The sequence below is a fragment of the Perca flavescens genome, chromosome 8 (assembly GCF_004354835.1).
Source record: "Perca flavescens isolate YP-PL-M2 chromosome 8, PFLA_1.0, whole genome shotgun sequence".
Lineage (NCBI taxonomy): Eukaryota > Metazoa > Chordata > Actinopteri > Perciformes > Percidae > Perca > Perca flavescens.
This window is the reverse complement of record NC_041338.1, coordinates 31,096,929-31,380,867: the sequence shown is the minus strand read 5'-3', so window position 1 is coordinate 31,380,867 and position 283,939 is coordinate 31,096,929. Positions and strand designations below refer to the sequence as shown.

At 40.1% G+C, this 283,939-nt stretch overlaps 7 protein-coding genes across 22 annotated transcripts in view; 4 read left to right on the top strand and 3 right to left on the bottom strand.

Moving 5' to 3' along the window:
• Nucleotides 1–51,048: 51,048 nt before the first annotated feature.
• alx1 (ALX homeobox 1) lies at nt 51,049–57,490 on the bottom strand. The gene is made up of 4 exons (XM_028586040.1): nt 57,140–57,490; nt 56,480–56,784; nt 55,934–56,062; nt 51,049–52,424 (listed from the first exon to the last, which is right to left on the bottom strand). The coding sequence occupies exons 1-4, from the start codon at nt 57,327–57,329 to the stop codon at nt 52,083–52,085; spliced, it is 966 nt and encodes a 321-aa protein (XP_028441841.1). The 5' UTR covers nt 57,330–57,490; the 3' UTR covers nt 51,049–52,082.
• Nucleotides 57,491–62,015: 4,525 nt separating this feature from the next.
• lrriq1 (leucine-rich repeats and IQ motif containing 1) lies at nt 62,016–105,799 on the bottom strand. The gene is made up of 20 exons (XM_028584161.1): nt 104,572–105,799; nt 102,115–102,267; nt 101,749–101,899; nt 101,001–101,194; nt 99,026–99,153; nt 98,748–98,821; nt 98,266–98,359; nt 93,254–93,433; nt 86,344–86,811; nt 85,641–85,812; nt 82,505–82,630; nt 81,292–81,381; nt 80,241–80,374; nt 78,804–78,875; nt 78,611–78,699; nt 76,288–76,389; nt 69,800–69,914; nt 68,353–68,413; nt 67,641–67,761; nt 62,016–63,858 (listed from the first exon to the last, which is right to left on the bottom strand). The coding sequence occupies exons 1-20, from the start codon at nt 105,790–105,792 to the stop codon at nt 63,725–63,727; spliced, it is 3,879 nt and encodes a 1,292-aa protein (XP_028439962.1). The 5' UTR covers nt 105,793–105,799; the 3' UTR covers nt 62,016–63,724.
• Nucleotides 105,800–124,703: 18,904 nt separating this feature from the next.
• slc6a15 (solute carrier family 6 member 15) lies at nt 124,704–151,414 on the top strand. Its single transcript, XM_028585975.1, has 12 exons — nt 124,704–124,852; nt 126,743–127,258; nt 133,564–133,721; nt 134,111–134,237; nt 134,368–134,549; nt 139,682–139,792; nt 142,163–142,404; nt 143,219–143,417; nt 145,728–145,920; nt 146,970–147,129; nt 148,077–148,239; nt 150,090–151,414. The coding sequence occupies exons 2-12, from the start codon at nt 126,958–126,960 to the stop codon at nt 150,468–150,470; spliced, it is 2,217 nt and encodes a 738-aa protein (XP_028441776.1). The 5' UTR covers nt 124,704–124,852; nt 126,743–126,957; the 3' UTR covers nt 150,471–151,414.
• A 1,289-nt stretch (nt 151,415–152,703) lies between these two features.
• On the bottom strand, nt 152,704–200,924 carry lrrk2 (leucine-rich repeat kinase 2). 2 transcript variants are annotated; one of them, XM_028584556.1, is made up of 53 exons: nt 200,410–200,924; nt 200,102–200,261; nt 198,708–198,793; nt 197,707–197,816; nt 196,817–196,905; nt 195,599–195,733; nt 194,779–194,913; nt 192,853–192,984; nt 192,075–192,194; nt 191,412–191,572; nt 191,220–191,299; nt 190,036–190,142; nt 188,592–188,721; nt 188,218–188,342; nt 186,713–186,840; nt 185,138–185,282; nt 184,012–184,151; nt 182,756–182,881; nt 181,965–182,135; nt 178,073–178,337; nt 177,676–177,858; nt 175,669–175,784; nt 174,978–175,050; nt 174,366–174,562; nt 174,020–174,270; nt 172,868–173,016; nt 171,939–172,032; nt 171,592–171,778; nt 170,621–170,802; nt 169,890–170,113; nt 169,266–169,393; nt 168,357–168,575; nt 167,644–167,845; nt 166,881–166,969; nt 165,525–165,712; nt 165,238–165,392; nt 165,010–165,141; nt 164,639–164,830; nt 163,564–163,710; nt 163,354–163,466; nt 162,449–162,639; nt 161,676–161,836; nt 161,057–161,227; nt 159,882–159,982; nt 159,464–159,676; nt 159,083–159,276; nt 158,343–158,415; nt 157,881–158,071; nt 157,373–157,525; nt 155,818–156,044; nt 154,133–154,201; nt 153,910–154,046; nt 152,704–152,955 (listed from the first exon to the last, which is right to left on the bottom strand). In XM_028584556.1, the coding sequence occupies exons 2-52, from the start codon at nt 200,247–200,249 to the stop codon at nt 153,922–153,924; spliced, it is 7,623 nt and encodes a 2,540-aa protein (XP_028440357.1). In that variant the 5' UTR covers nt 200,250–200,261; nt 200,410–200,924; the 3' UTR covers nt 152,704–152,955; nt 153,910–153,921. The 2 variants fall into 2 exon arrangements, with proteins under 2 accessions (XP_028440357.1, XP_028440358.1); XM_028584557.1 differs by having other exon boundaries at nt 198,708–198,790; nt 200,102–200,924.
• Nucleotides 200,705–212,047, top strand: LOC114559737 (proton myo-inositol cotransporter). Of its 8 annotated transcripts, none has more exons than XM_028584564.1 (11): nt 200,705–200,773; nt 203,104–203,570; nt 203,751–203,910; nt 204,928–205,136; nt 205,329–205,437; nt 205,666–205,829; nt 206,201–206,315; nt 207,402–207,527; nt 207,961–208,079; nt 209,618–209,770; nt 211,367–212,047. In XM_028584564.1, exons 2-11 carry the CDS (start codon nt 203,132–203,134, stop codon nt 211,591–211,593), a joined length of 1,821 nt encoding a protein of 606 aa, XP_028440365.1. In that variant the 5' UTR covers nt 200,705–200,773; nt 203,104–203,131; the 3' UTR covers nt 211,594–212,047. The 8 variants fall into 8 exon arrangements, with proteins under 8 accessions (XP_028440365.1, XP_028440364.1, XP_028440363.1 ...); XM_028584563.1 differs by having other exon boundaries at nt 200,728–200,773; nt 203,107–203,570; XM_028584562.1 differs by lacking the exon at nt 200,705–200,773 and adding an exon at nt 201,294–201,888 and having other exon boundaries at nt 203,107–203,570.
• Nucleotides 212,048–216,920: 4,873 nt separating this feature from the next.
• Nucleotides 216,921–271,485, top strand: kif21a (kinesin family member 21A). Of its 7 annotated transcripts, XR_003693127.1 has the most exons (37): nt 216,921–217,357; nt 239,953–240,175; nt 243,424–243,606; nt 245,003–245,143; nt 245,604–245,735; nt 245,986–246,156; nt 247,119–247,234; nt 247,923–248,118; nt 248,262–248,451; nt 248,674–248,740; nt 249,169–249,357; nt 251,678–251,765; nt 251,856–251,970; nt 253,151–253,339; nt 254,009–254,208; nt 255,129–255,236; nt 255,351–255,419; nt 255,556–255,701; nt 256,016–256,160; nt 256,923–257,117; nt 257,287–257,388; nt 257,967–258,132; nt 258,778–258,798; nt 259,498–259,555; nt 259,960–260,014; nt 260,108–260,310; nt 260,953–261,078; nt 263,001–263,132; nt 263,455–263,529; nt 264,527–264,663; nt 265,132–265,306; nt 265,630–265,794; nt 266,774–266,891; nt 267,977–268,147; nt 268,947–269,146; nt 269,402–270,806; nt 270,969–271,485. XR_003693127.1 is itself a non-coding variant. In XM_028584316.1 (36 exons), exons 1-36 carry the CDS (start codon nt 217,314–217,316, stop codon nt 269,490–269,492), a joined length of 4,902 nt encoding a protein of 1,633 aa, XP_028440117.1. In that variant the 5' UTR covers nt 216,921–217,313; the 3' UTR covers nt 269,493–270,851. The 7 variants fall into 7 exon arrangements, 6 of the variants coding, with proteins under 6 accessions (XP_028440117.1, XP_028440119.1, XP_028440121.1 ...); XM_028584316.1 differs by lacking the exon at nt 270,969–271,485 and having other exon boundaries at nt 269,402–270,851; XM_028584318.1 differs by lacking the exons at nt 258,778–258,798; nt 270,969–271,485 and having other exon boundaries at nt 269,402–270,851.
• An 8,323-nt stretch (nt 271,486–279,808) lies between these two features.
• Nucleotides 279,809–283,939, top strand: part of LOC114560674 (copine-8) — a 71,027-nt gene continuing 66,896 nt past the window's right edge. For both annotated transcript variants that reach the window (XM_028586209.1, XM_028586211.1), the window contains exon 1: nt 279,809–280,135. In XM_028586209.1, the coding sequence (XP_028442010.1) occupies nt 280,053–280,135 (83 nt within the window). In that variant the 5' untranslated portion in view covers nt 279,809–280,052. The remainder of the gene's footprint in view (nt 280,136–283,939) is intronic.

The window sequence follows — 283,939 nt, the reverse complement described above, 5'->3', positions numbered from 1 at the left end:
TTTATTAACAGTAAGCATACATTTTTTAGATGTTAAGGTATTTTACTGTCAATAGAAATACTGTTTCTTACCGTATTATTTTAATTTGCAGTAATATACTGGCTGCAGCGTTGCATTTTCCTTTGTTTTCCCAAGATGCATTGGTATTAACAGTAAATACCTGTAATCTGTAACATTCGCAGATAGTGCTGTAATATAATTATTTTCTCCCAGAACGCATTGCCATTTACAGTATGATTCTGTATAACATTAAAACTAAGATACTGTGAGATTTTAGTTGTAAATTTACATCAAAGGTTTACAGTGTAGGGTTGAAAGGTTTTGAGACTGCAAAATGATTAAACTGTCCCACTCACTGAAACTATTCATGTTTACTCTTATTCAGATGAATTATTATTATTATTATGCTCTCAGATTTCCTACTTTGGTGCAGATTGCTATTTTTAACCATCTGGTGGGATTGCACTGGATATACATCAGCACAAATGACAATTACAGTATGTCAACAAAATATCCATTGTGTTTTTAACAAAAGGCCATGCAGTTATGATGATTTGATTTTGATCTTTTCCATTAACATTTCTAATGTAATATCCTCTGTCTCTCTATCTGGCATGCTCTCAGCTGTGCTCACTCTCATAGTTGAAGGTGATTGTTTCAGGGGGATTCTCAGTAGCTACACATTTACTACATTTGGTTAAAGAGGAAATGGAACGGTGTAAAATTCCCCTTTATGGTCACCTATTTCAGTCAGGCATTTCCTTTGACAGGCCTGTGACATTTCTCGTTGAAACAATGGGCTGAACTGCACATTACCTTAGTACAACCGGGAATTGAATTACCTCAGAAGTACAAGAAGTTCAACTTTGAAAAGCTAAGCGGCTTAGGGTGGTGTTTAAGATAAAAGTAATGGAACAAGGTGGAGATTTAATGACCATTTTGTGTCCGGTGTCCTGTTTCACAAATACATTTTTAGGCTACCATTAAATATATTAATGTAATGACTTTATCTACAGAAAGTTCATAATACATTTACATTACAATCACCCTGTTCCCTAAGAAGCAAGAGTCCACAGCCAGGCTTTGAAGCTGTACTTAGGCCCAGCGGTTCAGCTAAATACTAACATAAGCATGCTCACAATGACAATGCTAACATGCTAATATTTAGCAGGTATAATGTTCACCTGTACATCATCTTAGTTTGGCGTGTTAACGTGCCAGCATTTGCCATTTGGCACAGAGCAAAAATTTACAGGCACTCATTTGCCAAGTATGTGGTCATAAAACAAATTTTACGAATTAGAAGTTAAATGAATAATCAGGGGATCACCAAATAGATTATAATTCATCCTGAGGGGAATGTGTGAATCTATACATTTTCAAACCACATCTGTCCTTTTCATGATGGCGCTGAGGGGAAAAGTCAGGGTATCACAAAGCCAATAGGATACATCCTTTGGAGACCATGATTGACTACTTTCATGGCAATCCTAAAGCTGTTGAGATAGGACCGACCAACAGACCGTCCAACCAACCTACAGACAGACTATAAATTAAATAACTTTGCCATCCATAAAGGCTAGCGTCGAAAAAAAAAAAAACACTCTGGTTTACATTGGAATATGATTTCCTTTCATTCTCAGTTCTAAACCAGAAAACTGATGTCACATGTACCGCCCACTCTGTTTAAAGGACAGGACATGTAATTGAAAAGAAGTGCAGAGACACAAAAGGAATGAAAGATAACAAAAATGTCAAAGGATGAAGAAAGAAAAAAAGACACAAGTCAGATTGTCATGGGGAATAAACAGCTAGCAGGGCCATTCAATTAAAAGTACTTTATATCCTTCAAGGGACAATTTAAGGACCAAATTTCATGATTGCTTTAAAAGACTTTTATCACACTTATGACCGTGACACCTGGCAAACATCAGTTCTGTCTTCCTGGAAACTCTCTGCAGGAATGTGGGTTTTTTTCCCTTTTAAATGCAATGATGTCCACAGTGTTTCCATTAGCTTTGACCGCCACATTAGCTCTCTCCAGGGAGCTGTGGTATGTCGTAAACATCCCCCCCTGCAGGACCGATGACATCATAGTCTTTTATATCTGTCCATCCCCTCCCTTGGACTTCAGTCAAAACCTCACATCTTAATTATTACTTTGCCGAAACCATTTCACAGTGGAGATGAACACCCCCTGCAGACAGTAAACAAACAAGTGGGCTACTTTCATGATGCATCATCACTAAAGTTGATTGCTCCACAAAATTGGTTGCTGCCAACAGTAAACAGCAATTACTGCGCCCATGGCTTTTTATCGTATTCATACATATAATTCAAGACCTCCTTCTCCATAAGATCTTCATTTCTATTAATGTGTCTGTAAAACAAGTCTCAATGGCCTTTAAATAGTGTATTATTGATTTGACGTAATATGTTTGACTCATCACACCACAAAAGTGTCAGAGAGGGTTAGATAAGTAAAAACAGGTCCAGAAAATTGAGAAAACCATACAGACAAAGCTTACTGTCCAGGAGGCGTACACTTCCTCTGCTGGCCTGTAAAGAACACAAAGGAGGAATTTAAACATTGGATTGACAATGCCAAACCCCCTTGACAGTAGAACAATATGAGCCAGCTGCCTGCTGGTGAACAATAAGTTTAAAACATAACCCTTTCCTGTTGCCAGAATATCTCCTTATAGTCCTGTGAAACCTGTTTATCACAATGAGCGAGCGGAGAGAGCTGGGATGTTATCGCTTACTCTGATATCATAACATGTAGACAGATTAATCTTAAGGAAGTTTTTTGCGGAGAAGTGCATTAGTTCAGAGTGACGTTTGATTTCACATACCTGCGTGTGTTTGGTCTCAAGAATATTATATTGCTTTGAAAATATGTTGAAGAACATAGTCTCGCTTTGCCTGACCTCTCTCCACAGCGCTGCGGAGGAGGGTCTGGCTAGTCCACACAGCATTCCGGGATGGGAGAAAAACATGCTCTGGTTTATTGGCATTTCCTTAAACTAATCACAATTGTCTTGGGTGGCGCTAAGCAACCCCGGTGCCCCTGCAAAATAGCCTTGGGAAGGAACTTGTTTTGGTGGAACGTGTACTTTTTAAGGTTGTTTTAGTCGTGCAACAGAAACCTCAGATTGGACAGATGGTCTAGCTAGCTGTCTGGATTTACCCTGCAGAGATCTGAGGAGCAGTTAACCATAGTCCTCATGAATCCACCGGAGTTTAAAAGGTCCAATGTGTAGGAATTTCTCCCATCTAGCGTTGAGATCATATATCGCAATCAACTCTCTCGCACCACGCAATTCAAAGTACGTATTACAGCTACGGTAGCCTTCACGCTTCAAAAAGACGGTCTCTTGCTCTTTTCCATATCCTTTTTCTTTTTTGGGTGAAGAAGAAGACTCCTGCTCCTGAAATTTGGATTTTGAATACGTGTGGTCCTCCATGTTTCCTTCCTTAAACTTGCCGGGGCCGGGAAGCTACGATACCCATTAGCAGCATTAACAGCACCGGTGAGTTTATCATGCGACAGCAAAAACGTGAAAGGCGGAGCAGTATGTCCTGTATGTCCCTTACCGGCTAACGTATTTCAAGATGGAGCATGAATGATACCCCACTTCACAAGTTTGTGAACGGGCAACACAGATTTTGATAATGAACAACTAAACACGTTACACACTGGACTTTTAAAATTACAACACAAAGAAAGCGGAAGGCAATGGACATCCGGCCCAAAAGAGTGCATCTGGCGGAATTTCCGGCAGCAATGGACCAATCCTGGAAGTGGAATGTCGTGGATATAGACCATCTTCAATATAAGATGCATTTTCTGAATTTAATGTTTTAACAATGCAGATGAGCCATTATCTAAAGCTATCTTTTTGAACATTTTAGGGGAAATCTACTGACACAAATGGACAAATTGTACTAAAATAAACACCTAAATGGGAATTTTGGATGTTACCTTTCCACTACTCTGAACAAAACTTAGTTATGGAAGGAAAGTAGCATAAAATTGCAAAATTGAAGAGTGCAGTTTTGCCTGTAGTGTCTCACCTTGGACATGCAGACACTAGTTGCATGTATTGCACATGTTATATGGCTTAGAAAATGATGTCAAAGAGGCCACACCTATAGGGATTTGGCAACCTATAAACATACAAACGATACAGAAAATAGATGAAACTCTCTTGGGGGCTCTCTGAAAACTGTAGCCGCTGACACTCTGCCCGTTAAATCTGTTTTCTGATGAGTTTGTCCACCACATGTGTGCCTTCACCTCTCACTCTCACATTGTCTTTGCTTTGCTGTATTTGGCTGGAGTGCTGCACTTTGGGATATGATGTCAGGACAGATGTAGGGCGCACCTGTTGATTTACGCACAGGCAGGGAGCGATCTGATAGGTTCACGACCCCACCGGCCCTTATGTGGAAGCATCTGGATGCTGAGATGGTCCTGCTGCCTCTTTAGGTACAGACACCCACTGTATGGAAACCACTCAGGTAGTGTGAAGCACCTCTCTGCAGCATTATAAGACAATATTAAAGTGTGTCACCTGCAGTCCTCCTTCAGTCTATTTCACACACTCAAACACTGCAGACGCACTCCCTCAGCAATCAGAGGAAGCTGGTAGCAGAGGTGCTTTGATTCCAACAGGAAACACCCTCCATTGTTCTTCACTGGTAGCTAACCCACACCCCCAGACTGGCCTCACATTGAAATGTCATTTTTACACCATCTTTCATTGCTGTGACAGGTTTCTGTGTTTTAATGTAGCCTTTGTTTTCCCATTTTACATTCCATTTCCATTTTAGGCATTAAACTGACACAATAAAAACAAACCAGCTTTACAGAGATGCTGCAGGTACGAGTGTTGTGTCTTGGGACATTTAAAAATGTCTTTTAATGCCAATTTGCCTGATTTGAGAGGTTTGTAGTGATGTCTCACTATTTACAAAGCCTTCAACGCATAAGGAATTACAATTTTTCAGAATTAAACTATTTTTTAAATAGGCTATCATGTTGACAGTAGTCTTTTTCTTGATATATTATGCACTGGGATGTCCATGTTGTGTTGACAGTAAAATCCCCTCCGTTACAAAATGGTGGTGCTGAAAGCTTGAAGACAGTGATTTGTGGGGTTAGTTTGCAAGCCACTGTAACCTGTAAACATGCCAGCGGTAGTCAGTCTGCCAAGCTAGGTGGCTAATTGGCAGTAAAGTTGCCAACTTAGCAACTATCTTGCTACTGCATATAGCAAATTAGCAATTTTCTTATCCCAAAATAGCACCTTATGCGCTGTGTATCCTTTGTGTGTGTGCATTTTTATCTTGTTTAGAATACATAAAACTAAAAAGTCTTCCCTTTTTCCATAAACTAGGGGGCTCCGTTGTACAAAACGCCACTATTTTTTTCCACACAGTTTAAGGAATATAGCTTTGGGTTTATAGTATATTCCCATTTGCGTTCCACACTTTAAGCTGAAAAACCGCAATCTACATCTTGAACAAATCCTCCAGAGATCTAGCCAATCAAGCAGCGTGATTTATCGCATGAAGATTGCAAGAGACAGAGTGTCCATGTCAGGCATTGATTCCCACACTACAAAAACCCTCTCCAGTAGTGAGTAGGTTAGTATGCTTCATGGAAATTAAGTTTGTTTAAAATGTTAATTGACTGGAGGCGGCAGTAGATTTAAAGAAGTAGAAACGGTGAAGATGTACTGTAGCTGGTTAAAAGCTAAATAGCTTTAGGTTTGTCAAGCTTCAAACAAAAAGAAGGATATGGAATATTCAAAACCAAGACTAATTTTTTTGGTTGCACCAATCCATCAAAATGGAAATATTGTATGTGCAGATGCCTTGTGCATAATTTTATTGCATTTCCCCAAAATTCAATCAGACATATTTGGCATCACTGGGAACTTTGGGATCTTCACTGGAGTTTAAAATACAGTTCTAAGGGGTAAGTGAACATTTGACTGCCCAGCGTGGGTTTGTAATGACTGACCCACTGTATTATTTTTAAATCACTTAAACACCCACATGATATGCAGTAACATTTCAAAATGAAGGGCAATGGGTTAACATTCTAGAGAAATGGGAGAAATTGGACCATGGAACGTTGACTGTTCTAAAATGCTCTCCTCTACCTTCCTCACAGAGGTATCCTTCATCAACACATGGAGCCCCAGCCCAGCTAACTCGTACCGGGCAGTAAAAGAAAAGCTTTTAGTTTTAGTGCTGAGCAGTCTTGTATAAAGTACTTCAAAACAATACTTGAGTAAAAGTACAAGTATCTTCCCAGAAAAATGGTCTTGGTAGAAGTTAAAGTCGCCTGTTAGAATATTACTATATAATATTATAAGTAAAAGTCTTAAAGTATCTGATGTGTACTTGAGTATCAAAAGCAATTTTCTGATATTAAATGTAGTTAATTTTTGAAGTAGAAGTAAAAGTAAAGAAAAACTTTTATTATGAATTTAATTGTGGCTTCCTTTTAGTAAAAAATAATTTTTAGGGTTTCCACTCGGTCTTAAACATTTAAATTCAAAAGTCTGACATCAACAGAGAGAAAAACATAAGAAGAATTAAATTTCTTTATTTTTTTTTTATTTATTTTTTTAGGAAAAATCTTTCCCTACAACATATGAAAACATTTCTTGCAAGTAACGAGTAACGAAGATGCTTAGTGGAAATGTATTGGAGTAAAAGTATACATTTTATTTAGAAAAAGTGTAGTAAAAAAAGTGAAAGTTTCCAGAAATATAAATAACGAAGTAAAGTACAGAAACGTGAAGATTCTACTTAAGTACAGTTACAAAGTATTTGTACTTTGTTACATTACAACACTGGTGCTGAGGTTGCAGTCACCCCCTTAACTGACTCTTAGACTCATAAACTCTTGCTTCAGTGATTTCTTTCAGTGCATTCAAACATGAATCGTGGTCATGGGTCTCTTTTATACCTCTCGATGCTGATTGGCTCATCAGCCACACCTGCAGGGCCCATAGGAGTTAAGTTGCCTTCACACTGGGTTAATTGAAGCTGCAGGAGGTTTGAATCAGCAGAAAATACAGAGGTTGAGCCAAGAGCAACTAGAGAGGAAAACGGAGGCGCAGAAAGATAAACATTTTTCGGTAACACTTTACTTGAAGGTATCTACATAAGAGTGACATGACACTGTCATGACACAACCCCTAACCAGTAACCCCTAACCCTAACTCTAACCCTAACATGACAAAAAACAAATGACACTTAATGACAGAAATGTTATGTCATAAATGTTTATGACTTGTTTATGTTTATGACACGTTCATGACAGTGTCATGTCACTCTTATGTAGATACCTTAAAGTAAAGTGTTTTCTTTTAAAAAGGTATTTTTAAGATCAAATTACTTCCTCAGTGGCTCTTCGTACAGACTGTAGCACCTTCATTCTACATTCCCCACAACTCAGCCATGATTTGTCAACGTTGCTTGGTTTTTAAACGCAATCGGCGTGCTTTTTAATGCCTGAATATTGTCACTTGTCTTACATGTCTGTATTTGGGTGTGCATACATCTCAATAGATATTAAAGAGCTGTATGTTTACTCCTGGTGGACATAATCACTGCAGGAATGTAAGATTGCAATAACCATAAAAGACATGGTGCGATGTCTTACTGTAAACTTTGCTTGGAACAAGTAGTCACAAATGTCTCCTGCTTTTTGGTTGAAGATTGTTCAAGATAAAATTGCGACATAATAAAAATAATTATCTGACTTTCAAGAGAAGTAAACTAGCATACTTCTTATTGCATTGACACAGTGGATAAACCAGTGTGTGGTTTGTACAAATGTTTGTCACGCCCAGTTTTGAAACTGCATTCCACCAAACTGGTCCTATGTATAAAAGACAAATACAGAACAGGTGAATACAAAGGAGATTGAAAAAAAAGAGCAGATGGTCCAACTTATCTTACAAACGTCTATGTCAAAAACTGTGGTAGAATTTGTAATGTTTATTATCATGTTTATGATGGATGCCACTATAATGACTTAATGTCAGAATGCTGCATTTGGGAAAACTCAGCACTGAGGCCATTTCATTTTCTTTTTCCTTGAGAAAACTCTGAATTTCCCAAACTTCCAACATCTCTGGAATGCAGATTCATATTAACAAACTCCACAGAAACACATCCCCACAAGCCTGACGGCGCTGCCTGGTGCCAGAGCAGGTCGTGTGATAGTTTTGTCTAACAAAGTCTCTGTTCCTAATCTCAGAGAGGCTGAGGAGTATCTGGTATCTGGTTCAAGGCTGCGGCGTCCATAGGGGTGAAAATGGAGGTCTTGTTTTGACACCGTGGGACAGCTCGCTTTGTTCTTACTTATCTCTTCCTTCTGTAGCTAACCCCCCTACATAGTGTTTCCCTGTGATGTCTGGGTGTAAGATAGCGCACCTTAAAAACACACTCTGCTCATCTGAGAGGGTAGTAGAGCCTTCCTTTGGGTAGTGATTTGTAAAAATCTGCTGCTCAGTGTTTGTACCCGTTGTTCAGCCTTTTGAGAGTTAGTGATAAATGTGCAACAGGAAAAAAAGACAAGATCCAACAGGAGGAAGAGAAGGAGGAAAATGTCCAGGGATGCATCCCAAGAGATTGTGATTGTTTTGAATGTGCATTAGGCTGCGTTCAGACGTGGAAACAGCGATCCGCCGGCAATTTGCCGCAGGGTAGTCCGGCGGTGAAGGAGTGTCACAAATGGCCCATTTGTGTGACGTCCTGTTGTGTTCTTTGACCTCCCAATCTAGCACAAGTAAACTTTATATTTCACAATTACTGTTTTCCCTCAGATCTTTAATAAATCTCGACGTTTCCGACCGCACTTGAAGGCAGATTTATGTCACAGGAGAGAGGGAAAGAAAAGAGACGAGTGAGACATAGAGAGTGCTTTGTTGTTGCAGGAAACATTCAGCTATCACACAAACTCCCGGGCAGTTCAGTGCTTGTGTTTCATTTTTTTACCCTCGTAGTGTTTTAAAACTTTGTTGTGGCAGCGATAGAGGCAGTGATGTTTCCTGTTTCCTGTACGGGATTCTCACACCGCCACAAACCATAGCTCAAAACACACCAATTGATCTCCGGTTACATGACTGGCCACCGCAGCGTGACGTGAGGTTGCGTTTCTTCAAAAGTTGAGTCGGTGTCAACTTTTCGCCACAGGCCCGCTGCGTTTTTTTGCCCCCTGTGGCAAACCCCACCGCAGCCTAAACGCACTACCCCCATTCAAAATGAATGGAAAGACCCGCATTTTTGCCGGACCGTTTGACGGCCAACCTAGGCAGTGTGAATAAGGCTTTAATGAGCAAATTTGAAAATAAAACTGTTTGTAGAAGTCACAAATGTACCACTTTCAGAGTGGGTTGCACCACCAGATGTTAACTAAGGTTGCTTTCACTCCGGAGCAGTTTGGTCCGTTTTAATCAAACCCTGGAGCGTTTCGTGGGGGTGGTGTAAAAGCTCATTTAAACAACTGTTGCACCAGAGTTTGGTTCACTTCTGGTGAGAACACGAGCCGAACCACATCAATTTGGTGCTCCATTATTTCTGACATCTTTTCCTCTGAGAAAAGCCTCCAGTACCGTTTTTTTGTCCTTATTTCAATGAAGGAATACTTTCTAATTCGAATAAAACTTTGTGGAAGCTGCCATGTTGTTTAGACTGAACAGTCGCTTCCCGTTGCGTCACACCTAAACCCGCCTCAAAACCAACGCTGATTGGTCGGTCGTTAGGCAAATCCAAATTTTCTCTATCTCAAGATGCCAGACTGATCTGCGAGTGGAAAACTGGAGCTCGCGAGATCAGGACGGTCTCACGAGGCTAGGTGTCGGCGAGTTTTACTCTGATATTCTGTCCAATAAACAAGCAACCGTTTCGACCGTATTTGTTTACAATGTTTCGTGCGTTTTACAAAGTGCAGTCTGAACACAAACCGAACCAAATGAAAAATGCAACAATGTTGCGACTTCAGCCCCGAATCGCACCAAGTCTACCGAACTATACGTTTCAAAGCACCCTAATAATCCCTAAAATACAGAAGCCTACATGCCAATTTCAGATAATAAAACATAGAAAAACACATCTCTACCTGCTGTTTCGTCACGCTAATGACAGCTTCTAGCTGAAACACATACATTTTTTGCCCATGCACATTAACTGTAAATCTGTGAGAACCGGAATTTTTGTTTTCTATGATTCTTTGTCACTGCTGTGCACTCAATACACGGTCTAAGATTTGGCGCTGTGCAGGCTATTTTCCATTAGGTTATACCTGCTGTTTGTAACTGCACTGCCCAGCACTACACACAGTTGTGACTGTGGCTTAATGGTAGAGTGGAAGAGCGGATGCCTACCAATTGGAAGGTTGGTGGTTCAATCCCTGGCCCTGCAGTCCCATGTCAAAGTGTCCTTGAGCAAGACACTGAACCCAGAGTTGCCCCCGATGCTGCGCCATCGGAGTGTAAATGTGTGTGAGTGTTTAACTGATGAGCAGGTGGCACCTTGTACAGCAGTCTCTGCCACAGTGTGTGAATGGTTCCTCTACTATGTCAGAGCGCTATGAGTAGTCGTTGAGACTAGAAAAGCACTATATAAAAACAGTCCATTTACATGCTAGCTAGCATTAGCTGATTATACTGTATGGTGGACAGGCTCAAATTTAGAGGTTGTGCACTCGACATTTAGAGCAATTGTAATCTGAGCTTTTTTGTTCTTTGTTGTGATAGCCGATCGGGCTGCAAGTGCATGTTAGTGCATGTTAGTGCCTTGTGCGTCGGTATCAGACACCATGCCATGGCAAAGCTTCAGTATTTGTCAAGTTAGGGACCAATCTGTGAGAGCCGTGTAGAGGCAATTCCAGCCCACTATTTTACAGTATTTCGAGTACAGCACCTTTAACCTGTTTGAAGAAAAGTCTTCTGTTGGAGCTGATATTAGGCAGACGGTCAATGTCTCTGTTAACCAGCCTTTTGCTAACTCCCATGTTTGCTAGAACTTTTCTGCAGCAGTATTTCCTTAAAAACTCAAAATCATAAAAGGCCATTAGGTTCTTATTTTTTTCCAGGGACTGTGCTCATTTGCTTCTATCTTTTTAGACAAAAGCAGTATTTACGAAACATACTGGGCTAAAACTACGTACAATTTTTAAGGTTTTCTGTCAGAAGGAGCTGCTTTCAGTAGCATCTGCAGAAAAGCTATACTAAACTAATTCCACTTGATCCATGATTATATGATCCTTCCTCCCATTTCAAGGCCAATATAACAGAGTTGATATATTGTTTCAATTCTGATATTGTCAAAACCTTGCATGTATCTATTACAGTCCATACCATCCACTTATCTTATGAGCATTCGCCCCTCCACCCACCAAACAGTACCTGGGTCTATTGTTTCTCAGAGAGCCCATGTGATTTGCTGTGCAGAGCCCAAGATTATATTTCAGCCTGAGGCTTTGGAGTGCCCATACGTCTTGGGAGAGCGAGAATTGGCTCCACGGGGGGACAGCCAAACAAGTAACCACCGACTGGTTTACCTTCTATTCTAACGAATGGCAGTAAGAGGTGAGAAACTCTATCGCATATAAAAAGACAGAGGCCTCATTTAACACGCTCTGCACCGAGATCCCAGCTTCCGACCCCCCGTCTGCAACAGGAATTAATGGGTTTGTTGCTTTGTGCAACCATTTTTGGCCAAAACACCCTGAGATTTGCATGAGAGCCTTTAGTCTAGAAAGATGGAGAGCACCACTTTGTACTCAATTTCACTTGGCTGCACTGAGCAGAGGATTACTTTCATAATGGTGTTTGATACAGTTTGCTAGGCTTGATTTACAACAGCAATGTTCAGCGTAAAGTTGGGTCCCAAATCATTACTATTTACTGATTTGAATGCGTTTGAGTATTTTGTGTGGTCAAGTGAAACAATTAAGTATATATTTTCTTCATTTTGGGCACCTGGGTAGTTCACCTGGTAGAGCAGGCACCCATACACTACCGGTCAAAAGTTTGGGGTCACTTAGAAATTTCCATTCCACTCCATTCCAGACACAATACCTGCTGAGATCAGTTGTATTGTTTTTTTTAACCAGGGCAGCAGTTTTCAGATTACATTATTTGCTTACATAATTGCAAAATGGTTCTCGACTGTTGTAGAAAGAAGTGGCTGAAGAAACACTTGAAATTCATGCTTTTTGGTCTAAACGTCATACCCAAGTTAAAAGTGGTACAGCTCCCATATACTTTGACACTCAGGGGTGTGCCTGATATCATTGGAAAGGTGATTGATGTGGGTTTGTTTGTGTATTTGAGAAGTGTTGTATTTTGTAGTTTTTTGGCTTTTTTATTTGCACTTTTCAAATAGAAATAAAAAAACGCACAGACATATTTGTAGAAAAGAATTCATATAAAATCCATTTTTGAGTCTTTTAGCTTCTGAATTTTTTTCTGTAGTAAGCTGAGACAAGGCTAATGCTGTGTTGTCTGTCACCTGTCAGATGTGTTTACAGCAGTGTATTTTAATAATTTTACAGATTTATAACTTGGACAGAAATAAAAAATCTCCATTCTAGCCTCTGTAACTCTGTGTCAGTAAGGCCTAGAATCACCCTGACACAACTTGAGTGTTTCCTTTCCAATGATATCAGGCACACCCCTAAGTGTCAAAGTATATGGGAGCTGTACCACTTTTAATTTGGGTATGACGTTTAGACCAAAAAGCATGGAATTTCAAGCATTTCTTCAGCCACTTCTGTCTACAACAGTCGAGAACCATTTTGCAATTATGTAAGCACATAATGTAATCTGAAAACTGCTGCCCTGATTAAAAAAAACAATGCAACTGATCTCTGCTGGTATTCTGTCTGGAATGGAAACTTATGACCGGTAGTGTATGTAGAGGTTTACTCCTCGACGCAGCAGCCGTGGGTTAGACTCCAACCTGCGGCCCTTTGCTGCATGTCATTCCCCCTCTCTCTCTCCCCCTTCCATGTCTTCTTCTGTCCTATAAAAATAAAGGCCTAAAAATAATCCTTTCCATTCCTCTGTGAAGTGCACATAGGGAATGGAGGAGAGGCTCACCATTGCCACTAATTAAAACTAATCACGGAAGGTAATGAGACATCCCAGGGATCAGCTTAGAACAAAATATGTAATATTTGGAGAAAGATTTTGCTTTCCATTAACAGGGGTGGGGCTTAGAAGGGGGGCATGGGGTGGCCAACTGAAATATGATTTTTTTTTTTTTTTTTTTTTTTTTTTACAGAATATGTCAAGATCAGTTTGGTATTGGTATGTGTGGTCGTGACAGGAAAATAATATATTGTTGCTGTACCTTTTAAATCTCCCCAAAGCAGTTTTCTGCGCCTTTACTGTTCATGTTAAACAGTAGTTTTGAGTCTGGACAGCCTTAATACCTTTCTAGACTTTTCACTGAGATTTGAACATACTACAATGATCATCATCCCACTATGGCTGAGCATCTCTGACTCCACTCAAAAGGCACTGACAACTTTCTCTTTCTCCTATATATCTGTTCACGCTCCGAGAACAGCACGTCTTTCTAATTAGTCGACTGTGCAATATAAGTTTCAAAATTGCCTCGGCGCGCAGAGACTAGACTGCAGTGACTCTCTGTTTGTGCTAATCAGGGACATGAAAGCTTGACGCAGTGTGTCTTCATAACGCACGACTGGCACGCTAAAACGGTATCCAGGAGCTTATTACTTCCACCTTATTAGCAACCTGAGAAAGCGCATGCAGTTCTTGTAGGAGAAAATTGATACTAAGTGGTGGGATTAACTGGGTGTTATGGTGACAAATTAGTTTGGGCTTTGTCTTTATTCAACTCCATCTCAAGTCTGAGCAGCAGAAAAATATGTTAGAGCCGCGTGAATGTGTGGATTGGGGAATTATTGCCTATGAAGCACATTTTTTGCTTTACCTGTGTTGTGTATCAGCTGGGAATTGGCCCAAGCCGATCACACAACTGGTGTACAGGTCAAGACATATTCAGGGATTCTGATTTGCCTTTGGGGAGTTGTTTGAGTCGTTAATCACTGATGCCAGCCAGGAGAGAATTTCTTCACTCCAATTTTTCTCACAGCGGTTTTCAGGTCTCTATGGTTTGCCTTTTGTTTTTTGACTGACATGTGGTTTGTTAACATTTGCCAGGTACCAAGTGTTCTATTGCATCAAACGTTTTTCAGAGAACCTCTAAATCACTGATTGACATCCAGTCTCACTTGCAGACAAAAACAGTGGCAAAAACTGCTCAAACCTTAACTCACACTGCCTATCTTTGCATAATTTTGGACATCGTGTTTGATCAATGTCACGCGGTCAGTGGGGGTTGGTTTCATAGACTGAAAGCCTGTCATTTGTTGCTGAGCGTGACTGTAACTCCAAGAGCAACACTGAGCAACACTGAACACTCAGCAAAAATAGCGCTCTAATAGTATATGTTTTCATGCTCTTTACATTGTCCTGAGCTGTTTGCTAAACTGCCTACTTTTGTTTTTTTGGAACAAAGGCTAAAGGTCTGGCCATTAAAAACAGCTCGACTGACTCAGTTTCCTCCCTCTGGACAAGTTACAATCATTTTTCATCTATTTTAGTTTTAAGCTCAGCAGATTTCAGAACGCCCAGGACAGGTAAATATCAAAGGCTCTGACGTTTTTGGACAGTGAACTCCGTGCATGTCAAGTCAAGTTTTGCTGAAGGGTGACTGACTGACACCAACGTCCAACCTCCATCTGATCAAAAGACTCCGCCACCTGTAAGCAGTAAACCTGGTGCACGCTGAGCAAACAATCAATGCAGATGTTTCTTTAGGCTTCAGTGCCATGACAACGCATGACTGCACACATTTTATTTTAGTGTTAACTTGGAGTTAAATCACCTCAGTCCTGACCTGCATAGCTTTATTTAGCATTTTAGACGCTCAGTCGGGTGCATTTAGAAGTTTACTTTTAAATGGTTTTGTGAGTTCTTCATCCGGGTTTGTCGAATAATTTTTTTAATCATACAAAATGCAGTTTTACAGTGCTGTAGGTCGTTGATAATGTGTCATATTTAACATTTATAGCGGCGCTGGCCATGGTTACACTTGTCATTTCAGTGAGACCTTTATTCTTGATTCCCTGCAGTATACTGTACACCAGGTTGCTACACTTTTTGATCAGTTTTGCTTCCACTTCACATTTTATAGAAGTGTTTAAGATCTAATCCAGCTATGTTGGCTCTGTTTCTCTTAAGTGGTTTCTTTTAAGGTGTTCATTTGTAACAATATGCTTTAATTTCAAAGGTTTGTGTTGCCCTCATGTCCCAATTTACGGAAACCAAAAATGTTTAAATTAATTGATAACTAGAATATAGTTATCTAGGGATTCGGAGAGCGCAGACCTCTGCTAAGGCCATGTCTTGTCTCACAATGTTAACAAAAGTGACAAATAATTTGTGTTTCAGCCCTGTTATTTGAGACTGTCGTTTGTTCAAGCTGCAATTACGACTCATATTTACCTTTATAGTGGCAGCACCCTCTAGTGGCTTCACTAAGGTGAAGTAGTATAAAAGCCAAAACACACCGGGCGAGTAAGCGTGTATAGCAGCGTGGCGCAGCTATTTTTATTTCGCCGCCCCATGTTCACCACTCATCCTGTCTCTTTCTATCGGAGAGAGAGAGAGAGAGAGAGAGAGAGAGAGAGAGAGAGAGAGAGAGAGAGAGAGAGAGAGGAGAAGAATTGCTTTGTGACTGGAAAATATACCGGTCATAGACCGGAAATAAGCGTCCGGTACTAATGCCCAGGCGCACGATCAGGCACGTATCTATGCTACGAGACACACGCGCCCGGTGTGTTCGAGCTGTAAGGGTGCCACATTCCACATAGGAGGGAAGGTCATGGTGGTGGATAGGTCAAACAAACACAGGACTTTCACCCAGGAGTTGGTGTCCCGTTTAAAAATAAAAGTAAACGGACAGTTTTTTTTTCTCTTTACAGAAAAAATGTAACTACTTAAAGGAACACGCTGACTTACTGGGAATTTAGCTTATTCACCGTAAGCCCCAGAGTTAGATAAGTTGATACATACCCTTCTCATCTCCGTGTGTGCTGTAAGGCTGTCTGACGGCTCCAGCGGCATCAGGCCAGCACAGAACATGCAGGTGACTGGTTCCAGTAATCCTTCTGCTCCGAATAAGTGACAAAATAACGCCAACATGTTCCTATTTACATGTTGTGATTTGTAGAGTCACAGCGTGTACAAAAAAAACAACGTAACATGAGACACAGCCACCTTCTATCCCTAAACAAACCCGGAACTATATTCTCAGGCGGAAGAATATAGTACTTTGGCGGAGTGATATGCTCGCAGCAAGCCTGTCTGAGAATATAGTTCCCGGTTTGTTGACTGTTAGAAGATGGCTGTGTCTCATGTTAAATGTTTTGTGTACACACTGTGACTATACAAATCGCAACATGTAAATAGGAACATGTTGGTGTTATTTTGTCACTTTTGTCACAATTCGGAGCACCAGGCTAGTTGGAACCAGTTACCTGCAGGATCTGTGCTAGGCTAAGCTAATGCTGGAACCGTCAGACAGCGTTACAGCACGCACGGAGATGAGAAGGGTATGTATCGACTTGTCTAACTCTGGGGGTTACTGTGAATAAGCTAAAGTCGGCGTGTTCCTTTAACGTTCTGCGTCAAGTGTGGAAGGTAAGTAACACACAACTGATTTTAACCCAAACCACAATCTTTTTTTATACTTTAAGTAGTTTTGGTGTCTAAACCTAACCAAACTGTGACCCTATCACAAAGTTAACGGCGTGTTTAAAACCACAACCATTACGTTCTCTGGTTTAGAAATGAGGACGGAAACGTATTTCCTGCCACGCTGGGCGTTAATCTATGGGTCGTATTAGAGGGGATGAATAAACGACCTATATTGTCGTATGGATCAAAGGACTTCCTGCGTGATGCGGATCCTATCCAGATCCTCTTTGGCCCATGATACACCCTTTCAGCATGTTTCATAAAAAGAGACACTTCTGTAATCACCTTTTTGTTTCTGTCTTAAGACCTGCAAACAATGTTATCATGAAAAGAAGCAACATTTCCAATCATGTGTTCCAGTTCTAGGACTCTAGGGCTCTCACAAATGTGCAACCTAATTTTATACATTGTTGACTTACAAGCAACACTCACTCTTTACTTCAATACTGTATTAAGAGCGTGTTTTATTCAAAATCGTTTATTTCTCAAGCAAATCCAGGAAATCTGCTCATTTCACTAAATTGTATGAGATTAGCTGATGAATTACTGTGAGTCAAGCTAAATGCCTCTAAACCGCTGGCTGGAGAAAACAGTGGGCTATGAACAACAGAATAGGCAAATTTCTTGTGATGCCATTGTCATCAGCAGCCAAATCAAAGTCAGTTGGTAGTTCATATTTTGTGGATTTTACAATATTTAGGGGATAATTAAAATGTTTTTGGCCACAGGATGTATCTGGGGTTTACTGGTGAAAAGGAAATTGTCAGTTTATCATAATCAAAGTCAAGATATAGGCAACTTTTTCAGTTTCTTTTTTTTTAGAAATAAAAGCCGAGAATGACTTGGTGCGAGAGCTCAGTAAAGGACTTGTCTCTAATTATTATTTAGAATAGATAGATATACAGGGCAACTCAAATCGAATGGAGGTTCTTCAACAAAAGCTCCTGAGCTGGCAGGTTTCTGTCCAAGCTCATAACGGCTGTGAGTAAATCAGAGCAGCAATCAGGCAATGTGTTTAGACCAATATTAGGTTCATTAAAGCACACAGATGTGTGTTATGCAAACCGTTCCTGTTAATTCATTTAATTGTTTGCTGAGTAGTAAAGGCAGGGGAGGAAACACTTTACATGATTATGTTGTAATTGTCTGTGTGTGTCAAGAATGAAAGGGTGTTGATTTGGTTAACATCATCATTTCACCTCTTCTACAGGAGCCTATGTGTCATATGTCGAGTCTAAACCTGCCCGTTTGGTTTAGAAACAGTCTGCATATACAATAAAGTCCCACTCAAACAAGTGTAACCTTTTCACTCGTGTCAGCCTATGTGCAAACATGTCAAATCAACAACAGTTGATTCTGACAATAGCATTTAGTTTTTAGGACTGCTGTGCCTAAGTACAGCCTAGACTGCCGAGACTGTATAAAAGAACTGGACGTAGTCACCGTGATGTTTTGAAGCCTCAAGTTTGGCATTTTTTTTTCATTAATTCGCCATCTTTTTTTGGAGGCAGAAGTGACCTTATTTGGGCGAAAGGGTGGGGAGGAGCAATAACTGGATCTGACGGACAACCCAAGGACACTATGCACAGCGCAATGGTAGCACTTGTCAATCACAAGGTAGCCACGCGCTAAATCATACCCTGCTTTATCATCTATTCTAATCTAAATGGAACCATTATTTAAAATTAACATCATGCTGTATTGAAGAAGACTTGAAACTAGCAATTGAGACGATACACTTATTAGGAACATATGTACTGAGCCAAGAAATCAAGTGAGAAGTCTTTTTTTTCATAGCCTTCTATACAATCTTTTAGCAACCAGTGGAGTCGCCCCCTGCTGGCCATTAGAACGAATGCAGTTTCAAGGCACTTCCGCTTCAGCTTCCGCATCAGGTTACCACTCGGTTTAGGCTCATTAATTAATTTTAATACTGTACAGAAATGATTAAAAACCTATGGTTGTTTGGAACAGTAGCCAAAATCCATAAAATATGTGACTTAAATTTGCAAACAAACTGCTATGTCCTGTTATCTGAGGATTTCAATTCTGTAATATAGGTTTAAAAAGTGTTTCCTTTTCAAACTCAACCTAGCTGTCTTTTCAAAAGTATGACTTGTTTTTATGTTATGTTATTATAATGTGTGAAAGAGTAGATTTTCTGTAGGTTTTACAGTCTCTGTAAAGCACAAATTCCACTACAGTTGGGTATAGACTTCTTCTTGCTCCCGCATTCAGTCTTTAAGATGCAATTGAGATGTTGTGAAAACACAGCGAGGTCAGCCAGAGGATCCTGAGATGAGATATGAACCATATAAACCTCTCTGTATTTCCTCCGCACTCTCTCTCTCTCTCTCTCTCTCTCTCTCTCTCTCTCTCTCTCTCTCTCTCTCTCTCTCTCTCTCTCTCTCTCTCTCTCTCTCTCTCCCTCTCTCTGCCATCAGGTTTCAAAAGCTGCTCCTGAATGATTTCCAAGAGGTTTATAAAGCAGCTCCATAAATCTGTCACAGAGTGAAAGCGCAGCTGAAGCAGCTGTGCAACAATGGGCAAATTTATATTTTACTTTACTTTTTTAGCCTGTCTGCTCCAGTGGGGAGGTTACCACTAAATCTTTTTTAAAGCATTATTATATATACACACAAAGCTATTAATATAAAATAACTGGAAGTTTTTTTTTACTGATTAATAAACATTTGGTGCTCTATTTTAGTAGTTACAGTATGTAGCATGTATGGGCTATTGACGCAAAAAACTCTTCAGTGCGTGTGCATGGTAATAAAGGAATATGTCATCTAGTGCATCAGCGTGGTTTATTGATGTGTCTTCATAGTTTTGTACAATAATAAGCTCTATAGCACATAGGAACACATGCAATACTTTGTTGGTTTTCAGATATTCAACTTCAGTGAGAAGGCTGCCGTTGTCAGCCTCTCTGGGCTCAAATGATGTTAAGATGTAAATGTGGCTGTGGATGAGGAGATGGGAAATATGGTGAAAATGTAGTGTATGAATCATCTCTTGGTGATATGTGAAGATTGGGTTCTTCCAGACAAGCAAGTATTCATTAAACCTGAGACAAGTAATTGCCAAGCGTCAGAGAGCTATGAGTAAAAAAAGTCCCCACCATCTGTCTTAAGGTTCCCGTGACGAAACTATTATGGAATGAAAATAAATAGAATAATTGGGTGGTTTGACACCAAAATAGTAGAAAACTGAGCACCATCTTATCAATAGAAATGCAAATTTCCACAGAAAAATCAGCATGGGACAGATGGACAAGCTCGAAAAAAAAAAACATTTTAATTTTCATGGTTGTCAGAACTGTGCAGTGAAAACCATTCAGTTGTGTTGATGAGGCAGCAGGTGATAAAACACTGAACTTTAAACCCGAAGATGGTCCCACTGTAGTCACATTGAAAAGGCATTTTATTTTTACCCGATTTTTGTAATGATAACTCACATATTGGCAATACATGCCAAACGTAATAAAAACAACAGATACATTTTGTAGCGCATCTGTTGGTGATAACACCATGGCAGCCTTTAGAGGACCATACCATCGTTATCGCACGTAGCTGTGTTATGAATACAGTTTGAAATGGCTGTTGATCCATGCCTTAACAATAAACCTTGGGTTTGCCACTTGGGAAAAGTAAAACAATCTGTAAACACAACATTGACAAATTTTCACATTATAAAACTAACAAGGGAACATGTTAGCGAACGTTGCTAATTTACTCATCCAGCAGACAAAAAGCAACATGAGCTAAATGCTCCACTAAGTTAACCAGCTAATTACGACAAATCCTCCAAATCATACAAGGATATGGGTCGTTTATTCCTACCCTCTAATATGACCCCCAGGAGCGTATTCTGTCCTCATATCTAAACCAGAAACGTAATGGTCACCGTTTTAAACGTAACAGTCGTGGTTTTAAATACGATGGTAAAGCTGCGACATGGTTGCAGTTTGGTTATGTTTAGGCACCAAAGCTATTAAGTTTAGAAAAACATGTGGTTTAAAATCTTAATGGTACTTAACTTCTGGTACTACATTGCCGTTTACTTTCCTTTTCAAACGGGACACGAACCCCGGTCTCCTGGGTGAACGTCCTGTGTTTGTTCAACCTATCCACTAACACCTATTCCTAAAATAATTATACACCATAGTAATTACCCTTATTTATTGACTCTAAATATTTGATATGTAGCTTAAAGTGTTTTTCAGTAACAATATTGTTGTGTATTAAATCAGACACTGATGACGCAGCCCTGTATTGTGCCTCGCTTTTCTTGCTACCAAAAATGTTTTGTGCCAGTCTTGGATGAAATTTAATTTTTTTGGATGAAAAAATATACATAGTTTGAGAAGCACTGTAATATAGGGAGTATATTTGCATTTATTGCAAAGGGTAATCAATATATTCAAATATATTTGAATTGATCATATGTTCCAACATATTTTACTGATACTTTGTTCCATATCTTTAGTAAACCAATTTTACACTGCAGGCATCTTATTTAGAAAAGCAAATCCATGTGGCCAAGATCACATAATGACTAAAATGTGACCCAATGCTCTAAGCAGTTCTTACTGATTAAAAGAAGTGTTATGTCAGAGTCCTCAAGCTGCAGTGTGAATAGCTGTTACGTATCTTTGTTCAGTTAAATCATAGGCTATTGGTCCTCGTTCTACCCATGCAAGAACCACAAGCAGCAACTCATTACCTGAGGGGTCGGCCTCACACAAAAATGGAGCTTTTCAAAGATCATTGCAAAGCCAGTCAGATCAAAAAAGGCATCACAGCTACAGTAATTGCTGGATGCCTTGAGTGTATCAAACACTGTTTCCTCAGCCTGGGAGATTTCCTATAATGGGATTTTTCAGCTCTGTGTCTTTGACCTGAACAACATATAGCGCAGACACAAATTTAAATATTCCAAAGACAAACCTTCAGTGTTAAAGCAACAGGTTAAGCTCCTTATTTAGAGCCTTTAGATGCATTTACATAAAAGTTCAGATTTATTAGGATTTAGCACTTCCTGACATGGCATGACACATCCCAACTGTCTCTTCAGTTATAAATCTTCATTTTTCTAGATATTAGCTTTGGATTAAATCTAAATTTTTTGTCAACTCTCCGGATTTTTAAGAATTATACTATATTTTCCCATTCAAGCATCTTTTTTCTTCTTTACAACAAACAGAAGAATGACATCAGAGGCCTGTACTACGAAGCAAGATTTGGCGTTAGCGAGGTAACTTCCCAGAGTTTTGGGTATCACGACGGTGGATCACTTGTTACCGGGTTACATCGCCGTGGTAACTTATGCTGAACACCTAACCTGCTCGGGAGCAGGTTATGTTGGAGATTAGAGATCAACCGGTGTAAAAGCACCGCCTACTGACCAATCAATACTCGGTTGATAACGGCGTCACCGTTCTTAGAAGATCAGGTGGAGCTTGGTGCGAGGAGAGAGAGAGAGAGAGAGAGAGAGAGAGGTGCGCTCAGAAAAGATAAAACATTTAGAGACCTAAAACCTGGTTAAGATTCCCTGATGGGTATTTTTATGAAAGTTATAGATTTTCAGCGGAGTGAATACGTAGAGGCTATTTGTCAGCTTGTTGAGCCGTGTATTGCCAATGCGCACATCTGTTTGAATTATGTTTTCATATTTTTTATTTTCTCCCACGATCGCTTACCACTGCCAGGGTTGCAACTGAAATAATAGCCTAAGGCAACAACAGTTTATGGAAAGCACAAGTGTAATGATGGTCAGATCTTGTGCCTGACTGATGGGGAAGTGATATTAATAAGAGTTGTGATTTATACATCTACAGTGTCTATTTTGCCAGCTTTCCTTCCTGTTTTAGGAAGCAGCAACTGTATTGTGTTTTGCCTTGTCTTGTCTGTGTTCATATTTATGTAGAATATTGTATAGAATATGTATAATTTGCTCTTCTTATGTAAAATATGCGGCTCAGGTAGATGTTTGTGATTGGTCACGCTGTGCAAACACCGCCTCTTTTATGTGAACACGCCCCCCGCTGGATTGGGAACCCCTGGGTTGATTGAACTAGTTGTTAACCACCATCGTGACAGGGCTTATGCGGGACCGCGGTTGTTAGGTTAGGTGAAGCCGGGTAAATGAAATACATCCAGGGCCTGTTGATCTGGATTGGTAGTACAGGCCTCTGGACTTTTGCTTTCTTTCTTTTCATCACTTTTATTTAAATCCTATTTAGATATTGGGTATTTCTGCATTTGACTTTGAGATAAACACCATCAGAGCAGTACGTATGAATATCTCCATACAATCATAGCCCTGTGCTGTATCTCTACTACTCTCAGTAGCACTGTTTGAGTAACGCATTCTGTGCATGCCATTTAAAAGTCAATTACTGTTCACTCCAGTGTTGGCAAATGGGAACAGTGAACTCCAAAGAAGGACATCTAATCTCTCACCTCTCACTTGAGGTTTCTGCCAACACGTCTAGTACCGGTTCCTGCATACCTCAAATTCCACAGACCTCAAAAGCCTCAGATGTGTTTACCTCGGACCATTTTTCTGGCTAAATATTACCTCACTGTGGTTATCTTAACTGTGCTTTAAGTGACAAAGATGCAAATAGGCAGTTCCAGACACCTGTTTATGCTTCAGAAGGACCTCCTCTGTAATGGAACCTTTTGGTTGACTGCCTAAAGAGAATTTTTCTGGATTTTTAGATGGCAAATAAAGACAGCTTGTCCTTGCAGACCTACTCAGTACGTCTATATGTGTGTGTGTATGTGTGTGTTTTTTTTCTTCTTCTTCTCTGTAGCGTGAGAGCGTTTAGTGGGTTTTTGAAGAGCTCATTCATTCCTTCCTGTGGCGACTAAGCCCATTCCTTACAAACTGAAAAGAAACACTGAATGTGGTGGGAGAATGTTCAAGTGTTTATACCCACACATCCCCCCCCCCCCTGGGCCATCTTACAGTTCTTACAGCTAAATCTATTTCAAAAGCTTACGTAAGCCAAGCCGTGGCCACTGTGCCAAGTCCTATCAAAGCCGTGGGGGTGCCCCGTCTGTGAATAAAATTTCAGAGAGGAGACGGTGAATATGTTTGACCTTTTGTGAGGCACACGATGAAGGCCTGCCTCCTGAGCTCTCCAGGGCATTAACCTTATCTCAGAGTCACATAATAGCCTATTGACTGCTGCCTGTATCTATCCTGTGGCTTCAAGTTCAATGGCTGCTGATGTCTTTTTCTCTTGGACGACTTTTGCTACAGAGTGGCATTAACACCATTTGGTTTAGGCGTTCATTTCCTATTGGGGACGCCAATGCTACCACATTGGTGCATTCATAATGTGTGAAAATGGGCTAAAATCAGCCACATTTTACTTGTTGTACTACTAATTAATTTGCTTTAATTTTAAGGAATAACATTTATTTCAACCTAAATAGCACAGTCTTCCCTTTACAAAAGACAAGTTGAAATCTTAAGAAATAAAACACATCCCTTTCTGAATTCAATACACTCAGGGGTTTTGCTGATACAACCTTGCTTGGTCTGGCATGATCATGGATGTTTTACAAGAACTGCATACCGGACTCCAAAATAATCCCACTGCACATGCACTTTGCACCCAGAGAATTTATTCCTCCTATCCCAAAATGTATCTGTGGTGTAGCCAGAATTTGCTCCACAGCACTTTGGATTATGTCAGTTGATGTTGTCAATTGCAGACATAAGCGATTTTGTCACCTTGGTAGTGCATTTAAAAATGCTCAAAGTTCCAAGATTTTGTTATCCTGCATAATGTTAACAGGCTTTTGTGGAAATCAAAACACTTTATCTCCTTATATGATATAATATGATAGTGTTACAGGTCAATAGTGTGAAAAAAATGCAATGTCCGCAACACTGCTTTAAGCTCCCATATTTAATACAAATGCAACGTTTCGACCCTGCTGGGTCTTCTTCAGGCAAATGAAAATGGTATTTTTCATTTGTCCTGCCAGACAGTGGGATGTGCACACAATTACTTTTATACAAGTCAATAGTGTACCATTACATTGACTTTTCAATATACTTTAGGTTACATCATTTTAGGCATTGATTTTTGTCTTTCTACCAGTGCCACATAGTGTGAGTGAGTTGCATGTTTTTTGTCAGTGTTTTGGCTCATAGTGGATGTGCTCGGTGTTCTATCCTTTTCATCAAGTCATCTTCTCTTCTGACAGTTCCTTGGCTGCTCCTAGTGTAATGTTATCTGCTCTGTAACATAAGAAAGTACCACTTTAGCATCATATATGTGTTTATCTTTAATTGTGTTATAATAGAATTTAAACCTCAGAACTGGTTTGAGTCAATTTAGTTTGCCTTGGGGCTACAGAACCATTTTACCAGATAAATACCATAAATATCCCATAATTGCCTCATCTTGCCCACAGGCTCATCTTTGTTCCGCTACAACAACATGACTTTGATTAAAGTTTCACTTGGGATTTAATACTGAAGAGGATATGTCACTTCTTAGAAAGCGACACATGCACATACTATACATGCATTCCCCCCCCTCACACTTCTGCTTGTCTCAATGTAAGATTCACATCAACACCTTAATCCCAAAAGTCTTTTAATCCCAAGAAAAGTAAACAAAAGGGAGGCCTCGCTGCCATGAATCTTGGGAAAGAAACGTGTCATTTTGTTCAAGATACACTCTCGATATAGTAAATTGTATGTGGAACAACCATCATTTCCAACCTACACACTCAAACACATAGAAGCTCTGACCTAAGAATAACTGATGTGTTTGAAGAAGTATTCTCCCTGTTTCAAAAGCTATAAAGCCCAGGAAAAGTAACCCTGGGAAACGATGGATTTCTTTGCCATAACAATACACATAAATTAATCTGAAATTGACTTTCCCCAAACGCTCAATACTACCGCATTGCTAATGATCAATAATGAGTTGACATTATTGGACGAGCTGACCTGTCGTCTGTGAATCTCTTGTTGAATCTTAATGGGCTGCTTTCTGCTGCTGTGGGTCCATGCCGAGGAGAATCCTCCGGAGACCAGCGCTCCAGCTGAGGCCCAGCAGATCTGGCATGGATCGTTGCATGTGAACATGTTTCAAGGAATATCTCTCTGTGTTACAACAGCCTTTAAAATGATATTTCACCACACCATTACCTCCTAAATGAATCACCAGTGAAAGTGCAGTTAAATCAGTTCCAACAACAACCACTGTCTTTTGAATCTTAAAATGTCTGGCACACTTGAAGTGATTTCTTCGTGTGCTGGATTATAGAGTTTGGGATTTACTGGGACACCTTTTTATTTAAATTGAATGGTCCTATATAGTGCCTATAAAAGGCATTCACTTGGATTTCCTTCATAATTTACTGACTATGAATCACATTTGATATGATTAGGCTTTTTATACAATGATCAACAAAGAATAAGACTTTTTAAAGGCTAAGTGAAAACAAATGCCATCATCTGGAGTATTTGGGTATAGAAATTAGGATGCAACAACTTATGTCCAAACAACCTATGTACCATAACATGGCACACAGACAAACTAATTCACTGTGGCTGCCAGGCACAGCTCCAACTGGGAAAAAAACCGATCTGTTCTAGCTTGAAACAGAATACAATACCATGAGAGCTCAAACTTCCTTCTCACCGGACAGACTGCAGCCTTTATTAGCTTTAAGAAAAATGACACGTGTTGTGCTATAAGCCTCCTGAGGCTGCTTTTAAATTTCATTTGTGTTCCTGCTGTCAGTCTGCTATGATCAAACCATTATTCAGTGCGTCCTCTGTGAATTTTTTTTTAAGTTTAAGCTAATGTGTGCAGAGATGTATAGTAACGAAGTAGAACTACTTCACTACTGTACTTAACTACTAAAAGGCTATATCTGTACTCAGTTTTTTTCTCTATACTTCCACTTTTACTTTCGATGAGTTTAATACTTTTACGCCGATAAATTTTTTTATGTGCTGCATCGTTACTCGTTTTAAGTACAAAAATGTTACGAATCATTCCAAACCCACATTATCACTGCCAGAGCGGTAGATGGCTCTGTCACCAGGTTTGATGAAGCTGGCTCACCACTGAGCGAATCAAGCGATCAAGCTGTCTTATAAGAATACTTTGAACGTGCTCCTGTTCTGCCTTTCGCTCTGCTGCGAGAACACTTGAGCTTTGTTAGTTTGTTTCGAGATGGAAGAACCAGAAACACCACCTTCAACACCTTCAACTTCGATTGATCGTGAGGGTGAGGAAGGAGACCACCCCCGGCCCTACTTAGAGTCCATGTTTTCATTTGTCAGAGTGAAGGACAATTCATATAGAATGAAGTGCCTACTCTGCCTCCCGAAAGATAATAAAATGAAATAATGGCCTTCAAAAATTCACCGTCGAATTTGAAGAAACATATCAAGGTAAGTAACAAATATAATACACAAAAGGCACACCAGCTTGAGCTATCAGGAAGCGCTAGCTAACTAGCTAACTAGCTACCCCGCGGTTCATGACATGCTGCGGTGTTGGACATTCCTGTCCTTGAACTGCTGCTACAGCCAAAGGAATATATGAAATAATATAAACAATATGATATTCAAACTTTTGACTGCTTTCTTTAATAACTACATAACACATTACTTGTACTTTTACTTTCAGTACTTGAGTACCACTTTTTAAAATAAACTACTTGCAATACTTAAGTACAAAAAATGTTGAATACTTTAGTACTTCCACTTAAGTGTGGTGCTTAAAGAGCACTTCAACTTCTACTCAAGTCACTTTTTTGATAGAGCACTTGTACTTTTACTCAAGTCTGGGTCTCTAGTACATTATACACGTCTGGTTGTGTGTCACACAACCAGAGCTTCTCGAGATAAAGAGATGCCCATGAGCGCCGGACAAAACCAGATTCTACGGTGTCAAGCATTTAGTTCTGCACTCTGCCCTTTCTTTCGTACACATTTTGCGCTACTTCTGCAAAGACATAGGAGCAAAAATTGAGGCGATGACCCATCCACACAAGTTGAAATATAGTTTCAACTCAAGCGGAAAATTCCCACTTAACCCCAGGCTTTATTTCCAAGAAGAAGAAAAAAGTTTGTGGTACGCTTTACAATGAGTCAGACGCTCAGCTTTAACACCCACAGACATGTTCGGCACACACAGTTGGTGCATATGTTGCTAGCTAGCTTACAGTTTATGTATTTACAGTCCATAGAGGACAGTCATTAACACAACCACTCGATCAAAGAGGCTGCTTGTCAATCATGGTTTTTAGCAATGCCGTAGATTAACCCTAGTCTGTAAATTACTTTGTAGACAAGCAGTCGCTTTACAACATTTCCTATATGTTTTACCTCCTAACTTTTCATTTGAGTATTCATTATTTGTTTTGATCACCTCATACTTCCTCAAGTTATTTTTATTCCTCTTCTCTTCGGAGCTCACTTAATGTTTTCCTCCCCCCTTTTGTTCATCTGGGCTGAAGATGCATTATGGAGGAGCAGTTCATCCAAGAAATGTACATCAATGATTCATCTTAACCTATTTCGCTGTACATCACAGCTACAAGCGTGGAAACTAAATTCCTTGACAAAACAGAAGTGATATAAGATGCCAAAGTGATTCAGTCAGATATGTCACACCAAAGATAATCCCCGGTACACAGCTCTATCATTTTCCTAGATATTTTACATTATATAACCATTTGACACTCTTGTACTCTTCACTGTTGGCTGCTTGCATAATGGAAATCTAGGAAATGTAACTTTTGTGACTTTATCAATGTATTGCAGAAGAAATCAGTGTGTCCCCTTTCTCAACAGAGAAATCAGATGGCTCTGACCAACAGAAGTCTGTAGAATGCCTGGTTGTTGAAATCATGCCAGATCCACAATGAATGACGCACCAGAATTGTCTCAAATAAAATTAGGGGGCAACATTAGGCCCAAGTTTGGCCCCGTTGCCAAACTTGGCAGCCAGATTTGGTTAAATGTTAGAGCTCAACACAGCTGGCTACCTGGACCGTAATTTGGTGTCTTGCGCAAGAAAACACACAAGTCCTCACGTCTAACTGACTAAATCAGACCGGCCTTTCCCAGAAAACGACTGTACTTTTGACAAGTGCAAACATTTGAAAACATAGAATCATAAACATCCGAGTAATATTACTACAGTCATTAAAAAATCACACTGTGCTGGAGACGATCCGTAGCTTCAATCTCACACTGTTATTTTCAATACTTAACACATTCCTTTTATCTGCTTCCTGATGCATATTTATTTTCACTTTTTTTTAAAGTTTCCCTTTAACTTAAAAAGTGCATCACCCTTTTCAACTTTGTTTTTTACACTTTTAATTTCTCTTTGACTTTCCTGAAGCAGTAAAATATGACTGAGTTGGGTTTTTTTTTCGTCTTCTTACACCAAATCCAACCTGGTAAGAAACATGTAGAGTGAGAGAGCGACAGAGGCTGTTAATTTGTCTCAATAATTAATAATTAAATCATGTCAAATTTCTATATTAAACCATTAGGACAACATAGTCAGGACTAAAAATGCACGTGAACCATATCATCTGCTGCCTGAGTGCAAAGCTCCAGTATGGGTGTTAAATGTCAGACTGTGACCGGTGGCTTCATGCCAGGTGAGACTTTCACATGTCTAACAAGGCAACAGGACCAGGGGTGTATGGAAGAACAGGTTTTCTCTTGTCAGAATGATGAAGTGTCACACCTTCTATAGACCTAATTCTCATCCCAACAGTCCTTTCTTACTTAATATTTCTGAATCACACATTTCATGTGGCAAACATCAAAAATAAAAACTTTTTGGGGGTAATAGAGTGAGCACAATTAGTCTTACCTGATTTAACCTGTCACTTGCCTGACAGAAAGTTGTGAGGCCGTCTTTGTCAAAAATCATAACTTTGGCTCAGATTTGGTTCTTAGGTAAAGAAAAGAAAATACTGCAGAACAAGCTAATAACAATGTGACTCCAGCAAGCTTCCCTCTCTTTCTGCAGTAGGTTTTTGATTTCATTTCTGTCTTCAGCAAGCACAATTTTCCTCAAATCAATATCCTACTGGAGTGCCTTGTCTTTTCATTTATATTATATCAAATTATTTGTCTGGTACAGTATTTTTTCAGTTTTGCAAAGCTCATTGGGAAGAGCATACCACTCAAACTGTCAGGGGTGAAAATCCCCTGAACATCTCCTCATATTAAAATGTTTGCAGATCATTTACCTTGTCATAGTATATAGAGATGGGGAAAAGAATTCAAGAAAAACAAAACATGAGCTGGAGGCCTCTAGAACAGCTTTAAGGCTCCTTAACATAGACGTCTCAGTAACCCTACTAGAAGATATTCCCTAATTTGATGTTTTGGTAATAGTGGTTTGGGGCGCTGTTGGACACATCAGTCAAAAATCCTCCATAGGTTTCCAGTTTGGTTGAGAGAGGCCATAGAATATAATTTGCTGTCATCATTCCTGTACGGAAGCAATCTGTGTTTGTCATTTTCCTACACTCATTTATTCATGTTATCCTTTTATTTGTTACATCAGATGTTACATCACTGTCTGCCTATGCTGCTATGTTGCTGACAGTGTCACTTGTGACTGATTATCCAACCTACAAAAAACAAATTTACGTGTGCAAAATGAGGTGAAGTGAAATGTTGCCCTAATTGTCTAAACTGACAAGATTTATTACCTTGAATGGAGACGCTCTGCAGTGTTCCTGAGCAAGACACTGAATGAATGACCTGTGAAGAGGACCAAGAGAAAAGAGAAATGTTCAACATGGAAGAATAATGTATTCTCCTGAAACCGTTTATGATTTGGGTGATGCATGTTTGATAAAAACCACCACTGTCTTGTATACCACCGACAAGCTATCACTGCCACTCTTGCTTGTCTCTGTGTTGGGTACGAAGAGCATTCATCTTTCCTTTTATGCTTGGTCTCCGCTGATTAAGTGCCCCATCGTAACAACAGCGCTCTGCCATCTTCCGTCTTCACTGATGAAAAAGGTGAGAGAGTGCAGTGCTCAGTCCCACCTGGTGCCCCCCAACCCCATCGTCTTAAAGTGGTTTTAGAGCCACTTGTGCCGTGTTTTAAGAGAATATCACTCGGAAAGAAGAAGAGAAAGGACAGCAGCCCTGTCGTCTCCATCTTCAAACTTAACTGACATATTTCACTTTAAAGTTACAGGGCGAGGTTAGTTTTTTAAGTCCATACTTACAGATTATTTTACACATCAAATCTAATGTACATTTAGAGATTCTTGTACACATTCACAAATCTGAGTACACACATAGGGATTGAGATCTAGCTTCATAACTTTCATAATACTGCTACATTACTACCTTAGTTCAAGTGAAGAGAAATCTTAATGCTAGAGCAAAAATGGATATTTTAGACAACACTGTACTTGGTTTTGGGCAGGCTCTTACCTGTTCTAACCTGACAGTGTCACTGTGTTATTCCAGTTTGCTATTGAAGAACTTGACTGGCCTGCACAAAGCCCTGACCTCAACCCCATCCAGCACCCTTGGGCTGAGCTGGAACGGTGACTGCGAGCAAGTCCCTGCAGCCGGGCTCCAAAATCTTGTAGAAAGCCTTAATGGAAGAGTTATAACTATATATATAATTATAACAGTAGACTAATGACCATGGTTTTGAATGAGATGCGTCACAATCACATACATGGGCGGGTCTAGAGGGGGGGCCCGGGGTGGCACCCGTTCCACCCCCCGGCTGCTGTCAATCTGACCAATTTGATTTCCATTGGCTCAGAGTACTGTCACTTTGCTGCCTGTTCAGCCAATCTCTGCCATTCCATTTAGTAAATGGATATATACTTTTAAACACACACTGTATGGCAACTGTGTACTTTGTTAAAATTTGGAGGCCAGTTTAGAAGTAGAAACATATTAAACTCACTGTAGAGCACATGCTGCTGTATGAAATAAATTGTGTGTTGTACTTTATTTCTGTTCTGTTTCCTATTATCTGAAAACTGTGTACAGCAAGGTTTTCTATGTTGAAGTTTGAGGCAAGTTTATCGTAAGTGTATTGCAATTTATTTTTATACGGTTCTGTGAAAAAATAAATCTTCCCAGCCCTTTTTGTTTCCAATTAATGTTTCCATGGTGACTATCCACATTTCTGCCTTAAGAGCCAATGGAAATGTGTATTGTTTTTTTTTTTTGGATACACAATTTGTTGAAAATTAAGTGAAATGAATAATGAATGTGATTTGTTTAATTTAGCAAAATTGCATTGTGTTGTTCTATCCTATCCAATATTTCCTATATTTCTAAGCAGATTTTCTAAGGCTGTATTCTGATAAATACAGGTCACATGTGGGTGTGATGTTCGGCTGTCAACATACTTTTGGCCATGTGATGTATGACCTTAGCTTATGTTTCTATAAATGCTTAGTAACAGATCAACATCTGGAAAGACAAGGATCCCTGTGGTTTCAATAACGGCAGGTGTTAATTGTTAATTATCACCTCTGTTGTGTAGGTGTCACACACAGCACCGGTGCAGGCTTTCCCACAGCTGCTCCCTTTTTAAGAGATGTGATTGTGTGAACATGAGAGAAGCTGTGAGTTGAGTTGTCGTATGTTGATAAAGGGACTTTTCTGAAAGACGCGTGTGTCACACTTTAACTAGCAGATGGCGTGATGATGCAGCACTTGCCATTCCACTGTAGAAAATCATTATGCACGCAGCACACGATATTGACAAAACTATGTGGATAAGGCTCACAGTCAGCGTTCCAGTTCATCCCAAAGGTGTTGGACGGGGTCGATGTTAAGGCTCTGTGCAGCCCAGTCAAGTTCTTCTAAAACAAACTGTAAAAAAAAAACATTTCTAGTTCAAAGTTAGAGGCCCGTTATTGTCTAAGATATAATTTTGTGCTTTAGCATTTAAAGCTCCCTCAACATAGACAGGGGTGTCCAGATGCTTTTGATATTGTATTTCAACAGGAACAAAGATTGTTGGGCTGTGTGTACAGAAGTGTAAAAAACTTCTCAGCTCTATGTTCCTTGTTTCCTTATATATGCCATGAATAAGTAAAGCTTGAGTCTATATTGCTCAATGAAGTAAATGGTGCTGATCCTGTGCTGCCATCTAGTGGAGTCATGCAGAATTCCCTATTTTTAAATCTCAGACATGAACCGTGTTTTATTATTTTACCAGATTACTCGGAATTCAACTACATATTCATATTTTAGTAGCCTACAGATCCATGTCCAACTAGTGCAATTAAATGCACACGTGTGAACAATATCCCTATTATGTCATCTCAAAGTCAGAGCAAATACCTGATTTACACAAACTCAAAGGATCCAGGCCTCCCTCTGTCTATGTGCATATGCTCCCATGTATATTTATGGCTTATATGAACTACACCTGGAGGTGTAAGCCAAACACAGTCTTGTCAGATATATGGGCCACTGTGGGGTGGCCGGGGAGCCGGGCTGCAGTTTGGTTTGGCCGAAGCATGCAGCGGGAGTCATCTCCCTCCCTGTCAGCTCTCATGTGGAAGAGCCATTCATCTCCGTGGAAGGCAACAGGATTACAGCCCGATGAATACTGTCTCTCTGTGGTCCGATTTCTGCTGCTGACAAAATGTAGCTTTTTGGTATGCAGGGCTGCTTTCATGATGTTTTTCTCTTGAAGTGGATGTGACACCTTAGAGATCTGTATTGTCCCGAAGCTAACAAACAGTTTTTTCAGACAGTTTTCAATGCCAACTAATGTGATATTGTCCTTTCGGCTTGATCTTGAAAGACATTGTCATTATTTTTTGCTTTTATGAAAACACTTTAGATAAAAGATACATTCCACTTTAGATTTGTTTTAGCCAAGCTAGTTCTAATCGGTTTTAACCACTGATTTTAAAACGGTTCAAAAATCTTAACTTTGACCTTTTACTCGTTCACCCAACGCTTTTGTAAATTGGAAATTTAAAGTGAAACTCTTGTCACTAAAACTTTGAGTTTGAAAATCTTCATCCTCATTAGGTCTTAGCCTACGTCTGTTAACAACATGAAAGGCATACTACCGGTAAAATGTAATCATTGTATTACATTTTAAAATCTCATCTTTCACTAAGATCACTTATTAAAACTTCAAAAGTGTTATATATAGGTGATGTCATTTCTGGTTATTTTCAAAGTAAGCATGTATTTTTATATGATTCTTCACAATGCAATTCCAGTTCAATTATTATGTTACATATATTTTGATGCACATATTTGGCCTAAATACCATAAACATACAGTATTTAGACTTTAGATGTCAGTGATTTTTTTTTTAGATGAACCTGAGAGAGATGGAGCTGAGAGAGCAACTGTCCCAACACCAGCCGTAATGACTCATCTGTTCCCGGGCAGACTCATTACAGCAGGATCAGAGGGATCCCCCACTCCAAACCTTCCCCCCTGTACAGCTCCACCCTGCTGGGACTCTAAGCCCGACTGCAGGCTGAGGACACCAGGCCCATCCATACTGGGTCCTTTATCCCCTCTGAACAGCGTGAGTCCTTTAAACCTTTAAATACTGTCAAAGGAGGAAAGGAGCATTAGCTCCTGGGTGCCAGTTTAGTGCCTTTTTTTCCTGAAAAAGTGAGTCAAGCTAGCCTGGTTGACACCAAACCCTTCTCAGTTGTATTTGCCGGAAGTTTCGTCAAGGTTTTTTCTCAGGCTAGAGTCAAGCTGCAATATCTCATCAATCCTTGCTGAGAGATATTCGCTTTGCTTCATTGGTCCAAAAGAAATTCTGACAATTGATATAGACATAGACATGAAAGTACACAGGAAATGAGGAATCAGCACTTACTGTAATGGTAAAACTCTGTCTCCTATGCCGTATTAAATTACCATCCAGTAGAAAGTTTGACTATCAGATGGCTGATGCTGTGCAGGACAGTTTTGTTTGACAAATGATGTGTAGTCAGTTATGTAATTGACATTATAGGAATACAATTGTTCTTAATGTTCTTAAAATGACCTTTTTAAGATATTTGCATAAAACTAAACCAAACATGGATGTCAAACATTTTGTGTTTGACATCAAAATGTTCAGAACAAACTCAGCTTTCCGTACAGTGAGACCCAAATCTGCCCCAGAGCAACGTGTAAAGAGATTATTTTGCACTAAAACTGAAATGTTGATGTTCGTTTTTTGAAAGTCCTCAAATCTCTTTTGAAAACAAACCTTAACTTATGTGTTGAACGAATTGTTTTAGTGCTTGAAATGAGTTTACCAAAGTAGTTAGGTTCACAAAGTAGTGTAATATATGATAAAAAATAGTAGAGAGGGCTCCCGTATAGCTCAGTTGGTGGAGCGGTCGCCCATATATAACCCTCGACGCAGCGGGCCCGGGTTCGCCTGCGGCCCTTTGCTGAATGTCGTTCCCCCCTCTCTCTCCACTTTCATTTCTTCAGCAGTCCTGTCAATGAAGGCCTAAAAATACCCCACAAATAACAGAAAAATAGTAGATAAATGTCTGAAATGAAATTTTGTAATGCGGCTTTTTGAGTAGGAGTTTTGTCAAACATCATTTGGATGTGCCAGTTCTCAGAGGGTTAACATGAAATGAAGCTCAGCGTAAGTTCATTCAGGAAGACTTCTATGCTTTCATTCTCCATCCAGATCTTCAGGCTTCATTCACCACCACCAGTGTCTAGTCATGGCCTCTCTACGCTTTGTACATAGTGATGGAGTCTAATCACCAATAGTCTCGCTTTGCCAGACCATCCACACGCTGCAGAGGGAAAAACGTGCTCTGGTTTATTGGCATTTCTTTAAACCAATCACAATCGTCATGGCTAAGCTCTGCACGGAGCCGCTGTATAATAGTCGTGCAACAGAAAACTCAGATTGGACAGATAGTCTAGCTAGCTGTCTGGATTTACCCTGCAGAGATCTGAGGAGGATATAGACTAAATCGCCAATGACTCTGTACATTTCAACCTTGTGCATCATGCAATGAATAAACTTATTTGCACCTTTCAAAGAAGTCTCTCTTGATTGAAATAATTTCATGGTCTAAGAATGTACGTAAACTATTCTCAGTTTTTAAAAAATGCAAATAATGGGGCAATAGTGCTTTGGCAAGATTACTTCATGAGTATGTTCATGAGTTGAAGACATTTGACCACTCATCTGCCATCTGCCTCATTGCTGTCCTTTAAATAATTGTTCATTTCTTATATTGGTCTGTAACTTTTATTCTCATATTTTCTCTGTTTTCATATTTTTTATTGTTTTTAACTGCTCTTTAATGTTTTCTGTAAAGCACTATGAATTGCCCTGTTGCTGAAATGTGCTCTACAAATAAAGCTGCCTTGCCTTGCCTCATCAAAGCAGAAAATGATAAATGAAATGTACTGTTAATCCAAAATCTAGAGGTCTGTGGGTGTCATCATGGATTTTTCCCCTGAGCTTTGGGGCAGAAATGCATGAAAAACAAGAAGAGAGGATCTATGCCAGAGGAGTAATAAAGGTGACTTCAGGGGAAAAGCTTGCTTTGGAGGGGGCATGACACTGATTTAAATTGAAGCCTCATTATTTAGTGTAATTATCTCCCTGCACACGCTAAACGCATCAAGAGAACATATCTATCGTCAAATTAAGAAGGTTTAATTTGCTAAACCTGAACTCTCACGTGTACCTCTAACTTTGTTATTCACATTTTCAAACACACTTCTGTCTTTATTAGTTTCCACAAACATTTAAAAGTGCTCATATTATGCTTTTTGGCTTTTTCCCTTTCCTTTATTGTGTTATATATGTGTTTGTGCATGTTATAGGTTTATAAAGTGAAAAAGCCCAAAGTCCACCCCAAAGGGACTTACCATCTCCAACAGAAAACACTGTTCACAAACTGCTCCAAACAGCTCTGTTGTAGTCCAGCCTTTACTTCAGAGACTAACGTGGTCACTTTGTAACACACGTTATGATGCTCGCCTAGCTGCCAGCATGGCACGCCCTCAAACTCTGCTTCTGACTGGTTAGTAGTCCTTACCTAGGTACTGTGCATGTGCGACTCTCAACAAAGATGGAATAGAAGTCAGATGCCTCACTCTGTAGCTAAAACAGAGAGCTCAACACACAGGGTGAAAAGAGGAGCTGCAGCAATTCGCAGTACAACAAAAAACGTAAATATAAAATGTAAACCTATTCTGATATAACCTCTAAATACAAGTATGAACCTAAAAATGAGCATAATATGAGCACTTTAAAGAAATGTCCTGGAGAGACTGAGGTGTGAAAAGAGGAGCTGCAGCAATGTGCAGTACAACAAAAATGTGGTGTGTCCAGTTTTTGCTAAGCTAGCTACCACTATAGCTCAATAAACTCCCCACTGGAAGGGTTTCAGGACAAGTACAGCGGATACAACTCGAGCCACTTTATGAACTTTTATTGCGCACACATAACACATAAGCATCCACACACTAGGTAGCCTGATCGCCACCGCTACGCTAGCCCTTCAGCTTGTTAGTGACGTTAGCAAGTTAGTAAGTTAGTAAGCTAGGTTGTAAACCTGTAATGAAAACACAAACACAAAACCCAGAATCAACCAATTAAATTATACAATCATATGATATTAATTCTTGGTTTGAATTACTAGCTAACTGCTAGTTTATAGTCACTCACCGGCAAGGCGTACCAGTCCTGACCATTAATTGAATGAAAAAAAAAAAAAACCTAAAGGCGAACCGCCTGCGCACTGTGACTAATTGAGCAGACACACACAGTCTGGTGGCCAGGAATGATAATAAAACAAACCTGTAACCTGGCATGATTATAACATATATGAAATACAACATAAAACATGCCTGCATTTGGAATAAGGTAGTAAATGTATACACTTATTTTCTCAAATATTCCAGAACATAATCATAACATCCATTACTTTTTATATATACATATATATATATATAAACAAACAATAGCAACACATGCTGGAAAGTTCTACATGGTGTATTTTGAAAATGAAACCATGTAAACCTATTCTGATATAACCTCTAAATACAATTATGAACCTGAAAATGAGCATAATATGAGCACTTTAACACCAAGATCTTCTCCTGTGCTGCAGAGATGAACAGAGATGTAAACCGAGCTGAAATAATATGGTCACTGCTGGAAACCAAGCCCATCTACTATATTTTATGGCCTGTCCACAGGCAAGTTCAATCTAACCATCCCATCAGTCACATTAGTGTTGTCTGATGAATTTGTTTGTTGCTAATTGTTGGCGGACTCCAGCCTGTGTAAACATCATTATGCTGCAGGGGTTCCGTCTCATCTGACTATTCATGAGTGAGAGTCAACATGAGGCTTTTGCTGATAGATGCCCCACTGTGGAAGTGCGTGTTTTCATGTTTAAAGGTGCAATATGTAATATTGTGTGTAATACTGGCAGCTAGCGGTTAAAATAGTTACTGCACTACCAATTCAAAATACTGGAGAGTCGTCTCCCCCGCCCCCTCCTGCCCAGACTCAAAGTTCACGGAGGTTGCCAGGCTGAGACCGCAGCATTCACAACAATGTTGCTAGACGCTTTTCTCACATAGCCAGACATTACTCCACAGCACAGCGGAGTAGCTAACGGTAGATGCTAGTCTCACATAGCCAGACATTACTCCACAGCACAGCGGAGTAGCTAACGGTAGATGCTGGCTATATTGACAGTCATAAAAGCCCGTGCTCACGCGGAGCTCTGTAACCAACTGACAGACACACTTTTTCGGCTTAAAATTACAGTATGAACCGCTAAAAACACAACAACCTCTCTGTCCTCTCCACACGCCAGTCAGGCACACTTCCTCGGTTTCGAATTATAATACGAAACACTAAAAATACCACTACCTTGCCGACGGAACACACTTCATTGGCTTAGAATTACGGCAACAATCGCTAAACACACTGCTAACTCACAGTCCTCTCTTTCCGATTTACAGCCCCCCTCTCGTGGCTTAAAATAACTCACCGTTGTCGGCTCCAGCCGCTGAAGAGGCTACACGCTGTAAACAGCCATGGGTTGCTTGCCTGGTCCTCCCGGTAACGTTAGCAGTTAGCAGGGTTAGCAGGGTTAGCATGGCGGCGTTAGCCAGGACCAGTCAGGATCACTTTACTGGCTATGTCTCAATTGTTTTTGCGAGTAACCAACTCGGGTGCCCCAGCTATATAATTCAATGTGAGTACACAAATGTTGAAATGACAAAAAATGCCCCTCCCTAGTAGCTGTGATAAATTAGCCTGAAGCTAATGCTTACCTGTTCAGGAGGAAATAAGCCAACTCTGCATCCTTTTGGGCTCAAAGCTGTCTCCATCTTTCAAATACATCTCCAATATTTACCAGGGGGTTGTTACGTCTCTGGTCACGCAACTGTTAGAAACATGCTGTTTTCTTTTTTTTATGTCATGTAGAATCTATCTCCGTTGATCCTGTTTGTTTTTTTGCTGCTTTCATGGCTGTTCTACCGTTACAGCTGTAGCGCGCTGGGTTTACGTTTTTACAGGTATATCTGGCAACCCGGCCTGCCTGTCAAACTGGGCCGTTGATAACAACACACAGACCAAAACATAAACATAAATTCCGTCACGGAATGTAAATTTCAAAAAGAAAAAATACTGACATTAGCATTATTGTCAGAAAAGATAGTATTTCAGTTTAACATGTTTCCTTAATATTTGATGAGGCATTGGTGTCATTTTTGGATTTATTACAGTACAAATATTACATATTGGACCTTTAATATTATGAGCATACATGTTTAATTTAGCAAACAACTTTTCTGTTGCAATGAACCTTGTAAAGAAAACAGACTGAAATGTAATTTGAAATTCGGATTTATTGATTTTAGAGCAATAATAATTTAGATGTTTAATTATTTGTATTGCACTGATGTTTTTTTTTTACAGTGGTTGTTTATTTGGCTCAGTAGTTTGTGTGGAGATAGTATTTTTGCCGGTTTGTCTTTATTAAGCGCATTCAATTTTAACACTCAGCCTAGTATTACATGATTACTCAGTTAACTTTTCACAATTACGGTTACAAAGATGGCTACACTTAGCCTGGCTCCGCCCTCCTACGTACTTCCGCTCAATTTTCATTTTCCTTCAGTACTCCGTCTGGGTTTGCGGTATAGTCTTGGGTTTTCTCCGGCCAAATCTTTACCGGTCCAATCGGCGAACAGAGGGAGTGGCTGAGAAACGTTGACGTTGAGGTCGTGCGCTAGTTTGAGTTGTAGTTCCATAATGGCGGCGGAGAAAGATGCGAGCGAAGCCATTCGGTCCGTTGTTGCAACGCTGCCGAATATCCAGAAGTTAAAGCCCGAGAAAGAACAATCTTTGCTGAGTTTTGTTGGTGGCCATGATGTGGCACTCCTCCCCACGGGGTTCGGGAAAAGTTAGATTTTCTGGCTCGCTCTGTTAGTGGTGAAGGAGTTGGCTAAGGCAAACGCTAGCGATGCTACGCTGACGTCACGATCAAACGTTAGCGATTGGTTGTGGCAGATCCAGAGTGGCTCTGGGCAGATCCAATAGTTTTAAACTTCAACAGAGTACCCGCCTTCAAGGAAGTTAACACTTGTCAATGGAGAGTGGCCAGACTCTCTGTACAAATGAAATGTACGAGGCTACACTAACAGCCAGACAGCAGCCTGTTACACAACACAAGAGCCAAAAGACTTTGAACGACTACATAAAATGCTCAGCTAAAGTCTCCTTCTAATCCAACTTACAAACATGAAAACATGCTTTGTAGGCCTACTGCACCTTAGCTTGTTGAATCATTGATCAAAGTCAGGCATACCAAATACACATTGAGCACAGAAACTATGGTAGCTAGTGATAATAATAAAGTCTGGAGTGCTCAGATGTTCAAACAAATAATTAAGGTGCTCTTTGGAAGGGAACACAAAAGTTCTAAACAGAAGAAAAGTCCAAGGCACTCTTCTGGCAAAAAGTTAAAAAGGCTTTATTTGGATGGCTATTTCATGATGAAATTACTAGTCCATATTAAAATTGAGCTGAGTAAAAACCCACGTTTAGCGGCATAAACTTTAGGATGTAACCCTGAGCAAACTGGTTCACCTTTAGTAGATCCAAGATGACTGCAAACACCTGAGCAAGGAGCAAGTAAACTGCAGGTAACAAATGCAGAGTATGACCACTAGATGGCTCTGTAAGACATGCAGAAGAAAGAAAAAGATTATATAAAATACCTATCATAGAAAAATATGATACAAAAAAATGGGTGTGCTATATAACCATTTTCCAGCATTTTTGGCAACAGCAGCAGACCACTTATATAAGAACTACAAAAAAACATGCTGTAATCAATTCTTCATTCATTCCTGAGTAATTTGTGGCCTGCATTTGGAATATAAAAGGTTTCTCTCTGCAATAACCATTTCAGTCGATCACCACCCGAATGTTCTTTTTGAAGGTTTCTAGGCCTTCAACCATAAGGCTGTCCGGATCACTGTTATGCTCTTTAAAAAAGTGCTTTGCATTTGTTATCTGTAAGTTTACTTTCTCATTAATTTTGTTGATTTCAATTATCAGGTTTTTGCAACCATATTGTGTCTATTAAAGGTGAAACTGTGTGCTGAGGGCTACACCCTGAAGAAAGCTTTTTGCGGTGCGGTGCTGTGTGCGGGTTGATATTCACTCTGTTTTAACATGGACTATGGTAATTTCAACATGAAATCACCAGAAGGGTGCTTTGGACCTTTCTTCTTCTTTTTCCATAATTCCAGTTAGCGACTGAATGCACCCAGTTGGCTCTACATTTGACACACTTTCTTAGATCTTAAAATCTAGTCTGCAACCTGAGACGCCATATGGCTACATGGAGTCTCAGGTCACATATTGAACCAACTGCATAGCTTCTCTCAATACCCAGAACTGTCTTGAGCAGACAGAGAGTAAGTGAGAGCTGAGGGCAGAGTACCACGAAGATAGAGAGATGGTGTTTGACTCAGATAAATTGCTCCATCAAAGAGGACTGACAATGAAATCCCATTTCAAGGATCAAGAGTCAGTTCATTCCACCTCAGAAGGAGCTGTGTTTCCATCAGTACAGCTTGATTACGAATCCACTTCAACTGCAATGTGAGAGACAGACAAAGGAAAATAGCAACAGACCTATGCCTCAAAGTGACATCACCAAAGAATGTAATGATGAATTAGGATGTGACGAGAATGCAATTTGCAGAAAGAGAGGAGCAGAAGGAAAAGTCTTACTGGCAATCCAGCACACATAACAGTTTTGATGTTTTGTGTCATCTGTCTTCGGCTTGCTTAGACCAGGTCAAGAGTGCACTATGCTGTTTAATTTGTCAAGGCAAATTACAAATAAGTATTGGAAGAAAATGCTAATAATGACTCAAAGAAAACATGGTGTCTGATGTGAATTAGAAAGAGCTACCATCTGCCATGGGGGGCCCCCATGGCAGATGAGTCATCCCAGATGAGTTTACTTTGGGGAAAAGCTGATATGGATTTCCCACTCTTACCAAGTTGTCAGCACCTAATGGGTAGACCAAGAATATGAGAGTAGCCATTGTGATTGGCTTGTTACAAGCCTCTTCCATTCCTGCTATTAATAATAAAAGATCGGCTGATAATATATGTTTCCACATTCACTTCTTTGTTTCTGTGTTCAACCGTGATGCCCCTGCAGCCCCAAGAATAACAACAAAACGTTTTGTTGCTACTCCCTTAGCGAACTTGAGCATGGCATGGTAAACTTTGTGATACTTTCATTATTAAAATGAAACATGGTTCATGAGTACCACGAACACCCTGCTTGAGCTACGTTACTGGTTACTGGTTCCACGGCGTTCATGGTTCGACTGGTCGTGACTGTTTTCCTAAGATGGCACCTGCCTGTATACGCAAACGGTACTGTCTTTATAAACTATCTTTTTAATAAACTGTCTGTACACTTACAAAGTTCATAATGCTTCGGTTTACATGTAGGGACGCTCATTATGCTACCGTGGAAGTGTGGTGTTATTTTTAGCCTTGTTAGTGGTATAGAGATAGCGATTATTTTTTACCAGTGACCCGACTACTAGCGTTACAAGCTAATTAGCAATTCGCGCTCAAACTGGTCACATTCGATCAGTGACTCTAATCTGACCACTTTTTTCAGTAACGAGTAATCTAACGCGTTACTATTTCCAAACCAGTAATCAGATTAAAGTTACTTATCCAAGTCACTGTGCGTTACTATTTTTGTCATTTTCCTTAGTAAAAATATATATATTTGCTTTCTTCTTGCGTCTCGGGGAGTGAAGTCACGTATGCGACAAGTCACGTTTTCAACATGTGGACAGGTCACGTGTACCACGCAGCGACACAAACGTAAACAACAACGGAGGGAGGAGAGAGATGTGTGTTTTCTAGCTGGAAATACAGTCACTATTTTGAGTTTGTGTCAGCTAAAGACGGCAATATTAAGGTTGGTTGTACACTCTGTGCTATCTAGCTACAAAAACACTACGTCAAATTTGAAGAAACATTTGGAGTCGCAGCACTGCAGTCAAACTTACAGAGCAAGTCCCAGCAGGTGGTGCGAAGCAGAGAGCAGGAGGTCCCCTACCACCCAAACAACAAAAAATGGACTTCGGTGCAAAACCAGTAAGTGGAGGAGAGTTGAAAAAGTTGGTCGGGCAGTATGTTGTAGAGGAAATGTTGCCAGATCCCGACTACTGGCAACGCTGAGCCGCCTCACAGTAAACCGGTTGTCATTTTTATGTTGAGGCTGTGGGGGTGTTGTCGGCAGCTGCTGAATGTAACTAATAAAGTAACTTGTAATCTAACTTCGTTTGCTTTTAAAATCAAGTAATCTGTAAAGTAACTAAGTTGCTTTTAAAATCAAGTAATCTGTAAAGTAACTAAGTTACTTTTTCAAAGTAACTGGCAACACTGCATTCGATTAGCATGAACACAGATCCCAGAGAACGGTCCACTCGGTACACATGTGTTATTAACCCCTAGGTTCATTTTGCGTCGGAATTGTCCTTTAATGATACTGTAGCAGCAGTCGGTCTCTGACTTATTGACAGTACTTGAGAGTGGCAGCCTCCAAGTGATGTCAGTCAAACCTCATGTACAACAGGGAGATGACATCAGTGATTAGGTCAATAGCCAGTTAGATTCTTCATTGGTTACGGTGGATTGGACTACATTTACCAAGGGACCCGGGCCTGCAGCTTTCTCACACTGCTAACACATGCCCTGTATGTGTTCGGGAACATCCACACAAAAACATGAACACTATACTGCATACAAGCACTCACATGATGCACATTAATACACTGCACACAGAAGGGACACACAAGCCAAGCTCCATCACCCTGACACACATTCATATTCCACCCTGACATCTCTGGTAACTGGACACCTGCTCTCTCTCAACAATGTCAGAACAAACAGAACATATGGTAGGAAAAAAAAGGGAAAAAGAGGTACAAGGTTATAGCATTAGGAAGGTTGAGCCACAATCAGCTGATGGTGTTTTTTTAATTTTGCAATTGTACTTCAGTCGCTCCAGGACATTTCTTTAAAGTGCTCATATTATGCTAATTTTTAGGTTCATAATTGTATTTAGAGGTTATATCAGAATAGGGTTCATACTTGTATTTAGAGGTTATATCAGAATAGGGTTCATAATTGTATTTAGAGGTTATATCAGAATAGGTTTACATTTTACATTTACATTCATGTTTTTTGTTGCTGCAGCTCCTCTTTTCACCCTGTGTGTTGAGCTCTCTGTTTTAGCTACAGAGTGAGGCATCTCACTTCTGTTCCATCTTTGTTGGGAGTCGCACATGCACAGTAGCTAGGTAAGGACTACTAACCAGTCAGAAGCAGTGTATGAGGGAGTGCCATGCTAGCAGCTAGGACAAGCAGCGAGCATTATAACAAAGTGTGTTACAAAGTGACCACGTTTGTCTCTGAAGTAAAGGCTGGACTACAACAGAGCTGTTTGGAGCAGTTTGTGAACAGTGTTTTCTGTTGGAGATGGTAAGTCCCTTTGGGGGGGGACTTTGGGCTTTTTCACTTTATAAACCTATAACATGCATAAAAAGATATATAACACAATAAAGGAAAGGGAAAAAGCCAAAAAGCATTATATGAGCATTTTAACTGATTTCCTGTTCAAACCATTGCTTAACTTTCTAACCCACATCAGGAGATAAGCGTTTTGTCCAGTCACCTTAAAAAAAATATTTTTTTATATATATTTATAGGCCACAGTGGGATTTTTTTTAGTTTTGCTGGTTTGGGTAATTTGGCTAACATGTTAGCTTGTCTGATTTTCTGATTTCTCCAGATTCTTGCCCCATCAGACTTTGTTGTAGCGATGTCGCTGCGTTCCCAGATCTCACACACTGTAGTTTGGTGAGTATGATTTTAGCTGTAGTAACAATGGAAAAGTTACGAAATAAGATAAAAGTTGAAATAAGACGGAATTGCTCATCAGGTTTTCTCATAACTTAACCAAAAGCTGAGAGAAAAGCTTTGTGCATGTGTGTGTGTGTGTGTGTGTGTGTGTGTGTGTGTGTGTGTGTGTGTGTGTGTGTGTGTGTGTGTGTGTGTGTGTGTGTGTGTATGTGTGTGTGCATTTGTGTGTGTGTTTGTGTGTGTGTGTGTGTGTGTGTGTGTGTGTGAGATAAAAATACTGTACTTGAAGAATTTTTCAGGTTAAAAGTCTGACAACAGTAAAATGACCTTTGGTCGTTAACTGATTTAATTTAAGCAGCTTGCATCAGGTCTTACACTGCACCAGCATCACGACAAACCACTAGAGGGCTGTGAACTCATTTTCCCAGAAGGCAACGATGGAAAAAGAGAATCACACCAAGGGCACTACATGGAGAGTTTATTGACGTGCTTTTGTTACTGCATGTCACTTTTTTTTTAAACATTTTGGTAGCTTTTTTCCTCATTTTTGTTGTTTTTGTTCCAACGTTTTTGTGGCATTCTCAGACATTTGTCACCTTTTTGTAAATTTGTTGCTTTTGCCGACATTTTTGTATGCTTTTTGACACATTTTTGTTGACATGAAGCCCTACGAAAGTCATCAAAAGAGTTCCTTAGCCATCATAGAATTTAGCAAACCAAAAAAAAAACATTTATAAATTTTTTTAACAACTGCCTGAATATGAAAACTCTCTGCTTCTGGGGAAATTTCTGATTCTCAGATTCGGCAAATCTGCCATATTCTGCTTTTAATGTCAGGTAATTGCAGTTTAAAAAACACTTACCTGTGTTTTTGGTTTGGCGCACAACTAGGCAGGCCAAAATGTAAGCCAAATTGATGTACGGGCCGGATCTAAATCTGCAAGGGACCGGATTTGGCCCACGGGCCTTGAGTTTGACACATGTGATCTAGATCTTTGGACTTTTACTATGAATTAGTAAATATATATTTAAACCGGAGTAGTTTTAAGTCCTAGGAGGTAGGTACAAGTCAAGTTTGAAGACTTTAAGAGCTGCAAGTTCAGAAGAAGTCCTTTGTGTGTCTGAACACACGGTGTTATTAGATTTGGATATTTTCCTTTTAAACCTCTTTTAATAATGTGTTTTACAGTAAGTACAGTGAGACAAGTATTGTATTCCTAACATTTCAAACAAGAGGAAAAACATGAAATTCTTTGTTTTATTGCAGTGAGTCACTGGCCCAATAACTGAATCCACTGCTGCTGACTTTGATTTAAATTTTGACGTTGTAGGATTTCAGCAAAGTTTTTTTACTATTGAAGTCCATTTTAAAGAGGAAAAAAAGAGAAAAGGAAGTTTTTCCTCGCTGCCGTCACACCAAGTGCAATTCCTTTTGGGGGAATTGTTGGGTCTCTGAAATTATAGAGTGGTCTAAACCTACTCTTTGTGGAAAGTGTCTTATGCTAGGATTTGACACTATAGATACAATTGAATTGAATTTTACTGATGTAAATTAATAAAACGTTACATATGAGCCTCCACCGACAGTATGTGTGCAGTATTCATAGGAACAGCATATGTTCATCCTTAATTCATGAAGTCTGCCTTTACCACAGTCTGACAGGAAAGTCTTGTGTTAAATCACCTCTGAAGAAATACAAATCGGTCTAAGAATATTACACTGAGTCAGGGAGAGAGCTTATGAGAAATAACTGTCCTTCTAGAAAAAAAAAAGAAGATGGACTGGTGGTGGGCTGGTCTATCCATTCCAGAAGAGAAAAAGAAGTAGGACATCAGTGTTGAGTGATTAGAATAACAACAGTGGGCAGACAAGTGTAGATCTCTGCTGTGGAACATACGTGACAGGCAACTCCATTTTTCAGCCGCCTGCCGCCAAAACGTTTGATCTAGCTCTATTTCTTCATGTCAACAACTGTGTGTGTGTGTGTGTGTGTGTGTGTGTGTGTGTGTGTGAGAGGCCTGTCCTCCCCCACGTGAGGTAGTGCGGGAAGTAGGGAGGAAGGGGAGGGAAGCTCTTATATTAATGGCTGCGGTTAACCTGAAAGGGTCAAACCCATTGGAGCTGTTGATGGATCTGGTCTGTAGGAGCTTTCTCTCTCTCTGTATCGTACACACAAACACACACGTACATATGTGTGCAGGCCTGGCTGCATGACCATCAGTCTCCGGCTGTGGAGTCGCAGTGTGATGATCACTGCCGCGCAGAGAGATGAAGAGGAGGAGAGGGCAGCAGGGACGCAGAGATGGTGGGAAAAGACATGACGGATACAAAAAGAGCATGTTGGAGTTTTAGTTACAGGCATGTTTATCAGAGGCTAGTCTCGCAATGCCTGACCTATCCTCCACAGCGCTGTGGAGTAAGGTCTGGCTACACAACAGATACATTCTAGGATAGGAGAGAGAAAAGAAAACGCTCTGGGTCGTTGGCATTTCTTTAAAACAATCAGAATTGTCTTGGGTGGCGCTAAGCTCTGGACGCAGCTCTGCAAAATAATCTCGGGAAGGAACTTGTTTTGATGGAAGATTTGCAACCCGCAGAAGGAAATGCCACATACAATATTTAATCAAGTTAACTGTTCACACAGTACAGTAACGTGAGCTATTTCAATTGGCTGGATACATGGTTAAAGGTAATTTGCTCTTACCAGTGTATCGTCGTGTGGAGGCTACCTCATTCATAGCAACCCCCACCAATCGGTCCCAAAATGTCCCAGTTAGATAGTAAATGCCGTAAACATATTCTTTGTAAATCTTTCCAATCATTCAACTTTTCTTCAAAACTTGTCAGGCTTCTCTTGGCAATGTACATCTGTTGATCTAGACTAAGGTATTCTTGACAAGCAAACTTGTGTGTACACAGCAAAGGCCTTAGGCCCGACAAAGGTCTTATCGGCGCGAATGGTTGGGTGAAGAAATGATCCGACTTTAAAACCAGAGACCATGGTTTGCATTCTGTCTCCTACCAACAGTATAAGGTCCCATGACATGGTGCTCTTTGGGTGCTTTTATATAGACCTTAGTGGTCCCCTAATACTGTATCTGAAGTCTCTTTTATATAGACCTTAGTGGTCCCCTAATACTGTATCTGAAGTCTCTTTTATATAGACCTTAGTGGTCCCCTAATACTGAATCTGAAGTCTCTTTTATATAGACCTTAGTGGTCCCCTAATACTGTATCTGAAGTCTCTTTCCCAAAATTCAGCTTTGGTGCAGAATTACAGCCACTAGAGCCAGTCCCACAATGAGCTTTCCTTAGTATGTGCCATTTCTGTGTCTGTAGCTATTGAGGAGGAGAGAGGGGGGGGCAAGGTGGAGGGTGGGGGTGTGGTCTTGACCAACTTCCACTCTGCTCGTTTGAAAGCCATCATGTCTCTCTCTCTCATGAGTGGGCCAAATTCTCTGGGCGGGCAAAGCAGAGAAAGGGGAGGTAACCTTGCTCCTTATGACCTCATAAGGAGAAGATTCCAGATCGGCCCATCTGAGCTTTCATTTTCTCAAAGGCAGAGCAGGATACCCAGGGCTCGGTTTACACCTATCACCATTTCTAGCCACTGGGGGACCATAGGCAGGCTGGGGGAACTCATATTAATGTTAAAAAATGTCATTTTATGCCATGGGACCTTTAACACTGGTTCCATATAACCATGATCGTGATCTTAGTGGTAGTAGTAGTAGTTGAAGTTGGCCAGACTGAACTGCATCTTAACCATAGGGTTGGCAAATCAAAAACATTGTTATAATATAGTTGTTTTGGTAGGAATTGACAAGGGACCTTATTTATGTTGTTTAGGAATGCAGAGATGTTTGTGAGGGGCCAGTAGGAAGACCTTTACAAACATTGAATTGGACGAGAGAAAAAGACAACTTTAGGCAACCGAGATTTTTGAATTAATTTTGAAAGGTATTTGTATGGTAATACACCAGCTGACCATTCACCATTTATAGCATCCAGTTGTATAGTGTAGGTTGGCTCAAATAGCATAGTCATGGATTCATGAAAAATGAAGAAAAGAAAACATGTTCATTTTGTTTCTATTTGGATCAGAGTTTCTTTTTCTTTCCAACTTGAAACACTCACTGTGGTTTACCTCATACAGTGACATCTTTTCTTCCTCCTCTGCCTCTGATTAGTCTGGATCGACGGAAGCTAAGTGACAACTGCTAACGAGAAACGGAAAGACGAGAAGTTTACCTTCTGCGTAAATGGATATGAAATTTAACAGAACTGTGCAACATGTTATACTATAACGACGATGCAGTGAAAACACACTTTGTCTGTGCTAAATGAGACCAAGAGACACGTCACTGCAACATCAGGGGGGAAATCCAACACTGTTTCCATGGACACTTAAGCATCAAAGCCTCCATGTTATGATGCGCGCAGATAACGCACTTGGATTTGTACTTTTGAACGGCATCAACCAGGAAGTACCCCAAGTAAACAAACTTGTTTCCAAACCGAAGCATCTGACACAAGTTAAAGTCCTAATTGTTTCAAGCCTACCGTTCCTATAGGCAGGGTTTCCCTGAGATGCTATCCGCTGCCCGACTGTGATCACAGAGCAAAACAAAAGAATGATGTCAGTAAGGAAAAAGAAGAAGATATGCTCCCAATTACATGACAGTGTGATAGATTAAAGAACAAGTTTTGCATGTTTAAGGAGAGTTTAGTGCTGGGGCCTCATGGAAATGGCTGCTATTGATAAATGAAGGGATTAACTGTGTTTAATGAGCTGACATGACATGTTCCCAGACTACAAAGGTGAGGCCTGATTTTGGATGGAGTTTTAAAAGGATAAGGTCGGTTATACTATATCTTTGTTCTTGTTCTCAACCAATCCCATGTAAAGACCAAGTCGAACAATGACTTTATTCCCAGCAAGTATTGGGTGTGCGTCTAAAGCCTGATGGATCTTATTCCTTTGTGCCTTGGAGCTTCACTGTTGTCCAAAACCTCGGTCCGTGTCCAAAACCCAATAAAAACACATGAAATGATCCACACCGTTGAATACTTATTAGTAAGATGCGTTCATTGTTTCTTTTGGATTCTAAGGAGATTTTGCTGACGATAAGAAAAATGAGAATCTTACCAGACGAATCCTTTGAACCAGAGATCTTCAACAGGGGATCCCGGTCCGGGACCCCTAAGGGGGTCCTCAGAGTCACTGCAAATTATTGCTAATTTTTGAAAGTTTTTTTCAAATTAAAATGTCTTAACATGAATCCAACATATTATTAGCAAATATAAATCCCCACTGATTATAGGCTTCCTAGCCTAATGGTAAGGTAGTCACTAAGATAGCCACACACAGATACAGTTCATCCTAAGGATTCACTGTGTGTAACATTAAAAGATGAGTTATAAAATCATGCCCAAAATTATTATTAGCATTCCATGCGCTAAAAAGGTATATAAATGCTTCAGGCCGCCCACACGTTATTGTAGGACCAGTTTAATATGCAACTTCATTTTATACAATATTAGTAGAAGGGGTCTCTGCTCCGTCTCTCTTTCAGTTAAGGGGTCCTAGGTTTAAAAAACGTTGAAGACCCCTGCTTTAAACACTGTAATGTTTTCTTTAAAAAGTGCAACCATGCTGGAATCAAGTGACATTCATTTATTATACTTCCGGCAGATACATTTACAACACAAACAACAATTTTAAAACCTGCCTCCTCTGCCAGATGACAGAGATTACAGAGCTTTGCTGCAAAGCACACAGACACGTCAGTACGTCAAGTTAGTTTGTCTCCGCGCTGCTCGTCTTCAGTCCTGCGCTGGAACAAGGGAGAAAGACGAAAGGCGCAGGTAAAGAAAGCTTTTTTTTTTTCTTTTTCACAGTGCTTAGAAAATGCTGTAGTGGTTTGGGACCCCTCCCTCTCGGTCCAAACGTGCCCGCACTGGGATCAAATCCCACTGGAGCCTGGAGTTTTTCTTCTTGCTTCCCCTCCCTCTCACACTTCTTTCAGTCTCAGAAAAAGAGGCAACGCTGAGGACTCCTCGACCCCCATTAAAAAACAACAACAAAGAAAGCTTATTCACATCACAGCTCTCAACTCCACAGATCACGAGGGTTAATCAGCCGTCTGGTCTGACCAGAAAGGACTGCAGGCTTTAAAACAATGCACTGGACATTACCCTGATCATCTGAATGATATCAATGTATTGTTTAGTTAAGCTACATGAAGGTCTAGACCATCTCCTCCCTTATGTATCTATGTATGGAAGTATTTTAACGACAGTATCAGTCTGCCCTAATGTAGATCTGCCTCAGACCGGAGACACAGCTGATGTAACACAACATTATGGCTATTTCATTTTTTTTTTTTTTTACAAGCTTGAGCTTATTGACTTGCAGATTTTGGAATATGCAGAGAACCACGAATCCTAATACATTTTCCATTTACGCACTTTATCCAGACCATATCTTCTTGAGTCAGTAGATAAAATGTTGGTCAGAGACGCAGAACTAAATAGCAGGGCAGTATGATATAGCTCTGTGGCCGATTTTCATTGACAACAAAAAATAGTGACATCTAATCTGTAGATGACAAAAGAAATGTTGTTAGATCTGTACCGTGAGTGACAAACAGCTTGTTTTGAATATGATTTCAGACTATTTGGGCAATTCTTACACTTGGTACAAACAGCAAATTTTTTTTTTAAATCCCATACATGATCCAATCTTTCCAGACACGCACAGGAGCCCTGATTACATGGCCCACGAGATGTTGGCCGTGTGCTCCTTGGCCTTCATTCGCAGCACGGCTATGCTGGACGAACGCCTCTCAAACTCGGGCTTGGTTTCGAAGGCGTGGTGACCGTTGGTGGCCGGCGTGAGGAGGGAATCTGCACTGAAGAAGTTGTTGAGGGAGACATGGCCGAACTGGTTCTGCTGATTGGGGAAGCCCATGTAGCCGTGCTCGGCGGCACCGGCTGCCGAGCGAGGGGAGTGCGAGTAGGAGGTGACACAGGGGGGGGAGCCTCGGGGCAGCATGCAGGAGGAAACCACAGAGCCACCGGGAGCAGGGCTCGGCCACAGGTTGTTGGGAATCTGTTGGGTGAAAGAAGGTTTTAGATACTGGGTAGAAAGCCTGTAGAAAAGAAGAGAATGCACTTTATTGTCCCCGAGGGGAAATTTGTCTTGGACACAGTGCCACATCCGTTGCTTCACAACACAGACAATATGTAACATAAAAACATTCTCAAGTTAAATACAGTAAAATAAAATCAACATAAAAATGAGATCAGCACAGCATCCTGAGACACAAGGACACAAAAGACAAAAGATACTTTTGTCTTTGATTTCATGATTTCATCCATTGGGGGCACATACATAGATTTCATCCATTGGGGCACATACTATATAATATAAAATTTGTTTTAATAGATTGATAATTTCGCATATATACACACATTTATATATATACGAAAAAGATTAAAAAGATAAAGATTTAAACTGATCTTTTTTTCTGGAGTTGCATGTATAGATGGATTCAGACTTCACACATATATGTAGAGTATAAACACGTAATAACACCTGAATCATTCTATTCGCTGATGAAGGACATGAAATGTGATTGAAAGCTCAGAAAAAGATAATAAGTGTACCTTTTAATTTGAGATTATTTGTCACACAGTACAGATGCAGTTTATAGGAACGTTTAAGTCCTGCATACTGCCTAAAAATAAAAAAAACTGAAATGTTGGTAAGTAAATCCCTACAGAAATCTACAGATCTTAAAAACAAATAATGCTATGGTGTAGTTGGAGTTTGGTCAATGATGATCTGTGCATGCAGTGCAGCTCTTAAAGTAATATTATGTTACATGTTTAAATATGTGGAAAAAAAAATTCTAACATCAACTGAAAACAACTGTTAAAGGTTGTTTCACCCATATTGCACAGAAATATTGTCTCACTTTAAATTTAATTTTAAGTGTTGGGCATGCAGTAAGTTTGGGTTTATTTGCCAACGTTTTAAGATATCTGTCTGTATATGAACTGCACAGTAGCCACTGGAACTACTTTCTACAGAGGAAGTAGCCCCTGTAAAAACTGATGCCAGCAATGTGTGTGGATTATCCAGATTAACGCAGGCACCTGAACTGTTTGATGTTTCAAAATGTGATTTGTTTGAGCATAAAATTGGGGTGGAGAAATATCAGAGACAGACATCTCAAAATAACAACACAATGGATAAATAAAGCCAAAACTAACCCCTATGTCAAGATAACGCAAGCCGTAAGTGAGAAAATATGTTCTAGGGGGGGATAAAGTGACCCTTTAAGGTTCAATGTCTCAACGTTGTCTGAATGCACACGGATCCGAACAATTCCAAAGACAAGTAGACTATTCGTGGCATGACTTTGGAGGAGGTGAGTCACGCAGCCTTAGTTGGCATTTTATTAGATGATCAGAGAGCAAACAAGCCAGAGAGAACAGAGAGGACAGAAAGCCAGATATAGTCCCATCCGGTCAACACAGTAAACACCTCATGACCGGTTTTTAAGTCAGGAGTTCCAGTCTGCAGAAACAGCGTGTCCGTCTTTAACGTTAAAGGTTGAAGGAACTGACAGCTCAATCCAATTCAGATGACTTAATTCACTCTGAGACGGTCCATTCGGTTTCATTTGCCAAGATTTCAATCAAACTGAGAAGACACGCCAGTGTAAGTGAGTAGCATGTGAATAGCATGCAAATTAATTTGTTCCATAATTGTATCTGGTCAAAATGACTCGCTGAAACGTGCCACTGTAGCTTTCTTCCCCACAACATAAATCCAACATAAAATAAAAACACATAAATACCCTTTAAACCGGCAAATTAGTTTCATCAATTTCAGCATCTTCAGAAAACTGCTAAACTGACCCAACCGGCTATTGCTCAGCAAAGGACAACACCTACTGCCAAAGAATAGCTTACATTTGAACAAATACCACAGACCAACAGAGCATGTGGTGCAGCCAAAAATCCACTCTGACACTTAAATAAACTTCTTTTGTAGCACGAAACGTGTAGCTCTGGAGAATCAGCTTTGCCATCACGTTCCTGACAAACATGTGTCATCGATAAGCAGGACCTCAGTGTCTGCCCAAAAAAACAACAACAATATTGGCCCAAAAAACTCACAGTCAACAAAATGAAACAATACTCTTCAAACCTCACAAGCATACAATCCATGTCCACTGTGTTTAGGGAGACAAAGACACCCACTGCCAGCACATGTACGGTCCATTTAATGACACTAATGTGGATCAGCTGTAAGAAAGGGTATGGCTGGCTGGTATCCAGGATATCTATCAGAAACATGTGCGAGAAAATAGGAGGCAGCGCAACAGATTTCTGACCTGGTCTTGAGCCTGGGCATAGAAGAGCTGGGACACTATATATATATATATATATATATATATATATATATATATATATATATATATATATATATATATATATATATATATATATATATATATATATATTTTTTTTTTTTACAATTCTACCTCTTTGAATTGAACACATCAGCTGCTTTCTGTAAGATGAATATGTTACCACACACCCCTCTGAGGAGCTGCAGCCCGCATACCTCCATCTGAAAAACTACTCTCCAACACTTGGAGGCCCAATCCAAGTTTCTGATAAAGAATACCTAACAAACGGACAAAGTGACATTCTGCGTCTCCTCTCACCTCATCTCGTACCTGACCTTTGTCCAAGCAGCGAGATAAATTGTGCAGCTAACATGAAATCGGATATAAAGCCATTCACTCAGCCATGGCACACCGGCAGAGGCTCTAATCAGTGTTCAGCTTCTTATCTGAAGATGGCTTTCATAATAAGTGATTGATAGAGCAGCAATGGCATGCACTGATTCATGCAGATAAAAAAGCATCCATTTGTTGTGACTTAAATAAATGAAGTAGCCTATTTTAGAGGAGAGGGCTTAGAGAGAAAAGGAATGCAGTGTTTACGCATGCATTTACTCAAGTACTGTACTTAAGTACAAATGTTGAGGCACTTTTCTTTTCTTTTAATGCCACTTTCTACTTCTAGTCCGCTACATTTCAAAGAACAATGTTGTACTTTTTACTCTACAACTTCAATCTGACAGCTTTAGTTACTAGTTACTTTGCAAATTAGACTTTTTACAACACAAAACACACGTAGTTAATAAAATATGGTGTTTTATTATAAATTAAACTAGCCAACAATAGAACGGCCTACAAGTCCAGCAGAAATGATTAAGACCATAAAACACACAACTGTTTCCAGTCTCTAAAATGTGAGGATTTTTCTGCTTTGAGTACTTGTAATTCTTTAAGTACATTTTCCTGATGATAGGCCTACGTACTTTTAGGCCTACTTAAGTAACATTTTCAATGCAGGACTTTTACGTGTAACAGAGTATTTTTACAGTGTGGTATTAGTACTTTTACTTGAGTAAAGGATCTGAATACATCTTCCACCACGGCTACATAGCCTACTGTACAGGGACAAAGATGACATTTCCCATCAGAGGTTGATTTAACATCGACAGTAAAAACATGAACGTCGGCCCCAACTCGCCTGTGTGTAGCTGTCGGTCCTCGGTAACACTGATAAATCGTAGGTGGCTGCAAAGTGAGTTTTGGCTTGTTGGATCTGCCCGTAGCGCTCTCTTTTCCTCCATTTTGCTCTTCTATTCTGAAACCACACCTACAGTAGAAAATATAGGACGTCAAATAAAATGAGACAAAGCAAAAGCAATTAAAATAAAAAAATAAAAAAATAAAGGAGGTGGCATTTGTTGGCATTTGTAGAAAATAAGTCCATCCAAATTCTGGCAGAATAATCTGTTCCAAAAAAAAAAAAAAAAAGCTGCAGCCTGAAGTTAAAATAAATCCTTCTGCATTGGTAAAGTTAATTTAAAAAAAAGAAGAAGCGTAAACTGTGTGTGTTTAATCAAGACATGTGTTATAATTACTTAATATATTTTTTTTCGTGGTGTATTTATGATCTACATTCGTGGATTTGGAATTTTACGCATAGGGGCGTTTTGCTCCATTTCTTCTTTCTTTAATTTGTAGTTTCTTTTCTCCCTTAACAAAATAAGAGTCTGGTGATAAACTGTACCTGCACTCTGGCCTCTGTTAATTCCGTCCTCATGGCCAGCTGTTCCCTCACATAAACATCTGGATAGTGAGTTTTCTGAAAGACTTTCTCCAGCTCCTCCAGCTGCGCGCTGGTAAAAGTCGTCCGGTGTCTCCTCTTCTTGCTGCTGGACACGTTACTGTCGCACTTGTCTCCCATGTCGTCCAAATCCGTTTTCTCCTGTCCGGTTGTCACCGGAGAAGCCCGCAGAGTGCAACAACTGTCCATCGACCTCCCGAGCTCCGAGTGCAAAGTGTCGTCGTCGGTTTTTGGCACACCGTAATTGGCTGTTGAAAAAAAATACATGACAATACATCTTTATAGTAGGCATATACATTACCTTGTGACTGCAAAATTAATATGGAAAATTCATATGGTTAATAATAGAATTATAGGTCAACTTTGATCATTTAAGTGTCTTCTACTAAAACAATCTACGTGGGAGAAAATGTAAAAAGATTTTCAAAATTTTAAAATGACTCACAAAAAAAGCTTACAAAAGAAACGCCGTACCTCAGAAAGGTTACAGATACATTGGATGTTAAATTTCCCTCGAGTTTTTTTTCTTTCTTTTTTTTTCTCTTCAACTCGCACACAGATGCACACAAAAAAGTCAAAGTTATAAACCAAGATTTTACGCACCGTTTTGTTCTCCGCAGGGAGAGGAGCGGTGTTCGCCGCTCTGAAGCCCGAAGGCCTGCACACATTTTGGGGAAGACTTGGTGAAGTACTGCGCGCTGTCCAGGCTCTCCATGACTTGGTCCATGTAGTAATCGCTGGCCTTAATCGTTTGGCTTTTCAACGCAAACTTATCCTCCATATACTCCATCATCTTAACCGAAATCCGCTCGCTTTAATCAAATGTCACCATTAAAAAAAAAAAAAAAAAAAAAAAGAAAAGAAGAAAAAAACTAATCGCCGTCGCGCACCGTTGAGCGGAGCGATTCCTTGTAATGCAATAATTCGCCAATGGAGTTAATTTGCTCTGTCTTGAAGGCACTACGTCTTTATAGCCCCAAAGCGAATGGGATCCTTAAAGAGCTCCCCTCCTCTCTGAATATGAAACAGCATCCCAACTCCTCCCACGCCCTGAATCCAAACCAAACAGCAGTCAGAAGGGATTCTAGAGCCACTCAACGGCTCTGAGAGGAAACTATCAAAATTGACTTTCACTTACAACATGTTTAGACATCAACAATGAGGCAATCATTTATCTGCAGCTACAGATTGTGACTGCAAATGGGATTTAATCTGATTCTTTGAAAAACTCAAGGTCTGCTGTTCATTTGTATCTGCTACAGGAATAGTGAACCGCAAAATGCTCTGAAAATGACTTTAAAGATGCATGGGATGGGGGTCGGCAAAATCCCTTTATTTTATTATTATTCTATGATTTTTGTGTGAGGCAAACCGATTAGTTGCCTTATATTTCTAATAATAGGGCCCTGCCATATTTGTTCAACCTTTACTTTAGATTTAAGTCTAGAAAGGTGTCACTAATTAACGAATCTGAATACATTTAAAAAAAAAAAAAAAAAAAGCAAATACAATTTCACGTTTAATTAGTTTTTTTTTTTTTTTTTCGTTAGTTCAATAAAAAGCAAGTGCAGCTTACAGAAAATGTGCGTTTGGCGCAAAAGAATACAAGGCTTCCAAATCCATTTTTTAAGAATACATTGCGCAATGCAGCCTATAAGTTATTAACACGTGCAGCATGCTTCCCATTTCGCAGTCTCAATTAAATTGGATATTTATTAAAGTTTCCTGACATTTTGACAAACGAGGACGAGAATATAATTGTCATACGCTCAGGCTTAAACTGAGATCTATAGTTGTCGTTCATGTCCAGAACGTCTTAAACTATTATTTACATTCCGAGTTGCACCGAAGAACTTGATAAATAAATGGTCAGCTCTTTATTTTGAGTCCGTTAGTGTGAATCTGTTGACAACGATGTTCGATAGTTCGGGGCATGCATGTCCAAGAATTGCACTAAATGAGTATTCTCTAAATTCGTGTTTGGGTCATATGTTTGCAAAAATATTTATAAGGTAATGTAATGAGATTTTATTTTTTTTCGACAAAAGCATAAACTTTAACCATGCTGTTAAATGTAAATAAGACGGCAGCCTTTTTCTTAGTGAACAGTAACTACTGCGGGACAGTGGAAATATCTGAACTTTTGCGATTTATTCTCTGTGAAAATATAGTAAGAATTACATCAAATTAGATATTAAATTTGACATTCACATATCTTGTAAATGAGGTATTGACTTTTTTTTCTTAAAGGCCAAACACTCTCCTCATGCAGAAAAGTCCCAGAGAGTTCCATTAAAGGCAGCAGCCCTCATGGAGCAGACACACAGCTGCTCAACAGGGAGTGTTTTTTTTTTGTTTTTTTTTTACAAAGAGGACACGAAGAGCGGCTCTTCTATTTCTTCTTATTGGAGGAATTAGGTTTCCACTAACCAAAGTCCATCTCCAAACCTCCACATCTCCAGCCGGAGCCTCACCACCTGTGATGCACACCATGCATAGCTTTGGTTCGCTCTGGGGTCAGTGGCAGTTACCTGCAGCTTCACGGTGCCACAGGAGAAAAAATAAAAATAAATAGAGGTGTTCTTAAGTAGCAGGGGGGGTGCCTTATTGGGCTTCTAAGATGGCCTCGCACACTGGATCATGCTGAGGAGAAAATGTGAAAAGTTCATTGTGGTTTGGTAGGTCTTCGGCTTGTAAAGTTGGAGAGTTTGGTCACCTTTAGGCCGACTATAGTAAAGTGCTGCAGCCAATATGTCATGTGAGCCACCTGGAGGATCTTCACCTTCACTTTTAATCAAACCACGCACTGCCAGTTAGAGCTGGGCAATATATCGATATTATATTGATATCGTGATATGAGACTAGATATCGTCTTAGATTTTGGATATCGTAATATGGCATAAGTGTTGTAATTTCCTGGTTTTAAAGGCTGCATTACAGTAAAGTGATGTTATTTTCTGAACTTACCAGACTGTTGTAACTGTTCTATTATTTGTCTTTACCCACTTAGTCATTATATCCAAATTACTGGTGATTATTTATCAAAAATCTCATCTCATCTCATCTATTTTGTGAAAGCACCAATAGTCAACACTACAATATCCTTGCGGTATTGATATCGATGTATTTGGTCAAAAATACCGTGATATTTGATTTTCTCCATATCGCCCAGCCCTACTGCCTGTTTGTCATAACATTACATTCATGCATTTACTATGGTCAAAATATGATTGAACTGAACTAATTATCATTCACTTCAGTCTTAATGTGACTGATGACAGTCCAACACCACCCAAACCAGGGCCTCAGAGGCCAAAATGTGCCACTTCAGAAAGCAGAAACATGACATCACGATGCCCAAAGCCACGCTTGGGTCTAATTCAATCTATTGAAATGTCTTCAAATTTTGGCAAGCCACGAAACACACACACAAAAAAAACGGCCAGAGTGTATTTTCCCCCCAAAAGCCCACATTTTGTGGAGCTTTTGAATGTCATTTGAGTCTGCAGAACATTTGGCTCATGGGGCTGAATATCCAAAAAGGGAAAGCAGCTCATTGGTGCTTTAAAAGTTTGGTTCCATTTTGTTTGTTTGTCTTTTGTTTTTCCAGGAGTCAGGCATTCCTGAGCGCTGACAAAGATCCCAGTCACTTGACTGTCCTCTGGGTTCATGTCCACATCTTATACAAGTCACCTATGACTGAAAGCAGAAGTAACGCGGCAGCAAGGTCGGTCAGACTAAATCCAGATGCTGTGATACAAGACTTTAGCTAATTTGAATAAAAATACAATAATCATAGGAGTTTTTTTTCATATAACCTCTCTAACAGTTAAAACAGCTTTGCAGAATTAATATCAACCGAGCACACAGCAGTGATTAAGAAAGGCCAGGCAAGCACACACATCACATTTTAAATGACCACTAATGTTAAAATGTTTTCTTAATGTTTTGCATTTTAAAATAAAGAAACAGATTTAGGCCGAAACAAAACATAGATAGAAAATAGCTAGAAGCCTCCATTTTAATATTAATTTCATTTAAAAGACAAAATAAGATTGATCAAGAGATGCACATAACAAAACAGAAAGTACCTAGAACACTAAAGGGTTAACAAAGAGTTAAAGTATCAACAATTAGTGGGTTTTATTTTTATTTTTTTTAAATCCAGTAGCAATAAGAAAATGCTATTTATCATTTAAACACAAAACTGGAAGAACTTCAGCTACAATAGGCCCATAATCTCAACTCTCACTGCATTACATACATATAATGCAATTATAACGGACGGACTATATTATAAAAACAAAATTGAAAGCATGGATTATCATTAAAAAAGATATACATATCCCAACGTGTGTGTATATAAACATACGTGTGTGTGTGTATATATACATATAATTCATGATACATTTCATTATGTTAATTCAAATTTGGTACATTTTATAACATGTATAAATGATGTATGTATATGTCTGGAGATACATACTGTCTGTAAACACACGCATGCACACGTACACATGCATGCAATTATTTCCATAAATACCATCTTTGTCAAAAATATCTTGACATCTTCTAAATTTAAGTGATTCTGTTGAACAAAAATATGAATTCTCTACAAACCTCTGTGAGAGTGACTGCCCTGCACCATCTACGTGATGTTATAAGCCAGCGGTTGCTGTTCATGGAATAAATTAGCTTTGACTTTTACCAGGGCCCAGCTCAGAATAGTTTCTGCTTGTGTGAGTTTATTCCCAATTTCTTTATAAATTGGTTTCACGTTTCCAGGAGAGCTTGCACATTCCTCAGAGTTAATATCCATTTGCTATGCCTTTACTTTGGCTAAAGAACTGGCTAATTGTGTCATGAGGCAGAAACAAATAAGGAAAGACTATCTCTTATGTCATTTTTTCTTTATCGGTAAGTGTTCCTGGGATTTGGAGTTAAGTATTTTACAGTGCTCCGACTTAGTAAAGCTATCAATCACTGAAAAATGATATAACTATAATGTTCTGTTTCCCTCCGATACAAAGCACTGCATTGGTCTTTTGAGGGTTTACTATTCACTTGAATAATACATATAACTACACTTTAGTTAACCTTTTAATCAGACACATGTACTGTAGATTGTCTATTGTATGTCCTGCGCTGTTTTAGTACTAGAGGCACAGTCCTCATCACAATATGCCTCAGTCCTTTTTTTTATATTTTACATTACAGCTAATCCCTTTGCAAGCCACACTGTATTTAACTTATCTTTCCAGGCAGCAATTAGCTAAAAAAAAATCACTCTTGAAATTTTCTTGAGCTGTCCGTCTGCGTTAATTTTTTCAAAGTTACATCCTTTTTGTTCTACGTAAAGTGCATTACCATGGCTGCCTAGAATTGTTTACAAAATGTTTTCCAAAAATCTAAAACTGTACAGCATAAAATGGTCAGCAAAGATTTCCAAAATACAAAAATTTTAGCAAAAACCTGCAAGCACACAGTTACAGTCCTTTAATGCATTTGAAGAAAGCACTTTGACCAGACTCCCATCTGACAACATTTGCTGACTTGAGGTCACGCTGGCAGAGCAGTCTGGGCTGACAGGGACATTCTTCGGCGTATCTAAATGTGCGGTGGAGCACTCATTTCACCAGGCAATGGATTTGGGATGTCTAAGGTTACATATAATTTACCCATAACCCAAAAGTAAACACATCTAATGAAGACTGGTGGATGATGGTTTAACAATCTCATTTCAGAAGCAATAGTTGTAGAGAAGAACTCTGAAAGTACTTTTATGTCACCTGTCTTTTCATGTTGATTGTGCAATAAAAATCTGAATTCTCCAGTATCTCCAGAGTTGTGTAATGACAGTTTGTTGACAGAAACAGCCCCTTGATGTCCCACAGAGAGCCTGATGAAGAATCAGTCTCCCCCTGGAAGAAGACAGGGCTCTTGGGTTTCACAACAATCCCCAAGTGGGCAGGACTGCCACATTTCTGGCATACGCCACTCTCCAAGACAAAAAAAATCCCCCATCAGCTCGTGTACAGTCAAAACACACCTTCCAGACATGTGCAAGTGAAAAGACAGGAGAAAAATAAATATACATACGTGCATTTCCTGCCAGGGAGCCACTCTGCAGCTAAGGCTATTTGTTTTGACATTCATTAAGTTATCATTTCCAGGCGGTGGACCAGGGAGGAGGAACCTCCAAGCCTGAGGTTCGCTGCCTCCGGTAGGGCAGTGTTTGCGGACGGACGCCTTAGCTCTCCAAATTCAAATACACAGACACGGCTATTATAATCCACGACTGGAAATAAAGAAAACATCGTTCTAATTCTAACACCAATGTTTGTGCTCGGCTGATAAAAGCAGCAATTTCAAGGCCACTGTTGGCGAGCAGGAGCTAAATATAGCCACAGAATGGGGATCTCTGGGCTTTATCAAACTTTACTCTTAAGAGAGCACAGCAGAAGTGGAAAAAGCGGGTCTCTTCCCATGCCTACAAACTGTAATTACTATATTTTTTTGTCAAGGGAGTAAATCAGCAGAGAAACAACAGTTCAGCATCCAAAGACACACGAATCCACAGGTATTAAAAAGATCCTGGTTCTTATTTTCTGCTATGATTTGCATATGAAGCGTGGCATTTTGTTCCATGTGTTTTGTTGCTGGTTGGCTGCGATCACATTCAGGCAGTGATACTTGAGCTGAATCAACATAATGGAACTGCCTGAAGATATTTGGGCTGGTCCAGGTCCTATTGGGTTTAATTAATTTTCAGGACAGGGAGCTCGAGTTTTCAGCTGAGTTGAAAAAGAACAGCTGCAGGGGTATTCAGCACAGGCGATTAAATGGCATTATAAATAAAAAATAAAGAAAGTCTTCTTCGTGGAAGGAAAAAATTGCCTGAAATTATTGGTTTAAATCTAGTCATTCCATTTGCGTTTTTAGCACAAATACCTGTTCATACCACAACACAGTTGTTGTTAGCATTACGTTGCATTCAAATGTTGCATAAACATGCTTTCCTGAACTAAATACACATATACGTAGTTTTGAAAATGCTGCATTTTTTTTTTTTTTTACAGATATGTATTAGAAGAGGGACAAATACCAACTGTATCTGTCTTTAAGTTGCTCTGGGTGTTGGATGAGGCCAGCAAAAGAAAGTGACGTGGTAGCAGAAGAGTTTGTGTTTTACTTGTACACTTTGTCCCTCTTCTTGCCCCCTCCCCAGCCGCCGCTCAACTGGACAGGGTTGTCTCGGTAGGAGATGCGCTCCTTTTTTGACGGAGCTGATGTGACTCGCTGAGGAGATGGAACCTCTTTTCCTGGAGACATAGAAGGAAAATGCGTCACTATCTCACATGTAAATCGAGCAGTGTGAAATCAGTCCATCATAGTACAATCCGGCTAAAAAAATTATATATTTGATGTTAAGCCCTCATTTTGTACTCTGCGTCAATCATGATATTACTGTATTTTTGCTGACCAGCTCTGAGCTTTTTATCCTGTAGGAGCCATTATACAACTTTGTTTTGTTTTGTTTATATACCACGTTGGTGATGCTAATTAATCCGCAGGTTTATGTTTTGAGCACTGGGTGGACCATTGCCTTTGGGAAGGCATATAGCTAATTAACAGCCAGGGACACACAGGTGTGTGGCTAGGGGGAAAAGCATACAGCTTTTCACCGTGTCAGGTTCGCGTGTCATTGTTTGATTTGTGTGCAAAAGAAAATGAATGGAACCAAACCAGAAATAAAATCTAATGGACTGTATTGCTTGTGCTACGGTGAGCAGGCCGTCAGGAAAATAAATGGGTCACAGCACCAAAATGCAGACAGATTGTGGACATTGATTATTGGCACGCAGAACACGCGTCCAAGCAAGTTCTTCCCTGGTCCCTAGTCATTGGCCTAATGTGGGAGCTGGTAAAAGACCATACATCCGCTGAGCCATTTTCATCTTCCTTGATAACATGGGTTATCAATAATCATCATAAAAAGGTTTCTAGAGGAAGGACTACCTATGCCTTCCAAAACAAACTGTTGCTACAGCTCTTGTACAGTAAAAGTAATGTATCAAATCTTGTACACCTGCAGTCGAAATGTAGTCTTGTGTTGTCTTTCATGGACTCTACAGGGCATTATCTGTTCGATGTAGGTTTGATTTTGTGCAATATGTGCAATTCACCACAACACCTTTGCAGGATTGGGCATCGAGAACCGATTCCTACTTGGAATTGTTTCAAAAATTACAATTCCATCGGAATCGTTTCTTTATTGGAATCGTTTGGAGGATTTAGTTTTCAAATCTGATCATGGCTCCCAAATTCAAGTTTTGGTTTCCGTACCGGCCAGGCGCTAGTTGTGTTACAGCCTTGGAGCACAGTCAGCGGCGCTCCAGTGTGGCTTTATTTTACGTTGGAAAAGGCCTGTAAAACTGCAACCCACCATTGAATCAAAATAAAACTTTCCTCTTATTTGTGAAATGAGCATGTGACCCGTTTCAACTCCACCCCTCAGAGAATTGGAATCGAGAAAATTGATGAGAACCAGAATCGAAAGGAAGAATCGCAATTGGAATCAGAATTGTTAAAATCCAAACAATGCCCAACCCTACACCTTTGTGGTAAATGAAACAAATTGAAAATTACAGTTTTTCTCATTACCTGCTAATGAGCTAATCAATTTAGCCATTTATCAAAGCATTAGGTGTTGTATAAAGAACATTATTTCATGTTCATGTCAAGCAGCTAACACAGAGATTGTTGCTTAAACCTAACAACAAGGAATTTGCAACTTCTGCCCTTGAATGAATAAACTTTGGACTGTAGTTTGGTCTGTGTCTCAGGAGACTCAAGACAACACAATATTCAATCTCGCTGTAAAGACTTAAGTCCGAGCAGGTGAGTTTGTTGTTTGTGTGCTCCGACTGCCAGGAGCGCTGTGCGCTGTATCAGAGGCCCTTCCATTTCACCTGGGGATCAGTACAAAGCCTTTCAAACACACAGTACAAAGGCAGCGCTTCTACCATGCATTATGCATTCCACGTGTAGGGCCCAGGACCACGGTCTCCACGGCCGCCCCACACAGGGAGCCTAACAGCGGGGAGGGCTCTGGAGGGGGTGGGGGGCGCACTGCGTGTACTGACCTAGCTCCAAATATCTGCACAGCTGGCACACTGTATAGAATATCTATCCGCTCAAAAGTCATACCTAATCGCCCCTCTCTAGTTTTTGATTTTACTCATGTCCGTAGTGTAACGCTGTGCTTTTCCTCTCCTCTTGGTTTGTGTAATGTAGTCTTTTGTGTTTATTTTCAAAAAAATTAGGCCAGCCTTGGTGGCTTAATTTAGTTTAATAAAGACTTTTGTCCAATTATCTGTTCTAAATCAAAAACGGAACGCAAAACCTGACACACATGTTGCTAATTTCAACAAAAGTTGTGCAGTCATGCTATTAAATGTACGGAGATAACACATTTGACCAAACCGCTGTGACCAAATAAATTGTTTTCGATCATTTTACTCCTATTAGAGTTGAACAGTGGACAAAATTGAGGGAGCAGATATGCAACTTAAGTGGTTTCCTCTGCACACGTAATGAAAATATTTTGTGGGCCTGGAAACGCATTTTATGGCACCGTCCCAGCAAGTGGGGAGTATCGCATTGCAATAGGTTATAGAGTTGGTTATAGAGTGTTTATGTCGTCTTTACTGCTATGGCAAACTAAGTGAACCTTCTCGCTTTAAACCTTCACTTTGATGTATGCATGCCACTTCAGAAGCAAAGGATATACAACATTTTGATAAATTATTTTTTAGTCTCTTTTCCTGACTTGTGTGGGCGGACTTTAAAAAGATTTTTGTCAAAGAAGTTGCATTCCTATTTCCCTGATTCCCTGATTCTAACCAAGTAACCCATGTCCTCCGATATGATGGTTTTTTGATGATGTAGCCCAGAGACCATTATATGCCCTTTCCAAGTTTATAAAATATCTAATTGGCTTTTTGAGAAATGCTATTGCCTTACACATACATTCATATTTCAATTTGCCCTACACAATTTTGATAAGTGGTGTGCAGACAAAGAGGCTTTCTTTCTTTTGGCCTTACTCCTGAGGAGAACAACAGTCTGCCTGCTTAGCACGACGGCACTCGCTCCGGCTCCTGCTGCACCTCGTGAAAATCATTTTGAAATCGTCACCGGAATCCAATTTAGCTTCATTAACGGGGACAGGGCTCTCCTTCACTTGGATTCCTGGACTTGTTTAAAGTGGTCATCTGCCGTCAGCCTGTCAGTAGCATCTTTGTCACTCAAGCTCCTGAGCCCCACTTCTCCTGACAGAAGAGCCAGTCATTCTTCACTGAAAGGACTTTTTTTTTTTTTTTTTTTTTTTTCTGCCCGTTTCCTGTCAGAGGAGAAATTCACGGCACTCTGTCCCCGGCTCGACCTTATGGCTCCCCTCCCCTCCCGAAACAGCCGACCGGTGGACTCAGTCTAGGCTGAATAAGCAGCAGCCTTTATCCCTGGCTCGGCGCACTCAGGTCTGTGAGACCCAAGACCCATGGGTGCAGGAGTGTAAACACAGAAACATCTGTACACACATGTGCTTAATGTACAGGTATATACACACATGTGCACACAAAGAGATATAGGTATACAATTACAATCTATGATTTCTTAGGTTTGAGCATGTCCCAAATGTCAGCTCAGCTTAAAAATAAGTGCCATAAATAATAAATTTGCACAATATGCACTGGATATATTATATAATCATACGTCGTATGTGTGTATGGATGCATGTTTGTATGTAAAAAATTATATAACACTTACACTTCCAATGTTCTGAACACTGATCAGTAATGCCTGACTAGTAAAGTTACTTAAATAACCTTTAAATTAAGCGTAGGCAATACATTTCTTTACTACCATTTTTCTGGATTACCAGTTATTGTGAGAGAGGGTTATTAACAGAGTCACTGACAGAATTAATAAGAGTCTTGTGTTTCAGGACATTTTATGATATATATGTTTTTTTGGATTCTGATTAAGTTCAGTTAAAAATGATTTTGGGTAGAAAAACAGCTGTGAAGTTAACAGGACTCACTTGCACGACCCAAAGAGTTTCTGCGAGGATAATTGTTCTCTTGGCAAGGCTGGGCAGCTAAACTGCTGTTGGCCCACAATCCATTGGCCTGATGTAGACGTTCTGTATATCCTGGGTCAGCCTGCACGCACCACACAGAAACACACAGACACACACGCATAAATGAGGCCCAACATGACACGTCTCACGCAAGCAGTCCAGCATTTTGAGAAAAACATTAAACAAGCAGCGGCTCTACGGTCTGAACATATCTAAGAAACAGGAGGAAGGGGGCGGCTCCTCTTGCCAGTGATCATAATTTAAACTGCTCCATAGCGGCGCAGGGAGACCTGCAGTTTCTGACTTCAAAGAGCGTACGAGCATCAGTATCGTTCACGGGTCCAGGAAAACTGCTCCAAAGTGACACTGGGATTTCTGCAAGTAAAACGAAGAAACTGCAGCCAGTTGATCCAATTGAAAGTGTCACTGTGGAGCTAAACCTCAGACTAACCTCCCCTCCCTCCCCCCCCATGCCTCCTTCAAATCGAAGCTGATGAGACAGGCTCCAGGAGCGGGAACCTACGGCGCAGGACATGACTGACAAATGTAAATACTGCATACCTACACATACATGTACATGTAACTGCCCCCTAGAAAAGATTCAAATCAAGATGCGCTGTCATTCCACAAAGTTAATGAACTGCAGGGGAGAACAGGAGGGGAGTGTACTCACCACAAGCTGCACTCTGCCACCGTTGAGAATATCTGAGCTGATCTCCGGTAAGAAATGCTCGCTGAGGGTTAGATAACAACAACAACAACAAAAAGGCTTTGCATATTTTGAATGAATTCAGCAGTTTTCCCTCTTTAGTTCTATGGAATTACCGTTGACATATCTTAAAATAAACACAGATGCCATGTATGATAATCCTAATGTCTATTTGTTAGGTAAGGCGTCACACTGGCCTACATGCTCACTGCCTCTGTTACAGTCACTGCTTTTAAAATACAGAAGTTATACTGAAGTGTCAGCTCTCTATCTCTTTTGGCATTTTGGGGATACTTTGGCCCTTTGCATTAAAAAAAAAACAGTAGTGCACGAATAATTTGATTTTACCAAATTTCAAATTACCAGCTAATTAAGGTGAAAGAAATAGGCATGGGCCATTTTAATAAATGAATAAATAAATAACACCCACCACTGTTAGAAGTCAAAAATCAAAGTCCCCCTTGACATACAAATGTATTTTACTTATTGTTACTTCCCTTTGACTCTGCATGCTGCAGAGTTTGACATTAGACAGCCTTTTCAAATTCATCTGCTGAGAGAGAACGTTTCTCTGCACTCACCTTAAATTAGACTTTAAAACGTAAGCAGAATTTTGTGACGTCACAACTAGTTTTAAAGCCAATCGTGGCCCAGCATGCAACCTACAGTATGATGTGGAAACTCAATACCTATTCACACATCTGGATAGACCCTCGATTTCAAAATAGACTTTGTAATGAAGTAGGAGATACTTTGTGTCAGCGGTTAACCTTTCAAAATGAAAAACATATGCATATTTATAGATTTTGTATCATTCAATGAAGGAGAAGGAGAAGGTGTATTTTTAATCATTTTAAAAGAGGAAATTTAACTTTCTTGTGGGAAAAACGTATCAGACACTTTATTATTCCAAGCAGAACAAGCAAAACATATGTGGAGGGGTTCTTTAAGAAATTATTCCAATAATGATAGCAGTCCATTAAAGAATCAGTTTACCCAAATAAAAAAAAAACAAAGAAAAACATATTAACCCTAGTAGAATCTAGCCATGAAAATAGATTGGCCTTTATTTATCCAGGTTTTGAGATATATTTGTGGTGCTCATAGCATTAAAAGGTTTAATTTTGATTAAAAAAAAAAGCAAAATGTCTTTCCAGAAACAATGTCCCAGCTGTGCTGCATAATCCACATATAGTACCTCGCTGTGAAATCACAGAGACAGATATTTCAAAACATGAAGAAACAAAGTGTTTCTTTTTCACAAAAGAAACACTATGCGCATGGCTAAATATTACCAGGGGTAAATTAGAAATAAAATGTTTCTGTAATTTGGTGAGGCAACTCTGTAAAGCAATTTTAGCTACACGTCACACCGCCTACACCCTCTTATGACCCACGTGAAGTGCCTCACCTCTCCGAGTCCCTGTCAGAGTGAGCAGCCTGGGTGCGCAGCCACTGCTCAGCCCGCTCCTGCGTCACTCGCTCCACCATCTCTGCCTGCTGAAGGCCCAGCTCAGCCACACCAACTGCACTCGACAGAAAACATCAAATAAACGTCAAAGGCAATTTCTTTTTTTCCTCCAACTCCTCTTGTCAGTTAAGTAACATTCTTGATGACAATGAAAGCTCAAAGAATGAGGGCGCTGCCTAATCAGCGAAGGTTGCGGTGAAGGTGGCATGTTTCTAAATGACAAGAGGCGTAATCAATACTGCAGTGAAGGAGCTGTGTTAACAGATGCTCTCCAAAGTACGAGTTTAACAAATAAACAGCTCATGGGCCTGGTCCGTAGCGATGTTTGACATGTTTCACTGTAATTACAGGCGGCCAGGGTTCCCAGCACTGGGAGAGATCAGTGGTCAAAGCTCCCAGCGTTTATGTTTGGGCTTAAAGTGGTCTATTTGTTCGGAGGACTCAGGGGCATTACTACAATACATTTAAAGTTACTGAAAGATGCAACAGGAGAGGATCTGCTTTTTTCAACAATTGTTGGAACTTGTGGTTCTTTGTAAAAATGTAATCCAAGCAATGTTCCAACAGTTTGTTAAAGAAAGAAATCTGAAAGGCTGCTGATTTACGAGTTATGCTGAAATCCCGTAATAAGGTCGTAATACATAAGTAAACATTTATGTTGCCCTGACAGTAATGCTAGCTTAGATGGGTGTAAACTGATAATGAATTTTGACAGCCCAATGCTGGAACTAATTATGCATTTATTTAAGACATTTACTTGCTTTTGCTGAGCTATTAAAAAGGAGAGAAACGCTTTACAGTTTTCATGGGTTAATTGAGAAGCCCCACTAAAAATGTCAAGTGATAGATGCTTCCCCCCGGGGCAACAAAGGCCAGGAAATGGCTACTCGCAGTCTTGCACTTCCCAATGCTAAAAATACACAGAGAGACGGGGAACAGGCAGTCCAACACACAGCAAAATATGTTTTTTTTAAACAGAAACTTGCTCATATATGTACTGTATATATGTACTTATGATAGCACTCCAAACAAGGGTTCTGTACTGCCTGTTCATGTCATTAGCATGGGATCCTATGTGGTTAGATCCAAAGTTGCATGGAAGACAGACGATACATCTGAAATCCCCAAAAGGTAAATGCATGAATTGTGGAATGAAGCAGTCAGTGTGTACATGGTGATACAAGGTGAGCACCATGAAAAAAGTTTACATTTCTGTTGCACTCCAGTAGCACAGAGAAACTCTCCTCTCCCTTTTCCCCTCTGAACCCTCCACTAAAGCCCCCTCCTGACCCCTTCCAACCTCCTGGATCCCCCTCCAGTACTCCTTCAGGACATCAGGAGGGGCCCTGTAGGAGTCACGCCTGTTAAGAGGGGCTCTTAAGCACATTAAGTGATTTCGTCTCTACTGAGGAGGGGAGAGCGCTGACTTAATATCAGAGGGTTGGGGAGGAGGGAGGCGGGTGGAGGCTTTGGCCCCCACAGCAAACCAGAGCTGAAGCAGACACAATGCTGGCATTTCGGAGCCTCCTCCCCTCCAACTTCACTGCAGAAAATAAGCACAGGGTCAGGCAGTAGATCAGGAGACCCTAATAAGAAAAGAAAAAAATGGTGCCATGAATGAGTTGATGACCTGAGCATTCTGAACAGTTCTAGTCGACGTGAGCTGAGAGGTGGGAACAAGAGGTCAGACAGCCAGACTGTAAGACACTCAGGAACTCTTCCTTTTATATTGCACACTTTCAATAACTTTAGTTTTCTATACTGTTTGGTTTTGCCTTACATTTGCACTATTTATAATGTATTACTGTATTGTACATATTACTTATCTTATTTAATTGTATATACAGTATAACTTATTTTTTTTATCTTTATTTGTATTTATTTCTTATCTTTTATATTATACTTGTTGTACGTGTCCTTATTGCACCGTGGGTTGGAGAGAAACAAATTTTCAATTGCTCTGTATTTCTGGCACAGATTACAGAATTGACAATAAAGTTGACTTGTTGACAAGCCAAAGGTTGAGCCAGATTATCCAAACCCCTTTATTTATGAGCAAAGTGAGAGTGCGAAAACCTGTAATGCTGGTAATATTTCTGCATCGCACAGTAAGACTGTGTACATACACATCTCCAGCCAGTATGGTAAATCAGCAGATGTTGTCTCAGTATTCTTAAAACAAACCAGCGTGACGTGTGCTCTAACTACGTCTAAAGAGCAAAAGGGTTTGCCAAATGTTGCCGTCATAGAAAGAGGGGAGACGCAAGAAATCCTGAAAATGGGGGTAACGTTATTGGATTGGTCAATGTCCCCATTTTCACCTGGTCTTAACGTAACAGGGCCAATGTCTCCTTAAAAAGCATACATAGTGTTACAGTCTACAAACAAAAAAAGACGGAAGTAGTTGTGTGAAGAGTGAAAAAAGGGAGCTTGAGAGAGAAATTCAAACCCTGCCTACTGTCTCACCTCTGTGCACCTGGCCAGCCAATCATCTCAAATGAGGTGCGATTGTTGGATTGTCTAAGTAAAAAAAAAAACAATTGGACACCCTCCAATTTTGTTGTCTCAAAAGAGGGTTTAATACCCTGTTAGATTACTATTCTATAAACTGTAAAGTATTCTACAAACAGCCCAATAGGATCTTACTTTGATGCATACTGAGGCCTTTAAAGGGGTAAAGAACATTTGCTTTATCTTCTAAATAAGTTTTGCTAAGCTTTTGGTTTGTTTAAACTACAAGCATAAAACCCAAAATATAACCAAGTTTTAATACACTGAAATGATCCTTTTATCATTAGACCTAGGCATTATAATGACATTTGTCAACTATGTATTAACTACTACTAAATACCAGCACAGCTTTGAAAAGAACATGTTCAAATGCTGTCTCATGTTAATGGTCAGCATTTAGAGACTTGACAGACTTGCACCTTGGCCAGCTATTTGTTTATAAAGTCTTGTAATAAACCTGCCCTAAAGAGCGTACAACTTGACTTTAGACTTACTTCGACAGACTTGAAACTTGCCCCGTACGACTTTAAAACAGCTAAGCTACGGCTAACCCTTACCTTGTTTTGTATTGCATCATGAAAACCGTTTTGAGAGCCCCGTTTTCATGACATTTGCGGAATCGAAGAAGAATCGGAGCGTGTCTGAAATTTAAGATGCCTAACTGTCGGTTTCTGTGACTGACTCTGACTGTGGCCCAAATGTCCCTTGGCTCTGCATGTTTCTTCCTTAACTGTGCCAGTGCTTCTCAAACATATACTATGAGGCGAGCGCTCCGCTGCCTGAGATAAATAGAAGCACTGAGATTACGGGGGCAAAATTGAATGCATATGAATGGTGGTAAATAGTCTGACATTAGCATATTTTGGATGATGGATGATAAACAAGATGATTGTGTTTCAGTTGGACTTTGTAGATGACTTGAAGTGTGAAATCGAGTTAAGTGCTCATGAGGTAGTGGTTCCAGGCTCAAATAAAACTTGTGTCCCTCTGACATGAGGACGGATGTTTGGTGGGGTTGGATCGCAGTTTGGATGAAGGAAGGAGGCTTGGACGGGGCTGTGTGTGCCTGGGGGGGTTGAGTGGAAGGCGTTGGTGAAAAGTAAGAAGAGAAACAAGAGAGAAAAGCTCGGAGGCACACAACATCTTCAACATCTGCAGCACCCAGACACTTGATGATACAAACCATCTAAAAAAAAAAAAAAAAAAAGGAAAGTGTATTTCTATATTTTTTGCCTCTAAATGAAAATGTTTTCTGGCTTTGCTCCATTCTCTCCCTCTCTATCTCCCTCTCTGGGCATGTAAGCTGATACCCATTTCAAGTGGGTTACTCATGTCCAGCACATCCACACAAAGAGCCCGGATAAAATAAACACGCCGCGCCGGATATCTTGGAAAGAATCTGTCATGGGTTTGGGGCTAATCACCTCCAGAAGGGGCTTGACTCAAAGCCTGAAACGTTAGCCCCTGTCGGGGAGCGCTGGCTGGGCCGGGCTGAGCTGGCTAGTCCCCGGGCACTGGGGATGGATCCAGAGGAGGGGGCGCCTCCCACAGGTCAGGACCAGGGGAGCAAGAGGGGAGGCCGGCTTGGGCCCGTTTACAGAGACCCGCAACACACCACCTCTGCCGCCATTTGTCGCCGCTGCCTCACGGTCAGCCTGTAAAAAAGGCAGCAGGAGTCGTCTCCTCCAGAACCGATTGCTGATTAGAGTTACGCATTTTACAGGATCCCTCTCAGTTGAATAAGAAAATCGAACTGAGGACACGGGGGTACTAAGCAGAGAATGAAGGGTGATGTTCTAACCAGTGACCCCCGTTACTTTATCAGATGATGTAGCGGCTTCATTTCATTGCCCGAGAAGAACACCAGTCCTGTTTGATGAATTATTAAGACAAGGGTGGAGAGGAGAGATAAGGACATTGGAAAGAAACCAAACTGGAAATATTGTTGTTATGTAATAGGTCATTTAGATGGAACCAGTTCTTGACTGCGAGTTGGCTGAGAGCTTATCCACAGCTACACTGTGCTCGGACACAATTTCAGTGTCTGTAATCACAATGTTGGAAACTTGAAGTAATACACCTGCAGTTAAAAAGAAAACATGTGATAATGATTGGACAAAACGTTATTAGTGTTAAAAAAAAATCAACACTTTATCACTGTCAAATACTAAAGATAAGTTTATCCATCATTGTCTGATGAAAATGCCTTTTGAGTTTAGCAATTTGCTGGCTGCTGACAATTTTTTTTAAGATATTAATGAATCTTTGAAAACATTGAAATAAGTTGTTGCTTGATCTTTGGCTGCACCGCAATGGATTAGTTTCAAGGGAAAGAAGGCGACTCCTTCACAACTATTCTACAAACAAATTACTAAAGCGATCCACCCAACAGCGATAAAGTGGAACGAAAAACATCCCAAGTTTGTTCCCTCTTTTTTTTTTTTAAGTGTAACATGAAATGACAAGCAAACATACTGTATTTCTCCACAGCTAATTAAGGGGTATTTCATGCTTATGGCAGCATTGGACTTGGGCCAGTCACTTCACTGCTTGTTGGCAAACGCCGTTGTTACAGCGTCCCTCTGACTGCTGGATGACCGCGAGCATCGTGCTCTCTGGATGTGAGGCCTTGGCCCTGGTGGGTGGGGGTGGGGGTGGGGTGCAGAGGAAAGATGGAGACAGGCATGCTAAAAGCCAACTTCCCCCCCCCCCACACCCTCTCGCCCCTTGTCCTCCCTCCTGCCCTTCCTCCAGCTCTTCCCTCCCTTTTAAGTCTGGCTGTGGATGTCACAATGCCAAATCATCTCTCCACCTCAGGGCAGGGCAAGAGGCCACAGCAGGAAAGATGGAAGGAGACGTTTGCCTCTTCTCTGAATAGCAAACTACTTTACACCACGGTCAACCTGTAAGCTCTTTTCAAGATTGTTTTTTACTTTCCATAACGATAGGAATTAAGTCTAAAGAAAAAAAAGAATGCATTTTGTGTTCAAGTTCAAGTTTGGCTATGTAAAACCACTTAGACCACTTCAGAAACACACAGGCACACGGTTGAGTTAAACAAAACAACAACAGTGAAGCAGTACCTGTAGCCTCACCTACACTTAAAGAGAAATTCCGGTTTCATCCAACCTGGGTCTCATTGTCCTACAGTATGTGCTGTTTTTGTCAATAATTTGTCTTGATAATAAAGACAAATCTGTGGTCGCTCATTGCTAATGCTGCTTGTTCAGAAACATGACAGACTTTCAGACTTCGTCTCAGTGAGTTGCCAGATCTCAACAACTTTAGTAATTCCATGTCATTCTAACTGATAGAAACTATTGCCAAAACTATGAAAATAATAATGATAAAGTTATAATAAATCTGTATTTTCCTTAGTCTGAATCAAGTCTCCAGTGTCAAGTCTAAAGCTCAGGTCTGTATCGATGTTAATGTAGGACTAAGTACAGGGTTCATACACATTTCAACCAATACTTTGAAATGACTTTTTGGCAAATTTCCATGACTATGTTTTCCTGAAAATGTCAGCTGACATTATACAAAACGAATACAAATCTGTGTTAAAGTTTTCCCTCAGAGGTTTAACTATAAAATTAATGACAATTTATGTGGTTCATACTGGGATTCATGATATCGCTCCCCGAATAGAATGTTGAGGTTAAGACGACGTGAAAATACATTTATTAATGACATATTATTATGCTGAGTTCCAAAAAATTCCATGACTTTTCCAAAACTTTTTGGGTCTTTTTATGTTTCCAAAACCTTTCCAGGCCTGGAATTTGCATTTTTCAAATTCCATAACTTTTCCAGGTTTTTTCAAAACGTATGAACCCTGTAAGTAAGACTCTTCAGGGGGGAAACAAGCTGTATTTTACTGCAGGCTTCCAAAATCTCTAGCAGGTCTCAATTCCTACCTCTTAAATAATTCCTGTTGTGTTGTGCTGGCATGTTTCGTGCCTCCACTGGACCAAGTTGGGGACTGCAGTTTCTGAACAAGGCAAGACGGACAGATGGATCTAGGATAGTGAGAGAGAGAGAGAAAGAGGGTCAAAGAAGGACAAGGCAGGCCTAAAACCAGAAGCAGAAAACCAGTACCTAACATTCGGAAACTTTTAGAACAGTGTTCTGGTTCCACTGAGGCAGATGCCATTAGGAGTTAGTGCAGACATTGACCTGTGTGTCAGTGGAGCAAGATGACAAGAGCCCTGCTATTGGAATCGTGCAATTGCCATTCTGATCAAAGAGCAGCCTCCCTCTACATGACTGTGGTATGATAATCGCGGCAGGACTACTGTTTCTTGGTGCAGAGCGGAGGTGAGGTCACCTTTCACTGCAGCCGCGCTCAACCACTACAATGAATCGGAAAGAAAGTCATCACGGGATGACTCGTCAAGAGGTTTCTCGGCAATCATTTCCTTTGCAGGCTCTCAAAAAAGGCCCAATAAGAGGCGACAGGTTCTGGCTTCTGCTGTCTGTTATGGCTCGTTAACATACACGGGATGGAAAGGTTTGCTGCTGAAGCACGTTAGAAGGAACAAAGACGAGAATGAAAAGAGGCAAAAATGAGTGTGGATTTTTTTCACTTTTATAAAATGGATTGGAACAGCAGTTCCTTCCACGTTGTGAGTAGAGCTGCAAAGATGAATCGATTAGTTGTCAACTATTAAATTAAACACCAACTATTTTGATAATCGATTAATCGGTTTGAGTAATTTTTTATTCCAGCTTTTTAAATGTGAATATTTTCTGGTTTCTTTTCTCCTCTGTGACAGCAAAATGAATATCTTTGAGTTGTGGACAAAACAAGACATTTGAGGACATCATCTTGGGCTTTGGAAAACACTGATCGACATTTTTCATAACTAACCAACTAATCAATTAATCAAGAAAATAATCAACAACAGTGAAACAAATCGTTAGTTGCAGCCCTAGTCTCCCTTTGCCAGACCTTTCTCCACAGCAGGAGAAAAAAAGTGCTATGGTTTATTGCCATTTCTTTAAACCAATCACAATCATCTTGGGCGGCGATAAGCACCGGACAGAGCCACGGTGCCGCTGCAAAAAAGCCTCGGGAAGGAACTTGTTTTGGTGGAACGTGTGTACCTTCAAAAGTTGCTTTAGTCGTGCAACAGAAAACTCAGATAGGATCAGTGCCGATTTTAGACCCTTTTTATGGGGGCTCAAGCCCTCTTAAATTTCATCTCAGACCCCCTAAAAATTATAATAATAATAAATACAATTTTTTTTATCAATTTTAGTGCTTCAAGTTAGAGTTTGCAAATGTGTCTGTTCGTGACAGAGGGCAAACAATTACAGGTGCAAAGAAATAGGTTTAATATCCTGTGTCACTGTCGCCAATGCTATGCACCTGTTACTCAGTCAAGGAAAGTTTATTTATTGTTTACACCTCAATATCATTTCGTGGGACTTTCGTAGTTTTTTCATATGTTCAATATTTTGCATTTATCCTCTGTTATAATAATAAATACATATATTCATTGTTATCCAGTGAAATCACTGATTTAGCAGGGGGGGCGGGGTTAACACTTTTGCAAGGCACTGTATCCCTGTCACATTCTCATTAGGGGCTGAGCCCCTCTAAAGTTCTCATCCTAGAATCGCCCCTGGATTGGACAGATAGTCTAGATAGCTGTCTGGATTTAGCCTGCAGAGATCTGAGGAGCAGTTAACCATAGTCCTCATTGATCCAGTTTAAAATTCCAACACAAAGAAAGGGAAACGTAACGGACATCCAGCTCAAAAGAAGGACATTCGACGGAACTTCCTACGGCACTCTAGCAGGTGTAAGGATTACCGAACAAAGGACACGTATTTGAATCGATTTAAGAACAAAAACATGAGAGCTTCTGATCAGGGTAATAATCTTCATATTTCATTTAGTATTTTGCTAATAATACATGAAAATAATTCTGTTAAACTTGAAATATTACACACATAAGCACACACACCAGAAAAAAGGTACATACACTTAATACAAAGGTGTTTCTGTTATTAAGCCTACCCTTATTGATATAAATGGGATGGACAAAATAATAGAAACCTGTGAGTCACACCTGTGAGTATAACACAATGACCACACAGTTATATCAACACCTCTCTAAAACACTGTTAGCAAAAACTTAGTCTATATCGACGACGTTCCACTTCCAGGATTGTTCAGGTGCCACTGGCAACTGAGTGTATATTTTTAAACCATTCTATTCTACACTCACTCACCTCTACGTTTCTTCTGCTGTTGCTTCGTTGATTTCATCTTCTGGGCTCTCTTGAGCATCAGAAGGGCTGTGTGGCTGTCGGTGAAGCCCCTAGAGACAACAAGGACAGACGTGTCACACACAAAATCCCATCCAATGAAATAACAAAAAGACACGCTGACATCGACAGAATGTATGATAAGACAATGATTTACCATTCTTCCAGAATCTTTTCTGATCTTTCAGAGAGACTGCTGAGCATTGAGGTTGAAGCAGGGGATTTGCCTCTGAAATCATAAAAACGATTGACATGCAGGAATATACAAATTCATATTTTATAATATGATCACACATATTTAAATATATTAAAACAACACAACTAGTATTAGCATGTTATCGACAATGTCCGCTTATACGCACAACCGGCACATACGAGTACTTCGCTAAAACTCAAGGCCGCGCCCCCTTTTGGGGGATAGAAAACAGACGGTCCCATAGAAGTCAATGCAATTTGACGTGTGTTTGGATCATAATTTTGACAAATGTGTGTGGATTTTTTTCTTGTTAAACAAATGGTTTGTTTTATACACATGTCTAATGTTTATATTGTGACCTTGCCTGAACCTGAGCATTCACGATACCTTAATAAACTAAGTTTGATCGCCGCTGGTCTGGTCTATAGCCTGGAGCCAAAGCCCATCTATCAGGACCTATTTTAGGACATGGCAAGAGGACAAATCGAAGAGCGGGGTTTTTGGATGTATTGTTGGTGCAAAAAACTACTCAGCAACCTTTCGGCATAGTTTATTAATTCAAAATGGTTTGTTTAAAGTAAAAGTTTGGAGCAATTTACATTTCCTCTGTCATTACGCTGTTGTCGTCTATGGGGAACGCGGGATTGTTTTCCCCTAAAAGTGGGCGTGAATCTGTTCAGAGACATTCTATGACGTTGCGCCGGTTGTGTGTATGATCAAAAGAGATCACCACAGCAAAAAACAGTTGGCTATTGAAGCCACTTGGCTGAGGTCCAGTGGTACAGTAAAGCTTGAGTGTTTTGCCTAAAGGCTACATTACTTAAGTTTGAAATGTAGACAATGTTGATCTAAATATGACACACTAGTATGTTGAATATGGACATAATTTAGACAAGAGTCGTCATGATTTTCATTGTAAGAAAATCAATTTAAATATCATTTCAACATAATTGTATCATGGTTGATTTTGTCTATTGCTTATTCAATATTGTCTGTGTGTTATTCATGTTGTTTAATTGTTTTTTATTGCACTTTAATACATACTTTTAGGTCCTATACACAAGTACATACACAGTACATAAGTGTACTGAGGAAGGACAATAAACAATCTTGAATCTAATGCCGTTCTTAGTAACTTGCTTTGGGTTGAATACATATGAATGTTACAATATCAGTGTCGTATGAATGTTAGAGTAATCCAGGTACAGTTTATTGAAACGAGCCCAGTTAGGATGCCTGGCTAACACCTACAGCTTAATGTGACTGTGTGTTTCTACTGTGTACAGACTCCTACAGCATTATTGTGATAACAAAACACTCTACTTACTATAACTACTTGTATTCTTTTTTCTTTCTCTGTATCAAATGCAGTCAAATGACGGCTGTGGGTTGTTCTACCTGATGGGGCTCTCTGGGGAAAGCCTCTGTCCAGCAGAGTCCACCTTTTCTTCGGGCACCCAGGCCTGCTTTGGCCTCAATACAAGCGGTGGTGGGAGTATGTACTGGGAAGGTTCAGGAAAGTGCCCAGGAGGCTGAAATACATAAATCAATCATTGTCAGCCATAATGTACAGCTCCTATGACTTTACTTGAGTAGATTTTAGTATACACAGCAGCAAATCTTTATATTATCTTCAAGAAGTTTTCATTTACTGGAGCAGTTCTTTACATTTAATTCAACTGAGGAAACTTCTGCCAGGGAAAAAACTGAATCCTCATTTCAGGTGTGTTCAGAAGGTTGTGAAGCTGGAACTCTAAATGGAAAAATAGAGTTTGAGCTCTGTCTAGAAAACATACAGTCCTCGGTATATGTTGAATATACTGTATTGGAAAATAAAATGTACATATAAGACTGTCCACTAACATTAAACTCAAGTGAATGTTTTCTTTTGAGGTATTTCGCTGACAGTTTTCACACTCAAGGAATGCTCATATGTAAGTCAAACTAACAGCTTAATTACTCTCCAGATCCCATTTTCTCTTTGTGGAAGCACTAAATTGTTCATCCCTGCCTTTGATGCGTACCTCAGTGTCAACACATTGAGGCCGGCCATGACGGCAGCTGCACCGCATCAGCTGGCCTAAAGCGGCCACCATGATGTATAGTGCTGAGCATGCTCCAAAGAAAAGATCCAACGAGAGGTAAATGAAGGGGGAAAAAACTGGACGACAGTCCGCCAGCGTGAAAAATGACATCTGCTGGTGCAGAGCAACCTTACAGCCCTCCAGGAAATTTTTTCAAGAGAGTAAATTTAAAGATCAATCAGGAAGAGTGAGACAAATCCTGCAGGGCGCGATAACCAAGATGAGAAAGGGACAGGGCAAGAAAATAACTCTTCCATTGACATCACACAGGGGCTGGTTTCCAAAATTCACTGGCCACTTTCACTAGAATACCAGCCCACCAGGTTTTAAAAATATTACAGAATGTCCCAGGACAGTTGCTTTACCTTCAGAGACAGTGGCTGCTCAGACACAGGGTAACGTCTAGGAGGTGGGTCCTCAGTTAGCGACAATGTCCAGTCAATCTCCAGCGCTGCCTTTTTGAAAATAAAAAAATATAATTTGTTTTCTAGACAGCAACAGGTAAGGGACAACAAAGAAAAGTGTCTTCAGAACCTAACATATAATACTGCATATAATATATATTATTATAGTGTATATAATATACAATAGTGAAGGGAGCTCTAGAGTCACGAACAGGTTAAAGCTTTAGTGAGTCACTTTTTGATATCAACAAACGTCCGTTACATTCAAGTCATTGCCAAATGAGTTGCTGCAAAGCTAATTAAGACCATCAGCTCCACACAACTCTCTCTTTGTCTCTCAGTATGGCTATGTTCCAGAAACTAGTGTCGTCCGGCAACTTTCACGCGCAGAAACTCGAGTGAAGATAATGACCTCTTCTAAAGAGTCCATCATGTTTTTTTAATTCTCCGTGTCTCCTTGGCTACTAACAACTGCGTGGAGGAGGGGTTGGGGCTGTGGGCGATCACGGAAGGCTTGTATCATGTGGATGCGCCAACAGTGTTGTTGTCATTACTTAGAATTCCTCATGGGGGCGACAGAAACTACGCACTATAGCTTTAAATTGATAGCTCATAAATGTGTAGTAGGTTTTAACCCTTGTGTTGTCTTCCTGTCAACCTTGAAAAAAACACTTTTTTCGATGTTTTTGACTCCTTTTTTTCACAGTTTGTCACATTGTTAAATTTTTCTTCTACACATTTTCAGCGCTTATTTCTACGTCCCATATTTTCTGATATAAAACAAAAATTGAAAACGGGTCAATTTGACCCGAAGGCGTGTCTAAATTTACATGTCTGTGGGTGTACCTGTATGTTTTTGTGTCTTTTTTAACAGGGTTTTGTGTATGTGTGTGCATGTTTTTGTGTCTTTGTATGTATTTTTGCAGATCTGAATGTGTGCAGGATTGTTTGTTTGTGTGTGTGTGTGTGTGTGTGTGTGTGTGTGTGTGTGTGTGTGTGTGTGTGTGTGTGTGTGTGTGCGTGTGTGTGTGTGTGTGTGGAGAGAGTGTGTTGGGTAAGTATATACATTTGTGCATTTTGTATTGTCCATTGTGCAGGTTTGTGTATCGATAGGGTGTGGGGTAAAGAATTACTGAACCATGAACGTGAGGAACACACAAACGTTTTCGCTTACCTCATCAAAAACACATTCATCCATGTCCACCTCCTCAAAGGTGTCGTCCTCTCCGGTGTCGGGGCATGTGACAGCAGCCAGAGCAGATGCGAGCCTCCTCCTCAGAGTGAAGCCCCTCCAAAACGCCTGGAGGTACCCAAAGAAGAAAATGGTAGAAAACCCTCCATGAATCACAAGGCAAACGTAAATATTGTGTGTTATCCCATTAGGGAGATAAAACATGTTAACCTTGTTTTAATTGCTGAGTGTTCTGCTGTCTGAACTCTGTGTGACTCCGGGCTGTTCCGAGACAAATGGAGCTCCAGTGTGCCTCTAAATCCTCCAATTCCCAATGGGCTGCGGGGGGCACACTTCACTTCAAGTTGAGCCGAGCAGGAATCCTAGAACTCTTACTACCGCACTTCTTTGGAATCTGATTAATTACTCATGTACCCCCAACCACCCACCGCAACAGACACACACTATTTCCACCACCCCCACCTTCTCCCTTAGAGAGCCCTAAAGGACTCATCAAACACTTTTTGTGTTGAAAAGGGATTTGGGAGAAGTGTTGGATAGCATGTTTTTTAGAACATGCCGCTTACTGTAGACCCATATACAGAATAGCCGAATATGCTTCCATAGCACGTATGAGGCCTGAAGATGGATGTTCAAGGGTGGAAAAGGACATTTTGAGATAATAACTGTGTGAAAGTTACTTCAGCCACAATATTAAAAAGTCTAGTTGTAGCAGTAAGGTCCTTAATTACACACTGACAGGTTAATATGTGTGCATTCTTGTCCCAGTATAGCTTGTTAATAACTTAGCTCCAGGGAGCTTATTCCCTGGATTCCTTATGTTTTCTCGCCTCGCAGTTTTCCTTGGATTGAGGTGACACCTGGATCGTGGTTGCAGCTGCTGCCGTGGTCCTGCTCGACGCGCAGCTACACCCTGCACTAGTACTAATATTAGTTCTAGTCATAGCTCTGTTAACTTTATTGGTACTATAATTGCCACTGTTCATCATACCAACTGCTATGATTATTATGAATCATATTTCTCCATATCTGTATATCTGTATCCGTGTCTCTGTGTCCCAATCAGCAGCGGCAGATGGCCGCCCACCAACAGCCAGGGTCTGTCCGAGGTTCCTACCAGTAAAAAGGAAGTTTTTCCTCGCCACCGTCTCACCAAATGCTTGCTTGTGGGAAATTGTTGGTTCTTTGTAAATTATAGAGTGTGGTCTAGACCTACTCTACATGTAAAGTGTCCTGAGATAACTCTTGTTGCGAATTGACACTATGAATAAAATTGAATTGAAATGAATTAGAAGACTGTTGTCTATGCTAAATTAGGCTGCTAAATATTGAAGGTTTATTTCAACAAAATGCCAAACACATTCGCCCATTTCATCTCCTTAAATGTAGTCTGTGCTGCTTTTCTCGGTTTAACATCATTGTAAATGAAATATCTTTGTGTTTTTGACTGTTGGGTAGACAAAACAAGCAATCGGAAAACATCACCTTAAACTATGGGAAACTGTAATGGGTATTTGTTCTTATTTTCTGACATTTTATAGCTTCAATGATTAATCAATTAACCAAAAATAGAATTAACCAATTATTCCAGTATGACCACATTTTTACGTTTTTTGATCATTTCTGCTCTTTTATATCTCTAAATCGTTAGTTGTTCTAATGTAGATTTCCTTACATTTGCAATGCATCAATGGACATAGTGTTCTGGGTGTGTGTACGGATGGGTGGACTGAACTAACTAACTTAGACTTTTTAAGACCAATATTGAATAAAATTTAAGACCTTTATCACAACATCAACTAAGCCCTAAATTCAGCTTTTTCTGTATCACTAAACTTGCACTTCCCCAGGGCTGAAGAATAAAATCAGTTTTATGTCTGTGGTACATTCCGAAAGAGACTCGTGCCAATAACACGAAAAGCTGATTGGCTGCAATATATGTTACACGTCCTCCACAACACTGCGGAGATGCGGAGGAGGGTCTGGCTAGTCCAAATAGCATTCCAGGATGGGAGAAAAACGTGCTCTGGTTTTTTGGCATTTCTTTAAACCAATCAAAATCGTCATGGGCGGCGCTAAGGGCTGCACAGAGCCCCGCTGGCACTGGAAAATAGCCTCGGGAAGGAACTTGTTTCGGTGGAACGTGTACGTTCAAAAGTTGTTTTAGTCGTGCAACAGAAAACTCAGATTGGACAGATAGTCTAGCTAGCTGTTTGGATATACCCTGCAGAGATCTGAGGAGCAGTTAACCATAGTCCTCAGAAATCCACTGGAGTTTAGAATTCCAACACAAAGGAAGCTTAAGGTAACGGAAATCCGGTCAAAAAAAAAGGACATATGGCGGAATTCCCGGCGGCAACAGGGCAATCCCGGAAGTGGACGGTCGTTAACCTTAACCCTAACCCTAACCCTAACAATAACCAGTGATTCCCAACGGCACCTTCCAGGCAGCGCTGCCTGAAAGGCACCGTTGGGGGCAAAAAACACCGATAAACGGATATAGACTACATTTGTAGTAATACAGCAAAATTATATTTGGACTAGCGAAAGAAAGAATTACAACACCATGGAATTTAAAAAAACTGAGCATTAGAGGTAGCATTGCATGGACGTGGGAAAATTAAGACCGGTTTAAAATTGTGTAAGACCTAGAACACAATACTTCTGCCAATTTAAGACTTTTTAAGGCCTACAATTTTTATTTTTTTATTTTAGACTTTTTAAGACTTTTAAAGACCTTGCGAAAACCCTGAATACATAACTATTAGAAAAAAATCAAACAGGTTGATTGATTAATTTGAGATATTCAAGTTATGCATTCACACTTAGCTATACCATTGTCTCCAGCACTGTACAAGCTCGGGACAAAGGTCCTGTTACTGCAGTGTTGGGGGAAAGAAAATGTTCTGAATTGTATTGCTGAAACCAATCTGGGCTGGCAGTCGATGTTGCAAAAATGGGCAAAAGACAAAACATGTAAGCCACGTGGGTATGTTTTCTATGTAACAAAGGCAACAAAGACATTCAATAGTTGCACCTTATTTATAGCCTGACTCCACTTGTTGTAGTAAGTCAAACAAAAAGTTCAGAATGTCTGACAAAATTCCAGAAGTTTTACCTGGATGACAGTTGCTGCGTAATCTTGGCCAACAATGCTCCCAGGTCCTGACTCTGGCTTTCCTCCATCTCCACCACTTCCACCTCCTTTCTCAGCTGTGGAAAGGCTGCTGATGTTCTCACATTTCAGTCTATATTTCCTCCACAGCTGCTGAATCACGACTGCTGCTGTGCTGCTCCGAAAAGGACACACACAGACAAACACACACACATAAAAAACACACACACACACACACACACACACACACACACACACATTTATATGATGTCATAGCACCTCTGTCTTTCAAAACATGAATTTATTTCTGAGCAAACATCTGAAAAAGAGGACTGTCCAGAGCCACCCTTCATATCAAAGATCTATCGTCCTCCCAAAGATAGTGCAGTGTTAATGATGAAGCTGCGTGTTAAAATGAATGAGATGTTCAACATCTGCTGTTAATCACTTAGAGGAGGCTCCAATAATGACAAATCCTCTGCAGCAGAAACTAATAAAATGCTGATCTGCTATAAAAAGAATTATATGAAAAAGAAGGTGTTTGCTTTAAGTCAGCAGTGTCCACTTGTGAAAGAATTTGGAGGCTTTCATTACAAACACTACAACACACTACACTATCAGCTGATCTGTTGTTGACAACTTCGTGTTGGATGGAATGGACACTACAGAAGTGGACACTACTGACTCAGAACATTTGGTGAATTACTTTTGGAGGTCCAGGTCTTGATGGTTGGACACAGGTGCCATTTTGTTATTGGAAGAAGTTGGTTTTCCCTTTGTTGCAGAGGAGTGAACACTGCCAGAGTAAGCTCTGCAAATTGTTGGCTCTGTCTTTGGACCTCTTGCAACAGTCTCAAATGAGTAATGCCGACTCTCTGCAGCTAACTTCTCCTCAAAAGTCCAGTATTTGTATCTGATATTGTCCTTGTTTGAAAGAACTGGTTGGACTTTTTCAGTGGACTCCATTTCTGGGCACTTAGTACACTTCTCAGCATTGGTGCTGTCCATGTGTCCAAGTCTTTCCTCAGGTTTTGGTTGGCTTGCAGCCCTGTGTTTGGTAGCCACAGTGGTGTCACCATATTCATGGGCAAATCTCTGGTCCATAGCCAGCTGCAGAGCCTCAGCGAAGTGTCGGCAGGAGGTCTTTACAGCATCCAGGGAAGATGAGGCATTACTGTGAACAAATGAACACAAAAACCCATTGTTTAAGGTCTGGATGCTTGCTCTTTTCAGAATGTCTTTACAATGGTAGCACTGATTAAACCTTAGTGTAATAAACGTGATGATTTTACCAATACTGCATAAACATAACAGTAGGAGCAGCAATTTTCCAGTTTTAAAGCTAAGGATGTGCATGTTCGTTTTAATTAGATTTTGACTTGATTTCTGTCGTGATGCGATTAGTTTGACACTGGCAAATTCATCAGGAAGAGCAATAATATTAGTAAATCGTCTAAGATCTGTGGACCATTTGTTCTGGGAGACGGACTAGTCACAACCTGTGTGAGGTGGATTCTGTACAGTTCAGATGTAATAACCCTACCTACAGTACTAAGAAAAATGTTGGGTTTTCTAAAACATACACTGTATTTCCACATTTTAAAGAAAGTCCTAGCTATGGTCAAGAAACCACACTGGCATTATATTTGCTTATGAATATAAACATTCAAAAAACACATGATGCTGAGAGTAATTTAGTTTGGAGCATACTGTTATGACATAGTATTAGTATATAGTATTAAATGTGTGGGTGTCTGAGAGAGAGAGAGAGAGAGAGAGAGAGAGAGGTGCCTGTCTGCTCTGTGTGCGCCCTAATACCATATAATGTCTCTTTCATTGAGGGGATAAACTGACTACAAAGCCACCTCAATGGAAACTTAATTAATCTATTAGCAGTGCTTGGCTCTGCTCCCCTCCCTGTCTTCAACCCTGAGGGGGCAGAGGCGCTTCAGTGCCCAGCCAGTCTGGAGAGCCAGTAGCCTTAGGTAGTAGAGCTTCTTCGCTACAAAGACCTAGCTCTTCGTTCTCAGTGGGACAAGTGAGAGGGCAGTCGGGAGGTCCAAAAGGATTGTGACCCCACTGACCCCGTCACCCCCGTACCTGCTGGTTCACTCCAGGGTCACCATCAACATGTATACCACTGATATAAGAGAGCAGGAATGATCAAAAACACGTTTTGTAACGCAAAAGCTGCAATATAAAAATGTTTTTGACAGGGAGGTAATTACTACAAGACACAAAGACAACACAAAAATCCCCATTGTTCAATTATATTTCAGGACATTTGGAGACATTTGCTGTGGCTGTGTCATATCGATGCTCCCAGCAGAAGTCATAGCTGCAATAACTGCTGCAAGAAACTGAAGAGCAGCAAAGGTCAAGACAAAGCCTGTGCCAAAGTATTATGTATTTAGTGTGTCATTTATTGCAGATTGGATCTGCTTCTACAGCAGTAGCTATACAGATGCAGTTTATATCAACCTCAGGATAGACGAAAAACGCAAAAATATGCAAGATCGTAGCTTACTCACTGACTCGATATTTTTGACTCAGACTGCTGAGTCACATATTAGTTTCAGCTGAACTTTGAAATGCATCGTTACACAGCACAGGGCCTTTGAACTTTGATCCCGATCTCTTACATTGTAATCATGTGAGCATGTGAGTATTGTTTTAAGATAGACATGAAAAGAATTAAAACTATCCTTAAAGCAGCCCAGTTTTCCTAAGGAGTACATTCATATTGAATTGATTTGCAGCACACAAATTACATGCCGTGTCAATGTTCAGTGGGCGCCCTATAGCAAGGTGGAAAGTAAGGGCGGGGAGGTTGGGGTGGGTGTGTACCGCATCTGACATATCCAACATTTATGAAAAAAATCCAGCTTAAATTGAATTATTCTTGTGTCTCTAAACCATGGCCATATGCACTGTCTCTGTGATATTGAAGAGAACCTAAAAAATGTATTCTATTCTACTGCATTAACCCTTCAGCTTGTCTCTGAGAGACATTTTAGGTGTTTGGTAACAAGGGAAAAATGCAACGAGAACACAGAACATAGCCAGGGGAAGAAGTAGTAAGAAGCAGCAAGATTTATTTTCCACAAAAAAAAAAGAAAGATTTAAGTTGCTCACCAAAATCCATAAGAAGCACATTGTAGGTATGAAATAGAGGCATTTTGTAAGGAACAGATGATTCAGCCTCCACTCTACACCCTGTAGAGAACAGTTGTGAAACCATACCCCTGATAAACCCCATGGTTCCCCACCTTACGTCGTCAGTGGACCGACGTGTGGCACTCTTCTCACCTCTTCTAAACCTGAGTCAGACACAAGGTCAGGCCAGGGGTTAAATGGCTGTGTTGGTCCTTGCAAAGCCCGCAGAATGGCTCATTGTCCAGAGGCCAGGGGGGTAAGAGGGCAAACAGTGAGGGGTGAAGCAAAGAGAGCACCATGCTACCCCCCCAAGCCATAGGAGTCCTCGGTGTGACCCGCATGGGTAGCCACAGCCACGTTTCATCTTTTGTGCTGTGTAATTTGGAAGGGTCATGAAGACAAGCAGAAAGTTGACCACTGTTTTAAGTGTTGGTGGTCCGTCTCGCAGAGGAGCGTCAATGTGTGCAGAGGCCAGTGACATCGAAGGACTTGTGAAAATAGATAGACGTTGTCTTTAGGCTCACTACGCCCTATGTATCAGACATAACAAGAGGATAGCTAACATTCCTGACTGCTTCATGTCTGTCTGTCTGACAGGCTGATCAGCACAAGATGAAATGTGTAGTACGGCCTCTTGTAGATAGGTTTGCAGTAATTTATATAGTCTTATCCTAATTTGTTTTACTCTGGTTTGCCATTTGATTCTATTTTCTTTCTTTTCAAGTGTGTTATAATCCCTTTAGGGTTTCACCTTTTAGTTCTTTTTACTCTCTTTTCCTTAAAAGTAATATATATATATATATATATATATATATAATAATAATAATAATAATGTGATGTTAGGTGCCTGGGCAGCTCACCCCAGGCTGCCCTACACCTCAGCAGCTCGCCCATGTATAGAGGTGTACTCTTCGACGCAGTGGCCGCAGGTCGGAGTCGAACCTGCGGCCGCTGCGCCTTTGCTGCATGTCATTCCCCCTCTCTCCTCCCCTTTATGTCTTCAGCTGTCCTCTATAAATAAAGGCCTAAAATGCCCACAAAATAATCTAAAAAAAAAAAGTTAAAAAAAAAAGAAATTATTAATATGATGTGGAATCATTAAATTCTTAAAAAGTGGGAAAGAGCATGTTTCCGTGACACTGGAACAACAGTACAGTACATTAACCTTTTTTTTTTTTTTTTTTGGACACCTCAAAGCCAAATTTGAATGAACAAATATGAGCTGAGCAATTCCCTCCTCCCTTCCCATTAGCTGCTTCCAAGCAGAAATCAGTCCTCTAGACATTTCAATTTACCAACACAGATGATGTAAGACTGTTATATTTATCAATTTTAATTCTTTTAGACCTAAGTGCAGCCTTCAATACAGTAGACCATACTATTTTAATTTCCTTAGCCTGGTCCTACCAGACTCTCATACATTTCATTTGTACAGAGAGTCTGGCCACTCTCCATTGACCAGTGTTAACTTCCTTAAAGGCAGGTACTCTGTTGAAGTTTAAAACTATTGGATCTGCCCAGAGCCACTTTGGATCTGCCATAACCAATCGCATCAAGGATACTGCACTAAGCTGGTTTTATTCGTACCTTTTAGAAAGAACCTAATCGGTCTCCATAGGTGATTACTCATCATCTACAGCAAACATTACCTGTGGTGTAGCGCAGGGTTCGACTTTAGGCCCAATTTTATTTTCAATCTACATGCTTCAGCTAGGCCATATCCTCCAGCGTCACAACGTCTCTTTTCACTGTTACGTGGATGACACACAGATATACCTTCCTTTGAGACCGGACGACCCAGAAAGCCTAGCTGCTGTTTTAAACTGTCTTAATGATGTTAACTGTTGGATGTCACAAAACTTTCTTCAACTCAATAACTCAAAATCAGAAATCATACTGTTCAATCCCCCAAATCCTGCAAGTCTCATTGAGAGTAACCTTGGTCCCCTGTCTGCCAATATGAAGCAAACCGCCAGAAATTTGGGAGTTTTATTTGACTCAAATTTAACATTCTATCCCCACATCAAGAAGGTCGTCCAGTCCTTTTTCCTTCAATTACGAACCATCTCCAGAATAAAATCCATGCTCTCCCACTCTGACCTGGAAAAACTAATTCATGTATTTACAGAGGTGTCAAGTAACGAAGTACAAATACTTTGTTACCTTACTTAAGTAGAAATTTTGGGTATCTATACTTTACTGGAGTAATTATTTTACAGCATACTTTTTACTTCTACTCCTTACATTTTCACGCAATTATCTGTACTTTCTACTCCCTACATTTTAAAAATAGCCTCGTTACTCATATTTCAGTTCGGCTTGTTTTCATTCCAGCTCGTCAGTCATCGTTCAAAAAAACACACACACAAAAAACCTATCCAAATCGCTCCATCCGGAGAGAGTGAATTTGATTCTGGTTGGATGATAAGTATAAACATAGCTATTCCGACACCCTATTGGTTTGTACGCGATCCATAACACCTGTACAGACCCGGTGCTAATACGCCACCGGTGCCTTAACGACCGTTATCTACCGGACCGAATAGCAACACGGATTTCGGTGCCTTAGGTGCCTGCGCGATGCTCCGAAAACGGACGTTAGAGGGAACTGAACATCGCCGCACGGGACGCTAGTCAACACTACAGTTGGAAGCAGGTTAGCCTAGCGTTAGCTAGAAGATGGAGTAAACATGATAAAATGCTGAGAAGTGTGTCTATATTTCACTGGAGAGGAGTCTGACACCAGACTGTAGCTGCCGTTGTCTGAAAAACACAGAAGAGATGTAGCCTACGTGTCACCTTTTTCAGCCCTTCTGAGTTTGCAGGTATTATTTTAATATACTGTAACATTATTATAGTCATATGATTTTGTCCCCGCGTTTTAGAGTTAAGCTGTTGTCCTTAATGGTATTTCCCCCACTTGATCAGGGGTCTTGAACGTTTTTCAAGCCAAGGATCCCTTAACTTAAAGTGAGATGTAGCAGGGACCCCCTACATATTGTATGAAATTAAGTTGCATATTAAACTGGGCCTACAATAACTGTTAGGGTAACCTAAAGCCTTCTTACATACCTTTTTCATAAGCTATTAAAATAATAATTGTTGGCATGATTTTATAAATCATATTTTAATGTTACATACTGTATGTGACATACTGTATGTGGCACAGTAAATCTAGGATTAACTGTATCTGTGGGCTGATATCTTAGTGACTACCTTACCTATAGGCCAGTAAGCCTATCATCAGTGGGAATTTATATTTGCTAATAATATGTTGGAATTATGTTAAGGAATTTTATTTTTTATTTTTTTTAAAGACTCAAAAATGTACAATAATTCGGAGGCCCCCCTGCAATGACTCTGAGGACCCCCTGTTGAAGATCTCTGCCTTACATTACTTTTACTTTTATACTTTAAGTAGTTTTGAAACCAGTACTTTTACACTTTTACTTAAGTAAAAAGCTTGAGTTGATACTTCAACTTCTACAAAAGTCTTTTCAAACCCTAGTATCTATACTTCTACTTGAGTAATGAATGTGAATACTTTTGACACCTCTGTGTATTTATCATCTCCAGACTCGACTATTGTAACTCCTTCCTCTCCAGCATCAGCCAAAGGTCACTCTCTCGCCTCCAATTGGTTCAAAACGCAGAAGCTAGGCTTCTCATTGGTTTTAACAGACACTCATATTACCCCAATCCTGGCGTGTCTCCATTCGCTCCCTGTTTGTTTTAGAATTGATTTTAAGATTTTCCTAATCACTTTTAAAGCCTGTATGAGTCTGGCTCCTAGCTACAGTACAAAGCAGAGATGTTGTCCCCATATGAGCCAGTTCGTAGCCTTAGATCCTCGGGCAGGGCCCTTTTAGCTGTTCCAGAGTCAAGGCTGAAAACTAAGGGTGACCGTGCTTTTGCCATCAGGGCCCCTCGACTTTGGAACAATCTGCCCGAGGACATAAGGCTCGCAGGATCAGTTTGTGATGTCGGCCCTACTGTTAGGCTGCCTGTTATTTTTACTGACCTCATCTGCCTTGCTTGTCTGTCAAAGCACTTTGTAAAATTTGTTTTTAAAGGTGCTATGCGAATAAAGTTATTATTATTATAGAACTACAATTTGATTGCAGTCAGTTATATTGCTGACATGTAGCTTTAGCAGAACATGGCACTCTGTTTGACAAGGATGGGATTTGAACCCATGCACACGGATAATAATCGAGTAGTAGTCAGTCTCATTTACCACTCCACTAACTTGTGTGCCTTTATTATTATATAACTAAGCGGAAACTCTCTGAACATCCCTGGTGCCAGTATTAGAGAAAATGATCATGATAAAATGTGGTTATCGATAAGCACCTCCGATTACAGATTTTCTTTGTACTTGATGAGTTAGTGACAGCTCTAGAAAGGTTTAACCGCACAGCGCACTGACAGTCCATCCACACAAGCAGTCAGTCTCTTACCTGAGCTCCCTGCTGTGCTGCTGCTGTAAATCACCAGTCTGCTGAAGCTGAGCCTGGCAGAACGCTAGGAAGCTGCCCGGAGCCAAGCTGACCTGTTGAACAGCACGGGGCGGTAGAAAAGAGTCTGTGTCCTGGTCATCGATGGCCCTCAGCCCAGGCACTGCTTTCTGCAGAGTGGATCTTAAAAGGAGAGCAAGCTGGATAAAATATCAAGGGTCATTAAGGCCACCTTTTAATGGCCTTCATTTTTTAGTTACTGTTATTTTTTTAGTTACAGTTATTTTTTAGTTCCTGTAATATCAATAAAACGTCTAATAGTATAAGCAGCGTACTTAAATGGAAAACAGTTTTGGGGATATTTCTTTAAGGAGTATTGTATTTAAACAACAAACAACCAATGTGGAGATAGAATATACAATAGAATAGAATACATATAATACAAAATAAAACCATGATATCAGCTATAATATTGGCAGCAGCACTGAACAACAACACTGCATTTATTTGAAAATTTAGATGACAAAAGTATAGTAATAAAGTATTATATTTCTATTTTTTATCTACTAAGACCTTCTTAGCAGACACATTCACATCACATTTCAGTCTTTTTAAATACCTATACTATTGCTGCTATTGTTCTACATTATAGTACAGCATTTTGAAAGCCCTCTTTGACCACTGCAGTGAATACAAACACTTTGGTGAGTCCTACAGTTGGTATAAACAATAAAGTATTCAAAGACGATGAAGGCTTTTGATTGTGGTTTGAATAGAACTAAAAAAAAAAATGCTGAGATTTCCGCTGAGGATTTTCAAAATGATGCTCAAGTTAGAGAGAGAGCTTCTGTCGACGAGAAAAAAAATAAGACAAAGAGCTTTTACCAAGGGGTATACTTGTAAAACCATAGTTCTATCTGTATATCTCAATTGGTAAAAAGGTATCTGTAATACTGAAGGGTTAAAGCAGCCATTCTCTGTTTAGTTTGACAACTAAGAGTTTGAGAAGACTGTTTCAGGTCCCACTGAGGCCACTCATAGTACATGCTGTTCTCTATGCTGAGTTCACTGTACATTTTGTGTTCTGGACTAATCTATTTACAGTGATTACATTTTAAGACAGGTAATGTAATTGTCAACTTAACTATATTGTTTTCTCACAGTGTAGTTACGCAGGCACTTTAGATAAGAACTCTAACCAGGGCATATGTTAGGTAGTATCAGCCTACAAACTTGGGGGGGAGCCCTGAGTGACTGTGAGTCTGGGGGAGCGGTAACTGCTGCCTGAGGCTAAGGATGTACAAGCAGAGGAATCCCAACTATCTGCCAGAGAAACAGACTCAGAGCATCTACTAGTGGAGGCCAAATGTGGTCTGTGTTCAGTGGGAAAATGTGGAGCTAGAAACTCTACAGGACACTTGGGAACAGCAACAATAAAACCCGTAAAAAATGCAAGCCTTCAGGCTACAAAGTCTGTTTTTTTTTAAAACATTTTGAAGAACTGGGTTTTTCAAAATTGATTCCAAGAGCACCATATGCTCTTAAATCATGTCTACTATGTCACCAGAGGAGGATAAAACATGTGCTGAGGGTAAACCTTTAATTTCACCAGCTCACAATGTGTGTTTTTGTGAAAATTTGAGCATTTCATACTCTTACATGGATATCTCAAGATGTTTTTAAAAAATCCATGGCTATAGATTTTTTAAATAGCAGATCCTACTGGATTCTTTAAAACACAGCTCCATTTTACTGTTATAATCCAGTTGATGTACCTACTGACCTCACAACTAATAAAGATGAAGCAGAGAGCAAAGTATTCCAGTCAGAAAAAAAGCTAACGATGGTGCCTCAGGTGGTTTATTCTGATTCAGGTATAGATCATGAACCCTTTTCTTGCAAACAATTTGACCCCGTATAAAGGGTTCATACTGTATTCTGATCGGAGGTCCCTACTGCCACCCTGAGACAAAGACGTGACCACAAAGCACGGGATCTGTGTACTGTCAGAGGGATATGGTTTTGATGTGGCCCACTTGGTCTCTCCGAAACAGATCCAGATTAGATTTCAACCCTTCGGGCATGTTATCTGGCTGGCTGTCTTCAAATGAAGCTCCAAACCCAAATAGGACATTTTGACGGTTACATGAGCTCATTGAGGTGGGCAATGTAATGTAATTCAATTAAGGAATGGACGCCATTTGGACACACTTGGGAGAATGCAAAATAGACCTATGTAAAAATAATTGGATGCCATCAGTTATGGATGTTTACAATGGCTGATTCTCATTAACTGGGGAGTTTTGCTGGTTTCAGAAAGACACCTCCCTCTGTACTGTGATAACCTCTGCACTACATGCAGTCTCATTGTCTTTTTGAAGCATGAAGCATTTTTCTGTTGGAGCAATGTGTGTATTTGTAAAGACTGAAATAATAAATTTAAATTATATTTCATTTTAAAGAAAGTAGGAGCTTCACAATTTAGATGAATCTATTTCTCTCCTTACAGCTATATCTACAGTGACTATACTTGGACTTCAACCTGAACGTTCCCTAAATTAATATAAATTTCCTCCTCCTTTCTGAGGGAAACGCTGTTCTTGGCTCACATTCCTTTATCCTCCTACTCCAGCCCGTACGGGCACAAGTCCGTATTTCATTTAGTGAAGACTTCCTCCAAACCACATGCTCTTAAAGTGGCCCTGATTAATCAGGCCCAATATTTTCTTCTTCCAGGTCTCCTGGATCAGGGGCTGCCTACAGGGAGTGTAATTCTTAGCGCTTGCCTTTTGCTGCTTTAATTTAGCCAGTGTTATCACTGGCTCTGGATGAAAGGGCCAGGGCATGAGTGTGGAAATACAGAGGGTTAATTCCACTGTTGGCACTGGAGGTTAGGTAAAGTTCAAGGAAATATTAAGGTAATGTTTCAGTTAAGGCTTGCGACGGGAAAAACGTTCACAAGAAACCCATGTTTTTAGGATGTCTTTTGGACAGTGAATAACCCACTAAGCAAGAAACACTACAAATTAAAAAACGGAAATGTTATATTCAAAATGTCCACATTATTAAACCAACTGGCCAGTGGTACAAAAGGAGGAATGTTTTACGTGTGCAACTGACATTCAACTCTTCGCAGTTAAGACATCATAAAATAATTTCTCTGAAAAGATAAATAAATAGATAATTTTTCTGAAACATTCAGGGCTATTTGAAAGGGGCAAGAGAAGTATAGGTTTTCATATTTTGGTGTTACTAAATGGGTGTGAGTAGCTTTGAGGAGCCAAACAACTTTGCGAACCTGTAACAATTGACATCATTGCTCATGACGCATTAAGAATATGAGCGGTCTTGCATATTTTTTATATAAACTCACTGCAACTGTCTTAACTCGGGAAAAATATTTAGGCATGATAAGTGAATGAGCAAATTGACACTGAAATGAGAATTTTTCTGTTGTACCAATATTTTGGGAATTACGAGCACTTAGTGTGGCGTACGTAAGCACAGATGTCGGTGGCACGTCGCAGTAATCTAATAGCGGACGCGGATCACAGTGCTAATCCTGGGAAGTGGACAGGAAGGCCTGTGTTCTGCTGGAATGTTTAGACTATCTGAGCCAGTAGACCGAAATTTCTGATAAAGAAATAAGCTGTGTTCTAAACCGTCCCGTCTAATAGCACTAATAGTGCACTACATAGTGTGTTTGCCTTTTTGTAGTGGTGTTCGAATTCTCCGTGGTTAATTTCAATCACTATATAATCCACTGTAAAATACCCACAATGCACAGCTGATTTGATTGTACATACGATGTACCCTACATTTTACTCCCGTATACCACAATGCAACGTGGCCGTGTTTTCCCAAAGGAGAAGAAGAAGCAGAAATCACCGCGAAAACTGAAAAGGAAAACTGGAGCGGACTTTCGTGTCTAAACAGCGGAAATGTAACATGCAACATATAAACAACCTTTTATTCTCCTCCTGTGTGCTCACTTTGTTTCAGGGACTAAATTATTTTAGTTTTGGTTTGTTTACATGATGATTGCGTCCGCCTCCGTCACACAAACAACGGGCGCATCTCCTGACACAAGTCACGCAACAATGTGTTTTCAGTGAGTGTCCAAAATCTCATATCGTCGTTCCATATATAGTTCACTATTTATTAAACACTATAAAGGGAATAGTGAGTGAGTGAATGAGGGAGCGGTTTCGAACACAGCTATAGATTTTCACTGGTATGTTCCTTTGAACGGTCGTCCCGGCGAGTGATATTTCAGAGCAAAGGAAATTGTAACTCAACCTTTTGTCCAAAGAATTTCCGGAAAGAACGGCGGAAATTTCTAATTACACTATGTTGTCTGTGTGGCAGGTACTGCAGAGGAGAAGGCGCTAAAGTTAGAGGTGAACAGAACAAGCATCCAGAAGATTAGAGAGTACAGGGCACATTAAAATCAACTTAGTAGCACTGCACAGTAGCACTGCCTGATGCGTCTTACAAGCATCCACATTAGAAAACAATGACCTTAGATCAGGGGTCTTTTATGCCAGGGACCCCTTAGCTAAAAGAGAAACTGAGTAGGGACCACCTACCGCATATATTGTATACAATTGAGTTGCACATTAAACTGGGCAGAATGGATGAAAAGAAATGATTTATGCATCATGTTTTAATGTTAAAATACATACATACATCCGGAAGGCACAGTGACAACTTAAGCTTAACTGTATGGCTGCCACAGTTACCTATAGTAAGCTTATCTTCAATGTGTATATGTTTTTTTTTTTTTATTAAAATGTTTTGTTTTTACAAATAGGCAAATTTATCTTTGCTATTAAAATGTTGCATTTATATTAATGTATATTTTCAGACTTATTTTAATTTTTGAAAAAAGAAAATTATTTTTTACATAATTTGGCGCCCCCCTGCACTAACTCTGAAGACCCCCTTGTTGAAGATCTCTGTTTTAGATCATAAAAAAACAGTAGCCTAACTCCTCCATCCAGCCCTCGCCTTACCTCCAGCCACTCTCCTGCTGAAGAGGATTCCCTGTGAGGTGGACCTCTCGCAGGGATGGACATCCCTCCAGACTGTAACACACGTTCTGGAGCTCTGAGAGAGAGGTGGAAAAACATCTTTGCCTTGTCAGTGTCTAATTTTCCTTCTATTCTTCCCTCGCATTAGTGTCTCATCTAGTTATGCAGCACTACATCGACTGAACGAAATAAACAGAGATGTGTTTCAGAACTTATGCATCTTTTTTTCCATGGAGTCATATACTGTACTTGGACAGCAGAGCATAGAGCCAATATTAACGCAGCATTGTCATGCAAAGTGTTTATGCCCAAAGGTTTGTCAATTTATAGCTATTGTAAATTCTTTTGTTAAGTAAAATCAATCTGTGGCTGAGTGGGAGTAAGGGATTGGGAAAGATAAAGTAAAGCTTTTATGATGAGAAAATGGGATTTATATAGTGTGATTAATCAAGACAGCCTGTTACCTGACATGCAGTTAAATCGAAGATCCAGATTCGCAAGGGACACAGAATCAGTCATGGAGGGCAGCTGGGTAATTCTAGGACACACAGAGACAAATTATAACCCCTTTTGAAAGCGTCAATACACTATAAATTAACATTATACTGCTGTTAAACACAGTTTAACAGCTTTCACTTTTCATTTTTGATATCAAATTATAAAAACAAAATCGAAAAATGTGCTACTATCACATACAGACATAATTCAAAGACAGATATCAAGTATGACTGGAGGAATATACCGGTTTTGGGCCACAGAGAGATGTTGCATGAGAGGGAGCCAGCAAGCAGTGAGGCCCTGCAGGAAGGAGATGCTGTTGTCGTCTAGATGCAGCTCTCTGAGGAGGACCTGGTTGTTCAGACTGGGGGGCTGATGGGGAAAAAAAACTGGGTGAAGTTGTCAGTTACCACTGGTCACACTTTGGGGTTAGACTAACTTTCTGTTGTTGCTGCTGCTGCTGCTGCTGGTCCAGCGATGCCTAAATGACCCCGTCCATCAACGTCAGTTGTTTTAGTCCTGCTGTGTTTACAGTCATCAGTGTCGGCCGCAAGTTAAGCTCAGCTGCGACCTAAGGGGTGTTTTAGAAAATACTAAAGGTGATGTAATCACCATAGAGCTTTCAGTGGCTAGAATGCATGGCGCGAGTGAGAGAACTATTTCACAGTGGGCTGGTGCTTATGATAAGATAAAGGAGCTAGTGAAATGAGGATGTTGTTTGTTTTCTGTCTATGCTTGATGCAAGTAATGTATGATGCTATTTTGCTATAACTTATCCTGAGGTCTTGAGGTCAACTAATATATATATATATATATATATATATATATATATATATATATATATATGCATCTGTATATTGCATGTGTGTGTTTTTCTTGCTCTCTGTAAGAAAAAAATTAAAATAAAACATTTGATCACAAAAAAAGAAACTCTTGAAGGTATATAAATGATCATGCTTATAACTATTGTTTGTATGTACCATTACTTTGCCTGCTTTTCTTTTTCTCAACTTGATCGCCTGATCAAGTAATTACCAGTGAAGGTAGGTGATTGGATATTCTCTCTCCAATTGTTGCTTATGGAGCATTGTCACGGAAGATATTTGAACTAATGTAACTGTAATGTAACTTATAACATCAATCAGTACCTTTCATTAAGGTAAGCCAGTGGCAGGGCCCTGGTATTGGGCATTCGGACTCTCTTGCATCTCTCTTTTAGTTCAAATAAAGCCTATGCGACTGATGAATTCAAGAATGCGCTTCATGCTTTACTTTCAGGTCGAAGTTCATCTTTGCTGTCTGCAAATAGAAGTGTTCGGTTAGTGTATCGTATGTGGGAAAATGGAGTGTGCCATCCCCGTTTTTCGTAAAATATTACACTGAGCACCACCACTTTCAGATCACTTACACTGAGCTTGTTACGTTGCATCCTTTTTTAGTTCAATGGGCAATTTTGTTGGACTGAAGGAAAATATTATGTACCTTCAGTTGATCCATCCATTTAAACCCTTAATCCTGTTCAGGGTTACAGACAGACATGTGACAGATTTTCAATATATTTTTGAATTTTAGATTTTTGTTTAGTTTTTTTTTTCACAGATGGGGTAAACTTTGAAAATATTCCATATGAGGCCATGACATTAAGTTGTAGTCAAAGGGAAATTTTGATTTCCCCAGCCTGTGGTTTTGACAAGATAATCTGTTCAACCATGATCTGTTTAAGGTGATAATGTGAGCCCCCAAATTTGCTTCCTCTCAGGAGTCGAGATTTTATTTTGAAGGTTTGACACACACAAATCAGATGGTTTTTATCATTTTGACTAGCACTACACACCGATCCCTGTCAGAATTCTAATGTGGGGTTTGTGATTTTAAAACCAATAAAGGAAATATTGTGTTATATTTTTCTCTCTGCATCTGCGTCTAGTTATATGCAGAAAGCAAAGGTTTTTCATCTTTTGTTTTCTGCATATACTTTTTTTTTTTATTGGCTTTTTATGCTGATTTTCTATGGAAAATCCCTACATCCCTAAATACAAATTATTTACATCACTACCAGATCAAAAACAGAATGATGTTAGCCTAATTCAATACAACCTGTTGAGTTAAAGCTCCTCATCACCCTCAAACATCCAAATCAGTTTCTATAAAGATCTCACACAAAACTGCAACCCTGAACAGTGACACCCAAGAACAATGCTTTCAGTTTTTCTTCTTACCTCAGTGAGGCTGTTGGCTCTCAGGTCCAGTGTGTTGAGCAGAGCGCTGTTCTCCAGACCTTCCACGCTTGCCAGGTGGTTGTGTGAGCAGTTCAGGTGCAGGAGAGTGAACACGTCCCTCAGTCCTTTGGTGCTGATCAGCTGGTTGTGATCCAATGACAACCTCTGCAGTCTCCTCATAGACTCCAAACCAGCTAGGAATGAGAGGGACAATCAGAAGACACTTATTTAGATGGCTAAAAAGCACAGGGTGAGTCTGCATATAAGCAGTTAAAGAAAGTGTAAGCATGTCTGAAAAAACATAATTTGAAATGAGACCGTCCAAAAGCCCTCTACTATAAAAATTCAGTTTTAGAGGTGAGTCACGATGTTACAGTAGCTGAATATACAATTCAATGTGTTAACCTTTTGCCTGGCCAATATCTATTTATGACTTTAGCCTCAGGGCTCCAGTTCACTTCAGTAAATAAATCACTTTTCAATGCATATTGTAGTTGAAGTGAATGAAGCCCAGGGCTGAAAAGAAGAGAGATGCTGCCCTCTGGTGGAGTACTGCAGACTTGTGCTACAAAACTAAAATTAAAGACCTTTGTAATGTAATTTGTAACCATTGTAATGTGTGACACAATCACACATTACAATGACAACAATCTGTTGCATGTTATTTGTTTCTTTACAACAAATATACTCAAAATAAACATCCAAGTTAATGTTCCATTAGGTATATCATGATTTTTCCAGTTCTCACCAATGCGGGTGATGGAGTTGTGTGAAAGGTCTAGAACATCCAAATTTTCAGCACCAGTTAAACCATGGATGGACGTCAGCTTGTTGTGACCGAGTTGAAGAACTCGTAAACTAGTCATATTTTCACAGTTGACAAATGAGATGTCGTTTTCCTGTAACAAAACAAATAAAGATCTTAGGACAGAACAAAATATGATTTTTTTTACTTTCAGAATACAAAGATAATGATATGTAACTGACAATAACCAAGATCTGCACTGTCCAAAAGCACAAAATAGAGGTAAGTAAAGATCTTGGATTACTTAATGTCCCTTGAAAAAGTGGCATTTAAGACAGTGAACTCATTATCTATTGACTGAATACCCACCTGTACATCGATGTAGCAGAGCTGTGGTATCTGGTTGATGCCTTCCAGGGATTTGAGGCCACAGCGTCTGAGGGTGAGGGACTGAAGTTGAGTACACTGAGCGAGAGTGGTTAAGCTACAGCCAGGCAAGTCCTCCAGGGTCACTGTAGTCATCTGAAAGATAGGCAAAGATGCTTTAAAGTTCAGAAGGGCTTTCTGGATTTCCAACGGTTAAGTATATAGTGTATCTGTCTTCGCTGCTTGAATTTTACTAACGCAACATATCAGACACGCTCTCAGACACACATTAGACTTATCACGCCACGCATCAATTGTAAATTAGGAAAGAGTGCTTTAAACGTTCCCGCTTCTGACAGATGGAACTGGCTTCAGGATTCTCTCAAATGAGAACAACTGGTTTCCATCGGGACGTTCAAGATCATGCTTGGAAATGTGTTACATAGGGACTGCTTTTGTTTTTAAGAGCCCTCTTATTCGCCTACATCAGTGATTCACATCTGATTTTATTGTTTATATGTACTGTCATTTTGTAATTGCTCCTTCATTAATTTTTTTACACATTGTTATTTGGGTATTGTTTTATGATCTGAATATTTTTATGATCTGATTATTTGTATTGTCATTTTTTAGATCTTCTTTTTCTTTTTATTTGTGCTGTAATCAGGGCGTCATTGGAAAAGAGGGATTGCTCTCAATGGCCCTCCCTGAATAAATAAAGGTTCTTCTAAAGTTGGCATGTGTGACATGGCACAGGGATATGTCATATATTATATCAAATATGCATTAGTCAGAAAAGGGTCACTGAGGTGGCCGGGTTATCTCAGTTGGTAGAGCGGGCGCATATATGTAGAGGTTTACTCCTCGACGCAGCGGCCGCGGGTTTGACTCCAACCTGCGGCCTTTTGCTGCATGTCATTCCCCCTCTCTCTCCCCTTTCATGTCTTCATCTGTCCTGTGGAATTAAAGGCCTAAAATGCCCCAAAAAATAATCTTTAAAAAGAAAAGGGTCACTGCTAATACGGAGTAGGGCTGGGCGATATGGAGAGAATCAGATATCACGATATTCTTGACCTAATACCTCAACAATTAGATTTTTAAATAATCATCAATAATATGGATATAATGATTAATTGGTTAAAAGCAAATAATAGAACATCTAGATCACTTTGCTGTAATGCAGCCTTTAAAACCAGGAGAAGACAAAACTTAAGCCATATTACAATATTACAATATCCAAAAGCCACGACGATATCTAGTCTCATATCACAATATCGATATATTGCCCAGCCCTAATACAGAGCATCCATTTGGTTAATTCAACATTGTCTTTTTAATACAAAGTCATAACAGGTCTCATTTGCATGCTACTAGATAGCTCTGGTGGGTGAACGTCTACTAACGCAAAAGGATGAGTTTCAAAGGGGAGTTGAGAGTTCCATGTGTCAGTACCGTTTACAGTGACCAAAAATGTAGTTCTGAGAAAACTAAGTATAAGCACTTCAGGCCAAATCCCACAGACTTGCATATCAGTGTTTAAAGGTCCCATGACATGGTGCTCTTTGGATGCTTTTATATAGACCTTAGTGGTCCCCTAATACTTTATCTGAAGTCTCTTTTATATAGACCTTAGTGGTCCCCTAATACTGTATCTGAAGTCTCTTTTATATAGACCTTAGTGGTCCCCTAATACTGTATCTGAAGTCTCTTTTATATAGACCTTAGTGGTCCCCTAATACTGTATCTGAAGTCTCTTTTATATAGACCTTAGTGGTCCCCTAATACTGTATCTGAAGTCTCTTTTATATAGACCTTAGTGGTCCCCTAATACTGTATCTGAAGTCTCTTTTATATAGACCTTAGTGGTCCCCTAATACTGTATCTGAAGTCTCTTTTATATAGACCTTAGTGGTCCTCTAATACTGTATCTGAAGTCTCTTTCCTGAAATTCAGCCTTGGTGCAGAATTACAGCCACTAGAGCCAGTCCCACAATGAGCTTTCCTTGGTATGTGCCATTTCTGTGTCTGTAGCTATTGAGGAGGAGAGAGGGGGGGCAAGGTGGAGGGTGGGGGTGTGGCCTTGACCAACTGCCACTTTGCTCGTTTGAAAGCCATGATGTCTCTCTCTCTCTCATGAGTGGGCCAAATTCTCTGGGCGGGCAAAGCAGAGAAAGGGGAGGTAACCTTGCTCCTTATGACCTCATAAGGAGAAGTTTCCAGATAGGCCCATCTGAGCTTTCATTTTCTCAAAGGCAGAGCAGGATACCCAGGGCTCGGTTTACATCTATCACCATTTCTAGCCACTGGGGGACCATAGGCAGGCTGGGGGAACTCATATTAATGTTAAAAAACCTCATAAAGTGAAATTTTCATGCCATGGGACCTTTAAACAACTTCATCTTTCACAAATGGTATTGTCAAGGTGTCTGTATCATGGCTGAGCATTCATACACATCTTACCACTTGCAGGGATTTCCTGCCTGTGAACTGAAGCAAAGTGTCTGGGCAGAGAGGTGGCAGACTGCCGGCCTCGGCAGCGCCTCTCAGCCCCCTCCGACTCCGAACGGATCCTTTCTGCTTCCTCTTGTTCTGGAGGGAGAGTTTGGACCAGGGGATGCAGTCTTTCATCCATGACAGCCTCTTGTTCTCTGTGTGCACCGGGAGGCACACGGGCAAAAACACAGGGGAAGGCCTTGCTGCTTGATTTTCGCAGTCCACAGTTTTATCTATGGAGGTCTGACTGATGGTCTCTTCTGGGTCATGTTGTTGTGGTACGGTTTCAGTACTGGTGGGCCTGACTGTAGACTCACTGTGTGAAGGACCAGGGCTTGAGGAAGTCCAGGTGGTGCTGTCTTGTAGTTGTGAGACTAGGGAGTTTTCTGTTTCATCTTTATTCATGCTGTTATTTTCTCTTTTCTCTTGCAGCTCATTTGCTCTTACGTCCTTTTCCCTGTCTTGCACCACTCTCTTTTGGCTCCCCTCCTTTACTTTGAGTCTAATTTCTTCTTCTGTTTTTTCGGGCACCTCTTTCTTGGTTTCTCCCATAAATTTTCCCTTCAGCTGCTTCTCTCCCTCCACATTTTTTATCTCCTCCTCCCTTTTGCTCGTCTCATCCTGTTTCTTTTCTTTTGTTTTGCTCTCGTGTTCCAACTTTCTGTTGTACAAATCAGAGCCTTTACACCCCTCCTGATCCTCTTTAAGCCTTATTCTGGAATACACTTCATCCCTCTGCTTCCTCTTCTGTTCTTCCTCTTTTGTTTTCTTTTCATAGTCCGTTTTCCTCTCCTCATCCTCTTCAATGGGTCCAAGTTCTTCTTTATGTTTTCTTTTTTTCCCTTCCTGTTCTCTTACCATTTCCTTCACCTCCCTCTTCTCCTCCATCTTTCCCCCGTCCTTCTTTTTCCTCTCCACAAATTTAATTTCTTCATCTGCATTTCCATGTTTACTTTTACCCCTCCTCCTCATCTCTTCATTAAGCTTTTCCTGAGCCATCTTTTTTCCATCATCAGCCTCCTGCTCTTCGTTATTTGTCCTCATCTCATCCTGCTTCTTTCTCTCCTCAAGCTCCATAGTTCTCACCTCCTCCTGTATTCTCATGTTTTCTTTATTGCTCTTTTTGCTCTCCTCCTCCTCCTTCTTCAGGCTCATTTCTTCCTCCATTTTTCTCTTCTCTTTCTCCATCTTTTCCCTTGCCTCTTCTGTCTCTTTTCTTTCCTTCTCCTTTTTCCTCTTCTCTTCCTCCCTTTTCCTCTCTTCTTTCTCCTTTGTCATTCTCAGCCCATCCTCTAGATTCTTCTTTTCCAAATCGATCTCCATTCTTTCCTCTTCTCTCTTCCTCTTTTCCTCCCTCTCCATTCTCTTCTTTTCCTCTTCCTTATGTTTCCTCTCCTCTTCTTTTTTAAGTGTTATCTCATCTATTTTTCTCTCTTCCTCTTTCTTCCTCCTTGTCTCTTCCTCCATTCTTTTCCTCTCTGCCTCTATCTTGATTTTCTCCTCTTTTCTTTTCCTCTTGTCCTCCTCCTCCTTTATCCTCCTCTGCTCCTCTTCCCTCGTCCTCCTCTCTTCCTCCACTCGTCTCTGTAAGTTGCTGATCAGTTCCTAATTGGTCAAGAGAAACACTACAGTTACAACAAAGACAGTTGTCCCATTTCATTGAAACTACATAAAACAGTCCACATATGAATTGCTAACAGACCTCTAAGTGTAGATTTTATTTGAGGTCAGTGAACTTTTGATTTGAGAAGTTAAACATCCCCCCCCAAAAGAGACCACGATTTTCCACATAATCTCACAGTTGTTGAAATAACGATGATGTAAGATTGTTAACCCTTTTGTTGTCCTCGGGTCAAATTTGACCCGTTTTCATATGAGTTTCTTACAACCAAATTGCCCAAAAATAACATGAATGCATGGGTTCCATACAATGTTCTTCGCGGGTAAAAAATGTATGATTACTTCCATTGAATTTGGGGAGTTTTATTTGATATCATAGCATTTGAAAAAAATTGTAAATGGTTTTAAAACAGCATCCTGACTACAGTCTGTGATTCACTCAACATCCTCCGATATTAACTACTAGTCAAAATAATTCATAATTTCTGCTTTTCTTTAACTCAAAAATAAGCTACAATGTCATTTCAATTAGGTTTATTGACCATGAATCATTTTCAATTTTGACCCGGAAGCACAACAAGGTCATGGTCGACGGGAAGACAACACAAGGGTTAACTAAGTCAATGTCCGTATTTAAGGCATTAACCCGGGAGAGTGCCTACACCCAGTGGTATCTCTACAGGTTGAATATCTGCTGAAAACTGCAACTAGAGGATTCAGGCATACTGTACCTGTTGCAGCAGCAACTCCTGTTCAAGTTTTTGCTGAGCTCTTTTCCCCATCAACTCAAATTCCTTCTGATGCAGCTGGATACAGAAGGCAACAATCAACAAATAAACATGACAATGGTATACATTATGACATTTAACACTTTTTAAATTCTGGATTTTCTCTTCAATATCTTTCTTCGCAAAGCACATGTGTCTTACTCTCTGACAACTTGTTACCTATCAATCTATCTTGTTATATTTACTTAAATTTCAGTGGATAATGTGCTCCTTTGGATGCCTTCTACCACTACAGCACGACATTTCTTAAAAAAAGGCAAGGAGGCAGTATTTTTCTCAAGGGCACTTGAGCAAGGCAACAGTTTCCTCTGGTTGTCTGTTTCCCTAATTATTACATATATTATTAGACATATATAAAGTACCAGGTTCCTTTTCCCCTTTTCAGTAAGACGTATATAACCTGAAATACTGAAATCCTACATCTGCTATATTAAGAATTATTATGGGTAATCATGTTGAGTAGAGGAAGTCCAGAGTGACTCACCTTCTCTTCCTCCATTATCTTCTTCAGCTCCTTCTGGAAGTCTCTTTCTATTTGTCTCCTTTCCTCCTCCTTCTTCTCACAGTGTCGTTTTTCTTGCTCTGCCTCGTATTCAAATGCAAAATGCTTCTCACTCTCCATGTATTCATCTGTTCCATCTGCAACTGGGACAAGTACAGAAATGTAAGGCTTAATTACAAAAGGATGAAAACCAGGTGCTTTGCAGTGAAAACAAACTGCCTCAAAAATAATGCATAAAAAAAGTATATACCTCATCTCACATGAATGATTCGGGCAGCGCTTGGGCAAGTCAGTAGCAATATACTGTATGTCACTCTTCCAGATGTTGTCAAAATTAGACTGGTGGTGTAGCAGTGTTATGGTTTTTCAAAATGTTGAATTGCAAAAAAAGCCCAAACAATAATCTAATCTTCGTCACCATCAGAATTTTAACCACTGACCAGATCTAAGGAAATTATAATCTCGTAAAATGTAACCCTTGACTCTATTCTTTGTTCAAAACGTGGTATTATGTACATCTTTATCATACACTCTAGATTCTTACTCCAGTCATTAATGAGAACAAAAAAAGGACAACAGTGCCCACTTGTGGGCAAAAGTTCTCTCACAACAGAAGTTACATTATCAGACGTTCAGCAAGGCCTCAACAGTGCAATCAAAAAGGAACAGAGAGGAAAGAGATGTAATTTAGCATCAACGTCTCTCACACATGTGCAGATAACTCCAGTCATGCAGGTGTGTTTACTTTAAATTTACATCATGCTGTCACTCAGACATAAACACTTAAGTACCAAATCATGGTTTCAAACATTGTCCTTTTTATTCATAAGTATTGGCAAGCTTTATTCACGAGAGATTTCACAGAATTTGATGCTTTTACCTGGGAAATATGCAAATGAAAAGGATAATTTAAAGGTGACTTTATCACCCTCTAGTGTGGCTCAGACTGTAAAATCTTTCGGTTTACAAAATGTCAGTACTTTCAGTAATTTGAGACTTGTGTCACGCAGTGGGGTTTACACGGCATTGCGTCAAGCATTTTCGCTTAATTTTTCTAAACATGTACTGTACCTTCATCGTTGGGACACACTGACACATTGTGAGTGAAAAGTGGTTCTGTGGGTGCAGGAAGGAGGCGGGCGTCAGTGTTGTTCTCTTCATTTTCTGTGTCACAATTGACCTGTATCAGGCAAAACGTAACTTAAGAGTAGTTTGCCACAACTTGTACTGTATTTTGGATGCTTCATACAGTAAGAATTTGAGACTAAAATAGTAAAGAGAGACATTTACCTTCTCATTCGGTTTCCTCATGTCCTTATGGAGTTCAAATGGTAAGTTCATCAGGCCGTCAGTGTGATGTGATGCGGTGAAGTCTGAGATGCAAGTCAAAGAAAACGCATCCATCATCATGGGAAACATGCTCACCTATGGTATTTGGAGGTAATGATAACTGGATGTCTCTATCTAGAAATGCTATAGATGCATAGAATAATAAAAGTGCCAGGGTAAATTAGTATTTTAGCAGCCATTTACAAAACACGAGAGCTAATGTATTGCCCTACAGAAAATGAATGCTTCTAGAAGCATAATGTTGCATGATGTGCAAGTTGTCATACCTTCAATTTCCTCAAGGATGAGCTTCTCACAAACTGCTGCTCTGCTCTTTGAGGTTTCAAAGTAGCTAAGCAGAGATGGGGGAATATCATCTGAGTCCTGTTGTGAGAAAGATTTAACTGATCACTTTTAAGCCTTGTCTGCGTCTGGCTCCAAACTACATGGCAGAGATGTTGAGTGCATGAGTCAATTTGCAGCCTTAGATCCTATGGTGGGGCCCTTCTGGTGCGCTTAAATCTAAAGGAGAACATGCTCTTGCCATCAGGATCCCTCCACTTTGGGACGACCTGCCTGGGGAGATACTGTAAGGCTCGCAGAATCAGTGAACTCTTTCATATCACTTCTTAAAACCCATTTTTATCGACTTGCTTTCATTTTACTTATTTATTTTATTGCTTTATCCTTTTTATTTGCATTTTTTGTATTATTTGTCATGGTTTTGTTTTATCTTGTCTTCTCTCTACTATGTTTTGCCTCTTTTGTCTTCTCTTTTTATTTACCCAAATTTTGTCTTGCTTTTGTTTGACCCCATTGTTAAGCTCTGTTGTTATATTGACTTCTTCATTTCCTGCTTTTGCTATATCTTTCAAAGTCTCTTAAATTCTGTTTAGTTGCTTTACCGGTTATTATTATGATTATTAATTACATACAAACATTGTTAAGTAGGCATGGTAGGTGCCAGCCCTGATCGATAGCTGCTGCCACCTTTCACCTTTGACTTTATTGTTGTCCCCCAAATACTTGAGCATAAAACACATAAAACATAAAATAGAAATATGTTAAACATATCATAACGTTATGCTAAAACCTAACACTAAAGCTAAAATATATAGCTAAGTTGATAGCAAGTAAAAAGCTAGCTGCTACTAGCTACATTTAGCTTGTTGTCACCTGTCCAATTAACAAGTGTTAATCATCTTATTTCAGTGTTCTGGTCTCAGCAGGAGATTACTTACCTTCTCGTGAAACAAAAAACTCTCCTGCTCTTCTTTAGTTTCATCAGTATCAAGCATGACTTGATTATTTAGCGATAGCTCAAGCATAACTGTATCATAATTAGCATCCATTTTAAAACGACAGCGACTCCCTGGCGTTGAACTTTTACATGTAGCTATAGCTATACCACATCTGTTGTCAGAAAGTTATCTTAAGTTGCTATTATTATATCGACAATACACATACTTGCTGTTTGTCTCTATACATTTCTGTTAAGCACTAATTCAACATCTGTTATTATCAGGCAGAACGAGCTATAATACATCCATGAGAAAAAGATCCATTCGCGTCTAGGAGATACTTTTGTCTCCATGGAAACAACGTTGTGAACTGGCTGTAGAGCCTCGCTAGGGACAAACCGTGCAAAAGGCAAAGGGAAAATCAAAGATTCTTCACAAAAAAATGTCCTTGCAACTCACATCTAGCTAAACATTATTATTTCTTTCAATTACATATTTACTTATATTTATCACTTTTATTATTTACATGTATTTGTATTATACTATGTATACTTTTATTATTTAATCAATTGAAATAAAGTTCTGCTTTATTGATATTTTACATTATATTCTATCTACAGTAAGTATTGTTGTATTGTTTTCTGTATTGTTGTTTGTTCAATGTTATTTTTTTTCTACAAAAAATAAACTAAAGCTGTGTTAACTTTAAACCTCTCAAGATTTTTATTTTTATTTTTTTATTTAACCTTTATTTAACCAGGTAGGCCGTTGAGAACAGGTTCTCATTTGCAACGGCGACCTGGCCTAGAAAAGCATAAGCGTGCAAGACAACATACAGTTTCACATTCAATACAATACATGAATATAGAATGCAATAGGCTACATAAAGTGCAGTTTAAGTAAGCATTACAAAGCCAGTGCAAAGTGAGGTGTAAGTAAGATGATGGATATGCGAAAGTGATATGGTAATAACACAATATACATGAATAGACAGTCTATATCACTGCTGAGATGTAGTAAAGAGTCAAACAAAACAGAACAAAACAACAACAAAAAACAGTTAGTGCAAATTATGATCTAGTTAGCGGTTGATCAGTTATAACGCAATATATATGAATAGACAGTTTTTATAAATGCTGAAATGTAGTGAAGAGTCAATATACAGTTAGAGCAAATTGTGGTCTGGTTAGTGATATAGGTCAGTAATAACACCGTAAACCGTAATAGACAGTCTATATAAATGTTGAATGTAGTGAAGAGTCAATATATAGTTAGTGCAAATAGTGGTCTAGGTAGTGATGGAGATCAGAAAAAACACGTATGCATGAATAGACAGTCTATAAATGCTGAGATGTAGTAAAAAGTCAATGTACAGTAGGTGCAAGTGTGGTCTAGATGAGGATGTAGATCAGTAATAACACAGTATACATGAATAGACAGACTATATACTGTAAATACTGTAATGTAGTAAAGAGTCAATATACAGTTAGTGCAGATTGTGGTGTACAAAAATAATGAGACAACAAAGGTGGGCGAAATGACAGTTGAGCATACCAGGGCGGATGAATAGTGCAAAAAGACGTAAACAGAATGTGATAGCAATGCAGGTGAAGATGTGCATCTTTGCAAATATGCAATGGGGCGTGACAGAGGTAATAGATTGCAGTAATGCAATAGGGGGGGTGCGAAAACAGAGCATAAATGATGGAGAACAGTTAGCACGTACAGTGATCAGACAGGAGCTCAGACAGACGTACTTTGAAGGCAGTTAGTGAGATAGGTGTACTGTATTGTTGTGTATTATAAGTTATATTCAACATGTGCTAAAATATAATGAAATTGTACTAATGATGTGCTCATTCAGTGTTTGCTATTGTTGTTGTTGTTATTGTTCATTGTTAATTTGACCAAAAAAAAAGGATTGAGTACCAATACTCTCCGACAAACGTTTTTTAAGCTTTCCACACTTGCCAACTGTTACACTTTGGCACAATGAGCAATTTGTAAGCAGTAAGCTGATTCGTTGTAAATGAAATGTAGTGTCATGGACTTGTGTGGGCATTATGGGCAGCCAGCTAGAAGGGGTCAGGGAGCCTAAGACCTTGTAGGTGAGTCACAGGACCAGAAGAACAAAAAATGTGTTAGGCCCGTGAACAATGCACACTTTTTTCACGGCATTTCTGATCACAAAGACTAGTTCCTCTCTCCCGTGGTGAAGTCTCTGCACTGGTGCTGTACTCCTTCTCTTTGAGGAGATTCCAGTGGCCCACACAGGTTTTCCTATACACATTCCCCAGGGCTTTCTAAAAGGAACCCAGTCTCCTTCCTCAAAGTTTCAACGAAGAACAGCATGTCCTCCATCCCAAACTGTTTGCTCCGGAGACACACTATGGTCTGTTCTCTTTTCTCGTGACGTTCCGGGACGAAAACAAAACAACAGAATGGCGCCAGATCAGACTGATTTTTCCATCAAAGGCCGAAACTGAATTCCACGACGACAATGAATGGCACCACATCAACAACACTTATGTGGCCTACAGGTTCAACACCATCAGAATCTTCTCAGGTCAGACATGCTTTCATTAAAGGCATTATGGGTCAAAGCACAACTTCAGTTCCGAGGCTGACGGGCAAAAACAGGACACTTTGGTGCTTCCCCCGTTGTCAGAGTCAAACGGCCTGTCCCTTATGTTTCATTAGGTCCTCTAAGATTCATTGACCAAGTTCAATTGCTCAAAAAGGCTCCATCAGCAAGCCTTGTCCACTTCGATTAGGGCCAGGCCCTTTGTCAGTGGGCAAGGTGTCCGTCGCTTTTGTCCAAGTGCACAGAACCCAGACAGCAGCCAGACAGGGCCAAGCTGCAGATTTATATAGCAGATTATGCCAGTCAATGGCTCCTCCGGCCTAAACACAGCGGCGGTTTGGATAGCAGCCGTGTGTTTACACTGTCAAGGGTTTTCTGTTACTCGTCTGTAGCCATTATCTTGGCAGCTATTGGGCCTATCAAGCCTATCATTTCCATCTGGGGGCTTTGATGAAAGAAGAGATTGGAGGGAAAAATGACCACCACCCAAAACTAGTACTTTAACTTTCTTTTGCTACCCCATTTTGAATGCACAGGTTACAAGTCACAGATTGTGCCATACTAACCATGCATAATATGAATTAATGAATTAATCATTTACCATTAGGACTGTGCTCGATTGAAGAAATTCTTAGTCGACTAACACTCATTCAATTGTACCGACTAATCGATTAGTAAATTTAATCGACAGATCTGTAAATCTGAGTTTCTCCGCAAAGAGTCATGCAAAAGCACCACTTTAATTATTGTGTTTACCAGAGATGTGCTCGTACGTTTTTTGGAAATAAGTCATTCAGCATGAAAAAAAGCATAAAACGTGACTAATCGACTAAAGAAATCTAAGTTGTCTAAGACCAAAACAACCGATTAGTCGACTAATCGACTAAGAGGGAGCAGCCCTATTTACCATATTTAGTTATCATGACTCAATTAATCACAGGAACCTAAAATGAAAATACCACTAAAAAATGAAATGTTTTCCATGCACAAACTCAAGTTTACATTTCAACCCCCCAGTGCTGGAAAATGGATGATTCTTCTCAATGCACTGAGCCTGATTACAGGCTTCTGAGATTAAGATGATTTGTATGTAGACCTGATGGTAGTTGAAACATATTAGGTGCACGTGAGGGGGGAAATATTTAAACAAGCTAATCCTGCCCGAATGCCATTGTAAGCCTAATCACTTATGCTGCATTCTTGTAGTTATCTGCTGTCAAATCCAATTCTTGCTTGTACAAAGAAATATCTGATGTTGGTTCTTTACAAATGTAAAGCTATACCTGCACAACATTGTCCTAAATCAGTGAAGTTCAACCAGTTCATCCTCAACACCCTCGTAACCGAAATTATCTCTCCTTAACTCAGGTGACAGCAGCACATCAGTTGGATTTCGACAGAGATTTGGATTGCCTTTCAAAGTTATCATTACGCTGCCAGTGTGACCTTAGTACATCTAAATCTGCTTCAAATGACTGTGGGATTACTATAATCAGAATTCCCCCCTAACAAGCAGGGGGGGGGGGGTGGCGGGTGTTCTTCAGGTTCAATGACTTAAAGTAGCACTTCTACTAGTTTGTATTCATTCATTCATTCCCTTTATTTGTTTTGTAAACTCTGTATTTGGTATTACTAGGTTTACACAATGTTTTTTAGTCTGCACATTTTCATCTTTGCAAATATTTAACAGTCACATGCTAAGCATTTGACAGCATTTCCATACAGTGGTAACATTGACAACCAGGGGCAAAATTAAATGTAAGCTCTTTTGTTTACTTCACTAAGGGACAGAAGACTATACATGTAAATAGAGTATCTTAAGCCAGACCTTTGTGCTGAGCCACAGTCTGTGTAAATACATCCACTGTGTGGAGGCAGAATGGCTCTCTGTGATCAGAGAACAACTGCAGAGGACGCTCAGAATTTTAATGCAGCATTTGCTTTTTAACAAAACATGCAGAGTAGAGGAAAATTACATGAGGGGGAGAGACAACATTTGCAACCAAGATTACAAGTTTCCCTGATGTTACATGTGGCTACATGTAGCAGTGTATTTAAACACTGCAGTAGCATGCCTGAAGCAGATGACCATAAATAGTAAACCGGCCTGGTATGACGTCATACCGAGCTCATTTAAATACATTTACCCCATTATTTGAAGCTTTTGTCATGTTTAATATGAACATCCGACAGGCAATACGGACTACAACATGACATCACTGACATCTAATAGTTCATTGTGATTTTCTGACATTCATTGCACTGGCGTGCATGGAAAAACCCACCCACATGGTGCCCTGGAGGGATAAAACTAACCATAATAACTGCACTTGGCCGAGGTCTGGTGTTAGTGCTCTGACGTACAGTCGGGACCCATGACTTGTTATTGGCCTTGTGTCACAGGACAGTGTCTATTGAGGGAAGTGAGGAAGCTTTACTTCAGTTAATCCTCTTTGAAAAAGCATCTCCACCTCCATCCAGCGAGCGTAAGAGGTGAGCCTGAGCCACATTACTGCCATTATGTTGTTGATAATGAGCCCTGTGCATGTGTGGTGAATGTGTACTTGGATGTCACTACCTGTCATATTGTGAGTGAGCAAGGCTGGGCAACAACTGAATCATTGTTTATTGTTCCTTTTTTATAGTCATGCCGTTACAAAACTTTCATAATTCGTGCATTAAGATATTGTGGCTCACACTTCCTCTGTCTATCACTGTCACGCACACCAGGAGATGGACCCACAAATGCTCGACTCAGGTAAGTAGAAGTTCAATGGTTTTATTAGAGCACTAATAAAACTTACAGGCAACAGTGTCCAAGAAACGACAAACGGCAAAGGGAAATCCAAAAAACAAGCAGTAGTCAAAAATCCAAGGGAATCAGGAGCTCAGGAAACAGGAAAAAAACGTTTGAAGGCTGCACACAAGGAAAATCACATTTTACCCAGAGTGGGAACTGAAATAGCTCAGAAATTTTTGAAGATTCCATTGTTCTGTCCTGAAAAACGACATCCATTTGATTTTTAATCATTTAGTACATACAGTATCATACCATTATCTTTACCTGTTTATCCATTGCAGGATTATAGGGGCCTGGAGCCCGCACTGGGGATGAGGCAGGGTATGGACAGGTCACCAGTCTACAGTATCACAGGACACACACACACACACACACACACACACACACAAAGCCAGACAACTATTCACACTCACAGTACAGTCCCCAATTAACTTTACTTGCATGCTTTTGGCCCAGGGGAGGAAACTCCACACAGAAAGTCCCCAGGCAGCCAGTTCCATATTTAAACCACTGATCACTGTAACACTGTGCTGCCTCTTGTTAACACACTGGTATCAAAACTATACAATGAAATATCTTGATATCAATTTTGCCCGTATCGCACACCTCTAAGTTCTTAAGTGTGTAGGTACCATGGTATTGTGCAATCATGATAGTGACCAAACGACGATGCAATTGTACTTTCTGTTCTACTAACGGGATGGGATTTAGGTCATTTCAAACTGGAATCAGTATGTGATAGTATTAGTAGTAATTTTTCTGATTTCACTAGAATAATTGCTGTGATCAAATGTTTAAGTCAGAGTGCCCAGTATCATTATAGCAAATACATTTTTGATTATATCTAGGGCCGACTGGTATAATTAAATATTGTGATTCAACCTATATCAAGAAAAACCTACATTTGCTATATAGCTAACTGAAGTTATGTGTTTTAGTTGTCCATTTTGTTTGGAACTATCCACAACCATCCACTCCCGGGATTGCTCCGTTGCCGCCGGAAATTCCGCCGTATGTCCTTCTTTTTAGCCGGATTTCCATTCCCTTACGCTTTCATTGCGTTAGAATTTTAAACTCCGGTGGATTTCTGAGGACTATGGTTAACTGCTCCTCAGATCTCTGCAGGGTAAATCCAGACAGCTATCCAGACTGTCTGTCCAATCTGACTTTTCTGTTGCACGACTAAAAAAACTTACAAAAAGTTCCTTTCCGAGGCTATTTTGCAGCGGCACCGGGGCTCCCTGCAGCGCTTAGCGCCGCCCATGACGATTGTGATTGCTTTATAGACATGCCAATAAACCAGAGCACGTTTCTCTCCCATCCCTGGAATGCTGTGCGGACTAGCCAGACCCTCCTCCACAGAGTTGTGGAGGAAGGTCTGGCAATGCGAGACTAGTTTGGAATTTAATGGACAAGAGCAGCAGCAACCACTAAAGATAAACAGACAAAGAAAAGAGCGACATGCAGAAAGTCAAACTTCATCAACAAAAACTTAAAAACACCATCACAATACGGCCTCAGTGTTTCAATGATTGGCAGTTCCTTCGACTTGTGATAAAAAGATAATGACAGCTCATAGAATGATATGAGAGCACAGGGACGAGCACCAGTCTTAGCAGCGGTAGAGCTGTAACAAAAGATGAGAGCACCAGAATATGACCCATGTGCCAGGGCTAGTACCAACAACTGCGCCTCCTGTTTTGGTACACAAAGTGGCAGGGAGTCCCCGACGGCTCTGTGGTCAATTGTCCTACAAACGAAAAGGGAAACAAAGCCCACGAGAAATCCCTTGGGAGGAACCCGCAGTGAGAAACGAGAACACTGACTCAGACAAGACACAACATGGTGGGAGCAGATAGCATTTATCGTCATCTCGTGATTCCATTCTTATTTCGCCCCTCCAAACTCCAGCCATCAGCACTTCTCATGGCCTCGCGACCTCATTTTGACTCCTGTTTTGGCCAGGGTGGACGTCATTGCTGCCTTACCGCTAACTGTTTTCTTTTGTTTTATCAGAGCAGGTTTGAGCTGTACATTGCGTATCATATCACACAGGCTTTTCTGTTTTTGAAAGCAGCTCCCAGACAGCACATGAAATGCATTTTGTTTTCCCCTGGGTGAAAGCGGAGCTTTTCAAGACAATAGCACACATTCATGGTCTGTAAGTTTACGATGTCATAAATAGTTATTCTAAATATACTTACATCATAGGATTGGATAACAGTTGCAGGATGTTACCTCTTAATGTGAGAGTAAATACTATGTGATGCACAAACTCAAAAGGTTTTTGGTTGCCATGTCCTGAAAGTTCAAAGTTTCTCTTCCACTCTTTTTCTGCCTTGATTTTACTTCCACAAATGTCACTCTTCGCTTAATACTGGTATTAAACGTCATAAAATACCCCTCCATTACTTGTCATTTATGATAGTTGGATAGATTGTTGGTAACCTTTGACAATATATAGGTACGGTTCTAGAGTATGTGGTGTTGTTGAACTGTATTGCATTATACAGAAAAGTGTTTCTGCTATTTTTCCTACCCTCATGGGGTGAACAAAATAATAGAAACACCAGTAAGTTCAACACGATAATTCATCAGAACCACAAACTGCACAAGTTGAATCAATACCTCTCTAAAAAAGTTTCAACAAAAACTAAGCATAACAACCTTAATGAAATTAGGAGTTATTGCAGGACTGTTGTATTAGACTGCATTAGTTTTAGATGGGTGGACCAAATAAACTGGCAACTCGGTGTATGACTTTCATAATAGCCGTCCTAATACAATAACCATTTATCATGTAAGGACAATATTTGGATGACATGAGAGTATTCTCACTGTTTGCAAAAAATTTTTTTTGATGGAGTGAGTGTGAAAAATCAGCTGCAGCATCAAATCCTTCATTCGCCCATTCATGCCAGCTCTGGGTGATTCCCATTGGCTGACAACTTGCGTCTCTGTGACGCAGTGAAAACCAATATGGCTTAACTTTCCATCAGAGATCTGGCAGGACGGGGTAAACTTGTGACATCCAGATGGCATCATGTTACCAAAGTCAGCGTCAGGTAATAAAGAATTCAACAGGTTAGGGTTAAGGTAAGCCGCCATCTGTGAACGGCTCGGTGTTTACCATCGCAAAATCAAAACAGCAGCACAGAGCGGAGAACTCCAGGTACCTTACAGTCCATATGCATGAATCACCTGTTTTATTCCTCTTTCAAAACAAGAGACATTGGTGTGTAGAATGAATTCAAAGCTGAGTTTATTTTCCACAATTGACAAAAAATAAAATGTCTACTTTTTCTACTCTGGAAGGAAAGATCAGGTAAAGGAGAGATCAATAAGTACTTGTGTTGTACAGATCTTTAAAGGTCCCTTTACATGGTGCTCTTTGGATGCTTTTATATAGACCTTAGTGGTCCCCTAATACTGTATCTGAAGTCTCTTTCCCGAAATTCAGCCTTGGTGCAGAACTACAGCCACTAGAGCCAGTCCCACAATGAGCTTCCCTTAGTATGTGCCATTTCTGTGTCTGTAGCTATTGAGGAGGAGAGAGTTCAAGCGACTTTGAGTCTGTGAAAAGCCCTATATAAATTCAATTTATTATATTATTATTATTAGAGGGGGGGCAAGGTGGAGGGTGTGGGTGTGGCCTTGACCAACTACCATTTTTCTCGTTTGAAAGCCATGATGTCTCTCTCTCTCATGGGTGGGCCAAATTCTCAGGCCGGGCAAAGCAGAGAAAGGGGAGGTAACCTTGCTCCTTATGACCTCATAAGGAGAAGATTCCAGATCGGCCCATCTGAGCTTTTATTTTCTCAAAGGCAGAGCAGGATACCCAGGGCTCGGTTTACACCTATCACCATTTCTAGCCACTGGGGGACCATAGGCAGGCTGGGGGAACTCATATTAATGTTAAAAAACCTCATAAAGTGACATTTTCATGCCATGGGACCTTTAAATATTAAAGTGTTCTTGTGCTGTCATCTTTTTGAATGGTTCAACTTAGTGTAGATGTTCTGATAGCACACCACATTTTGTAATAGTGAAAATAAACTTCTCGAGTACTTTAGTACTGCATACTGTAAAGTGAAATAAGCAGTGGAACTCTGGTGAGAGAACCACTGCTTGAACATTGTTACTCCTGTATGTGTTTTAAAACCATAAAATGTAACATCGAATCAGGCTCTAAATCCTCAAAATGGCTCAACAACAAGTGTCAGAACCTTTCCTCTATATTGGCAGTTTTCACTGATCAGAAATCAGAACACTACACTGTTATCACCTTTCTTATCAGTGACGGTACAGTATGTCTGTCTGTAAGGAGAAAAACTGATTTTTTTCAATGTGCTGTTTGACTGATAAAGAAAATAGGTTTAGGTATTATAACCTATTTAGTCCAAAACTTCATCCAACGTCTGAGGCTTTTTCATGAATGCTCAAGTCTGATTTTATATATCCTCGAGTCCGAGACCAAGTAAAAGTCATCAGTCGGCGAGTCCAAGTCAAGTCCAGAGAATAGAGTCTTGAGTCGGACTCGAGTCCAGAGAATCGAGACTATAGTCGGACTTGAGTCCAGAGAATATGGCCTATAGTCGGACTCTAGTCCAGAGAATAGAGACTATAGTCGGACTTGATTCCAGAGAATATGGACTATAGTCGGACTCTAGTCCAGAGAATAGAGACTATAGTCGGACTTGATTCCAGAGAATATGGACTATAGTCGGACTCTAGTCCAGAGAATAGAGACTATAGTCGGACTTGATAGTTGGACTCTAGTCCAGAGAATAGAGACTATAGTCGGACTTGAGTCCAGAGAATATGGACTATAGTCGGACTCTAGTCCAGAGAATAGAGACTATAGTCGGACTTGAGTCCAGAGAATATGGACTATAGTCGGACTCTAGTCCAGAGAATAGAGACTATAGTCGGATTTGAGTCCAGAGAATATGGACTATAGTCAGACTCTAGTCCACAGAATAGAGACTACTGTCGGACTCGAGTCCGAGTCCAGGACTTGAGTACTCCATCACTGCTGGAAAACTGTGCAATACTTTTAGTAAGATAAAAACAGATATTGATTTTGTAAGTATGGATGATGCACACACATGGAATTGGCTGTTTACGTATCAAACATATGGATTTGCTAGTTAAGTCGATGAGGAAAAAAAAGCTCTTTATCGTGATATACTGTAAGTTTGTGGCCGTTTTTCAGTGTGTAGTTCATTTCAAACGTGTTATTTGAAAGAACAGAGTTGCCCTTTTGTGTGAATATATAAATCACCAAAAGCTATATGTTTTGTAAAATATTGGTGTCTTGTAAATCCCATGTGAGATGAGCCAGGTGTTTGGCATGACACAGAAATAAAAAAAATAAAAACTAGCTAACTACTTTGTCTTCGGTACATTAAGCACCAGCTGATACTGTTCACTGCTTGCAGATTAAAGTTATAGAGTTTAGTTACAGTTTATAGTCAGCAAAATGGTTCTTCCTTTGCTTCACAGATTGAGCTGTAAAACTCTGAAGTCACCCTGCCATCGAGAAATGGTTCTAATCACCTTGAGCTACTGCTGTTAGCCAAAGCTGCTGGCTGCCCTTCTCAGCTGCTGCTTCAGGACTTCACAAAATCCCTGACCACAAAAACCCTGAGTCACTCGCAATCACCATAATACATAATTATTTAACCGACCCAGGCTTGTCAGCTTTGTTGTTCAGCCACGACTGCTAGTTCCGTGTGCTCTGTTTGACTTGTCCACTGCATCTTCAGTAAATATACTGTACCGAGAGGACAGCAGACGTACCAGTAAGGCTTTTGGGCTGGTGCTGATAGTCTCTGCTGTGGTGCTGAGCTCCATCATTCTCTTTCACTTCCCATTTCCTCACCTCATGAGACCACAATGTCTCGTTTTCACAGAAATGTGGAGCGTAAAATTGCCATTTATTTACAGAAACCATACTAATACACAGAAGACACATGGAAGATAGCATAAGTTGTGTATGGGTGTGTGGAAATGTCAGTAACAAGCAAAACCAAAAAGACAGCTGCAGGGAGGTAAGAGAGAACTCTCTGTGGAAAGGTGTGGAGCTGTGATGCCCGACCACGCCGGGCCCAGCGTGGCCCATGAAGACAATAAAGACCCCTGACACACCTGTGGGGAGGTTGCTATAAATGGCGTCTTTAAAGAGCAAATGTTGGCAACATTTTAACGTCCATGTTGGTGTTCCTCTGGTTTATACAGACCATAACCCAATAACTTGTTTTGAACTCTGCATGGCCCAAACCAACAGGTTGATGCAATGCATTGTTTTTTACCCCATTTGGGCAGATACTCAAGAGCACCTGGCTCTTAAATGTTGGCTGTACCACTGTGTAATCGCTCTATATTTTTCTAATTTTCTTGTTGACATGTTCAAAACGTGGGAGCTGACCACAGGGGGTGATCAAACACACTTTAAAAGGGGGGCAAAGAAGGCGAAGGAGAAGAAAACAACCACATTTTTACAGCTGTTCTAGTGTTAAACAATAATCCACAGCGCTGGTCTACTCTCTGAACAGATGGTGATTATGCAATAATAATACGTCTCTGGGTTTTTGAATAGGAGGTGGCAGATACCTAAATAATTTATAAGTGAACTACAGTGTCAGCAGCCAAGCAAAACATGCGTGCACTGATAGAATTAACATGAGCATTGGTTTTCTTTCACTGCTCTCAGGGTTTATGCGCTGCCCTGCTGATGAGATGGAGGCTATTAGCAGCAATCAATAGGTCTGTTACTCAGGCTGCTCTCGCTGAGCTCCTGCACCGATGGCAAGGTGCAGTGAGGCAGGCAATATCCTGGACATTTTGTTCAATGAGGATGACGGCCTCTTTTCACGTCAGGAGCGCAGAGATATATACGGCACAATGTCTGAGATGTTCTTCATCCTTCAGGAGGGTTGTAAAGAGCAGTGATAAGGGCTATGAACTGGAAGTAACAGGATTTGTGTGAGCTCCAGATACACAGTCTTACACGCAGATTTTTTTGGGCTGGCAAAGACCTCCTGACAACTGAGATTTCTGTGATGATGTCCTTGATGCACCTGGAACGCGATTGGGTGGATATCAGACTCCGGGACAACTCAGGACAAAGACGCATGGTGGTTCCGTTTCTCCTTTTGAAACTGCACTTGCATGAATTCTACCTCAATGATTTAGCCAGGAAAAAAAAAATACAGTTACATCAATACAGTTAGTCCCCTCTTGTATTGAAATGTTAAAGATTGATTTTGCAAAAGAAAATGAAAAAAAAAAAAAAAAATCAAAAAGCATGGGAAAGAAGTCTGTCTATAAATCCATCTTGTCCTTAGATTTAGAGCATGAGGAGAGAGTCCTCATTGTTTGTAATAATAATAAAAATAATAACTTTTATTTATATAGTGCCTTTCAAGAAACCCAAGGACACTTTACAGAATTAGAGGTTGCAGGCTGTGGTAAACATTTTCTGTGAAAGTTCTCCCCGTTATTCCTCTGGGAAAACATACATTTTTCCATCACAAATGTATCCCTTATAATGGATATATTGTTGAAGTCTGGGAGGTTTGGTTTTTATACCAGTTTTTAGTTATTGCCTTTTTAAATAGCAACCAATACAATTTACAGGGTTATAGGTTGCTTCTTGTTATCACTTCTTCTGTTATAAAAGCAAGATGCAATATGTTGAAAAAATGTTGACTTATGTTGGAAAAAAAAAAGCAGGACATTTCTCCTTATATGTTGTTCTTTTTTAAAGGACACAGTGTGATAGCACAAGCACTACAGTATAGGCACAAAAAAGTCAAATAAAGAAGGATTATGTGAAGGTGGGACAATAGAAGTGTGACCCTGAAACTGTGATGTGAGTGGGGAGGTGGATGAGTGCACTTACATGTTTCCCTCCCATGACCCAGTTTCAGTATTGAGTCATACCATTACACAAAAATTGCGCCTCGCCATACTTTTAACTGCCTATTCTATCTTATATTTATTAGGTAGCTTAATCTGTGACTTCTTCATTAAATAATCATTTGTTTAGTATGTAAAATTGTATATTTTTGTATAGTTCTTTGCCGCCAAAGGAAACTTTAAAAAGTACAATATTCCCCTCAGAAAAGTAGTAAAGTGTAAGTACAAAGGAGCACAAGTACACAAGTAAAGTACGAGTAAGCCTACCTCAACATTTAAAAGTTCTTGTAGTTACTTTTGGCTTTGTAAAAGGCTATTTAATTAGGCATATATCCTGAAAAAATACTCATGTTTTCACAGAAGGATGCTTAACTCTCAATTTGATCTAAGAAAATGTGCTCTTGTCTCTATTACAGCCTGGTCATGTAGGAATTTTATTTTATTCTATGGGGCACGTTGCTAGTGCTCTATGTTTTATCTATTCCTTATTTTAATTGGGAATCCACGGTGCTTTTTTTTTTTTATTGTAGGCTTCATTGTTTTATGTATGTTAGTTAGTTAGTCAAATGTGTATGCTTGTCCAGAGAGCACAAGGTTGACATTGTATGAAAACTTCCCTAGTGGCATTTTATCGCACAATAATTTTTTTGAAATAAAATATAGGCTAATATTTATCAAATTAATTTAAAAAATCCTCACTGACATAATGTTGCATTATTTAAATGTGTGTATAAACTGTACTTTATGGTCTACGCATAAAGGAATATCTCATTTTAGATGCGTGATGATTTAGAAAAACAGATTTCTGTCTCGTCTGATCTATATGGTAATTATTTTTTCTCGCATTAGCCTTGAAGGGTGCGCGTGTGGATGACGCGGAACACGCCGACCTTGACCAAAAGCTCGCTTTTTATGTGTTAAAATAAAACTAAACACAATCTATATTCAGATATAAAAAAGGACATCATGGAAATGAATATCTATAAAGTACGAGTGTATAAATATCCAGTGAGGGAAATGAGCGTTTATAAACAGAGACACATTGCATTCGATGTAAGCCCTTCCCCGTGTAGTAGTGGAGCGTACCAAGTAGAACAACAGGGGGTGTATAGGAAACAAACACGTTAATTTCACCTTAAATCTTAATAATGCTCTCACCTATAATATGCAGTGTCATATAGTTGGGATTTATAATCTGTATGCGGTGAGCTATATTATGGATAAAGAGTGGGAAAGTGATCCGTGATAGGTGCGAATGAGGATGAGACCCCCTCCTCTAAAAGTGTGCCATGTTTCTGGCTGAGAGCAAGAGAAGTCACGGCACCGGAGTCTGTGGCAGCACACCGGCCGGACTGGTTCACGTAGAAGCAGGTGATAATGTCTCCCCCGTGCATGTGCTCTCATAATTTCATTCCTTGAGACGCATCATTTCAGCAAAAGGACGACTTATATTCCACACTGGTGAGTAGGCTACATCACAGAACCCTCAGTGGATGGTATTAGGCTAATGATAAAAGCGTGGCATGGTGTGTGTGTGTGTGTGTGTGTGTGTGTGTGTGTGTGTGTGTGTGTGTGTGTGTGTGTGTGTGTGTGTGTGTGTGTGTGTGTGTGTGTGTGTGTGTGTGTCAGAAAGAGGCTGAATGAGATGCCAGTGCGCAGGATGTGGCTGTGTGAATGATGAAACTCCTCGAATAGATTTCATGAAGACTGGGCGGGATGCAGCACATTAATTTATGCGCGAAAAAAAAAAAACTGTGTAGAACAACGAGCCACATGGCACCGGTGTGTTGTTGGGTTTATTTTATTTATTTATTTTGTATCCATTTATCCATCTGCCCGTTGTATACCTCGGCCCGTCTATTGACTCGTCATTCCTGAGTCATGTGCAGACAGAGAAAAAGAAAAAGAATCGTTGTGCGTGCGTTCACCCTCTGCAGCCTAAACACAATCACACTCGTTTTCATGCAATGGGCCTGATTGCTATATGCCTTTTTCCTATTACAGCCTCCGTAATATTGCAGTGAAGGTTACTCAGCGTAAGCGGTCGTTTTGGGGTCCTTATGTTGCCTTCACTGGATTATGAAAGGACGGCCTATTGCTTCACACAAACCAGGTTAATCTGGAAGCGGTAAAGGGAATCTATTAATCGGTTAATCCTCTGCCTGGTGAAACGTCGGGGGGGAGGCATGTTGTAGGCTATTTCTGCAACATGGATGGATGCATATCCGAATATTTCCGCGATATTTCGCGCCGGTGATGCGTTTTTATGAAAATATTGAAGTGCATTTAATTATATGTAAAATTGACCAAGACGCCCTAGGAGGCTGACATTTAAAGAAACAGGGATGTTGTGCACCTTAACCCTCCGTTGGGTGGATAGCGTCCACACCCTTGCATCTATTCTAACGCTGTTTATATCGGCTATAGTGGTAATCATAGCGGTGATACAAGTAAATACATGATGATTGCGACTATTACAGGACAAAAAGAGATCCAAGTAACCCTTTTGTTTCCTCCAGCCTTTTGGTCAGGGGACCGGCGCATGTTTGCTCGCATTCCCATTTGTATTTTGGAAGCTGATATCCTTTCATAGAGGCTATTTGAGGGTATTTTTTTCCGTATCCCGGAGAGCTGCGGAGAAAAGGAGTGTTTGGGTTCGTATGCAAATGGCCTCCTATCTTTAATTATTCAGGAGACTGGAAACGTGATCGTCTCCATACCTCGACCTGTCACTGTCCCAGTCACCGTCCACAAACCAGCCTAGTCTTCCCTGGCATTTGGTTTTTGGGAGAACAATGACTTGTAATAAAACTATCCTCATTCATTGGTTTTGCTGCCCCAGCCAGCCATGTGATTTTCATGTGAGAAATAACTCTGAATCCCCCCAGCAATATTTATGGTATGAGCAGTTTCCTAATCATATAAGATGTTATGGGATAGGCCTAAGTACAGAGTGTAACAACATGAATTACTTTCTATAAAAACAAAATTATGATTAAAATCCGACTGAAACACTTTAATGTTTGGGTTGTTCAGTTAAATTACTGTTTTGTGTAGGCTATAGGATTAGAGTTTGGGTTTTAATTTGACTTTTTAGATCTTTAAAACAAGGTTTACAGAAAGTCTATTCTAGTATTCATTTGTCAAAGTCAGCAGGTTTTTGTTATATACAGTTCATTTTGGGTAAAAACTATTTATTTATTTTTTAATTTATGAAGGAAAATGAAAAGCTGAAAGAAAAGTCCCAAAACTCAAACAGATGACGAGACTCTGATGACTGACAACCTCTTCCAGGATTTTCACTTTTATTGGCTGTTTACCAACTGCAATATTTCCTCTTGTGCCCCGCAGACATTTGGTGATAATGAGGAAATAAACCACTTCCTGATCACTCAACCTCTACAAACTGTCTCAAACCCCACGGGCCCTTGAACCCAAACATCTTCAAACTCGCAGCTTTGCACAGTCAAAGTTCCAGAAAGTGACTTTTCCCAGACGCCGGCCCTGCCCTTCCAGCCTGCCAACTAAAAAGACGTTCCACCCCTCGCCCTTGTTTGATTTATCAAATGCCCAAAAACAGCAAGGCCGTCAAGAGAGAGCTTGACGACGATGTCACAGAGTCTGTCAAAGACCTGCTTTCCAACGAGGACGCCTGTGACGATTCCTTCAAGAAGAGCTCGTTGATCGTCAACAACCATGAAGGGGAAAGGAAAGAGTGCGATGTGGAGGAAGGGGGCTCGGATGGAGAAGAGGAGGAACGCCCGGCCTGGAACAGCAAGCTCCAGTACATCCTGGCCCAGGTTGGCTTCTCTGTAGGCCTGGGAAACGTCTGGAGGTTCCCCTACCTGTGTCAGAAGAACGGAGGGGGTGAGTTACATTTTAGCTGACCACCACATATACAGTAGGAGTGGGCAATATGGAAAAACATCACCATTATAGTCATAAGAAATATTGATAACATTATTTACTAACTATAAAAGAATATTTAAAAAAAACTAAATTGTTTTATATTTAGTTGAACTGAATGAAAATATGAAATTCATGAATGAATCAAACAAATCATCTATTTAGTATTTCCTTCACAATTGAACACAACTATGATTTAACTGTGTATGACTTAAAGGGCAATTTTGGTTATTACAATGTGGGTCTTATTTTATAATTTTGACTTATCATTACCATAATTTGACTTAACAAAAAAAGTTGCTGAAATCTTGAAATGTGATAACATTGCCACATCAAAATCCAAGAAACGCAAGCATTAAGATGATAAGACAGGTTGGCTATAAGTAGAGGTGGGCGATATGGAGAAAATCAAATATCCCGATATTTTTGACCAAATACCTCGATATCAATATTGTGGCGATATTGTAGGGTTGACAGTTGGTGCTTTCAAAAAATATGCACACAATGAGATTTTTGATAAATAATCATCAGTTATTTTGATATAATAACTATGTGGGTAAAGGCAAATAATAGAACAGCTAGAACAGTCTGGTGTGTTCGGAAAATGACATCACTCTACTGTGATGCAGCCTTTAAAACCAGGAAAGGTCAACACTTGTGTCATATCAGGATATTACGATGTCCAAAATTTAAGACAATATCCAGTCTCATGTATCGATATCGATATAGTATCGATATATTAACCAGCCCTAGATATAAGTCAAGCGACGACAGAAAGTGAGCACATCCAAAATGTCAATAATGAATGGCAAAAACTGTGAAACTAAGATTCAAGTTGTAATGAACTGGAAGTATCCTTTTGAAGAGACTTTAGTTACTAAATCAACAACATTTAAAATGAACCCGCAGAGCATTTCACATACGCTGATGTGCAGAAAGACAGCAGTCAAACTAAGTACAAAATGCCATTATATGACACTAGGGCCAGATGCAAATTTAGGTTAAAACATAAAAAAGGCAAACTACAAAGAGTGCGTCATGGATAGGAGCAGGGATGCAACACTTAAAACAAAGGTAAAGAAGAAGACTATACCATTCTAGTTTCTGAGAGTACAAAGATCCAAGTATGGACACATCTGTGTCTTGTATATGTTATTACAGAGGACAAATGAGGACAAAATTAACAATGGATTTGACTCACTTCTATGGCCTTGTGAAGGAATAGAGCAGGATTGCATCACTGTTTCTGTGTTGTCTCAGAAATGTTCCTGGAATTGGATTTCTATACTCTGATACCAGAAGCATAGTCTTCCTGTTTTAATTACATTAGTCACATTTATATGCGGCTCCCAATCTCACAAAGTGATCATGTAGCTTTTATTATGAAGCTGTACTGATACTATGGTTACAGTGTGGGCGCAGGGTCAACGTCTAATCACTGTTAAAGTGAATGTGCATGTCTAAAAAGTGTTGAGTTAAGAAATAACTATTGGAAAACAGATCAGCCAATCTCCTCCAAAAAGCCTAAATATATCATCGGGTTTCAACTCTTGGACATTAAAAAGGCTCCTCCTGATTAGTCCTGTAATGCATATGTAGAATCAACACACACCAAACCGATGCAGGTATTGTATCATGTGCAACGTGTTCAGTACTGCCTGTGTGCTGCTAAGTGTGTGTAAGAAAGATGGAGAAAAAGAGTCCTTCCTATTTTGTACCCGTCTGTCAAAACCAGACTGCTCAGAGAGCTTCAGCGTCGACATGAGAGTCGCGTAACCATCTGTGTCTCTGTCAGTGTGCAGTCTGTAACATTTCCCCTACAAACAACCGCTAAGCCAAATATATATATATATATATATTCTACTGTCTACATGTAGGAAATCATTCTGTGAGCAGCTCTGATGCTCATGATTGTAGTCTAACAATAACAACACGTAAACCCTGCTGCAATCAAAACATTTCCCACAATGCCCAGGAATTAGCTACTTGACTTGTGTTGTTGTGTTACATTTCATACTCACTGCAGGGTTAATACTCTAACGTGTAGTGTGTGTGTGTGTGTGTGTGTGTGTGTCCCAGGAAGGTGATGAGGTGATGTACTTCCCACCTGGAGATTACATAGTGTAAAACCATTGACTGCCTCAAGAAAGCTGATTAAATGAAACCGTGTCAGACAGGTTGACCAGACAGGATATAATCTCTGGGGGGTGGGGTGCTCTCTCTAGATGCTGTCCAATTTTCAGGTCTGTTTTTAAACAGCTCTGGTCAACCTATAATTACATTAAAATGGAGCAGATCTTCATGAGGGTACGAGATCTGATGTGTGCATGCACGTCGTTGCCTTTCATCTACTTACTATACAGTACATTTCCTTTTATGGTTGTGTGGCGAGTACAGTGCTGGGTCCAACGCTAATTTTCTCTATGGATTGTTATAATCGTCTGAAAAATGTCAGAAAGTAGTAAAGAATGTTTCAAGCATGTGAACACCAAAAGAGCAGCAGGACCTGACGGTATCAGTGGGCGGGTCCTCAAACTGTGTGTTGACCAACTAGTGCCGGTTTTCAGGTTGATATTCAACCTGTCAATGGCTCAGTCTGTCATACCCACGTGCTTCAAAAAGTCCACCATTGTTCCTGTGCCCAAGAAAACAAGACCAGCCTGCCTGAATGACTACCGCCCAGTGGCACTCACCGTCTGTAGCGATGAAATGCTTCAAACGACTGGTCAAGGATCACATCTGGTCCACACTACCCAGCATAGTGGACCCATTACGGTTTGTCTACTGATCCCAACTGATCACCGGAAGATGCCATAGCACACATCCTCCCACATCATCTCACCTGGAAAAGAAAGGAAGCTCTGTGAGATTGCTGTTCATTGACCACAGTTCAGCGTTTAACACCATAGTCCCCTCCAGGCTCGTCACAAAGCTCAAGGGGCCTGGGATTAAACACCTCCGTGTGCATCTGGATCCCGACAGGCGGACCCCCAGGTGGTGAGGGTGGGCAGACACACCTCTTTCACCCTATTACTTAAAGTGATGGTTCGGAGTAATTTCACCCTAGGGTCCTTTGCACCATGACCTCGAGCCAAACAACCCCCCAGAAGCTTTTTTCACCTGTGTCGAACATTGGACGAGTTTGCGTTATCAGCTGTTAGTACAGGGGCTAATGGATCCGAGAGTGTCTCTTGTACATTACCCCACTAATAATGCCCAAAATGATACCAAACTTCTAAACAAGTACAAATACATTATGTACTCATAAAACCATGGATTGGAAAGTTTGTAGGTACACCAGAAGTGTATGTAAATAACACTTGCCTGTTTACTTCTGCTCTCTGCCGTTGTTGTCACTGCAGTAAGACAAGTGCTTAGGGCCGTCTACAAATTACAACACCGAAAAGAGATGCAACAAAAATATTTATTAATTTAACTTATTTTTTAAAGTAAGTGCTGTAGTATAACTAGCAGAAGACAAATTATAATTGAGGTAAGTTTGGAGACATTACCTTATTTAATCATTAAATTAATAAATATTTTTGTTGCATCTCTTTTCGGTGTTGTAATTTGTAGACGTCCCTAAGCGCTCTTACTACCGGTAACAGTAGCAGCAGCAGCAGCAGCAGAGAGCAGAAGCCAACAGGCAAGTGTTATTTACATACACTTCTGGTGTACCTACAAACTTTACAATCCATCGTTTTATGAGTACATAACCTATTTGTGCTAGTGTAGAAGTTTTGGTATCATTTTGGACATTATTAGTGGGGTAACTTACAAGCCTGGATCCATTAGCCCCTGCACTAAGCTATTCAGCTGATAACGCTAACTCGTCCAATGTTCGACCCAGGTGAAAAAAGCTTCTGAGGGGGTGTTTGGCTCAAGGTCATGGTGCAAAGGACCCAAGGGTGAAATTACTCCAAACCATCACTTTAACACTGGAGCACCCCAGGGCTGTGTTTTGAGTCCACTGTGGTACTTTCTGTACACGCACGACTGAGTAGCCACTTTCGACTCCATCACCATAATCGAGTTTGCTGACGACACAGCTGCGGTGGGCCTGATCAACGACAACAATGAAAAGGTCTACCCGAAAGAAGTAGAGGAGCTGCCCCCACTGCTAAAAAAAATCCTAAAGGAAACACTGTGTTCATTCACGGTACTTCATTTGCCTCACAAAGTGGCAAGCTACTAAAAGGTAGCTAATTGCATTTTACAACATCAGCAAACCTTCTTACCTTCATCCACATTTTGTTTTGGTGTTACCTCAATACAACAATAAGTCACATGCTGAAGAAGTGTCCCTTCTTTCCTTTTTCACCTCTGCCCCTTAGAAAGGTTGTACACACCAATGGCAGTGTATCCATTATCATTTTTTGTATGCACATGTGCCTTCTGTTGACACCTGCGCTTGCATTTGGAATTACCCGACAACCCTCTGAAGCCAAAACCTGCTGTTCCCAATTTGTTCAGAAACAAAGACAGTGTAGCTCAAATACACATCTGGTCAGAAACCTTTGGGCGTCATCCTTTGTTCTGTTTCTCCATTCATTTCTCCTCCATTCAAGCATAGATTAACTTAATAATAGCAATATTTAAGGTTGTGTTTGATATGGTGAATCATTCCTCAAATCTTCCACGCCCCATGTCACTGTACATGTGGTGCTGCAAAAAAAAACTAATTTGGACAGTGCCTAGACAGAGATCTGCAAGTGAAGACAACTGGGAAACTATTTTAGAAAAAGATGAAACGCACTCTTATCAGGCTGTTTGCTTTCACAAAGTGCCCTCAAAGTGCTCGAATGTCCAAGGGAAAGTGGGAGTCGAGGGCTTTAAAAAAAGACAATGGAAACCAGAGGGGTTTGTGATGCTGACTGATGTTTAAAGCCTTTTACCAGGACAAACTGAGTGTATCCAGTGAACCAGAATTAGATGTGTTTAATATTAGAAACAAGTTAGTATACTGTACATACACAAACGCACACACACGCTTAAAACAACAGACACACGCATTTACTTCCCTGTCTGTGACCACTCCCTACCAAGTCAAACCTGGGAGGGACAGCAGGACTCAGGAAAGGTTGTGAATGAACGTCCGGCCAGATGAAACAATAAACAGTGTTGAAACAGGGATGAAGCTAATCTGAAAAACAATACACCCATGACGGAAGTTTTGACACCGTCATCACAGACTCATATATATATACTGTATATGACTCATATAAGTGTGTCAAGTTGCCCATGTAAACATTTGGTGCCGTGGTTTAGCCTGTGAGAGGAGGGAAAAGAAAGCCACATAAGGGGATTTTCAGATAAGCACTGTTGTTGCCCCAAAACGTATAACGCCAAAAAGTTTGTTTTCAAGAAAAGATTGGCTGGTTTTTCCATCAGTGGCCATGCAGTTTACAAACTATGCAATGGTTTCCAACAGATTTACATAGTTAAGTCTCAGAAGAACTTCACATGAGAAAAATGAAAAAAACCTCGCCCACTGCATCGTGCGTAGCTTGCATTGCTCCTCATGTAACAAGAAAATAAAAGGCACATTATTTAAAAATCTGGTGCCGCTGAACTCATCTAACCACCGGCCATTTCTTCGAAACAAAGAGTTTAGGTTCTCCCGTTCTCTTCCAGCCATCGTGTGCCTGGCAGTCTTACCGCTCACAAGTACTCTCGACTGTCACAAGAGATGTGCGCCTCTGTATTGTGTTGCACCACACTGTTACAACCTGTCTTGATGTTAGTCATTCACCCTGAAACCATTAATTCTAGAGATGAATGCCGTCTTTAAAATGTGACTCAAAGTAATCCCACTGTAATTTAGGTAATTTTAGACTTCACTATATTTCCTGGTTTCCAGAATTATTTGATTGCACCACACACCATGGGGGATGTATTAGGTGGAGACACACAGATGCAGCTCAGCAGCTGCGTGTATTGTAATTGTTGTGCGTGCGTGCGTGTGTTTGTTAGGGAGATAATTAGACAGATACTGTTAAAGAGGCTGCCGTGTGTTTTTATGTGCTTTGGGGCAAATGTGTGACCATCAGGGGGTCATAAGGTAGCAGTATAGTTAGTCTAAGAGGCTGCTGTGTTGGTGAGTTTCAATATAGCATGTGACAGATATAGATATAGAGGTGTGTGTGTGTGTGTGGGGTGCTTCCAGGAACTGAAATGGTGTCACTTTACAGTTATCTGATGAAACAGTTTCCCCTTTTTTGCATGTGCTTTATTTAACTTGTCGTATGTATTGTTTTGACTGGCAGGAGCGTACCTGGTGCCCTATCTCATCCTGCTGATATTGATTGGGATCCCGCTGTTCTTCCTGGAGCTCGCCGTGGGACAGCGGATCCGCAGGGGCAGCATCGGAGTGTGGAACTACATCAGCCCTCGGCTGGGGGGCATCGGCTTCGCCAGCTGTGTGGTGAGTCATAATACAGTAAAGTAAAAGTGGAGCAGAAGTATGAAGATTCGACAACAGCATGGTTGAAACAAGAATAGTAAATAATTATTATGCTACTGTAAATAATTAAATATAAGTAACAGTACAGTAACTTTGTGAAATTAAAGCAAAGGGGAGCTGCAGATTGTTTGATACATTTTTTTTTTGGTTCATTCATATTATCCTGTCATCAAAAAATAAAAGTCTCCTCTTGTTGTAATAAGAAAGGGGGGAAAAAATGACATACTGAATATATGCGGATCAAGTTTGGTAGGGTTCATGATGATGTGTGTATATAGCTTAAGATAAATAATAACTACCTGTTTTTTGATTTAGTTTGTCCGAAGTTAACTCGCCTCTCTTGCCTGTAGGTGTGCTTCTTCGTGGCTCTCTACTACAATGTCATCATCAGCTGGAGTCTCTTCTATTTCTCCCAGTCCTTCCAGCAACCTCTGCCATGGCATGAGTGCCCACTCATCAAGAACAAGACCAGTACATGTAAGACACAATCAGACATATTATATTATAAGGCTTTTTTAGTGCTTGTTCTGTAAACCACAGGCACTACAGTTCCTTTTATAAGAGGCACACTACACACACGCTGTAACCGCTAACGTTTTGTCCATAGATGTGGTGCCCGAGTGTGAGAAGAGCTCGGCTACCACCTACTACTGGTACCGCGAGGCCTTGGACATCTCCGACAACATTTCTGTGGGTGGAGGACTCAACTGGAAGATGACCGTGTGCCTGCTGGTTGCCTGGTCTATTGTTTGTCTCGCCATGATCAAGGGAATCCAGTCTTCTGGGAAGGTAAAGAGAATTTGGTTCTCTGATAGCTTTTTTTTTTGTTTGTTTTAGAGAAAATGTGTTTTCACAAATAGGGGATGGGGCAGAAGAGGAGACATGTGTGAGAGAAGGAGAACGGAGGAAATGGCTTACTTCAGCTGCCCTGCAGTCCTAGCAGCTTGGCCTATATAACTAGTTGTAACAATTCTAACTCTTGTACCCCTGAAAATGTGCAACAGTGACAGAAACAAAAAGGCCATTTTTCGCCAAGTGTTTTGGAAAATCCTCTCACACATAATTAGCTCACTTTAACGTAGAGGCTTATAAAGTGCAAACTGTATTGATGCCTGATCTAAAGACACTGCTAAGTGACTACTGTAATGTGACTTGACAAATGTTTCTAATGATACAGTCTCAGATATGATCCCGAGAGCTCATGTGATCTTGTGTGAGATTTCTGGCTCAGCTTACTTTAGCTTAGGGGTAGCAAAGCTGACAGTAGCGTGACTAGCATCCGGAAGGATTAGCCCACTGGTTAAAGGTTGGCGTTTGCTTGCAAACTCACCGCGCTCCTCCTCCTCTTTTTTACAGATGATCTTTATCATTCCACACTTTCTCGTATCATATGACAAGCATTAGCCGGTGTACTTGCAAAGTTAGGCTTGCGCTAATTGGAAAAATGGTCGCACTTTTTAATCTTCCCGGAATAAGCTTTGATGGGGAAGGCATTTGATTTGGGTCTTATCCCCACGTCTTACATCAGGTTTGGGCTGGGTTACAACAAAGTGTGGGGTCAAAATGAATACAGTACTGTATCTTTCAGGGATCACATTTTTTTGTCTGCAATAGAGTAAGGTCTTACAGAATTTGAGTCAACTAAACTCAATAAAATGAGTCTTTGTAAAAGTGCCAAAATCATGGAGAATTAACACCCAGCTCTGTAGCTTTAAAGCCTCTTTTTGCTAATTATTTTGGTTTTACAGCACATTTAGGCTACTGTATGGTTCAATCTCAGCTGCATTCATCAACTGCTGTACGCAACTGCTTCCAACACAAAGGCTCTGACAAAGCTACTGTACGCAACACCAAACAGCAGAGACACAAAGTTAGCGACTAGCTGGTGAAGAAAGTGGAACATCTAGCAGCTAAAGACCCAGCTTTTGTTTTTCACAGGAGTGGGTGTAGACCAAACCAGAGCTGAAAAGAGAATAAATTAAATTTACATTTATCAAGTAGCCAGGAACATAACTCCAGTGGGGGCTAATGTTGCTGTGTCTGTTTGCGGTTAGCGGTGCCATGCCATGGGTCCGACGGCCCATGATTGCGAAACACCAATAGTTTAAAAAAAAAATTCCATAGGACTTCCAAAGTCCATAGTTCGACGGCCCGTTATCCCGAAAACAAATGCCAACTTTTGTTTATTTAACTTAGTTCACAGAAGAGCTGTTAAAGCTAAATATCAGCTGAAATTTAAAAAAATATATATTTTTAAGGAGTCATACATTATGATTTATAGGTTATCTGTTTAATTGAGCAATATGTCAACAGAGTATTTTCAGGGCAGTGGGATTTTGGATTATTTTTGGATTGGACAGACGATGGGCTTTTGGTCCAATTGGAAATTTTTCGAACTATTGCGGTTTTTCGAATAATGGGCCTTCGGACCAATACACGGTTCCCATGTTAATCATAACTGCTTTTGAAGTTGCTGTATATCTGTCCGCTTATTTTGTTTATTTCCCCCTGCTGGCCAAAAAAATATGCAGCTTTAAGGATTTGTTTCTTAGGTTATTAAACATTGAGTCAGAAAGATGTTAGGTGCTTTGCAGAAAGTAACTATTATTAGACTGTAACCAGTTTTTTTTGTAATGGTGTGGGACACACGGCTGCTAAATGAGTTTCCCACCTTTGATCCAGACATTGTCCTTAGCTCAGGTCTTATCCTAACAGCTGTCTGCTGTTTGCCTAGTTCCACTGAGCCCTCGTATTTTGCGTCACATTTATCACAACAGCCCCAGACAAAACAACAGAGGTGGTTTAATCTTGACCTGTGCTACAATGGGTTTGCAGAACTAGAAAGTCTCATTTCCTCTGTCTGCTACATCCTGCTGCCTTCCAACAAATGCCACTGATAACCACGATCATTGTTACAATGAGTATTCTGCTCTTCTATCAGAGAAGTTGTATTACTGTGAATGATGTTCAAGTCCTTCTTGTACAGTGTGTGTGTGTGTGTGTGTGTGTATATATATGTATATATATATATATATATATATATATATATATATATATATATATATATATATATATATATATATATATATATATATACACACACACATATGTATGTATGTATGTATGTATATATATATATATATATATATATATATATGGGTTGTTAAGAAAAAGAAGTAGGCCTAACCCCTCATTTTTGTAAAGAGCCAACAGAACCACCCAAGCTATTGGTTCAGTTTGAGCCAAATGGTCGTCCTCCAACTACCTGGTGTTTCTGGATGGCCTTTTGAGTTGGCCAGAGTAGAAATGGGCATGAACTTTCTCTCGAAGGGGCCAGCTCGAAGTGTCTTTGAAGTTTAGCCAGCGCTGTGTGGTACAAAAGAATATTAATGCCCTCTCTCCACCCATGTTCACAAAAGGCTTTTCCAAGGAATATCCCTATCGCCATCTGCATTTCTCTCCCATTTGTGTGTGTGGGTGGGCGTGAAAGGACCATTGGTTACCATGGTTATACGCGCTCTTTTGGCTTTGCTCGATTGTCAGGAGGGTGGCCAAAAGAAAAAGTGGGGGAAGGTATTAATGGCTTATGATGGGGGGAAGAAGGGCGTGTCATGGATTTGGTAAAATAGTGAAATTCATAGCAAGTATTTAAAAGTTGCTGAACGCCACTGAAAGTAACCACTTAAATGCCAAATAATAAATAACATAATCTCTTTTTTAGACATAAAATCCTTTAGATCACCGACACGTTATGAAGAATCTTAACGATTGCATGTCTGTCTGTCATCATGGGAAAACTTTTAGTATCAGTTTATGATCAGAAACAGTGCAGTTCTCAGAACATGACCTTTGCAAGAAGCACATCCTATCTGCCATGACACCTAATCTTCCATAATAAAAGTCTCTTTTTTGATAGAACGTAAGACTGAGGTTACAAAGGAGCAAATATCTGCTTTCCACACAAAATAGCAGGCTTTGTGCTCACCAAGGCCACAATCGTGTTCTTAAACAAGATTACAGCGTTTAATCAGCGAAGGGCTGACAAGGGCTGCAGCTGAGGAAAGTGAAACACTAAGCAAAGAAATGTATTCCAATTATGACGTTTGAAGTATTTCAAAGCTGTGATGCACCATGAATTTCACAATGCATTAGAGCTGGGCAATATATCGATATTATATTGATATATCGTGATATGAGACTGATATGAGATATCGTCTTAGATTTTGCATATCGTAATATGGCATAAGTGTTGTCTTTTCCTGGTTTTAAAGGCTGCACTACAGTAAAGTGATGTCATTTTCTGAACTTACCAGACTGTTGTAACTATAATTATTTGCCTTTACCCACTTAGTCATTATATCCACATTACTGATGATTATTTATCAAAATCTCATAGTCTCAATAGTCAACACTACAATATCGTTGCGGTATCAATATCGAGGTATTTGGTCAAAAATATCATGATATTTGATTTTCTCCATATCGCCCAGGCCTGCAATGCATGCGAAAACCTAACGTATAACCAACTTTGTATCTGTGCTGTTTTCAAGAAACCAAACTTTAAAATAAAAGTATGATTTCCTTCAGAGGTAGAACCTGTACATTACCTGAGAACAAAGGTGGGGGACAAACTCAGACATAGAGTGTGAGTATCACAAAAGAACTTCATGTTTAGGAGAATCTCAGATTAGAAATGAGTCTTTTTATGCTTCCAAGCACTGGGAGAAAATCATTAAACTTCCTCTTGTCATTGACTCAACTTCCAAATATATGAATTATTCCTGCTTTTGATTAGGGGAAAATGATCCCTTTCCTTCTAAGACGAGACATTACACAGTCTCCTTCAAAGCTACACATGGACCACCGTGTGAGAAACGCAATGTCTCTGAATACTAACTGTGCTCATGACTCAATCCCAAACTCTCCCACATCTCCAAGGGCCTGCACCCACGCCCCACTGCCAGTCCTGTAAAGCAACGTGTCACTGTGTAGCAGCTGAGTCAGGTCTCTCAGTCTTTAAGTACCACCCAAGTCTACACAGAGAAGGGGGAGGGGGGGGGAGAGACAGGCGGCTCACTGTCTAATTAGCGCAATAATTGGACAAAAGGGTCTTGAACAGGCTCAGCAGTTACCAGTTCTAGCCTGGGACCGTGCCGCTGACATTGGTTACTCAACGTTCACAGTAGTCATTGCTACTTGAAGATATATTGTCATTGTCGGAGATACACAAAAGAAAAGTTAAAAAATGTGTCTCACACTCAGCATAAATGAGAAACAAAAGAAAGAAACAAAAATTGTCATTGACATCAGACAGAACTGTTTAGGTTTAACTCTCCTTTCTGCACCATTTTAAATCATCATGATCAACACTGCACAAATAGTCAGGCGTTGAGATCGCACTACATTTATTTTAATACTTTTCTAAAAACACACACACACACACACACACACACACACACACACACACACACTGACAGGAACTGAACAGCAGTTATTTTCATTTCAAGATTTCTGAATGCTACTCAGTAATCTAGAACCCCCTGATAATTGGCACTGAACGAGACCTAATGTACATAAAAAGTGGTCCAATTAAGTCTGTACTAGAATGGGTAAACATTTCATTTATCTTGAAACTAGTTCATTGGCATTAACAAAAAAAAACGGAATTTCAATGCACCTTCGATTCAGTTTTTGCCGCTTGTGATTGTTAGAAACATATGTTGTCCTTATTGCTGACAGTTTCACCTCTAATTACAGTGTGAGTTATGCATCCATTGCTCCTGATAGTCTCATGTCTTCCAACACACAGTGTGCCACGCTTAGAGGATGGGATAAGACGTCATCAAATATTGCACCGTGACTTTGTCGAAGTACTGCAGAAGTTTGATGCCATTTCACAGGAGTTTTTTTTTTGCTTACAGGTGATGTACTTCAGCTCCCTGTTCCCGTACGTCGTGTTGATTTGCTTCCTGGTTCGGGCTCTGCTCCTGAAGGGCTCCGTGGACGGGATTCGACACATGTTCACACCCAAGGTAATTCATGTTTCGAGTCAGCGTTTCTCTGAACAGTTAAAAGTAGAAATTCAGAGCAGGGTTTGCTGCTTGGAGAAAATAAAGCCACCAAGGACAAATTGTTTGGGAGGGCTCCAACTATTTTCATTATTGATCACACTTTGTCTATAAAATGTCAGAAAAAGTAAACAATTACATCTAGTCCGAGCCCAAGGTGATTGTTTTGTCCAACCAATGGTCCAAAACTTATTAAGAAAAAGATATTAAGTTTATTATCATATATAACAAAGAAAAGCAACACATCCTCCCATCTGAAAAGCTGGAACCAGCAGAAGTGTGTCATTCCTGTTTGAGAAATGACTAAAATGATAAATTAATTATCAAAATAGTCACCAATCGATTAATTGCCCCTGCTTTACAAAATTATTTCTTATACTTACTACCCCCTAATGATCAGGAATATACATCAAAGCCTTTTTGTATTATCCACCAGCCACTGTTGAGCTGAAAAATGAAATCTGCACTGTAATAGGCTGGCTCCTCTGCAGCAACAGGCCAATGGCACCTCAGGCTGTGGAATCATGTCACCATGGAAACAGGAGTTACTGAGGCTTTATGTAACCAACCAGGCAGAGATGCTCGTTCACAGCAGCAGCGTCTGTCTGTCTGTCTGTCTGGTGTGTCTGCTCAGTCTCACCGGCTGACTTCTTACGACTTCAAACGACTCTTTCTGCCACCATCTTCAGCGTACAGTACCTGTGGACATCAGAGTCCTGCTGCGTGGGCGTTCTAAGACCTTTGTCTAATAGAAAACTTTCATTTGGCAAGACCGCGCATTGAGAGTCTGCATAATATAGTCTACAGTATATCCACGACAAAATTCCACCTGATGGCCGGATGTCCGTAACCTTGGGCTTCCTTTGTGTTGGCAGTTTAAACTCCGGTGGATTTCTGAGGACTATGGTTAACTGCTCCTCAGATCTCCAGACATCTGTCCAATCTGAGTTTTCTGTCGCACGACTAAAACAACTTTTTGAACGTACATGTTCCACCAAAACAAGTTCCTTCCCGAGGCTATTTTGCAGAGGCGGCGTTGCCGTTGCTCCGTCCGGCGCTTAGCGCCGCCCAAGGCGATTGTGATTGGTTTAAAGAAATGCCAATAAGCCAGAGCATGTTTTTCTCCCATCCCGAGAATGCTGTGTGGACTGGTCTGGCAATGCCAGACTAGCAAAATACAAACAGAAATATGTTAATGTTACTTGTTAAAAAATAATTGAGATAAAGGATTGTTGATCGATATGCCTCCTTTAAAGCAACGTAGTAGACATAAACACACATTTCCACTTTAACTTTTCAACTTAGCTTGAATTGTCCCTTTTCTTGCAGCCAGGTGAAGCACAGAACACCACACACAGACTTGATCCTAAAGCGCGCATATATATATATATATATATATATATATATATATATATATATATATATATATATATATATACACACGATATAACCACATTAATTCTTTACATTGTCAACTTTAATTCTTAAATATCAGAAAATTGCATTAATAAGTCTTAAGTCAATAAGTTTTGCCGGACCAAGAGTCTCAAACCTAAAAAATATTCAATTTACAACTATGTAAAATGAGAAACCCGAATATACGTAATCTCAACTCAAGGTCCACTTACTTGCTTTTTTTGCACTTTCAACCACATGTCACAGTTCATCAGCGATCGGAACCGGCTTCCGTGTCATTATGACCCGCACAAGTGTAGAACATTTGTCAAATGCAAATCACGTCTAGCAGCAACTCTTTACACATTTCATAATCTTGCTTTCGTCAGCTATAAATAAATAGATACCGAGCCCCCAAAGTCCTAAAAAAGTATTTTTTTTAATGTTTGTAATTATTTTGTGCATACAACATAAAAAAAATAAATAAAAAATCATCCTTCGGGACTTTGGGGGCACCTTAACTTCAGAATTTTCTTTTTAATTTGATCCTATTTGGTCATGTGGTGTAGTGAGTATTTAGTCAGTGTGGAAAGCATTTGTGATATTACTTTAAAGAAATCCCTGTGTAAGAAAATATCAGTGTTTATGTATTTGAAACACAAGAACATCATGGAGTCAACAGATGTTGACGTCTTGCAGCTAGATGGAACCAAGTCAAAGGAACAACTGTTCAACTTTTTCTACGGCGACATCCTGAATAATATCCAGAAATCTCTTTAACAATAATGCTTATTATATAGACATATTATCAAAAGAGACATGGAAATATTTTTCGATGTGGGCTATATGAAACAAATATAACCATATTCCTTCAATGATGACCCTTAATTTAGACTGTGTTGCCAAACTAAGCCAACTCTTCCTGTGTTGTGTTTTCAGTTGGAGATCATGTTGGAGGCCAAGGTGTGGCGAGAGGCGGCCACGCAGGTCTTCTTCGCCCTGGGCCTCGGCTTCGGCGGCGTCATCGCCTTCTCCAGCTACAACAAGCGGGACAACAACTGCCACTTCGATGCCGTCTTGGTGTCTTTTATTAATTTCTTCACCTCCGTGCTGGCCACCCTGGTAGTGTTTGCAGTGCTGGGCTTCAAAGCCAACATAATGAACAGCAAATGTGTCGCACTGTGAGTAATACGAGCTTCCTCTTTTATTTACATATTTATAGACTGCAACTGCATTTCCTGCAGACCATCAAAGAGCTGATCAACAAGTTCAGGTGTGAATGCAGCTCACAGTTAAATGGTGATTGCGGCTTTTTGAAAGGCAAAGTGGCTCGGTAGTATTTTTATTTTATTTATTGGACGTCGGAAAAGAGTTTGGGGGCAAATCTCCTGCAGAATTTGATAAATAATATTTTAGACAACTTAACAGTAGTCTATATCCATGACGTTCCACTTCTGGGATTTCTCCGGTGCCGCTGGAAATTCTGCCCGATGTCCATTACCTTCCCCTTTCTTTGTGTTGGAATTTTAAACTCCGGTGGATTTTTTTTCTCTGCAGGGTAAATCCAGACATGTAGCTAGACCATCTGTCCAATCTGAGTTTTCTGTTGCACGACTAAAACTTTTGAACATACACACGTTCCACCAAAACAAGTTCCTTCCCGAGGCTATTTTGCAGCGGCACCGTGGCTCTGTCCAGCGCCTAGCGCCGCCCGAGACGATTGTGATTGGTTTAAAGAAATGCCAATCAACCAGAGCCCGTTTTTCTCCCATCCGGGAATGCTGTGTGGACTAGCCGGTCCCTCCTCCGCAGCGCTGTGGAGGAAGGTCTGGCAGTGCGAGACTAACTTAACATAAAGTCGTAAAATCTGCTAGTGACGGTTGTCATTTCAGCCAGCAAAATTGATGTTTTGATGTTATGTATGCTGCGCGACAATGGAAAGCTCGACATGCTAACAAACTTCTGCCTGTTTATTTAATTTTTTTTTTTTTTTAGAAACACCAACAAGATAGTGTCGTTGTTGGGGAATGGCATTGAACCAAGCCTGATCCCCCACCACATCAACCTCACTCACGTCAGCCAGGTCAGTGCTGAGGACTACAAACAGATGATCACTGTCCTCGAAAGGGTGAAGGAGGGCCAGTTCCACACGCTGGGACTGGCGTCCTGCAGCATTGAGGACGAGCTGAATAAGGTACATGCAAAAACTGCAAGTCTAAACACATGTCAGTTTCATTCATATTCATTTAAACTGTTTAGTTTCTTTACTTACATGGGTGTGGTATTTAGTCAGTGTGGTAAAGCATTCATCATCAGCGATCGCAACTGGCACTGGCTTCCATGTCAACATGACCCTATCACAGGGTTTCCGCGGCCCTGAGGGATCTTAAAAAGTCTAACATTTCAAAATCAAAATTTTAGGCCCTAAAATGTCTTAAATTCGCTGTAGTATTGGTTTCTAGGTCTTGAATCATTTGAAACAGGTCTTAATTTTCCTACGTCCATGCAACACTACCTCATTATGCTACTTTTTTTTTTTTTTTATTCTGTGGTGTTATGACTACAAATGAGACCAACATGTAACTTATGTTGCAGTCAATCAGCTGTTGTGTTATTGGTGCTAGTCTCTTTCTGATGGTACCACAGACATAAAACGGATTTTTTTCTTCGGCTATGGGGAAGTGCAAGCTAAGCGACGCTGTGATGAAGGTCTTAAATTTCATTCATAATGCTCTTAAAAAGTCTTAAATTTGACTCTGTGAAACCTGCAGAAACCCTGCTAACAAGTGTGGAACATTGGTCAAACAAGGGGCGATTCTAGGATCAGACCTTTAGGGGGGCTCAGCCCCTTATGAGAATGTGACACGGATGCAGTGCATGCAACTGCTAAATCAGTAATTTTATTGGCTGATAATCTCTGAGCTAGCTACTAAACCGCAACATCAGCTAACGTTTTTTGACACTATTAACACTATGATGGAACTAAACCTGACACTTTATAAGTCACAGTGATAACGACCGATTTGACACAATGTTCTAACATTCAGCAATTTTAGTGGCTTACGTTTCAATTTGGGTTCTAATCTGCGCCATGAAATTACCAACTTCTTCTCTGGGGATTACCAACGTTAAACTCCACAACCACACTCCTGCTCTCCCTCTGACAGATCAGACAGAGACTCAGCAAAAGGCGGGAGTCTGGCACCATGACCTCCGATTGGCCAAAGCTACGTTTCGGTTAACCCTTTCATGTGACGGGGCTACAGCGACACAGGATATCGAACCTGTTTCAATCCCTTTGAACCTGTAATTGTGTGTCCTCTGTCACTAACCGACATGGTCACAATCTCTAACTTGAAGCACTAAAATTGATTTTTAATTTTATTTATTTTTTATTTATTATTATAATTTTTAGGGGGGCTGAGTTGAAATGTAGGGGGTCTCAAGCCCAAGGGTCTAAAATTGCCAATTGGGTCAAATGCAAATTTGTTACTTATTTACTTGCATAAATGTGGTAAAACATGACAACCAGAAGAAGAGGAAAAAGCATAAGAGCCCAAGAAAACATTGGCATGAATATAATGTACTTTCCCCACAGCATTAAAGAAATAGTTTTTTTTAACATTTTGGGCAATACACTAATTTAATTTTTTTGCTAACGTTAAGTGTTGGATGAGAAGACTGATACCACTCTAAACACATTATATCTCATTAGTTGTTCTGTACAAAAACTGAAGTGTAAAAACTGCATGTTGTGGTGTTTTGTGCTGCACTATTTCTACTGTTCAGGCATTCAAGTGGTATCGATCCTCTCGTGTAACTCTCAGCCAAAAAAGCAAATAAACTATTCCTTTTACTACATCAGTACAGCATAGCCATGTCATGTGCTCACTTCTCCACTGCTTCAATTTTATGTTGTTAAGCTGCTATTAAAACATTTCTGTAATTACATTATCAAATACTAGGAAGAGACCACTGAAGATATATTAAAGTTCATTTTACTTGAGAACCCAACAAGGAGGCAGTCTCGGCACTACAGAATAGTACAGACAATGAGCTAACGACAAGCTCTCCACTTTATAATGCAAGTGAAATGCAATAAATCATGATACAGAGTTGATGTCGTCAATTGTTATCTTGTCAGAGTCGATGACGTCTCCCCTATCAGGCATGTATGCCCCTCAGGGACACACCGTGCTCGGACAAGGACACGCAGTGTCTCCAGTTATCTTGTTTACAGTATTCAGTATAATATTATTCTATGCAAACAGTTTAATAATAACAAGAGAGAAAGTATGTAAATCAAAATTTCTCTAACAGTTTCACAAGAAAAGCTTTTCATGGAAGGGATTATGCCTGCTGAACTGCTGAGAGGGTTTTAATGTGAAACAGATGAGTGTGTCGAGTTTTCATTATACTTACATAACAAGGGAATTAGAAATAAAGGTTCATAAAATCCCTAAAAGTCACCCACGTCAAGCCATATCTTCTCTCCCCCTGACAGGCGGTCCAAGGCACAGGCTTGGCCTTCATTGCCTTCACAGAGGCCATGACCCACTTCCCAGCATCGCCCTTCTGGTCCGTCATGTTCTTCCTCATGCTGGTTAACCTCGGCCTGGGCAGCATGTTCGGCACCATCGAGGGCATCCTCACTCCGCTGGTAGACACTTTCAAAGTCCGCAAGGAATTTCTCACAGGTGAATGAGACCTCCAAGTACCTCTTCTTTAACTCGTGCGAGGATCAGGTGACTTTTAAAATGGTGATTGAAGTGCTCTAGTCTGAAAATAATTTGAATGAAGTCAGTGCAATTGTACTTTTTTTTTTTTTTTTTTTTTTTTTTTTTTAATACTTCGATTAAGTCAAACAAACCGCTTTTTTTGTGTCCTAGTGTGCAATTTGAAGGTATTCTGTGGAGTTCTGTAAAGGAATTGTGATCTCTGTGTCACAACAAATGTCGTGGGTGCAGGAATTAGGGAGGCAGTAAATTGGGGATTGGATTGCAAAAAGTCCTGTGCAGGCTTCTTGGATGTTGAATGTTGAGGTCGGCTTAGTTTAGCTTAATCCCTGGATGTCTATGAAGTGTGAAGCGACTCACATAGGAAATACACTCCTCAACTTCTCCGAAGATTGATTGGCTAGTCTCAGAATAATGTGAATATATTTGTTTAAAGAGAACTCTGTATATTGAAATGTTGTGATGCCAAAGTAGTCGTAAACCCTCCACAGACATGAACTAAAGCTAAGACAGTCTAACCTACCATTCAACTTACCTTTACACTGCATTCAGAGACAAAAAAAAGGGATAGAGTACCCAAGATTAGGAGAGAAGTAGAAATATTTCTGAAAATGACCACAGAAAACATGACCGGTTTGATTAATGATGACTCCGTGGTTGTTGCACACCACCGTGAGCAGATGTGGGCCACCCCACTGGTCTTTTGACTCAAATAGCTTTTAAATAGGTCCTGCTCTACTTTTTACTTATTCTGTTTTAGCTCAGTTTATCTCTACTCTTTTCATCTGATTTTGGGTGTTAGTGGGGGGGGGGGGGGGTAGTGCCACCACACGTACTGAATTTACCAGTCATAAAGACGTACAGCAATGCTGTTTCCATATGAAACGTATGTATGAATGTATCGCTCAATATAATACTTTTCACACTGAATGTGAACCTTTTAGAGTGACATGTATTGTAGGATATCTGTCAGTACGCGCTGTAACTAACAACCTGCTCCTCTCCTGCAGTGGGATGCTGCGCGTTGGCCTTCTCCATTGGCCTCCTGTTTGTCCAGCGCTCAGGGAACTACTATGTGACCATGTTCGACGACTACTCGGCTACTTTGCCTCTGCTCATCGTGGTCGTACTGGAGAACGTGGCCATCGCTTGGGTCTACGGGATTGATAAGTAAGTACAGTACACAACATCATCACATCACCTCAGGGGTTTTTCCTGCATAGAGGATTTTTTGGCACCCACCCCCTAAAGAGGATTTAGCCAGCCCTAAAGGAAAAATCACTAGCACTGAAATGACAAGAATTGAGAAGAAAAAAAATAGATTAAAATCCTCTCTAAATGTGTTGAAGAGCAATTTACCAAGCAACCGTTAAACAAGCAGAACATTAACTTGAACATGATGGCTAATTTCAGTTTTATCTCCAGTCAGCCTGGGTCAGACTCTCCTGGTGAAATATTAATATTATTTTTTTTTTTTAACCAGTTTTGTTAATTGGGGTTTTATTTACTCAAGCATAATATACATTTTCTGGTTATCAAATTGTCAGAAATAACAGGAAAAGGCATAGATTTCTATTAAATAAGGTGACACGGACTCTTATCTTTACTGTACGCAGACTCATCATGCTTACTTTCGTGCATAGTCACCCCCCCCTCCCCAAAAGGCCCATTCTGAGCCAGGAAAAAACCTGCATCTGCATCAACTTTTTATGAATTACTAATCTCTTGGAACATGTAAATAAAACTGTAATACTGTGAGATATAATTTGATTATTTGGTAAACACCCAAAACCCCAAAAACTGCAGCCACAATTATTGCATTCTGTGTTTCTGTTTCAAATATTTTTGTCAAATAATTAAAACTTTAAATGATAAAACTCTTAGTCTGCGAAACCGCTCATTTTGGACCCATGAACGGCTATATTGTTGGAATGAAACGATTTAAAAGGAGCCGTGAAAACACCATATATAAATAGCATGTGAAGGCCATCAGGTTTACTATAAAGCAGCCATGTGAAACTATTGTGAGTTCTTTACCACAAACATCTGATCTCACCTCCTGCTGCTTCGCTCTGTTCTCCCCGCTCCCCCCTCCCGCCTCGCCGCCACTCTCTCAGATTCTTTGAAGACCTGAAGGACATGCTTGGCTTCACGCCGTACCGTTTCTACTACTACATGTGGAAGTACATCACACCCATCCTGCTGCTGGTCCTCCTGTGCGCCAGCTTCATCCAGCTGTCCATGACGCCGCCCAGCTACAGTGCCTGGATACAGGAAGAGGTGAGTCAACGTCTCCGGCTCGTCTCTCCTGGGACCGGCGATCAATGGGGGTGGAAGTTCTCCCACTTGTTGTTAAAGGCCTGGAACAAGTAAAAAGCTCATTTAAAAAGGGATCAAAGTAAAACGAGGCAGTAGATAGAAATAGGGGGGGAGGCAAAGTTTGTACATGTTCAGGGCGTCCTGTAACCCTCAGACAATCAACAGGATGTGCCGTCTACCACAGAGACCTTCAAGCACCTGTTTGATCACATCAAGAGAAAACTTAAGTCATTTTAAAAGCTTCAGTAAGTGGAGCAAAGGCCAAATGGGGCAGTGTCCCTGTAGTTTTCCTTAATTTCTCCAGTGAGGCTAACGCTTCTCAGCTCACCAAACCAGCTAATTAGGTTCACCGGCAGCTGTACTAAGCCTCACTGTGAGATGCATTTACCTTACCTGAGTGAGTGAACAGTAATTGGTCATCATTTTTCTTAATGCCTTCAAGTAGATGCCTGAAATAAAGTGATGAGAGCAGGGCTGACAATCATTTTCATTATCATTTAAAAAAAAGTGTGATTAATAGATAGTAGTTATATACAGTAAAATTCAATTATTCCCAAAAGCTACGTTCACACGGCAAGTCTTAATGCCTAATTCAGATTTTTTTTTTTTTTTTTTTTGGCTGTTCACATGACCTTTTAAAATGTGGACTATATCAGTATATATATCTCATATATACCCGCATGCGCAAAAGAACAATATCAACATCAGACGCGGCACGCTGTTGCACTAAAGTTAGGGAGGTTATGGCGGAAGTCAGCATTTTTGTGTGATGGCAGCCATGACATTAATGAGCAGGTGCTGAGGAGGAGAAGAATGAAGAGAAAGAGAGACAAATTGGCTATTTTGGCCTTTTGCGGGGGTTATGGCTGCAAATTCACTCCAGAGGTCTGTGTGACCGGTTGACAGCTGCACCGGGAGCAGGGGGCCCCGCCCCTCCACGCGGGGAGAGAGGGCGCAGCGAGGGTTATCGATGTAAAAGTTGCATCAAATCCCCCTTGGTTGTGCACACTGCGGCCGCATTGAAAATAAATCTGATCTGAGTCTGATCCAGGACCACATATGGAAGTGGCTACATTTGAGTGTTCACACTACTTCTGAAGAAGTCTGACCTGGTCACTTGACCCCAAAAATGTGGGATTTGGGCCACTTTTGCCTGCATTCTGAACATAGCTAAAAACTTGTGGAAAATGCCTGTTGCAATTTCCCAGAGCCCAAGGTGACATCCTCTCATTGCTTGTTTTGTCCAACCAACAGTCTACAAGTCAAATGTATTCAATTTACAATAATACAGTACGGAGTACAGCAGAACATCCTCATATTTAAGAAGCTGAGGTTAGTTCACGTATGGCCTTTTTCCCACTGAAAACTTATCAATAACAACTAATGGTGTCCGCATTTGGTGAGCACAATTGTTTATTTGTATAGGGCAGTATTCTATAACCTAGGTCTGAAACTGAGACTACTTCCGCTCAAATAATGACATATATTTTTTTAGACTTTTAACATGAGCCTTCAGGGAAAAGAGCAGAGGAGCCATTCGACACAGTACATTCAACATATTTAATATATGTGGCTGTTGTTGAGTCTGCCTACTGAATAGGCCTATGTTGATTACAAGGTGACGTATGTCACAACCTGGATGGCTTACCACCTCTGCTGAACAGTTTGTCTTGAGATAAACAAGTGTTCCCCCATTTAGACTCTTGAGTTATATAGTTTTCAAAAATGACATTTCAACATTGGAAACCGGTTACAAACGTTGCAGTTTTTTTTTTTTTTTTTTTTTTTTTTCTCCTGTGTCTGTCCTCCAGGCCAAAGAGCAGACCTTGAACTTCCCTCCATGGGGCATCGTGGTCTGCATCTCCCTGGTGGTGATGGCCATCATGCCCGTGCCCGTGGTCTTTGGCCTGCGCTACTTCAACATCATCGACGACGGCCCTAGCGGCCTCTCCACCGTCTCCTACAAAAAGGGCCGCATCATCAAGGAGACCGCCCGGCCGGGTGAGGATGACGACACCAGCCTGATCCAAGGCAAGTCGCCCAGCGAGCAGCCCTCGCCGATGCCCGGCAACAGCATCTACCGCAAGCAGAGCGGCAGCGGTGGCCCCGACGCAGACACGGCACCCAACGGCCGTTACGGTATCGGTTACTTGATGGCCGACTTGCCGGATATGCCCGAGTCGGACTTATAGACTGACTATAGTAAGCCCTGCCCGGCCATACCGGCTGGCCACTCTTCCCCTCCACCCCTCTGCGTGCGTTTAGTTGGCCGTATCATACATGTAGATTTCACTTGTACTGTATATTCTTTGTAGATAACGTAGCTGCTCTTATTTGTCGTCTCTGAACCTTATATTTAAAAAAAGAAAAGAAAAGAAAAAGGTGTGGGAATAAATCTCATCATTGTCTAACCCTTTACCCATTTGCTTGGCTGCGTCCCAAACTCACCTCTAGCTCCTGCTCCCTCCGGCCTTTGCTCCCTCCTCCTTGTAGATGCTACAGGGGAGATGGAAGCAATAAGGTGGACGAGTCCACCAGGCCTACTTGAACAAGAATCTGCAAAGAGGAGTCTGCAAAAGGAGCGAGTTAGGGGTACCAAGAGGTCATCTTGGGACTGCACCGGTGTCTGTGAGCTGTGTAAATCAAGCCAGCTTCAAATCCTGCTGTAAAAAAAACCGATTGTGTATATTACGATCCCTAACTGCTGTGCAAGTCTTGAGATTAGTAGCAGTGCAAGACTTAAGAGAAAAGTTCAGGTCAACTTAGTTCAAACAGTGAGAGGATGGCCTTTGAAAACCACTCCTATGATTGTTTCAGACAAAAGTGTGCCTAAGTCATTTATATTTGTTTATAGAATACATGATGGACATTGTATATTTAAAGGTATTCTGTAAATATAATATAAATATTATAAATATATTTATCTTGATAGTTTGGATATCAGAACACCGTGTTTTTAAGGTTCAGAAGTACTTCAAATCCTTAACTCGTGTCTTTGTTTTTTACTAATGTGCTGTTAATGTTTGTGAGGACTGAGTTCTCTTTGTAAATAATTTTTTCCATGAAATGGCTTCAAATGCAAATGTCTTTTTTTCCCTGTCAAGATTAAAGATCGAATATGGTCCATAACCTGAAACTAATGTGATTTTTTTTTTTTTTTTTTTTTTGTCTATTAGAATGAGTTTTTCCTCAGTCTAAATTTCAGGTTCCCATTACATACATATGTCTCTACTCCTCAAAAATATATGAGAAGTATGTTAATGTGAATTAACATACAATATCCAACCACAAATACAAGATCCTTAATGTAAAGAAATGTACTCTTAAAAGAACAGAGGAGCAAACAAAACTTTGTATTTAAACAAATCTGTAAATCAAATAAGTAAAAATGTAATTTAAGCGCTTCTACTTAAAAAAACATTACACTTCCACGCTCTATTTTATTGTGTTCATTTTATAAATAATGCTCTGACAATATAAACAGAGAGCCATCACAGTACATAAAATAGTATTTACTGACAGTTTGACACCATCACAAGCAGTTTTCATAGGTAACGTCATAAAAACGTGGTACAAAGTTGACAGCATCTGATAAGTCCTGTGGGGTGAATGAGCTCACAGCTAAACACACACACACACACACAGACATGTGAATAAATAATCAAATATACACATTTTTAAAGGCTTTTTTTTCCTTTGGCTTTCTTTCCAGTTTCAGTTTCTTTAAAAAAAATCATACAATAGGTAAACCCACTCTCTATTCATTAGGAGCAGGAGGTTTTCCTAAACATCTGTGCTGCTCTCAGCCCGGAGAACAACGGAGATTAGACCATCTGTGTCCCTTTTAGAAAAGTGTCTCTCTTCACACATTACAAAAGATTGTTTGTTTGGTTACACTTTACTTGAAGGTATCTACTAAGTCATAAAGGTTTATGACATAACGCTAGGGTTGGGGTCTTAAAAATAACAACGGTATCAGTTTCAATACCGTAATAAAAAAATAAATGCAATGCAATTATATAGGATACAAGGATTAAATATTAAATATAATTAATGTAATTATGTGTGGTTGTCATCACGTGACATAGTGGAGGAGAAAGTAGTTTTTTTTGTAAGTTATGTTATTATTGTTTCAGTATTAGTATTCAGTTTCTGAACGGTGCACAAGCCAACAGTTTGGTGACATCGTCTGAGCCTTACGTCATCATTTTTAATTAGTCACGGTAATACCATATACCGCGGTAAAATAGGGAGGAGGTTTGGCGGTATCAAAATTTGGATACCGCCCAACCCTACATAACGCTTCTTTTAGTGAGTGTCATTCGGTTTTTGTCATGACAAGTTAGGGTTAGGGGTTAGAGCTCATATGTCATGACAGTGTCATGTCCCTCCTATGTAGCTACCTTCAAGTAAAGTGTTACCGATTGTTTTCCTTTTTTTAAAACATGGCAAATTATTTCATAAAAAAAAAAAAAAAAAAAAACGTTCAATCAATCAAGCATCAATTTCATTTGATTGATTCAATGTCATGTGTGCCCCCCCCCCCCCTCATTAGTTCTGGGTCAGTGCACTGGGAAGTAAGTATGGCTGTCCCAAAATGAGGTAAAACATCTCCTTCAGTGGGTTCTGCTGACCCGTCCATCCACTGGAGAGTTGATCCCTTTTCCACCAACAAGCCTGTGAAAAACAGACAAATCTAACTGGTACTGGTATTACTGCCACTACTACCACCACCACTGGTTCGGGCTGGGCAACTTGGTTGAAATCATTATCATATCATAGTAGGGCTGTACCGAATTTTACATTCAAAGCTTCTACTGAGGTTTTCGAATGAAGCTCTGAATGGCCGTAGTCCTCTCGTAGTCCTCAATGTGAATAAAGTGATTCATCGGATTAAATGAGTTCAGTCGTTTCATATTAAATCAATATTATATTATTTTATAGTGTTAGAGCCTAAATAGATTTTTCTGTTTTGTTATTGTGGTTATATAAATGTAATTTATGGTGCTGCTAGACCGCCTCGTTAATACAGGTGCGTGCCTTCCTTTGTGCGCGGCAAGCGGGAGAGCAAACCGTGTAAGTGCTGTTTTTGAATATTACGTTTTGATAAAAAAAGTGAAATTTTTCAATACACTTCAACTTTGGGACTACATGCGTCAGAAACAATCCTGCACAGCAATCACTGCAATCTAATTCTACAAATAGTATAATACTAATATTAGTGTAGCTTAATCGTTATCTGCAACTGTGCAGAAATACCGGGTTTAAACAGAATGAACGGACACGAAAGAAATAAAAAAAGCTGCACAGCAATCAAATATTGATTTAGAATTCGAAGGTCAACGTTAAAAAAAAACCACGTCAAATTATTTTTGTCTGTGTTGCATTTCGACCATATAACTGGCCAATCAGGGCCTAAGCAAAAGCACTTGACTTGACTCACCTGGATAAATAAAAGGTTAAAAAAGAAAAACAAAAAAATCAAGCTTCAAACTTTTCGGTACAGCCCTATCATGGTTATATTACAGACATTTCTGGATATTGTAAGTGTGTGCATAATGAAATACATGCCAATAACATTAAATATCAACAACAACAATAGACGTGACGTAATGGGAATAAAACACATACAAATGTGTGGGCTCAGTCACGTTGGAGCTGCTCTCTCATTTTGGCTGCGATCTGCTCTCTTTTCTCGCAGTGTTTGTTCAGGTCTTTGGCCTCCATCGGCAGCGCGCCGTTCCACACCATCAGCACCGACTCCTCGTCTAAGAGCAGAGGCAGGCTCACACTTTAGAGAAACTCCCACAGCGAGACAACTGGTCTCATACACACAATGAACCATTGGACTCACCAAGGTGATTTGGGTCTTGTGGGAGTCTTCTGCCCAAAATCAGCACCACATTCTTCCAGTTTAGTGTTTCTATTCATGAAGAAAAAAAAAAGGATCTGCAGTCACTACTGACATACACAGCAGCTTGACAGAAAGGCTTGTTTAGATGCAGTATTTAAACAAGGTAATAATTACGACAAAGAACAGGGGGGAAAGAAAGACATATTGAATTTTGAATACGCAGGCAAACTGTGAGCAGCATGCTGTGCTTTTTCACACAGCCCAAACAGACCATGACTCCCTATAAAAAAAGAAAAAAAGCCAAAAAGAATAACCCAGCTGTAGTATTATGAGTCTTCATTTTTGTTTTCATTAATTTTCCTACTCACTAAGTGTTTCTGCTGTGGCATTATGTATGTCTTTAATTTACTCTGGGTTCAAATACTTAAAGAAAATAAACAAGTTTGCTGCTTCTCTATAAACCCAGTAGAAAGCAAAAAAGATAAAGCGATTAGTGATAGACCGATTTTATTGGCCGGCCGATATATCGGGCCGATATTTGCGTTTTTACGTGTATCGGCATCGGCCGATACACGGCTGCTGTGTCTGCCGATAGTTTTTTCCCGGCATTAATTACAGACAGGCATCCACAGGCAGCTCGGTGTTGCTGGAGATGCTGCAGTTCACATGCAGACCATGCACTGCCCCCCCACTAGCAGAGATGGCTTAAATTACATATCAAGCACTTTATTTCAATGGCTACTTTTCAGGTTTATTGTTTTCTTAAATTATTTAAATGTGTTGACAAAGGATATTTTGTGATGACCTGATTATACAGTATCTGTCTTATAATATGTCAGCAAGCAATGCATCATCCAGGCTGTGTTGTAGATGTTGATGAATGTTGAATTACCCTTGCACAGTTAACCATATGCAGGGCACCTATCCATATGATGCACATTGCACACATCATTTGGGTGATATGAATGTAAGATGATTGCAGAAGTGACACTGATCTGTGTTTTTATTTATTTATTATTTTTAAAGAAATGGCAGAGTAAGATTCCGAAAACAAATCCAGTGTGGAAGGGGTTTACATTTTTATGATGTAAATTGAGGGAGCAAAAGCAGTATCGGCTCCAAATATCGGCTCAAGAAAATCGGCTGCCCATATCGGTCATCGGCTATGACTGATGAAAAAAAATTTGGCACCAAAAAAAATCCATATCGGTCGAGCCCTAAAAATGACTGCACTAAACATTTTTTCCTCCAAAGTCTGAAGTTATCTAGAGGCACCTGAGATTATCACCATCTCATAAAAACATTAACATTTATGCTTATTAGGTCAATCATAAGGGTAAGAATTGTATTAGTTGGCACAATCCGTCTTATATTAACATATGTTATATAACAGTATTCAGTATGGACTTCAGTTACCTGAAGAGGGAGCCGTTACAGTCTCAACAAAATACATTTTCGCTATTAATATGCAAATGAATGCAACATTGTGCCTCAAAAATCCGTGAGATCATTTAGCAGGACTTTGAGGTTTCCTTCCCAATAAAAGTAAGCCAGTTTGTGTTCTAAGTACTAGAATGTGCCCTCACACAGACACCATGGCATCATATCGCCTGTATGACTTTGTACATGTTGCACCATAAAAATCATACTAAAAATACACAAATGCATCAAAGTTAAGCACCCACCTATGAGTGCAGAGGCGATGCAGCGGATGGAGCTGCAGACAGGGCCGATGACCTGCAACGGCTGGTGCTTGGAGAGCTCCAGCAGCAGCAGGTGGCCCCCTCTAGTGCCGATCCAGAGAGTCGCCGAGCTCTGCACCAGCAGGGCCTTGACTCTGGCCCAGGAGGGAGCTGCGTCAGTGGGCAGCTCCGCCTCGCTGCCATGCCTGCCACTGCAGCCCGAGTCATGTCTGCAGGGAGCAGGGGAGGGGAGATACAGCTGCAGTCACACAAGCACCGGGGGCACTCAATCTCAAAACGGTGTGCACCGTTTTGTTACGGTTTCCTTGTTAAACGAGACGTTTCCTCGGAACGGTGTGAAACGGTGTGCATCGGCTTTGAGATTTTTTTTTTTTCTCGTGTGGTGGGTGTGTCTCTCGTTTATTGGCTGTGTCACAGGTGATACCCAATCAGCAGAGACGTGTATGTAATAAACTCGTGGGACTAAAAAGGCAGAGCGCTTGCGCACACAACAGGGTGTTCAATGCACCCCCCTTTGAGTTCAACAAAACGTGTTGTCTGGGCTGAACATGGCCCTGAATCTCCAAAATGTCAGATTCTGGAAGGCTGTCGGACTACAATAGCGGACAATGGACTATATTAAAAAAAGAATACCAGTAATTCAACTGTTTTTCTCTATTCAAGGCACAGAAATATGTTGTTAGGCCCCAAGATCCTGTTTGTTTTGGAGAGAGTTTTTCTTGTTAAGTTCTCCCGGAAGTGTGTCTGTACTATTCAACTTGATTTGGTCTTCACACACACACACCTACATGGTGCTCATTCTCTATTGTCTCTATTCAGCCACAGTGGCTATTTCTACAACGTTAATACCTTTAATCTTTTGTTTATTCAGGGCAAGAAACAAACATTTCTGATAGCCAAAATGAAAAACACATCGCTTCCTTTGTGCTGTGGTTGATGATGATATGCTGTTTGGTCTTCAAGAAACATAAAAAAATAAATAAAAATACAGCTTTACTGAGCCCTGATCAAATTTATTATAAATAAATAACTACGGAGCCACTATCTTGAGTCCACAACGCGCCAATCTTCCAAACATCCACAGCTGTCCTCCGGCTCGTGCTCCGCTGTCCTGCCCGTCCCCAACGTTTCTTTTTCGCTCTCTATCCACTCCTCTTTCGTCCTTGTGTCTCAGCCATTCATAATACAAAATAAAACACCCGAAACACCACACTATACAACATAAGAAAACTCTGGCTGCCTGGCTCCACTTTGTGACATATATACATGTAAAAAGTTTAAATTTAGGCTATAAAATATGAAGAAGAATTATCTCGTAGCCACGAGATAGTTATAATTAATTTTTTTTGACAAAGTGGGACCAGGAGGGCTCCGTATATAACAAATATTTTGTGTGTTAAATTAGTGAAATTGTAACACTGTTTACGATACTGGAGGTTCTCAGGTGATTGCTTCGCTTTTTGTGGTAAGTGTGTGTGTGTGTGTGTGTGTGTGTGTGTGTGTGTGTGTGTGTGTGTGTGTGTGTGTGTGTGTGTACCTGATGATCTGAGCACAGTCGATGCAGTCCACCATCCTCTCACTTCTCTTATCCCAAACCTCGACGGTTGGTGTCCCGGCTTTGCTCAGGTAAACATATTTATCCACAACCATTCGAGACACACACGCTTCACTTCCCATTGACCGCGCCTGCCTGAAGCGCACACATATACACACACACACACACACACACACACACACACACACACACACACACACACAATCCCAATACTTTAATACTTTCTCATCTTGTCAAACATACAAGAACAGTTGTTAGGAAACCCCAGAATTATGATGGACAGGGTTTTTTTTAAATCTTTTTGCCAAACAGCCACATTTCCATTTCATGCAAATAGCATTTATAATCTTTTTTTACGCAGGAAACTGTTGAAATAAGTGCAAAGTACAAATGCACAAAAACAAACAACAAAAAAAAACTCTCTCTTTTCAAACCTGTTTAAGTTCTAACTACAACCTGCCCCTCATTCCCCTTCATGACACGGACTCACTGGAAGATGAGGTTTGGTCTGGTGTCGATGCTCTTGCAGACGTCGTAGTCGGTGGTGAAGGAGAGGATCTTGGTCCCGCAGCCGGCCCACACCGACCTGCTGTCCAGCGAATGCACCGACTGGCCCAGACACATGACAGGCGTGTTGACGTTTCCCACAGTGAGAGTTTTAACCGGCTGCCCGTTCTCCTGCTGGAGGGAGGAGAACCGAAAGGAAATGAAGTTCCAAACTGCTGCTGCTGGATGCAGTATCGGACATTTACGGCATGGGAGGACAAGGTGGGCAAATGCATGCTCTCGGGGAAATTGTTGGGTCTCTGTAGAATATACAGTGTGGTCTAGACCTACTCTACCTGTAAAGAGTCCTGAGATAACGTCTGCTATGATTTGACACTTAAAAAAAAATTGGACTGAATTTTGAGAACAAACACACTGGATTGTTTATTTAATATCTAATATTCACCTTGAGTACAGAGTCCTCATAAACAGTTAGAACTCCATCCGCTGTCCCCACCAGCAAGTAATTCTTCCTTTGGCTGAAAAGAAACGAAAAACATCAAAAGGCACTATTTAAAAAAAAAAAGAAGTTGTAGATTCAGCATAATTATCTTGTTGTATCATAATGCACATACTGTATTATGTCATTTGCAGATTGACACAAAATTTAAACTCAAATTAATTCTCATGGTTTCTGCAAACAGCCCTTAATCAATGAAATCAAAACTAGAATGTATCGATATGAAACATATCTTGTTGCGCTACACAATGACAATAAAGTGCTTGCACCACGAACTTGAACATGCTAAAGATTATTAGTTTTATTATAACAGCCATAAAATAGGATGCCACAATTTGTAGCCACAGTTATTCGGTACTGTGTTTCACTAGGCAATAGTCCTAGATGTTCAAGACCAAATTCAGTCCACAATCGACAACTTGTGATACTGATGGCAGGATTTTATATATATATATATATATATATATATATATATATATATATATATATATATATATATATATATATATATATATATATTATTATTATTATAATGCCGATGTCAAGCGGTTGGTTGGTTGGCTCATTCGTATCTCCGGCCAGATTCCTGAGCTATTCATAATCCTCAGAGGATGATCACCAACTTAATGTTTTTGTGACCCCCTGACTCATAGTCAGGCCCAAACCTGAGAAATATTGAATCTTACGTGCGATGAGGGTGTACATGGAAGTACAGTGAGGTGACGGCGTCTGTGACACTCTGCAGGTGGTGCCTAATCGACGTGTCCTGAGTGCTGATGACCACTAAGGAGCCGGACTGGGTGCCTGCCACCAGCCAATCACAGGGCTCGGTCGGGATATGGACGGTCACGAGGCACAAGACGGGACTGTTGTCGATCTCCTGCAAGAGCGGGAGAGCCAACTTTAAAAACATGAAGCGACGAGGCCCGCTTTATTTATGGATAAAAGGTAATTAGTCACAGTAAAAACACACTCAAAGGGTTAAACGGTTAGTAAGAACAAAAAAGAAAACCCCCTGTCTGACTTACAAGTGTACACAGTTAAGAGGCTTTAAAAAGCGTTGGTACCTGTGTAGTGACTGTGCTGGTGTCCAGGTCCACGGCGGTGATGGAGCCTAGCCTCTGGGTGCTGCTGCCTCCCCCCAGCCAGGCTCTGTGCCTCTTGGAGGGGCCGTCCCTGCTGCCGGAGCTCACTGTGAAGCACTCAGCGTTGAACGCCCGGGGAACCACCAGCTCCCTCATCAGGCACAACATCTCCCCCGAATTCAGCCTGTCAAACACCTGCACACATCACAGAAGACACAAATACTTAAGGATGTGTTAAATGGTCTCTGAAATCTACAGTACCAGTCAAAAGTTTGGACAGGCTTTCTCATTCACTTGAATGGGAAAGCGTGTCCAAACTTTTGACTGGCACTGTATACTTGAAGCCACTGTGTGTGACGCTGCATCGCTTAACGCGGTTACACGGTGTTCAGGTCCTAACCTGAGCAGAAGTGGGTCGACCCTGAGGGCTTTCCCTCAAACAGTCCTTCATCAGCGTCTGGAAGCCCAGCCACGGTGAGCAACCGTAGTGTTTCACTGGATCTGTGTAGAAGGCAGTGAACATGTCAGTAAATGTTCTGACTTTACCGTTCAAGTCAGTGCAGAAATGTATGAAAAATAAAAAAAGAGATATACGGCATTCATAACTTTGAACGTGACTATTTTTCTCACACACATAATACAGTCAGATTCGGTGAAAAAAAAGAAAAATTGCATTTTGTATTTAATTAAATGAGATTCAAATATCTGTTTAACATAAAACTGGTCGTCATAACATCGTGGTCAAATGAACAATCTGGAATCCAAAAGACAAGGCTCATCCTGACAACAAACAAAAGGAACACGCCGACTTATTGGGACTTTAGCTTATTCAGCGTATCCCCCAGAGTCAGATAAGTCCATATAAACCCTTCTCATCTCCGTGCGTGTCGTAACTCTGTCTGACGCCCCCACCGCTAGCCTAGCTCAGCACAGATTGTGGATGTAAGCGGCTCCATCTAGCCTACTGCTCCCAATAAGTGACAAAATAACGCCAACATTTTCCTATTTACATGTTGTGATTTGTAGAATATAGTTCCCAGTATGTATACTGTTAGAAGATGGCTGGGTCTCATGTGACCTTGTTATTTGTACACGCTGTGGCTATACAAATCACAACATGTAAATAGGAAAATGTTGGCGTTATTTTGTCACTTATTGGCAGCAGTAGGCTAGTTGGAACCGGTTACCTCCAGTATCTGTGCTAAACTAGGCTAGCGGTGGGTGCGTCAGACAGAGTTAGGACACACACGGAGATGAGAAGGGTTTATATGGACTTATCTAACTCTGGGGGATACGCTGAATAAGACAAAATCCCAATAAGTCAGCGTGTTCCTTTAAAACCACAAGATGAGAACCTGTCATGACTATCAAATCAATTGTCAGGTATTATGCAATGCTGATGTATTCAAGTGCATCATCACATTTAGGAAATAGCATTTGGTTTGAAATATGAGTAAATTCAAATTTGATCTCATATCTCCCAAAAAAATATATATTGGTGGGATAGTGGCTAACATCAGTTCAGACTTGCAGCAACACATTAAACACTGTACAACAGAACTCTTTCATTATTACCTGGCAGTTTCCCCTGCACTGCAACCTCGTCAAACTCACTGGGGAACTTCATGCCGTCAGAGATGCGCTCACCACAGGTCAGGAGGTCGTAGAGCAGCAGGCCGAATGAGAACACATCAGCCTGCTGGTTATAGATCACGCTGCCTCGGGCAACCTCTGGTGCTCGGAAACCTGCCAGATATATAGCAATCCATTTTAAAAGCTATACAAAATGTCTTACACGCTAAATAAAATCAGATTTGTAAGAATAACCTTTTTGACAGTTTGACTGCAGTTTCTCGGAGGTTCAAATTCAGGTGAGAGGTTTCATTTTTTATGTTATTTTTATTGGGCCAATGCACATTCATCAACATTTCTGTAAATGCCAATGTTAGCCAGTCGGCTAATATTCAACTGTAGTCCTGGTTACCTAGCCAGTATGTCTTTATGGTGGGAGGAAACCCACGCAAACACGCGGAGAACGTGCAAACTCCACATAGAATGGCCCTGCCCGGACCGGGGATCTAACTCTGCAGTGGCTACTTGCTGTGAGGCAGCAGTGCTAACCATTGACCCACCATGCCGGCTTATAATGACTCCTATATAATAAAGATGTATAAAGTTTGAGGAGGCGTTTAACCTGGCGTGCCCTCTGAGCTCCTCACTCCCATGCTGCAGCAGTACTGAGCGATGCCATAGTCGGTAATCTTGGCGATGATCTCGGAATCGGTCTTCAGGTTGAACAGAAGAACGTTGTGGGGCTTGAGATCCCGATAGATGATCATGGCTGCGTGAAGGTACCTGATCACACAGATTAAACAATGAGCAAGTTCCTTTCCAAACTGTCCCATTTTTTCACAAGCCATATATAATGTGAAATGACAGTAGCTCTGTACTTAGCCTAAATCAGATTTAGAGTTGCAAAGATTAATAGATTAATCGATTAGTTGTCAACTCTTAAATTAATCGCCAACTATTTGTACTAAAAGTAAAAATTCTTTGATTCCAGCTTCTTAAATGTGAATATTTTCTAGTTTCTTCTCTCCTTTGTGACAGTAAAGTGAATATCTTTGAGTTGTGGACAAAACAAGACATTTGGGTTTTGGGAAACATTGATCCACATTTTTCACCATTTTCTGACATTTTAGAGACCAAACAACTAATCAGTTAATCGAGAAAAAAAACTCAACAGATTAATCGACTATGAAAATAATCATTAGTTGCAGTCCTTATCAGATTGACACTGTATTGTATCATGTTGTAATGTGGACTGTAAAAGACTTCAATCACACTTTCCATAACTTGTCTGCAATCTCCAAACCTTTTGAGGAAACTTTCTCCATTGATTCTAAAGAAAAAAAATTAAAAGTTGACATTCTGAACAAGACAAGGAAGTAATGCCCAACTCTGTACCTGAGCCCGTCGGCAACATGCAGGGCGATTCTGTGCTGGAGCTTTACGTTCAGGCTGCCGTTCTCATGTTCAAATAGTGAGTCCAGTGAGCCTCGCAGTGCCAGCTCCATCACCAGGACCTGAGGAACTGAGCCGGCTGCCAGCAGACCCACCAGGCTGGGGTGACGGAGGCAACCCAACACCGCCAACTCCTGGAGGAAAACAGACAATGAAAAGAAGTGAAGTAAGTTAAAGATGGTGTAAATAATTAGATTTCCCAAAGATGCACAGAAAATAGGGATTGGATTAATTGATGTATGTGATGGCAATTCTTGTTAAAATAAACAATTTTAGGCAACACTTGTCTTTCTGTTGTAGTATTCAATCATCTGCAGATGGACTCACAGCAACACACGTACGTCAAGTGAATATATCATTTTTATTATTATTATTATTATAACCTTTATGTATTCAGGGATGGCCATTGAGAGCAAACTTTCTTTTCCAATGATGCCCTGATTACAGCACAAATAAAAAGAAATAATAAAAACTATCTCAAAAAAAATTACAGTACAAATAAATAATCCGATCATAAAACAATACACAAATTACACACATATAAACAATAAAAACAAATGTGAATCACTGATGTAGGCGAATAAGAGGGCTGTTAAAAACAAGAGCAGTCCCTACACTACCAGTCAAAAGTTTGGACACGCTTTCTCATTCACTTAAATCCTGAAGTAAGTTCCATCGGACCGGAGCGTAAAAGTTTAAAGCACTCTTTCCAAATGTACAATTGTATGCTCGAATGAGTGAGGATAGCTGTGAGAGCCTGTTATGTATTTAATTTCAGTGACTGCTGAGGTTGTCTTGAGCAAGGCACTTTGTCAATGTATTGTCCAGGACACACGCGTCAGTGGTACCTGTCTGAGGAGTCTGTAGATGTAAAGCTCAGATGCATGCTTGTTGAATATTTTCACGGCTACGTCTTCATTTTTGTAGACACCTCGATAGACAGTCCCAAAGCCACCGTCCCCTATAAACAAAAATATATTTATGTGTTATATATCAGTTGTATTTGAACATATTTATTTTTCAATAACAGATATTATGTGGAAATGAGATAAACGAACCCAGTCGGTTCTCTTTAGACATGTCTACATCCAGCTCTTCACTGTCCAGTATTGTCCCTGCAGGCTGGTCACTCAGTACCAAGTCAGGGGCGATCTGAGAGATGGGAAGTGTGCAGCGGGGGTCCTTCGAGTTCACCAACAGAAAATCTATGATTATAATGTAATAGACATAACAGAGTTTAGATAATTGGAACCATGTATGTGGAATGACTAAAAGTGCTGTAGGTAGGATTGTGAAGATCCAGGACTTAGCCAAACAATTTGAACATCGACAACTTCTCAGTCCCACCTCCTCTTTCTGCTAAAGCCCAAAACGGTCTCCTAAGCCCCTCCCCCCACAAGGGAGAATGAATGTGTGTGCATAAGCAGTGATTGACACGCAGTTAGACACTCCCCCCTGACCCTGATTGGTGCATCTGAACAGGGAGTGGATTTTTGCAAATCGCACTACAGGCTGTAGGTGGAGCCAGAGGAGCTGGATTTTTTTAATTACCTGCTTCATGTAGCACTACTGGAACATAGGGTCAGTTTCAGCAAATATGACAGAAAGTTAGTTTTATACTGTAAGTCTTACCTACTGCACCTTTTAAAGTGAGGTGCTTCTGAACACTTTCACTACGCCTTGCTACTCCCTGAACTGCTATTAAACTATTATTTCTAGTCATAGTTCCATTATCTTTATTGTTACTATAATTGCCACATACCAACTGCTATATTCATTATGAATCATATTTATCTATATCTGTATCAGTGTCTCTGTGTCCCAACTGGCAGATGGCCGCCCACCAAGAGTCTGGGTCTGTCCGATGTTTCTGTTTTTCCTCGCCACTGTTGCACTAAATGCTTGCTCTTGGGGGAATTGTTGTAATTGTTGGGTCTTTGTAAATTATAGAGTGTGGTCTAGACCTACTCTATCCGTAAAGTGTCTTCACATAACGCTTATTATTTGATATTATAAATCAAATTGAATTGAATTTGAGAAACCAAACAATGCGTTTTGTACCAAAGTTTTATGGATTAAAAAAAGAAACAGTCTTCAATTTCTACTGACAAAACGTGTTGTTTTTTTATGTACCATTTTCAAAATATGTGAAGAGGTCCTCGAGCAGAATCTTGCTCCACTCCTGCCCATCCTCAAAGCTGTAGAGAGCCCACTTTTTCAGGAGAGCCTCGCCACTGCCGTGCATGTCAGTGTTCAGCAGGCCAGGAAACCATTCCTCCAGCAGGGAGTCGATGTGATCCACCACCTGACCCAGCAGCACCCGGCCTGGGGGATACACATATAAACATATGTAGTCATTGGTATGAACACAATAAATACAGAAATAAATAACACATATATATAACTACATAACATTAAGAAAAATGCTGTGTGGATTTTGGATTATGGAGGCTGTGTGTCCAGCAAGACTTGATTTTTTTCTTTTCTTTGTTTTTTATCCACACCTTTGCGTGAAGAGGGCACAGTTATCCTGACGAAGCTGGAGGGGTTCTCCTCCACCAGACAGTAGGCCTCTGGGGACCAGCTCAGGTACACGCCTCTCCTCCAGTAGATCCGGTTCGGTCGCACCGCTTTTCCTGGATAACACAGCGAGGGAATTTCTTTCAAATTTGTTTCTGCAGAGTAGCATCCCTAATGAAAGAGTGGCTGTTTCTGCTGTACGTTCAATTTACCTCTTCCACAGAGCAAATAAGAAGAGACCTCCAGTAGGCGGCTGATCTGGCGAGACCAGTAATCCATGGGGAAGTACGGCATCTCGTACAGGCGCACAATGACCTCTGAGTTCTCACAGTGAGGCAGGTCTATCACCGGTCTGTGTTTGGACAAACTGGAAGAGAAGAGATGAGTGGATAGAGACAGTGAAATATTGTGATATGCCAATTTATTTGGTCCCTCTACAACAGCACAATCCCAAAAAAAAAAGAAAAAACTGTATCTGCAAATTAAAAAAAAAACATACCTGCTGGGTATCAGTAGCTGGTCTTCGCCAAAGGGCAGAGCGATCTGAAACTTCTCCAGCAGTTTGAAGAACTGCGTCATGTGGCTCTTGGGAAAACATTTGGTCTCAAACAGAAACTTTTCCACCACTGAGCGCTGGACAACTCCTTTAGGATGCTCCCAGAAGCCACAGCTCTTTAACGTCAGCTTCTACACGGAGAACAGACATCACCTGAATTTGTGAACCGGACAGATCTGACACATTCTTTAGCAATCACGTACCTGCATACAGTATATGAATGTTAAAGGAACACGCCGACGTATTGTAAATGTAAATATTAAATAGTAAATGTAACATGTAAATGGGAACATGTTGGCGTTATTTTGTCACTTATTGGGAGCGGTAGGCTAGTTGGAACCGATTACCTTCAGGATCCGTGCTAGGCTAGGCTACCGGTGGGGCCGTCAGACAGAGTTACAACACGCACGGAGATGAGAAGGGTATGTATGGACTTATCTAACTCTGGGGGTTACGGTGAATAAGCTAAAGTCCCAATAAGTTGGCGTGTTCCTTTAAGAGAGGCCTTTTATGTGGCCTCGGACTTACGTGGCTCTCTAAATCTAGATTAGCTAATAGAGTATAAATAACGTGAATAATTTCTGCACCCTCTTTGGAGGCATACTTGTTTTTGTAACAGCTGATGTCTGCTTGTAAATAACATATTTCATCTGAGTATGTACAGTATATAGCAGTGGTTCCCAAATCATTTATTGTCACTATAATTCCATCCATAAGTAACACAGTCATGACAGAAGGTATGACTATTTCGGCCATGCGTTTCACACTTTCTGTAATAAACATGGACAAAATCTTTTCAAATGGGGGTCCGTGGTCTAATTTGTGTCAGTTTAGGGGTTCTTGATGTAAAAAAATGGGGAACAACTGGTATAGAGGATATGCAGTTGAATCACAACAATCTCTTTAAGATATGAAAAACAACTAGGCTAGAACAATTGTCTACTCACGTAAAAGTGAGAATAGATTTGTTTCGTAGTTTAGATAAAACTGTAAGATGCTGTTTTATTTAAACACATTATTAAAAATTACACAGCAGCTTACAGTTTCATCTAAACAAAAATAAAAAAGGGTGTTGCAACATACAAAGGCTTCCCCCAAAAAAAAGGAAGCTTGTTATTTTCCCCACCCCTTATTCAACTCTAAATAGTTCCTGTATACTAAATAGTTCCTCTATAATCCTGTCTATTCTCACTTTTAAGATTGGAATCTGTTGCTTTGTTTGTTCTTGTTGCTAAGCAGAATGAGCTCAGTTAGCCTGGAGCATGTGTGATTGTGTCTGCGTGTTTCGGATGAAGCTACCTGGGAGATGATGTTGCACAGCCACTGTGGGTCGATGAAGTAGAGCTCTTGAAGCTGAAGTGCAGGATCATCAAAGTGCAGTAAAAGCCCTTCAATGTCAGAGGAGGAGAAAAAATACAAAATAAAAAACTGGCTTGGTCAGATATATTGGTAATCTGGCTATCGCTAGTCCAAGCTCAATCTTTTAAGATTGAACATTAGTCTGGGGAGTCAGCTCTGTATTTTCTACTGCACAAGAGGTGTGATCTACGGGCATAGTTCATATATTGTTGATCCCTGAGACAATTTTTCAAAACAAATTAATCATGAAATGTCAGTGTGTTGTGGAATAGCTCTATCTCCGTATGGATTACTATTTCTGTTAAAGGAAGGCACAGTTAGATTTAAATTCATACAATAACAGGGATATTATCTGAGCAAGACACTGAAGCCCAAGTTGCTCCCCAGATGCCGTATGTAAAAAGCTGTCCTCTGCTCCTAATACTTAGTATGGGTTAAAATGCAGTAATAGAATTGCACAACATCGTACTGTGTGTATGTGCCGATTAAGGAATACAGTTTGTTTGTCTGTTCTTGTTTTGAACAGCTGTGACTCAAAGGGAATCCAGGTTATATGGAGTATTGTCTTGAAGTGCGGATGCTAAGATGAAGGAGAGCTGGGTGATATTATTGAATTAGGACACTATATTCAATTAAATAGGTATATCAAGGTAATGTAAAGGCCTGTTTGATGTTGAATGCAGCAGCCCAGAACCCGACTGACCGGCTTCACTGAGGAAGTGGACAGCGTGGGACAGCTCAGCTTCCTCCAGCTGCAGCTGACTCTCCTGGATGAGCTGCAGCAGCTCCTGGTGACTGAGAACGGGGAACTCTGGGGGAACCCTGGTTCTCTCCTGCAGAACCCGGCGCTCCAGCTCCACGTAGCTGTCTGGAACCAACTGGCCCATCACAGGCTGGCCCTGGATCTGTGGCGGGGAAGGAAATGATAAGATAAGATAAGATAAGATAATATAAGATAATATAAGATAAGATAAGCCTTTATTGTCTCCTATAGGAGAATTTTGTCTTGGGCAGTCGAGAGAACAAAAAATGGCAACAAATCACACATCAACACACAATAAACACACAAACACACAGTAAAAAAGCATAAAACCTGTTTACTGTTTACATGCATAAAACATAAGTGTACATTATCTCATCCAAATGCGTTCAATAAACATTTGATAAACCTCACACAAGATCCCCCCTACCTTCCCCCACACTCACAGAATAAAGAGAACCCACTGCATATTGCACTTAATTCTACCCAGATTGTAAATTTCCCATTATATCATGCTGTGATCAATAACTTTTAACTATTAATAATTAATAGTAATAATAATTATTATTATTACTATAATAATGCACAATATGTGGACAGAGGAGAGCTAAATAAAAGGAAAGAAAAGGTTTAATCTGCTGTTTGTGTCCTTGTACCTTGAAGCTGGTGACTTCCCTGGCGATGGCCTTGCGGAGCTTGGCCATGGCGTCCGAGTCCTCGCAGACGGAGACCATGTGGTAGTCCCGGATGGCAGGGAAGCCCTGGTGGTTCAGCAGCTCCTCTCTGATCTTGGTCAGGCAGGCCTGAAGTTGCAGCTCATCACTCACATCTGTGTGGGTTCCTACCAGGATCACCGGCGACAGAGGGGCTACGGCCTGAAATAGAGAGGGGTGTAGGGATTTTTCAAAAGAGGGAAGAAACATCTACACATGTACATAATTGACATTTCAAAGTTAGCTGTGGTTTCCAAAACATTTTTAAGTTTAAAAAGTAAAAAATAAAATAATTTTGTAAAGGTCCTATATTATGTTCATTTTCAGGTTCATACATCTGTCTCAAACACTCCATTCTAGCGCCTGTCTCTTTAAGCCCAGTCTGCTCTGATTGGTCAGCATTCCCAGGTATTCCGCATCAAGTATGCCAATAATGTGATAAAGTTTCCATTATGAGATGCAATTTTGAAAGGTAAATACTCCTCCAGTATTTAGTTTAATGCAGTGGTTCTCAACCTTTTTGAGTCCACTGGTTTAATGTATGTTAATAGTAGACAGGCTTGTTAACAAAGACCAAACACATACTAAGTGGCATCTGACTTAAAAGTACACAGAACAAACAAAAGAAATGTATGATCTTTCCCATACCAAATTTACAATATATTGTAAAACAATGGCTTAAGAAATAATCAAAGCTTAGCTTCTACTAATAGAAATTTGCTATTGCTGAAGCCTTTAGTCCCTTGTTTGTGAGGTTTTATAAATTTCTCAAAAGGATTAAAAAATTTGGGAATTCAACACTCCACTCTGATAGTCATGACAACTACGTGAATCTTTGGTTCTATGACTCACTTTGATGTTGAAGAGCCAGGGCTTGAGTGCGTCCACCTGACTGGCTCCTTTGCTGATGTTGTATACCACCAGGTAGAGAGCTCTGGAAGTCAGGAAGTGAGGGTGAGAGCCACTGAACTCCTCTCCACCTGTGTGGTAAAGAAGCTGGGAGTGAAACTAAATCTCACCAGCTGAATGATACCCAACATACCATTGCTCGCCATAAAATATAAGTAAAACATATCTTAATCAGCGTCACATGCATGACATAAGACATATATATAAAGGGACTACTACTGAGAATAACTACCTATTGTTGATAACTTTTGAGCTAAACTTCAGGAACAGAATTCAATCACTTTAGACACAGTTTATACAGCTTTTCAGTGAACTTAAAACCTCTCCATTATCGTCTCTTTGGTCAAGTACACAACATTTTCATGTTAAAACATTATAACTTACTCTATATTGTTATATTGTTTGAATGAGTAAACTGTGCAGAGAATGGATAAATTGAGGAATAAGGCTCATCGTTTTTTTTCTTTTTTGGGCTGTGGCAGCAATGCGCTGCCGCAGTCAAGATATGATGAGGCCAACAGTTAGACGTGGAAATGACGAATGAATCAAGACTACATGAGAGCCAACCTGAGAAGTCCCAGACGTTCAGCACCATTTTTTTCTTGTCCCGCTCCCTGATGGTCCAGTCCCGGACGTCAATGCCAACGGCATCCTGCTTCGACTGGGACTGGGAGCGCTTCAGCTTCATCAGCTGCTGGATCAGGGTGGTCTTCCCGCTGCCAGCATTCCCCACCACGATGAGCTTCATCCGGTAGTACGGCACTGCCTTCTTCAGCCGCTGCTGCAGGAACCTGGGCGAGAGGGTGGAGGAAAGGCATTTATCATAAAGCTGCTCGATTATGGAATAAATCCTAATCACAATTATTTTGGTCAATATTGAAATCACGATTATTCAACACAATTACACATTGACTTTAGGAAAGATGTTGGAATTATTGATCTTAAAAACATTGAAAAAGTTAGACAAATCAAACAGTGAGAACACCTAGAACTGTAAAATTTCCCTAAATACTTCTACCATTTTGACAAAATAAGAGTATAGTAATGTGCAAAATAATCGTTTTTCTCGATAACTCGATAACTTAATTAATCAATTAAATTTTGGATTAATTGCACAGTCCTGTTTTATTATAAAATTTATTTCATTTTATTTCTTCTTCTATATATTCAAGACAGAGTGATCAAAACCTGTAGCGAAAATAGCACAGATGGGATTTGAGATTAATATCTAAAGAAGTGATATTCAAATAGCATTTAATATTAATATATAAACAATAAAACTTTGTAAAGCCCCTGACCTGACTATGTCTTTGGTCTTGCTGCCAATGAGTTTGAGGTCCAGCTGGAGTTTAAGGCCGTCCAGCGGCAGGTCCCACAGTCTGCCCAGTTTCCCCATCTCGTCAGGGAAGGACCGCAGGTTGGTGTTACGACTCACATCCAGGGAGGTCAGATCTTCCAACAGGCCGATCTGTGGAGGGATCTGAACAGAAACGGTACAACCGTCATTTACACCAAGGTTATACTGCGCTTTCACTAGTTGATACTGATTAGTAATGGTAATTAGGGCTGGGCGATATGGAGAAAATCAAATATCACGATATTTTTTACCAAATATCTCTATATCGATACCGCAACGATATTGTAGGGTTGACTATTGGTGCTTTCACAAAATATTTACACAATGAGATTTTTGATAAATAATCATCAGTAATGTGGATATAATAACTAAGTGGGTAAAGGCACATTAAAGGCAAGTTACAACAGTCTGGTAAGTTCAGAATATGACAACACTTTACTGTAATGCAGCCTTTAAAACCAGGAAAAGAAAACACTTATGCCATATCACGATATTGTGATATCCAAAATCTAAGACGATATCTAGTCTCATATCACGATATCGATATAATATCGATATATTGTCCAGCTCTAATGGTAATAATTATTATTTTTTTTTTAGGATAGGACAGCTAGGTGAGAAAGGGGGAGAAGACATGTAGGAAATTGTCCCAAGTCAGATTCGAACCCTGGACCTCTGCACCTCTCAGTACAGCATATGTGCGCCTGCTCTACCACTGAGCCAACGCGGCCACATAATATTTGCAATACACGCACATGCTCAGGTCCGTGCCTTGCTCAAGAGCACCTTGGCAGTGCCCAGGAGGTGAACTGCCATCTCTCCAGCTACCAGTCCACACTCCATACGGGGACTTGAACCAGCAACCCTCCAATAAGGGCTCATGATAGCTAAAGTAAAGCATGTAAACTTTACCTCAGTGAGCTTGTTGTCACTCAGGTGGAGTTTCTCCAGTCTGGTCCATTTGTAGGTCGGCCCACTCAGATCCAGAACTTTGATACAGTTCTGACTGAACATCAGCTCTCTGAGGTTGCTGGACTCCCAGAGTCCCGGGCCAGGCAGATCAGCGATGCTGTTGGTTCTCATGTCCACTGACCGCAAGCTGGACACGCACAAGTAAAAAACGTTTGTACCATAAGAAGAGGGATGCATGGAATCTTTATTATAAAAAGGTAAAATCAAGCTTTGAGAGTTAGTTCGTGTCCATGGGACATTGTGATAGCGATATGGAAATGTGAAAACCAGCTGAGTATCTGACTTACTTTGGGAGATTAAGGATCGCCTCAGGAACGCAAGTAAAGCTGTTGTTTGCTAGTTTCAGTGTGGTGATCTTGGATGGGAGATGTGACACGGAACCTGGAGAGGAGAGTAAAGATGTTTCAGGTTCAGGTTCAGGTTCAATTTATTCACAAAAGTTAAAAGACAAGTACAATCATAAGTTATAATGCAGTTATGTGAAATGGGACACCCTGGTAAGCTATTTAAAGCTTGTGTAAGTAAAGGGGCCCAGACACTAGCAAATAATACACATATAAATGCAATCATATTGTTTGAATAAAAATGTATTATACAATAACATTTACAACCTACACAAAAAGAAAAGAGAAACCATAACTACCCTAATCCTACCTAAGAGGTCCCAAAACATTTAGTCCATCAGTCTAAGTATCGGTCAAATAAAAGATGCAAGAAGCATTACGTTCATATTTTGTGTCTCCACGTCACAAAATATGAATGTAGAACAATTGCTCATTGCATTTTGGAGAAAAAAAAAAATCCTCTCCTGAAATTCAACACTAAATTTGTCAAGATTGTATGGATCCATTTTTCAAATAAATGAACTGGTCTATGAAGCTAATATCTAATATCTTTGACTGACAAATTTGATAAAAGCTCTTTTTTTCAGTTTTTAAATATCCTGATAGGGGTGTTGTAATTAAATGAATTCTTTTGAAAATGTAAAATGCCTTTACAGCTATGCCAACAGTCTGATTCTAATGTGTTTTGGAGGGAACAGTAATTCCGTTTTGCTTAAATATTCTCTAAAACTGGGCGTTTACTTGGTCTGTCCACGGAATCTTAGTCACGTGGTACTTAAGTGTATTTCAGAGTACATAGCAGGCAGATGAAGAAGGCCCAATGCTTTTCAATTGCAGATTTTTCTATCTAATAATCACTTAATAGTACTCACAGATTTTGTTCATGGAGGCACTGAAAGTTTCTAGTTTGGGGCAGGCGGTCAGGAAGTCTGGAGAAATGGTCTCCAAGCTGTTCTTGCTCACATCGAGCAGCTTGATCTCGGGCAGAATCAGAGGCACACAAAGCTCAGTTATACTGTTACTGAAAAGAGAAGGAAACCATTCTGCAATTAGACATATGGATGCATGATGCTGTCATAAAATAGTATGGTTATGTTTTTGCTGAGGAACCTGATTTGACATGAATACAAAAAAGTTAGATTTGTCCTAAGTTATTCAGCACATAAAAATAACGAGTATGACTGCGTGGAGGAGAATGAGATGCTAATTATTATGTTTTAAAACCGGTTTGTTAGGGAGCAGAACATGTCAAAAACATAATTTATCACTTCAACAAAATTTGTTGGAAAGTCAGGCCATGGGCCTAGTCTTTGGTGCTGGTCTAGGACATTTCTGTTTTGAAGAATTTCTTTACATTATTACTATTTTTTATGAACTACTACTGCACTTACTTGAAAAGAAAAATCCTAACCATGTAGCCAAATGGTTACAGTGCATATAACCTCAACCAGGACCATTGTTGGATGTCATAATAAAAAGAAAGGATTGCTAAAATAATCTCAAACTGTATCTGAGAAATCTGCCCCATAAAGAAAATTAAATAATGTTTACTATGATTTAGATTTACAACAGACAACAATCTTATTACATCTCTGGCCTGATATAGAAGTTTATATCAGAAGCCACGACTTATACACAAAAGAAGTAGACCATTAACGTGTTGGCCCATCTCTGGAAATACCCCATAATCACTGGAGACATACCCAGTGTTCTGCTATGCAATAAAATGTGAAAATCCAATTTGATAATTTCAAAATGCCACATGTCCTTCTATCTGAAATGCAAAAGTCCAGAGAAAATCTTATAATGTGTTTTTGTCATTTTCATAGCAACCAACGCATCAAAACAATAAAAAGGGACATTCGTGTGGGTGCTTTCACTTACTAACTGCCAGACTGACTTCATAACTACATACTGTAGTAGTGCTCAAATAGAAAACACTACAACACTACACTTGAGTGTCATACAGCCACGCTGAACTCTTCGATTCCCTGCTCATCTGAGAATTCAAACCAGCAGCCTACCCTTCCATAAACAGCTCCTCCAGTTGACTGGTGGCGCGGCCCAGCTCGTGAGGGAACGTGGTAATTTTGTTGAAAGAAAGATTGAGCTGCCGCAGTGATCGGCAGGTGACAGCAGGGTCAAAGGTCAGCAGGGGACCCACACAGTTACGCGAGACGTTCAGCATGCTCAGTGAGAGCAGAGACAGCAGCTCCACTGGCAGCGACTGGAGCTGGTTGCCCTGCAGGTCCAACCGAGTCAGACTCTTCAAACTCTGTCAAACAAAAAAACAGAAAAAAAAAGGTTCAGTGTACACGTTCCTTTTACTATTTGATGCAGTCTAGTGATTCGGGTAGGATTGGATGCCACCTGACAAAGAGCTGAGGGAAACTCCAGCAGTCTGTTGTGGCTGAGGTCCAGACGGAGGAGATGGCCCAGCTGCTGCTGGACGAAGCCATCATCCATCAGACAGGACAGGGAGTCCAACTCGTTCCCCGACAGGTCCAGAAGGCGGATCCTTTCCTTCTCTTTGGGCAGAGCAGGAGAGCTCTCGGCAAATCCAAACACTGAGGGGGGGGGGGGGTAAATTGTTAGCTAAAATCTGATGGAAAGACTGCCCCATAGGTGAAAAAGATATCACATCGGCAAAATGTGTGTAGAGCAAGATGTTTTGGGCCTCTGTTGAAACAAAAACAAGAAATTGCTGCTCAGAAAAACCCTTTTAGAAAAACTAAAACTTTGTGCATTATCCAACTTAAACTGGAATAATTATGGATGGCAAAATAACATGTTTTGAAATGTACACCTAACTTGACCTCCTTTTTTCATCTGTTAGTTGGCAGAGTGAGTATCCTTTAAATTGTAGTAAGAACTCTCTTTTTTTGCTTGTTTATTTTCGGTCTGTAAAAGGTGCTATATCAAATAAATGATTATTTAAAGAAAAATGCTTTTTAAAATCAGTAGAAGTTGATGGATCTGAACCTTTTTGGCTTGAGCCAGTCCTTCCGTATCTTCTGTGTACATGCTCGCTGTGTTCCTTCTCAGTTGGACCACTCTGCGAAAGAAGAAAAACACCAGAGAGAAAAACTAACAGTGAGGGAAGAGGCGTAAATTTGGGTACTTAAAGCTACATTGTGTAAGAATTTCTCCCATCTAGTGGTGAAATTGTATATGACAACTAACTGAATATTACTTTCTAGCCTTTCCTCCTACGGTGGCCGAACCCTAAATTAGCTCTCTCCGTCGTTTACACGCAGCTGTTCTAGCCACTCCGATATTAACTTTGGTCTTGTTGCTTTGCCTGTCGCGTTGTCGTTTTAATTCTCTTTTTCGCTTCCCTGGCGAGTCATCTCCCCCTGGCGTTCGTCACGGTGCCAATAGGTGTAAGAGGGCGAAATGCATAGGTATGTCCCTCTTTGGCTACTGTATTTTAAAGATGGAGGCGCTACATGGCTGATTGATTAGTTGGTGGAAGTAATTACACATGAATGAGCATATTTGTGAAAGGACAAACAGGTTTTTGCTAAGAATCAATTCAAAAAATTACACAATGTAGGTTTAAAAGTAATTAAAATCCTATCCTTTATGATGTTAATTTTAACGCACTCCAGCAAAAACAATATTCTGACCACTGTCCTAAACACAAGATGTAAATGAAGATGTTATACGGTACCTCTGCACTGGCATGTCTGCGGCGCCCCTGCTTCCTTTTGAAGGACCCTTCCCTCAACTCTTCTGTTGAATTATTATGCGGCTTTGGAGACAGAACCCCTGACAGGGAATCACTCCCTGGAGAAGGAGAAGCTCACATTATTATCATCAGAAGGTACACAACATTTCATTTTAGAAACCAATTCAAACCAAACTACCTCATATATCATTTCACTGCCACAGAACTGTATTTTCCTCTCAGTTTGAGGTTCAGGTTTGTTACCGTTCCCCCGTGTCATTTAATTTTGCTTGATGGCGTTTTAAGCCCCAAACTCCTTCCAGGCAGCGCTGCGACCGTTGACTTCAAGGCACCTAACCTTAACCCTAACCATAACCATAACCATAACCTAATCCTAGTGACGTTCGGGGCTTAAAACACCGATAAACTTTAATTTTCAAAACGGTACTGATTATCATTTTCAATATGAAAGTTGTTGCTACTCAAAGCCCACATTTTTGTCTTTGTTTATTCTTCAATTATCCTTATATTCTACAATTTTCACCTCAAACTTTTAATTGCATTATTTTTTTGATAAGCTATTTCCATTGATTTAAAAAAAATAAAAATCTTTTTAGCCTAAGACTACTGAGCTAAAAAAAATCTTCCAGACAGATGCATATTGCGACAAATCTATTCACAGGCAATGACAAACGCACGCTTTACAGAGAGCCTCTGTAGATGCTCATATTTATATCATGTGAGGCACTATATAATCACATAAAACAAATCCATAATCAGCATATTGTGATTAAAGTGGCCCAAGAGAAAACTAGACTTCTGCAACTCCTCTTGGCTCTACATTTAGGCTTGAGAATATCTAGCCTGTGACGGGAGACTTTGGCCAATCACAGGTCATTTTAGAGAGAGAAAGCGTTCCTATTCTCTCATTCTACAAATGCAGATGCGCGTGCACGTCCCTTCAGATGGCGAAAGCCTGATTCAATGGCGGAAAATCCTGTAGAAAAAGTTGATATTCCAGCATTGGCAACAACTGTCACGCTGCAAAGGAACGCAAAAAAAGGGAAGACGGACTTCTCAAAAAAGGGTCTAAAATAGAGAATGACAATCAACGCAATAAACATGTGTCAATATCGGTGAAGCATTTCAGAGATGGAGAGAAAATGTTGCGGATAGTTTCTGCTAACCGTAGCCAAAGGCTCATTAGCGGCTAAGTCAAGTTTAGGTTTATGTAGCTAGAGCCTCGAATCACAGAATTTCATCTCAGAGGGCTTTACAGGTTCACAAGATTCCAAAGAAAATAGGAGGATGATTCTCATAGAATTGCTGCTATATAAGGGCATCGGGATTACAATCACGATTGGGATGTTTGATATGAATGGTTATGGTACTAGTTACTGTATGAAGGGAGTGGCATGGGACAGGGAAGGGGAGAGCTGCAGGAGGACGGGCTGTATTTTCAGATTCTGATCTTTTGAAGTAAGTGGTCACACTCCAGATGAGCATCACTACACATCACAGTAATACACTGAGACTGATCACAGCTCAAAAACATCTACAACTAATCAATGTGGCTTCTTTAACGCAGTCTTTAACAGACTGTGACAAAAAGTTCAGATGGATGACGTTGTGTTAATTACTGAAGTGGAAAAAAAGCAGGATATTACCGAGTATGAACTTCAGTGGTGTGTCTGAGAAAACAAAGTTACAGTGAAGAGCTATTACTGTTTCAACTGCTGGAGCACAATAGAACTACAGTCTAAAGTTTAACAGATTAGTTCTCCTCAGTTCAGTTTTAGTAGAATTACATCTACTATGTATTTCTGTTATGGAGGCGTATAAATGTAATAAAGTTCCACTTCGCATCTGATGACATTTGCTGCCTGTGTTGGAACTGAACAGTGGATCATATTCATTTATATAGGTTAAACCGTTACTTTTTCCAACTAATTTTGACTCCTGATTATTGTGCTCCGTGTGGCATAAAAGTCTGACATCTCTGAACTTTACCATCACTCTCCATATCGTCGAATAAACTGTCGTCCATGGAGACGAAGCTGAAGCTGGAGTCGTCGCTATCGTCAGAAATGTAGCCAGACGTGAGACACGGGTCGCCCAGAGATCTCGGAGGACCGCCGAGACTCTTGGACCTCTGGAAAGACTGAATGTACCTCGCCAAACTCATACCTTTACCTTAAAGACAAAACACGGTACATGTACATTAGGACGGGGCTGCAACTAAATACCTATTCCATCTCTGAATTCTTTTTTTTTCAAATAACTGATCGACTGCTTGTTCGAGAAAATGTCAGAAAGGTCGCCTTCAAATTACTTGTTTTGTCCAAAACCTGAATTTACAATGGTATAAAACATATAAAACAGAAATAAAGCATCAACTCCTACTCACTGTTCTTGTAACGGAGACTGCATGTTCTGCCTCTTTCCGTCAGCAGGGGGCTGAGCCAGGCGGCGTCCAGGCGGCCCAGCCGGAAGCCCCCGAGGCAGAGGGCGCTGTTGTTGAGGTCCAGACCCAGACGGCCCAGCAGCTGAATGACTGTGGGTCCTTCGCCCCGCTTCACGCTCACAGCCAGAGCCCTGCGGAGGTGCTGCTCGTGGGCACCTCGGCTGAGCAGGAGCTCCACCAGCTCCAGAGGGCCGCCTCGCTCACACACCTGAAAAAGAAAGCACGGAGATAGTGATTGAGATTGAACTCTAATAATTATTCTATGGATTAGTGGGGCTGAGTATTGAAACTGAATTTTGGTAGAGTTTGAAAAAAGGTATTGGCACAGAGAATCGACAGCTGTCCAGTACCAACACCTGGCCTGACGTGTCTGGTTGCATTGGGAGTTTTGTTAGCTGTACTATTTGTATTGGCACTGTATCAAACATTTTTCTAATTGTTCCCAGCATTTTATATTAGTCTATAAAATATCTAAAACAAACAACGAAAACCCAAACAAATGTCCATTACAAGTTACCAGTGCTTTAGCTAATGTTTTCAAAAATTTAAATTGCCTACTTTGTCTCATCAGCGGCAGAAAAAGTTATTTTTCATTTTACAATCAAATACAACGGAGAAAAGCAGCAATTGGTAGCAACCCATTTGTCTCTTTATTTTAAATCTGCTGTTTTTTTTGTATCTGTCCTGTCTGATGTGTTGTCATCCTTGTCCTATACTGCAAAATCACCAAAATCAATTCCAGGCGATTTGCGTTGCTTTGGCAAAAATTAAGACTTGATCCCCACAAAAAAAAAAAAAGCTGGAACCAGGAAATATGAAGTATTTCTACTTATTAAATAACAAATGTTATGAAATAATCCGATTACAATTTGTTTTTATTGTTTAATTATCCTATTCATCATCCCTAGATATCTTGAATGGAAGTCTACTTGAATGAAATGGTATTTTGCACAAACCTCATATCGGTTATATGGGTTTAAAATTGGTGCACTGTAATTTGTTATGTGCCATACACTTGGCACACGTTTTATTTTATCCCTTTTTATTGTATTTGTTCAGTTCTTATTTCAAATATTTTCTTCTTGCATACTTTTTCTCGCACCTTTTTTTTGTTGTTGTGCTCCCTCTGTCACTGATTACTGGTAGTATAAGTGTGTGTATGTCTCAGTGGGCTGTAGAAAGTGAATTGCCCTTTGGGGATAAATAAAGCTATCTGTAGCTACTGGCTTGACCTCTGTGAGCTGACTGTTAAAAGCAGTTACGAGATCTCAGAGAACATAGTGATCCGAAGGAGGGCTGAGTTCACAATGTTCTCAAGGTTTAGGAGACACACAAGACTATGTACATTTTCTAAGAACTGCTCCATTCACTTCGATGACGTAAGAGTAGATAGATAAGAAAGGGGCACCAGAGGAAAAGAGGATTGGTTCAAGGTAGGTTCACACATTTAAATCTTCAGGAAGGCAACATTTTAACAATTTATGACACCAATACAGATAAGAGAATGTACCATTCACCACATCAAACAACCACATTCTGCTGATCCACTGACTAACGGTTCTTTTAAAAGTTTCAGCATTATCATCAAATAAGCATTTACTTGACCCTCTGCAATTTGCTTATAGAACCCGCAGGGGGGTGGAAGATGCCACAGTCACTCTACTTAATTTACTTTTTAAGCATTTAGATAAAAATGGCTCTCATGCCAGACTTTTATTTATTGACGTCTCCTCAGCTTTTAATACAATTCAACCTCATATTTTAACTACAAGGCTGCTAGAACAGTTTGATCTGAGCAATAACCTGGTAGGCTGGATCCTTAATTTTCTAACAAACAGGACGCAGAGAGTGAGAGTGAATGGTATTTCTGAAAGAATCTGTAAATCAACAGGCTCTCCACAAGGATGTGTACTTTCACCTCTGCTTTTCATCCTGTACACAAATATATGCCAGAGCAGGTGGGAAAACAGGACTATAATTAAATACGCAGATGACTCAGTTATTGTCAGCCTGCTCCAAGACAGTGAAACAGGTCACGGTCCAGTCGTAAATGACTTTGTTGAATGGTGTGACGCGTCTCACAATCAACTAAATGTAGTTAAAACAAATGACATGCTGATTGATTTTAGGAAAAAAACAATTCAAACACAAGAAACTACAGCAATCAATGGTCAAACTGTTGAATGTGTGGATTCGTATAAATATCTGGGGATGATAATAGACTCCAAACTCACATTTGAAACTAACTGTGACATAAAAAAGGGCATCAGCCCCTGTTTTGTTTGAGGAAACTGGGTAAATTCCATGTTGATAAATCCATCATGATCCTTTTTTATAACGCTTTTATTGAATCTGTTTTAACATTTGCGCTAGCAGCCTGGTTTGGGAACCTCAATGTGAAAAATAAAAACTCACTCAACCAAGTAGTAAAGTGGTCTAGCAGGCTGATTGGCGAGCCACAGCCTAACGTGGAGACCCTGTACACAAAACAGGTACAGCGCATAACTAGTTCAATTTTAAACAACACTTCTCATTCACTGCACACAGAATTCCAGCTTTTACCCTCTGGACGTAGGTTTATGATCCCCAGGTGTAAAACAAAAAGACACAAAACAGTTTTGTTCCTGTAGCCATTACATTGAGGAACAAGTTATTTTGCACAAGTGTTTACTCGTTTTTTATGTAGGTTTATGTATTATCTTATTCTGGACCGATAAGAACTTTTCTGATGATGTGTGATAATGTGAGGATGTGGGATAATGTGATGATTCTACTGCAAACAAAATCTACCTCCGGGTATAAATAAAGTAACTTGAACTTGAACTTAAGTATATTGTTTTTCAGGTTTGTAGTTTACACAAGAAGTGTTTGAGCTAAATGCTAACGTCAGCATGCTAACATGCTCACATAACAACGCTAACACGCTGGTGTTTAGCAGGTATGTTTGTTCAGAGTGTTAGCATGCCAACAATTGCAAGCTATGGACAAAACAAAATGTTGTCCAGTCAACATTATTATTACAATTCATTCATTTTTTGTGTACCAAATTCTATAGCAGTCCATCGAATAGTTAGACATATCGGTCTGGACCGAAGTGGTTGACCAAGCAACTGCCAATCTTAAAGAACCATGCCATTAATGTGAAAAATGTCCAAATATATCCCAAATATCCCACATCTGTTTTCAAAACAAGAGTTTTTGAATTCTGTTTTGAGATAATATGCTAAAAGAACACAGAGTGTCAGGAGTGAAACCATAATTTCCCTCAACAAATTAAACATGATCTGATTTGACAAACATGACAACATTTGTCTAACTTTCCCTAGTCTAAATCCACAACGTTCCATTTCTGGGATTGGTCCGTTAATTTGGTCCGGAAATTTTGCCGGATGTCACTCTTTTTGGCCGGATGTCCGTTACCTTCCGCTTTCTTTGTGTTGTAATTCCAAACTCAGGTGGATTCATGAGGACTATGGTTGACTGCCCCTCAGATCTCTGCAGGGTAAATCCAGACAGCTAGCTAGACTATCTGTCCAATCTGAGGTTTCTGTTGCACGACTAAAACAACTCTTGAACGTACACATTTTTGACCAAAACAAGTTCCTTCCCGAGGCTATTTTGCAGAGGCCCTGTGGCTCCTTCGGGCGCTTAGCACAGCCCAAGACGATTGTTATTGGTTTAAAGAAATGCCAATAAAGCAGAGCATGTTTTTCTCCCATCCCGGAATGATGTGTGGACTAGCCAGACCCTCCTATGTAGCACTGTGGAGGAAGGTCTGGCAATGCGAGACTAAACTTTCCCTAACCCTGGCATGTGAGGTTTTGGGACCTCTGACCTGGTAGATGAGCGATTCTGTTTTGGTTTTCCCATTGATGTCTGCGCCCAGCTCGATCAGACATTCAGCCAATGTTGTGTCTCCGTCCTCGCAGGCCTTTTCCAGCATGCTGTAATGGAGCTGTGAGTCGCACCACATCTTAGACAGAGCCAGGCACACCGATTTACGCAGCTTGACAGCAGACAGCAGACAGAATGGGAGGAGAGAAAATTAAACATGCTGATACATAGTATGTGACTGAGACTAAAACTCTTGATATTTCCTTGTAGATGTCATTTTTGTCTCGTTTTTTAAAGAAAGAAAGGTTACACTTTACCTGAAGGTATCTACATAAGAATGACATGACACTGTCATGAATGTGTCATAAACATTATAAACAACTGATAAACGTTTATGACATAACGCTTCTGTTATTAAGTGTCATTCGCTTTTTGTCATGACAAGTTATGGTTAGGGTTAGGGGTTAGAGTTCATGTGTCATGACAGTGTCATGTCACTCTTCTGTAGATACCTTCAAGTAAAGTGTTACCGAAAGAAATTTGTGCATTTTATGACAGAATGGAAAAGTCATGAATCTAGGAAAAAAAAGCTGCCCTGGTTCTTTTGGAAAGTAGCAGTTAAGAGACAAATACTCGCCAAAAGTTAAAGGCTTTTTTTAAACTATTTGTTTGAAAATTCAGTTTTCAAGTCCCCTGATTACAATCTGTGGTGAGAAGTGAGAGACACAGAAATAGAAACTGAAAAAAAGAGGAGGAAATAGTGGTTTTGTCGTGTCTAACTGTCTAACTCACAGCATTGTTGTTCTGGTCAGGAGTCTCTCTGAGGTGTTGGAAGATCTGCCTGTCAAAGTCTTCTCTCTGCAGCTCAGCAGCTGCTCCTGAACAGGCGTCCAGCATCCTTAATGCCACCTGAAAACACTGCGGGACACAAAAACCACAGACAGATCAGTAACAGTCAAGAGAAGTCAAGTCGATTTTACTCAAAGTATATAGCCCAAAATACAAATTTGCATCACAGGGCTTTACAGCATACAACAGCCTCTATCGCAAGTCTACACTACTGTGACTGGATCTCTTTATCCAGACCACTAGCAATCAAATCACATCTACGTCTACATTTAAAGGTCCAATGTGGTGGAATTTCTCCCATCTAGCGTTGAGATCATATATCGCAATCAACTCTCTTGTACGTATTACAGCTATGGTAGCCTTCACGCTTCAAAAAGCCGGTCTCTTGCTCTTTTCAGTATGCTTTTTATTTTTCTGGGTGAAGAAGAAGACTCCTGTTCCTGAAATTTGGATTTTGAATACGTGTGGTCCTCCATGTTTCCTTCTTCCTATGCTTCAAACTTGCCGGGGCCGGGAAGCTACGATACCCATTAGCAGCATTAACAGCACCAGTGAGTTTATCATGCGACAGCGAAAACGCGAAAGGCGGAGCAGTATGTCCTGTATGCCCCTTACCGGCTAACGTATTTCAAGATGGAGCATGAATATGGAGCGTCTACCCCAGTTCATGCGGATGCAAATGTAAAATTTCAAGCCAAAAGGAATACTTGGAACTGATGGTGGTGGTAAATATTCATGAAAAAGGACAAGTTTGTGAACGGGCAACACAGATTTTGATAATGAAAAACTAAACACATTACACACTGGACCTTTAACATCATAAGAAAGCTGCCTGTTGGACTACAACTGTTATGTAAAAAGTAGGGTGAGAATATGGAAAAATATGGAAACAGATGTTATCGTGGTTTGTAATTCTGAGACAAAATATGTAAAAAAATTCTCAAGTTTAAAGCAGGGCTGCTAGACGTGGCAGTAACAATATGTATTACATTTTAACATATTTTGTGTTTTAGTTTTAGTTGGTCCTACTTCTTCAAAGAGACGCTAACTCTAAAATAATTTAGTGAGTTTCAGTGGAGAGTTGCGTTGCCCATCTAACTGCCAATTCTTGACAAGCTGGACAAGATTTTAGGGTTTAGCACTTGATGACAAAAGATTAGAACCAAATCATTTAACATGCATTGTGTTTCAAAGGTTACCTTCAGGAGCATCTCCGACTCTGCCCTGTACTGGATGAGTGAGGCGACCACAACGGAGGCCAGAACAGGTACGATCATCCTCGACAGCTTCTTCTTGGTTACGAGGTAGTTGAGCAGGGTGAGACCCCAGTAGTGTATCTCTGGAAGAAGTTGGGAAAGTTAGCGAAAAGCACGACTAATCATCTTTAATATAGAAATAATCATATTTTAAATGTTCCGATGGGGAAATGTCTTTTAATTCCACTATCCAAACCTTTAGTCAAAGAAACGCAGATTTAACTTTTCTTCTGGATCTGATCATCATTCACCGCATTCACTACATCTAAAGTACCTCCAAATCTGCTTTTATGGACTCAAGAGGGGGGGCATAATGTTCTGTAAGTGAAATTATTTATTAGCCATAGGTCCCCAGACTTTCACTGTAGAGTAGGGCAGCACGGTATGACCTTTTTGTGATATTTTTTTTTTGTCCTCATAGTTCACTGGCAAGGTGTGCACTGTAAATAGGCTCAAATATTGAAGGTGAGATATTTTTTCTGATTCAAAAGTGCTTATTTTTGTGATTTTATAAATAATTGAAGGAAACACACAAAGCAGGAACTATTATGGCTATTTTTTTGAAAAAGTATAAAATTGAAATGAAAGCACACATTGTTTGAAATGAAAATGTCACATTTTAGATTTATAAAAATTACAGCTTCAGAATGTAAACTTTTTTCAATGTTTTGGTCGTCTTTTTTGACACTTTTGTTGCTTTTCCCGACGTTTTGGAAATGTTTAACGTTTTAGTCACTTTTTTTGTCGATTCTTTCGACGCTTTTCTGACGTTCTTTTATCACTTTCTTTTCAAATGCTATAAAGTTGACTCAAACACGCAAATTCAATGAAAGTAGTGAGCTGATCATTTAATTTACTTGTGAAGAGCGTTGTACGGAACCATCCACTTTATTTCTTTTGATAATTTAGTTGAAAGAAACATACATTTCTGATATAGAAAACCTTTTGAAAACGGGTCAAATTTGACCTGAGGACAACAGGAGGGTTAAGACATTTAGCAGATTTTTCCTCTCCAATTCAATATTAAAACCGAAAAAAATCTATTTTTAATGACAATTTTTTACTGTACCTCGTTCCTGTGGGAACATTTGTAGTGTATGCAGCACCGTGTCTATCGCCCCCTGCTGGCAGAGCAGGTCGACTGCACCGGAGCAGTCGGCCAGAGCAGACAGCACCTTCAGACCGCACGCCTGGATGGTCGAGCTGCTGATGAACTGCACACAGACACAAACAGCGCTGGACATCATGCTGGTAGAAGATATTTATACTGTGTCTGTAGCTGAATAACGCATATAATTGTAAAAAAATAAATATGACAATGTTATAGTACTGTGGGTTTTTAGATAGCAAAAAAAAAAAAAAAAACAGTAAATGAAATGCAGTTTACAAACAAATGCTTCAAAATCTTAAATTAATATCAAAATGTTACCACAATCTCATTGCTATAAATGGGGTGGACAAAATATTTATAAAAAAACCTATAAGCATAATGCATGACCATAACGTTGATTTAACACCTCTCGAAAACAGTTAAAAAATGAACATCATATCTTTCATGAAGGTCAGATTTATTGCATACCGTTGTCTTAGACTGCATTAGTATTTGTTGGGTGTACCTAATAAACTGGCAACTGACTTTATAATGTTTATTTTATAATTGTTAAGCACGAAAAAGCTTAGGAAAAACAACCTGAAGTTTATGATTTTTGATTCAGTCTGTGCAAGTGTCCTTTCATTAACCAAGCATATTCTGTAAAAAATAAAAAAATTAAAAAAAAGAATTATTTTTTGGACCCACCGACAGCAGATATTTGGTTTTAAATCATCAAGAGATTAATGAAATGGAAAGACTGACTTTTTTTACTAAGACCGAGAATGATTTATACATTGAAAAAAAGAAAAAAAAATTATTATATTGTTGTTGGGATAATGGAAATGGCAGTTAGATTTCCCCTCTCACCTTCAACTGATCTTTAACTTCTACTTCTATGTATATTGTGAACAGTATTGTTTCCTTTGTTACTTATGACATAAAGATAAGAGAGAAAGAAATAAAAAGGAATTGCGTAAATGTACATTTTGGAACTAAAGTCTTTATATGGCACAAAAGGCAGTTAAAGGTTGTAATTATTATAGTTTATAATGGGGGTTGGACTTCCCCACTGACATGTGATGCCTATTTTCTTGTTTCTTCCCTTTTCAGAAGCTGTTTTTGTCAGTGTTAACCACCCAGCCCTCAGGCAGAGGGGTACCAAACATTCCTTCATACCAGTACAGCAACTGGCAAATTATTTTTGTTAATGTAATTACACCCTTTCAAAGTTCTGGTACAAGACAACCTACTGTGTAATTTCTACAATGAATGGATGAAATGTTGTTGAATCTACAGTATGTAATGAATGAGAACTATATGTACTGTGGCTGAGTATTTGTTCACTGCTTCTCTTTATGTGCTAAACGAAATCCCATGAGGGCGTTTTTCAAACTCTGCCTTCATATATTCTTGTTGGTTTCTGTAATATCTGTGCTATTTCATTATATTATATCAGGCCACATTTTTTTTAAAAGCCCGCAAGGACAAAATGGTGTGGAAAGGCTGTAAGAAAATGGGTAATATTTTTGGGGTTGGTCGGTGTGTTCATACCCTGTTGAGAACCTCCAGGTAGAGGGTGTGAGCTCCTTCCACCACACACTGGTTTTTTAGGACCTTCAGTGACACGTCGGCCATGTCGGGATCTGCGACCGAGACGCCGTGTTCCCTTAAACTCCTTTCTAGGAATACAAACACACCAAGGAAACAAGTGAAGACAAAGAGGGGAACAACCCTACACACAAGCGCTCTGTTACCAATCAATAATCTAATAAGGAGTGTTACGAGTGCAGTACTTGGAGCACAGGAAGGGCACGCTATTAACTCATTTTGACAGAAATTGAAACAAATTAAGCTGCTCCACTTAACCAGCTTTGTTCCATTTGTATTCGCAGAATACTACATACTATAAATGGAAACTCATTTCGGAACCCTTCCTGAACAGTAGCTGGAACTATCAGATCCCTAAACATGCACAAATGTATTTAGAGCTGTTCCCCCCTTCAATTCAATTGCCTAAATTTCATTCAATGCCCACTATTACAGCTACAGTTTATTTCCACAACGGATTGAAAGACACAGATCTAGCATATAATGTCATTACAGATTACTGAGGAGTAACATTGGCATTCATCTGGACTTTTGCTTCCGTCCACCTGACGAATCCAAGTCCATTATTCGCTCTCATTTTAGCTAGTGTTTCTTAATCTGTTAGATGCTCCGCTTTCTTCACCAGCTAGTCGCTAACAGAACTGTCTGATGTTTGGTGCTTGACAGGTTGTGTACAGCGGGTTTATCAGAGCTTGTGTACAGAAAACAGCTGCCTGCTGCTGCTGGAAATAAGGTGAGACTGATGAAAATCCCAAAACAGTGAGCTAAAAAAAGAGGCGAACAGACTCAGCAGAGCTGCAAAGTTGGTGATGAGTTGCTATGGGTACATCACTACAAGCAACTCATGTCACATCACACAGTCATTTGATTCAGTGTTGATGAAGAAAATGCTGATTAGTGAAACTAATTACTTCATGTTCCACGAGCTTGGTCTGAACTTGGAAAAAACTGCTTTTAGTTTTAGTGCACCCGACTCCTGGAACAAATTACAGCACTTTCTTAAAATCAACTCAATTGTGTTTCTTGGACAATTTAGAAATCTGGTTCTAAATGTGCAAACATCTACTTGTAACTGCTTTACATAAGTGTATTTTCTTTTGCATCCCTATTATCCTAATTTATTCATCAAATCTTTTTTCCAATTCTGAATGTTTTATTGTCTTTCTATATTTCTTATGATTGTACTTTCTGTGTCTTTGTAATCTGACATTGAATCGATGACAATGAAAATGAGGGTCGCCCTCAATGTTCTCTCCAGGATAAATAAAGGTTGAATGAATTAGCATGAGCAGAAATAGCCACCTTGGAGTAATAGAAATACACCAAAATAACTTAATCAACAACACCAAAAATCTAACCGAAAAGATCAGCGTATAACCATAATTTGATTGGCAGGCGGGTCACCTATGGACCGTGCATGGACACGACAGAAAGTGCACTTATGTTACCCGGGCAGAGGAAGACCAGGCTGGCCTGCAGAGCCTCCAGCTGGACCTCTGGCTGGAAGTTGTGTATCTTCATGCTGCTGAGGATCTGACTCATGGCCATGGTCAACTCATCTAGACTGGCTGTCCTACAGATATACAGTAAATCAAATATGAATATTAATATTTTTGAACATTTTGAGAAGATATTGTTGCTTGATGTTCATGACTTGGTATTTTAATAAGTCAGAAAACAAAAGTCCTACAAAGTACAAAAAGTGTGGATGATCTGTGAAAAACTCAGTGCGTCTGTTTTTTTCTCATGCTTATTTTTTGGTATTTATACGAACTCTTTTTAAAACCAACAAGGAGGACATCATAGAATGGTTTGTGCCCACCTTCCCTGGAAGAGCAGGTTGAGCAGTTTACAGGCGCTGACTGAAACTTCAGCTGAGGTTGAATGTCTCTTCATCATCTCCACTAGGTTGACGTGGAGGCCAGAGGACAGCAGCAGAGAGCGCATTTTACCTGCAAACGGAGCAGAGCAAATCTTGTAGGAGCCAAGAATATATATATATATATATATATATATATATATACATATATATAAAAAAAAAAAAATATATATATATATATATATATATATAAAGAAAAATTATATATATATATATAATTATATATATATATATTTTATATATATATATATATATATATATATATATATATATATATATATATATAAAAAAAAAATTATATATATATATATATATAAAAAAAAAAATTATATATATATATATATATATATATATATATATATATAATTTTTTTTTTTTTGGATGTTAAACCTGCAATAACAGATTTTTTTTTGGCAACTTGGGAGGCATATCATCACCTTTTAAGTTGATATGTGGAATTTAGCAAACAGGTAGTCTATAGCCACAACGTTCCACTTCCGGGATTGCTCTCGTTCTGCCGGAAATTCCGCCGGATGTCACTCTTTTCGAATGTCCGTTTTCCGATGTCCCAATACCTCCACTTTCTTTGTGTTGTAATTTTTAACTCCGGTGGATTTCTGAGGACTATGGCTAACTGCTCCTCAGATTTCTGCAGGGTAAATCCAGACAGCTAGTTGGACTATCTGTCCAATCTGAGTTTTCTGTTGCCCGACTAAAACAACCTTTGAACGTACACGTTCCACCAAAACAAGTTCCCTCTCGAGGCTATTTTGAAGCGGCACCGTGGCTCCGCTCGGCGCTTAGCACCGCCCATGACGATTGTGATTGGTTTAAAGAAATGCCAATAAACCAGAGCACGTTTTTCTCCCAACACCGGAATGCTGTGTGGACTAGCCAGAACCTCCTCCGCAGCGCTGTGGAAGAAGGTCTGGCAATGCGAGACTAGTAAACAGGTGAATGCAAATTCAATATTCACTCTCTTTTAGTTAGCTCTGTTTTTGGTCTGTACCAATTCCTGAGAGAAATATCTGGCTAAATGCTCCGCTATGTTCATCAGCTACTCTCTAACTAGGTTTGTCTGCTGTTTGGTGCTGAGCAGGTAGTGTACAATAGGTTTTTAGAGCCTTGGCACTATAAGAGGCGAGCTATAAGAATGAACCAAGACAGCAAAGTTGTGGGCCGGCCAGCTAAACATTAAGCTAAAACTCATTATAAAACTCCATAAAGCCGAGCGGAGCTGCACATTCGGGTGATAACTCTCTGTAGGTTCACTACGATCAACTCCTTTCACATCGTCACATTGTTTTCACGTTGCAGTTTGGTTGATACATTGTTATGTTTAAAATATCAATTATAGCTGCTTTAGTGTGGACTGTTGAAGACTCACTGTTGTGTGTGAGGAGTGTGGCAATGGCACTGGTAGCAGCTTGAAACACACTGGGGGAGGAGGAGTGGAGCAGCATGGCTGCCATCAACTGTCTGTGAACAGGAGTCCTGAAAACAACCACACAACATCCAAAAAAATTACATTACATTCTCACATCAGACATTGTTAAATACTTGTTAAACATCTCTCATGATAACACAGCACTAAATTAAACCAACAAACTTTGATGTCCTGCATTTTCCTGATTCTAATAGAGGTCACGGATAAATTATTATATTTCTTTTGGGCTTTTCTGTTTTAAACATCTGTAGAAGACAGTGTTTCCTTTAGGATTTTATTTAGCAGTGGGGGCAGGTCTGTCCGAACAGAGGAACTATAGGGCACTTAACAGCTACAACAGGTCTACACTTAGAACGGACCCACCGCGGTGACATTTTTGGTGGAGCCGTTCATTTAAAGGTGCCCTGCCACACGTATTTCATTACTTCGTGGTAATGTCTGAAGTTCTACCATGGACTCTGTAACATTTTTTGTGGAAAAAATGCCTTGGTTACCTTGTTTCTAGCCATTCTAGATTGGCTTGACTCAGCTCAATTTCTGCCAGTTCTCATTAATATTCAACGAGCTAAGCTGTTTGAATCTGATTGGCTAACAGCTAGCCAATGAGAGCCTGGCTGTCAGAATCCTTTACCCAGCCCAACTGGGCGAGCTCATGAATAGTAATGAGCTCAGGCAACATAATGTCAGACTGACCAGCTTTTGTAATTGGCCTGATTTCTCTGCTTATTTCTTTTCAGTGGCTAGAGCTGACAGAGGAGGTAGCAGTTCATTTTCACATTCACAACATAACACAAACACATATGGACCTAACATATTTCAAAAAATGCAAGTAAAAACGTTTTTGTATGGCAGGGCACCTTTAATAGTCGACTCGGAAGAAAGCAAACGTTTTGACAATAAACTACATTAACACAACAGTATGTGGAGTTAAACTGGATGGGTCCAATAACCTCTGAATAGTTCTACTTGTTAAATTGCAATGTGAGCAGCAGGATAATTTAAAAGGCAACCACAAATTTTTTGTACAGCCCTTTTTCTGATACCTTGGTGGCAGAAATTTTGCCATGGTGGGCCGCCAGTTCAAAATCAACATAGGGGAAACATTGAGTAAAAGATGTGTGTACCTCTCTTCCTGTTCCTCTTCTGAATGCTTCACTCCAGCTCCGTGCAGTAACAGATTGTGAATGGCCCAGCTTGCAGCTTCCTAAGGCAGCAAAAGTGATTTGCACAAGTTAGACACTTTGATTTTTTTCATAAATGATTGTATGTTAAATATTGTCTGTAGCTTGAGGGCCAGAAAAAAACTTGGGACTGACCTGAACATCTGGCTCGGCAGCGTGGAGCTCCAGTGCCGTACAGCAGACCTCCATCCAGCCCAGGCCCATGTCTTCCACCTCCTCCCTACCCCTGTTCTCCTCCTCCTCCCCTTCCTCCAGACCCTGCTCGGCCACCGCTTTGTTCTGCACGATGGTTGCGGCTGACAGACGGAGACAGTAAGGCGGAATTACAACACTGTACAAGATCAAATCTAACCATCAAAGGGCTTCTGTTCTTTAAAAACATACAACTCAACACTATTGAATAGACAATTTCTATGCAATTTCCTACTGAGAACTTTGTTTGTCAGCTTGTTTTGCTAATCAGTAGATCATATCATAGCTAAAAAAGCCAACTGCATTTTGTTGGTTACAAACAAAGTCAAAGACTAGTAGTTTGTTTAGTTTAATTGGGTTAAATCTTCAGGATACACATACCCTATGTATTGCACAACCTGGAAACACAGCCTAGTCATGTCATGGCGATATATGGTACACGGCTGATGATATGTTGAAATCAAATCAGCATAGTCCGAACATATAGAGAATATGGTGTTTTTGTCCCCTAATGTCATTTTTCTTCTTGTGTATAATACTGATATGTGCTGATGTTGAGGTCAAGGCATCAAGTTCAATGTAGCATATGGGAGTGTGCGTCCTCACTGAGGTCAGCCAGACAGGAGAGAGCGGCGGCTTGCAGCTTGGCGTTGTCAGGGAAAGTCTGACAGGCTCTGACTACGACCCTCAGGACGCCGTTCAGTACCAGGATGTTGTAGTAACTCTCTACGAGATGACACAAAACAAAGCTGGATTAAACTGATGTATCCACTGAACCCGTCAATCTTAATTTGTCAACTGGCAAACACATTATCTTATCAGGATGAAAAAACAATCAAAACACTGCCGTACTGAAAGAGAGGATTCATTGATTTTGTAAACCGTGTTATCACCGACTGTCAACAAGCGAGGAGATACTCCAAAGTTATTCAATTACAGACCATCTGAGAGTTTTAAACTCTCTTAAAAAGTGCTGACTACGTTTTACATTGGTTCCAGTGAAGGAAACAATAGAAACATGCAACCAAAACATATTTCATCCCACAAAGAATAAGTTTTCAGTTACTTGTGTACGTATTAGTTTTCTAACATTCTGAAATAAGAAGCTTTTACATATACAGTACAATGTAAAGTATATATCAAATAAAAAGCTAACTATAAAAAGCTAGAAATAAGTCTATGGTCCTCTAGTGTAACCTTTGGATCCACTAAACTTAAGACATATGAGGTGAAAAAAAACACTACACAAATGAAAAAAAACTTAAAACGTATGTTGTTGTTGGAGGAGGGAGGCTGGCTATTAAAAAGAGACTTAAACATAATATACATAGTTATATAGGGCTAAGTCTGTGGAAATTTTGAACATTTGACCCATGGGTCTGACCTGATGTAAACCTCCTGAACAGGCAGCAGGCCGTCTCCTGCAACTCCTCCACCTCGGAGAACGTGTCCATGGCGGCGACGATCACGCTGTAGCACCGAGCGCCTCCCGACATCAATATCTCCACGTTACTGCCTGGAAGAGAAAAGCTATAAAACTCAACACTTTTTTTGCATTTCAAATTACAACCTTCATGTTATAACATGTAAATAAAAAACGTATGTTATTGTCATAATATGCATATTTAAGAACGCAAGGAACAAGTACCGGTAATAGGAAACAAAGGAAAGACAACCAAGGGGTTTAGAAAAAGTCCCCTCACAAATGACAGAGAGTGGTATCTCCCGGAATCCCCCCATGAACTGTGATAAATTGTACATCTGTGAAAAAACACAGATTAAAGTGGAGAAAAAAAATGCATGACTGAAACTCTGTCATGTCTTTTTTTTCATGTCCAGCTCCACTTATAATGCTCAAAACATGCACTTAACTAGAATTACAGCAATGCCTTGGTTTGTTCTTTGTTATAATCAACCTTCATCCTGCTTTCACTGAAATTAAAGTATTATGTCATTTATTATGTTTCTTTGTTTTACAACAGTAAAATATCCTTCTCAATACATATTTTGGTCATTAATACCCAAATGGAAGCTATCCCAAAGATGCTTGATAATGGTATGTGTTAAAGTCAAAAACAAATATAGGCTAGAATGCCATTATTTGATTGATCTCAAACCTTCAAATATTAATATTGGGATCCGCATTACAATACACAGGGTTTATGTTATAGAACAGAAGAAGGTTTTCTGAAAAGAAATGTACAAAATGCGTTCTAGCCTTTTAACTTATGCCACTTAAATGAAAAATAGCTTGCAGTGTGGGACAAACTCATATCTTTTCTTCTTTTTTCTTTCTTGTAGTATGCATGTATGTATGTCATGTAATACTAGTAATACAAGGATTCGGCAACTTCATGCATTCTGATAATTGCATTTGCTGTTCCAAATGTTAAAAACAATACATACACATCAATACATTTTCAACCAACCCAATTATGTATTACATGACTATGATTTTGGATAGCAAATACATGCTGTGTTCCTCACCAAGAGGGGATTTCCATGATGATTTGACTATTTTCAACAAAAACAGCTCTCCTATTCCACAAAAGGCTGTTCTGATGCGGCAGCACGGCGCCACACATGTTTACTGGCATTTGAAGTATAATCTGATTAACATCAAGACTGTTTAAAAAGCGTTACAGTGACATCATGGTCTGATGGTGAGGTTAAAAATAGACCATGTGAAGTAAAGAAAGAAAAGAGTTGATGTTTAAAGCTTTAGTGCGTAACTTTTTGATATCAACGAACGTCCGTTACATTCAAGTCACTGCCAAATGAGTTGTTACAAAGCTAATTAAGACTATCAGCTCCACACAACTCTCTCTGGATTTCTCAGTATGGCTATGTTCAGAAGATTGTGTCGTCCGGTGACTTTCCCGCGCAGAAACTCGAGTGAAGGTAATGACCTCTTCTGAAGAGTCCATCATGTTTTTTTTAATCCTCCGTGTTCTCCTTGGCTGCAAGCAACTGCGTGGAGGAGGGGTGGGGGCGTGTATCATGTGGATGCGCCAACAGTTTTGTTGTCATTACTTAGAATTCCTCATGGTTGCAACAGAAACTACGCACTATAGCTTTAAAGTGCTTAATATGTGGTGTGTAACATATCAACCAGTACATCAATAGAGTGAAGGCACACATTCCTAAACTCCTCCACATGAAGACAACTACTGAATATATCTATTCATGCTCGCCAAACTGAGGTTCAAACCGAACCTTTACTCCTTTTTTACTAATCAAGTAGTAAAGTTAGTACTCCAGTTCTTTTCGCTCCCTCTGAGACCTTGTTGTGTGTAAAATGGGGTCTTACCAGGACGAGCCAGTGGGAGCAGCACCTTCATGGCCTGCAGATGAAGCTCGGGGCTGTCCGGGAACTTTTGCAGAGCCGCCAGAATCACAACATGATCCTGGTTCTCCACAAACTCCACCAGGTGGTCATCACTTACTGGCAACACGGGCACAAGAAAGATATTCAGCTAGTGTATGCAAGCAGAAAAATGTTAATGCAAAGCTAGCTTAAAGGCTAACTTTTACATACAGTGCAAGTGCGAACATTAGCTAGCTAACGTTTTAACCTTCAATAGTTTTTAACTTTTTAACGCCTTATTGTTATTTATTTAAGTTATGTGCATTCTTTTTTTGAAAAGTGTCAATAAGGACCTTAAAAAAAAATGAATACTACTACATATTAGCAGGTCAGTATACTAATGTTAGCTTTGTTCCGAGACGGATGCTAATGTTAGCATTAGGCTGAGCTTAAGTGCAGCTGAACCTGACAAAATTTCCTATAATGACCAACTTAAAGATGCTTTTTTTTAATTTTTATTTAGGCAACAACATTTTCAGTCTTTTCTCTAGAACCAACCCCAGGACAACCTTTGGTTTAAGAAACAAGTAATTGCAAGGCTTTTCATGCAATGAACATTACAGCCTCACAGGACTCCAGGCATAGCTATAGACTGTTAGGCTAGTATAATATATAAGAATAAACAGAGCCCGAAACATCTTAAATACACTGCAATAGGACCGAGTAGGCTATAACTGCCACAGAATATTAGGACAAAGAAAATACATATCACTCTACACACCAGAATACAGTATAGGAGGATAGAGTGTGTGTGTCTGCTCACCTCTCTCCAGGAGGAACTGCAGAGCTCCACAGCCTTGGAGCTGCACCTCTTCACTGTTAGGAAACGTCTTCATGGCCTGCACCATCAGGCCAAACACATCCTCTTCCTCCTCCAGCACCAGCAAAGGAATCTTGTCTGCATAACCATGAATTAAACAAGCATACAAAATAAGTCGGATGCCTGAAAGAAAGCAGGAGTTAGGGGGGAAAAAAGCTGAAGCAATTATGAATTATAGCTTCAGTGCCAAGAATCAATTATACAGTTTTAAAACACAATTTATCGACTAATTATTTTGTCTCTTAATGGTTATCTTCAAACTTTAAGTTTCACAATTTGTCATGTGAAAAGTAGTGAGTAACAATTGCAGATATGAGTTTTTTCTCTTTTTGGAATGATGTGAATATTTTCTTTAAAAACGTTCCACAGAGTCAGAAGCAGGAAGTATTTGATTTACTTGCTTGATTATTATCCACAGCAACTGACATTGTAGTGTCACAGACAAATCAATCTTTTTCAGAAGCTTCACATCCCACAGAGCAGGATGAACATACAGTAGGTCATTGAACAGTAGATAACAAATGAGTTCTGTTTAACAAAGAGATTATTTAAAGAAAGAGATGAAGGCGTTGCTCTAAAAATAAACTACATAAAGACAATGAGCTTTATGGAAGTAGCCTTTGAAAGACGAACCCCCGACATAATAAATACTGGAAATGCTGTGACATACACAGATTTATATTGTAACCAGATAATACAATTTTTACTCTTTGATTCATTTTCTGTCAGTGGTCCTTTTGTATTGATCTGTGGCTTTGCTCTACTAATCAAATAATCAGATGAAGAATAACCATTAAAATCACATCCTGTCAGCTGTGTTTCAGCTATAAGTCAAAGAAAGGCTATTCAATTCGACTTTACTGCAAAACCCTCCAATTATTAAATGGCTCCCCAATTTTGCACCAGTACTTTTACGAGAGCTTGCACTATCTAACTGCATTTTAAAGCACCTGACACGTTATTCTGTACTGACTGTTAAAATATTTCATCCATTGACTTTTAATGCTGTGTCTGTTTGTTGTTCTGTCATGAGCACACTGAGGCAAATTCTGAACAACAAAGTATGGCAATAAAGTATTGAATCTTGGATCCATCTTCTAGTGCTCGTAGCAGGAGTGATGCCCTGATGTGTTGTAGCATATCTCCTGTGTAGTCCTGTACCTGATCTGAGCAGGAGAGCCAGGGCTCGGAGTCCAACCATAGTCACTCTGCAGTCTGTCCTGTACTCAGACAGTACTTTCAGGATCTGCCTGGAAAACACATCAGGACAGACAAAAAAATTAACCAAGGCTGCAGCCAAGACACACTTGTGTACTCTGAACTTCTTGAAAATTTGTAATACAAAGTGATATGGAGAAAATGTTAGACAGCTATACAAAGGAACTTAAAATGTCACTTTACAGATACAATGGACATTGTGTGATACTGTTACATGACCACAGACGGTTACCTACAATGATCAGGAACTGAAAACTACGTCAGAATAATGCGGACCTGAAACATCTTAGTGTCTGCCAAAATCTGTTAACTTAAGGAAAAACAAATGTAGACAAGCTAAAGTGGCTTGAATTCATTCACATTTTGTTCAAAAGTAGCCAGCTCAAATGTGGAATGATGTCTTTAAATCTGGACACACATTAAGCTGGCACCGATTTTAACAAAAGAGTTGATGAGGATATATAAATTTCCACTTTATACATTTACTCTCATACATTTTCTTCTTAATATCCATGAAACTTTATTTAAATATTATGCTTCATAACTCAAAGTTTTTCCTTTCTTCTTTTTGGGACAAATACCTTTTGAACTAACAAGACTAACTCTGTGAGGCGCTGCTTTGAGCTAAATGCTAACATCAGCATGCTAACATACCTACAATGACAATGCAACATGCTGATGTTTTAATGTTTACTGTGTTCACCATCTTTATTTAAGGTGTTAGAATGCTAGCATTGGGTCATTAGCACTAAAACACAAAGGACAGCTGAGGCTGATGGGAATGTCAACTAACAATAGTTCATCACAGCTACAGCGCCTATGTATTTACTTACTGGTGCACTCCCAGAACATTCCAGTCCTTGGCTGCCTGCAGAGGTCTGGTCAGCTGGTCCAGCGTATCGGGGCATATTTCAATTAGACGACACAGCAATGACCAACCCACCTGTAGCAAGAAGATTACACCGTCACAAAATAGAAGCCAAAAGGCAAGTCAAACTATCAAAATAAAACTAAAGAAAAAGATAGATGAAGAAGAAAAAAAATCAGCTGGTGGAAGTGCAACTTAACCTGCAGATGCTTTGCCAATGTGAGGAGTCAATGTCTATTTTACATTTAAGATGCTCAAGCAAAAAAGACCTAAAAATAATTTAAAAACTTGTTTGACTTGATTATAACCGAGCCAAAAGCAATAAGCCTGTTGCAGTATGTAAAACAAATGCTCAACAAAAATATGTTTGAGACAAAATCCTGCTAAATGAGCATTAAATGATTTACAGTACCTGACAAAATACAACACACACAGCTCTGACAGCTCAAAAGCCCAAATAAAAAGGAGACAGCTCTTAAGGAAATCTGCGTAAAAAACTCCAACAGCTCAGGAGAGAAACTCAGAATACTTAAAATCTGATTTTTTTCATCCCTAAAATGAGTCTGTTATGACTGGCTGACTCACAATCTGACTTTCAGTTTTTGTTATGCTCCAATCTCACCTCTGATAAGCTGCAGTCACAAGACGCCATAAACATGCTAGATCAGGTGTGGTCAGGTCAGCTTTGGATTACTTTTAGGCTTAGTAGGTGATGCTGTTGTACAAACTTTGACATCTGTGTGTGTAGTTTAAGATTGAACACTATTCTGTTTCCTTTCAGAACATTAAAAACTGATACTTGGACATTTGTCATAAAAAAAGCTGTGTTTAAAGCCACCACATGAAGTCTGTTCTCTCTATTTAGGCAGACAACGTTCAAGATGGCCGAATAGCACACTGCTGATGCAAAAGGACAACTAAACAACACGATCAAGGGTTTGTGAGGTTTCTGATGTCCTACAGTACCTGCTGGACTCCTTTGCTTCCGATGTAGGACACCAGCACCACCATGAGGGGGACATGGACGTCTTTGTCTTCAAACAGTTCAGCTGCTGCAACAAAGTATAAGACATGATGTGACAAGTTAGCTTTGAATGAAAGGGACGCAGTCTTTTACACTAATTTTTAATAATATAATAAGCAATAACAAGGATCAATCAATCGCCAAACAACTTAATGTTTCAGCCCTAATTGCAAGTCCTGCGTTGAAGATTTGAAATAACATTAACATTATCAAAGAAGTGTGCTTGAGTACAAAAAGTAAATTATGCATTATGATAAGTTGTGTACCATCTTACTATTAAAAAACAGTTGTTGCTGTGTTGGAATAAACGCATACCAAACTTTACTACAGCAATGCGTCTGTGTGTCCCTATGTGTCATATATTTATCTGCAAACTAGCAGCTACAATTATGTGTTGAATGTAGTGCAGTAAAAGTACCTAAGGATAAAATTGCAGAAGATGGAATTAGTAAAAGTCCCATAATTATACTCATAGACTGTATATTATAATATTAAAAGTCTATGATTATACTTAAACTTAAAATCAGTGCAGACACCCAAACTGCCAAGTAATAATAATATAATAACAATAAATTTTATTTAAAGCACCTTTCATGACACCCAAGGTCACTTCACAAACAAACAATCATCAAACATTGTTAAATTATAGTCATCTCATGAAAATAAAAATATTATATTAATATATAATACTCTCTTAGTTAAGACCAAACAAAGTCTCTCTAAAGCAGTGGTAAAGTTTTGTACTTAAGTAAATTTTTGAGGTACTTGTACTTTACTTGGAGTGTTTCCATTTCCTACAACTTTTTGCTCAGCTCCACCCCTGTACATTTGACAAGAAAATACTGTACTAACTTCTCCTTTACATTTATCTTACACCTGGTTACTTTAGAGAATAAGATCATGACCTACAAATTTATAAAATATAATGCACTATTACAGATTAAACTACTGTACCCCACAGTGTATGAAGATAATAATATAAGCTCCACCAACATTAAAAGTATGCTTTACATGCTAATGCATTAGAAATAAGAATCGAATAATATTGAATAATATAACATTTTTCTGCATAATGAGTACTTTTATATTTTAAGTAGCTACAAAACATTCTGACAATATGTCTATACTTTTAAGTGCGATTTTGAATGCAGGATGGAACTTGTGATGGAGTGTACACACTGTGGTAATATACTACTTATACTTAAGTAAAGGATCGGAGTACTTGTCCCACCAATACGCATTAAGACCATTAACAACATGGCTAAAGGAAATCGTGCCTGTTTACGATGAGCAGCAGCATGATGCCCATGCAGGAAGAGAAGAATGGGTTTCCTACCATTGTCGGTGTGCGCCAGGAAAAGCAGGTCCTCGATGATTTGTATTAGTGTGCACAGTTGCCTGTCTTCTTGTAGAATTTTCAGCCTCACCAGAAGTTTGTTCAACCTCTCTTCTAACTCCTCGTTGTTAACCATGGTCTTTAACATGCTGTTTCCCACCTGGGGAGTCGCATTTAAGTCAATCAGTGACGTTACAATCCCTCAGAACCGAGCTTCGGGCGGGCCGAACTGCTGCAGCATTGCTACAGTAGCATGGGAAGAAGAAACGAGTAAAGTCGCACTCATTTCATTACATCACATTACTTACTATTAGCTGTGTTACATCATGTTACATTAGCTACAGTAACATTGCGGATAAGTGGCAGGCCGTCACGACTAGAGAAGCTGTCAGTGAGACGGGGTTTCGGTTCAGACGTTGACATCACCGTCCTCGGCTAACTTTCTTCTGGCAGAGAAAACATGTTCCTCTTTATGTAGCTGGAGACTCTCGGTTGTTTCTGTGGGAAAAAACACGTCCACGTCCTTTCTGAGATTATGTCAGCCGTGTTCCTTCTTCCTTAAAGTCACATCATATGACTCCGGTTAAAAAAAACTTCCCATCTGTTAAAGAGGAAACTGGAAACTGCACGGAGGGGACGCGAAGAATCGTCTAATCTGCAGTGTTCCACTCGGTAAAGTTTGTAGGCTACATAGCTAGATTATAAAACCGCATCGTTTTTGTTTTTTTAACTCGATTTACATTTGCTGTGATTGACAGTTTACACTTTTAGGGGCTATCGAGTGGCATTTGAGCTTGCCTCCCACACCGGAGTCTGATGTCAGTTACTGATTTGCCGATTTATAAAACAGTTATAGACTTGGCAGTGATTTGCGCCGTATTACATTCAAATAATTGCAATTTGAATGTGTGTTTGCGAATGGACAAATATACTAAGCCAGTATAGCAAATATTCAGACGTTTTACAGCTAAATTGAAGCGATATCTCAATTCGGCACACATCACTTTACACAAAACTGCGATTAATTCTTTATTTCGGTCGGTTCTTCTCTCGCCACCATCGTCTTTGTTTTGTATTGCGCATCTATCAGTGTAACTACGGTGGGTTTTTTTAATTAGTAATATTACCAAGTGTCCAATTTAGTAACTGAGTCAATATTTTTTGTAAATAATAAACTGGGAAAGAGATGGACTTTCTACGGGAGTTTTTGTTTTTATTGAATGTCTAAATCTTTTACCACATTAAAAAAGTTTCCTGTTGCTTGTTATTCCTGGAATGAAGGCAGGTTGGATTTTGTCAAAAATGGAAATTGCAAACTTCTGTTTGGGGTAACAATGCAAACATAAAATAACTGGAATTTGCCTATGATATATAAATAACCACATTAAAAACACAAACAGCTCACCTGATCTTCTAATAAAAAAGAGGGGAATGCCCTTACTAAATAAAACCCAAATTCATCAGTCATTTTCTAGTATAAGAAATCGCTTAATATGGAAACGTGTTGTATCGAGAGCTTCATCATACTACGCCGACTTAATATCTAATTCGAGCAATGCAAATCCCTACTGTTTAACAAGCATGATAAGGTAACACAGCTGTCTGCTGTGAGAATCATAGTGGAGGCACAGGTAAGCTAAGTTCAAACAATGTAAATGGGCGTGTTCGGTTCCTCCTGAATGCTTCAGGCTGAAGGAACATCATATGATCGGGCATACAGTCCATCGATCCGGGGCCATCCGCCAAACTTCCTGTTAGTTGAAGAGGACACCACAACATTGTTTCAGGTCAGGATACGCTTTTCACTTCGCTGTTCAGTTAATTTTGCACGGATGTCATCTGTTTCATGTGTGAGTTTGACGTTTCATATTTATCTGCAGTGAGTGATAATATTTGTTCCAACAGTAGCTAGTTCAGTAAAGTTGGAAAGATCCTAAGTTCCGGGTTCCAAGTAATAATGTCTCCAAAACTAGGCTACTACTCCAAAACTGCTTTTGCATATTTCGCAATTTTTTTTGCACACACTGCACTTTGTAAGTTTGTATCAATAAATAAAGCACTAGGTTACCCTACTAATACATTCTCAGATATTAGTTGGCTTTTGAGATATTCTCACCACCCGCCCAAACTGGCAACCCTCTGTGTAAAAGTGGAAATACATTTACTTATATAGGCTATGTCAATTAATCGTGTAAATAAAATAAGTATATATTGTTTTATATAATAAAAAATACAGGGATAAAAATTGGTCGGCCACATGTGTGCCGATTTGCCGAGTAGACATATAAATGGTCTGAACTTCTGTTTTCACGTATATAACATTTGCCGATAAACAAGGATTTACAAAAATGATAGATTTTAAAGGGAGTTTGGCGCTGCGCTGCGTTCTAAAGAATGTTGTAGAAATGAATGAGTATGGAATGATTTGGAAAAGGAATTACGCATCTTATTTATGAATAGTTATTTTTGACATTATAAGTCGTGAGATAACTTAGTATTGTTTTGTTGTTGTTTATTTTGTGGTTGCTCTTTGCCTCTGGGCTGGCAGCTGCCGGGTGACGTACTCATAAACATGGCCGCTCTCAGAGCTAAGCGGTATCATAGTTGTAAACACTCGTTGAAAGTAAATTTGAAGCATGGTCTGAAGCCATTAAAGTGCACCGTTTAGGCAAATTCCTCACATGACGCGACATTGAAATCGGCTGTAGTCCTACTAACAGAACCGCAAAGTCGACCACAGTAGGGGCTTATAACGAAATGTTATCGTTAGCTAAATTTAGCTAGCTGTTAAAATGTCGAGGTTTTGGCTTGCTCCCTGTTTCTTCTCTCGAGCTGGACCGCAGGAAAATGCCAGTTGAAGGTTATTTGGACGTCTGGCATCGCAAAAAATGCAGCATAAGTATCTCCTTTTGTTTGGGCCCACTTTGTTATCAACTGCTATGTTTTGAGGGAGCTTGTATATGCGATGACAAATTATGTTTTCCCCCCCACCCTATGTCCAGCAGCCACAATGAATACAGTTTGAAGCACATGAGCAGCTCCATGGGCGGCAGGAGACAGAAAGCAGAGGATGGCGGAGAGCAGACTCTTATTGCACCTCTACGTCCTACTGGTGGGGATTTCGTGGACCAAGATGCCTCCACACCAGGGTTCGTCTACGTGTTGGCGTTCTTCTCTGCCCTGGGAGGATTTCTCTTTGGTTATGACACCGGTGTGGTCTCCGGGGCTATGCTGCTCCTGAAGGAGGAGATGAACCTGAGTGCTCTGTGGCAGGAGCTGCTGGTCTCCAGTACTGTTGGGGCTGCGGCGCTCTCTGCCCTGAGCGGAGGCTTCTTAAATGGTTGGCTGGGGCGCAGGATCTGTATCCTTTTGGCCAGTTTCATCTTCAGCATCGGTGGCATCATCTTGAGTTTAGCCCCGGACAAGGTGGTTCTTCTTGTGGGCAGAATCACAGTTGGTTTGGGCATAGGTGAGTTGGTGTCATTTGGATACATACTGTACATCCAGGTAAAGTTAGGGGATTATCACATATGACTGTGGATCATGTAACAGAATAGAATTAGAATTTATTGTCCCAAGAATTTTCTTACCAAAAATTTGACATAAAATACGTTTCTGAAATGAAACCCTTTCTTGATTTCTGCATCAGGCATTGCCTCTATGACAGTTCCTGTATACATTGCCGAGGTTTCTCCCCCTCACCAGAGAGGTCAGCTGGTCACCATAAACTCCCTCTTCCTCACTGGTGGCCAGTTCATTGCCAGCGTAATCGATGGAGCTTTCAGCTACATGAGCCACGACGGCTGGAGGTATGCACATTGGTTCTACCACTACACTGTCTTCACTGCTAGTAACTTTCCATGACAGGCGTTTACTTTAGTTTTGTTTACCCAGTCTCTTTGTTTGTGAAGAGCGTGACTGATATATCTGCATTGTCAATATTAGCTTGTCCCAGATATATTGCTGTTGGCAAATTGTTACAAGAGGCTTAGCCAAAGGTTTTGTTTGAGGTAATCTAGTATTGGGGTTGCTTCTATAGTTTGTCCACCTGAGAGGACTGACAAGTTTATTTTTCAACTGTGAGATATCTTGGTCACAACTGTTAAATTAAACTTTTACAACTCTCAAATATTGTTATTGGGGCTCTGCTTAAAAAAAAAAAAAAAAATCCAATAAACAAAGGGTAACACTGATCCTTAAAAAAACAAATGCAAGGATTGGCTCGGATTTCAGTGCGCTGAACAACACCCTCAATTGTGTGTCTTTGCTGCCCTAGTTTATGATTTAGATTTGTACAATGACGATGCAGCTTGAAATTGACTCCCTGTAATAGGGCTGGGCGATATATATCGATATTATATTGATATCGTGAGATGAGAATAGATATCATCTTAGATTTTGGATATCATGATATGACATAAGTGTTGTCTTTTCCTGGTTTTAAAGGCTGCATTACAGTAAAGTGATGTACTTTTCTGAACTTACCAGACTGTTCTAGTTGTTCAATTATTTGCCTTTTCCCCAATTAGTCATTATGTCCACATTACTGATGATTGTTTATCTAAAATCTAAGTGTGAAGATATTTTTTTAAAGCACCAACTGTCATCCCTAGAATATCGCCGCAATATCGATATCGAGGTATTTGGTCAAGAATATCGTGATGTCTGATTTTCTCCCTATCGCCCAGTCCTACCCTGTAATGGCCTCCAAGACCTCTGAGTCTTCAGTCCCCACCTTGAGAATCAGCGGTGGCAGACGTCTCTTTTAGCGTCTCACATCGGTATCTTTCACCCCTTCACTCCTTCTCGTTCTCTCCATAATGCAGGTACATGCTGGGTTTGTCCGTTGTCCCAGCAGTGCTGCAGTTCGTCGGCTTCCTCTTCCTGCCTGAGAGCCCTCGTTGGCTTCTCCAAAAGGGCAGGAACCAAGAGGCCCGCCAGACTCTCAGCCGGATTAGAGGGGGCCAGAACATTGACGAGGAGTACGACACCATCAGAACCACCATCGAGGAAGAGGAGAAAGAGACTGGTGGAGGTGAAAGATTTCTGTGAAAACAGAAAAAAATAAAATAAATCCCTTGACAAAGTGAGCTTGTCTATATGGGACAAAACTGCCTTTTGTGCAAAGTGACATCGATAGCCAAACATAAAAAAAAAATGTAGATACATGAGTAATGTACCTACCTTTTAAATAATTATTAAAGATTTTTGGCTGTTTTTTCTTTAGGACGCTTTGTTATTTTGCGGATCCTTCGCCATGGCCCGACTCGAAGGGCTCTTATCGTTGGCTGCGGCCTCCAGATGTTTCAGCAGCTGTCTGGGATCAACACCGTCATGTAGGTCGATCCCATCGATTAATCTTGTAATAGCTCCCGTTTAATTATCTATTATCACTATTGTAAAAAGCTCAAGTGATAAATCGGAGCCTTTGTGTTTTTAAGATGTCCTGACCTGTCTAACTGGAGGACCCTCTGCTGAGATTTGGTTGGAGGTTGGAATGCAAATTAGATTGGGCTTTTCATTGAACCTCTTCACTCTTTTTTTTTTTTTTTTTTTCTTTTCAGGTACTACAGTGCAACCATTCTGCAGATGGCGGGAATACGGGATGTTAAACAGGCAATCTGGCTGGCTGCTGCAACTTCTGCTACCAACTTTGTGTTCACCTTAGTTGGAGTCTGGCTGGTGGAGAGAGTGGGCCGCAGGCACCTGACCCTTGGCAGTCTTTTTGGTTTGTAATTTAGATATTTCTACAGTAATTTAAAGATTTTCAAAAATCCAGTGATTAGTTGATTTAAATCCATAACAGAATAGAATCATTCTAAAATAGAGCAAGACTTGCTTAGAGTAATTTTATGTTTTATTGAGACAGTTTATATCTATTAGGTGTTGTGTCATGTTACCATAGCATTTCGTTATTGATAGTATTCAGATGGACATACAATGGACAGGCAAAGTCACTAGGATACATTGTCTTTCTCTATATTTTATTTGTAATCATATGCAGAAGTCTCTGTAGAATTTATTTATCCAGAATTTATGAGACATTTTTTCTTCATCAGAGCTTCATTTAGTGTGTTTTTTTTTTTCTCTCTAATGCAGGTACTGCTCTGAGTCTGACTTTGTTGGCAGTCGGATTCTTGCTGTCTGCCCAGTATTCTCCGCCTATCACCCTCCACCCAGTCGACTCTCAAAACTCAACCTGCAGATTGTATGGGTAAGAGAACACACCAAAGCTACACAGTCCTTAGAATTATTACCACCAACCATTCGTATTCATTTTGAGTTGTTAGTTTACAGTTTTTCTTAGTGATCCTGATATTGATCCTGGCATATGTAGGCAATGTGGCTTCATGTCAAGATATGGCCAGTCCAATATCCCCTTGGCTTGGTTTGTTGTTCAGTCCCAAAAAGTCTCACAAGTTTGCTTCATAAAGGGTGAAATTCATCGTCCTGACAGAAGCCACAGTCGTGTTTAATGTTAATTCAATGTAATTCATTGGACTTGACTCACTTTTTCTCCACGAGCAAAATTTCTCGACTCACCATCACTCTCTTCACCTACACATGACCCAGAGATGAATACATGAAATCTGGCCACCTTTTCAAGTAAAATGTTGAAAATTGTTCCTGAAAATTGCAAAGATTAAAGATATTTTTTGGGGCTTTATTGATAGGACAGCTTAGACATAAAACGTGAGAGAGAGGGGAAATAACATGCAGCAAAGGGGCTCAAGGTGCAAGCTCTACCGGGTGAGCTGCCCAGGTGTGCCAGAAAAGTAGGTTTTTGACACTTGACTTCAAAAGAGTTCCTGTAATTACTTAAATATCATCGTGATACTTTCTTTGTACAACAGGCTTCAAATTGTTAAAAGTTACAATTCATGATTTGATATCAGTGAAAAGCTGCTCCTTGGTAAACCTTTCGGAATCAAAAAGTCAAAAAGTATATTTCCATCTTTACATGAGTCCTGTTTCTATTACACAAATATTGAAATATCCAAAAGGCTTTTGGAGCCACCCATATGATCCAAATGCACAAAAAGCACTTAAATTGAGCTAAATTTGACTCACAGAGGTGTACCTGTATTCACTTGTGTTATGATTTGACCAAAGGTCCATCTCATTGTTCTTCCTGCGTCTGTGGTAATTGTTTTCAACTCGATGTAAAGCTTTATCACTGCTGACAGAGTGATACGTGTGCTCGTCTGTTGCTCAGTCAGTAGTGTGGCATCCTTGTGTGGACATGTGTGTATTTCAGAGTATGTAAGTGAGTTGTTTCACATTCAGCTCTGTCCTCAAGGTCCTGTGAATTCTGCATGTTGGATCCGGACTGTGGATTTTGTTATCGTGAAAACGGCACCGCAGTGTACAACTCCTCCTGCATTCCTGTCAATCAAGTGTCCACAGAAGACGCCGCCTGGGGAAGGTCAGACACCGCTTTTTCTGTTTGGTTGTGTCACAGTACATCCTCCCAGCATCCATGTGGCTGTCATTACAACATTATCGTTATGTTTCAGATATGTCTTTTAAAATATACATACAGTAGAAGCACCTGTGATCTGCACTGCAGTTAGATTGCTTTGCACATGACATAATATCCAAAATAGCAGTTAATAAAAGCACAGAAAGACGAATTCACTCGCTTTCAGCATCTCTAAAGTTGAAGATGAAGGAGTCACATCGTCTTTGTGCTACTGTACGTGATGCTCAAAATACAGAATCAATCAAATGCAGCACACAACCTGCAAACCAGATTTTTTTTCCCGCTGGACTATCAAGATTGATTTGAAGTAGGTCAATCGGCAAAACCTTTTAGAGAAATGTTGGTTTCAATTTCTTGCAATGTTTCTTTCATCCAGGTGTTCCAACCAGACAGAGGCAACTGATAGCCCCATCTGGGCCTACAACTACTGTCCAACATCATACTCGTGGGTCGTCCTGCTGGGCCTCATCCTCTACCTTGCATTCTTTGCTCCAGGTCTGAAACGACTTTGTCATTGTCTTTCAAATTCTCAAATCCAGCAGTCTTCCTACAGTCATGTGAAAAAATTAGGATACCCATGCTAAAGTTGACTTAAAAGAGGAATAAAAAAATCATCTTTTGGAAATTGATCTTGATGCCTTAATTAAAAAAAATGAGGAAAAATCCAATCTTTAAGGACACCAATTTTGTTTGTGAATGAATAATGTATCGTAAATAAATAAATAAATGTTCTTCCTTAAAATACAGGGGGCATAAGTAAGTACACCCCTATCTTAAATTCCCATAGAGGAAGGCAGATTTTTATATTTTTAAAGGCCAGTTATTTCATGGATCCAGGATACTATACATCCTGATAAAGTTCCCTTGGCCTTTGGAATTAAAATAGCCCCACATCATCACATACCCTTCCCCATACCTCGAGATTGGCATGGTTTTATTTCAGTTAGCCTAATAGCTGGTTTGATTTGCATTGAGAGATGATTTTATGGAAAGTATCCCATGCCAATCTCTAGGTATGGTGAAGGGTATGTGATGATGTGGGGCTATTTTTAATTCCAAAGGCCAAGGGAACTTTATCAGGATGCATAGTATCCTGGATCCATGAAATAACTGGCCTTTAAAAATAAAAATCTGTCTGCCTACCTCTATGGGAATTTAACAATTTAACAACTTACTTACGCCCTCTGTATTTTAAGGAAGAACATTTATTTATGTACGAAACATTATTCATTCACAAAGAAAATTGGTGTCCTTAAAGATTGGATTTTTCATAATTTCTTTTAATTAAGGCATTAAGATCAATTTGCAAAAGATGATTTTTTTTATTCCTCTTTTTAGTCAACTTCAGCATAGGTGTCCAAATTTTTTCACATGACTGTGTATATATATATATCTTACTTCAACCTAAACCATCTTTGATTGTTCTGAGCTAGTTTCCGTTTAAAAAAAAAAATGATTAAGTCATATATATGCAATACATTCGTGAGCATGAATGGCACTTTGTTTATTTTTTTTTACTTCTGCACATATGTGTGATACTATGTATCTAAAATACAGAAATTAATAATACATTTTATAAAATTGATAATCTCCTGAGGGACCTAAGAACAAAATAAGAATAAAATATAATGTAAAAAGGGTAGCTGTAATAAGCAAATGCTTCAACCTACACTTTTTTGATATCCGTATTGATTATAAACGAGTTAAGATGACACTGCTGAACTAAGGTGACACTTTTTTTTTTTTTTTTTTTTTTTTTACCATTTATGTTATGTAAGTGATGTTGTGTGTTTATGTGATTGGTTGAAATAAAATAAACTCAGAAAACCACAAAAAAACAACACATACCTTTCACTTCACTGTGACACAAACCCTGATGGCTGATACAGGAAACAGTTGCCAGATAAAGGAGATGATTATTTATACAGGACCCTAAACATGGTGAAAAAAACAATCTTCCTGCTAACAAATGTCTAACCCATTTATTATGTGTATGATCACGAACGAATAAGAAAAGCATCTCTGTGTGTTAGGTATGGGCACCATGCCTTGGACAGTGAACTCCGAGATCTACCCACTGTGGGCTCGCAGCACCGGCAACGCCTGTTCAGCCGGGGTCAACTGGATCTTCAACGTCCTGGTGTCTCTGACCTTCCTTCATGTCGCCGAGTATCTGACCTATTACGGTAAGATGATGGTAATTAAGTGTCACATCATGAACTGTGTTTACGTGTGAGGCGAGGCGTTTTATTAGTCTGGCTATCACCAGACCAAGCTCAATTTTTTTTTTTTTTTTTTAAGATTGAACATTACAAGAGGCTTGATCAACGGGCATAGTTGAAATGACTCTGTACACAATTGGATAGACCAATCAGACCGACAATCCTGGTGACTTAGCAGCTTCTCTATCGTCATCGTGTTAAATCCGCCAATAGCGCGCCAGGTGGATAAGCCAGTTTGTGATTGGTCCCCGCAGATTTGTAACGGAAGCAGGATAGATAAATGTACAGGTGTCCAGCCTGAACTGCAGGGCGAAATCAAATTGGGGCCGGGTTTACCCAGTCTAGCATTTTATAAGAAAAGCATGTGTTTGTTTTTATCATTATAGGTCGATTTTTGCTGTTTAAGAATTTTTTTTTTTAACCCCTCCTTGTCTTGTATTTTAAACTCAGCTATACATTATTCAGTGTTGCTCACACAGATTCCCCTGGTTAATCACTTCACTTGGTACAGTTTTTTCCCAGTTCTCTATTTCTTTATTTAACCCTTGTGTTGACTTTGGGTCGCATTGACCCGTTTTCAGTTTTTGTTTTATATCAGAAAATATGGGACGTAGAAATAAGCACTGAAAATGTGTAGAAGAAAAATGTAACAATTTAAAACGTTGGAAAAAGTAAAAACAAACTGTGAAAAAAAGGCGTCAAAAACGTTGACGGGAAGAAAACACAAGGGTTAATAATATGTTGTCTGGGAAATCATCCCCTGGAACTTTAGTGGGAAATTTTTGCTTCAGCCTGATCCTAAAATGTTTTTTGTTTTTTTTACTCCTTATAAACTCAGCAAAAAAAGAAACGTCCCTTTTTCAGGACACTGCATTTTAAAGACGAAATAACTTAAGAGATCTTCGTTGTAAAGGGTTTAAACTATGTTTTCCATGCTTGTTCAATGAACCATAAACAATTAATGAACATGGACCTGTTAAACAGTCGAAAAAGACAGTAATAGCTTAAGGGCGGTAGGCAGTTAAAGTCACAGTTAAAAGGAAATTAGGAAAGTAAAGAGACCTTTCTACTGACTCTGAAAAACACCAAAAGAAAGACACCCAGGGTCTCTGCTAATCTGCATGAACGTGCCTTAGGCATGGTGCAAGGAGGCATGAGGCCAGCAGGGCAACACATTGCAATGGCCCTACTGTGAGACACCTAAGACGGTTATGGGTTGCTATTGTGACATTAAATAAACTGAAATGCTAAACCCCAGTTTGCATTTTCATTTTGAAGTTTTTAGGTAGCACATTGTCATCTGTTTTTGAAAATGAAAATGATGTGATTCTGCTGGACGCCAATTGAATTCTGTAACACCCTTTGCCTGTGTGGATGTGGAAGTCATGTCACCTTAAATCTCATATGAATCCAAACCTATCAACCAACATTTATCCATTGATTTTTATTTTTTTATTTTAATGTTGTCCCACATTATGCATACGCAAATGGCAGCCATAGCTCAGAGCCATGAACTGTAAAAAATAAATAAAAATAAGTACATGTTTGTCTCTCTTCCAGGGGCGTTCTTTATGTACACCGGCCTGGTTGTTTTGGGTATCCTCTTCGTCCAGGGTTGCCTCCCAGAGACCCGGGGCCTGCAGCTGGAGGACATTGATAACCTGTTCACCGGTCAGCTCTGCTCCTGTGGAGCCTCCTCACCCCGTGACAAAGGCCACGTCCACTACATTCGGGTAAAAGGCAGCAACCACCTCCACTCTGACAACGACGCTTCAGATGTAGATTAGACTGGGAAGGTTGTCTCTTTCCACTCTGTCCTTTGGTTGGCTGATGTGGGGAGGAGAGGTAATCATGTGGCCTTCTGCTGGATGCAATCAAACACCGGCTAAAAAGGCCTGAGCTCTCCGGTGATTGGCTAGAAGTGGAACTCCCCCCCCCCCCTCCTTTTTCCGTCTGCCTTTGTCTCACCTGGGAGTTGGTCTGCTTTTCAGTTTTTTGCTTTTAGATAGATCAATACTTTATTCATCCTGAGGGCTTTTGTGCATTCTTCCTGTTTCCCATCATTCCCTCTGTCATCATAAACGGGAACTACTGGAGGGTTATGGTGAGCAGTGTTGATTGGAAAGGTGTTGCTGGGATAATGATTATCCCAGGAGAGTTATGGTATGTCCTAAAAAAATCAGGTGACACAAACCGGATTATGGTACTTTAAAGGAACACGCCGACTTATTGGGAATTTAGCTTATTCACCGTAACCCCCAGAGTTAGACAAGTCGATACATACCCTTCTCATCTCCGTGCGTGCTGTAACGCTGTCTGACGGCTCCAGCATTAGCTTAGCCCAGCACAGATCCTTCAGGTAACTGGTTCCAACTAGCCTGGTGCTCCGAATTGTGACAAAAGTGACAAAATAACACCAACATGTTCCTATTTACATGTTGTGATTTGTTGAGTCACAGCGTGTACAAAAAAAAACGTAACATGAGACACAGCCATCTTCTAACCGTAAACAAACCGGGAACTACAGTATATTCTCAGACAGGCTTGCTGCGAGCATATCACTCCGCCCAAGTACTATATTCTTCCGCCTGAGAATATAGTTCCCGGTTTGTTTACAGTTAGAAGACGGCTGTGTCTCATGTTACGTTGTTTTTTTGTACACGCTGTGACTCTATAAATCCCAACATGTAAATGGGAACATGTTGGCGTTATTTTGTCACTTATTCGGAGCAGTAGGATTACTGGAACCATTCACCTGATGTTCTGTGCTGGCCTGATGCCGCTGGAGCCGTCAGACAGCGTTACAGCACACACGGAGATGAGAAGGGTATGTATCGACTTGTCTAACTCTGGGGGTTACGGTGAATAAGCTAAATTCCCAATAAGTCGGCATGTTCCTTTAATGGAAAGTCATTGTTTACAGTAGCAAACTGATTGGTATTTTTAAGGACATTAAATATAAACTTTGGGAAATTACTTTTGTTTTCCCAGCTGGTAAGCATATCATGAAGAACACTGCATGATTGCAGTTGAGCATCCATCTTTTGTCTGGACTCTGAGACTTTTATTTAGATACCATGCTATATGTTTGTATTCTAGCCTTAATGATCTGTAGTCTTAAATTTATGAAGATTACAGATCCACACATGGAGAAGGGAAAAACTCTTATCATTGAGTTCTGCTTTATTTTGACCTTTTCATATCTGTACACATTCTGTAGAACTCTTTCCTGAAACACATTCCTGCTGAAATCACTAACATGGGTTTAATCTTTGAATCTGTGCTGGTGTAAAACAAAAGAGTTGATTGTGCGCTGCTGCTATTGTTTGCACAAATTGTCTTTTCAATTAAAGCAGAAGATATTTATATGGCAGAGTGCTAGAATGAGTTGCTCAAATCTTTAATTTTCTAGCAAGGTTCGGAATTCAGCCCAGCACAATATGGAACGGTGGGGTCAGACAGTGCCATAGCCTACATAACTGTAAGTACTGCATCAAGGTGCTAATAACTTTTCTGCTATCCTACAAATATGCCTTTTATAATGATTAATATATTTGTTTTTGCAGCTCAGATAATGGTGACCAAGTAGCCCTGAACAAGTTAATAGCAAAGCACCTTTGTTTACAACATCCTATTTGCACAGGCACGCTTCAATTTGCACTTCAAAATCTAACTACAAGATTTTTTTTAAATTCTGATGCAGTCTTGATTTTTATTAAACTGCAAGCTAGGAATTGCCATGCCATGTTTGTGCAACTGATGTGTTCCCTTTTTTAAGTCTTTTTATTGTATTTTCATATACAACAAACAACAGATACATAACATCCCACCCACCCACATCGCACCACTGCTACAAAGAAAAGCGGACTATAAATTAAAATTAAAATTTTTTAAAAAAGGAAGGAGGACAACAACATTCACATCATACAATGTCATTAGAGTCCATCTGTTCGACCAATGTAAGAACAGGTTGCTAAATATTACTGAATTTAATAGTATTACCTTGTAAACAATAACAAATTTGTTCAAGAGTTAAATAGTGCATAACGTCGTTGATCCAGTGTTTTTAAATACAGGTGGAGACTTATGTGTTCCCTTTTTAAATGTTTTATTTTAGAACAATCATTATTTTCTAGTACTGTTTTTTTAGTAATGTACGGACACCTGGGGATGTCTAAACTGAAGTTTTCTGATGAGTAAAATATTTGGAAATGGCACAAAAACATTAATATTTATGGGAACAGAATCTTCCAATATTTCTAAACACATTTTGTGGTTACAGATTTCACACATAATGTAATATATATATATATAGTTGTTAAACTCACCAGCCTGTGCAAGAACTTAAAAAGGGAAAAAGTTTTGGAAATTGTACATGTATTGACACAGACATTTTGTACACTTACGAAGTTAGTTTATTGTCGGGTAGACAGTAATGATGAATGTTTTGAAAAGGAAAACCAAGTTTATAGGCCATAGATCCATTTGACCTCATGACAAATGAGATGTGTTCATGTTGGTACTGTTTTTGTTTACATTTTGTATATGAAATGCTGCCGTATGTACAATTACATTCCATGTCTCTGATCATGTTCTGTGATCTTTGGGAAATAAATATACACACTTTGAAGCAATTTCAGACAATGTATTGCATTTATTTTGCAAAACGTAAAGGCTTTGAGTGAGTGTTTACATTTCAATAGTCAGTAGATGAAATAAAATAATAGCTTCTGTGTTAGCTGTGTTGTAAGGCAATCTTTCCCAGGGCAACGTTTCAGGAAGGAGGTTTAACAAACTCTGAGTTGATTTAGCCTGAGATGGGAAACTCTGAGTTTTCGGTTCCAGAACAGCTGATTTGAGTTGGCTCAATCTCCTCAGAGTAGGTTCACTCTGAGTTAAGCGCGTGCACCAACACTATAAAAAGGCAGCATGAATGGAGCAATAATAGGTAAAGAACAACTTGAAGTTTTGACTAAAAAGTCATTATTTGGGCAAATTTCTGTTTTGTGAAGTTAAACTAATTTGGGTATACATTTTCAAACAGTCTTTCGAAAACGTAGTCAGATTTTCAGTCTCTGTAGAGCAGCCAGCATGCAGTCTTTGGCTTGGCTTCACTATAATATGCACTGACATGTGTCTAGTCATTAGTGAGCCTGTAGTTTGCCGTGCCTATCCTGTCCCGGTAACTTGATAGGCTTGTAACGGGATTCCTGTATTAATGTTGTTATTACAGCTTTGCTGTGGCTTAGTTTTTTTTTTTTTTTTATAAGGATATTTTTATTATGCTTTTTAACACATAAACACCAACACGGACAGACAAACAATACACAGTGGCTCCAGAAACTAAATATCTAAATATAAATTCCATTATTGCAAGCTATGATTTCTTTTAAAACATTTCCTTGTCTTTGACCAGTATATTTAAGTAAGGATGTTAAGTCTTTAAAAAATGTCATCCGTTGTTTTTATATTGTTGCTTACAATTGTGTTGATAAGTCATGTCCAGCAGTTTTGCCCATGTACTGTAGATATTACATTATGTTCAGATTAGATTGAGTGTAATATACACTGCCCAATTTTAAATATATCAAGGTATTTCTGCAGAGCAACAAGATGCGTGTGCCAACAATTACACAGTAAAATGTGCCAAAATTTGGGTGAGCATTCCTATAGAAGCCCAGTATTCATGTTAAATGTTTCATGTTCAACATTGACCTATCAATAAGCCCTGGTCACCTGGGCCCTCTGAAGGGAGACACCATTCTCTTTAAAGCATCCTTTAAATCCTGTATTTAATCAAAAAGACATTCTGCATCAGCACCTAAGAAACTTCCTCAAAAATCAGTTATGGTCCCTGTTCTTGTTGTGTAGTGTACCCACTGTTCCACCACTAAGTGCCCTCACACAGTGCCATGATGGTTCATATCCACTGGGTGGCACTAAAAGTTCCCATAAGTGAGTAAGTAGTGAACCAGCATCATTTATACAGACCATTACTTTATAGATTGCACTAAGCTGCAGGTATGTCTTTCACATGCATAGATTAATACTTTTTAATGTTTCATATGGACTTCATATACAATACTTTTATTCTAATTTTCATATGTTTATGCATTATGTATCTTGTAAATTGTCTATGTAGTTTGTAAGTTTTGCTTTTTATAATGACAAATTTCGGTAGGCCTAAATGAAACCAGTTTAGATCCATGTTGGTGTTTTAGAGATACAACCTCATCATTAAAGTATTACACAAATGGCTGGATGTGTTTGTTTGTCTTCAAACTAACTATATCAGATTGATTTAAAAAAACTACCCCCCACATTTAAACATGTTTGATTAGTTGATGACTAATTTGTATATTTTACTATTACTGCTGTTATGCCGTTCAATTGTTTTGTTGTCTGTTATTTATGTCTTCCTTTAATTGTAAAGTGCACTAAGACCATGTTTGATGGTGATTTTACACTTTAAATACAATATGATTGTATTGATTGATGACAATGCATGTAAGATTTTGTAGAGATTACGATAAGATAATGTACTTTTGATCAATTACAATAAGAAAAACAACCTGACATCACAGCTGGAACAAAAGGGGAATTTCATATCATTATCACAAAGGAAATGACAAAAATTATATTAAAGTTTGAAAAAAGCAAGAATAAATAATACAAAATAAGAAATCTTTAAACAAATTAATTAAAATAAAAACCCCAAAGTGCTGCAGAGACTGTTACATTTGGCAGTATACTTTGTGTTTTAGACACTTAAATCAAAATTTTGATTGATATATGAGGAATTTACCTGATATAGTGTAATCAAATGTATAATTGTTTTCTAGGTTGATTGTGCATTTAACTGTATAGAGCAACCTAAATCAATCACGGGATTACGCATACATCTTTACAAAAATTAAAGTATTTCCGATTTTATACAAAAATGTGAATAAACACCCTTGTTATGACCTCATATCGCAGCCGTTTTCCCCGGAGAGGGCGTGGCTTGCTGACGCATTGCGGCTCCCTCCCAAGTGCGTAAACGGGCAGCAGCAGAGAGGCACGGCTGCGCGTATGTGCATTTTTGTATGTGTGTGTGTGTGTGTGTGTGTGTGTGTGTGTGTGTGTGTGTGTTCACGTATATGCGCGCGGCAGTGGCTTACCTAGCAGCAGCAGCGGCAGCGGCAGTCTGCATGTGGGCTCGAGCCGGAGCTGAAGCATCCGGGCCGAACTGCGCAGAGATGCGGTGCACGTAGACGCGACATGCGGACACACCGCCTCACCTCCCCGCGCTGATGTCATGGTTAAAAACACCGTTAAGATATTATTTGTTTGTTTTGCAATGGCGGCGCTAAAGTCGAAGTGAACAGCTCCGTTGGTCGGTCCGCTCGCCTGCCCGGGAGTGCACAGTTTTCTTTTTTTTTCTCACTCTTTTGCCAGGGCAAGGAGCCAAGACAGTGAAATCCGTTTTTTTTTTGTTCTTTTTCTATCGAGTATTGTATAAGGAATCATGACTTCGGGGCAGGACGATAGCTCAGTCCGTGTGGCACTCAGGTAAGTCACAAACATTTCTTTTAATTGTCCATCAACGCTAAATGCGTAGCTGTGCCTTAATTGCCCGGTGCCACCTGTCAGTCAGTGCCGCGGGCCTAGCAAACACCTGCAGGTCAACAGCAGCAGCCACACACACACACACACACACACACACACACACACACACACACACACACTCTCGCACTCTCGCACTCACACTCTATAAATGATCAGCCTCATTTCATTTTAGCACGGTGACCCAGTTCCAGCAGGGCACCTCTTCATGCTGCCACCGGCTTTTCAGGACAGATTTTCGGTCTGTTTTGTGGTCTACCTCCGCTGGGATTTGCAGTTTCCCAACGTGTGATGCACAGTATGTTTTCTGTGTATTGCACAGGTGCACACACACACATGTCTCCAGCACACTCTGGCATGCACGAAGAGGGATGATATCATCTATTGTAAGGGCTGAGCTATCCGAGCAAGATGGGTGGGAGAGAGACAATCAGCCAGTGTGTCTCCTGAAGCCTGGCCTCTCCTCAAAGCCTCCTGCAGAGAGACAGTTAGTCGATGAAAGAAGAGCTTCACTGACAGCCAGGTTTAAGGAAAGGACAGTGGGCCGTTCAGTGCAGCTCGGGTAACGCTGTCAAGTCTGCTCTTTGTTTGTAGACAGCCCAGTCATGGCTCTAGTGATTCAAGCCTGTTAGAATCTTAGACATGTTTTGATGTATCAGAAAAGAGACTTCCTTTCCTCCCAAGTACATACGCTTAATGTACTATTGTGCTGAAGTAGGCCGCTCCCACCCAGCTGGTGAGGTGGCACAGTGACAGTGGCATAATGGGAAACCAGTCTGTCTCTCTGTAGCTAGCACTCAAGGCCACTCGGGGACATTTCGATCATTATGAAATGATAGATAATGACTGTATTGTTGCATTCATCTTGTCTCCTTTCTTCTGTATCTGTTCGTTTTCCATCTTGTCCATGCTTGGATTTGCTCATTTGTGTCTAATACTCCAACCTCACGCGCGTGTTGTTCACAAAAGTGCATCATCATCATCCACATTTACATGCTGTTGATGCTGCTTTTGTGTGGGTTGTTTTATTCTCAGAAATTTTGCTTCTAAAACATTGTCATGCTAAGATGTTTTCCAGCGGGTTTTAGCAGAAAATGTTTAATTGGGTAAAACATATCTTTATCAAAAGCCATGTTTTGATGTTTGGACCTTTTTTTTTTTCTTTAAATAAATAAAAAGAACAAGGGTTTCTTTCTAGAGATGCCATTTTGTGCCAACCTTTAACATTCATACAGGGAGGAATCCATCGTAAAAGAGAGACTGAGAGACACCAATTTCGACACAAACTACGTCAATAGATGTCAATTTGTTTTGAGGAACAGGGCAAAAGTCATCCAGGGGGTTGCATGAAATCACCAGGCTGCCTAACTGACGCAGAGTAGAACCTGCATCGATGAGGGAAAGGGATTCAGCCAACGTGAATTACGTTTAATTACTGAACAGTTCCTGGAGCGATCTGCAAATCACAAATCAATGATATCTATTACCAGCGGGGCCAGTGTGGCAGAGTATCTGAGTGTGCCACGTAATACATTCAGGTGTTTCTAGCAGGTGATCTGCTTGTGCCTTTTTTGTTTGTCCCTCTGAAGCTGCACAGTTAGTGGAAAGAAACCCTCTAGTGGTAGCACTAAGTGACCATAAAAATAACGAGTCCTGTACTGATGTAATGCTATACAATACAGTTGCCCGGCAATTAATACTTATACTGCCAGACTGTGAAAGGTCAGTTTATGTTGAGACTACTGTGGTGTTTTAACTCATTTCTGTGGGAAATGAGTTAAAACAACTTGAGGCTGCAATTTTTAGTATTGTGGCACAGGACTGGATCTGTAGAATACAAAATAAATATTGAATTATTAACCTATCTCAAACAGTGTCTCAAATTCCACAACTCCTGTAGTGTGCGAAGCAAAATAACTGACACATAAAGCCAGTTTCTTACCCTAAATCTGATACAGAAACTGCTAAACTAATTCTGGCCACTAACTAAAGACTCCCACACATACGTGCTTGTCCAAACTGGACATAAGTATCTGTTCAGAATGACTTGCACTTTCTAAAAGACTCTTTCTAAGAGCGTGCAAATTGCAGTAAAAGTTACTGCATCCAGTAAGAGGTGGATGTTTTGTGTTGTGGTTCCAGGAACTAAAATTACAGCTCTGAGTTTAGCACGGTACAGTAGGCCTACATTTCACTCTGTCGTATGTAAAACTAGTTCTTTTTATAAGACTTACCAAAAACACAGTTGATCTTTCTCAATAATATATTTTAGGCTTTAGACCTTGACTAATCTACACCTTTGAAGCTTTCAGGATATAATAATGCCTGTTTAAACCAGGGTTGTGATCAGTATAATGGGGTTTACACAGCTTTTTCCCCATCTAAGACACCTAGCTCTAGTGATAGGTTTGCAGTGGCATGTTTTAACTGCTACTAACTGAAAAAATTGTTTGTCACGACTGTTGACAAGTCTCACCTGGCATGTGCACTACCAGTTCAAATTGGGTGTGACAGTTTATTCGCTCAGCTGCTTAAAAACAAAATAAACCCAACGAGCTCCAACATATTTGGTTATGCGAACTATGCAGGGGTAAGTGCGTTTCAACAAAATGGCTAAAACGTAATGGAAGCCATGTTGAGCTTATCTTAGAGACCAGCGATTGCAATGTGCAGTTTAAGCCATAATGCTTGATCCCAGATTGCATAGTACCTTAAACAGGGCTGCTTACAGAATGAGGGGTCCTCTTGAGGTTGTTTAATCGGTTTAAGACCCAAGCTTTTCTCAACAGAGGCCGTCCTGTTCTTTCAAAGTTCCACATAGTGAAAACCGAGTTCAAAGCATTTGCTTTCAACTTACATTTGCATTCATAGTATGAGTTTACCCTTGCACAGAAAGGCCGAGCGCTGAATCTGCATTGAGAAACGCAGTACACCTCAGTGTATTTGGGTTGTACTGTAGTGGACTTATTTGCACAGTGCAAGACGCCACAATAGTTTGTCTTAAGTGGTAGGTGTACATTGAGGGGAAGGGCTCTGGTGCAACTGAGGACTTGTTAAACCTGCCTGCTTGGGGCGATTACTGCAAACAACAAATGCTGTATATAGCAGCTATCATTTATTTTCAAGGCGGTGTCACATGAGCAGTGCAGATCAAAGCGAGAGGGAGTGACTTGGTCTCTGTTTATATCTGCTGTAATAACTTTGTGTGCTGCAATTTGGCTGCTGTTGCCAAGCTCATTAACAACTCAATAACATGAAGTAGCCTTGAAAATCAAATGACGTATCGCATCATGAAAAATGTAGTCTTTCTTTTTCTTTCCCCCTGTAAGAACTTGATTTTGATGCTCAGCTGGAGGGCATAACAATGACGATAAAGAAATGAAATAGGCCCCTAAACCTCTTAAGGCTTTGGTTGCAGGCATACTTTAATGTAATGACATGGAGGTATGCAGCAACTGGTATAAGTGGCTAAGTCTAAGCCTCAGGTTGTAGCTCACAAGCCAACTGTAGAGATTAACTGTGGTGGAAAAAGCTTGTTAAAATGAGCTGCACAATTAGAGCAGATATCTGCTACTACTTAATGACCAGGCCTTAACTCAGATGACAAGAGACAACAGCTGACAATAGCTGTCAGGGTTTACAATGCAAACGGAGGCGCGGGGCCTCTCAGCTAAGAAGATAAGTGGGTTGCAGAATGACACAAAAAAAACCCCACAAATGTGCTCATTTGAAATTAAAATTATATTTACAAAAAAAATATTTGACAATTTGCCAGGTTTTTGTTGGAAAAATAATCACGTTTTTAGCTTTTTTTTTATTTTTTTATTAAATAAATCCTGACAAAATGTAAGAGTAGGATAGTTATTTGAGCAGACAAAATACCAGCAACATGGGCAGGACCAGTAGAGGACTGGCAGAGGACCAGTGGGAGTTTGGATACGGGACGGTGAGATGCGTGTTTGTTACCCATGGCATCACCATGCAAACACAAAAGCCCCGACGGGTCTAAAGCCTCTCCAGACCTCATGCTTTGTTCACATTCACTGAGGTGTGTGTGTGTGTGTGTGTGTGTGTGTGTGTGTGTGTGTGTGTGTGTGTGTGTGTGTGTGTGTGTGTGTGTGTGTGTGTGTGTGTGTGTGTGTGTGTGTGTGTGTGTGTGTGTGTGTGTGTGTGTGTGTGTGTGTGTGTGTGTGTGTGTGTGTGTGTGTGTGTGTGTGTGTGTGTGTGTGTGTGTGTGTGTGTGTGTGTGTGTGTGTGTGCGCGCGCCCATTGTTGTAATTATTAGTCCGGTGTAATATTCATACCCATTTGTGTCGATACAGTTGTACATGTTCACACTGACCGCTTCTTTAAGCTGAATACTTTGTGTTAAATACCTGCTGACAGTAAAAGGGGGGAATGTGAACTCTGACAGACCATATGAAACACAATACACACAGTTAACAGTTTCATATAGTCACAAAAATTCAGTCTGAACTGAACAAACATGAATTCCTACAGTATATAACTCGGGGGGCGAGGGGGGGTCTTCCTAGAATTGCTCAATATGACGGCGATGCCATTTTCAAAAACATGTTTTCTGCAGTACAGTTTATCCTAAATCTGCAGGTAAATATGCATTTAACACCCAATGTTTGTGTGAATGTGGAAGTAGAATAATATTAGGGTCTGGTGGAACTGCACCAGTGTCCCATTCTTTTAGGTAAGCCCTTTTAACTGCAGTAGAGCTAGAATCAGAATCCATCAGCAGTGATTTTGATAATTAATAGATGAAGTCAATCAAACATCCAGAACATTACCTAGTTTCAGCTTCTGAGATGTGAGGATTTGCTGCTTTTTCTTTGTCTTGTGCGATATTAAATTAAATCTCTGCTTTTTATTGTGAAATTGTTCTGACATTTTATAGACTGATTAAATTATTTAAAGTTATAAAAAAAAAAAAAAAAAGTGTTGACTGATAACCCTGCTAAGCCTAAATATTTAGAACATTAATCCAAACTGCAAAATATGATTCCACTTGGGACATTCAGCTTCAGGTACAGCCTTACTATATTGTAAATAGTAGTGAATTTTCTGCTTTTGAAATCTTCCACACCACCGCCGGGGCGTCTGGGTTATTCTTTGTTGCTTTGTCCGGAGTGATGAGTGTTGGCTGTGACTTTTGTTGTTTGCATCCAACTCTGCATCCTCGTGCTGTGATCCACATGGTTTTAGTGAAGAAATGGCCTGAAGGGCAGCTTGCGTTGCGCTGTACTGTATTACTTCTCTACACATGTCGCTTGCCGTTTAAGTGTTAGCCAAAGTGTTAAAGTGTTAGCCAAGTTACCCTGACGGAAGCTATGAATAACACCTACTTTGCCTGCAGCACTAGTTGAAGGAGGAGTGTGTGTTTCCAGTAGGGCTGCAGCTATCGGTTATTTTAGTTATTGAGTATTCTACCGATTATTCCATCGATTAATCAAGTAATCAGATCAGAAATACTTTTACAATTTTACAATAGTTTGGTTTAATTTTTGGAAAAGCAACATTTTTATTGTCTACATTGCTTACAATATCAGCTCTCAAAAAACTAAACATTAAGTGCATTTAAGTGCCATATTATAGTGTCCGTGCAGCAGGACTCCAATGATCCGATATTGAAATGAATTTTTAGTAGCTAACTTCCGTCATGGTGACAGGCTGCCCTGTAACATGTCATTTGAGTGAAAACCCTGATACATTTTTGTTCCGCCGCCATGACCCTCTTGCTAAATGGAAGGTTCTTCCATTCCGAGACGATGCTAAGCATAGCCTACACTTAAACTCAACTTGCCCCAAAATAGACTCCCGACTGGCCGCAGCATTGCTGGAAGACCTCAGTTATCTATATCACAACCTCTAAGGAGTCAGCACATTTCTGCCAGACGCATCTGCACCGATGCAGAGGGCCTTCAACTGTGGAGCCACATGTGGACACGTTTATGACAAGGAATGGATTTCCTCCTCTCCGCCCCCAATTATGTAGCACTTAGGAAACAAGCTGGTCATGTAAAATGATTTAGAGGTAATTATAGAGGAGCTTACATGTACACCACACCCATGCAAATATGTTGCTGCCTTTTGTCTTTCTCCGCTGCTCCTTTTTTTCACTCCAACACAACTCAGTTTGTGTGCTCACTCAGCCTTTCTCCTCACTGACTGTACAGATCCGTTCCAGTTAAGGGGCTCAGCTTAAATGGAAGAGGGTCTATATGGGGATCTGGTGCCACAAATAGGATGTGGATGTAACTTAACGTCCATCATCAAACTGCTAGCAGAATGTCACAAATAGGCCTCAGACAGTCACAAATAGCTCTGTTTGCATAGTGAGCTGCCACCTTGTTATTTATGTCAGGAGGCTGTCCTGCAGTTAACGGGCAGGGAGCTGGTCAGGCTGTGTCCATTAAATGTGATATTAGACGTTTTATCTGTGGTATTGCCGACATCACTGGCCTAATTTAGATGATGCGTCTTTAAGCCAGTTTATTAAAAACCAGCCTAATGGGTTGATTTAAGGTGGTATAATTAAAACTTTGTACTCAACGGTAACATCTCAGATGGGACAGGAACCAACAATTATTTTCATCATAAAGAATCATTACACCTATAAAATGTTAAATGCATTGCAAAAAATACCAGTCCGTCTTTTAAATTGCTTGTTTAATCCGACCAACAGTCGAAAACCAAAAAAGACGAGCAGAAAAGTTGTTAAACAGCAATTATTTGGCATTTTTGCTTGATAAATGACTTCAATGATTCATCATTTACCAAATTGTTACAGATTCACTCATTGTTTCGGTGCTCATCTAGGATACCACTGGCTCAGGTTTTATAGGATACTTTGATTATGTTGTAATGTAAAAAGAATTACACACTGGTGGGAGTGGTGACTAAAGTTTCAACCTTTTTAAGGGAGCTAGGGTTAGGAGATTGTTTATTTTTTCGTATCGTCCAATAGAGGTAACTTGAGATTGCCGATGGGCGATCTGATCGCCAGGGGGTGACGGCCTTGTCATTGCAAGCAATACAGTGAAAGTTACATGAATAAACCTTTTATAAAAGAGTGTGAACATTTTATTTTAAACATTAAAGAATCTATTTAATAGCAATGTCTCCTCTATTCAAGCAACGGCAGCCTTTTAAATGTCTGTCTGTGCTTGCTTGGGGTGACCATATCCCAGCATCATGTTTGGTTTAACATTATGATCTTATCTTTAATATCCCAATCCAAATCATAACCATAACGTTAACTACACTTATGGAGTGCAGAGCAACGTTTTGATGAGCAGGCATATGGAGAACAGATACGTGGGGCGTCAGATTCATGTAAAAGAGACGATAAACTGGTTTGTAATTCACACGTCTCTCGAGCTGATTAACGGGGCCCAGCAGGCGGACATGCAGCTCCACCAGAAGAGAAAATGAGTTAAGTCCCCTTAATATCTGCTCGCTAAAAAACGATACGAAAAATACGATCCATACGACACAATCGGCACAGGCACACGGGCAGCCACTTGAACGATACAACAGCTTCTTCTCACACCTTTTGTACAGTGAGGTTGTCAGACCCGTTCCTGTGTCAGACGGTCTTGCACCTAAAATGCAGCCGTGGATTAAACGGCGCGGAAGGCAGTGTACGTAAATGACCTGCTTCACCGCCTGCTGGCATCATGTAGCAGCTGTCTGAATCTGCATTTTCATGAGGTGTTAGTAATTAGAATTTTGCCGCAGGTGTGTACACTCAGCGTGGGTGGTGTCTTTATTAAACGTTTCGGTGTTGATTATCCACCCGCTGGCAAATAATGGCAAGAAAATGAAATCGTACAGCTGACAAATGGTTAACTGTATAGCTGAACTGACTTCGACTCGACCTCGGCTGATGTGTTTACCTAACCTATTATCTGCTATCTGGCTGCCTTGAAAGCTGCAGATGGCGGCAGGCTGATGTGTCTCACACTCACACTCACACTCACACACTCACACACTCACTCTCAGGGCTAGCTTTTGTGTCGCTGGCCTGTGGTTGACACAGAGATGGAACTCCTGTGTCAACACCACATGGTTGAATGACATTGCAGTCCAGACTCGGCAAAGCAGGCGGTGAAGTGGAATGTTTGAGTCCATAACATGCAGCCGCATACATCATACTGTTATTTCTTCACTTTTTTTTTTTTTCTTAGTAAATTGGATGATATGCTGTACGTATTTACTTTTGTGTGGCCAAGTGGTCTGGAATAAGCTTATCTGTCATATTACAAATTCAAGGTTGACTGAGAGGCATATACAATACGTTTGTAGTGAAATTGTATGTCTAATACCGAATATGTATATCATCACTTTGTAACACGTTTATAGTGCTTGCCTAGCTGCTAGCGTGGCACGCCCTCATACTCTGCAACTGACTAGCTAGCAGTGTTGGGAGTAACGCGTTACAAAAGTAACGCAATTACAGTAATGTATTCTTTTTTGCTGCAACGCATTACTTAACATTTCTTAACAGAAAAAAAAGAAGCCGTGAGTATTATTTCCTGTTGCTGTATTCAATGGTTGAGATGACTGCAGAGACAGAAACATTTGCGAGATGGACATTATTTTCAGGAGTTATGACGCTGCGTTGAAGCGAGCTGTCCCGTCACTGTTCCCGTGGTCAGAGCCAGAACCAGAGACGCTACGGACTAACATCTTTGTCCCAACGGGTGACGGTACGTCAGCGCACACAGCAGTGTGTCCGAGCTGCTGACAGATATAAACATGTTGAGAATTAACGTTTAGGCTTGCTGCACGTAAATAGCATTGCATTTTATCAGTCGTGGAAAGTAACTATGCTGTATACAGTAAGAGTTTATTTGTTGTGCTCGATGATCCAAATTTAATTAAACACCTCTCATATTAGGTTCAACATGTGCGTGTGTGTGTTTGGATGAGTGTTTCCACTCCTGAAAAGGATGCATCATTCATGGCACACCAATGTGTCTACAAATAAAGTGCAGGCTAGAAAAAGATGGAGGCTTTAAAAATATTGCTGTACCATTACTTTTAAGTAATGTGATCATTTAGTTAAGTCTGATCTGCTATCTTTTCTGTGCCATGTTCACACCAGGTATTGTTTGGATCAAACTCTGGGACATTTTACGCTTCAGTCAGATTTGTTGTGGCAGGTGTGAACAGGTGAATTTAAATTATTACAGCAATGAAGGGACTGAAGATTTTTACTTTGCTCTTCCAAGTGAACTGCAGAGAAACCGTTGACTGTCTTTGCCACAAAAGTCTGTAAACTTGCAAGGAACAAATCCATGTCAATCCTGGCTCATTTGTAGCTGGACAGACAGTAGGAATATAAGTAAAACCAATACAATGCAAAAGAAATAAGTTTTGTTTTCAAGGAAATAAACTTTTTTCATTGTGGTTGTGGCCCCAAAAAATACTTAATAGGTTTATTCAAACACTATATTTAGGTTGCACTAACATTTTAAAATGCCTGATGTTCTCTTTAGTACTGGTCTTATTTATTCTAGTATGAGTATTTTAAGAGTCGGCACAGTTAACCTTTGGTTTTTGGCATGCAAGTTGGCTTATCAAAATCCAGAATTAGATATGACCAACAAAAGAAAGCCCTTTGTTAATAATTGTGCATACATTGTGTGCATACAAAATGGGCCACTGAGGGGAAGAAATTCTCCCAAACACTGACTCCAGCCCGCCTGCCAGTTTTTCCTCTGCATGTTGACAGCTACAGATGATCCCTTACTGACACCTCCTGTCGCCTAACCTTCCCCTCCTCTGCCCGCCCCTGGTAGTGATGGGGGTGTTCTGCTCCCTGACCCTTGACCTGCAGGAAGCAGTAAAGCCGTTATCGGCGTGCCACAGGGACTTTGCGCAGCCTCGTTTTTGTTTTTGAAAGCACATTTTCCAAAAGGCTCACAAGCTCCAGGATCAGTGGGACATCCATGTGTATGCAAAGCTTTATTAGAGGAAGATGAACCAATAAGCTTATGTCAGCAGCAGGGCAGTGTCGGCCTCCGTGAACTTGGTGTGCAGATTATACAACACTGCAATGTGCCCTGGCAGAGGCCTGGGTGTGTGTCTTGTTTTTGCAAGCTCTGGCCTCGTGTACAAAATATGTGATGAATTTGTTCTCTGTATTTACTGTTTCTCTGTAACGCACCTATTAACACACACGTCCATGGAGATAAAACCATAAAAAAATAAGACCCAAATTGAGGTTTATGATCCTCTGTTCTAAGACAACATATTTGAGTTTGATATCCTATTACTATTCTTGCTATAGCTCGCCAGTTTGTTTTGAGTGCGGACCTGTATTTTGTGGCAAGTCTAAGTCAAGTCTGTCAGAGTAAGTTCCATGTCTCAGGTCCTTCACAGCAAGTCAAGTCATAATTATTTTTTTTTTTTTTTTTTTTGAAAAAAGAAATTTTTTTGGGGGGCATTTTAGGCCTTTATTTATAGGACAGCTGAAGACATGAGTCATAAGTCTTTAATAAGCCAATTACAAGTCAAGATTTTTTTTTTTTTTTAAAGATAATTTTTTGGGGCTTTTCCCTTTTTTATTCGATAGGGACAGTGAATAGACAGGAAAGGGGGGGAGAGAAAGAGAGGGGATGACACGCAGCAAAGGGCCGCAGGTCGGATTCAAACCCGAGCCACTGCAAAGGCCTCAGCCTACATGGGGCGAACGCTCTACTGGGTGAGCTAGAGGCCGCCCCCCTCCATCAGGGAATCTTAACGGGGTTTTAGGTCTCTAAATGTTTTAGCTTTTCTGAGCGCACCTCTCTCCTCGCAGCGAGCTCCACCTGATCTTCTAAGAACGGTGACGCCGTTATCAACCGAGTATTGATTGGTCAGTTGGCGGTGCCTTTACACCGGTTGATCTCTAATCTCCAACATAACCTGCTCCCGATGAGGTTAGGTGTTCAGCATAAGTTACCACGGCGATGTAACCCGGTAACAATTGTTCCACCGTCATGATACCGAAAACCCTGGGTTGAACCTGAAGTAACGCCAAATCTTGCTTCGTAGTGAATTGAACGTTTCTGCTTTCAGATCTCAAGTCTTTAGTAAGTCTAGCCTCGGAGCAGTTAAGTCTCACTTTGAGTCCAAGTCTCGATTCTCTGGCCAGGGAAAGCTCGGTAGCATGTTTGTATATGAGGACATGAAATATCGACCTTTAATTTTTATAGTCTTGAGCTGTCAATTAGGGTGTCTGGGAAGGAGGGCATTAATGGCAAGCCCTATTTTTCAGTAATATCCTATTTCTGTGCAGAAATGTTTTGGTTTGTCATTTTAGCTTTGCAGCTTATTTGAGGAGTTGGGGATTTGGTTTCCTCCCACTCTGTCTCCCTACAGAGGGACAAGCTTTTACCTGTTTAAGGATAAGTGCTGTGCACTGTGAAGGCAACCTTTGTTTGTGTTCAAGTGATTAGAAAAAAAAAAGCACAGGAGTAGCACAGAACCTACACATTCGTCAGCTTCCATTAAAACAAAATTGTGTGATTTAAAATGTGCAAATTTTGAATAGAATTTGCTATTTTTTTTTTTATTTATTGATACAGCACAGATGCTAAAAAAGTCTTTGCACTTGAACTGGGGCTAACTCCCTTTTCCAACTCGGCTTTGGGCTAATTAATATTTCATATCTTCTAAACGCAATTTGGATTTTTAACCCAGACTGAGTTGGCAGCTTTGTGCAATTTAGCAGAGTCTAAAGGCCTGGCTAAGTGGTGGTTACACTTTGAAGAGGTAAAATTATCCCTTTGGGTAAAGAATAATTACATCATAAACCCTTTTTGATGCTTGTGCTTCAGTCACGAGGATGGAGGCACAGAGCAAACATTTAATTCACTGGTTGGGTTGGCAGAGAATTAGCCTCATGCTGACGTCTCTGACGGGTGGCAGGATGCTGAGCAAGTGGGTCTCTGGTGCCCCTCCTCTTGGCATCTTTTAGTCGGCCAGACCAGCTTTATATCCCACTGGGATCGGATTATGACTTTAATTCTCCGCTTCCATTACCAGTCACCATAGCAACCCCATCCTTTGTGTCACGCAGAGTACAGAGTGTTTCAGTGCTGCACAGACATCAAGACATATTGGTACGTTATTAGTAAGATAGGAAGTCCAAGCTTTTATCAGTGATGGATGGGCTTTTGACTGCGGCACAGTTTATGTGCTCGTGGTTTTCTTGCAGCCCGTCTGTGGCCTGGTGTTCAGTTTAACACCGGTGCTCTGAGCTCTTTGTCTGGTGCTGTAGGTGGTCCTGTCTGGCTGAATAGGCAGAGCACAAAACCACATCTAGCAGGGTTTCTGATACTAAAAATGTACCTCGTCATTGTACTGCAAGGCAGTGTAAAAGCATCCAATGCCACAGAGGATCCTGCACTGGTAATGCAGAGCTTTCTTTAAAGACAAGAAAAAATTTTGCCAGGCAGTTTTGAGGCTGTGGCCAAAATGCAGTAGTCCTCAAACATGCTGTGAAAACCAGGACTGTATATTAATATCCACTATTGCATATTAACGTCCTGCTTATGCACAGTTGGGTGCCTCGCTCGCCTCAAAATGCACACATGCTTTAAAGGTCCCATGGCATGAAAATGTCACTTTTATGAGGTTTTTTAACATTAATATGAGTTCCCCCAGCCTGTCTATGGTCCCCCAGTGGCTAGAAATGGTGATAGGTGTAAACCGAGCCCTGGGTATCCTGCTCTGCCTTTCAGAAAATGAAAGCTCAGATGGGCCGTTTTGGAATCTGCTTATGAGGTCATAAAGAGCAAGGTTACCTCCCCTTTCTCTGCTTTGCCCGCCCAGAGAATTTGGCCCACCCATGAGAGAGAGAGAGAGAGACATCATGGCTTTCAAACGAGAAAAGTGGCAGTTGGTCAAGGCCACACCCTCACCCTCCACCTTGCCCCCCCTCTCTCCTCCTCAATAGCTACAGACACAGAAATGGCACATACTAAGGAAAGCTCATGTGGGACTGGCTCTAGTGGCTGTAGTTCTGCACCAAAGCTGAATTTCGGGAAAGAGACTTCAGATTCAGTATTAGGGGACCACTAAGGTCTATATAAAAGAGACTTCAGATACAGTATTAGGGGACCACTAAGGTCTATATAAAAGAGACTTCAGATACAGTATTAGGGGACCACTAAGGTCTATATAAAAGCATCCAAAGAGCACCATGTCATGGGACCTTTTAAGTCTATCACAGTTGTGTGAAATCCCGATATCATTCCAGCTCCTACAGTGTTAAGTCTTTCTCTTTAAACCTGCACCCCCCACCCCGCCTCCCCTATTGACACACACACACACACACACACACACACACACACACACACACACACACACACACACACACACACCCACACCAGCTGAGCTCTGTCTCTCTAATCCCCGTACCGCAGAGGTGATCTCTTGCATATAAGTGTAACATGCTACCACTGCCAGCATGCAGTGTCTTTTCTATGACTGCAGTAGAATTACGGGATAGTATAATATAGTTAAAGCGTAATGGTAACAATACCTAATTAGTTTATGTTGTGTGTAAGTGCTGTGGAGATGTTTCAAATGAATGGCAAAGATGTAATAAAATAAATTGTGATGTATAAAGCCAGACCTCACTGTAAAGGTCCGCCAAACAGCAGCTTCAGGCCTAGTTCCTGGAAAGAAGGCCTTGAAAACAAACTTAAAGGGAAACTTCACCGATTAGCATTAAGCTTTGTCAGTAGAAACCTGGTAGTATTTTTGAATGACCATGCTTCCCTCCCTCATGTCCCCCTGAGAGGGGAGATCTCTGTATTGTGGGTCTGGAAAAAAGCCTCAGATGACGCAAAATGACAATTTTTGCGTCATCTGAGGTTTTTTTGCCCAGAGGCAAAAGACTACAGCCTATATTAGGAGCCACTTCCGCATAGCCCAAAGGGGGTTGGACTGTCTGCTTTTTCCGGAGATTGCCGAGGAAAAACGAGTGTCAGCCATCTTGAATCCTCGCTTAGCTTCTCAGCAGGAGCAGAAACTGTTCATATCGATGGAAATTTTAGAACAACAATTATGTGCATTCAAACTACCACACTCGTGTACCACCGGGATACATTGGAACACATCGGAGAATATGCAGGACACTTTATTATGGACGCAATACTCGACACACTACGCGAGCTTTGCCTGCACGGAGACCAGCGGTGGTGCTCAATTCCTGTGGCCGGTAAAGTAACCTCATCAGCGGGGAGCGTTGAACGAGTGTGCCAGTGGAAAGCTAACGCTAGCCAGCCATCTGTTCACCGATCCTGCTTGCAAGTGTACGCTCATTAAACAAACTGGACTACATCCAACTTCAACGAAACTCCCAACGCGAGTTCAGAGACTGCTGTGCTGTGTTTTAGTTGTTGTGGACATATTGCTGTGGACAATCCAGCCTGCTGTCACCGGGTAAGACTACTAGTGGAGGTGGGCTGTGTTACCCCGGACTGCCTGTTGCAGAAATGGGGTGATTTGTATCCAACTAACTGCTAACTGCTGGTGGAGTTTGTGACTGTAAAATGCCGACAATTCTAGCTACATCTCACGCAAATGTACGGCTGTGTTTATACTCGATGTTTATACCACAGCCCACCAAGAGCTAATGCTACTAGCTATGTGTTAGCCTTCGGATAACACACCGTTGCCATGCATAGCAGAGCGTTGCCATGGACACAGTTCTGTTCACTCTGGAGCTATCAATCAATCCGCTAAAAGAAGTCTGGATAATGTATCAGCTGTGGCAAAAAAGTATATGTTTTAAATGTGTAACATCACTTTAGCCACGGTGAAACGTTTTTCGTGTATATGGTTGAAATGACAATAAAACACACTTGTTGAGTTGATCGTCTCACTGTGGCTTGGGAGTGGCCTCATACAGGAGCAAAGCAAGTGCATTCTGGGATTTTGTGTCTTTCATCCATATGAGCCAAAAACACATTTTCTGGCTTATCTCGGCCTAGAAGGCACCAATTTCAATTTTCTTTTCACATTTCTACTACATTAGTGACCCAATTTAAAGATATATTCAGCTTTCCAGCGGTGAAATTTCCCTTTTAAGTAAGATTTATGGTATTTTGGCCAATGTACCATCTTATGGTTTTTAATATCATACTGTAGGTTTGGTTGGTTTTTATGTAATTTTATAAATTGGTTAGCAATATTGTTATATTGCATGGGAGTGTTACTACTGTATTGTGTACTGTAATGTATAGAATAAGTTCAGACATTTTTTAGTTGTACTACCATTATAGCTTTTATTTACCAGGAAAAGTAGTTGTTGGTTAAGGTAACAACTAATAGGGATTCAAATAAACAATTGCCTTTTTTGTGACCGTGCTGGATGCAAAAATTTGTGCAATAAAGATTCTTTTATTATATGGGAATGTTTTGCCTGTAAAAAAAAGCCCAGTTAAAGCTGTCTTATACAGCAAGTGAGCACATCCACAAATTGTGGATAGTACCTCTCCAGTTAATGCAGCTTTTGCAGTAATTTCATATTTCATGCACCAGAGTGATTTTTGGATCTATGGCCTCTCCCTTGTGGTGTTTTAAAGCCCTTTTCTGAGGTTGCTTTGCACACCTGAGTTGAGTTGTATTTTGAAATACTCAAACGTTCTCACCAAAGGCACAGAGGACTGCGGGGTTTGCCATTTCAGGACAGTGATTGACAAACCGATTAAGACAATGACAGCAGTCAAAGAGCTAAGTACACGTTCCTGTAATTTGCAATTTACCGGACCAGTTCTGAATTGTCCTGATTTCGTAAACCGAAAAGGTAAACCCTGCCCTTCTGTGACATGATGTGTGTAGAGCTGCAAAGATGAATCGATTAATCAGTTGGTTGTCAGCTATTAAATTAATTGGCAACTATGTTGATAATCTATTAATTGGTTTGATTTTTTTCAAAATTCTCTGATTCCAGCTTCTTAAATGTGAATATTTTTGGGTTTCTTCACTCCTCTATGACAGTAAACTGAATCTCTTTTGAGTTGTGGATAAAACAAGACATTTGAGGACGTCATCTTGGGCTTTGGAAAACACTGATCGCCATTTTTCACCTGTTTCTGACATCTTTATAGACCAAACAACTATTTGTTTAATCAAGACAGATTAATCAACAATTAAAGTAATTGTTATTTGCAGCCCTACAGTGAGTGAAAGGTGGGAAAGGAAATTGGTGAAGGCTGACTGCCTTGGAGCAATCACCTGCCCAATCAAAGCTTCCCTTTCCCGGCTGCCTCACTACGTTTACAACCACAAGGAGGCATGTAGACGCCAACCTTCAGGGTCTGGCAACGAGCCGACAAAGACCCACACCCTTTATCTCTCTCTTATTACCTTTCCTTTCTTCTGCACACACACTCTTTCTCTCTGTCCTTCACACACGCCGGATTGTCTCCTCTATGAAGGACAGCTATGCTTAAAGTTGTGTGGACAGCCCAGTGGCAGGTGACATCATCCCATGCAGCCGCACTGCTGCTCTCAGCAAATCTCCACATAAAGATCCGGTCTGTTTACTCTACAGTCTGCAGCGACCACTGGAGCTTCAGCTTGTGTGTGCGTGGCTTTGATTTTTGGCTTGTGTGTGTGTGTGCATGAACAAAGGTTGCTCTTTTTTTTTTTTTTCTCTCCTCCTCTCTATCTAAGCAGTAGCCAGGTTCTCTGCAGTATGGCTCTCCTCTGCAGACACAAATGAAGTAAACCTGAATGACTATGAAAAATGTATGGCTTCATAAATCAAATTTCAATCTTAGTATTGTGATGATCTTTTATTTATATAATAATTGTAGTCTGTACATGGAAACAACAGAATTAATTTAATAGTCACCGGAGCCTTATGCAAGTGCGATCTTAAAAAGCACTTGCATAGCAGCAGGTTTGGGCGTGCTCCTGTGTTGATAGCTGAACGCCAGCAGCTCAGAAACAAGCTGTGAATTTGAGGTGTGTCTGTATCAGTTCCTCATGGCCAGACATCAGGTCTCTGCTACAGAGACGTCATGACCCTTGACCCTGACCCTCACCTGAACTCTGACCCGGCTCCTCCCTGTAACGCTCAAAATCCAGAGCCCCTGAAATAGACGAGTCACCACAACTGTTGCTCAGTTTACTCTGCACTTATTATGCATTATTGATGATAATCAATGGGATCTATTGATCTAAACGTATGCTTATGAAACTTTTTGTTATAAAAATGTACACATTTTCCCCACACAAATACTCTAAATCCGCACAATGCCTACATTGAAACTTTGGCCCCTCATTTCCTTTTTCAACGTAGTATTATTTGCTTGTATTTTACAAAAACAATCAACTATCTTACAACTAATGAACCGGCCCTGAAGAATTATTTAGTGTGGTTAATGACACTGGATTTTCAAATGGCAAAAAAACAACTCACTTTGTTTTATTTTAAATGTGCTTTATGTCATTCATTTGGACAACAAAGTCTTTTAACACAGTATGTTCATTAGCATTATGATACAATGAAGTACATCGGAAGGTTGACAATGTAATTTAAATCTTGTAAAATAGAATAAAGGAATCTAAATTTCCTACAACTTCTCTCCAAAAAAATGCTACAATTTTGCAAATTCTATTGTCGTTATTTTAGACAAAACTATCTAATATAAATGTTTGCATTTATGAGAAACAAATCTCCACCAAAATCCTGATAGTGCAGCAAGAAGTCTGACTGTACATGTAGATGAGAAGAGAGCACATTTGGGAAATGCCATCAGATTCCCGGCTGTGAAAGTTCTGTGGGAGAGTAACAGACAGGATTACACACCCAATTAGGGAGCTAAATTGTCTGAAATAAAGACCCCCCCACTTGTGGTTACTGGAAAGGATTAGATTTCTTAAATCCACAGAATGTAACCATGTAATTGGTTGAATACGGTGAATTTGTCATGGAAGATAATTGATTTTTTTTTTGACTGGGGATCACGTTTATTGTGCATTAAAACAGCCCTGTGAGATCCAAACAATAGAACACCAGCTCTGTACAGAGAAGCACTAAAGAGATTTGTTTCTTTGTCTAGTGTTGTTTACCCGGGGCTTTAGCTATATTCTTAGGATGTATGATTATAACATCCAGCTGCTCTCACTCATACCTGAAGGCTAGGTAGTCATACAGAGGACACTTCAGAATCACAGGAGATTGTTTAGCAGAGATGGTAAGCCACTCCTGAAACATTTCATGTCTTATATCATAACTTTTTTTTTCATGAGGTTAGCAGAGGTGGTCTATGTTTCAGGTGAGGGACCACAGCTAGGACTAGGATAAATCATGCCATAATTGAATTTAAAAAAAGGAAACCGAAAAAAGTCAAATGTAAAATTCAAAAGATAAATCATTTTAATAATATTTTTAATTTGATCTTGCTTCGTTTTCTCTTTGGACATTTAATTTGAATTATGAATAAATATATATCCTCCATACATTACAAGCAACCAGCAGCCTGAAAATTATGTGACAACACATACTCTTAACCCTTGAAGGACTGTGTGTTACCAAAATCAGCCACTAGAAGGAAAAAAAGAATAGTTTGCATTGTAAGCAACAATCTTTCATCCTCTACCCCACTCAGTGAGTTGTTTAGTATAGTTATTTGCAGACATGACCTCCAGGCAAGACGTTACCTCTCCTCCCTCGCCTCCGTCCAGCCGTGTAATCCTGCAGCCGTGGCGTTATTGTCAGCGCTGGGATCCAGTGTCACACAGACGGACACAATGGCCACACTGTACTCCCCTCACAGCATTGTTCTCCCCTGTATTTGGCGGCACAATGAGACCCTTATCCACACAGTACTAAGAGGCTGGCAGGACCGCTGTCAGGTGCTTTTCTTCCAGGCTTGTTGGTGAGCTGAACCCACAAGGAGAGTTTGTTTTAAACGTCCAAGCGATAACTTTCTGAAAGATTGGTCCACTTGGTCACAATTAACCACAATACGAGGAGAACATAGATGCTGATGCTGCTGTGTTACATTCTAACACTTGACAGAGTAATCCTGGCCCGTGGCTGGTTTTTCTCCTACCAGTAAAATGACTTGAATTGCATTACTCAGTTCAGTCATTGAGTTCCTATTGTGATGGTACAACGGCAAAGTTGTGGTGCTTGAGGTTTAGGATTGATATCCACTACATTAGAGTATGTTTAATGAAGCAAGAGGTTAAAAGTAGAAATGGCTCTGTAGATTCCTGCACACCGCTCTCGGAAGATAAGCAATTTATTGAATCAGTACGTCAACATTTTGGTCCCTACAGAATTTTTCCAGAAAATGAGTTCTTATGTTTTCGTCATCGCTAACTTACTCACGGTCTGAGGAAGGCCTGAGGGGTCTGACCCATTTATTTGATCTACTGATTCAATAAATGTCACCTTGAGTGTAAGAACAGTGTGCAGGAGTCTCCTTTAGTACAATGGGCCTCATTCACCAATATCTTCCTAAGTTTTCTCTTAAATATGTTCTTAAGAAGGTTCCTAAGAAAAGTCTACGTCGGATTCATGACGTGTTCTTAAAACAGCAGACTTGTTCGCATCTGTGTTCTTAGGATTGATGAATCCCACGTCTTCGTAACTGAAAGCGCGTGCCAGTTGTTCCTAATTAGCATAAGAAAACGCCCCACAAATTCCCATATAAGGACATGATACTTCCTGTGCATCTCCTGGGAGGTTTTCTGAGATTGTCGGAGCCGCGGTGGAGGAAGTACTGAATCTCAGTACTTAAATAAAAGTACAAATATCCAGACACATATTTACTTTAGTAAAAGTAGAAGATATCCACTACCACAAACAAAGCCTGGCTTTTAAAAGAAGTTCCTATCCTAACCAGCATAAAACTGAAATGTGTTGTTAGAATCAGAATGCGGTTGGTTTTATTCATGGATGTATTTTCTTTTCTTTAACCATGCAAGTAAGCAAATAAAGTGTGTGAAGCAGCGCAAATAGGGAGATGTGAAGAGGTCCAGCCAAATAAATAAGATATGAACGCGTCTTACGCAGCCTGGCGGAGGAGTAAACAACGCTGTGGAGAGAAATAGATGGTAGTAGTAGTAGTAGTAGTAGAAGAAATGTAGTGGAGTAGAAAGTATAGATAATTGCTGCAAAATGTAACAAAGTAAAAGTCAAAAGTAGGCTATGCACTATTGATTCTACTTCAGTAAAGTACAGATACGTGAAAAATGTACTTGAGTACAGTTACGAAGAATTTGTACTTTGTTACATTTTACCACTGCATTTTGGCCCAATAAATAGCGATCAATCACCAAATAACGCAGGATTTAATCAGTTTAATTGCTGATGTAAATTGCACTGTTAGTGTTTTTGCATAATCTGATTTTTTTTTTTTTCAACAAATGATCAGAAATACATTACAGTACAATACTATCATTGTAAACGACTGTAGAATTGAATAAAATGCAGTAACCAATCATTTGGAGCAAATTGTCATCACTCAAATGTGCGTAAGAGTGCTTTTCAGTGTTCGTAGATTTTGTTCTTAGCTAAGAACAAATCCAAGTTAAGAAAACATTAGTGAATGCCAGAATCTTCATAAAAAGTGCATAAGAAGGGTTTAAGAACACATTTCTTCGTAAGAACGGTTGGTGAATGAGGCCCAATGAGCTTCTCCCCAATGTGCATAAGAAATATTGGATGTGCCAATCTATTTCTTAAACCTTCTCAAAGTAAGAAGGGACATGTTATGTTAGGGATGAATTATAAAATAATATATATAGTTACAATATAAATATGTATAACAATATGACACATTTTGCTTACATGCTTTACATCAGTCATAACAAAAACCTCAAAACACAATTTTGTTAGTTTTAAAATCCTTAATATAAACAATAACATTGTGTAAAATGAAAACCATAACATCATATTGATGTTGATTTGGAGCTGGTTGTCTCTCCTAAAATGTAATGTCATTATTTCAATATAACTATGGTATTGTTTCAAATACCTTTTATAACTGTTGTGGGGGGGGTGAGAGTCATATAACCTGCTCAAATAAACGATCCCTTTTACTGCAACCCTGTCTCTCTTCTTCCTCTCTCACATCCACATTAAACTAGTTAATCCCTGCCAGATTTCAGTCCTTCAGGCCAAAAGTACAGTAAATCAGTACATATTAACCCATCTGGCAGGTTTTATGGGACAAACTTGGGTCAGATTAAAATGTTGACCCTGCCATCTTTGCGGTACAAAAAAACGCACATCTGCAGCAGATGAAAATGTTTGCAGTTACAGAAACAAGTTTGGTATGTTTCTGTGATTTAGGACGGTCAAAATAACATGGATTTTGGAATAACCGTTTCACCATTTAGATCTCAAAGAGGGTTTATTTCCCAAATACTGATCTGTACTGCTCTGCAGGCACTGGACTGAACCCAAACTGTTTTCACTGGTGCAGCAAGCATCAACTGAACTGTACATATCCTTTGTAGGTAAAATATATCACGTTATTTCAGGGTATATCTCCGATAATGATATTCTTATTATGACATTTTTTTTTCTAAATATTCTATTTAAATTCTATTTCAAGAGCATACAATTGAAACAGAGTATGTGTTATAGTGTATGTCAGCAGAAATGTTAACAGTTTGCATTCAAATATGCATTTTAAAAAGTAAAACAAAATTATCTTTCTGTTCTTTTAATTTGTAAACAGTCAGAGTGAGATTCAGATTCTGTATAAAAAATAGGTTAATAGTACAACAAAGTGCACATCTAAACAGCTGCCAAATTAACAGGCAATAACCCCAACGAGTCAGAATATTGCCATTCTCACAATATTAATTTTATCATATCATATTAAAAATGATACCGAATTATACTGAACTCCTAATTCACTATACATATTTTTCCGTTCATGTTTTTTCTTATGCGTACATTGTTGTAATAGTTTATGGTGCCTGTTTGGTTGGTTCTTTCCTTGTCTCTTTTTCTTATTCACTAGAATTGAACTACCATGCTAATGGCTTGGTGTCAAAAATATGCAAATGCAATGCTTTAATTACCATGTGTGAACCAACTCTGTCTCCAGGTTACTGCTTAAGTAGCTCCCTGATTGTGCTAACTTATTCAGCAGCACGGGTAGAAAGATTGTGGGGTGTGATTCACAGGTTTGATGCCCACGCCAACCGCTGTACTTGTCAGCAGCTACAGTAAATGTGCATCCTGTTAATTTGCCCTTAAACATAAAACGACTCTCAGGTGTGAATTGAAGGGGGAAGAATATCAAAAACACATCAATATGATCCAGTCCAGGACTAACTACTTCCGCATTAATAAACGCACACTTAAATTAACACTTCTCTGAAAAGCTTAAACAAAAACTGGCCATTATAAGCTTTGTAAAGGTAGAATATGTGGCAGATCTGTTACGTGAACGTGGTTGCATTAGATTTTAAAAGTGTACCTAATCACGTGTACTTGTGTACCTCAACAAGCTCTCATCTCTGTTTTTTTTTTTTTTCTGTGTTTTCTGTAGAATCCGCCCTCAGCTGGCCAGGGAGAAGATAGAGGGATGTCACATCTGTACGTATGTGATGCCCGGGGAGCCTCAGGTGATCCTGGGGAAAGACAAGTCCTTCACCTACGACTACATGTTTGACATGGACTCCCAGCAGGACACCATCTACGCCGCCTGCACGGAGAAGCTGATTGAGGGCTGTTTTGAGGGCTACAACGCCACCGTCTTTGCATACGGACAGGCGAGTCTTTGTCCTCGGTGTCACAGCTGCCGTGCTGATGGCGGTGCTTTATGGCTGGGTGGATGTACGTAGGGAAATGGGCTCTGTGCATTTGTGTCTTGAGGAGAGAAAGATAAGGGGTGTTTGAGAGGTGGGGAGTGTTGGCCTTTGGGTAAAAGGAGACCAGAGGAGACTTCTGTTGTGGAATTTGAACCGTTAGACCATAGTTTTAAAGGAATGTTGTTGAAATGGTTTGTGAAATACACACAGTTACATTAAGAAAAAAAGATCAATGCTACCCTATTGTTAGTACATGTAATATGAAGCTACAGCCAGGAGGCATTTAGTTTAGCCTAGCAAAAAGACTGGAAACTGCTAGCCTGGCTGTCTGTAGATGAAGAAAAGCTGCCTACGTATCATAACGTGTTACTTACAGATACCGGTAGTCAGATTTAGACCGAGCCAGGCGAGCTCTTTCCCCTGTTTCTAGTCTCTATACTGATGTAAACTAACTGCTGGCTTTAACAGATATGATAGTTGTATCCAACTTCTCTTAGCAATAAAGTAAATAAGTGCATTTTCCAAAACTATTCCTTTTTTTATTAAAAATAGTTTCTAAACAATATGTATGACAATATAGCAGTGTTGGTTTTGTTTATTAAACCCCAAATCAAAATTTTTCTCAGAGGGCTTTACAGTCTATACAACACCCTCTATCCTTAGACCCTGCAGTTCTAAAAGGAAAGCGAGGCCCCAGGAAGAGCAGCAGAGGAGGAGAAACCTGCAATAAGAGTACACCGAAGTAATGGTACAATAGAGAAGTGATACCAACTAGTGGTACTTGCTAATTTGGGAAAATGGAAAAAATGGATAAATATAAAATAAAACCACAAATCGGATTACAAACTAGTGTTAATCCTGTGAAATTAATATTTTGAACAATGCCTAATGTGTCTGTGGTATTTCTTGTTTATATCCAGTGGTACTTCTCTTTAGAGCTGAAGTGGATTAATCCATTTGTTTATTGACAGAATTTTGATAATTTATTATTTAAATATTTAGAAAAACGCCAACGTTCCAACGTGCAACCTTTCTTTGTCTGATGTTGTAGTAAATCTTTGGTTTTTGGACTGTTGGTGAGTCAAAATTAGCAAGTTAAATATGTCATGTTTCACTGTTTTCAAATGTTACATAGATCAAACGATTAATTTAGAAAATAATCTACAGAATAATGGATACCGTACATTCTTTCTTCAGTTACTCCCCCTTCTCTTCCACTCCCCCAGCCCTCCCAAGTTCAGCACATTGGGCCTCATAGCGCCCCCTCCTCTCCTTTACCTCCTCTTAGGTTTCCGTGGTGACAGAGCTCCTGCTGTATGGCACTCACACGATTCAAAGTGAAGTGAAGTGAAGCGCACGTGCACCTTTTTAGACAGCTATACATCTTTAATGTGTGTCCATATTAACCCATATCTCCCCAGTAACAGCTTCTGTCACTGCTGAAACACAGAGAGTACAGACTGCTGTTGGTTTGGCCTGGATCAGACCTGTTTGGCTCTGTGGCTTCACAGGGACTGATCTAGAGTTAGACCGACTTACTGCATCACAAGAACTCTGCCCGGTTGGGTTGCAGATATAAACAGAAAGTAATGATGTATAGATTAGACGGTACATGTTCTGTCTTCTCAGAAGGACTTTGGTATTTGGTGGGTATCTTTTTAAACTGGTTTGTTCTTTTTGCAATGCTAGACATAACATGCTAATTGGAAGCATGTCTAATTCAATGCTGTTAAATGTAAGCAATGCATTTCAAAATTGAAGAGTGAGGGAAAAGTGCAGTTAAATGGGTAAAAATATCTTTACTGACACAATAGACTCAATTGGCCAGAATGAGACGACATTCTTTTTAAATAAAGAGACAGAGGTCACCTTTTTTCTCGACTGGAAAAACTCGCTCTACAACTACATGCATAGCCCCCAGCTTCATCTCAGGGGATGTCAAAAGGCATTCTGGGAATTTTAGGAAGTAAAAAATCACATTTAAAATAGATGGAAAACAAAGTAAAAGTAAGTAAATTAGAACTCTACGGAACTGTATATGACAAACTTTAAGGATAATAATAATTCTTTATTCGTATAGCTTTATTAAAAGCTGATTTACAACGTGTGCTTTACAGGGCCGAAGCATTTGTGGACATTTCTGTCCCATCACTGACTCTTTTTCATGGTTAGGGCCCTTTAGTTTCAATTGTGGAAAGTCTTAATGCTACAGCACACAGTGACATTTTAGACAATAGTGTTTTTAGACAATTTTGTGGCATCAGTTTGGGGTAGACCCTTTTCTGTTTTAACATGACAAAGTCCGCTCTATAAAGAAATGTTTTCCCCAGTTTGGTGTCGAAGAACTTGACTGGCCTGCACAGAGCTCCGACCTCAACCCCATCCAACACCTTTTGGGATGAACTGGAACGCCAACGGAGCCAGACCTTATTACCCAACATCAGTGGCTAATCTCAGTAATGCTCACTAATCCCTGCAGCAAGGTTTCAAAATCTGGTGGAAAGCCTTATACCAGATAAAATGAAATATGTTATAGCAGCAGATTAATGCCCATGGTTTTGGACCGATGTTCAGCAATCACGTAATATTCGGGTGTCTACATACTTTTGTAATTGTAGTCATTAAAATCAAACGGATAACACAATAAAACAATAAAACAAGACAAATCTTGGAAACAATTGTGATAGGTTGTGATATTTCATGGCTTATCTCTACTACAAACTGTCAAAGAAGCTTTTAATAAATATAAAAACAAACCATATATACATAATCATTCAAGAAAGAAAGATAAAAAGTTAGTCTTTGCAACATTTTACTCCTCAGGAAAGTAATCCAAGTCTTTGAACCCTTTAACAGCGTACTTTGATTTAGCATTGCGGGACTCACCAACCACGATAAAAAATTGATACAGCATAACCAGCGATATCTTTTTAATTCCACACATTCTTCTTCCTTGTCAAACCTGACTCTTTCATTACCCACAAAGCACAAAGTGACATCCCTTGAGGCAGTTCATCACACTTCAGGTATCTCCCTCTGGAGCCACAAAAAGCTCAATACAGCTTCCCAAGACCTGTAAAAAGTCTTTGTTGGGTAAAATCGGTGGAGTTTCCCTTTTAAGGCAAAGCCCTGGTGATGCTGAATTTTCATATTTCATAAACCACTTGTTTTTGGTTCTTTTGTATGACATTTTTCTCCACCCCATTCAGACGGGTTCAGGGAAGACCTACACCATGGGGACGGGCTTTGACGTCAACATTGAAGAGGAGGAGCTGGGTATCATCCCCCGCGCCGTCCACCACCTCTTCAAGGGCATCGAGCAGCGCAGACAGGCCGCTCAGGAACAGGGACGCCCCGTACCGGAGTTTAAGATCAACGCCCAATTCCTCGAGGTACACACCGCTTCACTGCATCACGTTTTCTTACTTTACATGCTTCTTTAAAGCTATAGTGCGTAGTTTTTGTCGCCCCCATGAGGAATTTGAAGTAATGACAACAAAACTGCGGGTGCCTCCACATGATACAAGCCTTCCGTGATCGCGCACAGCCCCCACCCCACCAGCACGCAGTTGCTAGTAGCAAAGTAAGACACGGAGACTTTAAAAAACATGATCTCTTCAGAAGAGGTAATTATCTTCACTCGAGTTTCTGCACGGGTGAGTCGCCAGACGACACAGCCCTCTGAACACAGCCCTCTGAACACAGCCATGCTGAGAAATCCACACGTCATCACCACCCAGACAGAAATCAAGAAAAGATGACACAGTAACTACAATATTCCAGACCATTCAACAAAATAAAAGATAAACCATAAACCAAACCAAATAAAGGTGTATAAATGACAACGCCTTAAGCCCATCAAACACGTCTCTCCCCAGCACAAAGCTTCTTAGGAGTCCTCCAGAAAGCTCAGGTACTTTCCCTATTTTCTAGTATAGACATCCAATCCGGCAAACCGTTTAAATGACATTTTCTGCCACCTTAGCGGCTGTGGCTCAGGTGGTAGAGCGGTCGCCTACCAATTGAAAGGTTGGTGGTTTGATCCTTAGCCAAGACACTTTACCCCAAATTGCGAAGACTTTTAGATGCCGAAGATGAATCAAGGATTTTTTCCAAGAGGCTGAGAGGGTGCAAATACAATCTTTTTTTCTTGAAAAGATCTGAGTAAGCTCTGCAGAAGAAAACTGACTTGAGAGTGCAGATACATGGCAATATAAACCTTTAAACTTATCGGTAAAGCTGGTTGGGTCGGACTATAGTCTGAAAGCGAATCCTCCAGACACTTGCTAACTTAATTTTTTGGGAATACATTTATGTACAGTTAATATTCTCATGCTAGTGTAAAGCTCAGTGCACTTTGTAGTAAAGATGCATGTTACAACATTATAACATATCAGGTGCCTATAAAGGGGACTAAACATGATATTAGAATTAGTGTATTAACAATACATAGCATGCTTTATTACCATTATTATTATTATTGTTTATTATTATTTTTCTGTATGTCCACTCAGACAACAGGGTTAGTAGTTCTCTATATTCTCTTTGCAAAGTACAGCTGGACAAAGTTTCATTTCCAGGTGTTTCACCAATCTTTATTAGGCAAAAAAAGCTGGAGTTGTTGGTCTTTGTTCTTTATATTGGTCCTTATAATGCAATTCATGATACTATTACAAATGTTCAGATATTCTGTGAATTTTGATGATTTAATCCATGATTTAAACTTAAGTGATGTATCTGCCTGGTTAACAGCTGTTTTGTGTGTGTGTGTGGGTATGGGTGTGGTAGCTTTATAATGAGGACGTTCTGGATCTGTTTGAATCCACACGAGACACAAAGCAGAAATCTCACATCAAGATCCACGAAGACGCCACAGGGGGAATCTACACAGTAGGAGTGACCACACGGAGCGTGTCCTCCGAGGCTGAGGTGTGTAACTGCCATTGTTAATGACTAAAATTTATATTAATTATTGGATTCACACTCTTTAAAGTCAACCTATTCGTGGCGGCCTCTAGTTCACCCAGTAAGAGCCGTTCGCCCCATGTTGGCTGAGTCCTGCAGCGGCGCGGGTTCGAATCCGACCTGCTGCCCGTTCCTGCGTGTCATCCCCCATCTCTCTCCCCCTTTCATGTCTATCCACTGTCGCTGTCTAAATAAAGGGAAAAAGCTCCAAATAAATAATCTTTATAGTCAACCTATTCGCCACCACAAGGCCTTTACAAATTAGTTATTATACTCATATTTACTTACTCATATAGTATTCATTACTGCACTGATTTTAACTTTTATAATTGCCAGAGAGTATTTGTTGTTGTTTCCTCCAGCTGTATCAAAGTGAGTTTGACCAGTGTGTTAAATATTTAAAGCTCTTTCTCTGCCTGTTCAGATGATGCAGTGCCTGAAGCTCGGGGCTCTGTCTCGCACCACAGCCAGCACTCAGATGAATGTCCAGAGCTCTCGATCCCACGCCATCTTCACCATCCACCTGTGCCAAGTTCGAGTCTGTGCCTCCGACAATGTGAGTACAGGCTCAGTATCATTTTGAAAAGAAATAAATATATTGGATATATATATTTATTAAAAAACAAACCTATAAGTGTTCATTTGCTGTTTGCTATTTTTTTTTAAACCTAATTTCTCAGATGGCAGGAATCCCATTTTGCAAAGAAATTAAGATGGCACCATTATTGGAACATGGTATCCTTGCAGTATCCTGTATGTCTGTCTGTGTATCTAACAGTGTTTGTGTGTGTGTCCATATCACTCAGCAAGAAAGTGAGACTGATAACAGAGTCTCCAACGGAAATTCTGAGATGGACGAGTACGAGACGCTGACAGCCAAGTTTCACTTTGTGGACCTGGCCGGTTCTGAGAGGCTGAAGAGAACCGGAGCGACGGGCGATCGAGCCAAAGAGGGCATCTCCATCAACTGTGGACTGGTGAGTTTCTTCTGCCTTCCCTGCATCACTTGAGTAGGATTTGTTAAGCCCCTCAGAGAAGCCAGAGTCAATGATATGCTAGGGTTTGCTTGCCATCTAGTGGCTGTTTTTCATAAATGTTCACCCTGCGCTCAAAGGTCAACAACTACACAACAAGAAAAATACTCCACAGAGAAAGGACAACCCCATGTCAACATCTTAACATTAAACACATGAGTGCCATGATTTACTGAATAAAACCCTTTAACTGGTCTTTACTATTTAACATGCACAATCTTCAGTCTGGAGCTCTGTCAGTGCCAAATCATGTTAAAAGTGTTCTTTCTCTTGAAAAAAGGACATATACTAAGTTTTTTTTAAATAATTTGTAGGATTTTATTTGTTGATATCCCTGTCATTGCAGGGTTCCCACTATTTAATGTTGATTTGTTTGGCTCTTTTAAATTTTACAACATATCCCCTGCAAGCTTAAAGGTCCCTTGGCATGAAAATTTTACTTTGAGGTTTTTTAACATTAATATGAGTTCCCCCAGCCTGCCTATGGTCCCCCAGTGGCTAGAAATGGTGATAGGTGTAAACCGAGCCCTTGGTATCCTGCTCTGCCTTTTGAGAAAATGAAAGCTCAGATGGACCGATCTGGAGTCTTCCCTTTATGTCGTCATAAGGGGAAAGGTTACCTCCCCTTTCCCTGCTTTGCCCGCTGCCCAGAGAATTTGGCCCACCCATGAGGAAATAGAGCTACAACTATGGTCAAGGCCACACCCCCACCCTACACCTTCTATATATAAGCATCCAAAAAGCAGCATGTCATAGGACTTTTAACTGATGTGAAAACCAGACTAAAAACTTAACAAACAAACGTATTTGGTTAATGATGTCATGGAATAAAATGCAACCGATCAATAGCCTGTTTAGTGAACTGTTGCATCCCCTAGAAACATTTTTCCTCTCTGTTGCTGCAGCTCGCTCTGGGGAATGTTATCAGTGCTTTGGGCGACCGGAGCAAGCGGTCCTCACATGTGCCTTACAGAGACTCCAAACTCACCCGACTTCTACAGGATTCATTAGGAGGAAACAGGTCGGTGGAAAACTGATTTCACCTTTTTCATAAAGTACCATCTGTGTCATTGTGGAACCAGAGAAGTATTGGTGGTAAAGGGTTTGAAAGTTGTTGTTGTTGTTGTTGTTGTTGTTTTCTAAATCCGCAAACTAAACTGTTGTTATCTTTAAAGGAAAATAAGAATTAAACCCCACATTTTGTCATAATGATATTAATGCAAACATGAATTGCAGAAGAAAGTAACAAAAAGTTCAATATCAAATTTAAATGTTTATTAGACTGTCTTTCTCATCATCAATGAAGAAATATAGCATTTGTTTTTTGTAAAGCATGTGCAAAACTGGGGGGGAATATACAATATTGATATACATCCATTGGTTAGGAATAGGAAGAATATTCAGAGAGAAATGGACATTTTAAAATCAAATCAAATGAAATAAAAATATTACTCATACTTCCACAAAAGCTTGCAGTGTTTTATCAGAATTAAAGCATGCTGGTGTCTTGTACCTACACATGAGCTTACATGCATTAAAGTAGGTTTTCTCTGTTGGCTTTCACTCAGATTTTTTTTATTTTTCTTTCTTCAAATGTGTCCTACATCAAACACACAGGTTTCTACATTTATCAAAATGTGCATCAGTCTTTGTCAGAATTGTGCAGCTGAACCAAACATGAATAAATATCCGTCTCCTTCTTGTCTCAGCCAAACAGTGATGATCGCCTGCATCAGCCCGTCTGACCGGGACTTCATGGAGACGCTGAACACGTTAAAGTACGCCAACCGAGCCCGGAACATCAAGAACAAGGTGATGGTGAACCAGGACAAGGCCAGCCAGCAGATCAGCGCTCTGAGAACGGAGATCGCTCGACTGCAGATAGAGCTGATGGAGTACAAGACGGTGAGGAGAGAGGAGGAGTTCAAAGGCCACGGAGTGCATTGAAAGAATGAAATAAATTAAACAACCAGGGAATATTTTATGTCAAAGGGAGCTATCTAAAGAGAGTAACGATCTGTTTTTTTCTGTATTGCCCCCTCCTGCAGGGTAAACGCTTGATGGGTGAGGACGGCGTGGAGAGCTTCAGCGACATGTTCCACGAGAACTCCATGCTGCAGACGGAGAACAGCAACCTGAGGGTGAGAGTGAAGGCCATGCAGGAGACCATCGATGCCCAGAGGGCGCGTCTCACCCAGCTGATCAGTGACCAGGCCAACCAGGTCCTTGCCAGGGCAGGTAGGTAGAAACCTGCAGACTCATAAAGTCTTCTGAGTAAATGTCAAATAAGTGTTCCACATTTTATTAATATTTACTTTGGTCTCTATCTTGGGTGTCAAGTGCTTGATTCTGCTCATTGCAGAGTCCCAGTGAATACAGGATGCGTGCCTTTTGGTTTGGTTAGAAAAGCCATTGTGCTCTTCCTCTGGCTCATTTAAAATTGTTGTGATTCTCTTCCAGGTGAAGGTGGAACTGAAGAAATTGGAAACATGATTCAGGGTTACATCAAAGAGATTGAAGACCTCAGGTAAACAAGTCTAACTAGATTATGTAAATGATAACTGTGCCCCAATTCCATTCTACATACTGTACTTATTCCATAAGGTAAAATAACAGTACTTTGTAATAATCTATACTGAGTTTTTTTGTTAGCTTGTACACAAAACATTGTACTTTTTTAACACATTTTGCATCATACTTAAGTGTCTGCTTTACAGTATTTTGGGGCTCAGAAATATTTACCTCCATGAAAGACATGAAAGGGTGCAAGAGTGAAAGGAGGCATCGGAATATCCTTTGGGGTTCCTCCTTTAACATTTTGTGCACATAACAACAAATAAAGTTTAAAAAAAAATTCAAGAAACTTGATATATTTTCAAGCTCTCTGCCTTGGTTAACATATGTACGATTATATGTGTCTTCCTCCCGCTTGTGCCCCTGGATTTCCCCCATCAGAGCCAAACTCCTGGAGAGCGAAGCCGTGAACGAGCATTTGAGAAAGAATCTGACCCGTGCCTCCAATCGTCAGTCGTTGTACGGAGGGCCCGCGCTGCTGGCCCCCGAGAAGGAGACTTCTGACATCATCGAACTCGCCAAGAAAGACCTGGAGAAACTGAAGAAACGAGAAAAAAAGAAAAAGAAAAGGTAATAAGACTGCTGTAGACAAAACAAAATTAGATCTAGGATCGTCTGTTTTTGACTGGTGTTATTGCAGGTGTGCATACATTTGAGTAACGTTTCAAACTGGAATGGCACTTTGTGATTTTTACAAAGTTTAAACCATTCCAAACATTTCAAAGGCACGTCACGGACTGCTTCACCCAGATGTCAGTTTGACTTTTTGTACATTTTAATAAGAAATTTGACAACAGTTTAAGATTTTGTACATTTGTACGTGCATATTTAGATACAAGTAGACCTTCAGATATGATTGTAAACGGAGACACCGTGTAGCTCATAGATGCTTTAATAATTATGTGCGATTTTATTGACTTAATTTATAGACAATATAGAAACAATTAACATACAAATGTAATATTTATGTAAACTAATGTGACAGTATTCTAGTGCTGATAAACATAAGAATTTCATTGCAAGGAGTAAATCCTGATGAGAAATCTACAACAGCATTAGAGACTGATGCGAGGGTCCAGGTTTGGAAAGATCAGAGTTGTGCTGTGGGGCACTTTTAACTGGGATTAAAGGTGGTGTTTCCAGTGCAGAGCCTCCTTTGATCATTCTTCCCTCCATTCTTTCTTCCTTCGTTCATCTCTTGCTCCCTTCTCTGGTTTGACCCTTCACCCCTCCCTGAAGACTCCAGCTGCTGTTGGAGGAGAGAGAGAGGGAGGAAAGGGAGGAGGTGGTGGAAGAGGTTGATGACGCCAGGTTTGTCAGAGCTTCCACCCTCCTGTTGCCATTCCCATCCTCTGCTTCCCCTAATTCTGAATTTTTTTTTTTTTACCTTTTATTTTTAATTTATTTTGGGCAGGTATTTCCCCACCTGGAGTGAGACTCCCTACCATAAAAGCACTTTCCTTCCATAAAACCCTTCTTTTTACTATATAATAAGCTCTTGTCTCTCTTTGGACCTTCTGTGTGAACCCCTCAGCTCACTCTTTGACTCCTCACGCTACATTCCTGCTTTCTTTTTTGTCTTTTTTTAATAATATATATATATTTATTATTATTATTATTATTATTATTATTATTATTATTATTATTATTATTTTATTTTTTTGACAGCCTGAAACTAGAAGTGCCTTTCAACAAAAGATCAATGCTCATAACACCTTTTTATTTTGCATATAATGAACAGTTTGACAGTGAAGAGGTAGAAAGGAAATAGGGAGAGACATGCAACAAAGGTTGGCGGTGACATTGCAACGATTCAGCTGCTACCAAGGCACTCCACAATTTTACTTTTTAACATCAACCTGGTCAGGAAGTGCAGAAGATCTGCCATTTGGCAAAATCTGCCACATTTCATAATTATGTCATTTAATATACATGTTCCCTAAACAAATCTTTTAGTATTTCTAAATGTTTACCAATAAAATACATTTTAGATCATGAAGAAGAAAGTAGTGAGTTTTATGTATTTTGCTAACATTTTTATTCCAGCAGAAGTTCAGAAAAGTGCATATATGACTACGTATGATATGTAGTTACACATGCAGTTATTTTACCTTATGGCAGAGATGTGGCAACATTGCGGTTACCTGGCATGCACTGTGAGCACTTAGCTCCAATGTTTTTTTTTATTTTTAACATTTTTCCATTCTGATTATTAGTGTAATTAGAGTGTTTGAAACTTACTAAAATGTTAATGCCTTTCCCTTATGATAGACTTTAAAAAACATTCCAACATTGGATGATAAATACCTCTGTTCCCTCTCTTGTGTTATTTCTTTTTTCATTTTGGTCAGTTTATCCAGATGATTTTATGCAAAACACCACCTAAACATTACAAACCCTCCTTGTTTGGATAAAATATTAATCCAACAGATATGCTTCATGGACTTGATTCACCATTGTTTTTTTTCTTTTTCTTTCCATGTTATGTTTTGCTTTTGCTGGTTTTGTTCAGACTCTGAGATGCCCCCCTCCTTTGTTAAAACAACACGCTGTCTTTTCCACAAACAAGCTCATGAAAACAGAGCAGCGTCCTCTCTGTGTATAGGTCATCATGTCATGAAATAATACATTTTCTCATAAAATATCACAATAAATAAACTCCTTAACCGTACCAGCTTTATAGCTACATAGTGGTGAAGTCCTTAAAAACGTTTGTTTGCCAAAAAGACAGTGTTGCCATGCATTGTCGTTTCCCAAACAATATCTTTATTACCTGCAGATGCTTCTTGTTTACATGTGTTTCAGTACTTTTGGAGGTGTACCATGTGCTCTGCTCAGTCACACAGGATAAATGATGTCTCTGATTCTCAACCATGTCTGAATCTTTCAGTGCCAACAAGGAGGAAGTTCCTGACAATGAGCAAGAAAAGGGCACAGAGAAGGAAATGACGGAGCGAGTCCACGAGGAAGCAGAAATTGTACGATTGACTGCCTCTTGTGTCATCTTTACATTCAAACACCGTAAAGAGTGCCTTCAGATATTAAATCATTAGTATGTTATGTTGTAGGAGGTCCAGGAAGGCAGCGACCACGAGGAAGGGGAAGAGGAAGAGGATGAGGAGGAAGAGGAGATGGATGTGGAGGAGAGCTCAGATGATTCGGACTCTGAGTCAGATGAAAAAGGTATGAGGGGTAGAGTGTCTGGTCTCTCTCACTTTCTTTTTAAGAAGCTGCTGATTCTCCACAAGGGGGAGCTGTTCAATCACTGACAGACCAGTTTTACTCTCCAACCAGCAATATGTACAGTACAACTGTGATTAAAGCTGACCACTTGTGATAGTTTCACCCAAGATGCATTAGAGTACCAACTAAGCAGCAATGACTGTTGCTGTCACATTTACTCTCAATGTTTGGACACTGAGAGTAACACTTTTATATACAATATACTACAAAATGAAGACTAATGATACAGAATGATTGTACTTCAAGTACAACCTTTTAAGTATTCTTCTAGCTACCATACATCTCTGCTTGTGTATATTGGATGTCAGGCACCAGCCGACGTAATAAGCAAATATAAGCAAAAAAATAGCAGTTTCATTTTCTAAACTTGACGAATGAAATTTTTCCGCACTGAGGCGAGCAATGAAGGGAGAAAGGGCCAGTGGGTGAAGCCAAATAATCAAAATAATATATTCCCCTAAATGTGGAGTCGAGGCTGTTTTGCTCACTGAGAATTGTTAACTGTTGTCTTGCAACAGGGCACACTTCAAATGGTTTGCATTTAAAGGAACAGTGTGTAGAATTAAGGGAGATCTATTGGCAGAAATGGAGTAAAATATTCATAATATTCTTTTAATTAGTGCATAATCACCTGAAACTAAGAATTGTTTTTTTGTTAGCTTAGAATTAGCTCTGTATCTACATACACAAGGGTCCTCTTCCACGGAGTCCACCATGCACTGCCATGTTTCTACAGTAGCCCAGAAGGGACAAACCAAACACTGACTCTAGAGAGGGCCTTTTGAGTTTTTACGTTACCTGAAGGCCACCATAGGTTCTAATACACGCTTGGAAAGGCAGGGGTGAGGAAAGGAGTATTCAGTTGTTTGTAATCTGCAACCTAATCACTACATGCCACTAAATCCTACAAACTTCTCCTTTTAATCTGCAGAAAACAACCATCAACTCATGTTGATAGCATACATTGGATAGTTGAGATAAAAGAAAAAGGTTCTTTTTAAGTAATAATTGCAAAGGGGCATGTACTGTAAAAGAACCTAAAACAAAAAAATACTGGAGATTTGTGACGTGAACACCACTGCGGATGTGAATACGTAATCTGATCATGCGTGTCCAACAGAGAACTTCCAGGCCGATCTGGCCAACATCACCTGCGAGATCGCCATCAAGCAGAAGCTGATCGACGAGCTGGAGAACAGCCAACGGCGTCTGCACACGCTCAAACAGCAGTATGAACAGAAGCTGATGATGCTGCAGTGCAAGATCAGGGACACCCAGCTGGAGAGGGACCGTGTACTCCAAAACATGAGTAAGACAAAGACGCCAGAAGGGGGAGTCATGTATTGCTCACTGGGAAGAGAACTGTACTAATACCCTGTACATTTATTTACTCGTGCTCAGGCAGTTTGGATAAAAACATCCACCCAAATGTGGGTTTGGGTTTTAATGTCGGTGCCTTTTTGATCAGCTTATTTCAGTCTTAAAGCGTATTGTATTTAAATTTTAGGCCGTCCTACTTTCATTTAGAAGAATTTATATCTTACCCTTATGTTTGATCTCAGGTTTTGTTCTTTAGTAATGAACAAGCACTGCAGAAAGCTCAAGATTTTATGTACTTCAGAGAATCCTTTAAAGTGAATGCTCTCCGCCAGCAGCCAGATGGTGACAGTTTATATTTATCAGCACTAATGGATCAAAGCATTGTCTCACTTTAAAAGCATGGAGGAATTTTCAGCTTGTCTAATTAAAAAAAGCACACAAAAGGGACTTTTTGACAACTGGAGATAAAGGTTTTTGACTGTTTAACCCATTACAGAGTTTGTATCTGCAACGCAGTGTGGAGGCTACATAAAAAAAACTTCCAAATAAAAGTGATTGTGTTATCTACAATCTAAGTTTTTTTTAAAGCTTTATAGCATTCCATCTCTTTAAAAAAAAAAGATCAGATTTCCATGACTTTTGTGTTGCATACTTTCAGATACAGTAGAAACTGGCACAGACGACAAGTCTCGCAAGATCAAGGCTGAATATGAGAAGAAGCTGAGCGTTATGAACAAAGAGCTTCAGAAGCTCCAGTCGGCTCAGAAGGAGCATGCCCGTCTGCTGAAGAACCAATCGCAGTACGAGAAACAGCTGAAGAAGCTTCAGATGGACGTGGCGGAAATGAAGAAGACGAAGGTGCGATTGGTTGTCCTCTTTAAGGGTGATCGTGATAACACTACTTTAATGCTTCTGGTGGGAATTTGAGGTCTCTCTTACTGCTCTCTTCTTTTGATAGTATTTCTTTTCTAGAGTTAAGTGTGTTTGGAAGGATGTGCTTCTATTGGGATTAAAATAAAAGTTGACATGAACTTGATATAAATCAAGTTTGGGCAGCATCAGAAACATGCATCACTTTAGCTTATTGTCACATCTCTTCTGTCGTGTGTCTCTCTCAACTATCTTTCCTGTAAATTTCCATTTGACTGTCTTGATTTGAGCGTCTCAAAAATAATGAAAATGTACAGTAGGCCAGACTGGTTGCAGACAGTAGTCAAAGGATGAAGAAGGATTCAACAAATGCACTATAAATCAAAAAAGATTTCACAAAGTTTATTTAAGATTACTTTATTTGTCCCTAGGGAAATTTGTATTGGACATAAAGGCTGCCACATAAACATACATACAATGATAGTGCAGTAACCGATTTAAAGTGCATTCAAATACAGGAAACCCTGCCCCTAATTTCACACCCTCTTTATGTCGTGAGTTTAGGGGATTCACTGATAGAGGGATAAAAAGTTTCTATGCCTAGTCAGCAAGCTTCTCCTGTATTTATGGAACTCTACAGTGTCTACCTGATGGAGCAGTTTGTATTCTGAACAGGACATTGGAAGGGTCCACAATATGATTTTCTAAGCCTGTTTACCTATAGTCTTCTCAAAAGAGCATTTAGAGGGAAGCTTCCCCACCCATGTCACTTTCATTGCTGTGTGTGTATTTGTGAGAATGAACCTGGCTAATTATGAGAACTTTCGCATTAGAATATTTACTTACTTTCACTACATTTATCTGTGTATATAATAATAATATTTTTTTTTTTGATGCGATTGTTCCAGGTCCGTCTTATGAAGCAGATGAAGGAGCAGCAGGAGAAGAACAGGATGAACGAGTCACGCAGAAACCGAGAAATTGCTTCGTTAAAGAAAGACCAGCGCAAGCAAGAGGTTAGCTCTCTACATCCTTTTTTGCTTTAGTTGGCTGTAATTACAACTTAATTTAACCTGAGTCATGAGTTTCAGTACCATTATTTAACTGTTGTTGATACTGTCGTGTTACAGCACCAGCTAAAATTACTGGAGGCTCAGAAAAGGCAGCAGGAGCTTATTCTGAGGAGAAAGACGGAGGAGGTGAGTAGCAGCAGAATTGGGTTGGATTGAATTTTTACATAGTGTCTGCTGAAATACTTGCTGATGCATTATAGATGCAGAAATGCATGCGGTATGCTTTTAGTGTTCACCTGTCATGTTTCCATGTGTGTGTCAGGTGACGGCTCTGCGGAGGCAGGCCAGGCCCACTTCAGGTAAGGTCATCAGGAGAGTCAATGTCCCAGAATCAGTGCAGGACTCCACCCACAGACCTCCGTCTGGACGCTTGTACTCCTCCGGCAACGCTGCTCCCAACGGTACTCGGTGAGTCTGTGTGTGTGCACGTCTATGATTCCAGCGATGCTACTAAAAATAGATGCTTTTATCAAACCAACATAGGCCAGGTTTTATCCTTGCAGCATTGAAATACTGTACACAGAAGTGTTCATAAATAACACACCTGCACCATCATAAATCACCCTGGAATGTAAACTCCACTATTACGTTGGATTCTGATACATAATTCTGCATCAGGAATGTGCATCTGAAACATATTTATGAATAATGCACATCATCCCTGAATGTTAAATGTGTTAAAAGTATTAAATCAATCACTGACTGATGCTGTGTGTGTGCAGGTATACCTACAGGCGCACAGTCGGTATTTACTCCACCAGAATCGCACGTAATAAATGGCAGTCTCTGGAGCGGCGGATCACTGACGTCATCATGCAAAGGATGACCATCTCCAACATGGAGGCCGACATGAACCGCCTCCTCAAGGTAAAGCTACAGCAGTGCGTTGTTCTACTGTAAGATGTCCTAATCTGTCAATTACAGGACTAAAGAAGGATAATGACCAGCAGGAAATATATCTATGAGGGCAGGCAAAGGAAAAGGGTAATATGCCTGCCATCCTCAACATCAGTACTGTCAAGTGCCCTCAAGCAAGGCACTTAACTGTCAACCTGCTCTGGTGCAGCTTCTCATTGGTGGAAAACATGCACTTGGACCGTCTGTTGCAATAAATGTGTGACTCTACTGTATATATGACCCTTGCATCACCAACAAAAGGAAATACCAAGTGTAAAACATAATCCTGCACACAAGTTTTTTTTTTCAACCCATTAATAGGTAGGTATTAGGTATTCTGCTGTTTACATTTGATTACTGTTAAGCCTGAACAGTATAATACCCAAATAGAAGTATACACTTACTTTGAGTTTCAGTTGCTAGTAAATTCCGACTAAATTCTCTGCTGAATCAAAATGATCTGGCATTAAAAATGCTTGAGAAGTGTGTGGCTGATATCTGGGATAAGGCTGACATGTTAATGGTGTTTAGTCAGTGAGAACTGATGAGTTGTTCTAAGTTTTGTTGTTTTTGTTTTGGGGAAAATTATGTCAAATTCTTGCACGATGAAAAAAGGCTTGTTTCCTCCCCTGTACTTCTGCAACATTTACCATGTTACACATTAAGAAATGACTCGATGGACTGCAATCTGTTAAAATTTCTGAAGTCAACAAAGTGTTTTTGTGTTCATAGCAACGAGAGGAGCTGACCAAGCGTAAAGAGAAGGTCATCCGGAAGAGGGAGCGGCTGGACAGGGAGGGCCCTGAAGCCGAGAAGGCAGCGCTTCCCCTCAACGAGGAAGTGGATGCGTTGACGGCCAACATTGATTACATCAATGACAGCATCGCAGACTGTCAGGCCAACATCATGCAGATGGAGGAAACCAAGGTGAGAGCTTTGGGAATTGGTTAAATAGATGGATTCAGTAAAATAGAGAACATGAATGAGCTTTAGCTCATTACCAACTACTTTTGAGCTCTTTTATGTGATGGAAAGTATTATTTGTCTTAGAGAGTTTCAGAGAATTTAGATCTTCACAATTTCTTTTTTTTCCCAGGAGGAAGGCGACACAGTGGACATTTCTGCTGTGATTGGTTCCTGTACCTTGACAGAAGCTCGTTTTCTGTTGGATCACTTTATGTCCATGGCTATCAACAAGGTACCAGCCCCACAATCACATTGGTACCCCACAGTCCGTGCTCATTGTTGCTTTTCAACAAACGTGAATACGATCAAGGATCAGGCAATGTTACTTGGTCATGGACTGTAGAAGCATTTTGGCTAAATCTGTGAGAATTTACATCAAGATAATGTCATTTAACATACAATTGATTACTGAAGGAGCCTGCCAGGCCTACCAAGTGGGGGGCCCCCCTGGCCTTCACCTGCCAAATGTCACTTGAACAGACACATACTGACCACGAAGAGATGCAAAATGAACAGAAAGAAATGCAAAGAAACTGCAAACAGACAAAATAACTACAAAGAGACACAAAACAACTACAAAAAGACACAAAACCACAAAAAAGATTCATAACGACTTAGAAATTTAAGTGGCTTTTTTTGTAAAATTTTTATTCCAGGAACATTGCAGAGAAATGCCAATTGATAGGACTATGGATGCCATGTAGTTACACATGCAACTATTTTACCATGTCGCAGAGATGTGGGTGTAAATTTGAGATGGACAGTGAACAATAACATCAATATTGTATGTCTGCGGTCTGACCTCTTCAGGGTCTCCAGGCAGCCCAGAGGGAGTCTCAGGTGAAGGTGATGGAGGGGCGGCTGAAGCAGACGGAGATCACCAGCGCCACACAGAACCAGCTGCTCTTTCACATGCTGAAGGAGAAGGCCGAGTTCAACCCTGAGCTGGATGCCCTGCTGGGGAATGCGCTGCAAGGTAACGACAGCGTTTGTTTGGGTTGAGATTGAAGTGAAGATGAGGACCAAAAACCCGGACCAGACCCCTGGTTTAACCCAGCACACCTCCTAGAAGTCTCATTAATATCATGTCAAGGAAAACTGGGATTAAGATTTTATTGTGGGTCGATGGTTTTGTTTCTCTCCCACAACAGTTCTGTTAAAAACTGTAAATTTACCATTTCCACGCGTGAGTTGCAAAGCATTTGGCCTTTCAAGAAGTGTACTGGGTTACTGGTCAGTTGCATGATTGGGTTCTAATGACATGCTCTCGCCTGTTGCCTTCTGCTGAATAAAAGCTGGCCTAATTATTGTCCAACTGGCACATAATCCCACTGTTAACGTCTGTTATGTTACTATAATATAAATTCCTAAAAGTGTTTGCAAAAAAATTACAGTTTATTTTACTGAATTTCTTACCACCACATTTCTACAACTTTTTGTGTTGTAAATGCAAAAGTATGTTTGCCAGCCTCTCTTCAGTAGGATGCTCTGTTTACAGTAGCTGCACTTTATTTTTATTTTTTTTAGAATTTCGGGGGACAGTGTTTTTGATTTGTGCGTTGCCTTTTTTCTGTTCCCCCCCAAATTTTCCTTTTTTTTTTGTTGTCTTATGTTTACACAGAACTAGGTAACGTCCCGGCTGGTAAGTGAAACCACATTAGACTCTTATCGGTGTTATGAATGCATGGTTCCTTCCTTTTGCACTTTGAAAACTAACTAAACATAACATGGAACAGGTGCATGAGGTGCAATGCAACCAAGGCTTCCCTCCATCCGTCTGCTGACCTCTCCCTTCCCTTCCCCTCGTCTGGATACACTCTACCTCGTCCTCCTAGCTCACCCTGTGCTACAGCCTCCATGCTTTAGCATCCTGCTAACAAAAGACCCTTCCACAGGAACCATACAACGTGGATATTTTAGCTTTGTCGGACCCTGTAGGTCAGCGGACCCCATCAGGAGCAACACTAATGACTCCTCCACCTTGTTGTCTCATATACACAGCTCTCTTTTAACCCTCCCCACCTGGCCACTCTCTGACCTCTGACCCTTTCCCATCCAGTGAGGACCAAATTTCAGTTTGTCAATAAAACAGCATGGCGCCGCGCTGAAATCGCCCTCATCTGCTTCCCTTGTTCATCTTTTCTTCATCCATTTTGACCTCTGTAAAAACAAATAATGAAGTAAACAAAATTGCATCACCCTTTGGTGAAATTGAGCAAAAGGATACATTACTTAGCCGTAGGAAAAGTGTACTTGCTAAGAACCGTTTTAGAAAGTCATAAGCAGTGATCTTAGGGTTTTCTATCAACTCTTAATATTATTCACTGATCTCATTTGGCAGAAAATGGGGATGATAGCAGCAGTGATGAGTCTGCCCAGAGCCCTTCTGCAGAGGGAAAGTAAGTATTTTTAATCTTATGATACGTTTATATTATGTTATATATTATATTATGCATTATTTAATGTTTGTGTTATATTCTTCTTTTGTTATATTATTATATTATTTCTTTTGTTTGTTTATTATTTTGTTTGTCTTTGTTGTTACGTTGTGTAGGGTTATTGTATGTATGTCTTGTTCATGTAAATGTTTATTTTATCATGTTTAACTTTTATGTTATCTTACACTTTATGTTAATGTTGTTACATTATTTTATTTGGATGTTGCCTTTCTCTTTTTTTTTGTTATAGGATTTGTTTGTTATAGGTTTGTATTATAAGATTATATTTAATGTTACATTGTATCTTTTCTGTTATGTGCTGTGTATTTTTACAAATGACATCTAAAACTCTGTATCCCCTTTAGCACCTTGACGTCAGATCTCATGAAACTTTGCGGCGAGACCAAAACAAGAAATAAGGTATTCCAATGTGTCTCTGCCGTATTCTCCGCAGACACCAGTGTTTTCTAAATGACTTCTTTTCTTAATTTCTTTCTTACCTGTTCTCCTCAGGCTCGTAGGAGGACCACCACTCAGATGGAGTTGCTGTACGCAAACAGTGACTCAGCCGCCGACCCACCCACCGCAGACTTCTCCAGTCCAATGCTGCCGTTAGCTGAAACACCGGACGGGGGAGGAGACATGGAGTCATCGGGCTCATCAGTCAGGGACTACACAGCTCTCTCTCCCGGCTTTTCCTCTAAAATGGGCAGCATGTAAGTCCAGGCGCGGCACTCTCTTGCTAACACAATAATAATTACTACTTCCTTCCTGCATGTTTGATGTTGCTGCTCCATCCTCTGCTTTAGTTAATTTTGTTTCACATTATTCATGAGCATCCTTACATCAAACAGCCATACCTTCCTCCAACTGATGAGTCCTTTGAAGTAAAAGCATGTAAAGAGGAGACAATATTAACATTTGTATGGCTTATTTATTACATACCCTGCAAAAACGGCCTTTTTTATTCCGTAATGCAGCTCAGTTACACACTGAAAGCAAAATACTAACCAGACTGCTTTACCTGGCTTGTGAAAGGCCTTGCTTCAAAAATAAAATAAAAAAAGACTGACTGACTTTGCTTACTGTGATCCAACAGCAAATAAAGTAATATAACTATATTTTAGTGTAGCACAAAATCAGTCCTCAGTAGTTAAACATGAGCTTGTCGAAGAACCACCACTGTTTTGGGACTTTAAATATCAGGTAACGTGTTTCTGTGTGTACTGCATGCTAATCTCTTCATTGTTGCTGTTATTTTATGCTCGTTTCACATCCTTCTGTTGTTTTATCATTATTTTTTTGTACACTGTCTTTTATGTTGTCTGTGGATAACTTTATGAAACTGAAACAATCAGTTCTGGATCCAGAACTTCGTCAGGGATGGAAAAGCCATCGCCAGAGCCTTCCCCGTTTTCTCGCAGGAAGACCTATAACAAGGCACAAGCAGCGGCTGACAGGGCAAAGGTCAAGGAGATTAAACAGTAAGAGCTTGTTGCTGACGTTGTGGCTGCAAAGCCGAAAAAAGCAAAAATAACTTCAACTCTACTAATTTCTCTCATCTTGGTTTCCTGATTTGAAGAAGCATGTGGTCTCAACTAAATCAAAAATGCTCTGCGCCTGGTGTGATTACCTTTAACTTGCCAAGTTCTTTGCTGAATTTCAAGTCATAACGTTCCTACCTAACTTGGAAGTCTCTTTATTGAGTAGTTTGACTCAAATTCAGTGTTCAACTTGCTAATCAACCCCTCTGCTGCTGATCTATTTGTGATACACATTTTTATTTATTGAGGAAATCTCTGTCCTTTCCCTTTCTTTGTCTTGTCAGTAGATATTTGTGAGTGAGACTGAAATGAAAGAATGTGCAGAGTAAACTGCTCTGATAAATTTGGCTTTGCATCTGCTGAAAAATGATAATGTGTTGATAACTTGTATGTAAATGTTTAAAACGTTTCCTGTCTTACAAAATATAACACTGGAAGACCGAGATTACTTTTATAAATTGATAACTGAATTGTATTTTTGTGTTGATACTATTGAGAACAGTTACTTAAGTCTAATAGTTAATTAAGTTTCATCATTTTTACTTAAGTTGTATTATTTTTAAGCATTTGTTGGCATGTTTACCTCTGTGCTTTACAGATATCAGCTATTTTCCAACTCAAAGCAAAATTTACTTAACATTCACTCTGCACTCTGACACGCATGGTCAGCGTGTGAGTGCATCGGGTCGATACGCTCGCACACTGACCGTACTGAATATTGCTGCATTCATGTCATATGGCACTATGCAATCTCAGATTTCCAGTGGTTACCAACACTACGCCGATTGTCTGTCTGGTTATGCATTCAAAGGTCTCCATCACAGTGTAGAGTGATTTATTAAGTGGCATACAACAGACAAAATACAAGTTATATTACATGGCATTTTGTGATTGAGGAGGATAAAGCTTTTATTCCTTTTCAGTTTGGAGGTTTACCTTTTTTATTGATAGATTGTTTTTAGATTAATTGTGGAGACAGACCAGAATCATGAAGAAAGAAGGAAAATAACAAGAGCTCCTGAGCCGAACTGAACCAGGGACGCTGTAATTCCACGGTATGTGTTGACCACTAGGCTACAAGGACTCACCAGAGGAACTTACAGGAACCCTTTTGGCTACAACATATCAGTTACTCTGCCACCACCCAGGCTAGATGTGAAAAGTATCTAAGTAGTTTATTCAATTTTCATCCATACGACCATTTTATTTTCTGGTGCATTACGGCTTCAGTTTGATTTAAGCTGCTGATAGATGTTTTTTTATATACGGTGCATTTTGTTAGTGTTAAATTCGTCTTGGTATTATTTTTATTACAATAATTGTGTCCAAATTTCTTTTCTCTTGTTACAGTGAAAAGCCTTCAAAACAAACGCATTAGCTTGACAACATTGAAGGAGGGTCAAGGGTCTTGAGGATAGAGGGCGTTTTTTGATGTAATTTTGGGCTGTATAGATAAAGTTGTCTTGAATTTGAATTCAATTTGAAACTGAAACTAGGCTATGAAATCTCTGGGATGTGTTAGGCTTTTAGATAAAAACAAAAAGACCTTTTGAATAGACTGCTGTGAAATGTACTAAGGAATGTTTTCTGTGGAACTCCACTGAGGCAGGATCTTTCACATAGAACAGGAAACCTCAGTAATGTCTTCTTTAGGGCTTCAGATGGTTCAGATGAATCTGAACACACTAGACGTGTTCCAGTCCTGGTGGTTGTTCCCATATGACGTGAATGCTGCATATGCATCTCCCTTCTGTCTCCATGTAGTCCTCCCACACTCCTGCAAATAGTGTGTAAACAGCATAGCACACACTTTTGTTATGCTGCTGCAGCTTAATTGGCAGCCCTACTGTCTTCCTCCACAGCCCAGTCATCGGGAACCAGAAGAGCAGCCTGCCTCGTCCTCGCTCTGCTACCGCTTGTCCCAGTAACCACGTTGCTGCGTTTAGCCGTATGACAGGGTATCTGGGGCGTACTGCAAACGTCTTACAGGATAAGTAAGAACTAGAGATAAGCAAAATTGAAACAAGCCTGCAAGAGAGTCACATTAGAGTTTGGAAAAGATGCTGAGTATGAGTAGGAACATTGCACTCCAAAATCGGTCACTTTTGTCAAATTCCTGCCTTATTTCCCAACTTACTGTATCATAATACATAGGCTCACGCTAGAAATAGCTCTTCTTGAAGTGAAGTTGTACCCAACACAGAATGATTAAGAATGATTAAGGATAAGGAACTTGATAAGAACAGGAAGTAATTAGTGTTTAATTCAGTAGCCAATCAGGTATAATCAGGTATATCGGGTCCTCTTCCTCTCCAGGACGAATCGATGCCTCCACCTGTCCTGCAACCACATCCTGCCTTCTGTTTCCCCTCCTCTCACCAATCCACCCAAGTACAACGTTTTAACTTTTTATTTTTTTTATTTTCTCTGCCACAAGGTTTACTAAAAATTCACTTCTGGTGTACAGGGGACCGCAGACACACGCTGTATGGATTTCATATTTTTTCTGATGAAAAACAAGCGTTTTATCAAGCTGCTCTCTCAGTGGTTTTGTCCCACTCTGCTGTGGTGTCCTGGCACAAAACACTACATTTAGCAGACACGAACAGTGTCTGGGGTTAAAACCAATAAATGCATGTCCTTTCTATAACAAATAGGTAATTACAATAAACCCAAACAGTGTCATTTTGTTAAGCGTATTACTGCTATTGAGCCTAAACCCTCAATAATCTCTTCATGAGCTGTTTTTTTATTTTTTATTTCAGTGAGCCTTTTATTCTGCACAACACTTCTTTTAAACCTCATTCATTGAAAACTCCTAAATATCGACGTCTGGATCTGTGGTACACCATCACCTCATCTTGCTGCTCCGCTGATGCTAATAGCTACAGTTAGAGAGTAGCGATTGTACAATTACACTATCAGATGCCAATTTGTCAACATGACCAGCCAATTAGTGATCGATGTGGGTTTTGTGATGCTTTAGAACTTGCAGTCCCTGATGATCCGACACCGCTGGTTTCAAATGATCATCTGTCTTTGTCTCCTCGGGGGTTTTTTATTAATTTTTTTTATTTATTATGGGCTGGAAAAGCTTCTGATGGTGCAGGGGTATTATGGACTCTTTTCTTGTCTTCAACACACTAAGGGTGACTCTGTTCACAACTGTCTCATTATTCTTTGGACTGTTCTGTCACCACTTTCTATTTTTGATTCGCAGCATCGTGCTAATCAGTCATGAGAGCTGCATGCTGTACATGACTGGTTGTGTGGGTGTGATTTATATCTGAGCTGCACTCAGATTATTAGACCATGTTATGTCCACGCTGCACCTATTGACGAGTGTATGTGTGTATGTGTGTGTGTGTGTGTGTTTTTTTTTCTCCAGGGGCGTCATTAACCCGGTGCCACCCACTAAAAGCAGTCGGTCTGCGACGTTGCAGTGCGTCCACGTGGCAGAGGGACACAGCAAAGCTGTTCTCTGTGTCGACTGCACTGATGACCTTCTCTTCACTGGATCCAAAGGTTAATACCCACAATCCTCCCTCCCTCCCTCCTACCTTCCCTCACCTCTTCACTCTTTATTACACTTTGACAAGCTGTTATGCTTTCATATAACAGCAAATAAAACCTGACAGGTATTAATTAAGATTGTCATATGCCCAGTGTGTGGATAAATGAGGTGATGGGATAAAATGACATCGTACATACAGTAAAACTCTAATGGTGAAGGAGCTTTTTATGATGATGAATGGAGGTAAATATATTGGCAATCAACTAGATTGAAGATTTAAATTATCATGTATCCCCATAGCTTCTTATTTATTTTTTCAGATAAAACCACTTCTCTTTGTAATTTTTGTTTTGTTATCATTATGCCTCGCTGCAGAGCTCCACTCTGTTGCTCCGGTTTTGGCCTCCTCTTCTCAGCATCTTCCCTGCATTCCTGAATATGTAACAAATGGAGATGATAGACTGTGTGTCTTCTTGCAGACCGGACCTGTAAGGTGTGGAATCTGGTGACTGGTCAGGAGATAATGTCCCTGGCTGGTCATCCCAACAACGTGGTGTCAGTCCGCTACAGCTCCAGTTTGGTCTTCACTGTCTCCACCTCCTACATCAAAGTCTGGGACATCCGGGACTCGGCCAAGTGCATCCGGATACTAACGTGAGTGCGGCGGTCTTGGTGGAGGTCTGCGCTCTCCAAGTGCTCTTTTAGTACTATGATTTCCAAAGTTCCAAAAATCTTAAAAGAAGCTAATACCTAAATGTAAATTTACACATAGCAGTATGCTTCAGCTCCACCTCCACGTCTTTAATGTAAATTAAATAATAGATTTTTTTTAAAGTAACCGTTTCTTGACAAGATCACAAGTAACAAATGTGGACTAATGTCACGTAAATTTGAAAGTCGCACCTATATCCATAATGTCTGGGTGAGTGTGGGAATTCCTCTCCAGATTCATTCACGTGTCCTCCATGTGTCTCCAGGTCCTCTGGTCAGGTTACTGTTGGGGATGTCTGTGCGTCTAACACCAGCCGGACGGTCACCATCCCAGCAGGAGAGAACCAGATCAACCAGATCGCTCTCAACCCCAACGGGACGGTTCTGTACGCCGCCGCCGGAAACTCCGTCAGAGTCTGGGATCTTCGAAGGTAAGCAGAGGGGCTGAATTGAAATACCTCGTCAGAGAAAACTCAGACAGTGATACTGCACATTGATCATTTGGGCTTTTGGCAACTGAATGTATGTGGGTTTTTTGTTTTTATTTTTTTAGCCGGTTTAGTGGTTTTGGGATGGCAGTTTCTTTGATCTATAGTGAGATGTCTTCACAACTGTTGGATGGATTGTCACGGCGAATTATCCCAGAGAATGACTTTAAATGAGTTTTTTTTTTTGTTTTTTTTCTTATAACTCTACCAACAGATCAAATTCTTTTCCTGTCAGGCTCCAATTTACTTTGATATTAATGCTAAATGTGGATGGAAAATTAGGAAACTATTTTCAACATTATTACCATTTACTTAATTTGAAATTCAAGGCTTGTTGACTATTAACATTGTCTCACTTTGTTAGATCAAAGAACATACTTGTGTTATTTGTAGATTACACTCAGCATACAGTAGCATTACAGATAAAGATTACAGATTGCATTTTTACTGGAAGAAAATGTAAAAACACCATTGTGTATTAAAGTCTTATATGATACAATGCTAACAGTTGATCATTCTCTGCATTTTTACTGCATTCTGATACCACTTCAACATTTTCAGATGCATAACACACACCTTGAGTTAATTTACCGCCCAATTTCATTACGATTCAATGTGAAACCTGACAGGCATCCAATCCAAAGCTGTCATCCATTATTTACAGCCAGCTAGTATACGTTTTGATGAATTGTTCCTCTTAGAAAGTAAAAACATTTTATAATCAGCAGTCTGGATGATTGAAATAACTTTAAATCAATATGCACTAAGATGAAATGCTCCGAACTCAGTTCATAAACTTTGTTTACCCAAGTCAGTTTTTTTTTAACATGGGTGAATTATTTATGAAGTAACCCCGTATTTAAAACCTGGTATTTGATTTTAATATCATTTATTTTTGACGTGACGTTCCCCTCTCTGTCAGGTTTGCATCCACAGGGAAACTTACTGGTCACCTCGGTCCGGTGATGTGTCTGACTGTGGATCAGTCTGGAAACAACCAAGACCTGGTGATCACCGGGTCCAAGGACCACTACATCAAGGTGTGTTTGTCTGTCTGTATTTACACCCAGCACATGCTCTTAAAGGGATAGATCGGATTTTTTTAAGTGGGGCTGTATGAGGTACTTATCCATAGTCAGTGTTACCTACAGTAGACGCCGGTTGGCACGCCCCCAGTTTGGGAAAGCGGATAGGAGTACCGACACGGAAGCTAAGCAATGTTCTGCTGTGGACAAAGGCAGCGTGGGCAGCATCCAAACTTATTGTAATTTTGTTGTGTTACTGTGTGAGTTTGGTGAATTCAAACTAACTCTTTTAAAACACCAAAGTCGTACAATAACACAAATAAACTAACCGATCGAGGCAGCATTAGACCAGCAACTCCGGAGTTCTGTAATGGTAAAATGACTGTTTTTGTCAAAGGAGTCAGGTGACTTTGTAGAAAGCATATATGGATATAGCGGCTTGAGTTCCCCGTCATAAAGGGCTGTCTGACGAAACAAGGTAAAGCGGTTAAACTGATACTGAAACTAATATTAAAGTATATTATACTAATATACTAATATTTAGGTGGCTAAAATGCATTTTGCTGCTGCCCCTGACCACAGCAGTGAATTGCTTAGGCACTGTGTCGGCACTCCTGCCTGCTCCTCCAAACTGGGGGGCTCGCCGACCGCCATCTACTGTATGTAATACAGTGACTATGGAGAAGTAGCTCATACTGAAATACTTCATATCAAAAAAAAAAAAAACTATCTCTTTAATGTTTCTAGTGAGCCCTGTCTAAGAAAGCCAATAAATGTAACTATGATTATCGGGGCGCCTGGATAGTTCACCTGTTGGAGCGTGCGCCCCATTTACAAAGGCTGAGTCTTTGTCGCAGCGTCCGCAGGTTCGGCTCCAACCAGTGGCCCTTTTGCTGCGTGTCATTCCCCCTCTCTCTCCCCTTTCACGTATTCAGCTGTCCTGTGTAATAAGGGCCTAAAATGCCCAAAAAAATCTTAAAAAACAAAAAATCTTGATAATGACGTAGGGTATGATTCATTACATTACATGACATGTCACCCAATAACAAATCACTGTATCTGTAACATGCCTTTAACATGGCGTGTTCTGGCTGTTGCAGCTGTTTGACGTGACTGAAGGCTCGTTGGGGAGCATCGGCCCCACACACAACTTTGAACCTCCCCATTATGATGGCATCGAGTCACTGGTGGTCCAGGGGGACATTTTCTTCAGCGGCTCTCGAGACAACGGCATCAAGAAGTGGGACCTGGACCGCAAAGACCTGCTGCAGGTACTGGATGATGATAGAATGGGATGGCCTTCTTTGTCCTCCAGAAGGCTGGGTCACTGGTATACCTTCATTTATAAGGCCATGCTTGGTCTTTTGCCTTCCTACATCTGTAACTTAATCTCACGGAGGAGTGTTGGCTCTCACTGTTTGCGTTCAAATGATCTTTTGTTGCTCGCTGTTCCACTTGTCCGTACAGAACTGGGAAAAAGTGCTTTTGTTCACTCAGCAACCCCACACACATGGAACATGTTGTAAAAAGACTGGAAATTGACTGAATTACTTTCATTGAACGCTTTTAAGTCCACTTGAGTTGATCCTTTGTAACTGTTTTTCATAATGTAATTGTATTGTATGTTTGTAACTCTTTTGCTGCTTCTTGGCCAGGACTCCCTTGAAAAAGAGGTTTTTAATCTCAATGGGATTTTCCTGGTTAAATAAAGGTTTAATAATAAAATAAAAATAGAAGATGGTAGATAAACTGTATACATACATTGCAAATATAGATCGAGGAGACTGATGCAATGAAATATTTGTTTTGGTATTTGATTCGATGCACAGTTCTGAATTCATTTGTAAGTTAATTTGTGTATCATCAACAAGGCAACTCGGAGTGCTTTACACAACACATGAAAATCCATTAAGAAAACCTATAAAATAAACACAAGGCAATAAAAAAAAAAACATAAAAAGATGAAAATAAAATATGAAACTAATTTCTCTAATTTAAATTACAGATGACAGTATATTGTTGAAATCCTTTTCATCATTTAAAAAAACCTTCATTCCTTCTCTCCAACAGCAAGTCCCTAACGCCCACCGTGACTGGGTTTGTGCGCTGGGTGTTGTCCCCGGGTCCCCGGCCCTGCTGAGCGGCTGCAGAGGTGGGGTGCTCAAGCTGTGGCACACGGACACACTGGGGACTCTGGGGGAGCTGAAGGGCCACGAGAGCCCCATCAACGGCATCTCTACCAACAGCAGCCACCTGTTCACCGCCTCTGAGTGAGTCTCCCAACAACCAGACACACACCAACACACCCTTTCCATGGCTGTCAGTTAGATTTAGCATACATTTTTAAGATTCTGGTACTAATGTCCTGCTTCACTTGTCATTGTCATGTAATTATATTTCAGTTTTGGAACAAGTCTGAACTAGATCTGGAAGATTACGTAGCATCAAACCTGGTGACTTGCTATCTGTTTGCATATGGATACTAATTTTGCTCTTTCTCACGGTTTTGTGTTCCTGTCTTCCAGTGACCGGACTGTGAAGATCTGGCGTGCACGTGGTGGACTGGACAGCACTTTAGAGGCGGTTGACAATGCAGACGAGGTGGCCAGTAACTGAACGCTCTGAAAGGACACTACGGGCATCTTTTGATGCTGCTGCCCTGCACTTTGACCCTTAACTTCTCAAGCCCAGTGCTGACTCCTAAAACACATACTCTCCACGCCATGTAACGTTTATGTCTGGGCCAACAGGAAAGTAATCTCCTCTCAGAAACTAGCACAGTCATTCTTTTCTTAGACTCTGTGTGCTCAGAAAGTCGTAATTCTCATAGTTCACCGTATTGTTAATGACTCTTTGCAGGATAAACTCATATTTTTCTCTTTTGCACTGGAGACGTTACGTCACCGTGGCTCATGATCAGAACCTGTACTCACAAGATGTTTATTTAAGAGTTGAACATGTCTCACACACAGAGAAAATATCTCTGCTGCTCAGCTCTGTGCCAGGATAAAGTACACCTGCGGGCACATAATTACCCAGGAAAAGGCTAGCAGAGTTACATTAGAAAAGAAACTGGACAGGACGACGCGTTTAGAGGAGAAAAGTGTGGCAGAGCTAACGGGTTGGTAGCTGGTCTTCGCAACCTGGATTATTTCTCTGCAATGTAAGCAGAACCAATGCCCCCCCCACCCCCCTTCTCCCCCCCAATGTGAAAAAGACAAATCACCCCTTAACTTTTCCTGCTTTTGTGCCCCTCAGTTTCTGCGGCTATTTTAAGATCCGCGACCAAAATTGGGCAAACTTGTCGTCTTTGCTCATATCAGTCGGTTTTAAAATAAGGCTACAGCCAGCAGCTGCTTAGCTTAGCTTAGTTTAGTTTAGCATAGCGACTGGAAAAGGGAAAAAACTGCTAGTCTCGCTCTGTCCAACGGTAAGAAAATCTAACTTCTAGCCCAAAGCTAGAAAAAAATGACTTTGTATGGTTTTGCTCACAACCAATCACTGCAAGCGTTCTTCGATTTAATGTGACGTGTGATTGGCCCACTACTGCAGCAGCTACAAGAGGTGGGAGGTGCTTTTATTACCTTAAGTCAGCCCTAGTTAGTCTTCTCATCTGCTTCTGTAATAAAGAGAATAAGTGTATTTCCCAAAATGTCAAACTATTCCTTTAACTATTGAGCACTTGTGAAAACCGACACAATTAGTCTTTGAGATGCACTTAATTCTTCGTAAATGTGATCAGGTTCAGCGTTTGAGGGTATTCTACACTTATTTCATCGTATGTAAAATTGTATGTTCACTCTTCACATATTGCAGTTAACACTCACTGAATCTACACTTCTGAGTCGTCGTCTAGTGCCCATGCTGCTAAGTTGTGTGCTCACCTCCTTCTCTCAACCCCATAAGAGGGCTTCTTGTCATGGACTCCGGGTGAGGTCCGCTCAGTACCGAGCAATGTCTATGTGTGTGTGTGTGTGTGTGTGTGTATATATATATATATATATATATATATATATATATATATATATATATATATATATATATATATATATATATATATAATGGTATCTTTTTTGTTTTTGGAGAGGACAGGCCTTCAGACTCTGCCCGTGTTGTGAGCCTAACCACATCTGTCTCCCAGTTCTGATCCTTGTGGGGCCTTCCTTGAGACACCCGCGGTCTCCCTGATGTAACCGATGTGTCTGTCGCGATTGTGAGCTGTCACTTTTGAATGTTCGGTGAAACAACAGTTGTAGGCATTATCGAAGCACGTATCTGATGTATGTAAACAACGTATTAAAAATGAAGTCTGACTGAATGTTAGTTTTGCGGGACCACGATCTGAGCAGTCTCACACGAGAGCCGAGAAGACCTGAGTTGGAAGGAAGACTGACGAGCTTTAATGCTTTTCCTCCAATGAGGTGGCAGATTGTGTTTACTGGCCTACGGTTAGTTTTGTTTTTCTTGATTTTGTTTAAATGCTGTCCCTGTTCCACATAGCCTGGGTGTTCTCACTCGGAGTTTTAGAAGCCATTCCCAAGTGGCGGACTCTGTAGCGATTCTAATGTCAGATGCCTTGGTGAGAATAAACGCCATCTGTCAAAAACAACCTACTGTGTTTTTTGTCATTTAAAGAGGTATTAGTTGTATTAATCTATCTGCAGGTTGGTTACATATTTACAAATATCTACAGTTAAATGTGCCGTGTTTTTTTTTTTTTTTTTTTTTATTCAAATCTGCCTTATATATTTTTTTTTTTTATTTCTGGCCGTTGGTTTTCCTCAATTTTAGACATAGAGAGCTTCATTTGTTCATTTGCTGCACTTGACTTTAAGTCACCTTATTTAGCATTTATGAGCAGTATACAAATGTTTAATAAATCCTTTATATCACACCATAATAGCCATTTTTAAGTGCTTATTGATGTACGTACATGGTGTTAACAATTATAACCTCTCATACAACTCTGTTTTACTATATTGTCCATTATTTGTTTATACACCAGCCTCCACTTATGGGTGCCGATGGGAGTTATTGTTGTTGACAAATACATTAATAAGCAGTTAAATCTGCTCACAACATGATGGTTTTTATAAAGGAATTATCAAATGTTTGTTATAAATGCTTAAAAGTGGGGCGTGGGGGGCTTAAAATAAAGAGTTGCCCTTATTTTCTTGTCACTTTATTTGTAACCGTTAACATGCGTTCTGCTAGAGACGAGGAGAAAATCAACAAAGCATGGGAACATCCCCTACAAGACTCCATTTTTCAGTTCTTGCTTATTTTTGCTGATAACCCATAGCTTTTACAGAGATTAAGGTTTTTTCCTAATGCCACTTCTGTTATTAATCAAAGATGCAATATGTTGCTGTTCCTTGGGGATATGTCTTTAAGTTTTCCCCAAAAATATCTTAAATCTTTTCACAAGACCAGAATGATTAGCATGCATGCTCACACAGCCTCCACGCTGCTGTTAAGAGCTCTTCATCCATATATATATATATACACACACTTACACTTAATTCCCAGAGTTGCTGTATTTCTTTTCACACCTGTTTGCTGTAGGCGAAGCTACTTTCTGTGTAGCAGATGCTGAGGTTTAAAGGAAACAAGTCTTGCCTTCAGATGTTTGAAGCAATGACCATAAGATGGCAGTAGCAGCAGCTACAGGACTGACCAGCGACAGTGGAAGTTATTCTCAGAGCTGTCCATGTCCAGAAATACTTTCACTGACATTTTAGACATCTGGCTAATAAGAGAAGCAGAAGAATATCTTAGATTCTTTCACTGACAATCCCAAGATTCACAAGGAGGCCACAGGGCAAACATGAGCGGTGGGTTCCTCCCTTCCAACCAGTGAATTGGACAATAACAAATCTATTCAGGTATTTACACTATGCAAACTTTGACACTAGACCATCTACAAGACCGTATTATTACATACCATCTGACATAATGATTCTGGAGCTGTTGGGACCCCTGTGGGTCTGGAGCATGAAGGCTTTGCCCAGTTAGTAATTACAGGCAACCAGCAGTGAGGAGTGGAAGGTTAAAAAAAAAAAATGATAACCTTAATTACTTTGAAGTACTTTATCTTAGTCCTTTATGTTGTATAATTAGGCTGTTTTAAAACTATTTTACCAGCAATAATTCAACTAGCCTACGTTGTTTTGGTCTGTTGCAGTTATGTTTTACTGCACATTGTACCACGGAACAAGGACTTTGAGTCTTCCAAACCATACGACATACAATATAGATCATTTATTGCGTTTTTCAGGGGAGGGCAGTCTCCTTTTTAAAAAAAGATTTTGCTGATAATACGTCTGTACTTTTACTAGAGTATGATTTTGAATACAGAACTTGTAATGGTGTATTTTTAGATTGTTGTATTGGTACTTTAACTTTTAAAGGATTTGAGTACTCCTTCCACCATTATATTGGTAATATAATTCTACTGAAGGACAACATGACAATACTGCATTGTTGCCTGGCCCCAATCTTACTTCTAATATAACATCTTACAAGTTATAGTGTACTGTAGACTGTATACAATAACACGTATGTTGCTTGATCCAAGCCAGGGTCTGAGGGTAGAGGGTGTCACATGCTAGCCTACATATCGTAAAGCCCTGATTTTGGGCTGTAGAAATAAAAATGACCCAAAAATGACCCAATACTAACACATACTGTAGCTGTGATGTTCCCACAATCCAGAGAGAACACGGAGACTTTGTTCAGATGCCTAATGAACGACTTGTGGGGGGGGGGGGGGGCATCAGGGTCTGCCGGTATAAATCTGCAGGACTGTCTGACAGGCAGCACCAATCACCGGCCTCCTGATGGGAACGTTACAGTGTCGACTGTGTGGATGACACTGAGATAATGGCGGGTTGAATTTGACCCAGAAGACTCGGCGGTACTTTTCACTTTGTGCCAGGAGTTTACAGACACCAACTCAAATAACTGCTTTAAATCACTTCCACTATACACAGACTTACCTCTTGTTTAACAAAGCCGTCACCATTACTGCTACTCTTGCTGACTTTTTCACAGGAAGCAGATGTGTTCATTGGTCAGTAGCCTCTTTCTTTGATGTGAGGCTATTAATCCTCATTTAAAAACAGCACCACCAGCTGTTTCTCAAGATGCAGAGATGTGCACATTTTTACCGGAGCCCTGCTGCTCACAGCTGAGCCCCTTAGAGAGAGATTTTGACCTGCCTCAGCACAGGCTAGATGTGAAAGACCTTTTTAAACTGAACAATGTCAAATCACACCGAGTGATCTTTTTTTTTCTTCACTGAGGGTGGGTTTCTTTCTCTCAGAACTTTAATTAACGTGGCTGTGCCCTTATCAGTAGGCTACTATTATTTGACTATCATTACAATTGTTTTGGGTCTTACAAGCCATTCTCTTAAAAAAAATGCAAAATGCAACTTTGTGAAGAAAAACAAACAAAGTTAGTAGAAAATGTAGTGGTAGCAACTGTTTTGACAATCAAGTCATTTTTCAAGTAAAACTGCCAAACATTTGAACAAATCTCAAATGTGAGAAGTTGCTGCTTTATCTTGTCTTACATTACAGTAAGTCGGATATCTTTGGGTTTGGGACTGTTGGTTGGACAAAACAAGGCATTTGTTTACGCCAACTTGGGCTCTAGTGATTTTTGATGTTTTAGAGACCAAACGATTCATGAATTAATTCAGAAAATGATCGGCAGATTAATTGATAATGAAAATAAATGTTAGTTGCAGCCCTAATATATACTGTACTGTATTTAAACACCATTACATATAAACAAAAGTATCATTTGATTTACTTTTTCTCAAATTTTAGCTTGATGTATTTGATATCTTTTGAAAGTTTGGGATCTTAACTAGAGTTTTAAAATAAAGTTCAGCGGGTTTGAACAGCTGCACAACATGAGCTTGTAATAATGGACCCACCCAGGCAGGGTTAAGGCTGTTAATAGGTTTTAGAAAAACTATCACAAGAACATGTTTCTTTCTGGCAAATTAAAAGAAAGGGAGATTGAGGAGACAGTCATTAGACGCTGTCAGAGCAGCTTTGCACTCTGATAATTTGAAATCTATTTGTGGCACTGAGGCAGGAATATAATACAATTCTCTCAGTCCAGATACACTGGCAGCTTAAAGCAAGAACGACATTACAATTTAAGGAATTAAACCCAAATTCAAGTCATGCAAGCATTTTGATTAAAGTCAAACTACTTGCTCAACTCAAGCTTCCGATTCAGATATTTAAAAAGAATCCTAAAAAGTAATATTTCTGCCATCCAAGAAGAAATTAGCAAAGTTTCCAATGACTTTTAAATACTGTCTCAATCATAGTGTAATACCAAAATTATTAATGATTTCATGGCCAATATGGATCTCCCAAGACTTAATAACAAAAGCTTGGGAAGAATTATAAATTTATCTTGGAGGAAGTACAAGCAGTTCCCCGGTAAAGTGTTGATGAAATAGTTCCCCAATATTAAAGCTGTGTGTCATGCAGCTACACCAAGGAGTTGGCCCTCTCAAATCACCACTTCATCTTGATCACTCCCTCGGCTGCTGTACAAAGCTCATATTGAACTACTGAATAAAGGCTGAGATCATTTAGACCCATCATCTCTTGCTCCCAGCTAAACAAAACAGATTGAAACAAGACAAGTGTCTACAGCCATGTTAGTGTCACTGTAAGAATGTACTCAGGCACAGCCGTGCTTTGAGCTAAATGCTAATGTCAGCATGCTTTTTTTTAATCTCAGTGAGTCCCTTTCCTGGTTAAATAAAGGTCAAACACCTTTTAGATTTGTCAAATAAAGAGCCATGTGTTTTCTGTGGGGTGATATTGGTTTCACTGACGTGCATGTTCCCGCCCCCCTGAGTGATTAAAATGGAGCTTCGCAGCATCCTGTTAGCAGTCGTTCCCAACCTTTTTTTCTTATGACCCCTTAAAATTAAGCAATTGCAACTTCTCATCACATATCTCATAAGTCCTACGTCAGTAAGTAATTTTACCGTCTCTGATTGTTTTAAAGTGCTCATATTATGCTTTTTTTGTGTTATACTGTATATCTTTTTTGCGCATGTTATAGTTTTACAAAGTGAAAAAGCTCAAAGTCCCCCCCAAAGGGACTTACCATCTCCAACAGAAAACACTGTTCACAAACTGCTCCAAACAGCTCTACTGTAGTCCAGCCTTTACTTCTGAGACAAACGTGCGTCACTTTGTAACCAAGAGGGGGAAACTTCGCTTCAGAACTCGAACCTGCTATGGCGCCATTTTGATGCTACCAAACGATCACCCGACGTTAGCATTCCATTGACTGCCATTCATTTTGACGTCACTTTGACAGCAAATAACTTTACAGCTGAAGCGTTTAAAGACTTTATTTGCCCATTGTTTATTTCTAAAGAAACACGACAATGTATAAAAGGCTCCATTACCTTGTAGCTCACGTTATGGCTCCGTAGCAGACATTTTTATAAAAATAGGCTAACAATTGTGTCATAACCACGCGGCTTACTGTCGCATAGTAGAGGAATTACTGTATAGTACAGGAGAAGCTCTCAGGCAGTTTTGACTTACATGAGCTGTTTAGGTTTAATTACTAATGTTAACTAGCATTTTAGTTAGCAATAATTAGCCTGTGCTTATGTTATCTCCTTACATATACCTACACTCTCCGTCTCTGTAAGATTGGGAATGATTGAGATTTCTCTTGGCACAGCTACCAGAAGACTTCCAACTTTCAGACACGTTGCTCACGTCACATTTACGTCTTCAAGCTCAGTTGGAGGCTGCACAGTAACGCTCAGCCATCACTGGAAAAGTGCTTCTACTATCTTTCACTGGTCTCCGTCCAGAGCAACGGGATCTGTTGGTCCATTATATACTGTCTCTGTTTGTAACACACATTATAATGCTCGCCTAGCTGCTAGCATGGCACAACCTCATGCTCTGCAACAGACTAGCTAGCAGTCCTTACCTAGCTACTGCGCATGTGCGACTCCCAACAAAGATGGGATAGAAGTGGGATGTCTCACTCTGTAGCTAAAACAGAGAGCTCAACACACAGGGTGAAAAGAGGACCTGCAGCAATGTGCAGTACAACAAATATATGGTGTTTTCTGAAATCTGCATAATACGAGCACTTTAATAAAAAATATTTGTAGAGGCCTCAGAGGGAAAACAATCTGTTATCACCCCAAGAGGATACAGTCATATTAGCAGCTCTGTAAGGCTGCACTAAAGCAGAGTGGTGGTTCAAATCTCATTTTATTCTTTCTTAACTGATTTAATTCTGGTGTTTTATTGTTGATTGTTTTTAAATGTCATTCTAACACTCTCTGAATTGCTTCTGTATTTGAAATGTGCTAAAAAAAATAAAGCTGCCTTGCCTTTAAACTGAATGTTGTCAGCATGCTAACATGCTCACAATGTCAATGTTTTACTCATTTATATGCACAAAAACAATCCACAAAACAAAATACATTACATATAGCATAGTTAAACATTAGTTACTGAAGCATATCCCCCTCTTGAAGGCATGAGCTCCTTGTGAATAAATACATAATTCTTGTAATGCTAACATGTTGGTATTTAGCAGGTAAAATGTTAACCATATTTACCGTCTTAGCGTGTTAGCATGCTGACAGCAAATAGCTGAGGCTGATGGGAATGTCATTAGTTTTTTAGGAAAAAGTTGTTACAGTTCATTTTGAGGCGCACATGAATGTCTGTGCTACATTTCATGGCAATAAATTTGGTAGATATTAGAAATATTATTAGAGATATAGACCTGCTGATGGCACTAGAGATAAAGTCAGGGGATCACCAAAGTCATGAGGATTAAACCTCTGTGCACCATAGATATCTTGACCAAATTTCATGGCAATCAATCCAAAGGTTGTTGAGATATTTCAGTCTTGACAAAAGTAGTGGACTGACTGACCAACCAACACTGCCATCTCTCATTTTTTAACACTGTATTCACACTATTGTTAAGGCTCTGACATGCCAAACCGACGGCCGACCGTCGGCAGAAAAGGCAGTCTGGCTGATCACTCAGCTTCCTGTATCCCCGAGTGGGTAAAAAAAGTGACTTGGAACACACCGAAGCGACGTCGACTTGAGCGTACGTTCTGCGCGTGCTCGAGACATAATACATGTATTGTCGCCCAAAAAATTAAAGGTCCAATATGAAATATTTGTACTATAATAAATCCAAAAATGACACCAATGCCTCATCAGATATTAAGGAAACATGTTAAACTGAAATACAATCTTTTCTGACAACAATGCTAATGTCACTATTTTTTCTTTTTGAAATTTACATTCTGTGACGGAATTTATGTTTATGTTTTGATCTGTGTGTTGTTATCAACGGCCCAGTTTGACAGGCAGGCCGGGTTGCCAGATATACCTGTAAACACGTAAACCCAGCGCGCTACAGCTGTAACGGTAGAACAGCCATGAAGGCAGCAAACAAACGAACAGGATCAACGGAGATAGATTCTACCTGACATAAAAAAAAGAATACAGCATGTTTCTAACAGTTGCGTGACCAGAGACGTAACAACCCCCTGGTAAATATTGGAGATGTATTTGAAAGATGGAGACAGCTTGGATCCCAAAAGGATGCAGAGTTGGCTTATTTCCTCCTGAACAGGTAAGCATTAGCTTCAGGCTAATTTATCACAGCAAGGGATGGGCATTTTTTGTCATTTCAACATTTGTGTACTCACATTGAATTATATAGCTAGAGTACCCGAGTTGGTTACTCGCAAAAACAATTGAGACACAGCCAGTAAAGTGATCCCAACTGGTCCTGGCTAATGCCGCCATGCTAACCCTGCTAACTGTTAACGTTACCGGGAGGACCAGGCAAGCAGCCCATGGCTGTTTACAGTGTGTAGCCTCTTCAGCGGCTGGAGCCGACAACGGTGAGTTATTTTAAGCCACGAGAGGGTGGCTGTAAATCGGAAAGAGAGGACTGTGAGTTAGCAGTGTGTTTAGCGATTGTTGCCGTAATTCTAAGCCAATGAAGTGTGTTCCGTCGGCAAGGTAGTGGTATTTTTAGCGTTTTGTATTGTAATTCTAAGCCGAGGAAGTGTGCCTGACTGGCGTGTGGAGAGGACAGAGAGGTTGTTGTGTTTTTAGCGGTTCATACTGTAATTTTAAGCCGAAAAAGTGTGTCTGTCAGTTGGTTACAGAGCTCCGCGTGAGCACGGGCTTTTATGACTGTCAATATAGCCAGCATCTAACGTTAGCTACTCCGCTGTGCTGTGGAGTAATGTCTGGCTATGTGAGACTAGCATCTACCGTTAGCTACTCCGCTGTGCTGTGGAGTAATGTCTGGCTATGTGAGAAAAGCGTCTAGCAACATTGTTGTGAATGCTGCGGTCTCAGCCTGGCAACCTCCGTGAACTTTGAGTCTGGGCAGGAGGGGGCGGGGGAGACGACTCTCCAGTATTTTGAATTGGTAGTGCAGTAACTATTTTAACCGCTAGCTGCCAGTATTACATACAATATTACATATTGCACCTTTAATATATAAACCTCTAAAATAGGTCAACTCAATATAACTTAAACCAAAAAAAGAATGTATGCTAAGGTTAGCTAGCATGTCTGTCCTGTGTTAATTGGACTTTTGTGCTTTTTAAAGTTGATTTTAACTCATAGTTCCGCAGCTCAACCGTTAACTAAACTGCACTTGTCCGTTTCAACCCTTTATACCGCCCAAAGTTAATCTCCAACACCAATTTTATTGGCAGTTGGTAAACATGGCTCTAATCGGAATTATCCTTTATCTTTGTCAAGCTATGTGATCCTGTGTGGATGAATAGCCTACTGTAGGCCTACACTCCCCCTTTTATGTGTAGCCTATGTGTGCGCACGTGTCCTCCCTCCCCTTCACACAGCCCTCTCTCCTCCGGAGCACCGAGGCGCACAGAGACGCGACTCCAGCGCGCTACAGCTCCGCGTCCGCGTTCCTCTCTCTCTCTCTCTCTCCGGTGCTTGGCGCTTCCAAAAACAAACGGCTTGTTGTCTTTTCGTTACAAGGCTCCCCCCACCCCTCACCCCCTCCTTATCATCTCGGTTCCTCTCATGTCGCCTTTAAGGCGCTGGATACGGGGCGATTTGTGATCGACCAAGCAGCAGCTCGATGAATATGGCGTGCATTGGGGACGCAGACCCTTTTACCGCTGCGATACCTGCCACCAAAGTTGAACTCACGGTTTCTTGTCGGTGAGTACAAACTGTGTTGTTTTCCACACAGTCTACTACTGTTAGAAATACAAATGACATGTTTACATCTATGTGTGAAATTGTTTAGTAGTTTTGATATTTGACACTTGAGCGGGAGTAAATGTCGCTGGATGGATGTAGTGGAGAGTAAAGGCACCAGGAACTCCGTTCGCTGCCGTTTAAATTGCTGTTATTACTGAGTTTGGCCTGATATACATCCTTTTAGGGTTCAGTTCTCTTTCTATACAGTAGCCTAGTGGAAGTTGCATGATAATATATAGGGACTTATATAGGGTTTCCCTATGGTCGCCAGATGGAAATCAGAGTTGACATGTATTTACTGTACTGCTCTGATACAGATGCCATATGCACATCTGTGGGAATTTATGTTTTATCACAGCAAATAGCCAATTTTTCGTGCCTGGTAACAATCTACAAATTCTATGGATGCTGTGGGTGCAGACTGGATGAAGCAGGCATGGGCAGTGTTTGGTTCAGAAGGTAGATTTACTACTGAAGCACTATCCTCTCCACTCCGTTCTTATAGCACTAATAGTAGAGGGGTGTACTGTAGGTGGGGTTGGGAGGAAGAGAGTTATTTCTGGATGCAACTGGCCAATAAGACACACCTCCTATAGTCACCCCTAATCACAGTTTATCTATCTATCTATCTATCTATCTATCTATCTATCTATCTATCTATCTATATTAGAGCTGAGACACTTGAGTTGATCCACAGAAAATGAATCAGTGACTGTTTCGATAATAGATTCATTGTAACTTTTCAATCAAAAACGCAAATCATTTCTGGGTACAGCTTCTCAATGTGAGGATTTGGTGCTTTTCTCTGTTTTATATGACTTGGACTGTTGAACAGACAAGATAAAGATGTCATCTTGGGACTATGGGAAACTGTGCTAGACATTTTCACTGTTTTCTAGACTGATTGATCAATTAAACGCAAATAATGTCTTCTGTGCATGCATGGAGATGAGTAACACAAATGAAGGTAAAAACCAACATAAAGTGTCGTTGTAAGGTGCTTTTCCAACACTTGCCCCAGTTTAGGGCTGCAACTATTATTTTCAATATGGATTTACCTGCATATCATTACCCTGAATATGATTAATTGTTGGGCATTTATTCCTACTTTCTAGCATTTTACTGACCATCAGTATTTTAACTCAATTAACTGTTTATGCTCTACCTCAGTGCTATTTAGCATTGATTCTCCAACGTCTGTGCTGGAGGGATGAACAGCATTCTTCCAAAAGATATTACCTCCATTTGATGTTTTAATGATGATGATGGTGGTGGTGGAGAGCCCCTTCTGGCACATTGCTCCAATATCTGTCATAGGTGTTAAGTTAGATTGAGATCTGATGACTTTAATAGCTATAAAATATGATTTACATCATTTAAAAAAAAATCAAACTACAGTTGATTTATTATTGACAGAAAATGAAACAGCAACACTTCTGATAACTGATCATTAGTCTTTTTTTCAAACACAATTTTTTTTCTATGGTTTCTATGATAGAAAATATTTGTTGAAAGTTCATTTTTAACCTGGAGGCAGTTCACAAAAACAATATCATCCCAAGATCCACATCATAGCTCTTCTGAAGCTTTCAATCCTCCTCCCGATCTTCATCAGCAGATGGAGTTTTCCCAGTTGTCATGGAATTGTATTGCTATTTTGAGCACTTTAAGGTCTTCTTGACAATGTTGGCTTAAAAGCTAAGACTAAAATTGAATTGCTGGGAAATATGAAATGATTATTCTTTTGGGTTTCTGGCTGTTGGCTGGACAAAATAATCAATTTCAATACCGCAACTTGCACTTTGATTAGGGTAAAAGCCATTTTTCATATTTTTAGTGTTGTTTTATCAACCAAAAAAATCAGGAAAATATACAGCAGATTACAGGATAAGAAAAGTATTTGTTAGTTGCAGCCATACATCAAACCATTCTCTCCTTCCCTGTATGGAAGCATCTGCGTTCGCTTCATTTCTTCACTCATTTCTTCACATTTTTTTCCTTTAGTTTGTCACCTATCACTATAATATCAATACAGTATTGAGATAGGAGTGATATATCGAGGATTTTGGATATCTTAATATAATATACTTTAGCTGTATGTCTTATTATGTTCTCTTCAGTTCCACCCCTGATCATCATATCCACACTATTATGATCACTTTCATGTTTCTTGTGTGTAAACTAAGCACCTAGGGCTGCAGCTAACGGTTACTTTCATTATCAGAAAATAATGAAAATGTACATCAATATTTCTCAAAACCCAAGATGACGTCTTTAAATAGCTTGTTTTGTCTGTCCAGCCAATATATATTTAGTTTAGTATCATAAAAAAGCACCAGTCACCCCTAAACTATCTTCTGTAAAATAATGATTAAAACATGGTGCGATATCATTATATATAAATATTACATATAAATGTTGAGGTATTTAGGTGCAGTCATTAATATTGTGATATTTGATTATTCACTATCATCTATCTCTATAGGTTTAGGAGGAAGTTGTGTTTTTTGAAAGATGTAGTTTTACTGGAAAACTAAGTCTTGTAAACCTGTTTTGAGACACATAATGAACAGAAGAACAAAGAGTTTGGACTGAATTTTGTTTCCACTGACCTAAAATCTGCCAGCTGCTGCAGGAGACCGAGCTGCTGTTGTTGTTTATGTCGGTCTAAGATAAAAGCCTGCTAATGACTCGACAGAAGAAGTCAGCCTGGTAATGACCTGAATGATTTTGAGATCAGAGCCTGAGAAGACTTTTCTTCCAAAATTGATGAAGCCACCATCTGGACAAAATAATTGTTCTTTTGAAATTATGGCATAATGAAAGAAAAGCTATTTTGTTAAGAGTTATGAATCATCTAAGGGTGCGCCAATCAATCGCCCACTGGTCGGTATTGACCGATATTTAGGATTGGACATCAAGAACCGCTTCCAACATGGAAGCGTTTTTATTTTTTATTTTATTGGAAGCGTTTGGAAAATTGGGTTTCGAATCCGATCATTGGTTCCAAAATTAACGTGCGCAAGTTTTGGTTTCTCTAGCGGCTGCCGTACTTCCAGGCACTTGGTGTGTTGCAGCCATGGAGCACAGTAAGCGGCTTTATTTTAAGTTGAAAAAGCCCGGTAAAACTGTAAATCACCATTGAATCAAAATAAAATTTTGTGAGAAGAAACCCCCCTAGTCTGCTGCAACAGCACCGTTTGACTGATAAGTGCCAAATTCCAGGAATATTCAAGGTGGAAACTTTTCATGGCAATTAACTGGAATGTGGAATCTGGAAATTACTGGGAATAAAATGGAAATCTAGTTATGTTCCTCTTATCTGTGAAATAAGCATGTGACCCATTTCAACTCCATCAAAGAATCAGTAAGATAAGTACCGGAATCGAAAAGAAGAATTGTTAAAATCAAAACGATGCCCAACCCTACTGATATATTAATTCTAAATAGTTTGTTCGGTGGTCTCTAAGGCCAATCAGATGATGCAAAACACGTGAGACAATAGCTTTGTTTTTCCAGGTGTCTGAAAAAGCCAATACATTTGCAATTTGCAAAGTGAGTTCCAAGGAAATCCATTGTGGAGGAACGCAAGTTGAGTGACAAGTTTTCTGTTGGTTTTCAATGCTGTGAGCTGCGCAAACCATAATCTCATTAGCCTTCATTGTATTGAGTTGGTGGCTGAATTCTAATTGACAGATATCTCAACACCATTTGAGACAACATGTTGAGAAAATGTTGTTTTTTAGGCTTAAAAGCTACTTA

Excerpts from the sequence above, each read along its gene's own strand:
- alx1 (XM_028586040.1), bottom strand. The coding sequence starts at position 57,329 with ATGATGGAGTATATGGAGGATAAGTTTGCGTTGAAAAGCCAAACGATT. Across the intron at positions 56,063-56,479 it reads TAACAGAGGCCAGAGTGCAG|GTGTGGTTTCAGAATAGAAG; the intron begins GTACAGTTTATC and ends TTTCTACTGTAG. Across the intron at positions 52,425-55,933 it reads GGACCGACAGCTACACACAG|ATTCCCAACAACCTGTGGCC; the intron begins GCGAGTTGGGGC and ends TTCACCCAACAG.
- lrriq1 (XM_028584161.1), bottom strand. The coding sequence starts at position 105,792 with ATGGAGAAAGAGAAGAGAAAAATGGAGGAAGAAATGAGCCTGAAGAAG. Across the intron at positions 82,631-85,640 it reads ACGCAGCAACTGTCATCCAG|GCGTTTTGGAGGGGCTTCAC; the intron begins GTAAAACTTCTG and ends GGGTACCTCCAG. Across the intron at positions 80,375-81,291 it reads AGCAGCCACTGTCTCTGAAG|CCTCCTGGGCACTTTCCTGA; the intron begins GTAAAGCAACTG and ends TATGTATTTCAG.
- slc6a15 (XM_028585975.1), top strand. The coding sequence starts at position 126,958 with ATGCCCAAAAACAGCAAGGCCGTCAAGAGAGAGCTTGACGACGATGTC. Across the intron at positions 134,238-134,367 it reads CAAGAACAAGACCAGTACAT|ATGTGGTGCCCGAGTGTGAG; the intron begins GTAAGACACAAT and ends TTTTGTCCATAG. Across the intron at positions 134,550-139,681 it reads GAATCCAGTCTTCTGGGAAG|GTGATGTACTTCAGCTCCCT; the intron begins GTAAAGAGAATT and ends TTTTGCTTACAG.
- lrrk2 (XM_028584556.1), bottom strand. The coding sequence starts at position 200,249 with ATGTTAAAGACCATGGTTAACAACGAGGAGTTAGAAGAGAGGTTGAAC. Across the intron at positions 192,985-194,778 it reads GCTCCCACTGGCTCGTCCTG|GCAGTAACGTGGAGATATTG; the intron begins GTAAGACCCCAT and ends TTTCTCTTCCAG. Across the intron at positions 182,882-184,011 it reads AGTCGGAGATGCTCCTGAAG|TGTTTTCAGGTGGCATTAAG; the intron begins GTAACCTTTGAA and ends TGTGTCCCGCAG.
- LOC114559737 (XM_028584558.1), top strand. The coding sequence starts at position 202,949 with ATGCCAGTTGAAGGTTATTTGGACGTCTGGCATCGCAAAAAATGCAGC. Across the intron at positions 205,438-205,665 it reads TCTGGGATCAACACCGTCAT|GTACTACAGTGCAACCATTC; the intron begins GTAGGTCGATCC and ends TTTTCTTTTCAG. Across the intron at positions 208,080-209,617 it reads CCTTGCATTCTTTGCTCCAG|GTATGGGCACCATGCCTTGG; the intron begins GTCTGAAACGAC and ends TCTGTGTGTTAG.
- kif21a (XM_028584316.1), top strand. The coding sequence starts at position 217,314 with ATGACTTCGGGGCAGGACGATAGCTCAGTCCGTGTGGCACTCAG. Across the intron at positions 249,358-251,677 it reads GAAAAAAAGAAAAAGAAAAG|TGCCAACAAGGAGGAAGTTC; the intron begins GTAATAAGACTG and ends TGAATCTTTCAG. Across the intron at positions 268,148-268,946 it reads ACCGCAAAGACCTGCTGCAG|CAAGTCCCTAACGCCCACCG; the intron begins GTACTGGATGAT and ends TCTCTCCAACAG.